This window comes from Gopherus flavomarginatus, chromosome 1 (assembly GCF_025201925.1).
Source record: "Gopherus flavomarginatus isolate rGopFla2 chromosome 1, rGopFla2.mat.asm, whole genome shotgun sequence".
Taxonomy (NCBI): domain Eukaryota; kingdom Metazoa; phylum Chordata; order Testudines; family Testudinidae; genus Gopherus; species Gopherus flavomarginatus.
The window spans coordinates 48,864,954-49,153,311 of NC_066617.1; the positions used below are offsets into that span (position 1 = coordinate 48,864,954).

A 288,358-nucleotide genomic window follows, 5' to 3' on the forward strand; every position below is an offset into this window, starting at 1 on the left:
GGACTGTATGTACCTCCCGGCAGCGTAAATACACCCCATGAGATCATCTGGGCTATTGCCGGAGCGTCCATCATAGTGTGGAACCCACAAACGGTACCGTTAAATTTAGACCAGCAACAGGTTCAGTCAGGTGTCCCCTTTATTTATGTCACAGACCCCACTCAAATTCCGGTCCAACGGGATGCGGTGGACTTGGCCGTAGATGGCGCCCCACCAATTGACACAGGGGGACTCCTGCTGTTGCATGGTTGGGTTGGGCAACCCCTTATTACCTTATATGAGGCCGTGTCCCGGCTCCGAATGCCACCAGCCCCGAAGAACCCCATTTCAGCCCTTCCAGCTGAGAGCCCTGTTAACAAGGGTCAGCCTAAACACCCTGAACGAACCAAGGCTGAAAAAGCACTTTTTGGATTCCTGTTACATAAGGGGATCCCCAAGGAAGCACTGCGGAAGATGTCCACTTCCCAGCAGCAAGATTTGGGGAAACAGTTAGGATGGAAGGACTGGGATGACTATTTGAGGACAAAAAACGAGTAGAGGCCGGGTGCGCCCCGGCCTCCACAGACACTTGGGATGATCGACCATATCACACCCTATTGGTAGCCGGTCCCAAACCCCCTTACACCCCTGTATCTTTTTTGTTGGACACCGGAGCTCAAATCTCTGTTATAAAATCCGATGTGCCTCATGTACCCACAAGTTCTACTATGTTTATTCAGGGTCTTAACAGTATTGAAGAAAAGCCTGTAGTCAGCTTTACTTTGATTCATAAGGGGTATAAGCGAAAAGTTAAGGCTTTGTTGGGAGGAACAAATTTGCTGGGGGTTGGGGATATCAAACGACTGCGATTACAAAAACAAGTCTGTCAGGCTCTGCCTGTCACCCTGTCGCCCGAAGCCCCCCCCCTTATTGCCCCGAGCTTATTAATAACAGTTCATGGAAATTCTCTCCCATTCCCACGAAGCCTGAAGGCATCCCCCTGATTAAGCAACTCCTCGATCAATTATTAAAGGAGGGACGGATAGCACAGGCGACCGCGTCAAATTATCTATCTCCCGGCTGGGGTATCCCCAAGCCCGGCAACCCCTCTGAATTTCGACTGGTCATTGACTATAGGCAGGCAAATAGCCGAGTCCGACACCTCCCATTCGCAGGCCCAGCCACCATTCCAGAAATACGGCAACAGCTAAGCGATGCCAGTGGGAGGTGGGCCTGCACCCTAGATTTAAAGGATATGTTCTATCAAATCCCGTTGGAGGACAAACCCCAAATCCTAAATTTTGCTTTCCAGGGCGCACAGTATCAGTGGAAGGTGTGCCCTCAAGGGTTCTGTAATTCCCCCACCTTGGCCACGTCCGCTCTTGCAAAAACCTTAAAGGGGGTAGAAGCCACTGGGGGCACCACCATTCTAGCCTATGTGGACGATATAATCATAATTGGGCCCAACGAACACATAGTCCAACACGTAACTAACACCGTGGTAGCCGAGCTAAGGGCCAATGGGTGGCGAATTAATGAGAGAAAAAGCCACCTCGTGCCCTCTCAAAGCTTTTCCTTCTTAGGCCAACATTATGACCCCTATAACTGTGGCCAACCCACCTCGGGGATTTTAGACCCTTGGGTTAAAGACCCACCCGAGAATAAAAAGCAACTGCAGAGACTTTTGGGCCTGATTAATTATCACCGACACTTCATTCCAGATAAACACCTTGTAGACCTGGAAACGATCCAGGAACCCCTCTCGTCCAAACGGAAACGGGAAATATGGAGTCCTGAGGCCCAAAAGAGCTTGGAACGAATAGCCACCTGGTTTGCCTCTAACCCACGGCTAGCGCGATATAAAAGGGATTCACCTTTTACCATTACCCTGTTCTTTACACAACATCATTATGGGTACTCGGTATCACAAGACGGGCAACCGGTCTATAACTGGGCCCGACGGCTCAAGGGTCCTCAGTATCGATATGGACCCATAGGACTTATGTTACTAGCCGCAGGCGAGGCACGCATTTGGGCCCCGCTATCTAGTAAAGGGACCCTGATCGGCCCCGAGGTACACCTCATTCCATGGCTCACGCGGTTGCCCCCTCCCAGTTTTCACGGGACCAGCCTAACTTGGCAACAGCTGTGTTATTTGGGGGAAATCACGTGGCGGGAATGGACGCTTAAATCGCTGCCAAACGATGTCCGATTCCCAGGAGTTTCGGAGCCCTTGTGTATAGAAACAAAATATGACCCCTGGATTGTGTCCGACGGGGGCACTTCCCCGACCCCCCGGGCAGGAGTTCTCTGTGCTAAATGTGACCATTTCCAGGTTGATCTCCTTCCCCCGGGTTCATCGGCCCAGCATAGCGAAGTTCATGGGGTCCTTCTCGCTGCCCAGCACGTTACCCAGGCCCATTCTGTTTCTGCTCAGGTCGTATTGGGTATAGACTCACAATTTTGTCTCAGCATCCTCACGGGAGAGGCTAACCCCACAGCGTTCATGCCACTGTGGGAGACTATTTTTGACCTCGTACGTAAGTTCTCCCGGCCCTGGTTTATAACCCATTGCCCGTCACATCGTCCTGACTCTAACCCCCTTCACTCCGAATTGGATCACAGAATAAGGGAAATTCAAGCCCCCCAAGTGTGCCTGGGGCAGCAGCCCCAGCTAAACACCGACCCATTCCTCCAATGGCTTCATGAGGATTGGGGGCATTTGCCTAGCGGCCGCCTATACAATCAGTTAGCCCTAGGTGCTCAGGGAAAACCTGAGGTACGGCGGCAGGACTGTGAAAGAATTGTGCAGTCCTGCCTTAAGTGTGCACAAATCAAGTCCCAAAACCGCCCGCGTTACGAGCGGTGGGCGTACGCTGCGGAGTATTTTCCTCCTGGCGCGGTGTGGCAAATAGATTTAATGGGACCCCTACCTGGAGCCCGTCGCCACCCAAAGGCTCTGGTAGTGGTAGATTTGGGCTCCCGTCAAACTCACTGTATCCCTCTAAATACCACCACGGCTGCGGCTGTGGCTGGGGCACTGCAACAGGTAGCCGCAGCATGGGGTGTGCCCTCCGAAGTTCAAGCAGATGGAGGACCCCCGTTTACCAGCAAACGTTTTGAAGCATTAGTGCTGGGATGGGGGGCTTCCCTCCATATTCACTTGAAGTATCACCCCGAAAGTAATGGTGTTGTAGAGCGGAAAATCGGGGTTCTGAAAACCATGATACGTTCAGTTAATCCCAACGCTGACTATAAGGGTTGGAGTGCACTATTACCGCAGGTTCTAATCTCTCTCAATGCAAACTATTCTCGTTGGCCTGAAATCAGCCCCAGACCTAGAGGCCCCTGGACTCCCGTATATCAGCCTGACCAACTAGTCTGGGTGGCTGAGCCACAGGCCTCGGGTCACCGAGAACCCTACGCTGCCCAAATTGTAAGTGCAGGTAAATATCCTAACACCTACACGATTGTGGATGCCCGGGGCACCCACACCTTGGTCCATCATAACTGGATAAGCAAGCGTTCTGAGTCAGGAACGAACTAACGGGGGCCAATAAGGCCGCCTTCTGTTCTGTCTTACAGTTCGCCATAGCGGCGGGAGGCCAGAACAACGATCAGAGGGACCCACCTCTGCTGAACCCGAGACGGTATCGTGTGGGCGAAAATATCCATCAGCTTCTGTTCGCAGCCTATTGGATCCAGGAAGCCCTGGGAGGAAACATCGACTTATCTTCGCTGACCTCTGATAACTGTCTTGCATGTTCCAACAGGCTGTCTGTAAATAGGCCTTTGTTTGATTTATTGCCGTTAGTGTTTAACTTTAGTAGTATTAATAATCCCCTCAATTGTTCTTCCCCCTTTGCTCAGTGGCTCCCCACCGTACAATGGACAGGTTGCACAAATGATCTTTTTGACCCCATTTCCCCCCTTGTTTTTCCTATTTTTAATGAAATTCGGGTACGTCGTATGGGCCCACTCCCCTTGTCACCTGGGGAAAGGCCCATGGCATCCCACTGTTGGGCCTTTTTGGGACATAATCGAACAGAAACTAGTTGGGTTGGGGCCTACCCCAATTGTTCCCAGTGGCAGCTGGTAGATGGAAATGAGACGGCCAGCAGCCCTATTTTCAATCGTACGTCCCCACCCCCCATTTTATGCAGTAACCGCGGCCGGAAAATTGGGTCCGGCGGCAACACTTATAACGGCAAAAACTTCTATCAGCCCCTTAAGCACACATATCTATCCCACAGCCACATTAAGAAGTTAGTTTTTAAGGGAGGCTCGGCCTGTCAGGACTCGACCTTTTCCCCTTGGTTCCTCAGACCCGGGCACTTTGGCTGTGTGGCAAGGCAGCCTATGCGGTGCTTCCTCCCAATCCTAGAGGTGTATGTACCATTGGTTCCATTTTAATAAAAGGAGGTGGCATTTATGTTAAGACCTGGCAGCCCAGTTCAGCCGGGCGGGTTCGACGTTCTTGGGGATGGTGGGAGAGGGCAAAGGGTGCGTTGTCCTCTGTAGTATCTTCAGTGGTCTCATTTAACCCCGTAGGATATATGTTATTGCGTGAGCAAGTATTATTCCAATCGTTAGCTATAGAAACGTTAGCCAACACCACTGCAAAGGGCTTTAGCTTAGTTAATCAGCGATTAGGTGAATTAGCAGATTATTCTTTTCAGAATCGCTTAATGATACAATTTTTGTTGCAATCACGGGATTTTTGTGAAACCCTCATATCTATGTATCCACAGTTTAAAGATAAGTGCTGTATCTCTCTGTCTTCTATTTCTGGAAACTTAACTGAAGTGATTAATGACCTTCAGGCCTTGGGAACTGCTGTGCGTGAGTCCAGAGAGACCTTCCGCTTCTGGTCATGGCTGGAGTGGCTGGGCCTTGGAGCCTATAAGTCTTATTTTCAGGCCCTTTTTGTGTCGCTTGTGGTGGGCCTCTGCCTCCTCTGCCTCGGGTGTGCTTTTGTTAAGGCCTGTGTTCGGCGGATGGTGGGAAGTGCCCTTATTGCCTCGGCCACTGAGACGCGTCCGCTCGTAGGAGCGGACGCTGACTCGGACACTGAGGTTTAGGTATGTTGGGCGTTGTCGGCCGGAGCATGGGGGCATGTTAGACCCCCAAGTTTGGCCCCAGGGCCATACAAGTGCTTCGGCCTCCACCCCCCAACGGAATTTTCCCCCAGCCCCCAGAACTGCCACTGATCACATAGCTGCTCAAAAAGCAGAACTTGTAACAGGAAACAGCACCTTGCGGTCGGCCGACCTGAGGAGGGGAAGTTTCCCCCAGACGGTTGCTTCCTGAGTAGAGATGCTGGGGGCCGATTGCCTCCCTTGTATGGGCATAAGCCACTCGCGACCCTGCAATTGGCTTATTGTAAATTATGACGAAAAATTCGTTATATATTGTTGGCCCCCCCCCGGGGACGGGCAGAGAGAAATCGAATTCCCGTCGAACCGTATCCAGGATTGATCACCCTGCAGTCTCTCTCTCCTGGCTCACGCGTTCCCCAGAGCCTGACTGCTTGCCGGCCGTAATGAAACTTTTGTGGTTTGTATGTGTAAGTATAATTAGTTGTTAAGGATATCTGTACATCTGTGTTGTTAGATAAGAGGCAGAGACTGGTTCCAGCCGCCCCAAGGCTCCTGCTAGGGGAAACCCGTTGACCAGGAAACCTTGAACGCAAGGGGGACCAGTTGAGCCTAGCAATTTGTGTCTATTAAGATTAGTTGCTGCATTTATGAGTACTAATAGCACCAATATCACTTTTACTAACCCCTGGGACGACCTGAATAATTACTGGGACTTAGAAAATACCAGGGCCAGCTTCTATTTGTAATTGTAGTGTTTGTGTTATTTGTTCTAGTATTATATTGTAAGCCCAAGCTGTAACTAATTGTGTTATCCCTTATCCTTATCTGTGACTCATTTAATAAATCCTTAATCTTTAACACTACGACTGATTGCTTGCGTTATCCCCGTCACTACCCTTGGGCACTTGTCACCCCCCCCCCAGGGCATCCAGTGATCGAACCTCCGCCCTATTCCAACGCTCATTACCCGGTAGATAACGGGCACCTGGTGGCCATATCGGTGGAGCGAGGGGCGAGAGCAATCTGTAATCAACATAAAGTAGCTTAAAATCCAAAGAGCATTAATTAACCAATTCTGACTTTTAAAAAAAATAGCTATTTAAAATTGTATGTTTGCATCAAAAGGAGAAACATTTGCCGGCTGAAGCTTGTGGGGGGGGGGCAGAGCTTCCAGCACGAGCATTTTAAGGCTCTGTCCACATTAATATTTGCAAATCTTGTTTAAAACCTGTTCGAAACACAACTGCAACCAAGTGCTTTTTAGAACAGTTGGCATTCACACTTAGCAAATTACAGACCATGCCAGAACCCTAATACATGTATAATATAGAGTACCACTTTTGCCAACAAAATTGTTTGCAATATTGTTGTGCATTAGTGAATAGGTACTCTGTTCTGTCAACATGGTTTAATGTTTGAGGCCCCACATCTACGAGTTCCTGAACAGATATGACCATAGTTCTGATTGAACACTGCTGAGTAGGGATACCCAATGCCTAACACACATCAACAATGTGGATCCACCAAACCATGTTGAACAGAACTATGCTTCACAACTGTTTTCAGACACAATTGTAGCTATGATGTTGTCGGGTTCACTGGTCTGCACAACGAGGATGATTTATGGCTCAGCTGTGGTATTAAGCCACAGCCCACAATAACAGTAATACTGAGGCACAGCATCCCAGCAGGAGTTGATGGACACATTGTGTCTTCAGCAGATAAAATACCTTCAGAAACTGCACCATGCTTAGAGCTCCCTGACACTCCTGGGGAGGGAATCAGACCATGGCATCACCTTCAAGATAGTCTAGGGCTAAAATAGGTGCTAAACTAGAGAAGCCTTGGATTTAGGGAACATGTGTGCCCAGCTCTTGCAGAAATGCTCCTTGTGTATCCTCCCTCTCCTTACACATCTGCTAAAACTGGGCACAATTAAAAGCTTAGGGCTCAATCCTGCAATGTTCTGATGTATCTAGCTCTGATCCAACACTTAAGAATGTGACTAATCCCATTGACATCAAGAGAATTACTCATGTGCTTAAAGTTATTTAAGGGTTTTGCTGGATTGGATTCAGAGTGCTCAGTACCATGCAGGCTTGAGCCCTTAGTTTGGAAGGACAAATAATTTGGAAGAATATGAGATCTGACAGAGGTACATAAAATAAGGAGGTCATTTTTACCTTGTGTCTTAATACTAGAACAAGAGGGCCCCCAAAGAAAGGAGATATTTGTAATGTGTAATTAACTTTTGGAGCTCACTGCTGCTGGATATAATTGTGACAACTAATTTAGTGAGGAGGGTGTGTGTCGGGGTGCGGGTGTTAAATGACCATGGTTAGAACCAGGGTCCAGACTCCCCAAGGGGAGAATAAAGGGTTTTAACTCCCAAAATAAGAAATTAAACTGATTGCATACTATATTGTACAGTTAAATATATCAAACAAGATCTTTTATGAAAGCTTGTAATGTTCTAAACTTACTAATCATTATGAGATATGAATACAGGCTGTGGTTATGAATTTCTGTATTTGTATATTTAGAAAACTGTGCTCATAACCTGTGGTGCAACTTCAGTTCCACCTCTCAGCAGGGAGGTGTGAGCAGCCAAGGGCATCTCCTAAACCAGTTGTTTACACAAAACTGACTTCAAGTAATTATCCATTGTCCAGCCCAGGACAAGAAGATAGTGGACCATTAGAGTTAGTGGGAAAACCTTGAGAGTATGTTTATGCTTAAACTGCTAGACCAGCAATACTGCAGCACTTGAGTGTAGACACTACCTCTTTATGCAGATGTAAGTTCCCAGTGTAGACCAGCCCTGAGACAACTCGAAATATTGTCAAGGGATGGTCTACACTGAAAAGTTACACTGACATACCTACGAAAAATCCACACTCCTGGGAGATGCAAGTTAAGCTGACCTAACCTCTGGTGTAGACAGCACTAGGTTGAAAGAATAATTATTCTATCAATCTAGCTATCACCTCTTGGGAAAGTGGATTACTTATACCGATGTAAAAACTCTTTCCGTCACTGCAGTGTTTAGCACTGACTTGAGCACCCTAAGGGCATGGCTACACTTGCAAATGTAGAGTGCTTTGAGTTAAACCAGCCTTCACAGAGCACAGTAGGGAAAGCGCTGCAGTCTGTCCACACTGACAGCTGCAAGTACATTGGCGTGGCCACATTTGCAGCACTTGCAATGGCATTGGAAGTGGTGCATTGTGGGCAGCTATCCCATAGAGCACCTCTTCCCATTCTGGTGCTGTGGCTTGTGGGAAGAGTGCAGGGGCACAGGTGCTGTCCCCATGCCCCGTTGCATCGGTTCGCATCCCAGCAATCCCTCTGCTTCCGTCCACAATTGGTGCCATCTTTCAACGTTTTTTGTACTGCGAGCTCTCTGTTCCCTCTCGGTCTGCAGAAATGGAGCCCAAACTGCTGAGGAATATGCTGATGAGTCTCGCCAGCACATCACATTTGGCAGTCAAGTTATTCCTTAAGATCCAAAGTGACGGTGAGGACTCCGATAGCGACTCGAGTAACGCACATGACACGAGATTGCTCGTGGCATTCATGGACATGCTCACCACCATGGAATGGCACTTTTGGGCTTGGGAAATAAGCACTGAGTGGTGGGATCACGTCGTCATGCAAGTCTGGTATGATGAGCAGTGGCTGCAGAACTTTTGGATGAGAAAAGCCACTTTCACGGGACTGTGTGCTGAGCTTGCCCCCACCCTGCGGCACAAGGACACGAGATTGAGAGCTGCCTTGACGGTGGAGAAGCAGGCAGCTATTGCAGTCTGGAAGCTGGCAACTCCAGACAGCTACCGATCAGACGCTAACCAGTTTGGAGTGGAGAAGTCGACCGTTGGAATCATGTTGATGTAAGTTTGCAGGGCCATTAATCGCATCCTGCTCAGAAAACCGTGACTCTGGGTTACGTGCATGATATTGTGGCTGGCTTTGCACAAATGGGTTTCCCTAACTGTGGAGGGGCGATAGATGGGACACATATTCCAATTCTGGCACTAGTCCACCTAGTCTCCGAGTATGATAATCAGAAGGGCTATTTCTCTATGGTTCTCTGGGCGCTTGTGGATCACCGTGGGTGTTTCATTGACATTAAAGCAGGCTGGCCTGGAAAGGTGCATGACGCACGCATCCTTCAGAACACTGGCCTGTTCAGGAAGCTGCAGGCCAGGACTTTTTTCCCAGACCAGAAGATCACCATAGGGGAAGTCGAAATGTCCATTGTGATCTTTGGAGACACCCCTTACCCTTTAATGCTGTGGCTCATGAAACCCTACACAGGGAGCCTTGACAGCAGCAAGGAGCAGTTCAACAATTGGCGGAGTCAGTGCCAAATGACTGTGGAGTGTGCTTTTGGCAGTTTAAAGGGCTGCTGGCGCTCTCTGTATGGGAAGCTGGACCTGGCCAATAACAGCATCCCCACAGTTATATCCCTGTGCTGTACCCTTCATAACATTTGTGAAGGGAAAGGTGAAAGATTCACTCAGGCATGGAACTCAGAGGTTCAACACCTGGAGGCTGAATTTGAACAGCCAGAGAGCAGGGCTATTAGAGGGGCCCAGGGCGGGGCTGCAAGGATTAGGGATGCCTTGAGGGAACAATTTGAGGCTGAAAGTCGCCAGTAATGTTCGGTGCCCTGCACAGGAGTGAAGTGCAGTGGTTCCAATGTTAGTAGGAATCTGTGTTTGCTACGTATGATACACTGACTTGCAGTGACTGTTGCTTTCCTGGGTTAGGATATCTTTTACTTTATGCAATAATAAAGAATGTTTTTAAAGCAAAAAAATGCATTTATTTATTGAAAAGAAATACAACTGCTTGGGAAACAGAAAGGGCAAGAGGGTGCGGTGGGGAACGGTACAATCACAGATTTGTGTATGTCCTGTTATCCTACTCAGCCTTCCAGTTTGGAGTGCTGTACAATAAGTGCTGCACTTCAGAATGGCTATGCTGCATGGTGATGGGGGTTGAGTGATGTGGGTAAGGGTCATAATTTTCAGGGGTTGGTGGTGAAGCTACAGGTGTTGCAGGCAGCTGGTGGCGATAAGTACCCGCATGTTGGGGAAAGTGGGTTGGAGGTGACATGGGGCACCAGGGAAAGAGTTTTGGGACAAGGGCTCTGAAGTGTCCATGGTGGTACTTGGAGTGGAGGTCAGGTCCCCCGCCAAGTACTGCGTCCAGCTCTTTGTAAAAACATCAGGTCGCAAGGGCAGCACCGGAGCTGCTGTTTGCCTCACAGGCTTTGCAGAAGGCATTCCACAGCTCCTTCACTTTAACCCTGCACTGCAGAGTGTCCTGGTCATGGCCTCTTTCCATCATGTCCCTTGATAGCTGCCTGAAGGTATCGTAATTCCTATGGCTGGAGCGCAGCTGGGACTGGACAGCTTCCTCCCCCCAAACACTGATGAGGTCCAGCACCCCATACTGCGATACCTGACAGCACTCCATGCCTGGCTGAGCAAACAGGAAGGGGATTTTTAAAATTTCCAGAGAATTTGACAGTTGGTCACCTGAAGGCAGGGCAGTAGAGTTCAAACTGATGACCAAAGTGACTAGAACAGGCATTGTGGGACACTTCTGAAGGCCGATCAAAGCACATTAACAGACCAGGGCGTTCACACTGGCTCTGAAGCTCTCCAGCAGGGGGTGCAGCAAATGTTATTCCACTCGCCGAGGTGGCGTACCAGTAGCGCTTTAGCCGTGGGGTCAGAGCGCTCTATGTGCCTTGCCAGTGTGGACGGCTCATGAATTAGAGCACACTGGGCTGCTTTAATGCACTCTAACTCACATGCATCATATGACATGCATCCGACGAAGTGGGTATTCACCCACTAAAGCTCATGCTCCAATACGTCTGTTAGTCTATAAGGTGCCACAGGACTCTTTGCTGCTTTTACAGATCCAGACTAACACGGCTACCCCTCTGATACTTAACTCACAAGTGTAGCCATGCCCTAAGTCACTTCTGAAAATGAAACACAGGCTGTTACCTATTGACAAATTTGCTCTGGAAGTCTTAATGTTCTTGTTACAGAATAACGTTCTACCTGTTGGATTTGAGAACCACCAAGGCCCTATTCATTCCCAGAAACCATTCCATATACCTGACTTTTAGCTAGAATGAGATAGTGTACATTGTTTCATATGCAGTTGTCAAATAATTTATACAGGCTGTCCAAGAATGACTTGGAAAACTTTTGGGGCAGTGGGGTGGCTAGATCTGCAGGCTGTCACCCAAATATTTATTTTTAAAACAATAGAAGAGGTAAGTGATTACTATTGATATTACAGTAGCATCTAGAAGGCCAAAGTAAAGTTAGGTTATACTAACTTCTGTACAAATACACAGAGACAATCTTTGCCCCAAAGAGATTATAATATAAATATACAAGAGACAAAAGGTGGGAGGAGGGCCATTACTATCCTCATTTTACAGGTGGAGAATTGTGACACAGAGATTAAGTGACTTGCCCAAGGTCAGAAAAGAAGGCTGTGAGAGGGATGGAAACTGAACTTAAGTCTCTGGCATCCAGGTAGAGTGCTTTAACTAAAAGAACATACTAAGCAAAGTGAGCAAGTAGACAACTAAATGAATGCAAATGAAGTCTTACATGGTTTTAACTGGTAGTGTACGTAGGGAGAACTAATTTGAAATTACAGTAGCTGCAGATAGCCTGTAACAAAGTAACCCCATACAGAAAATGTCTGGGACCACTGTGAATAGGTTGATGTAGCGAGGGCGCCCCACTCCCCCGCCTCCTGAGGAGAATAGGCCAGAAAGGGCGCGGCCATGGTCGAAGCCCCTGCCGCCTGTTCCCGACCCCCAGAAGTCAAGGGGCGGGACAGGAAGTCCAAGGCCACTGCCGCCTGTCCCTGCCCCCCGGAAGTCAAGGGGCGGGACAGGAAGTACAAAAGCCCGGCCCCAGGGCTCAGTTAGAGGGAGGCGGCCAGAGAGAGTAGATGCTAGGGCCCGAGCTCCCGCTGGGCCTGGCCTACCCCGTGCCCGGTACCCGGAGGGGTACTGGCCTGACCTCCCCTGGGGCCAGCACTCAGAGGAGCTGGCTGAGCGGTCCGATGCTTGGCCTGTGGAGGAGCTGCCTGGAAGCTGCCTGGACCTCCCAACGCCCGGTACCCCGAGGAGTGGACTGGACCTCCCGATGGCGGACACCCTGAGGAACCCATGGTCTGGGATGCCCCGGACGACGCTGGCAGGGGGCAGGTACTCAGTGAGGGGGAGGTTGGAAGTGGCCCAGGGGCAGCCAACCCCAGTCAGGCTGCAGGCTCGCCTGAGCCAATGGCAGTGTGTTTTGGTCAGGATTCCCCACTGACCGTCAGCAGCGTTAACCGCTGCTAGGGCCCCGGGCAGTGGAGTGGGAGGGCCTGCGTTCCCCCTGCCACCCCTCCAAGGGTGGCAGACTCCCCTTCCCCTGACCTGAGGAGGCCGTCTCCGCTCTCTTGTTGCTCAGCCCCTGCTGAAAGGCCTGAGCATAGACTGTGTGCTGCCCCGCCCTGCCTAAGGGCCTGGGCTTATATATATACTGTTACCTTGGTGCTCAGCCCCTGCTGAAAGGCCTGAGCATAGACTGTGTGCTGCCCCGCCCTGCCTAAGGGCCTGGGCTTATATATATATACTGTTACCTTGTCGCTCAGCCCCTGCTGAAAGGCCTGAGCCTAGACTGTGTGTGTTGCTCCACCCCGCCCAAGGGCCGGGGCGTACTTATACCCGCAGCAAGGGACGGGCCCGAGGCAGAAGGAGTGAGGCGAGCCGGTGTGGCTCCCCTTCCCCCTCAAGGAGTGTCGAGCCCCGGCACCGCTCTACTGTCGATAATCATGTATGATCAAGTATAGTAGCTGTAGTCAGGGGTGAATGGTAAACTAGGTTGTACAATGGCAAAAAACACTTGAGATAAAAACTAAACAGAAAGCATTAGGACAAGTTCATATAAATCACTGATACAGATACATTATTACATCACAGTTTTGGTTAATTCACCTTGAAAACAATACTGTGTAACATGAAAAGATTCAATTAAGAGCAGCTAGTGCAGGGGTCCTCAACCTCTGGCATGCGGCTCGCCAGGGTAAGCACCCTGGTGGGCCGGGCCAGTTTATTTATCTGCGGTTCACCATCTCAGGCCAATGGGGCGGCAGGAAGTGCCGCGGGCTGAGGGACGTATTGGCCGCAGCTTCCCGCCACCCCCATTGGCCTAGGAAGGCGACCGCGGCCAGTGGGAGCCGTGATTGGCCAAACCTGCTGACACGGCAGAAAACAAACTGGCCCGGCCCGCCAGGGTGCTTACCCTGCTGAGCCGCGTGGCAGAAGTTGCCGACCCCTGAGCTAGTATAAGGAGTGAGGAGCGCATGAGGACAGAAATTTGAACCTAGCAGTGCAAAAGAGGGAGAAATGAGACATATTCAGGATAATTGTATAGTTAAGACAGGTCAACTATGCTTCATTTGAGGCCCAATCCTAATTCTACTGAAGTTTATGGGAATTTTTGCCACTGATTTGGGAATGGCACCTAACTGCTCTGTGCCTTAGTTCTCCCTTCAAAAATGGGAATAAGTAGTTACATACCTAACAAGATTATTGGTTTGATTAATATTTGTCTTTGAGGAAGGGACCATAACCAGTAAAATGGGGCCCTGATTCTGACTGGAGCCTCTGTGCTTATTGTCATTATAAGCGGTAGTGAACGTATGGGTAAGTAAGTATAAGTAGCAAAGACTATATTTGGTTACATTTTCCATTATAAAACCCTGTTTTCAGTTGCTTATAGCTTTACCAAATTTTAACCCTTTGGACTTAAATTTTCCATGTTGGATGTCTGCTTTGAGCTAAATTTATTTTTAAACATTTCACAAAAACAAAACAAAAAAAACCCCAATGAAATAAAAACCACCCAATCAACCAAACAGTTCACGTGCTTCTGAGACAAAGATTAGGGACAAATATGTTATTTTGTCCAGATTAAAAAAAATCCTTACATCCATTTTGTTGGGAAGCTTTAATTCCTTGTGTTTTGGAGCAGGGACTTGAAATTGATATATGTGGGAGCATAGGCGCCAATTCTGTGGGCACTCCGGGGCTGGAGCATCCATGAGGTAAGATTAGTGGGTGCTCTGCATCCACCAGCAGCCAAGCTCCCCGCCCCACCTCACCTCCTTCTCTGAGCATGCCACATCCCCATTCCTCTGCCTACCTCCCAGTGCTTGTCACGGCCAAACTGCTGTAGCAAGCTCCAGGAGTGAGAGGGAGGAGCAGGAATGGAGCACGCTCAGGGGAGAAGGCAGGTGTTGGTGTCACTCTGGCATAACCCTAGGTAACTCGGAAAGGTAATAGACCACAAGTATCAATAAAACCCTCCTGTTGTAGGCCTCAATGAACCAATGTTCCTCCATGTTAAACACTTTGTGTAACCTAGTGTACTAACAGCTGCAAAAATGTAGTGTTAGCAGTTAGTTTTCGGTTGTAACAGCCAGTTCTCTGCTGTAATACATTAAAGCTCGGCTAAAGCCCGCTCAAGGCCGTTTTAAGATACTATATACATGTCTCAGCAGCAAAAAAAAAAAAAAAAAAAAAAGTCAAAAAATTAAATAAAAAAAAATACTGCAGCTGAATGGGAAAGGAGGGGGAAGTAAAAAATCAGCTAGTCAGCAAAAAAGTTTTGTAGTAAACAACTAAAATATAAAAGAAAGAAACTGCTTGTTTTAGGTGTGCAGAATCTGAGATTGTTATTTCTCCCTTGCACCTTATTTGAGCTCAAATAAATTTAGTTGTTTGCTTCTCCACCCTGATGTGTTTATTAGCGCTTAAGCACTCTGGGCAACAAACCACTGTTGCTTGCCTCCGGCACCTTCTGTGCCTGCAACAGTTTTGGCGTCCCTGGGTGGGCGGAGGCAAAAATTAGCCTTGCCTGGATCCCTCCTGGTGGTCAACGGATCGCGGCAATGACCGACGCCCAGTGCACACCAGTGACTTCATCGGGGGCCTTCATTGGCGGAGACGCGGTGTGAGCGACCCCAGAGGGCACAACGGTGCAACGGGCTCAAATAGTGGAGAAGCAGTTGTGGGCGACGGTGCGGAACCGGTCCCGGACGACGGTGAGGAACTGGTCCCTTGAATAAGGTAGGAACAGTCCGGTTGTCTGGACTCTCTCTGCTAGGGCCTGGGGACGCCCAGCGTCTACCTGCGACACGGGGCAGGGGCAGAGCAAGGTGGGGAAGGCAAGGTGCTCCCCCCTAGAATGCATTCTGGAGAATTGGAAGGTGTTTGGATCGGATCCGTTATCCAAAAATAGGTTACAAAGGTTTTGTACAGTGGACTGGCCTCAGTACAAATTAGAGGGTCAGGAAAGGTGGCCACCTGAAGGATCAGTAAATTACAGTACAATTACTCCTGTTTTGTCAGTGAATAGGTAGGTTCTGAAATTGTTTGTATAAAAAGCTCTAGTTAAAAAAAAAGGGGGGGGCAGTATGAGTGACTGTTACCGGAAGATGCCCAGAGTACCCTGTGAAGCAAAAGCTCATGACCAGGACTACTCTAACGCAAGCCCGGTAACTAGTGGATCTCTAGGAGGTCTGACCCATGGTGGGCTGACTCGGCCTGGCATCGTCCGGTGAGGAAGCTACCTGGGTCTAGGAGTGTGTGTACACATCTTCCCTTCCCCTTTCCTTTCCGTGTGGGCTACTGACAGTCTGATCATCTCACTGGATGCAATCAGAGTAAGCGGCGCCGTCTCCCAGAGACTAGCCGACGCTCTTTGCTGAAGGGAGGTGTAGGAGGGTCGTGGCCATCCTCGTTAGCCTCTCCTGTGTGAGTACCCTGTAGGGAAAAATCCTTAAGTTTATGAGCCGCTAGCGCGGACAGGGCACCCTCCCTATGTGTGTAAGTGGAAAATGGGTGGGGGGCAGTCTAAACATTCCATCTTACCCCCTAAGAGTATCCCAGCATATTACATGTACGTACATTATAGTTCATCAACCTGCAGGTATTTAGAGAATTGGAATATTTACACGCGTGAAAATCCATCTAAACAATGCCCACTAGAAGGTACTTCAATCTAGATAAGATCATACATCTAAGAGGAGCGTTTAATCACCAAAAAGCCCTGACACAGCGTGAGCAAATTTGTCTATTAAGGAAAGGAACGGGTTAATTTAAAAATCATCTTGGCCCAGGGATGGAAGAAGGGAGGGGGTTGCTCTGCGTTCAGGGTCAGGAATCGGCGCGGACTGTGCTTGGTGCAGGGAGGGGCTGCTTTCAGCCCCAGCTGGCTGTGAAAAAAAATATAAACAGAGGCGAACCAAAGGCAATACAAGTTACAGAACTGAGATCACATTTGCAAAGCTTAACTGTCCAGTAAGATCCAACAGTGTGCCTTTGTGACCCTGGAGTCGGTGTGGCTTGGTGACACCAAAGAAACCACAGACAGCCGACCTGGACTGTAATCTCTGAAAGAGACACCGCAGAAGATTCCAGGGTGTAAGAGAACAGCCCTCCCAAGAGCAAAACCATGTTGGAAATTCTGGACAAGCTGTATACAGGATAATCTCCTGTCCACCTCTCCCCCTTCTCTGAACATTATACACAGAAGTGGCCAGTCTGGACGTACGTGTGTAAGTATGAAAGGGGCTTGGGGCATTAATGTTTTCCTGAGTAATGAGGGAGCGTTCCCAACACTCTCTATTTTTGTTTTATTATTTTATTAATAAAGCTTTAAAATTCAGTTATATGGTGTGTTTTCTTTATCTTTCCCCAATGATCCTGTAGTGTAAGCCTGATCACCTGACACGAGGGATAGATTGGTAACAAAAATTTGTCACAGTTTGGTGAGCAATTAAGAAGGGGGGAGCCCTGCAGAATTTACACCATCTATTTGTTTTACCCTTGTTATTTTATGTTTGCTTTGCTTGGTACTGTTGGTGTTATATGTTGAGCACTGCATGAGTAAAAGTGAGCCTTAATAGGATAAGGAAACACTATCTGGTTCTGGTTCTGTTCTGTTTAACCAGTTACTGTTGTTTTTCTGCTCTGTTCATTTGAACGTTAGGAGTGTAGGCAGAACTGAACCTCTCGTTCGTAATTCCTCCGAGTGGAAGCCATGTGTGCAAGAAAGCTCTGAGGTTGAATTGAGATCCTTCTGTCCCGTCCCCTGTAGCGGTCAGTGTATAGAAGTGGGAAAGCCCGGCTTAGACTGTAATTCCCTCTGCTCTCTGTGTAATTCTCTTTTCTGTTTAAGTGTCAGCAGACAGATAAATGGGTCTCTAGGTAAAATCCTCTAAAGGAGTTTGAATTGTATGTTAAGTAAATGGGCCACGTGTTTTTGTTCAGGTGACAAGCCTCATGGAGGAGGACTCGGGTAGTCTTGTAAGTAAGAATGTTTAAGGGAAAAGACCAGGATGGGTGGGGGGCTAGTTAAGAAGCCCACCCTCCTAGCTAAACTGGTAGTGGAACAAGTTGGTGCCCATGGAAGGGACGGTTCAGCAAGAAAAGCAGGATCAGGCCCAGGCGGGTAGGCAACAAACAAAAAAATTGGAAAACAAGTTGAAAAACTTTAAGAGTGTAGTGGAAGGAAGAAGTCAGTAGTGTAAGCATGGGAATTTCAAATACCCAGGACTTACTTGAAATGGTAATTTAAGTTAATAAAAGTGGCTGTTGAAAGACAAGCAAGTAATTTTAAAAAAAGTGAGAAGTTAACTCTGTAGTTGCTGGAGAAAACAGAAGTTAAACTTTGTAAAAATGCTAAAAAAAAAGTTTTTGGTGTCTGTGAAATGTTTGTAAATAAATTCAGGCAAAAAAATTATTGGATTGCAATCATTTAATTTGGCTATGAACAATGTAGTTAAATTAGCTAAAAAATGTTTACAGTGTTATGTAATTAAAAACCTGGGCTGCCTATGAAAGAAATACAAGAAAATATGGGGTAATTCCTCTGTTTTGCCTGAAGTCAACAACGGTATTTGTATATTTTAAGCAATAATTGTCTGCCCAGAAAGGGTAGACCTCTTGTTTTTTTGTCTTTCAAATAATCAGAGAAAACTGATGCCAGCTGAACAGCATTCAATGTACCATGCATTTACTGGCACAATAAAAATTATGTTTTGTGTTCTATGTTCTGTCTTGTGGTGTTTGTCTTGTGGCCAGAATTTTTGTGTTTAATATTTTTATAAAATAGTCTAGTTTAAAATTAAACAAAAAGGTTAAATTAAAATGCAAATACTTGTTTTGTTCAACTTGAAATACAAAGTGTTTAAATAAATCAAAAAAATGTAATATACTAAAGTCTAATGCATTTCCTTAAGTAAGGAAAAAAAACTTCATTGGTCAAACTGTTAATTGCAAAAATTGTTGTTAAAAATTGCATACCAACAGTCTTTAAAAGCAAGGACATAAAAAGTTAACCCACTCCCCATATTGTATATGGGATCTTTCTGGCTACCTCAGATTTCTAGCCAGAGGGCTGGGGATGGTAAAAAGCTATTGGACTAAAGGTTAAATTAAATAAACTTCTCAAAGTGGGTGTGCTTGTCCTGGCTTGTTGCTCCAAAGCTCTGTAACAAGGTTATTTTAGTAAAAAGGTGTGTGTAGTATCTATTAAATAATAAAACTAATATATTGTATAATCACAATGTTTATGCCTTCATTGTTAAAAAAAAATGTATAAGTAAAAAGTAAAAGTTTCCTTTGCAAGTTAAAAAAAAAACAAAACAAAAAACAAAATAAGTTAACTAAAAAAAAAAAATTAGCTAGCAAGCTCAGGCTATAAATAAGACACTGACTCCATTCAAGGACACTGCTCACAGTTAAGAACTTGGCTAACAACTAGAAAAAGAAGGGCTTGAATTTGCCCACACAGCTATGAGATCTGAAAAACACTGCCAGGCACTAATAAAATGTGTTAAGTTTCTTTCCTCACAGGTAAAGAAGCGCTACCCAAAGACCCTAGCAGCCCTGCCACTCCTTGAAACCAGGAGACGGGATTGATGTAAAGGTCCACCGACAAAAGACTGCCTTGGCTCCATGCTGGAAAGGCCCTTAAGTCCTGATGACTACCAATACCGCTGTGAAGTGCCAAAGACTGACTGCTTGGACCCAAGATTCTCACTGCAAAAAGACCACTCCACATGGGGAGAATTCTCCTACTGATGATTAGCCTATTTCACCTTCTAGCTCTGCTGTGCCTTCTGGACAGTAGGAAAAAAGTACAAGGTGAAGTGCTAGTAACCTCTCCCTTATCCACTGACAGATCTACTGTGCCTTTTGAATTTTTCTAGAAAAATCAAAACCATTACAGGGTGATGTGCTAGTAACCTCTCCCCTATGGGATGCTGCACCACGACTGTTTTGAAAAAAAAAAAAAAAAGGAACACTCGCTCCACTGAAATTGCCAAAGTCCAGGAATTCCTGACTAGAAAGGACATTAAAAACTGACCCTGGTAAAAAAAACAAAGAATTATACACTGGTGGGAAGACATTTGTGGGACCCATGTTTGAAAATGTGGTATTAAATAAATTTTGGGGTTTATTCTACAGGCTGCGCCCTGTGTTTTAAATAAATCCTTCAGCATATATAGCTCTCTCTAATTAGATTTTAAATAACAAGTACCCAAAAAGTTTGTTCTGCTACTAAAAATTTTACTCGTATTAAAACCATTCCAGTGACTAATAATGTATGCTATTAATGGAAATGCCTTTTAACAGTACCTAAAAATAATTAAATAACAGGTGTATTATAGTATTACACCAAAAAGATGGTATTAAATATAACTGAGGCTAGAAAGGCATTGCAGTGGAATCTAGTATGTTTAGGAATTCAAAATTTCCTGAATGACCAGCTGATGGCCATTCGAAGTGATCTTGAGTACCAGACTTGGCCCACTGCCCTTACAGATGCATCAGGAATACCATCTGATATGTGATCATGGAGACATATGTGGACACTTCCTGGGTGGAAGTGTGGCTTTCCAGGGCAGAGTGTGCGCCCTTATAGGGAATGAATGCTGTACTTATGTCCCAGAAAGTGCACAGGATATTAACAAGCACATCCTGTCAGCCAAACAGGCTTTTGAACAGTGGAAGGCCCAGGAAAGGAAACCTACTATTTCTGATTCCCTCTGGGGCTGGTTACTCAACCTGGGAGAACTAGGGGAAGGTATTGTTCACCTCCTGCTCAATGGTGTGGTGTTGTGTATGGTTACTCTTCTCTTGCTTGCTTGCTGTAAAGCACTCCAGCTCCCTAAAGCTTAATCACATGTTATCCTTTAAATGTGAGAACACTCAGCCAAAAGTTTGTTGAGTATTCTCAAAGGAGGGAGTTGTTGGTGTCACTCTGGCATAACCCTAAGTAACTCGGAAAAGTAATAGACCACAAGTGTCAATAAAACCCTCCTGTTGTAGGCCTCAATAAACCAATGTTCCTCCATATTAAACACTTTGTGTTACCTAGTGTAGCCTAATGTACTAATAGCTGCAAAAATGTAGTGTTAGCAGTTAGTTTTCGGTTGTAACAGCCAGTTCTCTGCTGTAATACATTAAAGCTCAGCTAGAGCCCGCTCAAGGCCGTTTTAAAATACAATATACATGTCTCAGCAGCAAAAAAAAAAACAAAAAAAGTCAAAAAATTAAATAAAAAAAATACTGCAGCTAAATAAAAAGGAAAAAGTAAAAAATCAGCTAGTCAGCAAAAAAGTTTTGTAGTAAACAACTAAAATATGAAAGAAAAAAACTGCTTGTTTTAGGTGTGCAGAATCTGAGATTGTTATTTCTCCCTTGCACCTTATTTGAGCTGAAATAAATTTAGTTGTTTGCTTCTCCACCCTGGTGTGTTTATTAGCGCTTAAGAACTCTGGGGAACAAACCACTGTTGCTTGCCTCCGGCACCTTCTGTGCCTGCAACACAGGGAAGAGGTGGGGGCAGGGATTTGGGGAAGGAGTAGAAATAGGGGCAGGGAGGGGGCAGAGTAGGGGTGGGGACTTTGGGGAAGGGGTTGGAATGGGGCCAGGAGCAGAGGGGGGGGGTCAAGCACCCACCAGTGCGAGTAACAGTTAGCGCCTATGTGTGGGAGTTTCTCCTCTAATGTGAGAGATGTGCACTGAATCAGGCAAGGGTCCTGCGGAACAACAGTATTTGATCATATAGAGACTATATCACAATGCAACCTTAAATGTGGCACTTCCTAACTTCTGAGTGCTTGACTGTGCAATTTTAATAATTTTTAATGTTATTTTTGTATAATTACAAATATGTAATGAACTGTATTTTCAGAGTCTTAGAAGACCCTAAGAGCTAAATGAATTAATGGTTGTCTATAATAAAATCCTTTAAGTGAACACACAAAGAAACAACAAAAACTGGGTAGCTACTAGAGAGGATTTACAGGTGTGGAAAGAAGTGTTCTGCAAACCTTGGGGATACTTAAATGACCCCTTAACACGGGCAATGAAGATGGTCTTTCAGTTTCGGAACTCGCTTTGCAAACGTTGGCTCAGTGGCCTGGCCCAATGCAAGAGTGGTGTCAAGCAGGGTGACCAGCCTTACGCTGTGTCCCAGGGGAGACTTACCAGTATCATGAGTAAGGCCCCGGGAGCCCCTCGGATCAGTGACTAGCATTGCCAAGCAGCCGCCCTGCGAAGGCAAAGAGGCGGCGCGCCCCCGGCCGCGCGCAGGAGAACGGCGGAGGGATACAAGGGCAGGGCGGCACAAGCAGCCGCCGGGAGAAGGAAGAGAGCCAGGGCGCCCCCGGCAGCGGGCAGGAGAACGGCGGAGGGATACAAGGGCAGGGCGGCCCAAGCAGCCGCCGGGAGAAGGAAGAGAGGCAGGGCGCCCCTGGCCGCGTGCAGGAGAACGGCGGAGGGATACAAGGGCAGAGCTGGGCGGGCAGAGGCACAAGAGCACCCAAGGTCTATCGTGGGGAGGGGAAAGGGGTATGAGACGCCGAGTGAGGAGGACGGAGGTAACAGCGACGGGACGTGGCCTTCAGTCTTGGCTCCTCTCGGGAGAACAAGCAACTTTCCTGGGCCGCATCTCAGCCTATTGGGTAGATATCCGACGGACCGCAGTGAGAACAACTAGGCGGGGCCGCAGAGAATTCGCGCTTGCGCGTCGAGCCGCCCTGTGTCTTGCGCATGCGCGACCAGGATTGGGACGCCGTTGCCGTGGCTGCAGAGTGACGGACGGAACCCCAGGCCTTAGGGGGTCCCCCGCCCCACAGCGAGGGGTCGCGGCCCTTCAGCCCCTGGCGTCCTCAGCCAACGCTTCGCGGGAGCCCCGCAGTGAGCGCCCGGCCCGGCGCCGCCTGAGCGCGCGGCTAATCTGGGTTTGGCCGCGGCGGTGGGCGGAAAGTTCCCGACGCTGCGGGCCCGGACGCCCCTGGGGCCGGGGCCTGTGATGGGCGAGGGGACTCCCCGCGGCCCTGCCCCCTTCTGCTGCTGCGCCCGCTGAGCTGGCCGGGCCGGGCCGGGCCGTCCCGCCGGAGGATGAAGAAGATCTTCGGCTTCGGGAAGAAGAAGAAGGGTCAGTCGCCGTCTAGCCGCGCCTCGCTGCCCGGGGTCGGCTACGAGCTGCGGGAGAAGGAGCTGGGCAAGCTGCACCGAGCGGCCGCCGGCGGGGACCTGGGCAGGCTCCAGCAGCTGCTGAAGAAACACGACATCAACCAGCTGGATAAAGAGAACAGGTAACGGGGGCGGGCGGGGCGCAGTGGCTGTGGCCCTCCCCAGCGCAGCCGCGGCCGGGCAGCGCGACTCGGAGCAGCCCCTTCACCTCCCTCTGGCCAGGGCTCGCCAGGTGGGGCCAAAGACCCTCCTTCCGTAGCTCCAGAGAAGCAGCACTTACATAGGCACCAGTGAAGTGGGCTATAGCCCACGAAAGCTTCTGCCCAAATAACTTTGTTAGTCTGGTGCCACAAGGACTCCTCGTTGTTTTTGTTTTATTGTAAACCAAACCATCAGCTACTCCAGACCAGCGGGTGTCCACCCGCGGGCAGTTTGTGGCTTAATCCGCACACAGCGATGGCCCATGTGACAGCCTCGAGGATGCCACAGGTTATGTGGATGTGGCTGTGGCTCACATAACTGATAGCAGAATATGGGGTCCCCAATGGTAAATAGATTGAGAACTGCTGTACCCTAATGATGCTGTAACCTTCCTGTGCAGCATGGGCACGGGTCAGTTGCAATTTAAACTTATGTAAGTGGTGGATTTTCTGTAACTTTTGAAGTCTTTAAACCATGAGTTAAGGACTTCAGTAACTCAGCCAGAGGTGAGGGAGTCTGTTATAGGAGTTGGTGGGTGAGGTGCTGTGGCTGCAAAGGAGATCAGACATTAGATGATCGCAGTAGTCTCTTCTGACCTGAAAGTCTGAGTCTTATGGCTAGAGTGACCAGACATCCCACTTTTAAAGGGACAGTCCCATATTTAAGCCCCCCTGTAAGTGTCCTGACTTTTTCTTAAAAATGGGCAAATTGTCCCGTATTTTCTGTCTCCTCTCGCCCCCCCCCCCACATCAGTACTGGTAGTTTCTGCTGCAGGCTGGATCCCTGTTTGCCAGCCACTCGCCCACCAGTGGTGAGTGTGGGGGTCTGATGGCTGATGATGGGGGTGGATGTGTAAGGCTGGTGGCGAGGCAAAGCTGCAACGCATGGGGCTGGCCATTCCTCTTGCTGGTTCATCAGCACAGCCCCCATTGGGTTATGGCTCTCGGTCAGCAGAGCACCACCCCCAGTCCCATTTTCCAGCTGGCACTAGCTGCGAGCTGCAGTGGATGGGGAGTGCAGGCAGGCGCTAGGCAGCAGCCAGTTGAATGTTGTCCACCCATCTACTCCTTATGTGCTCCCCCTCTTGCTGTCCTCTCCCTCCTTTGCCCCTTACTCCCCCTCATATTCTGCTGCTCCTTCATATGCCCTCACCCCCCAGTCAGAGTGCTTGGTTCACGAACAGCCTGGCCAGCGGGCTTCTTCCTTCCTCCACTGCCTCTGGCTGGTCTGGCACTCCAGGAAAGCCCAAGACCCTCCGGCTTGGGTCGCTGGCCAGGAGGAGCTGAGCCCGGCATGTGCCAAAGCCCTGCACAGCAATGACACAGGGAAGCCGCTCCGCCCCTCAACTAAGCTCTGGAGTGGCGGGGTAGGGGGGAAGGAGTTTCCAGCCTGTCTGTGCCCTGACCGTGCAGGCTCCATAGTGCCCCCCCCCCCCGGTGTATGGGAGTGTGTGTCATCTCTTGCTTTTGTCATAAACAGATAGCTAAGGGTTAATGTTCTTTTACCTGGAAAGGAGTAACCTGAAACACCTGACCAGAGGACCAATCAGGAAACAAGACTTTTTCAAATCTGGGTGGAGGGAAGTTTGTGTGTGAGTCCTTTGTTCTTGGTCTTCTGCCTGTACTCTCTCGGCTATTTCTGCCTCCTGCTTTTCTAATCTTCTGTTTCCCAGTTGTAAATACAAAAGATAAGATAGTGATTTATAGGGTTTTTATTTTGTATTTGCATGTGTGTACTTGCTGGAGTGTTTTGAAGTGTGTTCTTTTTGAATAACGCTGTTTGTTCATATTTCTTTTAAGCAATTGACCCTGTATCTGTCACCTTAATACAGAGAGACCATTTTTATGTATTTTTCTTTCTTTTTACATAAAGCTTTCTTTTTAAGACCTGTTGGAGTTTTTCTTTAGTGGGGAACTCCAGGGAATTGAGTCTGTAGCTCACCAGGGAATTGGTGGGAGGAAGAAGTCAGAGGGAAATCTGTGTGTGTTAGATTTACTAGCCTGACTTTGCATTCCCTCTGAGTGAAGGAAGGGGGTAGGGGGGAGCTTGGCTCTCTCTCTTGCATTTCCAGGACTAGAACTAGGGAGGATGGAATCCCTCTGTTTAGATTCACGGAGCTTGCTTCTGTGTATCTCTCCAGGAACCCAGGGAGGGAACACCTGGAAGGAGGAGGGGGAAGGGAAATGGTTTATTCCTCTTTGTTGTGAGACTCAAGGAATTTGGGTCTTGGGGTCCCCAGGGAAGGTTTTGGGGGGACCAGAGTGCCCCAAAACACTCTAATTTTTTGGGTGGTGGCAGCTTTACCAGGTCCAAGCTGGTAACTAAGCTTGGAGGTTTTCATGCTAACACCCATATTTTGGACGCTAAGGTCCAAATCTGGGAATATGTTATGACAGCTTTGTGAACCTTAAATCCTTAAAAATAAGAAGATAAAAAATAAAAATAATGCAACTGCTCAGTATTTCTTTGTAACAGGGGCTCAATCAACTTGATGCTATTTTGAACATTAGTTCTGATTGATTGCCATTGAACTCGCTTGAATATAAGAAATTTTACCAGGTATTTTGTATTCAGCATAGGGAAATATGGTCACTTCACTTATGGCAAAACTGTTTACCCCCTTGAAACAGAAGTTCAGGAGCCAGAACGACTCTGTAATAGCCTTAAATGTTACCAAATGTATGCACACTTTTTTAGACTGTTTTGTGTTTTTTAAAACTGCCAGTTGCTTGCAGAGCTGTAATGATGCGAGCAAGCATGTTTGCATCCCTAGATGTGACCTGTGATGTCTGCTCAATTTCTGCCTCCCATTTAGCACAGAGGTTTTCAAACTGTTGGGTACACCTTCCTAGAGGGCTGCACCCCATAGTTTGAAAACTGTCACCTCCCATCCAGGAGCCAGGGTGCAATGTCAAAAACCGCTACTGACAGATTTTGCTATCAGCAGCAGTTACTGAAATCTAAGGATGTTCTCTTTACCTGCATTGTCACAATTTGCTACCTCTCTCCTTTGTAATCCTCTGGCCCAGGATTAGCAAATTCTGACAGATAGGAGTCACATGTCACAGTTTGCTACTGCTGAACTTTCCCATCCTCCGTGGTCCAGGAGTAGCAAATTGTGGCAGAACATCACCCATCCATCACAATTTACTGACCTGGGCTCCGGCCAAAGCAGCTGGGCCCAATCTTGCAAGTGGGTGGGGGCTAATGCTACTGGGCCCAATCTTGCACGCCATCCCAATTTTGCACCCCTGCTGGCTCTGCACCATGGGTGGCTGCCCTGCTCACCCCGCCATAATATGGCCATGGTTGCTTGGTACAAATTATTTTAAGACTGTTCTTTGCCTTTTGTATCCATTCAAACTCCTGTCCCAACTTTCCATTGGCTGCTTATTTTTCTCCTCTGTCTTGGAACAAGTTTGAACGGAAGGAAAATTGTAAGGCCACCTGTGGTGCTAACATCTCCAACAATCAGGAAGGTAGCTTTCTTATAGCACCCTGACAACTACAATTGATGGAGCCAAAAGGCACATTTTCTGCCTTTATTTTGTGGAGTAGAAGTACCATTGATGATCCATTGACCTAGGTATATTAATACTTAAAAGATGCAGAAAGTTGAAATGTTTAGTAGCAAAAGAAAAGAATCTACAATATTTCAAATGCAAAAGATTCAAGGAGCATATGCGCAGTGTAGACAATGGGAGAAGTACAGGCTGTAATAAATTAAATATATTTTATTTATTGACACACTGCAAAGTTGACTGGGTTTTCTGTTTGGTGAAATTGTTGTAAGGAAACAAAAATAACTACTCTCTCTAAGGTGGTAATTAGCCAATCATAGTTCATGTTTTGGAACAAGTGATCAGCTGATATTGGAATTTTTGGATTCACACAGCAATTAATATGAGAGGTAATGCTTTTGAATGATATTTCTTGCAGTCAGATACAGAAGAGAAGTATAAATTATGCAGCTATTAATTTTCAAGCAGAAAGTACAAATCCAAAAATGACTCTATTGTTTCATCATGACAAAATCTACGCTGAACCTTTCAGGCTTCGCATGAAGGCTTGTGCCATGCTATTCTCGTTAGAATCAATGAGAGTTGAGGCCGTGGATAAAGTGTTGCACAGTTGAACCTAGGGGGATTTATATAATATTTTGGTAGATTTTTATAAACAAATACATTTAGTTACACATCCTTGAATATTCATACCACATATTTAGTTTTGGCCTTCTTTTCAAGAAAAATGTTTTGTTTTGTTAAAAGGGTCAGCTATTATGAAAATTACTTTTCCAGTTAGGCCCTGATCCTGCAAGGAGCTCTACCTTATAGAGGACTCTTATAGCAGGATTCAGTGTTAGGACTATTAGAGTTGAGATTGGCACAAAGACAGGACACTGCTTGTGTTTTCTGCTTTGTTTTTTAGTGATTAAAGAATTAAAGGTGATAATTTCCTTATTTTACTCTGCCAATCAGAATTTTTATAAACCCACTCCAGTGAGCGTAGGCTTACATTTGCTGCAGTTGCTAAAAAATGTAATAAATATTTTATCTTTACAAAATTCAGAACTGTCTCTTGAAATTTTGTTACAAAAGCCAATATCCTAACACTTTGGACAGTTTTGGCATTTGAATTATAAGGAGAAATTGCAAATTTGGTTGTTATAGTCGTAGGCCTGGTCTACACTGTGCGTTTATACCGATTTTAGCAGTGTTAAACCGATTTATCGCACCCATCCTCACAATGAGGCCCTTTATATCGATATAAAGGGCTCTTAAAACCGGTTTCTGTACTCCTCCTTGACAAGAGGAGTAGCGCTGAAATCGGTATTACCATATCGGATTAGGGTTAGTGTGGCCGCAAATTGACGGTATTGGCCTCCAGTCGGTATCCCACAGTGCACCACTGTGACTGCTCTGGACAGCAATCTCAACTTGGATGCAGTGGCCAGGTAAACAGGAAAAGCCCCTCCAACTTTTGAATTTCATTTCCTGTTTGGCCAGCATGGAGAGTTCACCAGCCCAGGTGACCACGCAGAGCTCATCAGCACAGGTAACAATGCAGTCTCCTGAGAATCGAAAAAGAGCTCCAGCATGGACCGCATGGGAGGTACTGGATCTTATTGCTATATAGGGAGAGGATTCTGTGCGAACAGAACTCCGTTCCAAAAGATGAAATGAAAAAACATTTGAAAAAATTTCCAAGGCCGTGATGGAGACAGGCCACACCAGGGACTCAGTGCAGTGCAGAGTGAAAGTTAAGGAGCTCAGACAAGCCTACCAGAAAACCAAAGAAGCAAATGGAAGGTCCGGGGCAGGGCCGAAAACATGCCGCTTCTACACTGAGCTGCATGCAATTCTAGGGGGTCCGCCACCACTACCCCACCCCTGTCCATGGATTCCGAGGTGGGGGTGGTAATCTCAGCCATGGCTGTGGATTCTGCGGATGGGGAAGATAAGGAGGAGGAAGAGGAGGACGAGCTTGCAGAGAGCACACAGCACTCCGTTCTCCCCAACAGCCAGGAGCTTTTTCTCACCCAGCCCTCCCAAGCCACTAGCCCAGACAATGAAGCCATGGAAGCCACCTCTGGTGAGTGTACCTTTGTAAATATAAAACGTGGTTTAAAAGCAAGCGTTTTTTAATGATTAATTTGCTCTGAGAACTTGGGATGCATTTGCGGCCAGTACAGTTATTGGATAAGTTTAACATGTCTGGGGATGGAGCGGAAATCCTCCAGGGACATCTCCATGAAGCTCTCCTGGAGGTACTCCAAAAGCCTTTGCCGAAGGTTTCTGGGCAAGGCAGCCTTATTCCGTCCACCATGGTAGGACACTTGACCATTCCATGCATGTAGCAAGTAGTCTGGTATCATTGCATGACAAAGCCTAGCTGCGTATGGTCCCGGTGATTGCTGGCATTCAAGCAACATCCATTCTTTATCTCACTGTGTTATCCTCAGGAGTGTGATATCGTTCATGGTAACCTGGTTGAAATTCAGGAATTTAATTAAGGGGACAGAGATGGCCATTCCTACTGGGCTGTTTGCCTTTTGCTTAAAAGAAATCCTTCCTTGCAGGTAACCAAGTGGGGGGAGGGGCGGTAATGGCGCTGAGCTTTTTCATGTTTGGCTAGCAGGGATCTTCCCTGCTACAAGCTACGCGGTGGGGGGGAAGGAGGGTGATTAGCAGTGATCTTCCATGATACCAGCCACATGGTGGGGGGAGGGGTAAAACAGTCATCCCAGAAAATTGGATTGAGGGGGTGGTTTCTGCTGCTGCATGTTAACAGGAAAGAAGCAGCACTGAACGGGCTTTCCTTGGTATTTGGGAAAGGAGGGAACTGTGTATATGAAGGCTGCAGAAGCTGAAAGATAGTGGCTTACCATGGCCGCATGCAAGCTGAATTCTGCTGCCCGGACCTGTGTCTGTGAGATCTCTAACACCAGAGCCGCAGGCACTCAATATTAAGATGCAAAATGCAACCTGGTAGTGAAATCACATGTGCTATGTAAGGTGAATAGTGTTGTTCACCGTGTAAGAGTATAAGCATTGTCCTGTAAAATGTATCTTTTTAAATACTTCTCTCCCTTTTTTCCCTCCCTCATGTAGCTGCAAAGTTTTCAAGCCTCCCTACTCCATCCCGAAGGCTATCTCAGGCAAGGTGGCGGGAAAAAAAAGACGCGAGGCGAAATGTTCTCGGAAATCATGGAAGTGACCAGCAATGAAAGAGCTCATCTGAAGGAGTGGGAGGACGTGGTAACAAATTACAGGAAAGATGCCAGTGAACATGCAGGTAGGAGGGATGAACGTGAGGATAGGAGGGATGCTCGAGATGAGAGATGGCGGCAGGAAGATCAGCAGTGGCGGGATCAAACTGACATCCTCCGACGTCTGGTGGAGCTTCAGGAACAGCAGCAGGGTCACAGAGTGCCGCTGCAGCCCCTGTGTAGCCACCTTCACCCCTCACCATGTTCCATATCTTCCTCACCCAAACGTGTAAGAACGCGCGGGGGAAGGCTTCGTGCACCCGCCCACTCCACCCCTGTGGAAGGCCCAACCAAAAGGCTGTCATTACTTTGAAATTTTTTTAGTGGCCTTTTTCTTCCCTCCTAGCCTCCTCCCAAACCACACCTGGGCTACCTTGTCAGTTCTCTCCCTCTTTTTATAATGACTTTTTAATAAAGAATACATGATTTTTAAACGGTAGTGACTTTATTTCCTTAAGCAAGCTGTAATCGAAGGGGGAGGGTGGGTTGCTTACAGGGAATGAGTCAATCAAGGAGGCGGGGTTCATCAAGGGGAGACAAACACAACAGTCGCACCGTATCCTGATCTGTGATGAAACTCGTTTTCAAAGCTTCTCTGATGCACACGGCTTCGTGGTGTGCTCTTCTAATCACCCTGGTGTCTGGCTGCGCGTAATCAGCGGCCAGCTGATTTGCCTCAGCCTCCTACCCCGCCAAAAAGGTCTCCCCCTTACTCTCACAGAGATTGTGGAGCACACAGCAAGCAGCAATAACAATGGGGACATTGGTTTGGCTGTGGGGTCTGAGCGAGTCAGTAATGTGCGCCTTTAAACGGCCAAATGCACATTCTACCACCATTCTGCACTTGCTCAGCCTGTAGTTGAACAGCTCCTGACTACTGTCCAGGCTGCCTGTGTATGGCTTCATGAGCCATGGCATCAAGGGGTAGGCTGGGTCACCCAGGATAACTACAGGCATTTCAGCATCCCCAACTGTTGTTTTCTGGTCTGGGAAGTAATTCCCTTGCTGGGGCCATTTAAACAGAGTAGTGTTCCTGAAGATGCGAGCATCATGAAACCTTCCTGGCCATCCCACGTGGATGTTGGTGAAACGTCCTTTGTGATCCACCAGTGCTTACAGCACCATTGAAAAGTACCCCTTGCGATTTACGTACTGGGTGCCCTGGTGCTCTGGTGCCAAGATAGGGATATGGGTTCCATCTATCGCCCCCCTACAGTTAGGGAATCCCATTGCAGCAAAGCCATCCACTGTGACCTGCACGTTTCCCAGAGTCGCAACCTTTCGTAGCAGCAGCTTAATGATTGCTTTGGCTGCTTGCATCACAGCAGCCCCCACAGTAGATTTTCCCACTCCAAACTGATTCCCAACTGTCTGGCGTTGCAAGCTTCCACAGGGCTGTTGCCACTCGCTTCTCAACTGTGAGGGCTGCTCTCATCTTGGTATGGCGTTTCAGGGCAGGGGAAAGCAAGTCACAAAGTTCCATGAAAGTGCTCTTACGCATGCAAAAGTTTCGCAGCCACTGCAAATTGTCCCAAACCTGCAAAACTATGCGGTCCCACCAGTCTGTGCTTGTTTCCCGGGCCCAAAATCGCCGTTCAGTAGCTAGATCCTGCCCCATTACCAGCAGGATCTCCAAAGCGCAGGAGCCCGCGGTTTGAGAGAATTCTGTGTCCATGTCCTAATCACTCTCGTTGCTGCTCTGCCATAGCCGCCGCCTCCTCGTCTGGCTTTGCAGGTCCTGGTTCAGCGCAGACTGCACGAGAATGTGCGAGGTGTTTACAACATCCACGATTGCGATCTTGATCTGAGCAGGGTCCATGCTTGCTGTGCTATGGTGTTTGCACAGTTCACCCAGGAAAAAAGGCGCGAAACGGTTGTCTGCTGCTTTCACGGAGGGAGGGGTGAGGCTGTACCCAGAACCACCCGCGACAATGTTTTTTGCCCCATCAGGCATTGGGATCTCAACCCAGAATTCCAAGGGGCGAGGGAGACTGCAGGAACTATGGGATAGCTACCCACAGTGCAACGCTCCGGAAATCGACGCTAGCCTCGGTACATGGATGCACACCGCCGAATTATTGTGCTTAGTGTGGCCACATGCGCTCGACTTTATACAATCTGTTTTACAAAACCGATTTATGTAAAATCGGAATAATCCCGTAGTGTAGACATACCCTAAGATTCCAATCCTGCAATCTGTTCTGCATTGCACTGGGGTCCCATTAAAGCACCTTATTTGGGCACAGGAGTTCACCTGTACAGGTCCAATTGTGGGATCAGCATCTAATAAGTGTATTATTTCAAGGTTATTGTGTTTGTTTTTTTTAAAATAGCTATTATCATTTTCAGATTCTTAGTTTTTTAATGTTTTAAAGTACACAAATGTTTTCCATTGGTAATATGGTTTCTTTTTAATCTTATTTTTACAAAATGTAAAATTTGGACCAAATTTAAATTGATATTATTCTTGTAACATAAACATCAAACTTTTATTTGGTTGTCTGTTAATTTGATGTATCAACTTATTTTTAGGACACCTTTGCATCTTGCCTGTGCTAATGGACATTCAGATATTGTTAACTACTTAGTGGACAACAAGTGCAAACTAAATCTGTGTGACAATGATAACAGATCTCCATTGATGAAGGTATGCACATTATTTAATGCAGTTATGTAAGATGTACTGATATTACTTTTCCACTTAACTATAAACTCTGTATTATGGAATGTATAAAGTTACATTACTGTCAGTGGGTATGTAATATAGTATATAAACAGAATGTTAATGCTGTTTTTTATTTATTAATTTCATTAAGTTGTGGCAATTCTAATAAGATGGAATTTAACTTGCAGAATTTCTTCTCTCTTTTTCTGTTATGTTCACAGGCAGTACAATGCCAACAGGAAAAATGTGCAACTATGCTGCTAGAACATGGTGCAGACCCTAACCTTGTGGATGTTAACAGCAACACTGCCCTTCACCTGGCTGCCCAGACTGCTAATATATCTCTAGTAGTACAATTGCTTGAGTACAATGCCCATATTGATTCACAGAATAAGGTAACTCCTTATTTTTAGAAAAAGAGAACAAGAAAAATTGTAGATTTCAACTTCTAGTTTGGTGTATGTTTTTAAAGAAAGAATAACCCTCATTTTTGTCTTAAAATGGTATTTTAAAATTTCTTTTAAAATCTGTTTTAATCAGAATCTTGGTATATAAATTATAGGTAAAGTAGCACCTCTGGGTGGGGGTGACTAGCCAAATGTTCCCCCCTAGGCCCCCTGCAGAGCCAGGACTTTCGGGGACATGGCCTCAGCGGTCTCTGTGATCCCTCTAAGGAGTACTGTGTGGCCTGGAGCCATACTCATAATTTTCCTGAGGCCAGTGAAGAGGCTGAAGTTGGTTCCTTATTCCTGGTTACATTTTCCAAGTTTCTTATTTGTGCTACCAGCTCCTTATGTGATTCCCAGTTCCTTATTCTAAGGCCAAAAAATTACTGAGAAATTTATTAAAGTTTTAGAAATGTCATCAAATTAATGTGATTGTGATAAATTTAAATTCCTATTTACTTAATTGTTTATTAATTAATCAAGGAGCTAGGAAATAAGTCTTTTAGTTTGTAAGGTGACACTGGACTCCTCGTTTTTTTGTGATGAAATAAGTTTCAGGTCACCCTAAGTGACGCATCCCTCTGACAGTCAGACAGTTCTGAAGGACTTGAGACATGCCACTCACTGACCCAAAACTTTGTTCCTGAGCAATTTGCTGCTAAATTCATGCTCCCACCCCACTTCCATATTGTACATAGGGCTTGAATAAAGAACTGGATTTTGACACAGTATCTGACAAAATTCGTTTTGGTCGCCCCAAGTGAACCATTCCTGTGATTGTCAGACTGTTTTTGAGGGATCTGTGACATGCCACTCCCAGGTCTGAAGTTTTTATTCTTTTGCAATATGCAATATCCCACCCCATCCCATTCCATATTATAAAAAAAGTGCTTGAATAAGGAGCTGGATTTTAACTGGCTGTATGAGATAAAATGAGTCTCAGGTCATCCCAAATGACATGTTTCTATAAGTGTTATACACTTCTGAAGTAACAGGGACATGCCATTTGCTGACACGAAGTTCATTAGAAGTATGCTCCTGCATGTTGCATTCCCACCCTGCTTCCAGATTGTAAATAGATTTTGAATAAGGAGCTGGGTTTTGACTGGCTGTCTGTGGCAAAATATGTATTGAGTCATCAAAATGACAGTTCCTGAGACTGCTACTTTGTTAGGAAGAGATAAAGATATGTCACTTTTAGATGTAATCCTTTATTTCTGGTCTGACATATAGTAACAAAGAGTCCTGTGACCCCTTATAGACTAACAGACATTTTGGAGTATTCACCCACGAAAGCTCATGCTCCAAAACATCTTAGTCTATAAGGTGCCACAGGACTCTTTGTTGCTTTTACAGATCCAGACTAACATGGCTACCCCTCTGATATCTGACAAATAGATTATCCCAATTTTTATTTTGTATTTTCTTTCTTAGTTAACATAACATATGCATGTGAAAAACAACAAAAAGCTATATTTAATCAATTTGTTGCAAATCCAGCTGTAATGTTTTCACAGAAATTACATGATAGTTGCAAGTGAAAGTGCCAGTAGGAACTTTGGTTTATTGTTAGACAAATTTAAGAATAGGAAAAATGGCTAAATTTTATTGAAATTTGTTTAATAAATGTTTTTATATCTTTAACAAAATTAGAGTTGTTTTGATCTTTACTAACAAAAATAACATGAAGACCCTACATGGGCACAGTTGGCTCCCAAGTAATCTTGTTTATTAACTATATGCAAACATACCATGCCTAGATTAATGCATACTGCTGTCCTGAATGGTGTCTAAAATATAGAAAACAGTGAACACCACTAGACTGCTCACAAACTATTTCAAGGAATACTACTTTATTCCTGAATACTACAATTAATTGAACCAGCTAGTGTCTTTAGTGTTGCTATAAGACTCTTACAACTGCCACGTGATTTGGTACACTTCACTGGAATTTGGAGAACTTTACCTGTGGCTCGAATATCTCCACCCCCTTTCCTTTCTAATTCTAAAATTCTGTCATAGAAATGCCAGCCCTGAGGTTGAGCAAGTTTGTGGGAACATACAAAATGTTTCTCAGCGCTGTATGTTATCCCAACAACCTGTGATAACACCTTTGTTTAATGAACTTTACTGTTTACACAAATAATGTTGATGACTTCTGTTGAATTAATATTTGAAACATTATTTTAAATATTAATGCTATATGCAAGCTACCTTGTATAGTTCTGCAGCGAGGGCAGATGAGGGTATTTTTCTGGACTAGGGACGTTTTGTTTTTGTCTAAATAATCAGCGATTGGTATTTGAAAACGTGTAGGTCACTACTTTGAGAGAGATCCTCCAAAATGCATCGTGTTTTCTTTCAGCTTACTTGCTGTCATACACAGAAATCTTTGAAGGGAGTAGGCAAGGGTTAAATTTTTAAATCTTTCTTGTGATCAGACTTATCTGCAAGTGTAATGAGTAAGATGCATGTTTCACTATTAATGAAATGATGTACTCAACATAATCCATTGCACTTGTTCACATTAATTCTGAAATTGTGAAATAAGTAAATAATTTGCTATTTATTTTATTGTAATACAGTATTTTAAGTGAGCAGTTGTTGCTGTTGTTGTTAGTGCTGATCAGTGGCGACGCCTATATTTAAGCATTCCCAAGGATTTGTGTGATAAGACACTGATTACCCAGAAGGGAAGTTTCTGCATGAATTTCTGCATAATTTGGTGCTGTCTGCCCTCCATAGGGAAGTTCTTATGGTCTTTAATCCTGACACAGCCAACTACTGCACCAAACATCCAAATGGAGTGAGAAGCTCTGATAAAGATATGTGTGTAGAAGGTTTAGTAACAGAGTTTGATAGATTGAAAAATGTTTAAATAGGAGGGGGGACCACTAGCTCATCGGATCTGACTTCTTGTATATCACCATAAAATTTTATCCAGTTGCCTTTGTATTCAGCCCTGTACCAATTTTGTGTTTGACTAAAATATATTGTCTAGAATGACATCCACTCTTGATTTACAGATATCAAGAGACGGAGAATTCATTACTTCTGATGATAGTTTGTTCTAATGATTCATCATCCTCTCTATTAAAAATTTGTGCCTAATTTCTCATTTGAATTTGTCTAGCTTCAGCTTCCAGCCATTATTTCTTATTCTGCCTTTGTCTTTAGTACTGTTTTTTGTACACATGAAGGTACTTACATTTCATAATCAATTCATGTCTGTCTTGTTTTTGATAAGCTAAACAGATGGAGCTCTTTGACTCTCATCCCAAGGCATTTTCTCCAGCCCTCGAATCGTTTTTGTGGCTTTCTTCTGTGCCCTCTCCACTAATTCAACATTTGTTTTAAAATGTGGACAGCAGAACTGTATGCAGTATTCTAGTATCAATCTCACCAATGCCATAAACAGCGATAAAAATCACCTCCATGCTCCTATTCAGTACTTCCATTTGTACGTACAAGGATGACATTGGCCATTTTCCCCACAGGATCACACTAGGAGCTCATGTTCGGTTGCTTGTCTACATCATTAATGATTTGGATAATGAAATATAGAATATATTTGTAACATTTTTGGATGACACCACCCTGGGAAGGATTGCAAGCTTTTGGTGGCAGAGTTAGAATTCAAGATGACCTTGACAATCTGGAGAATCGGTCTGAAATCAGCAAGATGAAATTCAGTAACGTCAAAAGTAATACATTTAGGAAGAAAAGATCAAATGCACAAATACAAAATGGGGAATAACTGGGTAAGTGATAGTACTACAGAAAAGGATGTGCAGGTTACAGCAGATCACAAATTGAATGTGATCCAGTAGTGTCATTCAGTGGTGAAAAAAGCAAACGTAATTTTGGGGTTTATTCACAAGAGTGTTGTATGCAAGATATGGGAGGTAATTATTCAGGTCTACTCGGCGTTGGTGAGGCCTCAGCTGGTGTGATGTGGCCAGTTTGAGGCACCACACTTTTAAAAAGATGTGTAGAAATTGGAGAGAGTCCAGAGGAGAGGAACAAAAATGATAAAATTTTAAGAAACCTAATCTCTGAGGAAAGGTTTAAAAACACTGGGTATGTTTAGTTTTTGAGAAAAGAAGAGTGGAGAGGGACCTGAAAAGTCTTCAGATATGTTAAGGAAGGTAATAAAGAGGATGGTGATCAATTGTTCTCCACATCCACTTATTGTAGGACAAGATATAATGGGCTTAATCTATGGCAGAGGAGATTCAGGTAAGATTAAGAAAAACTTTCTAAATATAAGGATAGCTAAGCACTAGAATATGTTATCAAGGGAGATTATGGAATCTCTGTCGTTGGAGGTTTGTAAGAGTGAGTTAGAAAAGCACGTCAGGGATGGTTTAGATCAGTGGTTCTCAAACTTTTGTACTGGTGACTCCTTTCACATAGCAAGCCTTTGAGTCCGACCCCTCTTATAAATTACAAATTTTGTATATTTAACACCATTATAAATGTTGGAGGAAAAGCAGGGTTTGGGGTGGAGGCTGACAGCTTGTGAGCCGCTGAGGGGTCCTGATCCCCAGTTTGAGAATCTCTGGTTTAGATATACTTGGTCCTGCACTGGGGATTGGACTAGATGACCTCTTAAGATCCCTTCAGACTGTACATTTCTCTGATTGTGTGACCACTAAATCCTTTTCAGAATCATTGCTTTCCAGGATCCAGTCCCCCATTCAGTAGGTTATCTTCATTCTTAGGTTTTAATGCATCTAAAAATAATTTTGTTTGAATCCAGATTGCTTTGTAGGATTGCTCTCTTCTCATCACTATTTACCTCTCTGCCAATCTTTGTCATCCACAAATTTTATCTGCAGTGTCTTGATGTTTACTTATTGTTGGTGAAAATGTTGAGTAGCATTGGGCATAGTCTGCATCCTTGCAGAACCTCACTAAAAACACTCATATTCATTGATGACTCTCCACTGACAACTACAATTTGAGACCTGTCAATTAACCATTTCTTAATCCATTTAATGAATGCTTCATTGATATGTTATAGTTCTAACTCTTTAATCAGAATGTTGTGTGGAAATAAGTCAAAATGTATTACATACTCTTCCACTGAGGTTCTTATACCGCACTCATCACCAGCATCTTCTATTAGTGCATTAAGCAATGCGATTACACGTCTGTCATATGGTGTTTGGTCTCTCATCCTCCCCAGGCATAGCAGCTTGTGTAGCACAGTGTCTTTTGTTTTGGCAGTGTTTTAAGTTTTTTTTGTTTTTGTTTTTTTATTAAACACATATCAGCAGGTATGTTTATGTTAGAGAAGGCAAGGTCAAAGAAATGAGCCTTGCAATTTGAGCAGAAAGTGGTGAGGCTTGTGATGGTGGTTAGTTCCTAGGGGAATTCATTCCACAGTGTGGGACCAGCCCCAGAGAGAGTTCTGTCTACTACACAGACAAGCTCTACCCTTATTGTAGAGAGTTTCATTGTGCCTGAGGAGCAGAGTTGTTGACCAATGTCTTTGTTTTGGAGTGTAGGAAATGATTTAGAAATCCTGAGTCTAGGCCACTGAGCTCCTTGAAAATAAGGACTGAGACCTTAAATTTGATTTGAAATTCTATGGGAAGCCAGCATCAAGAGTGGAGAACAGCTGTGATGTCTTCATGATAGCCTTTGTTGCTGAGGAGATGTACTTCAGCATTCTGTACTAGATGGATTTTTCAAAATGCTGAAGTCTTCGTGCCTCGGTATATCACATTGCTATAGTCTAGCTGAGTGGTGACAAAGGTATGAATAATTGAGGCCAAGTCATAGTCCTCTAGGGTGGGATGGAGTCTCCTAGTCTTGTGGAGAGGGTAGAAAGCATTACTCAAAGTTGCTGCTATGTGAGAACTTAGCACCAGTGAGGAATCCAGGAGTATTCCTAAACTATGGATCTAATAGACTTAACTGTGGGTGGGCAGCTTCAACCGAAGGAGACTGCACTGTGGCTGCAAACCCTTTGTCTTAATCAATCACACTTATAATGTCATCAAAGAATGAAATCGGATTTGTTTGACAAGACTTATTTTCCATAAAACATATTGATTGGAATTAATTATATTCCTGTTCTTTAATTCCTTAGCAACTGAATCCCATATAAGCATTTCCATTTTTATTTTTATTTTTTTTTTGGTCTGGGATTGATGTCAGGCTTACTGGCTTATAGTTACCCAGGTCATACTGCCTGCAGTATGTGAATATTGGCACAGGATTAGTACTCAGGAATTTCCTTAAGATATAGATTTCCTGAGTCAACTCTTCTAGGATTCTTGGGTGCGAGTTATTAGGGCCTGCTGATGGACTGGAAAGTAGTTCATCAGCCTCGTGATACAAATATATCATCCTGCTTCTTTTCAAACATGGAACAGAAATATGTACAGTACTGAATACTTTCTGCCTCATTAACAATTTTACTATCTCCATCTAATAATATGCCTTTTAGTCCTTGGGAATTCTGCACCAAAAAATTAAAAAATCCATGCACAATATTTTAAAATTCTGCATATTTTTATCAATATAATGCAATATAATCAAGCTGGTTTCAATTATTTTGGGAATTTATTTAAACTACAATACAATGGATGGAGAATGGGAGTGGGGAGCATTTGAGGAAATCACCAAGCCCCCTCTGTCTATTAGAAATGTAGCTGGTATTGACCCTTTACTTCTAGTTATTAATCAACAAATATATGCAGCCATATGCTCAGTGTTAAATCATAGGCAACTGAAGAGCAAATGAGGGCTGGGGACTCAAACTCACAATTTATATTGGCTATTGACTATCTCCAAAAAGGAGCACATTTTGATAGGAAATTTTTTCACTCCAAAAATTTAGACCAGTTCTAATCACTAAAGCACCATGAGCATTTATAAGGCCATATTGTCCTTTACAATAAGGCTCCTTTATACTACTCTGGCAATGTAAAGGAGCCTTAAAATTTTTACACGTTTTATACTTCTGGGGGAATTCACTAAGAACAATGGGAACAATTCACTAAGCAGGCAGGCTGCTACATTCTGCTCCACCTGAGGGAACAGAGCCTGCCCCATGCCTACCTCTTCAGAAATACCCCAAAGCCCTGCCCTTCCACGCCAAGTGTGCCGCAATAGCGAACAAGAGGGATAGAGTGTCTCTCTCTCTCTCTCTCTCTCTCCTACATGCATGACTGCCCAGCTCTCCCGCTCGCCTGCAGTGATTTATGTCTCTATTGGCTGCTCTGGGTGCACAAACCAACCTGCCTGTGCTGCTGGGGAGGGAGCACATGATGGCTCTTGCAGCTTCCCTTTGCTTCCCTGTCAGATGTCATTTTTCTGCTGGGAAGCATAGACATCTGTGGGGGCCATGAATTCGGCGCATGCTCGGTGACACAATTTCCCCAGGAGTAGCCTTTACCCCAATACCATTGCTAGATTTTTTTTTAAGTTCTTAATATTCTTTTATAAACTCCTTATTGTCCTTAGCCCTGCCAGCCATAGATTTTTCCCTGTTGTCTCAAGCTTCCCTTCTCAATTTTCTACACTTCATAACTTCTAATTTCCCCTATTTTCTAAGTCATGTGCTGGCTTTTATTTCTAATTGCTGCCTCCACTTCGACAGTGAACCAGGATGGACTTTTCCAAAGTTGTCCTCCTTCTTAAGCATGACATTTTGTCCATCTAATAAACTCTTCTTAAAGATCTCCCAATTTTCATGAACAATTTTTTTTCTCCCAATCAGTTTCATTCATAATTTTCCTCAGCTTTGAGAGATTAGCCCTCTTGAAACGTCAGGTGTGTGTGTGTGTGTGTGTGTGTGTGTGTGTATATAGAGAGAGAGAGAGAGAGAGAGAGAGAGATTGAAACAATCCTCTGTTTATCCATATTGAATGTAATCAGGTCATGATCACTGGTCTCTAAGCAACCACTAACGTCCAGCCCAGTGACTAATTCATCTTTATCTGTTGTAATGAGGACCTAAATAGTTACTTCATGTTGGGTGCAATACCTTCTGTGTTAATTATAGATGATAATTTCCTAAACTTTGAATAGCTGGAATGATGTTTTATTACTAGCTGCATGAAACCTCCAGCATATGTCTCCCAAATTGAACTCCCCTATAACCACACCATTTATGTCAATGCATTAAGCACCTGTAAGGAGTAACTCATCCTGTTCTGGGATTTCATTCAGTGCCATGTAACCGACTCTCATCAGACTCCATCACGGACTTTATTAGTTAGCACATTGATCCATATGGATTCAAGATCTGGTGGTTTGGAGTTATCAGTAACTCTAAAACACAGGTAACGGTGTCTTTAATATAGAGTGCCTGCTCTCCCCCTCTTTTACCCATTCTAGTCTTCCTAAATAGATTATAGCCAATCCCACCATTGCCTCCAAGTTTCAGTAATGCCAATTATATAATTTTTTTCTCATCAATGAGAGTTTCTGATTCCTGTTGGCAGCATTGTTATAGAAACAATTAAAAATATCATCTTGTTGTGTTGCCACATCAATTTAGTCTGTTTGTGCCATCTTGAGTTTAACTTTTGTACCATGTTTTCCTTCTTAGCACCTTCCACTTGTGTTAGTTGTTTAGTGCTCTTGCAGCTGCTCCAGCTAGTTTCCAACCAAGACTAGCACCCTACTTGTGAGATGCAGGCCATCCTATATGTAAAGCCCCTCTCCATTGGAGTGTGGCCTAGTGTTTCACAAAACGAAAACCTTCAGCCTCACACCAATTGTGTAGCCAATAGTTCTCTTCCAGTATTTTCCCCCTTCTCTCACTTATTGGATTGGTAGAGCTCCACAAAAATTGCTTTCTTTTTCTTCTACTCCCTTCCAAGATGCTTGAGGTCTTCTATATCTCAGTAATTCCATGTGACGCTGAGTTTATTGGTTCCAGTATGTATCATCATCAGTGGAGACTTGGCAGACAACCTCATAATCCCGTCTAATCTTGCTGTTACATCTCATATCATCACTCCATGGAGATAGCACGCTGTCCTGTTGTCCTTGTATCCCTTGCTGAATTTTCTGTCCATTCTTCTTAATGTGGAATAATCAGTTATGATTGTTTGAATTCTTAGAATGGTTGAAGACACTCTCTTGGTTACTGTTTATTTTATACTGCAAGGATACCACCCATCAAGTGTGATCCCTGTAGCTTTCTGTTCCATTCCTCCAAAGAAGTTCTTTTATGGTTGACTGGCCAAGTATCTGAAAATGTTTTGATATTTCTAGACACAAGGTGAGTAAGGTAATATCTTTTATTGGATGAGCTTCTGTTGATGAGAGAGACAGACTTTCGAGTTACAGAGAGCTCTTTATCAGGTCATCTTCTAGTCGAACTGAATGCCTCCTGGCTCTTTTCCTTTCTAGGTCACCGATTGCCTGTTTGCCCCGCTGGTTTCTACTCTCTCCAGTTCCCTTCCACACGTGACAATGATTTCCAAATCTGGTTGTCTCAGAAGCCTTTGTTTTCTTGGATGCTGCACAATGTTTCAATTTACGCTTCCAGAACATGTATTTTCCCCTCCAGTGTGGGCACCAGCTTGCATTGCATGCATCAGAAATCTGTTCTGTCTTCCAGCAGAAAGGAAATATAGCACATCCAAGGCAGGTCACAGCAGTTCTCTCATAATCCATATCTGCTAACTGGTGTAGCCATCCCTAAAACAGCAATCATACTCCTTCTCCAAACTCCCACCAAAACTCATCTGGTTTTCCACTCCAGTTCACCTGGTAACTGACTTACATACTAAGATACAATGCTGAGCTTCCTCCCTCACAAACAAGGATGGAATAACCACTCAGACTGCAAACACTTGTTCTGTTCAAAGCCCCAACAGTCGTAGTGACAAGGCCCTCCTTGATACATAGACTTGTCTCACTTGGCCAGTTCAGGAGCATATAGCCCAGCCACAGAACCCTCATGAAGAACAAACAGATGGAACAAATACAGCACTTAGCACGTCCTTCTGCCAACAAGCCTAGGATCTACAACTTCTCCCTCTGAAACAGCCCTGTTTGCCCTTCCTGTTACCCTGCTAAAGAGTGTGTATGCTTTGGGGTCAGTGGAGGAGGCTGGTGATATGGGCCACAATTTTTCACAAAGAAAAGTTTCAAGTAAGGGAGTTCCGTGTCTCAGCTACACAGAACAGTTTAATGTTTGTGGCGACATATCACTTGGGGTAACCCAAGAGTTAGTTGGTCATGTACAGTCAGTCAAAATCCAGCTCCTTGTTCAAACTCCATATGCAAAATGCAAGTGGAGTAGGGTTGTGAGATGTGGCAGCAGGCTGTTCAAGAATGAAGCTTCAGGTCAACAAGAAGCCTGTCCTATCTCCTTCAGAATAGTCTGACAGTAATAGGGATGTATCATTTGATGTGACATAGAATTTATTTTATCATGTACAGCCACTTAAATCCCAGTTTGTGATTACTTAATTAATACAAAATTAAGTAATTAGTAATTTAAATTTTTATCACATTGATGCAGATTAATCTGATGAACTTTTTAAAAATTTAAACTTAATGGATATATTTTTAAACAATTTTGGACTTCAAATAAGGAACCATAAATAATCTGCTGGTATCACAAAAAAAAAAAATCTTCAGCCTCTTTTGGAGGGTGGCCCTTCTAAGAAGTTGCCAGAATCCCACAGAAAAGGGAAATTCAGCAACAGAGCTGCCAGCAGCACCAGGGAACAGGGTAAAGAATTAACACCAGGTCTATGCTAGGAAAGCTTTGCTGGTACATTATACTGGCAAAGGGCTGCTAGTGTGGACACAGATTATACCAGCAAAGTTGTGCGTCCTTTCTGTCCTCGAGCAAAATAAGCTGTACTGGCAAAAGCACAGTTCTGTTGGTATAATTGTATCTACGCTTGAAGCTTTTGCCTGCAAAGCTACCTCAGTCTGGGATCACACGCTAACTGATATAAATATGCAGGTGAAAGTTTGCAGTATACACCTGGCCTAATAACCGAGCCCTCTGCTTTTATGGTCCTTCCACAGAACCATATCCTTGGGGGCACATGGCCCCAGCAGCCTCCTTCCCCTTCTAGCAGCTAAAACGTGGTGTCTTTACAACCTCAGGAACTTTGATGATATCAGCAGTTCCAGACCGTAATCTGCTTTATGAGGTTGGAAGATTGCCTGGCTCCTGAGGGTGATGTTACAGTTGGAGAGGGTGTAATTTATGGACTGTCGTCAGTAGCACTTTTGCCATTCTGAATTGCAGAGTTATCAAAGTATATGCTCCATATTAATATAATAACCTTTTCCTCCACTGGTATGTGATAGCTGCAAGGACCCATTCCTAGTCCTGAACTGTTGTAGAGGGAATGGGAGAACTCTCAAGTCTCAGTGTACAAAGCATCCCAGAGGAAATAGGGCTTTATGTACATTGTCTAAAAGAGTTGTGGGGATGATTTGTTAGTTCCTTTTCATGAAAGGAAACAAGTATGTTTGGTAGAGAGGCAGTTGCAGATCATTTTTCCACGTTCTAGCTAAACCAACAAATAGTATTAACATAATAAGCAAGTCTGGGTCACGTTTATGGGAATAGAAGTGAGAAATGTTAAGTGAGCGCCAGGTGTTATAATTTGGTAGAATATTTTAAATGATTATTTTAAATAAAATCAAAAACAAAAAAAAGTTAAATTATATGGAACTATCAAGCTGGGGCCTTGTTAATTTTCATACTGCTATACAGTAATAGTTACTTTTTTTCCCTCCTGTTGTTCATTTCTGGCTGTGTCTTGTTTTATCCTAGGTTGTAATTTTTAGAAGCATAGACTATGTCTACTATTATATTTGTAAATCATCCAGTGTTGGGGCATTTGGGTACTATTGGTGTTTTTAATATTTTAATATTTAATATTTTAATATTTTTATAGTTTTTATTAATATCCAATGAAAAGGAACAAAATGAATATATACATCTTTCAAATAGACCGATGGATTCTAAACATGAATGATCTGTCTGCTCTAATTTAAACTGTTGTAAATATGGAGTAACTCCATTGAAACTGATGAAGTTATACTGTAATAGCAGTGTAAGTAAGGAAGCAAGCTGACTACTCTTCTGAATAAAAGAGGGCATCTATAAAATCTTGAAATTGAAAGATTGAAAAATAAGAACTGAATCTCTCCTCAGTTTCTATGTCTGCAGTGTCATCAAGGAACATACAAGCTTCAACAAGATACCGTAAACTGAATTTGGGACTAAAAAAATAACCTCATGCTCAGACATTTTATATGCAGCAATTTGCAAACTAATTATTCTATCATATAGTACTTGGTCAAAGTTAGTGATAGGTGATTGGAGCTGGGACAGAGATGCTTGTCTGAAGAATCAAATTATGTAAATATTAGTGTCTTGATCGTCTGATCTCAGTACATTCCAAAGTACTACAGAAATTTAGGATTTGCAGCTTCTGTGTTGTCTAAAGTTCCTCAGAATTAAAAATTTTTAAATTATGAAGTTTTTTCACGAGTGTGAATGAGATTTTAATGATCAAATGTGTTATGTTAATACTGTACAATGGCATATGTGAATTTTAATTTTTGGTCTCTGTCAAGCTTTAAGTAGAAAGTATACACATCACAAAACCTACTGTTTATTATTTTGTTGGCAGTCTCATTACAGATTATATGAATTAGATGAGCTTGGAAACCTGCCTACCACCTTTACCCTACTATCAAGGATGAGGAACTTTAATGTTGGTCCCAGGATATTAGAGACAAGATGGGTGAGATAATATCTTTTATTGGATCAACTTCTGTTGGTGAAAGAGACAGGCTTTTGAGCTACACCGATCTCTTCTGAAGGTTGTCTCTTTCACCAACTGAAGAACTCTTTTGTACTCAAAAGCTTGTTTCTTTCACCAAGAAAAGATATTACTTTACCCACATTGTCTCTCTTTAGTTATTAATCATATTAAATCTAACTTTTATTTTAAATAGAAAGTAGGAGTGTGTGCATATGCACAATACATCGATGGAAAAAAAATGTATCTTTATTCCATAGGAGGGGTATACACCGCTAACTATTGCTATAACTGAAAATCACCAAGAGATGGTAGAGTTTCTTCTTAGAAAAGGAGCTGATGTACATGCTAGAGACAAGTCTAAAAGGTAAAGTATAGGTCAAACTATTATTGACTAATCTACAGAATAAGCAGTAGCCCGAAATTATGGATGTTACAAAAGTAATACGGAGGCAGGTCCTCTGGTGTAGCTGATCTTCACAAAGCACAGATCAAAGATGTGTGTAAAAAGATATGTTAAAGCCTGCAGACAGCCCAATGATCAGTGTGATGTGGAGTGATCTGAATCCACCCACTTTCCTCAGGTCTTGACTATCTTCCTTGCTAGATCTGCATGAGGGAAGTGCTATCTTGTAAGAAAACCTATTCCATCTGAGCAAAATCTGGACTACTCTGGCTATACTAGATTCCACTGGTGGTGTGGCACAAAGCGGAAAAGAATCTGTCCCTTAGCTTCTTTCTTGCTAGATGTCTGCTTTTAAGAATAACCATGGTCATGAATAACCATTACAAATACATTTTAAAATATATAATCCTCCAATTTTGTATTAATTAGCCCAACAAGGTTTATTTTTAGCAGAAGAGGATTGCATGAATAAGAAATTCAGATTGTATCAAATTCTGATCAGAAGATTAATTGACACTTATCTTAGATGCGTCCCTTTTCCAGCAAGTGGAAGAAACCCCAATTCTGGATGGTTAGGAGTTATTTTACTGCATAGTAAAGCCTAGGAGAGGCAGACTTCATTCTTGCAGCATCTTCAGTTCTTTAACAGCTTGCTGTATGTGCCCTTGATACACATTGTAGTATCCTAGTGAAGACTTAGTAGAAGGAAAGATCCTAGCACATGCAGCTCACAAGTGATCATCTTCCCAATGTGGATTTAGTCTGCTAGTGCAAAATCATGTATATTTTGCTGCTTGCAGGTCTCCCTAAATCAGACTTGTGATTGACTATATCTCACTTCAAGTGCAAAATAAAATAAAATCTTCTCTGTGAAAATATATTTCTGTGGGTTGGCTGCCATATTATTTGTGTCTGCCAAGTAATAAGTGCAGAAGGAGTCTGCAGTTTGCAGAATACATGCCATGTAAGAAGGGTATTGTCTATGTGATGAAAAGAAGAGCTTCTTGGTTCCTTGTCAGAAAGTAGTCTACTTGGAAGCCATATTCAGTATGAGTGAAGAAAGATTTTTCCTTGGTGAAATTTCAGTTCCTATATCTGTTTCATTGCACATTCAAAAATGGTTTGGCTATAACATGTCCCCTTAATATTCTTACAATCTCTTTGATTATGGGTATGGGAGAGCGCTATAAATGTTAAGTAAACAGCTAAGTATGCAAACTCCTCTCATATTGAGTTCTGGAAACTGAACTACCCTTTTTATCTTGGGCTCATAATCTAATAAGTCCTCTTCCACTGACTTCTGCAGCCATTCTTTTTCTATAAAGAGACTTTTTTAGGAAAGAATTCACACTGGTTGTACCAGAGTGGTGGGAGACTTAGTGATGAGTTGAATTAGTGTTAGTAGAGGTAAGAATTTTTTGAAATATTCCTAATTCAAACATATCTTCTATATTGTTAGTGTTACAGTAACTTGTAAGACAACTGAGTGCAGTAGTTTATTTTCTCTTCTGTTTACGCTTGAGTCTGAATTTTTTGGGTGTCTTGTTTTGATTTTGTTTAACTTGCACTAGGAAGAAAGAGATTAATTATTTTTGAGAACAAATAGGGATTAAAAAAATGAAGATGAAAGATCATATAAATTGATGTTAAATGTCGTCTTGTGGTTGTTTTAGAACACCCCTCATGATTGCTGCCTCTGGAGGAGAGCTTAGTTTAATAAAAGTTCTCCTTCAGTACGGTGCTGACGTTTCCCATAAAGATATAAATGGATGGACATCTGAGGACTATGCTCTTATTGGTGGATACTCTGGGTAAGTTTTTACACCTCTTTCAAAACTGTAAAGTCAGAGCTGCAGATTTGATAATGGAGTCATTTGGTAGCAATTCTATAGTTCTAATACTGTATTGAAATTTTAATTTCAAGTTTGAAAAATAATTCCTCTGTTTCACACCTCAGTGATTGAATTTAGTCTTCAAATTTGGCATGATAACTTGTCAAAAGACAGTTGAAAGTTTCATGTTGATAAACCGTACAATATTTATATGTATCTACTTAAAATCTTGAGATATTCCTCCACAAGAAAATCTTTGTTAAATTGGAATTTAAGTTGCTAGACTGCATATTGTGCAATGCAAAACCTAAAAAGCAAGGAAATAAGCAGTTAAATCATTCAGCATTGCATCTGGATTTCATCTGTCAGTTTTCTATCTCAACCTCAACAACTAATATAATTAACCCGTAGAACTCATTGCTACAATAGATCATTGAGGCCACTAGCTTAGTAAGGTTAAAAAAGATTAGATGTGAATGAGACCATGCACAGACTAGATAATATAAATTTTTGAAAATTGTTGTATTGTCATATTTCAGGACATAAGCCAACTAGTAGCTGATGGGTATTAGAAATAAAATTCCCTTAAGGGTGGCAATTCCATTATTGTCTGCAAGAACTGGTTACTGTCAGAGACAGGACACTGAAACACTGGTCTGATCTACTATGGCAATTCCTATTTTTCTAGAAAAGAATAAATATATCCATAAAGTTTTAACCATCTACCCCTATCAGAGACTCTTGCAGGCTTCCTAAGGTTCCTGGGGTATCTGGCTGCTCCAAGTAGCATTTACTACCCTTACTGATCCCCTCAGTTCCCAGTGTCTCATAGGGTTTCTTGCCATTTCAGAATTAGGAATTCCTCATAGCATTGAGACAATAATACTTAGGTTTTTTTTTTTAATGAAGTAAAAAAAAATTGTTGAAGTTTTAACAGGTTTAGAAAGCCTTGCTGGGTAAATATCAGAGACTAAATTATTACTAAATTTTAAGCCTCCTGATCGTACATTTGTTACAAAATGTCAACAGAATAGGGTTAAATCTCGTTTCAGTTGCACAGAGGGACTAGGCAGGGATGTCTGTTTTCTCCTTTACTTTTGCACTAGCTATAAATCCTTTTGCACAGAGAATAAGGACAAATAAATCTATCGTAAGAATTAAACTTGCAGTAACACATCAGAAAATACCTTCATATGCAGTTGATGTAATATTATTTTTTTATCTAAACTAAACATTTCCCTAAAATTAGTTTTTAAAGAAATCTATGAGTTTGAGAAAGCATCTGGATTTAAAGTAAATTATGCTAAATCTGAAATGCTAGCTAAAAATTTGCCAGATTCTGAAAAGTAATTCCTTTAGAAAACATTTTTGGTACACATGAGCAACAACTCATATAAGATACCTGGAAATTTAGATCTCAAATAGCCTAGAGGAACTCCAAGATTTAAATGTCAAACCACTACTTCAGCAAATGAAAAAAGATCTGGAGTGCTAGTGAAAGCATGCAATTTCTTTTTTTGGAAGAACAACCCAGTCAAAATGAACATTTTTGCCAAGGATAACTTGTTTCCAAATCTTTCTGTGATCATCCCAGATTAGACCCCAGCCGGATTTTCATAGAATATTAGGGTTGGAAGAGACCTCGGAAGGTCATATAGTCCAATCCCCTGCTCAAATCAGGACCAACACCAACTAAATCATCCCAGCCAGGGCTTTGTCATGGGGTTGTTAGAATTTATGTGGAATAAGAAAAGACCAAGAGTGAATGCAGATACAACTCTACCCCAATATAATGCGACTCGATATAACATGAATTTGGAGATAACACAGTAAAGCAGCGCTCTGGAGGTGGGAGGGGGAAGGGGGGCAGGGCGCACGGATGCACACTCTGGTGGATCAAAGCAATTTCGATATAACGCTGTTTCACCTATAATGCAGTATGATTTTTTTTTGACTCCCGAGGACAGCGTTATATCGGAGTAGAGGTGTACTTTGTACAGACCCATTAAAAAGGCTGTGCTATTGTGACAGACTTTTGTTACCAATCTGTCTGAAGGCATTAGTTGATCAGGCTGATGCCTCAGGATCTTTTCAGGGAGGAGATGACGAAGCACACCAAGGGTCTAAGTTTTTAAAGCTTTATTGATAAAATAATAAAATAACAGCAGAGTGTGCTGGGAACGCTCTCACATCACTCAGGGGAAGAAAGAAAGCGTTAATGCCTTAAGCCGTAACCCACTTTCATACTCACACACGCACGACCCAGGTTGTCCAAGAATCTGCTGTGCTCTCCGAGTTGCTTCATCTCTCAGGAGGAATTTTAAGTCCTGGGCTCATTCACTCTCACTGTTCTCGCTGTTATCTCTCCAGCTCTGCTTAACTTAGTTCTTCTCTTTTCACGGCTGGGCAGTTGCTGATTTATTTGAGCCCATAACCTTGGGCTGGGGCCAGCGTCTTATCTTCAGACTGAGCTTGCTAGCTGCAGTGTTGAGTTAATTCGTTCTCTGCTCTTTTCTTCTGCTTTCCCCTTTTTCGGCCTCCTGTAACCTACAAAGGAAACTTCCATTCCCCACTCGCACACCTTTGACCCTCCCCAAAATGCTTTGCGATGTTAGCAACAGCGTTAGCAATATACAGTGCTGATCTGCCTTCCCAGGGGACTCCTTGGGGTGTGACATTACCCTTTCCAAATATTCTGTGGTAATGTCAAGCCAACTAGCTCAAAGAAATAGTGTATTGAGGGCTCTCTAACTCAGCCAAACACTGGATCTTTATTGAATAAGAAAATTTTGGCCATGTAAACATTATTTAGGCTACCATTGATTGATAAATAAAAAATTATGCCTTCCAGAAATTTATACACATCCTTTAGCAAAGGCTACTCTATGGATTTATGATAGAAGTAGATAAATTATTTTCCTTCACTGATGACACCCATTGCAAATAGTCCAGATCTTAACCAAAATCATGAATGAGAGAGCTTGAAAGATTGGGAGAGCCATGAAATATATAAGGTTGGCCTGCTATTCAATGAAGAAACTTTTGTAACTTATTTAGAGATCAAAACTAACTTTAACTGGCCTGCTCTCCTATGGTACCAATACTTTCAAATTAGGCATTATGTTTCTCAACATTTAGAAGAGCTATTTTGTATACAAAGCTAAATTTAATAGACGGAGTGGCATCTGGTCAATTAAAAACAAAATTATAGCTAATTTATATTAGGGCTGTATGTGCTTCCAAAAATTAATTGTGATTAATCACACGATTAAAAAGATTAATTGCACGATGAAACAATAATGGAATACCATTGAAATATTTTTGGATGTTTTCTACATTTTCAAATATATTGATTTCAATTATAACACAGAATACAAAGTGTACAGTGCTCAGTTTATATTTTTATTACAAATATTTGCACTGTAAAAAAACAAGAGATATATTGTTCAAATCACCTAATATAAGTACTGTAGTGCAATCTCTTTATAATGTATTTTGAACTTAGAAATGTAGAATTCTGTACCAAAACAACTGCATTCAAAAGTAAAACAATGTAAAACTTTAGAGCCTACAAGTCTATGACATTGCATTCCATATTCTTTATGAAAATATGCTTATGCTATGAATATGATATAACTGAGATGTACTTTATGCTAGATGGGTCTTGTAAGGTATCACTGGAAAGATTATAATTTACTGAATGTAATTATCCAATTTTATGCCTGTGTCATTTCTGTATCTGAAGTTAGGAATTTTGACTATGTATCTCTATATCAACTATGCTACTTTGGGTGACGTGACGCCCACTGCTAACACTTCAGATACACCAATGGAAAAGCCCAGATGGGGCTGATGGCCCATCAGTGAGGACAATGGACTGTGAAAAGGATTGACCTTCCTGTGGATGCTCCATACTGCCACTGACTCATGGATTCTGTGATACAACATATCAGGTGATCAGGTCACCTAACTACTAAACTCCATCTTGGACTGCTGAACTCTTCCACTGGGAGGTGGAGGAATCAAACAAAGGATTATGGAACGCCTGTATAAAGTGGGGGAGGAAAACAATCAAGGTCTTCAGTTCATTTCTCCTCCTGCTCCCGACCCAAAGAAATACTTGAAAATACCTGGAAACAAAAGGACTGGAAGGAGGAGAGGTAGGTGGAGAACTGCTTGTCCCAGGCTGGAAAGAGAGCTGGCCTGTGAAGAAATCTACCTAAGACAATATCCAGGATGAGGAATTACTCTTTATAACCAATTTCTTTAGTGAATCAAGCTTAGTGTTGTGCTTTGTTTTGTTTGCTTGGTAATCTGCTTTGTTCTGTTCGCTACCTCTGTACCACTTAAAATTCACCTTTTGTAGTTAATAAACTCATTTCTTGTTTATAATATAACCCAGTTTATGTAATTTCTAACGGGGGGGGGGGAGGAGGTTGTGTATATCTCCCTCCACATTGAGGGTAGGGGTGAATTTCATAAAACCTTTGGGTTTGTACCCTGTTAAGGGAGTGGGCACCAGAGTGCTGGGGCAAGCCCCTAAGCCTGAGTCTTTCCAGAGCAGATCTCTATCTCTCTGTGCAGCTGGGCATGGCTCTGCCTATGTGATTGGCTGGAAGAGGCTTGTGAGCCTAGTCCAGCAAGACCAGGTAAAGGGGACCCAGGCTGGCAGAACAGATCGACTCAGTGGCATCCTAACACATCTGGTGGCATTCGGGGGGGGTCAAACTGTAACAAACTCCACTCAGTCCTATTTCTTGTTCAGCCAATCGCTCAGACAAACAAATTTGTTTACATTTTCAGGAGATAATGCTGCCTGCTTCTTGTTCACAATGTCACCTGAAAGTGAGAACAGGTGTTCTCGTGACCCTGTTGTAGCTGGCGTCACAAGATATTTACATGCCAGATGTGCTAAAGATTCATATGTCCCTTCATGCTTCAATCACAATTCCAGAGGACATGCGTCCATGCTGATGATGGGTTCTGCTTGATAACAATCAAAAGCAGTGCGGACCAATGCATGTTCATTTTCATCATCTGAGTCAGATGCCACCAGCAGCAGGTTGATTTTCTTTTTTATTTGTTTGGTTCTGTAGTTTCCGCATCGGAGTGTTGCTCTTTTAAGACTTCTGAAAGCATGCTCCACACCTCCTCCCTCTCAGATATCGAAAGGCTCTTCAGATTCTTAAACCTTGGGTCAAGTGCTGTAGCTATCTTTAGAAATCTCTCATACCTTCTTTGCGTTTTGTCAAATCTGCAGTGAAAGTGTTCTTAAAATGAACAACATGTGCTGAGTCATCATCTGAAACTACTGTAACATGAAATATATGGCAGAATTAGGGTAAAATAGAGCCGGAGATCTGCAATTCTTCCACGAAGAGTTCAGTCACAAATTTAATTAGCGCATTATTTTTTTAATGAGTGTCAGCCACATGTCCTCTGGAATGGTGGCCGAAGCATGGAGGGGCCTACGAATGTTTAGCATATCTGGCACGTAATTGCCTTGCGATGCCTGCTACAAAAGTCCCGTGTGAACACCTGTTCTCACTTTCTGGTGACAATATAAATAAAAAGTGGGCAGCATTATCTCCTGTAAATGTAATTAAATTTGTTTGTCTTAGCGATTGGCTGAATCGCTAAGTAGGACTGAGTGGATTTGTAGGCTCTAAAGTTTTACATTGTTTTGTTTTTGAGTGCAGTTATGTAACAAAAAATAATTCTACATTTGTACGTTGCACTTTCATGATAGAGATTGGACTACGGTACTCGTGTGAGGTGAATTGAAAAATACTGTTTCTTTATCACTTTTACAGTGCAAATATTTGTAATAAAAATAATATAAAGTAAGCAGTGTACACTTTGTGTTGTAATTTAAAGGAATATATTTGAAAATGTAGAAAAACATCCAAAAAAAAATTTCAATTGTTACTGTATTGTTTAACAATGCAATTAAGTGTGATTAATCGCAATTAATTTTTTAAATCGTGATTAATTTTTTCAGTTAATCGCATGAGTTAACTGCAATTAATTAACAGCCCTAATTTATATCTTTGCAGAGAGCTTTCCTTTATTTAAAAAAAAAAAAAAAAAAAAAAGAGAGAGGAAAAAGTCTATATATAACACCTTCGAAAAAGGACCTGGGTAGGCAAATTATCCCAGGAATGGGGTTTGATCTGCAAAAGAGGACCAGAAACCTCAGTCTGAAGCACAATAAAAGAAATTTCCTTTGAATTACTGTTTCAGTGGTACCTCACACCAGTTAGGTAAAAAATGTAGAGAGATGGAATTGGGATAATGTTGGAAAAATTGTGGTGAAAGAGGAGATTTTATGTATATATTGTGGACATGTCCAGTCATTAGAGTATTGGAATGCAAATGTAAGTAAATATCACATATTGTTGGATATTTATTACAAAATGATACTTTGGTAGTCCTCCTGGAGATTCTTGAAGAAATGATCACACTGGAGGAAATGAAGAATTAATCTCTCATCTGCTAGTAGCTGCTTGGCTACTGATAGCCATTCCTTGGAAAAACAAAAATAGTCCAACCATAGAGGAATGGTTTAAAAAATGAGAGGTGTTTGTTATGAAAAATTAACACCAATTATGTAGCCAGCAAAATTGAGAACAAATAGATACTTAGATATTTGTATACCTTTTTATTCAATACTCAAAGTACATTCAGCTGCATAACACCCCGGCACACCTGTAATTTTTTTCAAATATTAAGATTTGATAGACATGCCTGGCCTGTTTAAATATGTGTCATCAGAGATTTCACTCAATTTAATAGTCACCAGGAACAGCATGTCATAGGTGTTGTAATGATACTCTATAAATATGGTAACATCCTGTTAAATAGAGACATCCGATAACTATATTCCTGTATAATGTCTCTTTAAACAAAAGCTCATTATTATTTTGTTTGATATTTACATGGAAAAGACTTGCAAACCTGTTAATACTTCCTAAATAAATAGTTTAGGTTTGTTTAACCTTTTTTTTTTTTTTTAAAACATTAGAAAGTCTGTGTTTTAATTGTCTAAAGGTTTCAAAAGTGCCTAAATCCCAATAAAAGTCAGTTACATGCTCTTGAAAATTTTATCCACATTCTGCATTAACTCACACCAAGAAAATCCCATCATACCAAGATTATGATTCTGCAATTTGATCTGTATTTGAGGAGCTGCATGGACATCAGTGGAACTCCATGCATGTTTAAGGGTCTGCTGATGCAGATCAGATTTCAGGTTAGGTATCTAAATTATTAAAATATATATTTAAAATGTTACAATTTACAGTTAAAATTTTAACAAATAGCCTCTAATACAGTGAAATATTGTACATAATCCTTTTAGACTCCACCATGAATAATGAATGTTATTGTTCTAGTAAATATTATATATTTAAATGTCATATTACTGTTTCCATAATGTGTTTTGTTTTCTGTCTATGTGTAGTCTTAGTAAACAACTTTCTGAGTATGCCAACTGGAATAATGTAGAAAAACCTTCTCCAAACAATACAAAAGGCATGTCGGTGTTTAGCAGTCCAGACAGGGTTGGAGACGTTGGTTTTGCTTTGGGAGCACCTGCTACAGATAAAGAAGGTAGGATTGTTCAAAAAAATTCAATTAAATGAAGAGTCAGTAGCTACTTTATTCACATCTTGTTAAAACTGTTTTTAGTCATCTAGCAAAGGAAAGAGAGTGACCAACCTAGGAAGTTTTGTACATGCTCCCATCTCTCATTAGTTGGCTATGGATCTGAGCAGATTCTTGTTGCACCGCCTGTGGCTGGTTGTGACCTAACTTTCCAAAGGATTGCAGCCTCCTCCCCACTAGCTCTCACTAAGATATATACAAAAAAATTCTGCTGTTTAAACGTATGGGAACAGAAATATTATATTTGTTCAGGCAAGCAATTTTTCCTGCTGCCTATTGACTTCTGATATAGTGAATCTGCTTACAGAAAACTGCAGATTAATCCATACATTAAGTCAGGAGATTTCTTCGTTCTGCAGTAAGGATGTGGTAGAGAAATTCAGTATAAGAACACATGGCTCTATATTTGGGTTCCACTAAATTTTCCTGGGTATATAATACATGTGCAACCTTAATTAGGCTGCTTAAAATAGAAGGAGTGGGTTAACTTTTATTTGTCACCTTCAGTCACAGTTTTGTTTGTCATAACTAAGCTGTTGTGAATCTTTTTATGATATTACAAAGTATTATGGCTTTGTGTAAACAAACTCATAAACAGGTTTTGTGTATACATTATGTCCTTTAAAATAATTAGGTGCATTGTTGGACAAAGCTTTGCTTTGTTTTTGGTTCTTACATAATATCATTTTGTAAACGAATGTTTAATTTAGTTAAGTAATGCACTGAGTAGAAACACAAATTATGAATAGTGACATGATTAGGAAATTATATTTAATATCTTCATATGGCAAAAGAAGCCATTAAGGAACTTACAATATCTAATCTACAACTACAAGCCTCTGAAGCACTAAAAATAGATTCCATAAACAAAACGTATTTTCCCACCTTGAAATCCCCCTTTACCATGTAAAGTACAAGCAATATAAATCACTCAGGTTTATTATTTTAAATTAAGATTTCATATTGTTTATGATACTAATACATAATCATTAAATGTAACAGTGTGGTGAGTGGACACAGCTGCTCATTCAAATGCAGCAAATCACACAATTTTTGAAAAATTTGAGGAAGTATGTGAGCAAAGCAAAACACAGCAAGCTCACCCTTACTCTCCTTTTTCCTTCCCCAAAAGACTAAACCAAATTTAGGGCCAAATCCTGTTCCAGCCCTGCTTAATGGCATGGAGCTGTACTCCTTGGTCCTGCCTGATTCTGTATGTGGAGTGCTATATGTGCTGGTAACTTGAAGAATTAAATCTTGTGTTTGGGACTGCACACACCACCCACACACACATCAAATTGTAGTTCCCTTCCAGAAGACTATGGTGCGGCTCCTGGCCTTGAGGGTTTGATGGCTGAAAGCAGTGCACATGCCTACTGATCCTGTAGTGAGAGGTTTCATGACTTACAGTCACACATGGCGTTTGTTTGGCTCAAAGAACAATGCTATCTTATAGTTCCAAAATGGAGCTACTGACAGGGAGGGAAGGATGAACCTTTGGGCCAAATAACACCTCTATCTCCTGGATAATTACTGTTGTCTGTGGAATCACCTCGTATTGCTATTACAGATAAACAGAACATGAATGAAGACTTATCTTAGTACCCACGTACTGTACATAGCTGAATAAGCAGGAAAGAATCCTGTGGCACCTTATAGAGTAACAGATGTTTTGGAGCATGAGCTTTCGTGGGTGAATACCCACTTTGTCAGATGCTTGTAGTGGAAATTTCCAGGGTCAGGTATATATATGCAAGCAAGCTAGAGATAATGAGGTTAGTTCAATCAGGGAGGACGTGCCAGACATGTACCCAGAAGCCTCCTACTGCAAGACAAAACCAAGAAAGAAACCAACAGGACTCCACTGGCCATCACATACAGTCCCCAGCTAAAACCCCTCCAACGCATCATCAGGGATCTACAACCCATCCTGGACAATGACCCCACACTTTCACAGGCCTTGGGTGGCAGGCCAGTCCTCGCCCACAGACAACCTGCCAACCTGAAACATATTCTCACCAGTAACTGCACACCACACCATAGTAACTCTAGCTCAGGAACCAATCCATGCAACAAACCTCGACACCAACTCTGCCCACATATCTACACCAGCGACACCATCACAGGACCTAACCAGATCAGCCACACCATCACTGGTTCATTCACCTGCACGTCCACCAATGTAATATACACCATCATATGCCAGCAATGCCCCTCTGTTATGTACATCGGCCAAACTGGACAGTCTCTACGGAAAAGGACAAATGGACACAAATCAGATATTAGGAATGGCAATATATAAAAACCTGTAGGAGAACACTTCAACCTCCCTGGCCATACTATAGCAGACCTTAAGGTGGCCATCCTGCAGCAAAAAAACTTCAGGACCAGACTTCAAAGAGAAACTGCTGAGCTTCAGTTCATCTGCAAATTTGACACCATCAGCTCAGGATTAAACAAAGACTGTGAATGGCTTGCCAACTACAGAACCAGTTTCTCCTCCCTTGGTTTTCACACCTCAACTGCTAGAACAGGGCCTTATCCTCCCTGATTGAACTAACCTCATTATCTCTAGCTTGCTTGCATATATATACCTGCCCCTGGAAATTTCCACTACATGCATCTGACGAAGTGGATATTCACCCACGAAAGCTCATGCTCCAAAACGTCTTTTAGTCTATAAGGTGCCACAGGATTCTTTTATGTTTTTACAGATCCAGCCTAACACGGCTACCCCTCTGATACTTGATACCTGAATAAAAACTTTACAACAGAGAAAAAGGCTCAGGGAAGAGTATACCATCCCCCTCGTTTACTGAGCCCAGGTTTCAAGGTTCATTTTTCTTCTTTGGCTGTGTTGGCACTTAAATGATCTCTCCGGACCACTTCTCTCCTAATGTTGCATTTCTGAAGCAGTTAGTACAGGTGTGTGATGGCACTGACTTGTGGAGATGCAGAATGACTCTCTGGAGATATGACGTTTATTTGAGTTCTTGGTCTCCTGAGCAGCTCTGGCAGTTGACTGGAAAGCAGGCATGGACCCTGTCTGCATCTTGTTCTGCATACTCAGAATCATTCACACTGTTGCAAAGCCAGAATAATCAGGAATTGGGATCTAACATGCTTTCTACAAGAGATTAGAATTTGGCTTTTGAAGTCTTTGCAATAAAAATAAAAGGAGGTAATTTCACAATTTGTCCTTTCGTTGAGAATATGCTATTAGATCAGCAGTTTGTCATATTCTTGTATATGCGGGAAATCTCATGACCCATTTTGGTCAATTTCACATTCACAGAATTTAAAAAATCATAAATTTCATAATTTCAGATATTTCAATCTGAAATTTCAAGGTATTGTAAGTGTAGGGCTCCTGACCAAAAAAAGAAGGTTTTTTCCTTTTTTTTTTTTTTTTTTTTTTTTTTTTTGGGGGGGGGCGCGGGCGGGGTGGTTATTAAAGTGATATCCTTATTTCTGCACTGGCGGTGGTGCTACCTTCAGAGCTGGGGAGCTGGAGAATGGTGGCTGCTGGCCGGGATCCCAGCTATGAAGGTAGAGTTGCTGCCAGCAGCAGCAGTGCAGAAGTAAGGATGGCATGGCATGGTATTGCCACCCTTAGTTCTGCGCTGCTGCCTGCAGAGCTGGTGCCTCAGTCAGTGGTGGAGCCAGGTTCTAACATCAGGGGGAGCGAACACACAAAAAAGGTGCCACCCAACATATCAAATTACTAATTACATGCTTTTAAATTCATTATACATATTTATTTTCTACTTAAAATAAAAACAGAAGAATGATACTGTTTTACAAGTACGTGAGCCCACTTGACAAATTTTATTGTCCTTTGGTCTGGCTTCCATCCCCTCTCCAACTGTTGCAGCTGTCCAGAGGTGCTTGCCCTCCACGCCTTCCTCATTTACACCTCATTCATTCAACAGTGCAATTGATTAAGAGTTAGGGGAAGTTCTTGTTCTACTGCTAGCAAAAATACATTTTTCTTTTCTTTTATTCAATCCTTAGGGGCTATAACATTTATACTGAGATTCAATGCAAAGTTTCTACGTGAGGCTTTGATACAGAGTTTCATGAAAACAGAGGTCCCACATGGGTAAACCCACTAAAGGTTTTATGAAGAGGCACAATGTAAAGTCATATGAAAATTATCAGAGATTTATCTACCGAAGCACATCATTGGGGAATCATGGGGGGGAGAGGCAGGGCTAGCGGGCCCTGCTGCTCTCCTATTCTGCAGGAACAGAGGTGACTCTAGGTACCAGAGCCATCAATCCATCACCTCTCTCCAAGTGTACCATTCAGTCCAAAAAAAAAAACAAAAACAAAAAAACCTCCCAAGTTCCATTTACTGCAGCAAAATGTCTTCAAAAGATCAGACAAAGGTATTACCAGTGACATGCACAGAATATCAACTACTAACCCATTTGGGAAGGCAATGAGCAATTCCAAGTGGCTGAAGGCTTAGTGCAGAGAGGCAAGAGAGATGCCTGAGAGCTCAGATTAGGTCTCTGGGTTTTATTGCTGGAGCCTACATTGTGCATAAAAGAACCTGTGGTAAGGGGTGCTGGGGAGCACCCTACCAACCCAGATATGCAGGAAGACTGCATGATATGTGAGAGGGATTCACTGGGGACCAGGCCCTCTTCTGTGCCGGTGTGGGAGAGGGGGCTGATCCTGGATGTATTTTTAATGAAGGGGGGGTGGAATCAGATTCACTCATCTATGGGTGTAACTATTGGGTAGGCTGTGGGAGTGCAGTGCCCCCTAATGGCTGGTTTCACTTACTCACAGCCAATGAGGTAGTTCCTTTGGCTCCAGAGGCTACAGGTCCAGGGTACAATCTCTGGGACAGGGGTATTGTAAATCTAGCATTTAAAGCAGCCAGTCTTGCTGCTGCTAGAGAAAATTCAGCTGCTATCTTGGAAAGCATGGGGTGCAGACATGATCTCTGGAGCATTTGCCATTAGGGGGCATCTGCAGCTTAGGGGATGGGCTTCTAGATAAGGGAACAGACTGGGTCTTGGGAGATGTAGGTTCAGTTCCTGCCTCTGCCACAGACTCTCTGGGGGACCTTGGATGAGTCACTTAATCTCCCTGGGCCTCAGTTCCCTGTCTGTAAAATGAGGATAATACTCCATCCTCTGTCTGTTTGGAGTGAGGGAACTGTCTCTTACTAGCACAATGGGCCCTCATCTAGCTGGAGCCTCCAGGAGCTACCTTCCTAATACCAGAAGGGTTTTTTCAGACCATATAGGCACCCTTCCATAAAGGGTGAATATGTGGAACAAGAAGGGGTCAGATGGGGTATAATCCAGAATTCATTTGCCACTTGTGGTTGTTTTGCATGTCAAGTCATATTTCTGCATTTCAGTGTCCAGACTATACAGAGTCTCAGGATATTTTTGTTGTTGCATTTTTTAGCTGTCTCTGCTAGTTTAAAGAGACTTTCTCAGCTTGTAATAATACGAGAAAATCAAATTCTCTTGGTTTCCATCTCGAGAAGAAAATCAGAGGCCTGATCCTGTATTTTTTTGTGGAACCAAGACTCCTGTTGAAACGTTGGGGAGTTCTGAGTGCATGGAAAATGTTGGACAGTGATCCACCACACAACTAAAATTTTGACCCATGATTAGATTTGTAAAAACAAGGCCAGCAGAGAGATTTGGAATGAATTTTTCTGAGCATTCTAATTGAAACAGTTTGGGTTTTAAAACAAATAAAGGTTCCCCTGCAGTGTTTGCAACTCAAACTTCACAGCCCTGTGAACTCGACTGTAAACAAAGGTGGAACTGACTGACTTTATTGATTTTTTCCCTTGTCGGCATCGAGAGAAATGCAACAATCAAACAACATAAATAGTGACAGATGAAATGGATTTTTAAAAGGCTTTATGTTTCTAATATTAAGTGTTCTTTCCTACCAGATTGCTGTTTTGTTTCCACCTGGCCCGGCCCCCCCCCCCCGACTCTGCCCCCTCGCCGCCCCATCGAACCCCTTCCCAAATCCCCGTCCCAGCTCCGCCCCCTTCCTCATTAGCCAGTCTGATGCTGCTGCGTTTCAAGCACCAAGTCGTTATTGTAGTGAAGGGGTGTGATTATCTATTCCTTGTTTCGTCTTTCTTTGCCTTTCTCTGTTTGCAAACTGTTAGTAGTGAATAAAGTAAGTTTCTTTAAAGGAACACTTTGCAGGATTCCTTATCCCAAGGCTGATAGACCTCCCCTTTCTCTTAAGGTTTTTTTGGCCTTTGTAAGGTGGATCAGGAGCTAGGTCCTTACTAGCTGTTGAGCGCCATCCTCTACCTACTTTAAATACTGTTATAAAAACAGCCATGTAGGTCTTTTTTGACCAAGATTGTCAGAGGAGCTCCCCATAGGAGTTTGCTTCATCAGCAGTTGTTCTGTCTCCTCTCTGGATCCCAATGATGCCTCATTGATGTATCCTTTCTTATTCACACCCTGCCTTCCAGTTGCGTCTGGTCAGATGTCCAGGTGGTGTTTCAACAACTACTTTTTTTAGTGCCTGCTTTGTTGCATTGACATCATTAGTCTTAAGTCAATGAGAGCTGTGGGGCTACAATCTACCTGAAAATCAACTATGTGTATCTCAGGTTGGGCATTTAAGAACTGAAGTACCTCAAATTAGAGGACACTTAAAACAGCTTGGGCCTTTGTATATCATGATCATTCTCATTTGTAAGGTAGGGGAAATGATCATCAAAAAACAAATAGGACAAAATGATTAAAAAAGATTACATTTTCCCCCAACCAGCTCACATATTTTTAAGCTGCTTTAAGGTCCATAAACTGCACTGGACTGGCAAACTGGTACAAATAGTTGTAGGATCAGAAAACTTTCTTTTAATTTTCCTGGACAGATAACCTGAATTAAAATAAATAAAATGGAATGAGATTTTAATATTTCTCTTTAAGAGCTATACTCTGTAAAATATGTGGAAAGTAGAGTCGCTGTAGTTTAATAAAAGATTTGGGGGGGGCGTGGAAGAAAGCGCATAAGGAATTAGAGAACAATTTGATGAGGTTCAAAGACCAAAAAATGCCCCCCCTTGCCACTTTGTCACTATTTTCTTACATTCTTCTAGCCTTGTGCCCTTACTACTTGTTGGAAAAAATGTTCAGAAAACTTGAAATTCTTTTTGCATTTTACCATGTCTGTTTTAATATTTTAAGTTTTTATCAAAACGATTCTTAAATGTACTGTTTTGATTGATCATTGCCAGATTCATTAAAAACTCCATTTGGGCAGAAAAACATTTGATTAGAATACAAACCGTGTACAGGTCATGACAAATTCTGCTAATTTTTAGTATCACTTTGTAATGTAAATTAAGCTAATGTTTTACAAATTGTGATTGATTACTACTTTATCTCAGAACCTGTAAACATCGTTTATTTTGTTTATTTTGGGGATCCTTAATGTATACCAAATTCACGGCTGTGAAAAATGCGTCACAACCGTGAAATCTGGTCTCCCCTGTGAAATCTGGTCTTTATTCTACAGATTTCATGGGGAAGACCAGTGTTTCTCAAATTGGGGTTCCCAACTCAAAAGAAGGTCATGGGGGGGGAGGGTTGCAGTGTTATTATAGTGGGAATGCAGTATTGCCACTCTTCCTCCTGCGCTGCCTTCAGAGCTGGGAGGCCGGAGAGCAGTGGCTGCTGGCCAGGCACCCAGCTCTGAAGGCAGCACGCTGCCAGCAGCAGCGCAGAAGTAAAGGGTGGCAGTGCCATACCATGCTACCCTTTACTTCTGTGCTGCTGCCTTCAGAGTTGGGTCAGGATCTCTACAGTTATAACACTGTGAAATTTCAGATTCAAATATCAGAAAACATGAAATTTAAGATTTTTAAAATCCTATGACTGAAATTGACCAAATGAGTTGTGTATTTGGTAGGGCCCTATTAATGTGCCTTAATTTTTCCTTATTTAACTGTTTAGTCTCTTTAAAAAAGTCTTTAAAAGACTGTCAAATAGATTAGTCAAAGATAATTACCAAATTCTAAGTTCACTTCTCTGTCAAAGAAAAAATATAACTTTGAAAGGCCATCATATTTATAGTGCTTGCCAAATAGCATGTCCATGTTCCCCTGCTATAATCTGGGGATGTAGCAGAGTCATAGGGTCTTTTGTGTGGAAGTGCAGAGCCCCTGCATTGGCTCTGGGATAGCTGCTTCATTCTGATTTCTGCTTATGGCTACCTGTAGAGTTCTTTCTACAGCATGGAGCACTCTTAGAAAACTAATATAGCTTCAGTATGAATTACTTTTTTCAGAGTATTTCCTGTGGAGTTAGAGGTAAATGTGTGTCCTGCCCCTGTTCCCACTACACTCTCCGCACACTGTACACTCTTCTGACTTGTGGGTCTTGGGTAAGAGGAATTCTCTCACCACTTTCATAAGGTTATGGACCGATATATGTAAAGAGGATCCCCTCCAGGCCGAGATTTGGGACAATAGGTAGGTCTTTTTATTATTTCAGGTGTGCACAAATAAGAGACACTATTTTAAGGTGAGCTGCCTTAAACCTACAACTTTATTAGCAAGTATTAGAAACATACTTAACCATGCCTATGGGGAAATGGTCTCAAACCACGTCACAACCGGAGAATGTGTCCTGACCTGAAGTGTGATTTCATGGCATCCCCAGTGCAAAAATCTTTTTCATTAACTCTGGACAATGGAGCTCAGAGATTTGGCTTGCTGGCACAAACAAAACATCAGCTTTGGAGCACAGTATTTGCAAAGAGAATTTAGGCCCTCCAGCAGGCAAACTTTATTGTACTGCACTGATGCTTTCCCTGCATTCCATGTATATGGTGAAAATAAACATACCTGCAATACATGGAATGGGTGCTTGTACAAATACCTGCAATACATCGAATGGATGCAATGCATGGAATGGGTGCTTATACAAACATTATATAATATGGAATGAGTGCTTATACAACATTTATATCATGTTTGTATAAGTACCCATTCCATGTATTGCAGGTATGTTTATTTTATAAAATATTTCTCGATCAGATTTGTACTTTACTACTGGCAATCTCAAATTCCTGCCTCCCTGAACTCATGTGGTTCTAGTCTGTCACATTTCTTCATATGTGTGGGTGTGTGGTTCTAGTCCGTCACATTTCTTCATATATGTGGGTGTATACCCACACATGAGGAAATGTAACAGACTAGAGCCGCATGAGTTCACGAAGGCAGGAATTAGAGATTGCCGGTAGTAAAGTACAAATCTGATAGAGAAATGTTTTCATTTTAATATTGAATTGATGGTATTTCAAATAATAGAGAATAAGATGAAAATTAAACTTATTAGCAGGGTCTTAAAAGAGTCTATACAGATAGCATTTCTTGTTTGCTTTCAGCACTATCATAACTGCTTATTAGATTAATAACAGTCAGTAGTTATGTATTTCTTTGTTTCATCTTCATATATGCATGTTTCTGCTTTACAACTTTATTTTCTGATTTCATTGTTTCATCTGTCCTTTCCATGCCTTTCCCTAAATGGAAATAGAAATGCAACAGTCTCCCAACCAGACATCAAGAACAAGAGATTCAGGGAAAGGTATTCCATATGATAAGACTTCCAATGAATACGAAATTCAAATGTTTATACATATTTGATGGTTTTTATTTTAGTGTGAATTCAAAAGTCCTTTAATAGCTTGATTTTACTTTTTAAATTGTTTTTTGTGGTGGTGATGTTATAGCTTTTGTTGTTTTGCAAATCTTTTAGAACTAATTAGTCAGTCCTGGCATTTGTCATGTAAGACTGCAGAATGTAATGTGTTAATGTGTGTTGTAGTGTGTCATTAAGTAATAGGGTGTTCTTATTTAAATCTATTAATTTGATATTGCTCCAAACTTGAGATGGGCCTGAGCCAAAACTGTTGATATGAGCAACCCCCAAATACAGTTTGAATTTAGATCAAACATTTTATGGCTGGTCTGAACCAAACCCAAAGGTGTCTGAAACACCCAAAACCTGCAGCATGAATTTGTCTCTTGTCTTCTAAAGGAAAATCGTAATTCATTATTGCTGTAAAATGTGTAACAATTATAGGTAACCATCAAGAACTGAGAACATTTTCAATTTAAAATAAATGGATTGCAACAATAATAACAATAATCAAGACTCTCTCTTCTTCATAGCTTCCCCATCTCCTTCAGAAAAGAGACAAATTGGTCAAAAATATATAATTTATCGGAATTCCTGCAAAATTGGGGTGGGGTGTGGGGTTGTGTGTGTAGTGTAATCTTTTGGGAAAAACAAAATCAAAAATTAAATTTTCTATGTCATTTCAAAAAAAAAAAATTTGTCAACTTTTGTAATAAAACTTCAGATTTTTTTTAAAAGGCATAATGTGACTAAAAGACTGATCAAAATTGCGGTGCAAAAAAGAGAAATGTTTTGAAGAACAAACAACAAACTGAATTATCAAATTTATAATAAAAATATTTTAAAAATGGAAAAAAATGTTGGGGGAAAGGATGGTTTTTAAGAGAGTTACTCTTTTTGAGAAAAGGACAAAATTCATTAAAAATATTTGCACTTACCTCCATTCTTGCTCATCAGAATTTTTTAATCAGTGTTTCACCTATGCCCAGAGTTGAAGTTGCAACCATTTAGGCATGTCTAGCAAAAACGACACAGTAGCTGTAAACAGTAAGGCAAAATATGAAAATTCTGCTGAGATTATGAAAAAATAGTCATCAGTGTACCAACTTTAATTCTGGAGTTATGAAGAATATAATTACTGTCATTAAAACAAGCAAAGAGTCCTGTGGCACCTTATAGACTAACAGACGTTTTGGAGCATGAGCTTTCGTGGGTGAATACCTACTTCATCAGATGCATGTAGTGGAAATTTCCAGGGGCAGGTATATATATGCAGGCAAGCTAGAGATAATGAGGTAGTTCAATCAGGGAGGATGAGGCCCTGTTCTAGCAGCTGAGGTGTGAAAACCAAGGGAGGAGAAACTGGTTCTGTAATTGGCAAGCCATTCACAGTCTTTGTTTGACACCATCAGCTCAGGATTAAACAAAGACTGTGAATGACTTGCCAATTACAGAACCAGTTTCTCCTCCCTTGGTTTTCACACCTCAACTGCTAGAACAGGGCCTCATCCTCCCTGATTGAACTACCTCATTATCTCTAGCTTGCCTGCATATATATACCTGCCCCTGGAAATTTCCACTACATGCATCTGATGAAGTGAGTATTCACCCACGAAAGCTCATGCTCCAAAACGTCTGTTAGTCTATAAGATGCCACAGGACTCTTTGCTGCTTTTACAGATCCAGACTAACACGACTACCCCTCTGATATTAAAATAAGTTTATTTGTATTTTGTTTGGTTCTTTGTAGAACAGAGGACATGTGTGCCTTGAGATTAACTTGGCCTATGCTTAAGTAACTAACATGTTGCTGTTAATTTTCCATTTCCTGACTTTATTATGTTTATTTCAGTCTTTTATTTAAGACAGCTCTTTGCTATTTGATTTCCATGTTAAGGAGTTTAAAAAAAAATTCTTCATGGAAAGTCACAAAATGCATATTCATCACGTCTTTTAAAATAAGAATTACAAGAGTTAATGCACAATGATATCTCAAATATTAATTCTTCTGAACATAGAACAGTATTAATTTTCTGATCCTGGAAATTCTAGAGCTCCCTCAAATCTCATTAAAGTCAATGGAAGTTGGGGAATCTCAACTATTTGCATTCTAATTACAATGTCTTGGATATCCCTGTGGTAAAGGCCCAAATCCTGCACACATGTAACTGTGTTCTTAACTTTATGAACAGTGCGTAGTTCCATTTATTTCTATTCGACTGCTTGCAATCTGTGAAGTTAAGCATGTCTTAATCTTCTGAGAGTCATGACTTAGGTTTTTATTGCTGACTAATTTATGGGTCCAGTCTTTGAGTGTGCTAGAGCTGCACTCTGAATAGCTGGGATTGAGGATGCATAAGTGGTTTTCCACCATCTTTTGGCCTCCCCAGTCCTGGGGGAAACAAGGATCTAGTTTGGCCACTGATATATGTTACTGCCATTCCACTAGCGAAGGGTGGTTCAGAGCAACCGGCTCTACTCACATCCCTTCTGTCCCTGTAATGCTCCTTACTCGAAGTCAAGAGTGGGTGATGTAGAGTAGACCTAATCAGCTTTACAACACCTGGCAATTTCTCTGTGCAAGGGTACCACTTTCCATTCCCTGTGCATTACCAGAGTATGCAGAGAAGACACAGTGGTGCTGCGGACATAGTCCAACATATGTCAATTTATAGCCCAGACTGTAAATACAAAAGACAAAAAAGTTTATATGCATATGAATTGCCCACAATTTCTAATGTTATAATCTTAGCAGTTTTACTTCCCTTTCACCACATCATGGCCACCAAAAATGATTAACTATGTTCCAATTGTTTACTAACTTCCTTAACTTAGTTTCATTTTTAAATTGTATGTGATATTTTGAACATAAGTACAACAGAGCTCACTAAACTGAAGACCTTATTTGTTTCATCCCTTGAACATACAGATTTTTTCAACTGATAATAGAAAATATATTTACATTCATGCTACCCTTGATTAAGATGTCTGTACTGAGTTTCAGCCTTGAATTACTTGTAGATTTGCTCATGCTAAATATTTTTACTTATCTTTGGCGGTTTCTAAGGCTTTTGATGCTAAAATTATTCATTTCTTTTTTTATTTTAATATTTGAACAGTTATAGATGACCTGTCCCAAGGAGATTCACTAAGGTAAGATTTAAAAAAACAACAACATATTTTAGCAAATCAGAGAGAGAGAGAGAGCATGACTTATTATTGTCTTATGTTTTTGTTATTTAAGAAGTTCTGAAAAAGATGAAGGGGATGACAGCTGGCTTACATCAGAGGAGGAAGAACTAGATTTTAACCCCAAGGTAAAGTGCTCTTATGGAAAAATATTTCATAGCTAGCTATAAGATGAAGCATATATACTTTATTTTTTAACATTTGGGAGATTTTAGCAAAGATTTTTTTTTGCTATGATTGAGAGACTTCACTTCTAGTCAGCTATAGTGCAAGTTTTCCCAAAATACAATTGCAGCTGACCTGATCGTCACCCTTTCTGTTCCCACCTTGAGCCCCTTCTAAAAAGACTTAGTTTTGGCGAAGTGTATGAAGGTTTTATGATTTGGATAAATATTCAGTAGATGATGAGATAAAGACCACCTCATATATTGTACTTATTTCTGCTCATTGGAACCATGGTTTCAAGAGAATAAAGGTAGTTCTTTAAACCATACAATTACTTCTACTCCATTCCAGAATTAAGAATTTGATCTTGAACCGTAGTACTTTTATGACAAGGTAACGGTGCATTAAAATGAAATTATTTGTTTGCCTGTTCTTTCCATCAGATATTTCTTGTAACACTGAAATGCTTCACCATTTCCTCAGCAACAAATTGGGCTCAAGTGGGCTCGGTGGATTAGTCACTGAAGTTATTCTACCTTCTACTTTGTTATTATATTGCTCATGATAACCTCGGAACACTTAAATGCCCTCTTTCCTGGTTCTCCGATCATGTTCTTCCACCCCACTCCTAAAATACTTTTACTGGCTTTCTGGTGATTTATCAGCTTCAAACTCCATTCTTCAACTTCAAGCATTTTCACAGCTCGCCTTGCTTGCTTCTCAGCTCTCATTTCCTCTATAATCCCACTTGTCACCCTACTCTCTGCACACTCCTGCTGCTTCCATATTGTCTTTGTTTCTTCCTGTGTGACTCCCACTATTTTTCTTTATGTCCCCCAACTTGGAGTAGCTTCTTTTCTACGTAGCTAGCTATTTTCAAATCCGATTCAAACTTACAATCCCTTCTTGAATCTAATTTCTTCTGGTTAGCCTGTAATTTATAATCTTCAGATTGGTTTTGTCTATTACAGGGATGGGAAAACTGCGGCCCGGGGGCCGAGATGTTTTAATCCAAACCTCGAGGTCCCGCCAGGGAGCAGAGTCTTGGGCTTGCCCTGCTCTGGCGCTCCAGCCAGAGAGCGGGGTCAGGGGCTGGCTCTGCGCGGCTCCTGGAAGCAGCGACAATGCAACATGTCCCCCCTCTGGCTCCTACACGTAGAGGCAGCCAGGGGACTCAGCACAGTGCCACTGCCCCAAGTGCCACTCCCACAGCCAATGGAAGCTGCAGGGGAAGCGCTTGCAGACGGGGCAGCGCACAGACCCACTTGGCCATGCCTCCACTTAGGAGCCGGAGGAGGGACATGCCACTGCTTCCGGGAGCTGCTTGAGGTGAGTGCTGTCCGGAGCTTGCACCCCTGACCTCCTCCCCCTGCCGCAGCCCTGGTCTGCCTTCCAAACCCCTCAGTCCCAGCCCAGAGCACCCTCCTTCACCCCAAACCCTTTATCCCCAGCCCCACCCCAGAGCCCTTAGCGCCCCCCCCCCCCCCATACCCCAGCCCAAATCCCCCTCCTACACCCTGAACTCTTCATTTCTGGCCCCATCCCAGAACCCTCACCCCCTCCTGCACCCTAACCCCAATTTTGTGAGCATTCATGGCCCGCCATACAATTTCCATACCCAGATGTGGCCCTCGGGCCAGAAAGTTTGCCCACCCCGGTCTATTACCACATTCATACTTGGTGATTTTGTTTTTAAAAGGGAGAAAATATGAAACTGAAAGAACTAGTCAGTTGTCTTTGAAGAATGTTACTCATTCATAAGCAGTATTCTTTTCCCTCTTGTTTCCTACCTCTCTTCTTTTTCCTCATCTCAGTGGTCTGCTGTCACTTTTCCATGTGGTATCTGTCCACTTTAGCTCTTCAAAGCAGAAACTTTGTCTTATGTCTGTAAAATATTATACATATATAATTTTTCCTTATGACATCTCAAGCTTCAGAAAATAGTAGGCAACTTTGTTAGTGTGTTTTTGTTATATGGAATTCAAATAGAAGCATTGACAGAAGACATAGAATCATGATGCTGTGACGTCAAGATGAAAACATATAGCTTTCACTAGGAAGTTTCCATGACAGGTGACGTTGTCCTTAACCTTAGTCTCATCTACTTTCCCCTATATTTTCTTTTCCCACCTCTGTAAATCTGCCCATTGCCTTCCCTGCAATATTCTCCATGTGTGCTACTGCCTCAGTTTAAACCCTCTGGAATGCTTATCTCTGTTTTCACCTTGATTTTTGTAACTCTCATATCTCTGATTTCTCAGCTCTTCAGACTATAACATGTTTATAATACTGCTCCACACTATTTAGATGTGTAAAAAACAATTCAGTCACCTAATTTTATCCTCACATAACTCCATTGACTCCCCTTCAATTTCACGCTAGTTCACATTTACTCTTTTAAGTTTTTAAAACACTCTATGAACACAATCTTAACCTCATCTCCCTCCCCATTCCTTCCAGACTGGTACTGAACTCCTTTTTCTGTTTCTTCCTACATCCTCCTTACTGTTGATACAAGAGTCTTTTTCTCTGCAGTTCTCACTAAATGGAACAAGTTTCCCATATCCTGCAGCCTCATTCACGATCCCTTTCATTTCATACCCCTGTATGCTATAAAAAAGAAATTATAAAAGCAGAAAAACTTTACTTAGTTTTAACTGAAAATATACTCTTCTGTCTTTTTGATGAGCACTGGGATATTTGCCGAGGCTGAAATCATTCAGTCTAGGCAAAAATTCTGATTATAGCAGTCCAGAAATCTTTATTAATCTTATATGGATTGTATAATCAGTTTTCATGAGGCAAGAAAGCACTTCCAGAAATATCCAAACTTAGCAAAAATTGTGATCTCAGAGAATTTAATTTTACAGTACATGTTAAACAAAAAGGAAATACGTTATAAAAGGAAATAGTTCTTCCGTTGACCAAGTCACATGTACGCTGAGGTTTGGGTTGACTTACCAGTGGTGTTCAGGAGTGTGAATGTTACAAAGTAGCTAGGTCAATCTACGCTTTAAGTGAAGACCAGGCCTCATATTCCACTAAAGGAGGACTGGGAAAAACTACACCAGAGATTTTGAAATATATTTAATATTCATTTTTATAACTCTTCGATGTTATAGAAAATAGTTTATATTTGAACAAAATCTATTCTCTCTCTCTTCCAATCTGGGATCCTTTTGTGAAGTCAACATGCTGAATTTTTTGAGTCATGCTCTTTTTTTCTGTCCAGTGTCTAAAAGGTCATGAAGTTTGACTTATGTATTCATTTATAGACTTAGGCCGGGGAGAGATGGACTATTTTTAAAACACAGAGTCTTCAGAAAGAGCAAAGGCGATATAGGGAATGACTAACCAGTTTAAATCCATGAGATTTAAATGTTCTCCCCTTCTATGTACGCTGCAGTATGAAAGGCCCAGATTTTTAAAGATATTCAGGGGTTGCGGCACTCAGTGTTGCATCATCTGAGTCTCATTTTCAAAAGTGATATGGACACTTAAAAGCCTAAATCCTGTTGACTGTAAATTGGGTGTTGGCATCTAAGTGCCTGAGTTTCTTCTGAAAATGAAACAGTGATGGGCATGCACCCCACACTAGCGTATAAAGGGATTAATTGAACCCTATGGAGGCTGCGCAGGAAGGCAGCCAATTTGAGAGGGGCTGCAAGGAGCAGCGATCAGGGCCAGGCAGATCCATATAAAAAGGACTGCAGGGGAGAGCCGTTTCAGTTGCTCCCTGGATCTGGAGGAGGGGAGAACTGGCTGCCTTGCAGGCTGAAGACAGCTAGCACCCTGGACAGAGCAGTGCTTTAGGCAGGAACCGGGAAAGCTTAAGATAGCTCCTGGTAGGCTGCAGGGATCTGCAGGCTGAAGCCCTGAGGCAAGGGCCAAGAGCGTGCTGAGGCTGCAGGGAAGTTGCCCAGGAAAAGGAACTGAAGAGTTGGAGGGGACACAGCAAGTGGTGTCTATTTACAGGGTTCCTGTGCTGGGACAAGGAATAGTGGGTGGGACCAGGTTCCCCCACACACACCACCACCACCGAGGAATTGGCCAGACAATGGGCTGCAGTTGCCACTGAGGGAAATGGCTGGACAGTGGACTGCAGTTCCCCTGGAAGGGGGGAGAACAGACCATGATGCAGCCAGAGGGCTGTGCCATGAAGATGACAACATAGTTTTGGGAGTGACATGGGTCCTGGAGGAGAAGTGACGGCGGCAAGATGCTGTCAGAAAAGGGCACACTGGCTAGCAGAGCTAATCTCCAGGACAGCCAGCCAGAGGCACCACAACGGTGAGTCGCACCCCATGAAAGAGACTTAGGTTCCTAACTTAGCTATTACAATGTCGAGTGCAGTAGTGCCTAAATACCTTTAAAAATCTGGGACAAGGTGCTTTGAAATTGAAAATAAAACAAAAGAAAAAATGGTATACGTGCAGCAACATTCTACCAAGTCGTCCTCTCCCTTAAAGTTATCACAGAATTTGCCTCTTAAATTGCTTGTTTACAGACTAGTTCAAAAAAATCTTCATGAGTTTATACACCATATGAAACAAATCAGCTACTTATGAAGAAGCCACATACATTTTCCTTTTCCTCAGATCATATGCCTACTAGCAGTTTCCTGAAACAATAAGTTGTTCTTTGAGTATTTTTCTACATGGATCCTGCTCTAGGTGGGCATGCGCTGTGTGTGTGACGATCAGGTTTTTTTGGCCAGCAGCGTTTAGTGGGGCTGTTCCTTCATCCTGCATATGCTCGCACCAATCCACGTGAAGACATAGTGGGTAAAGCAGGCCCAACCATCTCCCAGCTTCTCTTATCACCCATGGCAGCAAGACTGAATTCAGCAGTGTTGGTCTGCCAAACCGTAACTCCCTCAATTAATATTAGGATTAGTTTAGTGCTTATCATTTTATTTTCCCATTGGGCTAAAAAATAAGTTAGAAAATATGAAGATCCTTGGTACCAAGGCATTAATGCCATGGCCAAGGCAAAGTCTCTAGACTTTAAGTCCTGCCCTCCTGCCCTTCTTGTTGACCCTGCCAGCAGGTAGGGGATCTTGGGGGACAACTACTGCACTGGTGGGGTGCAAAATAAACTTTATTAAGAAAATGCAAAAACAGGGAAAATTCAATAGTGAGGGGTTTCTTTTAGTAAATAGTATAGGGGGTTTCAATAGTGGGGTACAATACAGTGGGGTACAATACAATTGGTAACACATTTATACTTCAGTGCTAACTGAACAGGTAGCTAACAATTTCTGTGTAAAAGGTGTGTCACAGCAGCATATAACCAACTAACAGTTATGGGTTAAATGTGTTAAATAACCAACAACTCTAAAAATGTGTCACAGTGGTGTAAATGTAAAATATGAGGTGTCAGAGAGAAAAAGGGTAACCAGTGGGGTTTTATGCTAGACTTCAGTAATACAATTGTGGTTTGGCAGCAGTAGGAGCGAGGTGAACACGTGGGGGAAGGGATTAAAAGAGAGAGGGAGAGAGAGAGAGAGAGGCAGTGGTAGAGGAATGAGGTTGGGGGATGGGGGAAGAGGAGCATGTGATGGAGCAGAGACCAAAGGCAGAGGCGCTGCAGAGGGGGATTTAAACTCAGGGAGACACAGAGAGCAGACAGACTGCAATTTTAAACAGCAGAGAGACTGCAACGAGTGACTGGGGAGCTTGGGGGGAGACACGGGCAAGCTTGGGGCGCGGGGTTAGAGCAGCGGGAAGACAAACTTAACCACAATTATACAGAACACAGCACAATCTTATTTATGATCTAACTTAACCAAGACTACACAAATTAGCAAGTAACAGAACACAATGCAACAATTTTTTTTAAACCTAACTTACAGAGCACAATACAAACAATTCTTTAAACCTAACTTAACCACCGCTATGCAAAATGAAATTACAACTTATCTAGACTAAGAACCTGATTCTAATAGGTGCACCTTACACTATGCCGATTCTTTGATGGGGAGGGGGAGCAGTTCCAGAGGGCAGAGTGGTATGTGCATAGGGTACAGCCGCCGGGGTGATGGTGGTGATGGCGGTGGCTGCAGCAGTGGGGCGGCTGCAAGCCGGCGGCCCAGGATACAGTCCAGGAAGGCACAGCTTAGCAGCGGCATAGGCTTATTTTTAGCAGCAAAGGCGCTGCGGAGCAAGAAACAGATTACAGATACAGACCAAGGAGTTAGCTTGGGTCTGTCTGCTGGAGAAACAAGGCCAGCAGCTAGGACAAGAGAGTCTGCAAGAGGGAGTTCTTACCAATCCCTAGGACAGCAGCAAGCACAGAGGCAGGAACAGCAGTAGCATCAGAGGATGGAGAGAGGACTCGATTCGCTTACAATAATCAGGAGATCTCCAGGCACAAATTCTTTGTTCTTGGGAGGGGAGTTTAAAAAAGGGGGAACGCTCAAAAACAAACGAGAGCGGGGAGAGGATCCCCCAAAGACCCCTAGCTGATCAAACGAGGTGGCAAAGCAAGGATCTTCTCCGAGGTCTGATCAGAAAATGTCCAGCTTTAAAGGCAAACTCAGGCAGTTTCCCACCAGTACTTTTGATTGGCTCCTCTTGATACAGGGGAAGAGAGAAGGCAGAGAAAGGCTGCAGGTAAGCATAGGCATGCCTGGGCATGTTCTGAGCCACAGGTATGACTCATATGCTTAATTAGTTGGCCACTTCAGGTCTTGCATTTCTGGGCAGTGCCCCCCACACCGAGCCCGGGTCTGAACAAAGGAGCCCAACAAAGAAGCAAGAAGCCCCCTCCCTAGGCAGAGCAATGGCTCCAGTTAGTCTGTACAAGCCATTCCTATGAATAGGGCTGTGACTTTAGTTAGCACAATGGCCGGGAGGGGCGGCCACACAGGACAAACAGAAAGGAGAGGGGAAAAAGGAATACAGCTGTCCCCCTGCTGCAACAGACACTTGTTAGGTGGCGGATCCCAAAATAATGGCCATTCTAAATGACTTTTTTGGCTTGGAGAAGGACACATACTTCACAAGTGCTCCATCTGCACATCTTTCTCTGAGTGCATACAGAGAGACTGAGATGCTGCCTGAAATTGATTGTTCCAATAGAAATAATGAAGAGCATCTCTGACCCAGAGAATTGAGAGTTGAAAGGTGGTTCAACTGCTCATAAACCACATTCAGCTAGTTCTCTGGTAAACTCAGGCAATATCCCTAGCACCCAGGGCACGACAGCTACCAAAGACCTCAGACCTCATCTAGAGTTCATGATTGATCGATATAGGTTTCCACAAGTGAGTCAGTTGCTCCTGCTGACCATAGCCAAAAGCAAAAACTGCACCAATCACCTTCCCTGGTACAATTAAAGAGTAGGCGGAGGAGTCATTCTGTTTCTGATTTGGCCACAGTTCCTCCTTCAAAGCCTGACTCCCACTGCTGAGCAAATCTACTGTCTGATGCATGCTCCCTGGCACTGGCCCCATGCCAACTGTGTTCCATAATCAGCCCATCTAATCTGTACAGATTATGTTGGTTTCATCTACGCTGATAAGGTCAGCTCACAATTAAGGACCTTTCATGTGAAAGTCATGACCTTTTTAAGTCCTAGATAAAGAGTTCCTCTCTTTTTGAAAGACTATAGAAAGACACTTTGGTCCCTAGATCTCTACAGTGTAGTCCAGAGGAGGAAGCATGTTACACCTCAGATTTTTTCCAGGCTAAGGTCAGCTTCTCATACTGTTATCAACAGGAGTCCTCAGAGCTTCCCAAGAAAAGACCTCACTACCAGTGAAGGAGAAGCTCAACCTTATCTTCTGTTAGAATCCACACATCACCATCTCTGAGACAAGAAATAGATTCCACAGTCAAGAGTCCTGGACTGATCTATACAGATCTGTTCACCTGTTTCTCTCTCTCACACACACCCCGCCCCTGCACACCACTTCCTTATCAACCTCCTTTGTTTCTTTTTGTAGGCTGGTACTAGAATTAAGGACCGCAAGGTCCTGGAAGTTCTCAAAAAGGGTTATATGGACTAGTTTCAGGCCTTGCCCACCCATCCCCATTCATTCTCAGAGATTCCTCCTACGAGAGAGTCATCCTCCTACTGCTCGGTACAGAAGTTTATATTGCCATTCTGAAAAAGAAAGAAGATAACATTTCCAACTCAACAAATTCATCCATCACTTTGGGCTCAGGATGGTCACTCTGGCTTCTATAATTCCCTCCCTGAAACCTCAAGATTGGTTTGTGACTTTTGACCAGCAAACTGCATATTTTTTATGTATGCGTTCCCCTCTATTGCAGAATTCTTTAGCTTGGGGTTCTGTATTGGTGGAAGGAATGAGAAGTGATTGAGTTTACTCTGCCCTTTATGCTCTTGGGTGGGGGACATGAGGATGTGAAGGGTGCAGCCACAGACACAGTGGAGATTGCTGGTCAAAAGAATCTGATCTTGCATGCTCCTGTGGGATCCATGTGGACAAAACATCTTGAAGCAACAGGCATTGAAATGTAAGTAAATGTTCTGTATCTTGATTTCTCTTTTTAAATGCAAATCACAGAACGTCAGGATTGGAAGGGACCTCAGGAGGTCATCTAGTCCAACCCCCTGCTCAACGCAGGACCAATCCCCAGACAGATTTTTGCCCCAGCTCCCTAAATGGCCCCCCCCAAGGATTGAGCTCACAACCCTGGCTTTAGCAAGCCAATGCTCAAACCACTGAGCTATCCCTCTCCACCTGCTTATAGTATTAACATACCATTGCCAAAATACACAATAGGCTGTTAAGGAGCAGTAAGTCTTTTTTTTTTTTTTTTTTTTTTTTTTTTAAGCACTACCACCTGCTGAATAATTTGATTGAACATGGTAGACACTAGAATTATTTATTAGGCCTTTTCCACTCTCATTAAGCATGGAACATGAATAATGGAAGCACTACCTACTGAAGGTCCAATCTTTCATCTGTGGTTTTCCTTAGATCTTCTGAAACCTCTTTAGAAGTTGTACATGAAAATTTAGGAGTATGTTTTAAAAGCATTGCATAGGGAATTCCCTATGTTACACCAGTGAGGAGACACATGGTTAAATCTTCATGAACTTCTTTGAAAACTTACCCTAAAATACAGTCGTTAAATTATATCTGTCTGGATCACTAATCTCTTCTTAACCAAATTGCTGCAAACTTCTGTGTACATATTTTTTTGTATCAAATTAATGACTGTTTCCTCTTCCACTCAGAGGATGAATTGCTGAATTTCTACTTTATTTCACGTGCATTGTGTGTTAAAATAGAAGCAGTAACATCTTCCCATCATGATGCAGGAATTTTGGTGTCCTCAGACTGTGGACTGGGCCATTTTAAGTGACTAATCTGTTGACTAATCATAGAGAATCTATCAAGTATTTAAGACTCTTAGACATAAAATTGAAACAAAACAGCCTAAATGCCAGTATTGCTGATGCCGACTGGATTAAAGAAAAGATTTTGTAGAATATAATACACTTCGAAATATATTATTTGATGATGTATGGGCTAAATCTTTTGGGCAAAACTCTCATTGACTGACTTCAATAAGAGTGCTGGCTGAGTCAGGACTGCAGGATGGAAGCCTCAACTGGCATTGTCAGTAAGAAAATGTTATTGAATTTAGTCTTCAGTATTTGATAAAGCAGAGGGGTGTTACTGATTATTCATGTAAAAACTCAATGTTCTTAAAGTTAACTTTATTTACAGAAACCACAGAAGCCAAGTTTGACTCTGCTAATGAACTCTTCCCATCAATTCAAGAAAAACAGTAAGCAATGGGGGGGAGGCGGGGAAATCTCCTTTACTACATTATATGTTGATTTGAAATTGTAGATTTATTATGTATTTTACTTCCTCTTTTAAGTATATTTGATCTTTGTGTTTTTACTATAGTAGGTGAGAAAAGTAGCATTATGAGAACAGAACATATAGCCATTTCACAGCAAAATAAATCAAATTGTGAAGCTGAAGATGTCATTGAATCCCCTCCTAAGCCTTTTTCCCAAGTCAAGTCCTACCCTCGACCTCTCCATCCCTCACCTGGCTCCTGTTCAAAACCTTCCCAGATGACTCCTCCTCTCCTGGGGTTTAAACAGGTAAATTTTTGTTTGTGCAATTAATTTGTTGGTTCCTATGTTGTGTTTTTTCTTTTTCGAATTCATCTATGATTTTATGAAGCTGGTGAGGATATTAGAATTGGAAATCTTCAGTCATCAAGGCAAAACCTCAAACAAGTAACCAGAAATCACACAAATTTGGATAAAAAAGAATGTGAAGACCTAACAAATGAAGATATTTCAGAATCAAGCAAACAGGAGAAAGAAGAATTAGAGGAAGAAGAAGAGGAGGAAAATGATGAAGAAGAATTTAGTCAGGAAGAAAAGGAAGATGAAGATACAGAAGATGAAGAAGGAAGTCAAGATGATTACACAGAGGATGAAGAAGAAGAATATGTTGGAAAATTGGAGCATGAGCATGATAAAAAGTTAGAAATCTTCAACGGTGCTGTTAAATCTGAAAGGGAAGTTAAATGTGGAAGCAAAAATATACACGATGCTGGTAGTCACGAAACATGTGAAGAGAAAGATCAGGAAATGCAAGAATCTGTTGATATTCCTGTGTCTTTTATAACTGGACATTATGAAGGTTTAAAGGAAAATATAACTGCCATATCATATAAGATGGTAAATAAGGAAGTACTTTATGATTCATCAAAAAAAGATGGTAGCGAACATGAAGAAATTCATGAATTTCAGAATACAAATGAATTGTTACATACAGATGGAAATGAGAAAATCAGATGTAAGACTCGCTGTTCTTTTGAAGACTCTGAAATGACAGCCTGGAAAAAAGATGCATCTCCATCTGTCTTAAATAATTGTTATACTAAGGAGGAAAACTCAAATCTAGTAAATGATATCTTTGAAAGTGATGATGATCCTTGGTCAGAGGCAGAAAATCCAAGACATGAGAACAGAAGACAGGACTCAGAGAATCTTAGATTTCTAGGTGATCAAAATGCTGGAAAGGAGCACAGCAAGAATTCCAAGGGATTGGGTAATACAGTCTGTAAAACACTGGAACCAGAAAGTGAGAATTTGCCTGTAAATAGCGGTGAAGAAAATCTAAAAGAATCGTTTCAACCAAGCATCAAAGTAAGTAAAAAGAGACAAACCCAATAACAAGGATTTTTACAAAGGTAAAGCAGAAGATAAGACACAAAGTACTTGTGTTGTAGCTGAATGGTTTGAATATAGTTAAATGAAAGCCTTAATAGATGATTGCTAACAAGAATCATGTAACTCAAATTTAATCTGATCTTCAGCATTGAATAAAGAAATGACTGACTATAAATTTTGTTTCTAATAAAGCAGAGTTTTCATGCATTAGATAGGATAGTAGTGAGCAGCATTTTTTTTATTCTAAATGTGGTTATGATGCTATAGAAGGATGAATTTTAGACTCATTATTCTGAAGTCAGTATAATTTGTGGCTTAAAGGATGATGCATAAAAGGAATTAGGTATTGTTTGCAAGAGTAACTGGGCTCTGACAAAATCCAAATGTGTTACGAAAAATGAATTGAACTGCAACAGCATAAACTGATTTGTATTTATTTATTTATTTTTACAAAAAATGAGTAAAAAAAGGTGGTTGGAATATAAAATTGCTTTTAGAATCAGATGATCAGTTGAGCTCCTCTGGGACAATACAGATAAAGCCCATGATTAAGGGTACATCTTCACTACCCGCCGTATCGGCGGGTAGCAATTGATTGCTCGGGGATCGATATATCGCATCTCATCTAGACGCGATGTATCGATCCCCGAACGCGCTTATATCGATTCCGTAACTCCACTAACCCGAACGGAGTTGCAGAATCGACAGGGGGAGCCGCGGACATCGATCCCGCGCCGTGAGGACGGTGAGTAATTCGATCTTAGATACTTCGACTTCAGCTACGTTATTCACATAGCTGAAGTTGCGTATCTAAGATCGATTTTCCCTCGTAGTGTAGACCAGCCCTAAGTGTGTGAGATCTGGGAATAAAAGCAGTCTTGGTTGAGGTGATCAACTAAGGAATGAAATTCCAAAGGAGATTAGGTGAATCTGATCATCTTTAGAAAATGCTGCAAGAACTTTTCACCATAGCAAAAATGATATTCACAACATTGATACCTTCATCCAAACAAATGTGCCCCCATTCAAAAAACCAAACAAAACCCACCTAAAACGAATCATCCACCCAACTAAACAAACCCCATTCCCAAGCAGAGTTGTTTGCCTCAAAAAGTGATTTTGCTATTACTGTTGATTTGATGTATGCACTCAGACACTACAAGGATGAGTGGGAGTATAACATCTTAAAATAGATAGAAAGTAATTTGTTTTTGTTTAGTATTTTTAGTTGGGAAGATATTTTTCATTCAATCTCTTTCTACTAGGAAGAATCATCAGAGGAGGAAGATGACATAAAGCAACCACAAATTTCAAATGTTATAGATAAAAGTTTGATTTGTAATGGAAACCATGAAGCACAGAATCCCTCAGAAGATACTGCTGTTAGAAAAGGTAAATTAGTAAATAGAAATCCAAATGTTTTTCCTAGATTAGTTTACTGTGCGAGAGTACTAAGAAAAGATCATAATCTGCTGCCTCTGGTATTGTGAACCATGAGATGTTTTTCACTTGCCCTGGTACACTCTCAGGGAATGTCTCAGCTGATAAATCACTTGGTTCCTTTGTTTCTGAGGGACTCCAAAGAGTACAAGACACACATTACAGACAGTCCCTGTCTTGAAGCACTTACAATCTAAAAAAGGCATAAAGTAGATTGGACATATTGTAAAGCACAGAAATAGGAATAGTTTGGATTTTTTATAGCCTATATTTTTAAATTAAGTCACCTCACAGATATGTCTAAAATGATGTTGGTGAGTTGAGGACAACAATCAGAAGAGTGGGTGAATGTTATATCCAACCCTTTAGCTGAGGTTGTATTTCCACAAATTATCTAATTTCACAACCTTCAGTTGCTTTTAGATGATCAGATAGCAGCAGTGGCTAGTACTGATGATGTTTTTCTTCTGTGTCTGGCAGGTTGGGTTCAAATCTATTTTTTGATGGGATATAGCTTCCATGGCCGTGGCTTTGTAACTTTTGAGTACTACAACACACTCCAAATCGGACTGCACCTTAAAACCATTTGGAAACTGTGGCTAGTACAGAATGCATTTAAGTGGAGCTCCTCGGTGGCAGCATGGAACACCAGTGCTCTATAAAAAACCTTATTCTATTGAATCTTCTATACCAGTCCAGATATTTGTTAAAGTTCCTCCCAACCAGCAGATGCAGCCAGAACACTGAATTCTGAGAATGTCATCATGCCTTCACATACACCTCTACCCCAATATAACGCTGTCCTCGGGAGCCAAAAAATCTTACTGCGTTATATTGAACTTGCTTTGATCCACCAGGGTGCACAGTCCCAAACCTCTGGAGCACTGCTTTGCTGCATTATATCTGAATTCATGTTATATCAGGGTAGAGGTGTTAAGGATTTAGGTATTTCTACACTACAGCGGCTCAGCTACAGCTCTGCATGGCATAGAATACCAGGGTTGGAAGGGACCTCAGCTAGTCCAACCCTCTGCTCAAAGCAGGACTAAGCCCCAGACAGATTTTTGCCCTAGATCTCTAAATGGGCCCCTCAAGGATTGAACTGTCAACCCTGGGTTTAGTAGGCTAATGTTCAAACCACTGAGCTATCCCTCTGTATCCACTGCAGCACTGTAGTATATTTGCTTCCTATATCAGTATAGGAGTTGTTCCGTCAGTGTAGGTGACCAACTTCCATGAGAGGCAGTAGTGAAATTGATGGAAGAATTCTTCTATTGATCTAGCTGTATTTGCACCTGGAGTTAGGTCAATTTAAATGTTGCACTTAAGTTGCAAAATACTTCACAGCCCTGAAGGACATAGTTTAAGTCAATGTAATTTTTAAGTGTATACCAGGATTTAGCCTTCAGTTTCTTTCTTCAGCGGGTATAGCAGGAGAGAAGAAAGATGAGGGCCTGAAGAAAACAGTGTGACACACTGTGGTGTTGCAGCTACCTTAGCAGCACATGTGAATTATTTGTATACAGATTGAGATAAATTATGTATGCCTATTGGCGATCTTATGAGTACAGGGCTTATCTGATAGAGTACAACTAATGTGAAATGTTTATAAGAGAAAAGTAAAATTTCATATTTATTTTATTCTGTAGATACAATGTCAGTATTAGAATTGGACGAGGAGGAGGATACAGAATCACCCTGGGATTCAGAGGTACTTTCCATTAATATGGCTATTATGATCCCACCAATTTTATTCAATTCACTACCACTCAAGAGTTTACTTTTATTGCATTTCTGACTTCTTCGTTGGTGAATGGATCATAGGGCTTGATGCTGTGGTTTTAAAGTACTACTTAGGGGCTGACTAGTTAAGACTGCTAATCACCTAGGTCTCCTGGCAGTGGACCCCCGCAGATTCAATTAGTATTTCTAGCATCATATTGAATTATTAAATAATTTAGTTGTTTTAAATGTTTATGAAAGGTAAAAATATTAGGTTTTTAAATCTGTGTTGTTTTTTTTTAATTTAAAAAAGACAATGAAATCTTGTCCCCATTTAAGTCAACATTAAAACTCTCACTAAATGGATTTGGGGCCAGGTTTTTACCTTTTATCTCTGCCTGCAAGCATTGCCTCTGTAGCTGGTGCACATTATGAAAAAGCTGTAACCATTGGAGCTGCACATACACCCTAGCTATGGTCTCTTGCCTCTCCCATATCCAGAGAATAACCCCAGTTGCTACTCAGTTCTTGCGGACTGCTTTAGGCAGCAAGGAGAATGTAGTGTTGTTTTTCCACATTAGTTTCCTTTTGAGAGTGTTTAACTTTTATCCTTTTAAAATTTTAATCTTAAAGTTTTAGGACAGTTAGTATTAGTCTTTGTCAACTTTTTGGCCTTGTTGAACTTTGTTTCTTCAGTTCTCCTTATAGCATTCCCTGTGCAGCTGTTGATTATCGTAGGGTGCATGCACAACTCCCATAGACTTGTGTGCTGAGGACATGAACATCACCTGCACTTACAGTACAGAGATACAAACAATCGTTGTAAAGAACTGCAGTTATTATTGAAGCAGGTTTTTTTTAAAAAAAATTTTTAATTCTTCCCCACACACACACCTCCCCCCACTTCTTCTGTGTTTATCAAGGCTAGTTCAGACATCTTAATTGACAGAAATTTTAACTAGCATTTTATTAACACTTTAATGAAAAATATTCATAAGTATTATGATTTTTAAAATAGTCTATATTATGATATTCCTTTTCTAAAGCTTTTTCAGAGATACATGAGTACTATGTATACTGGATAGCGCACAAAAATGTTTGGTTGTAAATCATTGCTGATACCCAGCAACTAAAAATATCTATACTTTTTCTGTGGAAAGCAATTAAAAATTAATTCTATCCAGGTTATCATGCATGTTTTTAATTAACCAGTGTGCTTCTGAAAGTCCAAGAAAACTACCAGTCAACCTATTAATTTCATCTGCTGTCAGAACTGACACACACATGCAGAGTATTTTTGAGGAACCAAATGAAGGTAATTTTATCATTGTATTATTATCCATACTTCATGAGCTTTTATAAAATAAGCTTAATTTTATATGTACGCCTTAGGAATTCTTCAAAAAAAAGGAGTGGGTGGTTCTCTCAGTGGCAATAGAAAACTGCTGGTTAATTGTCATTATTGATAGATTTCGTTTTTTTATTCTTGAAAAGAGTAGAAAATACTTTGACTTTAATTCAAGAGATGATCCATTTCAGAGGAACTGTGGTAGTTTGCATGTCCTTGGCCATTGACTAGCAGCTAAAATGGGTAGTACACCTCTACCCCGATAGAACACAACCCGATATAAAACAAATTTGGATATAATGTGGTAAAGCAGTGGGGAGCCTCGGGCCCTTTAAAGCACCACCCAAGCCTCGCTCCTTTACCATTATATCCGAATTCATGTGAAGCCCTGGACCCTTTAAATCACCGCCCGAGCCCCGCTGCCAGAGCTCCAGCGGTGATTTAAAGGGCCAGAGGCTCCAGCCACTGCAGAGATCTGGTGGTAATTTAAAGGGCCTGAGGCTCCCTGCAATGGCTGGAGCACTGGGCCCTTTAAATCACCACCGGGGAAGCCGGTCCAGGCCAGCACAGTGCATCAGCTCTTGCCGTAGCAGACCAAACCCAATATAACGCAGTCTCACCTATAAGGCGGTGAGATTTTTTGGCACCCAAGGACCACGTTATATCGGGATAGAGGTGTAAAAGGAATTATACTCTCCTTAGGAGTTCAAACTGTATTTTCACTAAATTCTTGTAAATGTTCTTCAAAACCTTGACATGGTTCAGGGTATTTATTTTTATAGAAAGTTTTTTTCTGACAGAAAAGATGGTATGAGATTTTTTTTATGGTCAAAAAGTGTTATGATTTGCTGCTGTTATATTTCTTTTCTCTCTGTAGTTTTATTAGCCCAGGAGGTTTAGCCTATGAAAGTTATAGAGAGATGGGGAGTTTTTGGCTTGATAAAATGTCTGACTCTAAATGACCTGAGATCATCCATTGTCTATTACTTGAGGACCTCATAATCTCCATCTTGAGAGTGAGAACCTAAGGGGGAAGGAAGATTTGTGTGAATTCCAGAGGCAAAGACAGATGTTAATTATTTTATTTGCTTAGCAACTGTGCATCTCATAAATGGTACTCTGTGCCCAGCTACTTTGGATCCGTTGCATTTATATTTTCAAATATTCCACTTTCCAGAGCTTAACAGATGGTTCTAGATAGAAAGGAGTGAATGAAATAGATAATTTTCTTGGAAATAAGATTTTTTTCATTTTCGGAATTCACATTTTATCTATGAATACTAACTTATTTATGAGTCCGGAAAGGGTAGTACTTGGCATCTGAGAAATCTAGTTTTCTTAACAGTTCGAATGGCAAACGAAAAGGCCATAGTTGTATCCCATTTGTGTGCCAAATAATCTTTCTGTAAAGCAGTGTAAAAGATTATTGCTCTATTCAATATGAAAAAAGAATAACAGTAATGGTTACAGATGCCTTTTGATTGTTCAAGACATTTGACACCTCATATCTTGATTAGTATAATTGTGCAATCCTTAGAGCTATCTTAGTGGCCACTCTGTTTCAGTTTGTGTGGAATTTGCTGGTCTGCCTGGTTAGTGGAGCAGGTCCAGCTGGACTCATCATCCTTATTCTTCATTCATTCCAGTGGTTTTGGCTACAATTAATATTATTTGTCTGTCTGTAAAGCCCTGCATGGCTTAGGGCTGGACAATTTTGGACATATCAGACCAGATTTTCTGGAGTGCTATGGCTCTTTGGCACTGCTCACATAAAGGTACTGTAATCTGGCCACAAATTCTCAACAGAGAGACCATAGGAGAAAGTCTTTGTTGGGTGTAACTTTGCCAGATCTGGGTCTGTGCCTTTTCTCCCTGCCCCATCTGATGTACGGTTCTAATCTGCTGTGCCAAGGGTTCTCAAACTTTTGTACTGGTGACACCTTTTACACAGCCTCTGAGACCCCCCTTATAAATTAAAAACATGTTTTTATATATTTAACACCATTATAAATGCTGGAGGCAAAGCGGGGTTTGGGGTGGAGGCTGACAGCTCGTGACCCCCCATTTAATTACCTCGTGACCCCCTGAGGGGTCATGAACCCCAGTTTGAGAACCCCTGTGCTATGCCAATCCACTATTAAGAATCAAACCTCTTCTCGTTCTCTTTGCACCAGCAAAATGTCTGAGATACCTGATGTACTTTTGTTTACTGTCCCCAGAAGTGCTCTTTTGAGGACTGGACGAAACTGTTCTCATTTGAAAGTTCTTGGCTATGGAACTTGCTACCTCCGCTGGTTAACCAGAGTTCAAATCTGTTAGCCTGTAGAGCAAAGACTGACTGTTTTGAACCCAGCATCTGCCTGATATTCTAAACTTTGTTGATAATATCTGTCCTCTTCTGAATTTCTTGACTTTTCCTGGTGTGTGAAACTTGAGCACAAAAAGGGTAATACTTCCTCCTTTGGTAGCTACTTTTATATTGATCTCTCTCTTTGTTTTGCTTGGAAGCTAAAGTAATGGATAAAATGTTATTTGATAAAATAATTCATAAACCTTAATACTTAAAATAATAAACTTTCTGCATGGTGCTCTGTGACTATTTGCTTATGAGGAGGGCAAGAATGTTCTACTGCTAAGACAGCATGTTTCTTCTTATTTTTGTCTTTAAAGAATTATGATTTTGTCACTCTCATTGGAACATGATGAACATATTGATACAATTAAATGAACATTTCATATCATATGTCACTAGGTTGTAGCCAAAACTTTTCCATCTTTTTGAAGGCTTGAAATCCTGTACTGCAGGGTTGCTTTGGGAAGTCTGTTGCTTTGCATTCCCTTTACTTTAGTATGATTCTGCTAAAATAAATAAAATATTTTAAAAAAAGATCAAAAGACAATTGTGAAAATACATTAGAAAGATTCCCATATCACTGGACAGCAATTTTGTTGAGATGAAGTAATAGTTGCTTATAAGAACACTTGAATTTTGATAGTATTAAAATTATGGTATACTTCCATTCTAACACATTTTATAGTCCTCCTTGCAAAAGAGGGTCAAGAAACTACAGTATATGATGACTAAGGTAGAGGCTACAAAAAGCGTAGAGAGGCCAGTAGATCAGATGGGTATAGAAATGATATTACACTAGACAAAAGTTGAAACTCTTATTGAGAATTGTATTAAAAGTGGACAATACAGCCAAACAGAAGAGTTGTTTCCAGTAATTCCTGGTAAGCTAAGCACACTGATCTGTGGATCACTGAACTGAGATGACATCATTTAGTGGTCTCTATGTTGAGAATTTGTTGCCAGATAACTGAATTGAGATGACATAGAATCATAGAAGATTAGGGTTGGAAGAGACCTCAGGAGGTCATCTAGTCCAAACTCTACTCAAAGGAGGACCAATACCAACTAAATCATCCCAGCCAGGGCTTTGTCAAGCCAGTACTTGCATATAACTCTTCTCCGACTCATCCTATCTACAGAAAATAGAGATTCTTCAACACACAAACACTTGTGGGGTAATCATAATAATAGTACTGTTGTACTGCTTTATGACACATTAAACTACTCCACTCCATTTTGGCTTTTGTAACTTTCCACTCAGGGAATGAATTATTGTCTTCTAAGAAAGAATAAAGATTTTATTTTTGTACTAAGAACAGCAGTACAAAGTGAAGAAACTCACTGAAGAAGTGAGCTGTAGGCCATGAAAGCTTATGTTGAAATAAATTTTAGTCTCTACAGTGCCACAAGTACTCTTGTTCTTTTTGCAGATACAGACTAACACAGCTGCTACTCTGAAACCTATTTTTGTACTGTTAATCAGCATGGCCTTACTCTTGCTTCACATGAATTACTCTAGCTTGTTCTCTTGAAATCTGAGGTGCATGTTTGAACAATCGTATGTTTCTATAATACTAACGTGCTGGTTGCTATGATATATTTAGCCTAACTAAAAATAAGTTTTGTGGAATTAAAACAATGGTTGCAAATAGGCAATACATAGTTGTCACACAAGATAGTAATTTTGCGTGAAGTTGATACCTAGTGTCTTTGAAAATCCTGAAGTGTAATAGTTAATACTTTTGACCCCTCTTTTTAGGTTTTTGTGAAAAAACTCTTGATTCACAGGTAAGTGTCATTCATGCTAAGAATTTATCTTACTAACTAAAGAATATATCATTATTTTGAATTTTATTTAATTTTTGTATGTTGGATTGTCTATAATAGCCAAAGACCACTCAAGCAATTTTAGAAACAAATGACACCTCTTCTTGTCCTGCAAAGGGAATCGAGACTGGCAAAAGGCAAAAATCAGGTAATATTCACTACATCAAATTTTGGTGAGGGACTGGGCATCTTCATTAACAAATATTTATCTTAAACATTGCTTATTTTTTTCTTTTGAAGATTTAATGGAAGAACTTGGTTTAGATGATGCAGATGATATTGAAGGTATTTATATGGTTTTTGTCCTTTTTCTGACTTACATGTTTTAATTGCAGTTTATACAAAAATGATTTATAGTCAATGTAAAAAACTTCCATATTTAATTTGTTAGTATTCTGTACTTTTAACAACGTATGTTATGACATTTGCTAATTCTTTCTTGAAGAACACGCAATAACTGATCCAAAAATATAGCCATCGTTTGAGATTCTAAATCTTGTATAGAGAAAATGTGGACTTAAAGGATTTTTAATTTTGTTTAATTTACATTGATTTGTAATGTGTTTTTTCTTTTATTAATCAGCCAAGAGCTGAATTCACGGTTCTGTGTTCTTGCTGCAAAAATTAGGTGTTTAGCGTATTAACTGAAATGGGGGGAATATAAAACCTTGGACTCAGTTCTAGGCAGGTAAGTAAAAGAGAGAACTTTCATGTATTTTGAAATGCATTGTAAATAAAATATATAGCATACATCTAGTCTGTTTATGATTTAGGATCTCAAATTTTTTGTTTTTAAAAAGGAAAGGTACTTCAGTTCTCCCCACTTCGAATTCAATGGAGGCTAAGCGTCTTTTTAGAGAAATTTGTAAATGTAGGCTTGTAGTTTGAGAGCAGAAAATGTGTTAAAAGCATGAGCTTCCATTTTTCTCTTCTTTTTGAAGTATGTGCTCTTTTGGAAGAAGCTGAAAGAGTTGGATACTTTATTATTTGTATTACAGTAGTACTACAGAGCCCTAGTAATAGACCAGGATCCCATTGTGTTACAAATGCAGAACAGACAGACAGGCAGTTAGTGGCATGTTTTGTTGGCTCTTACTGTTCATCTGCTCAGTGTATTCCAGTAAGTTCCATGACACCTTATTCTCTCCAGTTTCACATTATCTCAAGAGTCAGCCTTGAGAGAAATATTCACAAATATTTCTTTTTTCAAAGTGGCTTTAAGCAGAGTTCATGTGCATAGAGATGGTCTCATGTCACTAATGGCTAGATCGGGGTGGGCAAACTATGGCCCACAGACTGGATACAGCACCTCAGGGTTTTGGATACGGCCCACGGGCTGGTTGTGGCCCCTCAGGGCTTTGGGTATGGCCCACAGCTCCGCCGGCACCTCGTCCCTGCAGACCCTGGGTGGGGGGGCAGAGGGCTCCATGCATTGCCTCCAGGCACTACTCCCCACAGCTCCCGTTGACTGGGAACAGGGAACTGCAGCCAATGGGAACTTTAGGGGAGGTACCTGGAGGTGCGGCATGGGCAGCACACACGGAGCCCTCCACCTGCCCCCCAGTGTTGCTTGAAGTGTAATTTTCAAATAGTAAGCTGTATGTGAATCCTGCTACCTATGCCAGTGTGACACTTAGGGGTTCACCCAGGCCAGTTATGGTGTTCAGTCAAGATCTGCCTTGGAACTCTGGGTGCCTTAAATGCTATGCCGTTGTGGCTCACAACTCTGACACCAACAGCTAGCATACAAGTTGTACCCTGGCTTCCACCACCCGGTTTCCCTTTGCAGGGGGAACTCCACAACCCTTCCAGCCCTGATTTCTGCCCCAAAATCACCTTTCTCTGCCGTGCACAGCCCCTCTGATTGTAGCATCCACAAAACCATATTAAGTTCGCTGCTCCTTTAAAGTGACAGTACATAGCAGCTTATTAACTTTACAGCAGTTGACAGTCGTTCCATTTCCAGCAAAGCACTGAGCTGGCTTATGGTAAAAGAAGCACAAGTGTATTAACAAAAAGACATAGGTTTAAGTTTTACCAAGTATAAAGAATAAGGTAGAAATGGTTACAAACAAAAGTAAAAATATGTTTTTAAGACTAAAAATCAATTTCAGAAACTAGAGTAGTTTGTCTCATCACTGGCATTCTTCCAACATGGCTGGCCCATTCTTTAACCAGGACCCACCACACAGAGCTCAAAATGTTTGTTTTCTTTGACTATTTGAGTGAAGGATAACTGTGGGGTTCTCTTCCTTTCTTTTCATGGTCCAGTAAACTTTTGAAATGTGTTCTTTGAAACATGAGCCCAGATAAAGTTTTTCTCCTTCAGGGGTATAAATTCTATGCTATCTTCTCCCCTACTTTTTAGCTTAATAGCTTTATTTACTTTATATGTATTGGGACCTTCATTGTGTCTTCCTGACGACCAGGCTGGTCAGACAAACAAATACATATTCTTTTGTCCTAGACATGCTGGGCTTATGCATTGTTTGTCAAACACATTTTAAGAACATAATTCTAACATGTATTTTTAACTCTTTGTACACACTATACATATACTACACAATGATTTTGGGGGCCAGGTGTTACTAGTTATATATGATTCCTTACATGTGATCCCTTTTAGAGACAAATTATGACAACAGCGTGTGAGGTGTAGTGAGTATGTCAGGCCTGACAAAAGTTGCTGACACAGAGTTGTGAAACACCAATGGGCGTTTTTGTCACACCTCCCCCTGACATCGACGCAGTACAATTAGCTATTGTTTAGGCGTTGGTCCTAAATCCCCCTTAGCCCATAGGTTAAGGGTCACCTTGTCCCCTCCTTACCATCTCTATTTCCCCAGCAGTTGCTGCACACCCATCTGAGTCACTCAGGCCAGAGGATTCCAACGGCATGAAACCAGATCTCTTACCACCCTGACTCTGCCCTGCTCCCAGAGGAGTCTTGGCAGACAGCTATTTACATAGCCGTACTAGTGACTCACCACGCCTAGCAGTTTTTGGGCCACAACATCTTCCAGCTGTGCATCAGTTCCGCTGCTCTCAGTGGATTGCTGGCTCATAGCTATTTACCTATCTATGCTGGAGTCCTCCTAATTCTAGCAGATCGTGGGCCACAGCATCTTTTAGCTGTGCCACAAACACACATAACACTGACTTGGTTTCCCCAGTGAATGATTACACCTTTAACCACTGAGTGTGGTCGTGGCAGGCTTGTACCTTGGCTCGTGGGTTCAGCCTTGTTATATCATTACAGAAAATAGCACATCAAGGAAAAAAAAAAAACTTCCAACATTCCCACAGTCAGAATTACAGAATAACCTTTAGTGTCCATAGTGACTCAGGCTATAGGCAGAGTAACGGGGTCCACAATACTCCTGTCTGTGTGCTAGCACCTGGTCAGGCACATCATGATGTCCTCCCTCCAGCTCTCGTGTTTGTGTGATTTACGCCCCTCTTCTGTTCAAACTACCTGTGCTTGTCCTGGTCAGCAAGTTTCTGTTGCTCCAACTCTTTGTCCTCACTCTGACACATTGAGGTCCGTGTGTTGTGTCCTGGCTAAAGGACAGGCCAACTATGCTGGAAGAATGACTGGTGAGAAACTTCTTTGAAGAAAAGACTAGTTTAAGTTGAAATTCAGTTGTAGATGCATATTTTTACTTTTGATTTTTTGTAAACATTTCTAACCTTTTTCCCTATACTTGGTATCACTTAAACCTGTCGCTTTGTTAATAAACTTGTTTTACTTTAGCCATAAAGCAACTCAGTGCTTTGCTTGAAGTGGAAGGTTTGTCAACGCCAGTTAAGTTAATAAGTAGGGCTGTTGATTAATCACAGTTAACTCACGTGATTAACTCAAAAACATTAATTGTGATCAAAAAAATTAATAGCAATTAATCACAGTTTTAATCACACTGTTAAACAATAAAATACCAATTGAAATTTATTAAATTTTTTGCATGTTTTTCTACCTCTTCAAATATATTGATTTCACTTACAACACAGAATATAAAGTGTACTCTGCTCACTTTATATTATTATTTTTAGTACAAATATTTGTACTGTAAACATGATAAACAAAAGGGAATAGTGTTTTTCAGTTCACCTCATGCACCTCATACATGTAGTGCAGGGGTCAGCAGCCTTTCAGAAGTGGTGTGCCAAATCTTCATTTATTCACTCTAATTTAAGATTTTGCATGCCAGTAATACATCTTAACGTTTTTAGAAGGTCTCTCTCTATAAGACTACATACAACAACAGTTTAGTTATATATTATAAAGTAAAAAAGGCTTTTAAAATGTTTAAGAAGCTTCATTTAAAATTAAATTAAAATGCAGAGCCCTCCAGACTGGTGGCCAGGACCCGGGCAGTATGAGTGTCACTGAAAGTCAGCTTGTGCCATAGGTTGCCTACCCCTGATGTAATGCGATGTCTTTATCGTGAAAGTACAACTTAGAAATGTAGTGGTTTTTTGTTACATAACTGCACTCAAAAACAAAACAATGTAAAACTTTAGAGCCTACAAGTCCACTCAGTCCTACTTCTTGTTCAGCTAAGACAGACAAGTTTGTTTACATTTACAGGAGATAATGCTGCCCACTTCTAATTTACAGTGTCACCTGAAAGCAAGAACAGATGTTCACATGGCACTTTTGTAGCCAGCATTGTAAGTTATTTACATGCCAGATACGGTAAACATTTGGATGCTCCTTCATGCCTTGGGCACCATGCCAGAGGACGTGCTTCCGTGCTGATGGCGCTCATTACAAAAATGTTAGTGCGCTAAATTTGTGACTGAACTCGTTGGGAGAGAATTGTATGTCTTCTGCTCTATTTTACTCACATTCTGCCATATATTTCATGTTATAGCAGTCTTGGATGATGACCCAGCATGTTGTTCTTTTTAAGAACACTTTCACTGCAGATTTCACAAAACGCAAAGGGGATACCAATGTGAGATTTCTAAAGATAGCTACAGCACTCAACCCAAGGTTTAAGAATCTGAAGTGCCTTCCGATATCTGAGACGGAGGAGGTGTGAAGCATGCTTTCAGAAGTCTTAAAAGAGCAATGCTTCCAATATAGAAACTACCGAACTGGAACCACCAAAAAAGAAAATCAACCTTCTGCTGGTGGCATCTGAGTCAGATAATGAAAATGAACATGTGTTGGTCCGCACTGCTTTGGATCATTATTGAGCAGAAACCATCTTCAGCATGGATGCATGTCTTCTGGAATGGTGTTTGAAGCATGAAGGGACATATGAATCTTTAGCGCACCTGACACATAAATATCTTGCGACGCCGGCTATCATAGTGCCATGTGAACGCCTGTTCTCACTTTCAGGTGACATTTCTGAAAAGAAGAAACGAGCATTTTTATCTCCTGCAAATGTAAACACACTTGTTTGTCTGAACCATTGGCTGAATAAGAAGTAGGACTGAGTGGACATGTGTGCTCTAAAGTTTTACATTGTTTTATTTTTGAATGCCATTTTTTCCCCCCACATAATGCTACATTTATAAGCTCAACTTTCATGATAAAAAGATTGCACTACAGTACTTATATTAGGTAAATTGAAAAATACTATTTGTTTTTTACAGTGCAAGTATTTATAATAAAAATAAATACTAACTGAGCACTGTATACTTTGTATTGTATGCTGTAATTGAAATCAATATATTTGAAAATGTAGAAAACAGCCAAAAATATTTAAATAAATGGTATTCTATTATTGTTTAACAGTGTGATTAATTATTTTAATCTCATGATTAATCACGATTAATCTTTTTTATCACTTGACTGCCCTGTTAATAAGCTACTGTGTGCTGTCTCTTTAAAGGAGCAGCAAACTTGATAAGGTTTGTGGATGCCATAGTAAGAGGGACTGAGCACTGTAGAGAAAGATGTTTTGGGGGCAGAACTCAGGGCTGAAAGGATTGTCGATGTCCCCCTGTAAAGAGTAATTTGGCAGTAGAATCCAGGGTGTGACCTGCCTGCTTGTATGCTAGCTGGTGTCAGAGCTGCAAGCCACAATAGCATAGCATTTAAGATACCCAAAGTTCCAAGGCAAGTGTTGCCTGGTTTACTGGTTTGGATGAACCCCAAAGCATCACAAATACTACTTTTCCATATTGCTTTCCTAGATACTGATTCTCAAATCATATCAGTTTTTAGAATATGGGTTTTCAGAGCATAGATAAATATCCGTTTCCCATAATGTTTTTATGCAAATGAAATAATCAGTTCCTTCTTCACTCTGTGGTCACTGCAAGAATCCCTCTATAAAGTACCCTTATTTCTTATGAAGGAAATCTCAAGACAGAAAGGAAAAAATAAAGATCTCTCCCCTTAATCATAAGATAGCATCAAACATGTTTTGTGGCTTGCTAAGGTACATGCAACCTATGTTCTGTTAGAGTAATAGTCTCCGGATGTGCACAGATTGCCTTAGGATGTGTCTAAGTGGCCTTGGGATATGTGTAACTCTGACTACTACATGTGCATCTGAGGGTAGAAAGATGCAGTCTACTATATGGTGGTCATGGATGACTGAGTATGCTACTAGAATTTAGCATTACTGTGTGCATTTTAATTTTTTTAAATCTGATATTCTTTTCAGATGTATCAGACTGGGATTCTACTAGCATTTCACTTAAAAATTTACCGGGTACTAAAAACCCTAAAGTTTTGACATTTGGGAATCCTTCATCTTTGCTACCAGCGTTAACAGCAAAGGATGATGCAGCAGCCACGGCTTCTGGAGTTATTCCTCCAAGATTAGAAGAAATGTCAAAAGCTCAAACTGTGACTGCACCAGAAAATACCCATTTATATTCTCTCCAAAAACAACTCCTGCCAGTAACACTGAAAAGCAAAGGTATTTATTTGTTTGTTGATATAATTTGTTATAATTTTTTTCCCGATTTTTCATAGTTACAATTACTATGGAAGAACTTATTTGAAAACTGGAATTTGAGGAGTGGAAGACCTTTGTGATCCTTGTATCTTATCCTTCTCCACTCTGTCTATACCTTAATTTGGCACAAGGTGTGCCTGCATCCAATTTTCAGACATCACAAAGTCCCATTTCAAGTCAATGGAACTTAGGGCTTGTCTTCACTACAGCTGCTGGTCGATCTAAGCTTTGCAATTTGAGTTACATTAATAGCATAACTCAAGTTGACCTAACTCAAGTCTACTTACCGCGGTGTCCACAATACGCTGTGTTGATGGGAGCTGTTTTCCCACCAACATTGCTTCTGCCTCTCGTTGAGGTCGAGTACAGAAATCAATGGGAGAGCGCTCTCCCATTGATTTAATGCAGTGGTGGGCAACCTCAAGCCTATCAGGGTAATCTGATTGCAGACTGCGAGACGTTTTGCTGACATTGACTGTCCGCAGCCACAGCCCCCCCACAGCTTCCAGTGGTACGGTTCACCGTTCCTAGCCAATGGGAGCTGCAGAAAGTGGAGGCAAGTACATCTCTGTGGCCCGCCGCTTCCCACAGCTCCCATTGGCCAGGAACGGCGAACTGTGGCCACTGTAAGCTGTGGGGGGTGGGGTGGGCCTGTGGATGGTCAATGTCACCAAAATGTCTTGTAGCGTGCAATCAGATTATCCTGATGGGCCACTTGTGGCCCATGGGCTGCAGGTTGACCACCACTGATTTAGCATGTCTTCACTAGACCCACTAAATCAATGCCGCTGCACTGATTGCAGCAGTGCTGATTTAGCTGCGTAGTGAAGACAAGCTCTAAAACTCCTAACTCTTATAAGTTCTTTTGAAAATGTTTCTCTTAATCACTATACCCTTTTTATATTGTTTTTCCCATATATATGTCTTATTTTTGCAGTTATTCTTGCAATTGCTTTGGTAACCTGTTGCACACACTGATTGCCTTTGCATTGTTGATATGTTTTAAAAATTGTCTTTTGACTCTGAGTCTCTCAGTTTATATTTGAGTCACATTATTCTAAAATTTGACACCAGCTCAAAAATATAGCTGAAGAAAAGGTGAACCATGGTGCTAGTCATTCATAAATGAGAGGCTTTGGACATGAACCTTTCTTCTAGGATGGTGATGATGAGGATAACATTCTGGGTTGGGAGTGGCGAGGGAGTAAACTCTGACACAGAGATGCATCAGCACCTGATTCAGCTCAGGAAAGAAGCCCAGCTGCTTCAAGCAGTGCCCAGGAGATGAGCATGGTATAGTTGCATATTAGGTCTACTTGGCGATGTTGTACAAATTGTGAAGCTTCATGGAAAGCACATAATGACCCTTGCTTTGAAATTGCTGTTATTAAGCTGTAAATGATTAATGCTTCAAAGAGCATGGAAAAAACTGAGACTATCAAAATCAGAATACTGCAATAAAAATAACTTTACTGTTCCAACAACAGGATCTGATTTCTCACTGGTAAGCAGTTGGTTTTCCAGTAACTTCATTATGCAAACTGTAGAAATACAGAAAAATGTTGAAAAGAAACATGCAAGACAATGAACATCAAAAGATAGTAATAGTATTCCTAGTTATCCTCTAACTGAAGATACACAGCATTTAACTTGTTTTTTTCTATTTTAGGACTATACACTGTCATATTTCCACTTAAAAATGAAGATAATAGCGAAGTCTTTGCAATATGTCTGGTACATCACCCTTTTCAGGATAAAACCTCTGCCTGGGGTAGAGTTCTTTTAAAAAAAAAAATGGTTGATCTGTTTTTGTTGGGTTCTTTTCACATAGAAGGAGGATTCATAGTTGTGGGTGCCATTATGATGGAAAAGTCTTTTTGAGGAGGAGGGTTTGCAGTGTTTCCTAAAAACAGTAAGGCATTGGATTTACCTGGTGCTTGTTCATATGGGAAGTTAGGAAACAGCAAGGTAAGGTTGTGGATTTACATCACACTAGCTACTCTATATTAATTCTCCATGTGGCCTCTTATTGTGTACTGAAAAAACCTTTGTGCACTTGAGCTTAGTCCACTTTAAAGTGTTCTAAGCTAAACCGCCTGAGGGCACTCTTAGACCTCATCTGCATTATGAGGTAGGGCTGTGATTCCCAGCAAGCGTACACATACTTGCGCTAGCACATCGAGCTACCACTAGTATAAATAGTAGTGTAGTTGTGGTAGCATAGGCAGTGGCAGCACAGCTTAGCCATGCTGACCATATCCCCACTGGCTTCAGATGAAGGATTGCTCTGTAGCTGGATTCCCTGAACTGAGAATGTTCTGTCCCCAATACTTGCATGCTTAGTCCTGGGTTTTGTGATCTGCAGTGTCCCACAGGAGTATAGCCGTCTCAGCAGTTGATTGAAATTTGGTCTTTAACATAACTGGGGTTTTGATCCATTAATCACTATGAGAATTGAGACAAAAGCCATAAACTGTCATTAGAGGCTGACTGAGAGGACTTGGACATGGGCCTAATGTATTTACAGCAACCTAATAGAGAACATGCTTTATTTCCTGATGTGGAATAAATGGGGTTATTCTTTGAGGCACTTGAGAGAATCCTGTAAGGTTGATAAGATACCAGCCCAGAATCTTTCTAAAGGATTTCTCCCTCAAGCAATTTCCTTACTAGTATCTCTCCAGTGGATGCTGAGATTTTGTATTGTTTCAGTCCTAACAGCCTTTCAGGCTCAGCAAATGTGCTTCACCATTTGTCTTGGAAAGATTTATACCATTCACAAAGCAAGGCTTCAGCCTGTTGTTGCACCAGATTGGTTATTCTGCACCAAAAAATTAAAAGTTCTGAACACAGTATTTGAAAATTCTGCATATTTTATTTGTTAGAATAAATCATGACAGTTTGAATTATTTGGTACTTTATTTCAAAATATCTGTCAGCAAATAGGTCTGTAACAAAACAGACAAAAAGATTCTGGTTATTTTATTTTTTTTGACAAATAGATTCCTTATTAGGCATATTAATACAGAACTTTGTGTAATTCATTTAAATTACAATACAGAACTGTATTTCTTTCAGAGAGTGCAAAGACTTGGGGGAGTCAGGGGTAACGGAGGAGCTGAGGGAGAGGGAAAGAGCCTAGGAGTAAACCTGGAGGATGTTGGGTGTAGGTGTGGTTTTTAACACCATCTCTGTAGGTACAGTCATTACTAAAACAATCATGTCTCCATACCTGTCTAATATTGTATTGTATTACTGCTGTGACTGAGCAGGCCTGCAGTCACATCATGAACGTGGCCCTCATTAATGCAGAATAGTTCTGATTGCCAATCTAAGATGTGTTGTAATAGCAGATATGTTCAAAGCAGTCTCATGTTCATCTGCAAAGCACAGTTGATTAGATCACTGGTTCTCAACCAGGGGTATATGTACTCCTGGGGGTACTTAGAGTTCTTTCAGGAGGGACATCAACTCATCTAGATAATTGTCTAGTTTTACAACAGGCTACATCAAAAGCACTAGCGAAGCCCATACAAACTAACATTTCATACAGACAACAATGACTTGTTTATACTGTTCTATATACGATATACTGAAATGTACGTACAATAGTTATATTCCAATTTGTTTATTTTATGTCTGTAGGGTAAAAATGAGAACATAAGCAATTTTTCAGTAAGTGTGCTGTGACACTTTTATGTCTGATTTTGTAAGTAAGTAGTTTTGTTAAGTGAGGTGTAACTTGGGGATATGCAAGGCAAATTAGACTCCTACAAGGGATACAGTAGTCTGGAATGGTTGAGGACAACTGGTTTAGATTCTGTTTAAGGGGAGGAATCAGAGTACATCTTTCAGCCTTCAGAACCTGTTTTTGAAAAGGGTTCCAAAGCATTCCTATAGAGATCTTTTCTTTTCAGCTGTCTCTTATTTGAATTGGCCAATTTTTTGAAGTTCTTAGGAACATTGGAATTGCCATATGAGATGTGGCCAGTACCATATGCTTGGGAGACTCCCAAAATGTATAATTATTCTGTAAACAGAGTGGATTAATTTTAATCAAAGTAATTTAAATATTTGATTTTAATCTTGTTTTGCATTTTTACTTTTTAGTTCTTTTTCTAAAGAGCAATTGATTCTCATTAGTTGGTAAGCATTAAAACATGTTGATTTGCAACTAAATTAGAGTCTTTTAGTTAAATTTGGTACCTCTTTTTGCTTACCACACAGATGCACTGTGTCTATACACATTTAAGCAATTACGTTGCTTAACATTTATTAGATGCTTAATTTTTCCTTTTTTTATTATGGTAGGAAATGATGATTGTGTTTCTTATTTACTAGATTAATATTTTTACTCACAATTTGTTTCAGTCTCTATTAGGATGGGAATTAGAATTCAATTAAAAATGCACAAACAATATTTAAATAATTACCTTCAGTATGCTGGATACATTTAAAAAAAAAAATCAAAACATTTTGCATTTAAAACATCAAACCAACTATTATTGTCTGTACTTTGTGAATTGAACTGATTGTTTCTGGTCACCATATTCTTCAAGATTTTAGTATTAGTAGAGCTCATCCTCTCTCACCTAATTTTTATTCGTACCATTGGAAGAAAACGAGCTTTCCTGGTATTTCAACTCCCAATGGTTTCTTAACTTTAAATGACCTAGTCATTGAAGTGAACTATTTGAATAATCTAAAATGAAGAAAATATTCTCTTTGCCCCTGCTGTCAGACACCAGTTTAGCTCTTCAGCAAACTCTTGTTCCATGCGTTTGACCAGTTTCATAGTTTAGCTTTCTTAAAAACTTCAGAGCAAAAATGTACTGTTTAATATTTTTTAATTGAATTATTTAAATAGATTATAGTAAATGTAGGCCTTGACGTAGGTTGTCATGATTTCAAATTTATTTTTAAATAAGTTTATTTTTAAAAAGAAGAATGTATTTAACTTAAACCATTGTATTTAAATAACTATTTTTTAAATTTAAAAACTAATTTTTTAATTTAAAATATTTTTTTAAAATCCACTTTGTCTATAACATGTCTACAGGGGCAACTTCTTATTTATTCCAGACATCTTAGTTGTGGTGAACATTTGTGAGAGTGAAATTTTTAAAATTGGTATGGTAAATTTCTCTCCACTGCTCTCCCTCTACTCCCATATTTTCATATGAATTTTTATTTTAAATAGCTTTCATTTTATTAATACAGTTGTTCTCACACACACACACACACATGTATGCACCGTTAAAGGATAATAAAAGTTGCAAAATTAGATAATGCCAGAACTAAGGTTGTCCTAGTAACACTAATTCGGACTCCTTGGACATATGCACTATGATACATTCTGGAATTATGTGATGACATCCTATTTTTTTCCACAGGACACCAGTCTCATTTAGTGCACACAGTGGTCAGTGTTCACTTAATGAGCAGCTATTCAATATTTTGTTTTCTCTTCACTGTTCATTGTGTGGCCCCAGGCATTATTTATTGTGCACTATTCAAATCCTGCTTTGAAGACAAAATTATTAATTGCCTCATAGGCTTTTCAATGGCTCTCATCACTATAATTATTTGTAAAGCACTCATACTAATTGATCTTCATGATACTCCTGTGAGGTGAGAAAAGTGGTAGTAGTGTCCGTATTTTACAGACAGGGAACTGAGACACAGAGAAATTAAGGTCAGAAGTATGCACTAACTTTTGGATGCACGATTTGAAATTCCTGGGACCTGATTTTTCAGATTCTTTCAGTTGCAGCTGTGAGGGCACAGCACTTCTGCAAATCAGGCTACAAGGTCTCAAGTTGAGGATCCAGAAAATGAGGAACACACAATTAATGGCCACCTGTGAAAAGTTTGATTTAAGTGACTTGACTAGCATCACAGAGGAAGTCTATAGCAGAGGCATGGAGAGAATTCAATTCTTCAGGGCAGCCCTTAGGTATTTTAGCCCTGAAATTATTCTCTTTCTGCAATCCTTTGCCTCATTCATAGGTTTTGAAGGATTAGATTTTTGTCAATAAATTTCAATTTCACCATGCATACGCAAACCAATGAAAATATTTTCATCGATGATAATCAAATTGTACAGAGAGGCAAACTAAGAAAAATGCCGTTTAAATCAAACTCTAAGAAGTTTTCAAAGATATTTGCTTTGTATATTTTGACATATGATGTTGACAGTTTTTTAATCATTATAAAGCTTTAACTTTTTGAATCTCAATGTCTGTCATTAAATAAGTGTTTGTTTGACTCTCTCCCACCCACCATAATCTCACCCAACTCTGGGAAATTTAAATTGATAAAAATTGGAAAAGATGCTTAAAATCCATATTTTTTTTTTTGCAGCTGTGAAAATTTAAATCAATAATTGAAAAAAAATGCTTATAAATAAATGTAGATGGTATCCACTGAAATTATAAAAATTAATTGAATTCTGGTAAGCCTACACCCAATTTCTGCAACAAATGAGGTAGGAGTCCTGTAAACAGCCTCCTTTACTACACAGCCTTGATTGATCCCCAAAGCAGGTCCATCCTGTGCACTGAATGAGGCAGGCATCCTGTGGAAAAATGTGATCATGTAATTAGACTGTGTCATAATACAGATACGCAGCAAGGTGGAAGCAAGGTGGCATGAGCAATATGACTGAGAAATTATCTGTCTAATCATCTATTTCCAAGAGAGATAGGAGTGATATGTGTTTGGCATCTATTATTATAATGAACAATAATAGATTTCTTTCATATATATAAAAAGGAAATTAATTAGAAGAAAAGATTCAAAACTAAACCAGCTCTATCTTAAATCTGTACTTTTGTGTCAGTTTCTGCTTCAAAATTGCATAAGTTTATGAGAAACTTGAATTTTCCATTGATGTTTTAAAAATTCCTTGTTGTTTAATGTATATATATTAGCTGTAAGAATTGACCTTTTGCAAAGTAATATAGGCAGAAGTAAATGCTACAGGCTAATGCCTTTAAGTTACAATTACAAGCATTTTTATTCCATATTAATTTAGATGAACTATCCGAGCCTTCCTTTAATATGCCATCACCAGATGAAGAACGAGAAGATGCAGGTGAAAACTGCAAGAAGCAGGTATGTAAAGCAGATTTGTTTTAATTTAGATAAGGCTGTCTTGAAAATTGTTTCATGCTAATGTTATGCCAAATAAAATTGACATTAGCCAGTTCACATGCTGAATTGCTGGATGATAAATGTCACAAAGCCCTTGCTAAGTACTTTTTAAAAACTGTAAATAAGCTTTAGAGATCATGAATCAAATCTGCCCTGTAAATTAAAATCATTTCATAGGTGGGGCTGGTAGTGCTACGTTTTATTAAGGGTGCCCAGCACTTCCCAATAAAAGAACCTGTTCTCAATTGCTTATAACTTTGCCATACTTTAACCATTGGGGCTGAGATTTTCTTTGCTAGTTATCTACTTCAGGCTGATTTTTTTTGTTTGTTTGGAAAATTTCAGCCAAATAGGTTCTGCCATTTTTCAGAGTGAAGCTAGGGAGAAAAACCTTGATTGGCCCATGTTAAAAAAGTCTGGCAATGTTTTCTTTGAAAAGCTCTGTGCTTTGGAGAAAGAACATAAATTTGCATGAAAAGTGAGGGGAAGAGGAGGTGTAAAGGAGATTGTTTTTGCTGTCCCCATAAAAATCTTTACAAATTTGACCAAGTTACAGGCTTTTGAAAACTAGCAGTTCACACATTCACACTAGAAAATTTAGATTTTTGTATGAATTCCCCAAATATTATGTCTGTACTGAGCATGTTCTAGCTTGGGACTGAGCAGAACTTATTCTACAAATGCAGTGCTGGACAACGGCAGTCTGTTCTGGGACTAGGCACCTGAACTGAGCACAGGGAGACTGTGTCTTCTGTGCTTTCAATCACCCATCCACCGCTGCCCCCATTTCTCCCTCCACCGTGGGCCCAGGCAGTGTGGAGGAGGAACCTGCCTGATTTGAATACAGAGGTGACAAGAACTGAGCCTGAGGATAATGGGGTAGTAGATTGGGACAAGAAGCCTTGACAGATGGGAGACTGAGGCTTGGGGCTGGGAGGGTTGAAAACTGTGAATGGGAGAGAGGGACTGGGAGCTAGTAGGTGGCAGGGAAAATGAGATAAGATGAGGAGCCAAGGGGAAACTGGGACTGAGAGCCTATGGGTTGGGAGGAATGACATGATGAGGGAGAGGAGACAGATCTAACAAGGAGTCAGATTGTGGGGAGAGAACTGGGACTGGCTGGTCAAAGAGACTGTTGCAAGGACCTGCTATGTGTCTGTCAGATTGAACTAGGAGTCTTGGATGGAAAATTGGGCTTTAGAGCCAGAGAGGATGGGAGAGGATAGAGGTGACTGGAGGCCAGGTTGCAGGAGATAGATTGGATGAGGAGCCGAGAGAGGAATTGGGATCAGTGGGGAAGGAGACTGGGGAAAAGGAGCTGGGGACTTGGGGAGTGAGACTAGAACTGGCTGGGCAAGAAGACTGGGATAAGAAGCCTGAGGAGTAGGGACTGGAACTGGAACAAGATGCAGGGAAAAGATGGACTAAGACAGACCATTTGAAGAAAATGTGGCAGAAAAGGCCTCTCTTGGAGAAGTGAATTGTGTGCACACTCCCCATGGAGGCTGGAATGGAACTCAAGATTCCTGAGTGACACCGTTTCTCAGCTGTCAGCATATATTTATGAAACCTGATGGCAAAGTGTCTTATCCCCTTTTTGTATTTCTCCTCATAGAAGCTGACAAGCTACAACTGCTATCAATTACTCCATTAGCTCAAGTGGCAGAGGTCTATAGATCTAAAGGTTTCAACCCTACTTATGATCCATGGCCTAATATGATGCCACATGGGAGGGTTTTTTTAGTTTGCTTATTTAAAAACCAAGGAAATGATACACACAAAATGAGATTAAAAGAAAATTGTTACAGTTGCAAAGTCAAGCACTCAGAATTTCGGAAATGCAAGAATTAAGGGTGCGTATGTAGCCTAGTCTGACTCCCATGTGTGTATGCATTATGACACAGCCTTTAAATGTTGTTTCTTTCTCCTTTGCATATTTAGATTTGTTTTCCAAGGCTGTTTTTTGATTGGCTGAAGCAAAGATTCATTAAACAAAGCATAATACAAACCTGTAAATTTGTTATTTGTTACAGCAATAACCTTATTAAAATGTAAATTACAAAATTGTAATTTTGGGACAAACCAATGACAATTCATGCAAAACATATATGGTGAATGGAAGAAGAAAAATAAAGAATCATACAAATTAAGGGCCAAGTTCTGTCTGCTTTACTATGTGTATAACCCAATTGGCTTCAGTAGGAGAGCTCTCTTCTTTAGCCTGCCTGTTTAAATTGCACAAGATTTTACTTAGGAGAAAAGATCTTACTTTCCTTTTCAACAACTTTTTGTTGAAGGGACATGGGTATTCAATATAAACTATTTTTAAAAACCTGGAAGAAAACACCTTTTCAATAATGGTGCAGTAATAATTACTGTATTCATTAAACTAGGTGATGATAGCCAAAACATTAATTATTGGTATAGCAGAAATGAAGCCAATGAAACAGAATATTGCACAAAAGTTAATACCCCCTTCATTTTGCATGGGATGGAAATCTTGTGTCAATGTTTAAACCCATTGGGCGTATTGTCATTAATTTGAATAATTTTGTAGTTTTTAAAACTTGAATATCAAAGGTATAGTGAATTACAAATGCGGAGGATACATGCATATTATTGGAGCAGAATCAACCTCCACCCCATGTGGTGTCTTCAGCAAATAACTAGAAATAGATCTGAGTCTCTTCTTTGTTAGAATCTGTGGGAGGGCACTTCTTGTGAAGAAATCTCCACAAGGATTCCCTCACAGAGATTATCCCAATCATCCCAGTGGGAGTTGGAGTTTGCCTCATCACCACAGAAAATTTGACCCCCCCCCCCACTCTTGGAGGATTTCAGGGGATCTGTGAGAGACCAGGCCATCCATGGAGCTGCATGGCCCCTGTGAGAGTTGCCACATCTTTGTATCTGTGTTACTATGACCTCCTCTTGGGTAGGGCAAATCCTGGAATTTAGGGTGAGGGGAGATAGTTAGCACAATCTGTGTACAAACTTTTCCAGGTGACTTCTGTGTTGAAATTTTCTCTAATTTCAAATATTTGAAAGGAGACATTGGGCCAGGATGGCTCCCCCAAGGGAATAACATGAGCTCTAGTCTGTCTCTTCTTCCCCTGATTTGTTTTCTTCCATCTCCCATAGTACAGTCTCTGGACCATTGAGAGAGGGGTCTAGGTAGAAAGCCCTTCTTCACAGTGAGATGGTGATCTGTATATGGGTGAACTCTTTTCTCCATATGAATTTGAGAGGCACAATCCATTCCAGTGTCCTTCTTTAATTTATATATTAGAAATTACAAAAAGTAGATGGGTTGAAAATTTAAAATGAGTTAAGAAACCGCATTGCTCAGATAAATTCAATCCAGCCAAAATAAAAGCCTCCTTTTCTATAAACAACACTCAATAAACCTTTTGAAAGTTTAGGGATTTTTTACAAGATTTAGTTACAGACCAGTTATTTTCAAGACTTCTTTGGCTCAAATTTGTGCTATTTTATAGATTCTAGGGTCAGAAGGGACCAATGTGATCATCTAGTCCGACCCCCTGCACAAAGCAGGCCACAGAACCCTACCCATCCAGTTCTATAACAAACCCCTAACCTATGCCTGAGATATTGAAGTCTTCAAATTGTGGTTTGAAGACCTCAAGCTGCAGAGAATCCACCAGCAAGTGACCCATGCCCCACGCTGCAGGGGAAGGCGAAAAACCTCCAGGGCCTCTGCCAGTCTGCCCTGGAGGAAAATTCCTTCTTCTTCGAGTGATTGCTCATATCCATTCCAGTTAGGTGTACGCGCCGCGCGTGCACATTCGTCGGAAAACTTTTACCCTAGCAACTCAGTGGGCCGGCAGGTCGCCCCCTAGAGTGGCGCCACCATGGCGCTCGATATATACCTCTGCCGGCCCACCCGCTCCTCAGTTCCTTCTTACCGCCCGTGTCGGTCGTTGGAACAGTGGAGCGCGGCTTAGCTGACCTCCACTTCCCTAGCTACTCGTATTTCTCGTATATAGTTACGCAGTTATAACCCTTTTCTTTATATATTTGTATAGTTATACGTTTTCTTTGCTAACATGGTTAGTTTAGTTAGCGGGGTTCGGGAAGTAGCCCCTTCCATGAACCCGGTCCCGGAGCCCATGCGGGGCTCACCGGTTTTTCGAATGGGCCGGCGTGCCAGAAGCCGCGGCCGAAGGGAGATCCACACGACTCCTGTTTCCAGTGCCTCAGGGAATCACACTTGACAGCTAAGTGCCCCATTTGCAAGGCTTTTAAGCCGAGAACAAAACGGTGTGGGATTTTCACTTACCCCTCCACCTGGGGCGCCGAGCGATGATCAAGCGGCGGGCAGTAGCGCCTCCTTGGCACCGGACCCCGCCGATACTACCAGGGCCTTTCGGCACCGGCCGTCGCCGGCACCGATATCGGCTCGGCACCGCTCCCTTCTTCCGAGGTCGAGAGAGCCTACGATTCCTGCTGGTGCCTGATGGCTCCCCGGCACACGCCGTGGTTGAGACCCCCTGCTCCTGCTGCTTCCGTGCCATCTGCATCGCAGCCAGGGAGCTCGTCTAAGTTGGATTACCTGGCACCGACACCTGCAGAGGCACCGATGACGTCGACACCGTCGTTTCCAGTCCCCCAGGGCCACGGAATCCGGTGCCTGGCAGCTCCCCGGCACGCGCCGTGGTAGAGCTTACTGCTCCTGCTGCTTCCGTGCCAACGGCACCGCAGCCAGAGAGCTCATCTAAGACGGATCACCCGGCACCGATGACGTCGGCACCGTCGATCCCGGTTCCACGAGGGCCGTGGAATCCGGTGCCTGACGGCTCCCCGGCACGCGCCGTGGTTGAGCTCCTGCTCCTGCTGCTTCCGTGCCAGCGGCACTGCAGCCAGTGAGCCCGTCTAGGTCGGATTGCCCGGCACCAACACCTGCTGAGGCATCGACGACGTCGGCACCGTCGATCCCGGTCCCGTAAGGGCCGTAGAATCCGGTGCCTGACGGCTCCCCGGCACGCGCCGTGGTTGAGCTACTGCTCCTGCTGCTTCCGTGCCAGCGGCACTGCAGCCAGTGAGCCCGTCTAGGTCGGATCGCCCGGCACCGACACCTGCTGAGGCATCGACGACGTCGGCACCGTCAATCCCGGTCCCGTAAGGGCCGTAGAATCCGGTGCCTGACGGCTCCCCGGCACGCGCCGTGGTTGAGCTACTGCTCCTGCTGCTTCCGTGCCAGCGGCACCGCAGCCAGAGAGCTCGTCTGAGTCAGATCGCCCGGCGCCGACGCCTGCTGCGGCACCGATGACGTCGGCACCGCCGATCCCGGTCCTACGAGGGCCGTTAGGATCCGGTGCCTGACGGCTCCCCGGCACGCGCCGTGGTTGAGTTACTGCTCATGCTGCTTCCGTGCCAACGGCACCGCAGCCAGAGGGCTCCTCTGAGTTGGATCGCCCGGCACCGACGTCTGCTGCGGCACCGATGACGTCGGCACCGTCGGTCCCGGTCCCACGAGGGCCGTTAGGATCCAGGGCCTGAGGGCTCCCCTGCACGCGCCGTGGTTGAGAGCCCTGCTCCTGCTTCCGTGCAACCTGCATCGCAGCCAGAGGGCTAGTCTCGGTCGGATTGCCCAGCACCGACGCCTCTGAGGCACCGACAATGTCGGCACCGTCGATTCCGGTCCCGCAAGGGCTATCGAATCCGGTGCCTGACGGCTCCCCGGCACGCGCCGTGGTTGAGCTTATTGCTCCTGCTGCTTCCGTGCCGACGGCACCGCAGCCAGCCAGCTTATCTAACTCGGATCGCCCGGCACCGAACCTCGGTACCGTCAACCCCGGTCCCACAAGGGCCGTCGAATCCGATGCCTGACAGCTCCCCACTATGCGCTATGGTTGAGCCTGCTGTTCCCTCCACGCCGGAGACGTTACCGACGGCGAGGAATTTCATTGCCATGACAGAGTCGATGCTGCCTGATACAGTCTCTTCAGGTGACCGTCCTCTGTCAGCACAGCAGAGCGGCACCGTTCATGATTACGGTCCCGCAGGCACTCCAGGTTCTGTCGACACGCCCGGCACCATCGGCAGTCCCGATGCTGTTTCCTCATCGGTACTGGTCACACTCGCTGCACCGCCCGGTATTCCGTTCGCCGACCCGCTGTCGGCACCGTTCCGACTCCCGGCGCCGCGGCGGATACCTTGACTCCTGTAGTCTCTCCCCGAGCCTCGAGATCTCGGTTGACCTCCCGGCACCGTTCTGGTTGCGGGTCTGGATCTCGTTCCAGGTACCGGTACGCCTCCCGGTGCCGGTCCCCGGTGCCGAGTTGGGCAAGGTCCGAGTGAGTCAGAGACTCTGCCTGTGCCTTCTTTAGTACCTCCGTGGCAGCCCGCACATGCATCTGTGTCATTCCATATGCGCAGATTCTATGCTCAGGACCATGATCCTGACATGATGGCCAGCGGGCGCCCGCCCCAATGCCGAAAGAGGCTTGGCGCATGGGCTTGCTTGGCCGCCAGGGTACTCTGCAGAGGCCCTACAGTTCTAGGTAGCAAAGCAACAAGCCTTGCTTAGCTGCAATACTTATAGCACCGGGGTGAAGGAGTTTTCCTTCAGACCTCCCGCCAGGAGTCCGCTGCCGTCTCGGAGGACAGAGGAAAGGAGGTTCCCGGAGCGTCCCTCCAGGCCTCGTTGGACGCAGCAGACACTGCGGCCAGGACTCTGGCCTTGGGCGTCGCCATGAGGTGCATGGCTTCAGGTTTCAAACCTCCGACGGGAGCTGCAGTTTGCCATTCAGGATTTACCCTTTGTTGGTAAAGGCCTCGTCGTGGCAGGGACAGCCCCAGGCTGCGAAGCCTGGTGGTCAATGGGCTCCTAATGCGCTCTCTAAGCATGCATACGCCGGCGATTAAACGCAGGCCTTTCTGGCCCCAGCCGCCATACTCTGTGCCTAGCCAGAGGCAGAACTTTGGCTAACGGCAAGGCCAAGGTGGTCGCGGACGAACGTCAGGCCCCCTAAAGAGCCAAGGTCAAGGTCCCTCGTAATTACCACTGGGACCGGAGACGAACCTTCCAAGGTGTACCTGGGGACAGTGTATCACCTTTAATTTGCTCCAGCCCTGTCCCCCTTCGGCGGGCGAAAGGGGCGAGGGGTTTTACTCCCGTTATGCCCTAGTCCCCCACGCGGGCACAGGTCAGACCTTCCTGGTCCTGCACGGACTCAACCGGTTTAGAATGAGGTTGAAGTTCTGCATGGTATCCCTGGGAACCATTATTCCATCCTTACCTCCTGGGGGCTACTATGCCGCCCTGGATATGAGGGACGCGTACTTTCGTGACGCCATCTTCCCTCCGCACAGGAGGTACCTCCGCTTTATAGCCAACGGTCACTCTCCTGGCTTACGGCCATAGTCGCCGCCTACCATCGATTCGCTTATCCGCGGAGACTCTGAGACACAAACCGCTCAGTGCGTGGACATCGTCACGGTCTTATTCACAGGCCAAGGCCTGATGGTTCCTATAGAGCAATCCACTCTGGTTCCCACGCAGAGGTTGGGCTTCCAAGGGGCTATCCTGGTCTCCTACCCAGCTGGAGCCTGCTTATCACACCTGCGGTTTTAGGCGATGGCAACAATCATAGGAGGTCGCAGGGCTTTCCCAACGACCTCGACTTGTTCTTGTCTCAGTCTCCTGGGTCCATGGTTGCCCGCAAGTTTGTATCCAAACACGCCACGTTCCGCCTCCGTCCTCGCCAAGTCCGGCCCACCTCGGCGTACCGCCCGGACAGGGAGCCAATGGTCATGGTGGTCACCGTTCCCTCGAACACCATAGACTCCCTAGAGTGGTGGCTACCTCCCTCCCTGATGTGGGCAGGGATGCGGTTTCATCCGCCCCAGCCCTCACTGCCCGGACGACGGACGCGTCATCTCTCTGCTCGAGTGCTCATGGTCACCCCCGGGCTTAAGGCCTTTGGTCTTCTTGGGAGCTGGCATTCCACATCAATGCCCCAAAAATGAGAGTAGTCCGCCTGGCGTGCCAGGGGTTCCGGCGGCAGCTGCGAGGCCGTTGTATCTCGGTGTTTACGGCCAACACAACGGCCATGTGCTTCATGAGTATCCGGGGAGGGACATTGCCCCCCCCCCCTTTTTTGTCAGGAGGCCATCCATTTCCGGGTCTTTTGCATGGCCCATTCGATGGAGATGGCGACGTCCTTTCTCCCAAGCGTTCGGAACGTCTTAACGCTTTGCCTCAGCAAGTCTTTCTGGTCTTACGAGCGATCACTCTGCCCCATGTGAGGCGTTCGGCTTTCCAGAAGTTGAGATGTTTCCTCACACAGACCTCTTCGCTCACTGCGAGAGCAGGAAATGTCAGATGTTCTGCTCCTTCCGAGGTCTCTCCGCAGGATCGATCTTGGACGCATTCCTGATGCCGTGGAGAGGCCAATTGCATTATGCCTTCCCACTGTTCCCTCTGGTCCGCTAGGTCCTGCTCAAACTCCGCAGGGGCAGAGCGTGCATCGTCATGATCACTCCAGAGTGGTCCAGGCAGCACTGATTTACCATGTTGCTCGGCCTGTCAGTAACAGACCTAATTACCCTTCCACCCCACCCAGACCTCATCACTCAGGGCGACAACGGGCTTTGTCGCTCGGTCCTGCAGCTGGTTTACCTCACGGTGTGGCTGCTGCGTACCTGAGTCGGGGTGACGGGCAGCCTTCCACCTGGTCAACGGTCAGGGCCAGGTGGAAGTGTTTCTTCTACGGCTGCAATACGCTCGATCTTGCTCCTCTTGAGGTCTCGATCCCCTCTATTTGGCCTGCCTCTGGCCTTCAGCGGCAGGGCCTGACAGTATCATTGCTGAGGATACACTTAGCAGCCTCTCTACCTCCCAGCAGGCTAAGGTGGCCGTTCCCTGTTCTCACGATCTATGGGTTCGAGGTCCCTCAAGGGCTTGGAGCGCTCGCACCCTCGGGTGCACCGCCCAGCCCCGACCTGGGAGCTCAGCCTCGTTTTAACCAGACTTATGTCTCCCTCAGTCGAGCCTTTCACGACTGGCCCTCTGCTATGCCTGTCCTGCACGACAGCTTTCCTCGTAGCTGTTACGTCTCCTCCCTAAGGGGTTTCGGCCTTTCATGTTACCCACAGCTCAACGCAATGGGCATAACCATTGCACTCCTTGGGCATCTGTGGAGGGCTCGCATTTATATTGTGCTGACAGACCCATCTCCTAAGGTGCCCCGGCTCTGTCGCGGTAGCGGGCCAAAGGAAGGGCTTGCTTGTTTTCCTCTCAGAGGATCTCATCTTGGGTGATGGCGGACATCCCCACTTGTTATGATTTGGCTCATATTTCACCAAGCCACATCACCATGCAGTCTACCAGGGCTCAGGCTTCGTCTGCCGCCTTGCTGGCTCGTGTACCTACCCACGAGATCTGTCGCGAAGCTCCATTGGTCCTCGGTCCATACCTTTGCTTCGCAGTATGCCCTGGTTCAACAGTCAAGAGAGGCTGTGGCCTCTGACTCGGCAGTTTTCATTCTGCCGCATTTCACTCCGACCCCACCGCCTACGTAAGGCTTGGGATTCACCTAACTGGAATGGATATGAGCAATCACTCGAAGAAGAAAAGACGGTTACTCACCTTTGTAACTGTTGTTCTTCGAGATGTGTTGCTCATATCCATTCCACACCCGCCCTCCTTCCCCACTGTCGGAGTAGCCGGCAAGAAGGAACTGAGGAGCGGGTGGGCCGGCAGAGGTATATATCGAGCGCCATGGTGGCGCCACTCTAGGGGGCGACCTGCCGGCCCACTGAGTTGCTAGGGTAAAAGTTTTCCGACGAATGTGCACGCGCGGCGCGTACACCTAACTGGAATGGATATGAGCAACACATCTCGAAGAACAACAGTTACAAAGGTGAGTAACCGTCTTTTCCCGACCCCAAATATGGCGATCAGCTAAACCCTGAGCATGTGGGCAAGACTCACCAGCCAGCACTCAGAAAAGAATTCTCTGCAGTAACTCAGATCCCATCCCATCCAACATCCCATCACCAACCACTGGGCATACTTATCTGGCGATAATTAAAAATCAATTGCCAAAATTAGGCTCTCCCATCATACCATCCCTTCCATAAACTTATCAAGCTTAATCTTAAAGCCAGATATGTCTTTTGCCCCCACTACTCCCCTTGGAATTTGGACAAGTTGGCAACATAAGCTTACTAGACTAATTGTAACTGCTATTCTTTTACTAATTTTTCTTCTCCATACCTGCCTTCTTAAGGATAAACACGTATTAGACACAACCAACTTGACAGAAAAAACAGCATCTGATAATCAGACTGACAAAACAGAAATTTCATTTCCACGTCCAGAAATGAAAACTGAGCCACTAAAACAAAATGAGGACTCACATGATGATATTGTGCAATTAAATCCAAAACTTTGGGAAGAAAGATATGAGAGAATGTGGGTTGAAAATGAGAAAAGGGAAGTGAAAACAAATTTTAAAAGCATTACAGCAGAGCTGAAGCAAATGTTTGGTGAAATTACTGGTAATGAATTTCAAAAAACTATGCTCATGGAAGAGACATTACAAGATGGCTTCAGTGAAGAATTGGAGAGCATTCACGAAGCACCACATAATTTGACAAAACCCACCAGTAGAATAGAAGGAAGAAGTGAATTTATGGACCTGTGCTCTGTGCCTGAACAGAAGGAATCCAGCAATGAAAACGTAATTTCCTATGCTTTAAATTCCAGTTCTCATGAGCATCCCAATCAGTATAGTGTCAGGCTATGTGAAAATAACAAACCGTGTATTGAACATATATGGAATGTAAATGAAGAGGGTTTTACTAACAATGCAGAAAGCAAAAAAGAAGCTGTAAACAAAGGGAGGGAAGACCAAATAGCTGCTATGGAAATAGAAGAAAATGTGAATGGAAATATTTCAAATTTAGAGAATAGTCCTGGCTATTCACTAAAACATAGTTTGAAAGAAAGCATTTTGGAGAAAAGAGCTAATATTCCAGATGTTGTGAGACCTGTTTCTACAGATGATAAAAACACACTTCTTGCTATAGCAAAAACCGAACGTGGAAAAGATTCACGCTATTTTAATGATAATATTCCCAAAGACTGCTTTGTTGGCAATCCTAAAACTAGTAATACTGAAATTGAAAGTAATTTGGGAAACTCTCGACAATCTTATGATGAAACTTTGAAAAGACCGTTGGATGAAGAACTGGAACAAGATATGGAAAGATTTAAGAATGAGGTAGGAATGCTGCAGATAGTATTCCTGGCTTTGGAGAAAGAGAAAGTACAACTACAAAAAGAGGTAGAGGTTCACCTGCTGCTGCTTCATTTTCATTGATCTTTGCTCCACATCAACCATCCTGTTCACTTCAGCTATTCATCATTTCAGAAAGGTTTCTTGTGCAAATTGGCTTTTTGTGCAATGCAAATATATTTCATATCTCTAGAGAGAGGCAGGTGGAGAGAATCTTCGTTTCTTCCATTATGTGGTTTAGAAGATTTAAAAAATCTAAAATTTGGTTGTTCTTAATAGTAGTCTACAATTCAAACATAAAGGACTACATTCAGTTCTAGTGTAAGTAGTGGCCATTGACTTCAAAGGAAATGCACACATTTACATCAGTTCTCACTTTGAACCAAAGAATGAAAATAGCTTCTGAACAGGGTATTGACTAATCTTTGCATCTGCTCTATTCTGTGCATGTGTATCTTTCATTGCCCTTTGCTGAAACTCTTCAGTTTGCAGTGAAACCATTCTTTGATTAGGTGTTTTTCATTCAAAAAGAATTGTCTACACATTTCTGTTAATCATATCTATTATGTCTACATAACAAACACTATTCGTTCCTTCTAACTTCCTGTCATTAATACAGTTACACTCTTCATTACTTCATGTTTTGAGATGTAAATTGTATTTCAGTTTTAAAGTGTATGTTTGTATTAAACTTCTTAGTAGTGAGTGAATTCATTTTTTCCCTCCAAGAGTGAAAGGTATTCCCACTCAATTGCTACCCTGTGTAGTGGAATATTATGCAAGTGTAGTTCTTTAAAATTAAAAACACTTTTTAGTTCCTTTATGTGAATCATAGGAATACAATTTAGTGTACCTTCTGGGGGAGAGAACCTCTTTATTAATTCAAGAAAACGATGACAAAAATGTTGAGTGTCAAACTTTCTTATCCTAGGTAGAAGAGGAAAAGAGAAAGCAAAAATGTGGGGAAATGTTGGCAATGGAGAAAAGAGAAGATGCTTATAAGTCACATATGCAAATATTGGCTGGAAATGGTATTAATCAGCAAATGAAACAGAAACTTACTATAAAAGGGAACCAATATTCAACAGTAGAAAGTGGAGAAACCACAGAAGAAGAAAAACACATGAAGAACAGTATTTCTTCTAAGGAAAGAGCAAAGTTCATTCAAATACCTTTGAAGGGGTAAGATAGTAAAAATAAATAATAAACTTCATTTATTTGCATGTAAACCTAATTGTCTTAAGTATTTTTAATTCTGTAGCTTAATGAAATAGTCTTCCACTTGTGAAAACTTGGGGTACACATTGTGCTTGCTTACAAGTGACACTAAATTTACCTTCCTTCCTAAAAATAGTTAAGGACATAATTTGTGCACAGCCCATTGACCAAATGAACACATTGACCAAGATTTAAAAAAAAAGGTTGCCAAAAGTTAGGTGCCTAAAATAGATTTAAGACCCTAAATTATCTGGTTTTTAAAAAATGTTGAACCATCTAAAAGTTCTCATTGACTTCAGTATCAATATTCAGGCCAAATACATTTTCAAAACCAAAATTAGATGGGCAAAAATATGATGGGATTGTGGAAACTGGTTGCAGATTTAGCTATAGAGAGACAGTGGCTCACAGTTTAATTTTTTCCTTTTCTGGTTGGGTGGAAGTTGTCTCTTTTATGATCAGTAAATTTATCGATTTCATTGTCATTCTATTCATGTGTGTTTCGCAGAAATAAGGGGAAAGATGATACTTTTAACGAGTTACCCAGAGTTGGAATAGTGTGCAGATGGACAAAGCTTGGCTTGCCATCACGCATGACCAGTTCCTTTTAATTTTGCTGCTTAGTGGCAGCAAGGTTTTCTTAACTGCAACCTAACCTTTTAGTCACTTTTTTCGTTTACTGCTGAACTCAGTTGAGAGTGTAGGCAAACACTGGTCCTCATCACCTTTCTTCTTTTCTCCCCATTTAAGGCACAGTGATTCTTTTGCCCTGAGCAAGAAGTAGCAAGTTGTTGGTTTCCCTCTAGAGCAGACCAGAACGAACACTGTAACTCAGTTGTTGCACAGTCCCTGGAGCAGACAGGGAGGCACAGTGAGACACAGTCTGCTTTTTGGGTTCCCCCTTGCTTTAATAAGTACCCTGTACCAAGTTTGTGCTAGCACAGTGTATTTCCACCGGTTGCACCAGGATAGCTATGTTAGCTGGTTTGTTGTGGGTGAAGCCAGTGCTCTGCCTGCTCTCTGTTCTGTATCTCCTACTGTCTTTCATTTATGTTGGGATGCAAAGGATGAGCACTGTGGAGGCTGTGTTGTCTTCTCTCTACTGCTACCTATGATCCTGGTAGGTGGTGCAAGGGAATAAGGGGGCTTTTATGCTTCTCTGTGCACTTGTGCATCCATGAAAGTCAGGCCACAGTGACAACTAACAAGGATCAGAGGCTATCCACCTTATATCCCATCTATCAAAACATTTGTCCATCTCTGGAGTAAGGGTTTAGACAAGGCAGGATGTAGAGTGAAAATATAAAGTATTTTTGTTACATTACATATAATTAATAAGAGAATTAAAAATAACCACAGTAGATTGATTGATTAAAAGAGTAATTTGTAGAAACTAAACACTGCTTATATTTGAAGACAAAGGTGTATTTTAGTGATCTAAAAAATATTTATGACATGAATTTATTTTCTATAAATAGATGGAAATTTACAGTTTTCCATTCTATTTCAACTTAACTTTAGTTAAAGAAATGGATTAGTAAGAGTCACATTTATGTCTGTATAAAGAATTCCATCACTATTCCTTGCCTGTACAGATATCTCAGAAAATTGTTACCAAGTTGATCAAATTGCAGATAAGTAGTTCTTGGAATTGCCCAAACGGTAAATAAGAGCACTTTGTGGGTTTGAGCCTGCAAGTTGCTGAGTCTTTTCCAGCAAACTATGCTTAAATTAAAGCATGTGAGTAGTCCCATTGGGACTACTCAAGCACTGCTTAAAGCACTTAACTTAAAGCAGTCAGGGCCAGAGTGCTCAGCACCTGGCAATATTAAACCCCTTAGGTCTAGAAGAGAGTTCAAGGGTGTTATAAACACACTATAAAACATTGAAACACAGGAAAATGTATGAAATTTGAAAATTCATTTTTGTCAAGAGAAGTATTTTAACCATTCCCTTCAGACACTGTTATAATAGAGTGGTTCTCTCTGTTTCACTTTGACTAGAAAGGACTAGATTTACTTATTGGTGGAACATGAGCTGCTTGTCAGCAGTAGAAAGTTCACCAGTGGAGTAGGTGGACATAATGGTGCAAAACACCTACAATCTCTGTTCTGGAGGAGAACTAGAGCCATCAAGAACAGTCATCATAGTAGATTTGGCTGGTCAAGGAAAGGTGGAGGTAAATCAGCTGGGAGATGTACTGATTCAGTGAATCTTTCAGGTTTTTAAAGCAGCTTTTTTCATGATGAAGAGCTGCAATAATGCCACCTGCCCGTCAAGGTGAATCCCCATTCCAGAGCATCTGCTTCCATGGGCACAGAAGAGTGACATTTACTCCTGCTGGGCTGAATCTGACCCAGGAATTCTAATGCATATGGCAACATGTTATGTGTGGAGGAAAATTTGTGCTTAGACTGTTGGTGTGTCCTTCACTATTTGGTGGAATCAGTTTCAGGACTTTTATCGTAGAAGACTGTCATAACATTTTTTCCCAGATCTGGACCTTAGCGTCCAAAATACGGGTGTTAGCATGAAAACCTCCAAGCTTAGTTACCAGCTTGGACCTGATAACGCTGCCACCAGCCAGGGATTTATACAGTGCCTAGCTCACTGTGGTCTCCCCAAAACCTTCCCTGGGGGACCCCTAGACTCTGATGCCTTGAGTCTCACAACAAAGGGAAATAACCGCCTCCCCTTGTTTCCTTGTTACTTCCTCCCAGGCTCCCCTTCCTGGACGACCCTAGGAGATTCCCTGCTTCCAGTCCTGGAAACACAAGTACCGAGAGGACTAATCTCTCCCTTTACCCAGAGGGTATGCAAAGTCAGGCTAGTAAATCTAACACAAAGAGATTTCCCTCTCCCTTCGTCCCTTAGCTTTAACCAGTGGAAAAAACTCAAACAGGTCTTAAAAAGAAAGCTTTATATAAAAAGAAAGAAAAGGACATAAAAATGGTCTCTCTGTGTTAAGGTGACAAATACCTCATTTGCTTAAAAGAAAAAAATGAATAAACAGCCTTATCCAAAAAGAATACAATTTAACACATTGCAGCAACTACACACATGTACATACAAAAGAAAACAATATAAACCTATTGTCTTACTATTATTGTACTTACAACTTGGAAACAGAAGATTAGAAAGCTGGAGATAGAAAAAATCACTGTCAGAGCCGAGAGGGTCAGACCCAAGACAAAGACAAAGAACTCGCACCCAAAACTTCCCTCCACCCAGATTTGAAAAATCCTGTTTTCTGATTGGTCCTCTGGTCAGGTGTTTTAGGTCACTGTTTGTTAACCCTTTTATAGGTGAAAGAGACATTAACCCTTAGCTATCTGTTTATGACAAAGACATTTTTCTTTTAAGTGCTTCAATGTTCCTGGGTATTGTCTTCTATGTTATTTTTTAATTTGTCTCTGTTACAAAGTATTTTATTTAAAGATACTTAAGTACTGGATTTTTTTTCTTTGTTCCTGATGAAAGTAGTAATTCTGCCTTGAATGTGAAGGATGTAAAGAAAAATGAAAACAAAAAGCGGATTTCAAAACAGAGAGGTAATCAGCAGATGAATTCTACCAATGGAAATCAATTCCAAGTACTGGATGATAGCACTTTGAGTGAAACATCTCAGGATGAAGAAAGGTACAGATATAACAATACTATATTTCTCATTTAAGACTTTTAGAAATATAACTTATTTAAGGCAGAAATTAGCTTGAGAACTGACACTAAAAATAAGTACTACAGTAGAACTTCGGCATTACGAACACCTTGGGAATGGAGGTGTTTCATAACTCTGAAATGTTCATAACTCAACAAAATGTTATGGTTGTTCTTCCAAAGGTTTATAACTGAACATTGACTGAATACAGCTTTGAAACTTTACTATGCAGTAGAAAAATGCTGTTTTTAACCATCTTAATTGAAATGAAACAAGCATAGAAACAGTTTCCTTACTTTGTCACATCTTTTTCTAAACTTCTCCCTTTTTTTGTAGTTTACATTTAACACAGTACTGTACAATATTTGATTTTTTTTCCCTTTGATACTTGATTGCGTACTTCCATTTCCAAAAGAGGTGTCAATTCATAACTCTGATGTGCCTAACTCTGAGGTTCTATTTTAGAGAAACAAGTTGGATGAGGTAATATCTTTTATTGGACCAACTTCTGTTGGTGAGAGAGAGGTTTTTTTTCCCTTAGGTTTTGGAAAGATACTCACTGTCACAGCTAAGTACAAGGACAGATAGTTCAGCATAAGTCGTTAGCACATACTATAAGGCAGTGTTTCTTGAAGTCAATACAAACTAAAATTTCATACAGGCAATGACTTGTTTATTCAGCTCTATATACTATACACTGAAATTTAAGTACAATACTTATATTTCAGTCTATTTATTTTATAATTATATAGTAAAAATGAGAAAGTAAACAATTTTTCAGTAATAATGTGCTTGGTGTGCCTCATCCAGTGCACTAAATGCCCCAATAACTATGTGGGTGAAGCCATACAATCACTATGCTCTCAAATAAACTCTCACAGGGAAATGATAAATGACAAAAACATTATATCACCTGTGGGTGAACGCTTTTAACAAAGAGGTTAGCTAGAGAGTGACTGATCAGTCGTCATCCTCAAAGGAAACCTGCACAACATTTTTGACAGATGAGCCTGGCAGCTTAAATTCATAACTTTGCTAGACACTAAAAATTAATAAAGACACTGGACTCATGACTTACTACAACAATCTGTAACCCACTATCCCTGCTTTTTGTCTTACGATTATAGGGGTGTTAATAGGCCACTTCATCTTGAATGGTCCCTTAGCACATATTCTAATTCCTTATGCCAAATTATCTATTCATCCTTGTATTTAGCTGTGACACTCTGAGTATCTTTCCCAGACGTGAGGAAGAGCTCTGTAACTCAAAAGCTTCTCTCTCACCAACAGAAGTTGGTCCAATAAAAGATATTACTTCACTCACCTTGTTTCTCTAATATCCTGGGACTGACACGGCTACAACACTGCATACTACTGTTTGTTCAAGTTTGTTGTTCAAGTATACAGACATTCAGAATAATTTAGTATTAGTGAGCTATCTAAAAAGTAAAGTAAATCTATTTATTCATGTCTGACTATCAGTGACATCATAGCAGAATTTTTGGTAGCCTTCATGATCTGTTGCTAACTTGAGCACTTAGCAGCTGACCTTCCAGTAGTCTGACATGCCCCATCCATCCATCTTGCTGGTTGTCCACTAGTACCATGAGCATACACCATTCCTTCCATAATAATTTTCTCAAAAAGTGTGCAGTATGCCAGGAAATAAAGAGACAAATGAATTGAGAGCTCTCTCTCTCTCTTACCTCTAAAAACTTTCCTCCCCTCCAGGTTCTTTTTCTTCCTTTTATTCAGAAATGTATAGCCCTCATTTTAGTACTGTTCTGTTTCCCTTTTCCTCTTCTTTTAATGCTTAGGGCTTGTCTTCACTACAGGGTAAGTCGACCTAAGTTAAGTTACTCCAGCTACACGAATAACGTAGCTGGAGTCAACGTAGCTTAGGTCGACTTACCGCAGTGACTTCACTGTACTGCATCGATGGGAGATGCTCTCCCGTCAACTTACCTTAATTTTCTTGGGGAACTGGAGTACCGGGGTGGACCAGAGAGCTCTCTGCCGTCAATTTAGCGGGTCTTCACCTGCTAAATTGATCCCCACTGCAAGGATGGGTGGTACACCCCAGAGTATGGTGAGTAGACCGGGTATACTCCAACTGCAGCACATACATAGAAGGGTTGATGCAACAATTTAATTGGTGAGTGAGGGGTTACACATGGAATTGTTGCTGCAGAAGGAATCTATGGGCAGTAAGATCGATCTCCCACGGTGAAGCTCAGCCCTTAGTATTTTTCTTTTAGGGAAAAAAGATAGGAGTATAGGAGGAAAAGCAAAATAAAAAAGGAAAGAAGACTTTGCTTCTGAACCCACCTAGCCTTCATTTTTGACACCTTCATGGAGGATTGGAGCGTGGTTAGGGTACTACTTTTCCCCATTTAAAGAACTCCACATGGTGTTTGTGGATGTGGACATTAGCCTTTTTTGATAGCTGCAATAGAGATGAATTGATAATAAAGACTACCATTGTTAGAAAGGTATGCACTTGTATCTTCTAGCTCAGATATTTCTCATCCTTTTAGAGAGCAGGGATCAGCTTGCTACCTTCCTAAACTGTGTCAGGGAGATCTCAGGGACCAGCGCTGGTTCATGGACCAGTCATTGAGAAATACTGTCTAGCTTACAAGAAGGCTGGCTATTACTCACCATCAGGAGGTTCAGTGCCATTCTGATATTGGGATTGTCACTTTATCTGACTGCCATATAACAACCTTGTTGTCTCCTCATTCCTTCATATAACAATATGAGTTGAGCTTCTCTGCATCCCAGTGCTCTCCCGTTGGGCCTGGGTCCTTCAAGTGTCACTGTTAAGTAAACTTTGGGTTCTGTCTCAACATTCAATACATATCCTGAATGCATATTAGAAGAGGACAGAAGAAGGACTTAGAAGAAAAGAAAGGTTACTCACTGGCATTTGTTTGTGATAGTTGTTTGTTCTTTCTTATATCTTACCCATTTCCCTCCTGGGTTAGGGTGGTGCTGCTCTCCTGTTCTTCCTTTGCTCTCAACTTTGCTGTCTAACTGGTGAAAAGGGGAGACAGATTGGTACTTCCATAGATAAGTGACAGTATCTCACAAATATTTTTGCCTCGTTGCAGAGCGCCACATCAGAAGATCACTGATTTCCATTGTTTCATTGTGATATTACCCATTGCAATACAAGTATAAGAGGGTAGCTGTGGCAGTCTGTATCTACAAAAACAACAAGGAGTCCGGTGGCACCTTAAAGACTAACAGATTTATTTGGGCATAAGCTTTTATGGGTAAAATTAACAGGGTGTCAAAGTCATTCTTTGCCTTTTTTTTTTTTTTTTTTTTGGTTGCCCTGTAATTCTCTTCAGTGACAAAGTTATTCTTTAGCTATGAGTAATACAATAGACACTTGTTTGCAGCAACACCTTGTAAGAGCAACTGCCTCTTATGAGCAACGTTTCCCCTGGGATCACTTTCCCAACTGTGTCCATTTGATAACAGGAACGTAACCGTCGCATAAAGCAACACATGTACCATGATATCACATCCAGTGGCGGAGTTTGGGGGGCCATGTACGGACATTGCCTCCCCAAACTGCATCTTTGCACTCCCCTTGCGATCCTGCTCCTTCAATGAAGCTCCAGAGCACACATCCCTGTCCACTTGCCCTGCCTGACAGAGCCTGCGTGGAGAGCATGTGTGGGGGAGAGTTTGGGGAGAAGATCTGGAAGAGCGGGATTTTGAGGTGCAGGGAGCTGGGATTGACGGAGCATCCGATGCACATCTGGAATGTTTTCTCCCTTCCTCAGCATCTGGCTTGGTGGGGTTGGGGGTCTGCTAGTTTGCCATGGAGACCCATGCACCCCCTCTTCCTCAGGCACTGAGCTGTCCCCTCCATCTCGGTTGCTGACAGTAGGGTGTGGGTATGCTGTTTTGCAGTGAGGGGTCAGGGCACTGACTTGTCTCCTTCTCTGCTGTCTCTGCTGTCCATGCTAGGAGTCAGCTCCTCCTCCCCTCCCTCATTGGAGGCTGTACACGGTGCCCTCCCCAGCCATCCATCTCTTGCCAGGGTGGAGCACGAACCTCCCAATGGGAGCATCCTCAGCCTGGCCCTGGCAGCCAGGCTTGCTCAGCCATTTTGCCAGCTGGGGGCAGCCCCTGCCAAACACAGTGTTCCCTTGCCCAATTCCCCCCAAACTTGGGGTCCCCCCCACACATACACACACCCCAACTCCCACACACACAATGTGGCTGCCACATCTCTTCCAAAACCCTCTTAACTCTTCATATGCCTTTGGTCAAACACTCCCCATAACAGCAACCACCACTTAGGAGCAGCATAGGGAAAGGGAAATAAGGACAATCCAGGGAATTACAGACAAATCAGCTTAACTTCAGTACCCAGAAAGATAATGGAACAAATAATTAACCAATCAATTTGCAAACATCTAGAAGATAATAAGGTGATAAGTAACAGTTCGCATGTCAGACCAACCTAAGAGCTTTGACAGGGTTACAAGTGTTGTGGCTTGGGCAAAGCAGTAGATGTGGTATATCTTGACTTTAGTAAGGCTTTTGATACTGTCTTACATGACCTTCTCATAAACAAACTAGGGGACTACAACCTAAATGGAGCTACTGTAAGGCGGGTGCATAACTGGTTGGAAAATCATTCCCAGAGAGTAGTTATCAGTGATTTACAGTCCACCTGGAAAGGCATATCAAATGGAGTACTGCAGGGAGCAGTTCTGGGTCTGGTTCTCTTCAATATATTCATCAATAATTTAGATAATGGCATAGAGAGTACACTTATAAAGTTTTCGGATGATACCAAGCTAGGAGGAGTTGCAAGTGCTTTGGAGGATAGGATTAAAATTCAAAAGGATCTGGACACACTAGAGAAATGGCCTGAAGTAAATAGGGAAGGAACAATCTGTCACACACAAATAAAATGGGAAAGCATACTGCAGAAAGGGATCTGGGGATCAGAGTTGATCACAAGCTAAATATGAATCCACAGTGTAACACTGCTGCAAAAAAAAGCAGTTATCATTCTGGGATTTATTAGCAGGAATGTTGTAAGCAAGACACAAGAAGTAATTCTTCCACTCTACTGTGCACTGATTGGGAGTATTGTGTCTAGTCTGGGTGCCACATTTCAGGAAAGATATGGACAAATTGGAGAAAGTCCAGAGAACAGCAACAAAAATGATTAAAGGTCTAGAAAACATGACCTAGGAGGGAAGGTTGAAAAAATTGGGTTTATGTCATCTGGAGAAGAGAAGACTGAGAGGAGATATAACAGTTTTGAAGTACATAAAAGGTTATTACAAGCAGGAGGGAGAAAAAACTGTTGTCCTTAACCTCTTAGGGTAGGATAAGAAGCAATGGGCTTACATTGCAGCAAGGGAGGTTTAGGTTGGACATTAGGAAAAAATTCCTAACTGTCAGGGTAGTTAATCACTGGATTAAATTGCCCAGGGACGTTGTAGAATCTCCATTGTTAGAGTTTTTTAAGAGCAGGTTAGACCAGCACCTGTCAGAGTTGCTCTAGATAATACTCAGCCCTGCCATGGGTTCAGAGGACTGGACTAGATGACCTCTCAAGGTACCTTCCAGTCCTATGATTCTATGATAGCAAAAGGGCATTGATATGTTGCTACTAATGAGTGTCTACTGTAGTACCAACAGAGCTTAGAATTTGTTTTGCGAGGGACTTCGCAAAACAAATACTCATCTCTCTACCCAAAGAATTTGTAATCTAAAATTACAGTTCTCAGTGTTTTTCATAGTGTGGAATACATTTTAATACAGAAACTTCTCAGGATCTGTCTGCTGTTCTACTTACAAATGTTTAGAGCATCTCTTTCTTTGTACAGATGCCTAACACACTGTGGTAATTGCAACAAATAAATGGCCATACTGCGTGAGACCAATGATCCATCTTAGCCCAGTATCCTGTCTTCCGACAGTGGCCATTGCCAGATGTTTCGGGGGAATGAGCAGAACAAAGCAATTATTGAGTGATCCCTCCCCTGTCATAAAGTCCCAGCTTCTGACAATCAAAAGTATAGAGACTCTCAGAGCATGGGGTTGCGTCCCTGACCATCTTGGCTAATAGTCATTAATAGATATATCTTCCATGAATTTATCAAATTCTTTTTTGAACCTATTTATACTTTTGGCCTTCACAGCATCCCCTGTCAATGAGTACCACAGTTTGACTGTGTTGTGTGGAGAAATACTTCCTTTTGTTTGTTTTAAACTTGCTTTCCGTTAATTCATTGGGTGACTCCTGGTTTGTGTGTTATGTGAAGGGGTAAATACACTTTCACTTTCTCCACACCATTCATGATTTTATATACCTCTATAATATCCCCCCTTAGTCATCTTTTTTCCAAGCTGAACAGTCCCAGTCTTCTTAATCTCTCCTCATATGGAAGCTGTTCAATCTCCCTAATCATTTTTGTTGCCCATTTCTCTACTTTTCGCATTTCTAATATATCTCTTTTGAGATGGGGCCACCAGAATCACATGCAGTGTTCAAGGTGTGGGTGTGGCATGGATTTATATAGTGGCTTTATGATATTTTCTGTCTTATGTATCCCTTTCCTAATGATTCCTAACATCATTAGCTTTTTTTAACTGCTGCTGCACTTTGAGCAGTTGTTTTCAGAGAACTATCCAATATGACTTCAAGATCTCGTTCTTGAGTGGTAGCAACTAATTTAGACCCCATCATTTTGTATGCATTCTTGGGATTAGGTTTCCCATGTGCATTATTTTGCATTTATCAACACTGAATTTCATCTGTCATTTCTTGCCCAGTCACCCAATTTTGTGAGATCCCTTTGTAACTCTTCACAATCAGCTTTGGACTTAACTATCTTGAGTAAGTTAGTATCGTCTGCAAACTTTGCTACCTCACTGTTTACCTTTTTTCCATATCATTTATGAATGTGTTGAACAGAACAGGTCCAAGTACAGATCCTTGGGGGACCCTGCTATTCACCTCTCTCCATTGTGAAAACTGGCCATTTATTCCTACCCTTTGTTTCCTATCTTACTGATCTATGAGAGGACCATCCCTCTTACCTCATGACTGCTCACTTTGCTTAACTGCTTATGAAAAAAAATATATTTAGGGAATTAGAATCTATTTTTGGCTGTCTGTATATTTTTAGAAATAAGGAAGAGCTAGCAGCATGTAACAGACCACTAGCACATACTTCAGACTAGCAGTCACCCATGGACCACAGTTAGAGAACCTCTAATCTAAAATATAGAAATAACAAAATCATTGAGGGAAAGAACAGGATGAGGAGGGGAAGAACAGTTATATCAATAAGATCACATGGTGACTCAGTTCAGGTACATTTCTGAGTAATTAAAAATTAAGTTTATCACTGCTTAAAAAAAAGTCATGTCAGAAACTTTAATTTTTAGTCTTTTAAGAAAATTAAACATTTTTTATGTATGTAATAGTCTGCAACATCCAAAGTTCATTGAAAAAATGTTCCTGTAGTTTCTTATTGAGACCATATTTACATTTTATGGCACACTATAAAGATTATGTTTCTGCATTTATGAAATATATTTGCAAGACTCGTTTAGATTGCTTTTCTAGGTTGTCAACAGCTATAACTAAAATTAAACTTTGTTAGTGGAGAATGGGGAATCCAAAATAAGTGGTTTAAAATTATCTTGGACCATAAAAGGCTTTTTCCTTAATGCCAAAAGAAGTGAAAGAACCAAAACCCCAAGTGTTACGAATGCAATGTGTGTTCAGCATCTATACAGAGAGCCATCCACTGCAGAGTGTAGTGAAGTGTACATAGTTCTGAGCAATGTGAGCAAGTGTCAGTGTCCAGGCCTAGATGTAAGAAAATAGTATTACTTTCTCAGCCAGCTGCTTAGTACCTCATGACTTAACATATTCTGGGCAATGTTCTTGCCAGTCCACCCACTGCTCTCAGTTTATTCATCTTGTTGGACTGTGAGTAACAAAGCACTGTGTTAAGCAGCTCTAATGGTAACTCATCTGTGTACTCTGAGTCCTTGTCCACATCTCATGCAGGATTGACCGTAAAAGAATTCACATTTACTAAATAAATAAATCAATATTTTCAGAACAAACATACGATTTTACTTCTATCTTAACATCAGTTTTCCAATATCAAAATTTATTTTTATTTTCTAGACCTGGAGCCAAAACAGTAGATGAAAGGAACAAGGTACTGTAAAATAGCTTACTACACAAAAATATTGCTTTAAATGTTAAGCATTTATATAGCACTTTTTAAGCACTCATAAATGGGCATGGTGTTTCACCAGATATGTAAATCACTATCCCTTCTCTGACGAGTTTACAGTCTATCATGTTTGAGACCACAATGTGTGGGAAATAGTTGAATAAATGAGTATTGTTTTTGTTATAATGTATGGTAATTTACAATATTTCTTACTAATGAAATTATGTCTTGTATGTAGATTGGCAAACAGATGGATGTTGCAGATGATTTTGATGAATTAACACAGTCTTCTGATACAGCTACAGAGGACTTAGAGTTGCCTGCTTCAGCCTACAGAGATGCTATGTTGCTGATAGAACAGCTTAGTATGGATGGCAAAGGTAGAAGAGTTATGTTTCAATAGCAACTGAAGACAAGTGATTACAATTCATTACTGCTTTTCACCTGTGTGTCTTTGAATTCTTATTGTAAATTCAAGCACAAATTTTTAAATCCTAGGTATTTCTAGCTATCTGTTCCCAAACTTATTGTCTCCTTTGATCATAAAGAAGGATACATTCCCTGAGAGCCCTGGCTGTCTGAAGCACTGATTCAGTCAGGGTAGTAAGTCAGGATAACCCTCATAGACTGGCTAAAAGAACCTATTCCACCTCTAAAGAGTCTCTAAAAGCCCCAGAGCCAGAAACACAACAGGGGAAGGGAAAATTCCCAGCACAGGTATTAAGGGAGATAGCCTCTTAGAGTACGTCTACACGCAATTAAAAACCTGCAACTGGCCCATGCCAGCTAACTCAGGCTCAGGGGACTCAAGCTAAGGGGATTCTTAATTGCAGTTTAAACATTCGGGCTCAGGCTGCAACCTGAGCTCTGGGAGCCTCCTACCTTGTCCCTAGAGTCTGGGCTCCAGCCCAAGCCTGAATGTCTACACCGCAGTTAAACTGCCTGTTATCGCACGCTCTGCAAGCCTGAATCAGCTGCCATGGGCGAGCTACAGAGTTTTAATTGCAGTAGAGACATATCTACAAAGACGCCACAGAATCTCCTCCCCATTCTCTATATATTTGCTGAGCTTTAGCTAGATATTTTCCTTTTCTCCCCATTATTTGTCTAGCTTCCACAAGCAGCAGACACTACAGAAGGGTCACCTATTAGTGTTGACACTTTAAAGAGACAATGGTATCCAGTATTGCAGCAGCAGAGGGCTCCTTTATCTCATCCCCACAGCTGGGTATGTGGCCTCTGTAATACCTTTGTCAGAGGAAGTAGAGATCAAACTTAATATCTGTCTCCAGTTTGCACAGAAGTCATATAGCTTTACTGTATAGTTTTTATAGCAGTGGTTCTCAAACTTTTTTTCTGCGGACCGCTTGAAAATTGCTGAGGGTCTCGGCGGACCACTTAATGATCTTTCCAAATGTTGTTTATACCATTAGCTAACTATTGTAAAGCACTTTGGATAAAAGCGCTATATATAAAAAAGTAATAATATTTAACTTTTTTTGTTCTACAAATAAAAGCACACAACTCATATTTTAATATTAGTAGTCTTACCTTTCTAATGCGATGGATGTGCCCTCTCTCCCCTGCCATGGCAGCCCCTGAGCTGAGGCTGGGAAGGAGGGGAGGGCTCTCCCCTGCCACAGCAGCCACAGAGCTGAGGCTGGGAAGGAGGGCCATCTCTCCCCAGGAGCCACAGCCATGGAGCTGGGGAAAGTCACCTCTTTCTTGGCCGCCTCAGCTCTGCACGTCCCAAATTCCCCTCTTCTCACCCCACTGTCCCCTCCCACCTATCCCCTATTCCCCCCATGGCCACCACTTCATCTTACATGTGCATCTTCTCAGGGTCCAGGCGCCTAATTAGTGGAGCCACGCCTGTGCAGCTCCACTAATCAGGTGGGTGGCCCTTCATTCTCTTGTGTGTGGCCACCAAGGCATGCACCTCAGAGGGAACTATCTGCGGACCACAGTTTAAGGACCTCTGCTCTACAGTATCTTTACTTAAAACAAGCAATGACCACTTAACATGCCACAAAATTTCCCTATCGAGTAATAGAGTATTACAAGGAGAGATTCACCCAGGCATAAAAGACAGTTAGGTGCCCTTTATGCCTTTGAAAATCTCCTTCTCACTGTAAAAGCATGCATTTTGTCGTATATAAAAGTTATTGAACTGGACTTAAATCATGCATTCACAGTCACTGGAGGTGTAAAATGTTTTATGTACACACATGCACACCGAGTATGTATGTGTATAATCTGGTTCGTACTTCGCATAATGAAATAAAAATGAAAATAAAATTTTAACTTTGCACTTTTAATGTAAATGATCGTTTATATATTTTATATAAGTTATACAGTGAACAGAAGTATTTTTAGAAAGTATTTCTTCTTCGTCAGGGATGTAAATGAAATCTAAAAGCAAGTATTATGTAAGCATTTGTTATGTTTGTTATATTGAATAATACTGAAAGAGATATTTACATTTGTTTCCAGATACAGTATAGAAAATGAAAGCAATCAGAAGTGCTTTTGATTTTTTGCAAATTGAAATGGGCACATATCTTTACATTATTGATTTTCTTCACAAAGCAGATTCTATTAGTCTCTTGAAAATTCAGAACTTACTTCATGGATATGAACGATTAATAGACCGTGAAAAGGGCCGCTATACACAGCTCTTGGGAAAAGTAAGAAAGCTGGAGAATGAAAAGAAAGAGCTACAAACAGTATTGGACGAGACCAGAGAATTGAAATCCATGCTGGATCACCACAAAATGGAATGGGAAAGCGATGTCAGCAGTCTCAAGTATGGAATCTTAAATTCTAATAAGCATTTTACCAGGTTACTTTGTCCAAATGCAAATAACAAAAGGGATGCTGGAATTAAAGTCAATGAGACGATCAACATGCATTTCAGTGTTGTGCACATTCTTAAATACTTTGCTAGATTGGACTAGTTCTCAGCATTTTACAGCCTCAAGCTCAAAATTGTTTGGTCAAAAACTTACTGTTTGATAGTAGTTCTGTCTGGAAAGTCTACCAGATATTCTCCATGCAATATTTTGTTCAGCTAATTGTTGTAATGTGGAAAGGGAGGGATTGATTTCCTTGGGGCTGAAGCTGCCCTTTTGCCTCCCTCTGCTATCTCTTGCTCAGCTAAATCTCGCACCATACAGTTTCCCCCTTCTTGGCTGCCATGGTGAGACCTACCCCTGTAACCTCTGTCACACTAACCATAAACAATCCAGTGTACACCTTATATTAAAGAGACTGTGTGGTGATATGCTTCTGGTAGAGTTTCCCAGTAAGGTCTGTTCCAGGCTGTTGTTTTTCCAATCTTCAGAAACAAGTTGCTTATTTACAAAATTAGGACTTCCTAGACATTTTCTATATAGGACTATGAGTACACATAGTGCTTTACAGACAAATGTGACCAATCCCTGCCCCAAAGAATGACAGCAAACAAAAAGGAGATGGAGAGAGTATGGAAAAATGAGGGTTCTTTGAGTGGCTATGCTATTCCCACTTATGAGTATTGCACTGCCTAGTGGAGCCTAATAGTAGAACTTTCTCAAAGCAGTGTCTGTTAGTCCTCACACACCGTCTCCTAGCCTTCCCCTCAGTGTTTCCAAACATTCTGAGGGTAAGCCTTTCTAAGGGGGCACAGGTGCCCCCTACCACCTCAGTTCCTTCCAGCCGCTGTGCCAGACAAAAATGAACTACTCCAGTCTGTTCAGGTCTGGGTTTTCTCCAGTTCTTACTGGAGCATTGCCCCCCCTCCCCCCAAACTGAATATGTCACAGAGGCGATGTATGAGGCAAGCATCCAGATTTCTCCCTTAGCCCTGCTTCCTCTCTGCGAAGAAACTTTGGGGGGCAGGAGGTGGGCAGCGACACAAGGCACTCTGTGCCTGCCAGTCAGTTTGCTCATGTAGGTTGTATACGGGGAGGACAGAGATCAGCTTCTGTTGATTCACTGCACAGTCCACGTGGGGAAACTGACCAGCAGGCACAGAGCGCCTGGCATTGCTGCTTGTCCCCTCTCCCTCATCCCCCTAAGGGGGCACAGAGGAATGTTGAGGGGTTTCAGCCAGGTGTTCTCTGCTAGCAGGTAAGTTTCACCTTCATGATCTTTGTAAGGGGAGGGCAGGAAAGCAGCGACCCAGGAGAACCAGGCAGCACAGCTGCTTCCACAGAGTGCAGCCCAGGTGACTGACAGAGTGGATTACTCTTGGGAGAATTGGAATTCTGCACCTAGCTCAGTTGCTGGGGGAGACGGGGGAGACTGGGGCTTCCTCTTCCCCTTGAGCAGCTGGGGCAGGTCAGACCCACCCCAGGAAGCGCTGTATCCCTCCCCCACTTCCTGCCCACATCACTCCTCAGTCACAGGGAGAAAGGGTCACTGTATGGGAAGCTGCCCCCCATGTCCACATAACCCCCTTGCATTCGGACCCCCCCTCCCTCCACACACACACACACACACACACACACACACACACACACACACACACAGAACCTCTCCCACTGAGCCCCCTGCCTCATTGAGCCACCTTCCTTGCACTTGAATCCCTATCCCACCCAGCCTTGTCCAGAACTAAAGACCCCCACCAAGCCCCAGCCCTCCCACCAAGCCTCACTCCACCAGTCTTTGTCCCCTCTCCAATTATATAGAAGTCAAATTATGCCTATGGTGATAAGTATAAGTTAGTTATTAGTTCAGTTCTGGGTTATGGTAGAACCGAAGAAAAAGAAGCTGAGTTTTAAGCCCAGCTGTCTTCCTGGCTTCAGATGACCACATTCAGTGTCTGAAATGCTTGGGAGACAACCTCTTTCCATGTGGGTGTTCCATCTGCTGGACTTTCACACCCAGAGCTCTTGATAAGAGGCACAACAGATTACAGCTGCTGCTCCCTAAGGAGCCCCTTGAGGCCAAACCATCCAGTTGCAGAAACATGTTGGATCCAAGGTCTAAGAGGCCAGTCTTGGCTCCCGTGACTTTCTCCAGCAAACTGAAGAACCTTAAGGGTGCCAGGAAGTCTGTTCTGGCTATGTCAGTTCTAAGGAAGAAAGCAAGGGTGAAGACAAGCACAATTAGCAGTGACAGATCAGTCAAGGAAGATCAAACTTTGGGCTCCCACCTGCGCAGTATCTGAGTAGTACGTATTGGGGGTGGGTGTAATTTTGTTTTTGTTACTGTTCACATAAATAGCCTGTTTTTAGAAGTTGATTTTTGTGTAACAGATAAGTATTAGTATTTAAAAGGACACTTTAGGTTGATCCATAATTTGGCATACTTTTGTTTTTCTTTTCTATTTACCAAATCCTTATACACGCTTTATTTTCGTAACAAATATTTTAATGTTGTTTTTTTAAATAAAATGACAAGTAAATGAATACCAGCTCTACACTCATGAGCAGCTGTAGTCTAGCACAGTTACAGTAAGTATGGCATTGAACCCTTTATCTCTGAAGTTCAGACTCAGATGTTGCATGTCAATGTTTTTTATCACAGGACACTTTGTCTTCCTTACTATTTGTAAAGTTTGGAATTCACACTCTGAAATATGAATCACTTATGTATTAGTATCAGAGGGGTAGCCGTGTTAGTCTGGATCTGTAAAAGGAGCAAAGAATCCTGTGGCACCTTATAGACTAAAAGACGTTTTGGAGCATGAGCTTTCGTGGGTGAATACCCACTTTGTCAGATGCATGTAGTGGACATTTCCAGGGGAGGTATATATATGCAAGCAAGCTAGAGATAACAAGGTTAGTTCAATCAGGGAGGATGAGGACCTGTTCTAGCAGTTAAGGTGTGAAAACCAAGGGAGGAGAAACTGGTTTTGTAGTTGGCCAGCCATTCACAGTCTTTGTTTAATCCTGAGCTGATGTTGTCAAATTTGCAGATGAACTGAAGCTTAGCAGTTTCTCTTTGAAGTCTAGTTCTGAAGTTTTTTTGCTGCAGGATGGCCACCTTAAGGTCTGCGATACAGTGGCCAGGGAGGTTGAAGTATTCCCAGACACCACGGTGCAAATATGTGATGGTCACATTAACACCACCCTATACCGAAAACCTACGGACTGCTATGCCTACCTTCATGCCTCCAGCTTCCAGCCCAGGCACATCACACAATCCATTGTCTACAGCCAAGCACTGAGGTACAACCGCATCTGCTCTAACCCCTCAGACAGAGACCACCACCTACAAAATCTCCACCAAGCATTCTCAAAACTACAATACCCTCATGAGGAAACAAGGAAACAGATCAACAGAGCCAGACGTGTACCCAGAAGCCTCCTACTGCAAGACAAACCCAAGAAAGAAACCAACAGGACTCCACTGGCCATCACATACAGTCCCCAGCTAAAACCCCTCTAACGCATCATCAGGGATCTACAACCCATCCTGGACAATGATCCCACACTTTCACAGGCCTTGGGTGGCAGGCCAGTCCTCGCCCACAGATAACCTGCCAACCTGAAACATATTCTCACCAGTAACTGCACACCACACCATAGGAACTCTAGCTCAGGAACCAATCCATGCAACAAACCTCGATGCCAACTCCGCCCACATATCTACACCAGCGACACCATCACAGGACCTAACCAGATCAGCCACACCATCACCGGTTCATTCACCTGCACGTCCACCAATGTAATATACGCCATCATATGCCAGCAATGCCCCTCTGCTATGTACATCGGCCAAACTGAACAGTCTCTACGGAAAAGGATAAATGGACCAAATCAGATATTAGGAATGGCAATATACAAAAACCTGTAGGAGAACACTTCAACCTCCCTGGCCATGCTATAGCAGACCTTAAGGTGGCCATCCTGCAGCAAAAAAACTTCAGGACTAGACTTCAAAGAGAAACTGCTGAGCTTCAGTTCATCTGCAAATTTGACAACATCAGCTCAGGATTAAACAAAGACTGTGAATGGCTTGCCAACTACAAAACCAGTTTCTCCTCCCTTGGTTTTCACACCTCAACTGCTAGAAGAGGGCCTCATCCTCCCTGATTGAACTAACCTCGTTATCTCTAGCTTGCTTGCATATATATACCTGCCCCTGGAAATTTCCACTACATGCATCTGACGAAGTGGGTATTCACCCACGAAAGCTCATGCTCCAAAACGTCTGTTAGTCTATAAAGTGCCACAGGATTCTTTGCTGCTTTTATGTATTAGTAGTTACAAATACTTGGAAAATCTTCAGCACGATCTTAAAGCAACCATTTCCTCATATACAATAAGATTTCTCCTGTTGTCTAATGATTTGTGATATTGGTTAAAATATCTAAAAAGTCACCCAATATTCAAATGCTTTATTATTCACGTCATGGAACAAGGAAACATACCATGCATTGTTTTTGTCATTGTTCACTGTCTCTATACTTATAGATAACTGGATTCAGTTATCAGAAAAGAATAAAAATAAAATTGCTAAACTCTCCTCAAGGCCTTCATTCTCTGTTAACCTACAAATTAAATCAGGGGTAGGCAACCTATTGCATGTGTGCCAAAGGCGGCACGTGAGCTAATTTTCAGTGGCACTCATACTGCCCGAGTCCTGGCCACCGATCCTCGATACATTGAACACTATCCGCTGATGTGACGGGCAGTATAGACGTATCCTTAGTTTACTGGTAGTATTAGTATACTTACTATTTGGAACTCCTCGTGAATATTACAGGTTCAGAGTAAAGATATTTCAGGCAGCTGCTAAGTTTTACCTTAGTTAGATTGTGGGCCATATCTTCAACTATAGTAAAGTGTCATAGCTCCACTGATTCACACTAGCTTGAGAATCTGGCCATATGTTTTATTTCTAAGTTAATTGCTCTGTTTTAATATGCTTTGTTCCATATTATTAGTAGAATGACTCAACATTTTGGATAGTACCTTTTTGGAAGGGGCCAGGGAGAATCTCTTCCTTTCTCATCTCCGTGGTTTGGGATAAGATATAGGATTAGTTTGTTATAAAGCTTACATACTGGTGAATTTCTGTGTTATGTGTCTTCATCAAAACTTTTGTATAGCTGGCACCTCTGAATGAGGTTACAATTTACTTTAAAAGTCAGTTTAAGAGTCACAAGATAAGAATTGAAGGTGGTTGGGATTTTAAAAATGTGCTGCTTCTGTTTGTTTGTTCTTCAAGCTACATACTGTGCAATATTTCTCTTTACCAAATTTTTAAGTGGGCTGAAATATCAACAGTTGAAATTCATGATGGGTGCAAGCATGTTCCAGGGTTTTGCTTTTAAAATAATGTTGTGTTAAATACCAGATTTACTTTGAAACAAGAAGAAGAAAGGAGAATGAGTACAGAAATGCTGTATGAAAAAAACAGAGAACTGCTTAGAAAGAAAGAAGATCAGTACTGTAAAGAGATGGAGGAGAAACAACAGCTTGAGCTAACCCAAAGGAGTCTAGAAATGGAGTTGAGAACATTGAGAAATCACTTGAAACAGGTTATTATTTATCAAATCTTAAGATATGTAGTTCAACACAATTTTCTTATATATGTTACTTCCCATTTGTTTTAATTCAGATGTGCTCTTCTAATATGTTTTAAGAAATGAGTTTTAAAATATAAAGTCAAACGTTTACAATGGCGGTATATAATTCATGCTCATGAAACTATGATTCTCTTTCAAGGGCTGGCTGTGCAGATTCCAGCACTTGTTCTGAGAATGCATATGCTACTATGCTGCTTCTACAGATCTACTCCATGTTATTTTTTTAATTTTTCTCAGACCGATCATATTGTTAATTGAATATAGGCATAAAAGGGACTGTAGTCCCAGCAGCCCTCAGTTTCTATTATCTGACAACAATCCTGATCTGTGGGGAGGCTTATTCAGACCCCTAATGGTCACTGCTTTCCAGATGCTATTAAGCTTGTGGTACTAAGGCATGTTCAAAAATGTGGATATGCCAGGGTGGTATACTCGAAGAACTTCTTAATCTTCTTATTGACTCTCTAAAGTGAAGAAGATAAATATCTGATAATTGTTCTGTTTTGGTTCTTGACAACAATATTTCTCATTTCACCCTGCTTCATTGAATTTAGAGGAATGACAAATGTGTATCTTGTTTCTTTGTAACCTTATGATTGAGAACAAACAAGAAATTGAGTTATAAAGATAGGCAGGTGTGGAGAAATTTTTAGTGACATCATAATTAGCCATGAAAGTAAAGCTCTAGTGTTTTGTGATGTCAGATGAACACAGCAAGAGAGACAGATGCAGATATGGATCTATTGTTATTTATAGTATTTCCATTTTTTTATTTTTCCATAATAAATTGATTACAAATTTGTAAAATTAAGTAGAACAACATGTTAGCTTACTGATTTTATTTTAAATTTGCCATATTTGCTGTTTGAGTTCAATTTTAAGAATAGTTAAAATACGTGCCTATTTTTAGAGCTTATGAGATAGACATAGAGCTTATGAACAAACATCAAGAAATTAAGGAAGGTTTTTGTCTCACTTCAGGACACTCTGTTAAGTTCCCCGGGTCTTATATTTCTTTTATAATTTTTTCCTGGGATCCCATTATCTCCAGCATAATATTTTGTTTCAGAATTTGGAAGAGAAGATCTTTAACAAACTGAAAAAAATGTGGATTTAAGAAATATTTGTGAAGACTGCAGTTGTGTTGCTCGAAAGTGGATATTCTCAGAGGTTAGAGTACTAGGAAATTTCCTTTTGACTTCTGTCTGTGTGGATTATAGCAAGTGATCTGGCAGATCTAGAATTAATAGAATGAAGAAAGTTATTCAGCCTCATCAGGAGCCCATTTCTTCTTTCTCTAGTCCTCCTCTTAGAGGCTCTGTTGCCTCTACTCCTTTGTGTAGAGCACATGTTCCCAGCAGATTTGAAAGCAGATTTCCTTCCCCTCTTCTATCATTTTCTATTCCTCCTGTGAGAGAGAACTCTCGTAAAGGGATTAGTTTTCCTTCAACTACATTAGACCTGGGGTTCAAGAGGAAAACACCTCAGGAAATACAAGGCCTTGTGAATACTGTTCGAAAAATGGTAAGAATTTTGTGTCCTTTGGTGACGTTCTAGCTGTGAGAACTGTATGTGTCATTTATAGAGCCCTGCAAATCTGCAGATATCCACTTTATATCCGCAGACCATGTTTGCAGATCATGGGTGGATGCAGACTCAAATTTTGTATCTCGGCAGGGCTCTAGTTATTTAGACTTTTAAAATGGAAGTAGGGTGTCCATTCTTGCAAAATAATTCTTTATTCAATACCAAACACTAGAAAATTCATTTACCCTTATTTGATATTACCCTTATTTGGATATTCACCCACGAAAGCTCATGCTCCAATACGTCTGTTAGTCTATAAGGTGCCACAGGACTCTTTGCTGCTTTTGCAGATCCAGGCTAACACGGCTACCCCTCTGATAGGTGATACTAGGTGATCAAATTGTTTAATTGTAGATTCATTATTACATTTAGCGTACCAAATTAGTTTTCCATGAAAAGTAACCTGCTCATCCAAGATGACTGGAGGTTTTTTGTTACAGCTTTAGAAATAATCTAAAATTGTCCAATTAGTTCAGCTTAAGAAGTAAGTGACAAAGAATATTGAGAATATCACTTTAAATTGAAAAGATCATTTGATTTATTTTTTCTCTTATTTTCAGAAAACACGCACAGAATTTTTGTGCATTTCTGACTTGCATTTCAGTGTCAGTCTTCACCTAATGTTGACAGATTTTTTTTTTAAAAAAGCAAAACGTCAAAGCTATGAATTCGTGGTCTCTATTTCTGAGAAATAGTTTTTATTGGGCTTGTATAGTTAGTTGATACTCAATGAGGCACTGACTTTATAAAATAAGAATAATGATTTCTATAGTAAAGGATTGGGTATTTCAGATATGATTATTAAGCTATTGAAACACTCATACTGTATTTATGAGGTGTGTACCATTCAACTGTCTGCACACGATCTCATGGATCTTTTCACTAGGCTTGACCTACTTATAACCTTCAGCGTTGAAAAGTATTTAACATTAAGGCTTCTTTACCATTGAACATTCTTAAAATCAGCCTGCATACCAACTTATCCTCAAAACATAATAGCAATTTCCCATTGTGACTTTTAGGCCTTGTCTTCTCTGGAGAAACTTACTATGGTAAGAATAGCATGGTCCTCCTACTACACTTGTAGATCACATCCTATTCTTACACCTGCGAGATCCAAATTGTTTTCATTGGTGCCAACTACCATTTAGATTAGACTTGTTTTCAGTAGGAATAAATACTAGATTAGTCTGAACAATTTCAGTTTCTACAGGTTTAGTGCAAATGTGGATGGAACTAGTATGGTTCAGAATAAAATGGTTCAGGTGGTCTTTTTGTTACTGTCCCACATTGCATCATCAATATTTTGAAATCTCCCAGAATCAATTGCTTCTGGAAGCTGTGCCGGGAACTGTATGATCAGTACACAAAAGGCATCTGAAATGGTTTAGAATAGACTTTGTGGATGTTGCGAAAACTGCAACATTTCAGGACACCAGTAAGCATGGCTAGTATGGACACACTGAACTGTTTGTACAACAATTTGACAAAGTCTTGGATTGAGCACAAGTATATAAATCCCATTTTGGCGAAGCACTGAAGTCCTGTTCTGCACAGCATTTAAGCATGTGCTTAACTTTAAGCACATACCTAAGTTCTATTAAAGTCAAGATGCTATACATTTCTGAGGTTTAATGTCTTAACTAAATTTTGCTGTACATTACTGTGCAATGATATTAAGAACTTGACTTTTAGCTAGGTCTCAGTTAAGGCTTTGAGATTGCAAATGCAATTACTTGTGTATTTTGTGTGGCAATCAGGAGTTTAATCAGCAATTGCAGTAATTACTGCAGGTGCAGTAATTGTATTTGCAACTTTAAGCCCATAATTTGGGGACATATTTTGAAAGTTCAGAGCTATGTTTACTTGTGACTACTTTCATCTTTGAAAGAAAAATTTATTACAAAAATGTTTTTTTTTTAATGTTTGGGCTGATCTAAATATTGGACATTTTTTTCAGTTGACTGTTAAAAGTAGATCAGGTAGAGAATATTAAATGCTGTCTTTTCAAGATAGACTTCCATCCTATATGCATCCTAAGGAAGCAGACATAGCTGAAAGAAGTGTTCTTTAGGCAAATGTACAGAACCTCTTCATGTATAGGTGAGGAAGCCATGATGAAAAGAATAATTATTACTATATCTAGTATATTCTTCCAATATTAAAATGTTTAAAATATGTTTTTTTTGTGTTAGGTTGAAGAAGAACGTAATGAAACCCAGAGACAGCTCTCTCAAGAACAGAGTGCCAGAGCTCTACAAGAGGGTATTTTGAACAATCATCTTTGGAAACAGAAAGAAATAGAAGAAGAGACTAAAATAACAGTAGCTAAAAGTTCAGAAGTAAGCAGTGTTCTGTCCAGTTCAAGTAAACTTACACACAGGGGTGGCCCCAGGCCCCAGCACACTAAGCGCATGCTTGGGGCGGCAAGCCGCATGGGGTGCTCTGCCGGTCGGCATGAGGGCGGCAGGCAGGCTGCCTTTGACGGCCTGCCTGCGGAGGGTCTGCTGATCCCGCGGCTTCAGCGGACCTCCTGAAGGCAGCCTGCCTGCCATGCTTGGGGCGGCAAAATGCCTAGAGCCGCCCCTGCTTACATAGTGTTCATTATTAAGTGTAAACAAAGGATATTTTGCTAATTGTGTTGACTTAAAATGCCATCCTTTGCCAGAATATTTACAATATATAAAAGTAATATAGTTTTGTAAACATTGCTATCTTTGTTTCACTTTCAGATTTAAAATTGGTATGCTGTGGATGGCAGTATCCACCAAATACTCTTAGAAAATTTGTAAAGTAAAAAGGACTTTTCTCAACTTCAGTCATCTGCTTATTTTTCTGACATTATTCTGAAATGTTTTCTGTTGTTTATTTGTAAACTGAGCAAATTTGGTAAATAAGCCACTGAGAGACAAACGTGGAATCCAGGAACACCATTTTTACAGTCACTTTTGAGAGTGTAACTTCATCTTCAAAGTAATGTGATTACATTTAACATGCCTGAGCTTGACACAGTGAGAAGCTGTTTGTCAGGAGCACTCCAACTTTTGGTCATAATTCTTCCTCACCACACTACCCAAAATTCTCGGTACAGTGGATGAATTATCCCTTTCCAGAGCAAAAGAGATTACATATACATCTCCTATTTGATTATTATCTGAGTACATTATGCTGTTTGAATGATTGGAAGACTACGTACCTAAGCTTCACTAATATGGGAAAGAAGAGAGAGGGAAGGAAAACTAAGTATACATGGAAAAACCACACTTTAATGCCAAGATAATACATAAAGTTTAAAGATATAGTATATATATTCAAACAGAAGTCAGAGAAGGAGATAATAAATTGGAAAGTAATAACACAATGAATCAGGAGAGCTTGGTTCTGTTGCTGATTCTGCAAATGGGATAACAAGCCTAAACCACAATTTTAAAGGAATATAAAGACACACCCATATACACTAAAGCGTACATGTACTCAGTAACACTGTAATGTATTTTAAAGGCTTTAGATTTAAAATATTTAAAGAGTTTGTTTATATTATTGTTGATATAAAAAGACACTTGAATGTGGCTTACTGATTTGGTTGCTGAATAGTATCTTACAGTTCCAGTGAGTTCATCCACTAAAAGATAATGTGGGTTCAGAGCCTTTTCAGCCAATTAGATTGTAGTTTATAAAGCTATTTTAAGTAAGTTAAGGTTGATTATTAGAAAACATCAAAATGCATGTTTGTTCTCAGTTTTTTGAAATTTAACTCCTCTCCTTTCCTTCCCCCCCTCACCTCTGTTTATATGTTCTCAATTACTCAGGTACCTGATAATCAGAGAGAAAAGGATCTGTTACACAAAAATCAGATACTGCAAGATGAAATTGCTATACTAAGACTAGAGCTTGATCAAATAAGAATTCGGCACCAGGAGGAAGAAACCAAATATTTAGAAGAAAATGAGGTCTTGAAAGAAAAAAATGAAGATCTTAGGAAGGAGCTAAAACTCAATGAGGAGGCTTTGACACAAACAGTTTTTCAGTACAATGGACAGCTGAATGTATTAAAGACAGAATCTGCAATGTTAACTTCCAAAATAGAGCATGCAAAAGAAAATAAAGATAGACTGGAGACAGAGATGGAATCATTCCGTTCCCGTTTGAACTCTGCTGTTCAAGAAGTTGAATGCTGTCGGAAATCAAAAAGTGATGTTGAGCGAACACTACAAAGAGAGCGTGATGAATGGCTTCGTTTGCAAGACAAGCTCAATCATGACCTGTCCAATCTGCGAGACACGAATAATATCTTGTCTCAACAGCTTAGTAAAGTCGAAACTAAAGCTAACAGTCTAGAAAATGAACTTCACCATGTAACACACACACTTAGAGAAAAAACTTTGCTTTTAGAAAGTACTCAAAGAGATCTAAGTCATGCACAATGTCAGGCAAAAGAACTTGATCATGCCCGACAAATTGAGAAGGATCAAATGAACAAATGTATTGTAAAACAGGAATCTATGCAAGAACGATTGGCACAGCTCCAAAGTGAAAACGTCTTACTCCGGCAGCAATTGGAAGATATGCAAAACAAGGGGATCATCAAAGAAAAAGTTGTGAGTGATGTCCAAGACAGATTTAGTGATATATTCAGTAAACTTAGAGCTGATACTGAAAAGCAAGTTCATATGATGGAAGAGAGAAATAAGGAATTAATCACAAAATGTAATAATTTAAGGGAGCAAGTCTTTAAATACGAAACAGAGAAAGTAGAAAGAGAGGTAAGTGTATAAATTTCAAACAGTGATTTGAGTTTTACCATTTATTCACTGAAGGTCCCATAACAATGTTTAACATTTTCCCTTGTAAAATTTTGAAATACACCAGCTGGAAAAAATAATTGTGTAATTTACTTACAGGGGAATGCGCTTATCTGTTTCGTACTTGGAAGAGTAATAGCTTGTGGCAAATAAATCCCATCTCTGCTTTCCCTCACCTATGTATTCTGCTCAGAAGATTTGAGCAATGACGTCCAAATTCAGACTGTTCAAGGATAAACCACTTTGTCTACAAGTGTGATCTCCTTTCAGTTTCTACCTAGTGGTATTTGTGCATCATGGAATGGAAATTAAAACTTTACAAACAGTGCAAGAAGTTCCAGATAGCATTAGACTGGAGTGGCTTGGAACAAAGGAAAGCCACAAAGGCAAAAGATTAGAAGAGGGGAAGTGGGAAATAAGTGAGACAATAGGACTGTGATAAATGAAGGGGGCGGGGTGGGAGATAGTTCCATTTTACGGACACCCAGCCAGCCAGTAGCTATAAAATCACTCTTAGTAGCTGTTCTCTAAGTGCTCTACCTATAAAGGGTTAAAAAGTCTCTCTGCTATGCACAGGTAAAAGGAAGCGAGTGGGCACCTGGCCAAAAGAGCCAATGTGGGAAAGCTAGAACTTTTGTAAAATTGAAACAAGACTTCCTTTTTGTCTGTCTGTTGTTGTTCTTGAGGAGAGGCAGTTATGCTGTGAGAAGCTTGGGCCAGGTATAAAAATCATCAGTATCATACCTAGAAACTACTCATTTAAAACCCCAGATATGTAAGCAGATCAGGAAATGTCTAGGAAGACACGATTAAGTTTATCCCTTTTATTTCTTTATGGCTTGTGGACTTCACTGTGCTAACCCCAGATGCTTTTGTTTTGCTTGTAACCTTTAAGCTGGACTTCAGGAAACCTATTCTTGATGCTTAATCCTTGTAGTTGTTTTTTTTTAATCTAGCAAAAGCCTAAATTCCCAGATGTATTTTCTTTTCTTTTTTTATTAATAAAATGTATCTTTTTCAAGGACAGAATTGGATTTTTGTGTCCTAAGAGGTTTGTGCACGTGTTGTTTAATTAGCTGCTGGCAACAGCTAAAGGTGAAAGGGCTTGAGGGTACCCCACAGTAGGGAGTTCCCAAGTGTGCTTTCCTGGGCTCTCAAAGGGGTTCTGCACTTGGGTGGTGGCAGCATCTATCCATCCAAGATCAGAGAAAAGCTGTAACCTTGGGAGTTTAATAGAAACCTGGAGTGGCAAATATTAATTTTTAGAGTCTTTCGGGCCCCACCTTCTGCACTCAAAGTGCCAGAGTGGGGAATCAGCCTTGGCAAGGACAAAGAAGAATATTGGAGAAAACTAAGAAAAGCAACAGATTAAGAAAGGGACGCTGAACACAAGGGAAAGTAAACTAGATTTGGGCATGGGTAGAAATCAATTGAAGAATCCTTGCGAAGAGTGGACAATTGGTAGGAGACAGCTAAATGGAGAAGAGCTGGCCATTTGAAATCTAGTCACCACCTTCAAGAGTGAGCTAGTTTTAGGTACTACAATTGCTCCAAGCTTCCCCTGCTGGGTTTTATGCTTTTCAGTGAGATTTAAGCATGTTTTTGCTCCTTTGTTGCTGTATGAAAGACTGCACACAAAAATGGAAAATGAGTGAGTGATTTGAAAAGGAAAACAGCTAGAACCGAACTATAGATAAAGTGCTTGCAACTACACAAGAGTGAAAATCACCTCTTTGCGCAGAGGCCAGCACAAGTCTATATATCTCTGAGATCCCATTTAAGCCCTTCGAACTGAAGTTTACATGATGCGTAGGCCATGTGCTAGCCATCTGCAGTGGGGTGAACTACACCCAAAGTAAACAAACAAGCCTGGAGGGAACTATTTTTTCCTTGTAATCTCTTTCTGTTGTAGTATTTTTATGTGCTACTTGTAAGAAGATTAGATACAAAATTTTCAGACAGAGTTATGATTTTTAAGTTGGAAATGTTATTTCAGACATTTTCTGCTGTCCCCTGTCTTTTTGAAAATAAACCCTGAATGTCAGCAATTCTTAGGTAGATCTCTGCCTTAAGTTTAGTGTTGCTGGGAAATTATTGATACTCTGAAATTGCATTTACCTTTTATGTATTATGATTCCAGAAACTCTGAGGTCAGATATGTTAAGGTGTTGAAGGCCTACCTAATGACTAATTTATCAAGGTTACTTTAAAGAAGAAAAAAAGAATTTGTAGCAGGGCTGTCAGCCACTTTTTCCTGGAGTCTTTTTTGTAGGCCTTAAATGCTAATAAGTTAAAATAATAGATTCCGTCAGGAGATGCTAAAAATAACCAAAGCTACCCAAATTTTAAGTACAATATGTCAGCTGAGAGAGGGCGGTGTTCTAAAATAAGATGGTGGAAAATCAGAGAGGATTTTGATATGCCACATACTTTTTTATGGGAACCTCAAGAGGATTTGAAAATTTGGGGCTTTCTTCTTTAGTGGAATGGGAAACCTAGAAAAAAGGATAGTAGAGGGGTTGTGAATATGAAGCAGTGACTTATTTTTTTGATAACCAGAGTGGTCGCTGATTGCTCTGAACACTTTTGAACAATCTCAGTGTCCTGGTACGGAAGATAATAAAGATTGGCATCTGGTTTAAAAAAATAAATAAAATCCCAAATGTCCAAACTATACACTCAATCAGACTGTGGCTTTTATGCCTAAATGGAAAAATCTGTATTCTGGTATATCTTAAAAAAATAAAACAAAACCAGACTTAAAAATGAAAACTCTCTGTAAAAGTCCTTTCCTACATCACTGGAATGACCAAGACCCTTTCTTTTTAAATGACCATGAGGAGAAGATAGCACACATCCTAAACAGGCTAAAACATTTAACTTCTCTAGAAATGGCAATCCGAATTCATTGGCACCTGCTGTCCAACTGGCTTTGATTGACAGTGGTCAGGTGGGAGGGAGACTGCAGCTATTTAGGCACATCACTGGGAGACATGATTGTTTACAATTTAGTGCTCTCCTGAATGGATTCGTTGAGATATATAACCTGACAAAACAAAAAATATATTTTAAGTCCTGCTCTGGACTCCTCATACTAATTTTTGTAGTCTTTATTAATACAAACTTGAAAATATTTCATTAGGGTACAGTAAGACAACTGCAGCAAGAACTTGCTGATGCTCTTAAAAAGCAATCAATGTCAGAAGCTTCACTTGAAGTTACAACACGTTATCGCAACGACCTGGAAGACGACAAACTACATTTGCAAAAGGAAATAGACAAAATTAAAACCAAGGTATACAAAGTCTATTAACTTCATATAGTAGTAAATCTGTAGTTGGTTCACTGATTTTACAAATAGTGAAAAACACGAAATGTTCTGCTTATTTTGAGAATCATATCAAATACAGTTGTATTCATGAATTAATTTAATTTACTTTGTTATAAATGGCAAGATATTACGAAATGTCACAATTCATGAAACTAAATGGAATCTTTCTACATAGTCTATTTTAAAGATTTTGATAGCATGGCATTTCAAATACAAGTATATCTAGTGTCTTACTTTGTCACATAAAAGTAGAAGCTGATTTCTGTTACTATTGTTTTACTGATGGTTTGTCACAACAGTTACCTTGTGGTTAAACTTCTACACTTACCTTTGACTTTAAAGTTATGAAGGGAGGGAGTCCCTTTTCTTCCAATAGTAGCTTTACTTTAAATATTATGGTCATGCTAAGGTCTTGAAGCAGGGTGAGGGAATGCAAAATTGGCCTTTTAAAATGTTTGTTTTTCACTTTATATTTAAAGAAAAAAACAAATTGATTAGTTTAATTGGGTTCTAGTTTATAACATGAGTTTTGCTTCTCTAAGCATTCAAGAAAAATGTTCTGCATGATGTCAGCCCTCATTAGCTATAGGTAAAAATAATTGTTTCTCATTACTACATTTTTCTTCTAAACATTGCAGAAAGTCTAATCTCCTATTTTAGGCAGAACTGAGACAACATATTTTATTGGCAGTAGCAGGAAGATCTGTGCACGTGCACTGGAAAGACTAAGGCATTTAATGTGAAACTATTAGGACAGATACCGTGCAAAACACAAGTTAAATAATTTTAACTAATCAATTAAACATACATTAATTTCTCATTAATTCATTGAATTTTGGAGCAGCAGCTGTTCTCCAACTAATCAGTTTTGAATACCTGCAAATAACTGATTCTGTCCTCCCTGCCCCTACAATGTATCAGGGCTTGGCTACACTGGAGAGTTGCAGCACTGGTGATGGGTTTACAGCGCTGCAACTTAGTAACTGTCCACACCTGCAAGGCACATCCAGTGCTGCAACTCTCTGGCTGCAGCGCTGGCTGTACACCTGGTCTGCTTGGGGTATAACGATTGCAGCGCTTGTGACGCAGCGCTGCTCATCAAGTGTGGCCACCAAAAGCACTGTAATTGGCCTCCAGGGTTTTAGGAGGTATCCCAGAATGCCTGTTCACAACAAACCAGAAGAGTGGCTGAACTCCGGGCTTCCCAGAGCTGCTTATCTAAAAAACAAACACAGCTCCTGTTTGCTGGAGAAGAGGCAGGCAGAGAATTGCTTTGGAATGTTCACAGCTGTTTGCTTGAGTAGAGAAGCCACACGGCCGGGGGGGAGTCCGTGTTGGAGCAGCTGCTTATGTGGTCTGAAGGCTATTTAGGAGTGCATAATTTGCATTTAGTGAATAAGAGAGGGGTGGGGGAAGGGGTCGAAACTTTTAAAATGATTGAAGGTAGGTGCTGTGTATCTTCCAGTCCTTAGAACTTGCAAGGCAGGGAGCTGACATAGTGTCAACTCCAAAAATCCACTCTCTCTGTCTCCCCCACTCTCCCTGTCACACTCCACTCCCCCCCCTTTTGAAAAGCACATTGCAGCCACTTGAACGCTGGGATAGCTGCCCACAATGCACCACTCCCAACAGCGCTGCAAATGTGGCCACACTGCAGCACAGGTAGCTGTCAGTGTGGCCACACTGCAGCGCTTTCCCTATACAGCTGTACAAAGACAGCTGTAACTCCCAGCGCTGTACAGCTGTAAGTGTAGCCATGGCCTATCAGTCCTCTCTTCTTGTTCCATTTCTCCTCTAACAATTAAATTTTCAGCCCCCTCCTACAAAGCATTTCATCCTCTCTGCTATTTCAAGCATTTTATTCTCTCTCCACCCTCTTTATTTTTAGGAAAACACGTAGCTCTTCACCCCTCCACTGAGGACTGAGGCAGGGAGCAGGAGCAGAAGTTCTCCTACTTTGTGCTTCCACCTCAGGCTGTGGTGGTGTGGAATGGGGCAGGAGTGGAAGCTTGTCTCACATGTAGTTTCAATCCTTTTTGTCACCCTTCTGATCTTGGAAATGTAGGTAGAGCTGGAAGCCAGAAAGAGTTGCATATTGGTATGAAAATCTAGCTTCTCTCCAGCCAGTTCCAAAGACCTCTTTGCAGGCGAGGAGGGACAAGTCAAGTGGTGGTTGGCGTTTTTTGAGATAGTAGGCTATTCCTTAGGCACATGTTGTAACGCTGATTAGCAGCCTTCCCCCAGGAGACAGGGAGAGGTGTTTAACTATTCAAATGAGGGGTTTTGCCATAGAGCCTGAAAACTTTATTGTCTGCATTTGACATATCTGAAGACTTTGTGTTATCAGAATAGAATTTAAAAAGAAAATAAGTTTACAGAAAGCAAACTAAACATATTTATAGGATAGTGTTTACAAGGTTGAAGTGAATTGCCTTGACACGGGATGCTACACTTGTTGAAGTAATGCATCAAATCACAGTAACTGAAAGGTACAAAATCTTATCAGTGATAAAACTTCTTGTGTATTATTTTGTGGAAATAATTTTGGTACCACTATGGAAACTTAATACAAGTCTTTTGCCAAATTGCCAGTCAAGCTTTATACAAATGAAATACTATATAATTATCAAAACAGTTCAATCAAAAAAATTCTAAAGTTAGAAATTTAAATTGCTTTAACTACTGAAATGGCAGTTCAATTTAAAATCATCTTCCCACATAATTCTAAGCTAAACGTATTCTTGAATGCTTAGAGAAGCAAAACTCATGTTATAAACTAGAACCCAATTAAACCTATTCCTCTTCCACACACACAACACCTACTAACATCAAGTATGCACTTGATGATTCAAAACCACTTCTCATTTTTCTTATTATTCACCAGTACATATAACTACAGGTAACTTGTAACTTTAATAATGGTTTACCTCTTACATTAGAAACAATAAACTCTTCAATTCACACTTTTCTCTATTATCTAAGGAGTTGCCCGTTTTGTGACATCGCAAACCATGTGTTCTGAAAAATGTATAAGCTCCAGTTGCTGTATTCATTATTTCTTTTTCAGCTATCATTTCACAGCACCTACATACAGTTTATATTTAGAGTAGCGCAATGAGTAGTTTTCATCGTCTCAGCACTTTAAACACTTATTGACTTAAAATTATTTCTAGGCATCTAAGATGCAACTTGTTATTGAGACACAATGACATTTAAGTAATTTACATTCTTTCACAACTGTAGTACATACCTGATAACAATTTGTCTTAGAGTAACTAAATCCTCACTTGGACAAAGAAGATGCATGTATATGTCTTTTACTTAACATATTATCTAGTTCAGCGGTTCTCAAACTGTGGTTTGGTACCCCAAAGTGGGTTGGGACCCCATTTTAATGGGGTCGCTGGGGCCGACTTGTACTTGCTGGGGCCCAGGGCAGGACTCGGGTTACAGGGCCCCTGTCTGGGGCTGAAGCACTTGGGCTTCAGCTTTGGCCCCTGGCCTGGGGAGGGTGGGGTTGGCTCCCCCTCCTGGGGAGGTGGGACTTGGGTAGGCTCAGGCTTCTTGGAGTACTGTAGTACCTTCTTGGGGTACCATAGTAATTTTTGTTGTCAGAAGGGCGTCAAGGTGAAATGAAGTTTGAGAACCCCTGATCTAGTTTGTAGACAAATTCTTTAGCTCAGTTCAGTCTCTGACTTCTCCAGAAAAGTAGAAATATTGGATTATTACATCTATTTGTGCAACTGTTATTTTTGTAGTATTTTCTGCAACTGAGATTTTAGCTATCAATCTGTATACTTCATTTTTTTTAAAGTTAATTCATGTAACTCCTATTTTCTCTGTCATTGCTGCCATCCTCTCTTCTTCATACCCTCAGTTTGTTTGTTACACCAACATGCTCCATCTTGTTTCAACTAAAATCTTGTAAGCTCTTTGGGACAGGGGCCATCTCTTTCTGTGGTTGTATAGTAATTAGCACAGTGAGCCCCGATCCCCTCTGGGAAGTACTGGAATACAAATAATAAAATATCAGATCAGTTATAAAGTTGTGCAGCAACTTTAAGTTAAGGATGAAAATTTTAAATGAGATACAGTGGGCAAGGAGGAACAAATGAAGACATTCAAAGAGTGATGTGGTGTTATAAGATGAGGAGAAATCATTTTTGCAGCTGTGTTTTGACAAATTAGAGAGGAGCAGTATGGGACTGTTGAGGCCAGTATGGAGGATGTTGCAGTAATAATTGAGGAAAAAGATAAGGCATGGACAAGGCTTTCAGACTCCTGGACAGAAAAGAAAGGAAATGGACCAGGGATTTATTTAAAACAAATGTTTATGGACAGGAACCTGAATTTTCATCTGAAATTCAATAATGGTTTAAATACTTGCACTTCAAACGTCAGTTACCTTAAATTTGATTTGTTTACAGCTGCAAGAATCAGAAGATCAATATATTCAGTCTGAACGACGTATTCATGATTTGAAGAATGCACTGGATAGTAAAGAACGAGAAGTGAATGCTTCTTCCCAGAAATTGCAAGACCTTCTAATAGCATCATCTGGAACAAATAATGCTATAAAACAACTGGAAGAACATATACAAAGGTAAGAAAATTACAACATGTTGAAATATGTCCAGAAAAAAAAGGTCTTTTGCTAATACACACTTACAAATTACAGAATTAAATACTAAATACAATTTTAAAATGAGTTTTAGATTATGAAATTCATATGTAAATTATTATTTCAAAACTATTTCAAGTTTTGTGCTATTGTGGATTTATAGACTTGTCCAGAAAAATCATATTGTTACATATTAAAAAGTTTATTTGCTTTTAAGACTTGAAATTGAAAATGCCAGATTGGAAGCTACAACCAAACAGCAAACAAGCAGAATTGAGGTACTTCAGAAAGACCTGCAGGATTCTGCTTCTGTAAGTCAGCCACAGGCTTAGCTTTCTTGTGAGTTTATTGCATCTATGCATTAAAGCGAGGATTTTCAAAGCAGCCTAAGGGAAGTAGATTCTCAGATCTGATGGAGTTACGCTCTTGTGAAAATGCCAGTCTAATATAGCCAAATACTTGGTTTCTGAGAATTTTGAGATGGCATTATATGTATTGTTATTCATTTGACATATTTTAAATTAGTTTCAGTATGATATATTTTATTATTAATACTAATGTGAATGTTTAAGACTTTAAATCAGACAAATTTTCAAACATTCATTAGACATGTATATTGTTAAAAACATATATGTAACAAGCTAATCAATAGAAATTCCCTTGGGATTCGGATGATAAAATACTTCTGCACTAATCTGCTGATGCTAAATGACATCATCTGAATAGAATTATATCCCTTGTATTATATGTTGGCTTCTCAGTTTTTACAACTGATTTCATGGCTAGAATTTTTTTAACATAATATAAATGAAAGAACTGTAAAGGTTTAAATATGCAATGAGTAGGGGAAGAACACGTATATAAGGAAAAAATCATTTTTAGGTTGTCAACTGATAAGATTTTTCAATAAGCAGAGGTTGGTTTTGCTATGTATAGTTGATTTTTCCCTTTGCTTCCTAATATTGTGTTTAGTGATGTGCAATAAACAACAAAGTTGGATCCCTGTGGTACCTTCTGAGAGATTTTGACTTTTTGTTTAAGATCCGTTTTTCTTCTGTGATGACTAGCTTTTTATTTAAATAAAGTCCATATCAGAGAAATCACCATGACAGTTGTCACTAATTGACACCTTTGTAGGCAGTGTCATAGAGAAGTCAAATATGAATGAGCATAGAGATTGAACTGTCCACTCCACCCAAACTGGCAAAGCAATATGGGGGAGCACCTTTAGTTTTCATCTTTCCCAATTAGCCATGAAGGCCATTGTTTTCAGGTCTAATATAGACGCATCTTACCATACACCTCTTCCTCAAAGATAGGCCTTTTGTCACATGCTCCTGTAGCTCCCTGAGTTTGACTGTGTGGAAATTGAAGAGAAATGCTAGCAGAAGCAAGCTGTTCCAAGAGGAATTATTCTCGGTATCCACAGTCTATTTCAATCACTGGAGTAAGTGGGAAGTACTTTGGGGGTGGGGAGAGAGAGAAACTATTAGGCTTTTTCTAGGCATGCTGTGGAAGAGATTTTATACATAATGAAGTACCACCATATATCCTCAGGTACTGAGACACCTGCAGTGTAATAACAGGCCTGGATTTAGAGATTAATTGAATGACTCTGAACAGAGGCCCCTCTGTGTGTCTCTCTATATATGGCAAATAACATAGGAGAGAGACTTGTATGTTGACTCTGCAGATCCACACTTCTTCTGAGTTCTCTTCTAGATGAAGAGCCACAATAAAAAGCTGAGGTTATATTGGCTGTGAACTTTATATAATTTTTGCCTAGAATATTTGGTTCTGAGAACAGGGTATGCATGCTTTCACAACAGTTACTGCATTTTACATAGTTCATAGACTTGTGATAAGTAGAATTGTTGAGTCAAAATACTCTATGAATGCAAATGATTGGTACCGTATATACTCTATCAGAAGCTGGTTAGTTTATAAGCCGACCCTCTCCCCCCTCCCCCACCCCCAAGATGGATAAGTAAAAATGGAAAAAAATTATGACCCATTCATAAACCGACCCTATAATTCAGAGGTCAATAAACTTTGGCTCCTGGGCCATCAAGAGGAGCCACTGGTGGGCCGAGATGGTTTGTTTACCTCAAACATCCGCAGGCACGGAGGTAAACTAAGTAAACAAAGTGTCCTGGCGCAGCAAATGCTTAGCCTGACGGGCCAGGACAACAAGTGGTGGGGAAATGCTTTTTGGGGGGAAAAGCTGGGAGTAACCCCTGTGACCATCCCCCACATGACTCCACCCCTAGCCCGGGACTCCCACACTCTCCACATCCCATCCTCTCCCACCTTATCTGGGGAGGATGTTTCTGGCCTCGCTGGAGCTGCTCCGGCAAGCTGGGCAGTGTGGCCACAGCCTGCTCCGGTGGGCCAGACCGGGCAGTGTGGCCACAGCATGTTCCAGTGGGCTGGGCCGGGCGGCATGGCCGCAGTGTGCTCCGGCGAGCTGGGCAGCGCAGCCACAGCCTGCTCTGGGGGGCGGGGCTGAGCGGCACGGCTGCAGCCTGCCAGCCTCGGAACTGCAGGTGCTTTGGAGGCTGGGGGGAGAGCAGCGAGTCTCTCCCCTTACGTCTCTGCTGGCTGTGCTGCCTCTCCTTGCACCCTCTGTTGTGGGGAGGGGCTGCGTCCCACCTCTTCCTCTCTATACCCATTCATAAGCAGACCACTTCTCTGGTGCTTCCCTTTTTTACTAAAAAATAAATTCTGCTTATGAACGAGTATATATGGTAATTTGTCATCCTCTCTGGATTGACAGTCCTTTTTTAATCTTGTGGGGCCATCACATAAGATATCCTTTCTATAAAACACAGTTTTTCTACCTTCTTTTGACTGATTTCAAGCACACACTCATTGCTCTGAGCACCTTACAAAAAGTAGAAAATAAAATATAAACATTGAAACTATCATACATACAAAGCTATTTTTACATTTTCTTCTATATTCCTTTTATTTACCATAATAGCTTAAAACCCTAACTGCCCACAACGTATAACTCTCCCCTTTCAGTCCATCCTCTCCCCAAGCATCTGAGAAAAATCTAAACCATTTCTTTATAAAGATGAGAGCCATAATGCTTCTGATGTTTCCAAATTCCACTAGTCTATTGTAATTGGAATCTCTCAGTGGTTCCTGAACTTGCACTTCTTGCTTTGCAACACGTTGCACGTGGCTTCCAAAATCAAATAGGATCTCAAATACAGATAATATTTGTGGTTTTTTAATTTAGAAAAGAATGTGGATTTTCATTTAGCAAATGAACAACTTCTCAATTTTATTAGCACATTTTCAGAAGCCCTTTGAAAATCTGTCCCATAATGTCTGGAATTTTAGGGGAAATAATCAGTTGACATAGACATCAAAACAGATATGGCAGGTATGTAATAATACAAAAAGGAAAATATTCTTTGAATGTATCTGACTGTCCTTAGAAATTTTCACAATACTTTTTTGTTTCTTTGCATCACTTTTGTTCTGTAATTATATATGGACTTGACTGTGGAAAGTAACAAATGTAATATCTTTTTTTAATGCTTGTACAGGTTCATAATCGCCTTGAAGACTTGATAACAGGCTTACAGACAGCAAAAATCAATTTAGAAGAACAGCTAAATCAGCAGGTAAATTAAAAGACATAATTCACATGGCCATTACTTTTTATCTCCTCTGCAAACTGTTATAGATGATCATGGTTGTGGGGCAGGAATGAAATAACTGTTTTTGGTTTCAAGTATCAGAGGGGTAGCCGTGTTAGTCTGGATCTGTAAAAGCAGCAGGGAATCCTGTGACACCTTATAGACTAACAGATGTTTTGGAGCATGAGCTTTCATGGGTGAATACCCACTTCATCGGATGCATGTAGTGGAAATTTCCAGGGGCAGGTTTATATATGCAAGCAAGCTAGAGATAACTAGGTTAGTTCAATCAGGGAGGATGAGGCCCTGTTCTAGCAGTTGAGGTGTGAAAACCAAGGGAGGAGAAACTGATTTTGTAGTTGGCAAGCCATTCAGTTTTTGTTTAATCCTGAGCTGATGGTGTCAAATTTGCAGATGAACTGAAGCTCAGCAGTTTCTCTTTGAAGTCCAGTCCTGAAGTTTTTTGCTGCAGTATGGCCACCATGTTTTTTGTTTGGGAGCTTTGTATGAAGGGGGAGATTACACAATACCCAGAGGAGCTGCATTCAAGACCCTATTATAGAGCAAGGTGTCCTAGTAAGGACTTGTTTATATGTTTCCTAAGAGCCATATTGTGGGCTTAACAATTCCTTTTTCTGAGGTGGGTGGGTGAGGTTATGTGAGGGTGGTCAGACTGGATGATCATAATGGTCCCTTCTCACCTTAAAGTCTATGAGGCCCCTGTAAACATGTAATGTTTTTATCAACATGAACAGTTTCATGCATAATGTGTTTTGTGGCCTATAGGGAAGAAATGCTTATGTAGTTAAGGTACAGGAGTGGAATGTGGGAAACTTTCTGTTCTTGTCTCAGCTGTGGGTTGCCATGTCATCTTGAACATGTTAGAACAGAGGTGGACAAACTACAGCCCGCAGGCCACATCTGGCCCATGGGCTCCTCCTGTCTGACCCCTGAGCTCCTGGCCTGGCAGACTAGCCCCCTCCCTTGCAACCTCAGCTCACTGTGCCACCGGTGCAATGCTATGAGTGGCGGGGCTGCGAGCTCTTGTCGGCAGTGCAGCTGCAGAGCCACAGCCTGACCAAGTGCTCTGTGCTACGCGGTGGCGTGGCTGGCTCCAGCTGGGTGGTGCGTCTGCCTGTTCTGGTGCTCTGGGCAGCGCGGCTGTAGCACTGCTAGCCACTAGTGCTCCAGACAGCATGTCAGGGGGCGGGGAATGGGGGGGGGGGGTTGGGTTGGATAGAAGGCAGGGGAGTTTGGGGTGGTAGTCAGGGGAGGGGGGTGTGGATGGGGGTCGGGGCAGTCAGAGGGCATGGAAAAGGGGGCTTGAATGGGGGCAGGAGTCCCGGGGGGGGTACTCAGGAAGGAGAGGGGGGTTGGATAGGGTGGCGGGGGGCAATCAGGGGAAGGGGTTCTGGGGGCGGGCAGGGGACAGGGAGGGGGCAATGGGGCAAGAGTTCCAGGGGAGGGGGGAGCCTCAGGAGAGAGGGAACGGGGGGGGATTAGATGTGGCAGGAGTCCTCGGGGGGCTGTTGGGGGTGAGAAGCGGGGAGGGTCGAATAGGGGGCAGGGGCCAGGCCATGCCTGGCTGTTTGGGGAGGCACAGCCTCCCCTAACCAGCCCTCCATACAATTTTGGAAACCTGATGTGCCTCTCTGGCCAAAAAGTTTGCCTACCCTTGTGTTAGAATGTGCTTCATTTTCTCCATATGTTAAATGGGGATAGATAGTACAATCCTGCTCATCATTAGAGTCTTGTCAAAGGTCAAGAGAGACAAGGCTCAAGTCATCATGGTTGCCCCAAGTGTGGCCGCACCAACATTGATTCGGCATGCTGATGGACCTGGCAGTGGCCGCTCCCTGGCCCTGTCCCAATGGACAGGATCTGCTCTCACAGGATCATAGGTGTCTCCTACACCCCAGCCTTGCCCCCCTTCACTTCACGGTGTGGATGCTGTGTGGTTGAACTTGGAAGAGCAGGCCTGCTCTAATGAGGTCCAGCAAATCCTTTTGGAAAGCAGGAAGCCTTCCACTAGAGCAACCTGCCTGGCTAAATGGACAAGGTTCTCCCACTGGGCATACCATCTCTCCAATGCACTCCTCTTTAAGTCTATCTTAGATTATCTGCTCCATCTTATATATGGAGATATACCTATCTCATAGAACTGGAAGGGACCTGAATCATAGAATATCAGGATTGGAAGGGACCTCAGGAGGTCATCTAGTCCAACCTCCTGCTCAAAGCAGGACCAATCCCCAGATCCCTAAGTGGCCCCCTCAAGGATTGAACTCACAACCATGGGTTTAGCAGGCCAATGCTCAAACCACTGAGCTATCCCTCTCCCCATCAGAGTACACCTTGCAGCTATCTCCACTTTTCACCCGCCAATCCAAGATCAGACAGTGTTTTCACACAACATGTCGGTCTGATTCCTGAGAGGCCTTGAGAGACTCTTCCCACTGGCCCAGGCACCTGTCCCATAATGGGACCTTAACTTGGTTCCTTCTAGGCTCGCGGGCCAGTCCTTGGAGCTTATGGGCTCCTACTCCATCTCCCACCTGTCATTGAAGGTCGCATTCCTTGTGGTGATAACATCCATGAGATGAATGTCGGAGCTTAAAGCCCTGACATCGGAGCTGCCATATACGGTGTTCTACAGGGACAAAGTTGAACTGTGACCCCATCCAACCTTTCTCTCGAAGGTGGTGTCTTCTTTCCATGTTAACCAGGACTTCTTCCTCCTGGTGTTTTGTCCGAAGCCGCACGCCGCTGGGGAGCAAAGGAGGCTGCATGCCCTGGACGTCAGATGTGCCTTGGCGTTTTACCTGTAGCGTACCAAGCCCTTCCGCAGGTTGACCCAGCTCTTCATCATGACAGCAGACAACATGAAGGGCCTTCTGGTGTCATCACAGAGGATTTCTAACTGGATCACCTCCTGCTTCCAGACCGGTTATGAGCTGGCACAGGTCCCTCCACTGCCAATTGTGAGGGCCCACTCGACCAGAATTCAGGCATCCTCGGCAGCCTTCCTGGCGCATGTTCCCATTCACGACATTTGCAGAGCTGCGATGTGGTCTTCAGTGCACTCATTCATGGCACACTATGCCATCACTCAGCAAGCCACAGACAACGCTGGGTTCGGCAGAGCTGTGTTGCAATCTACACAGCTGTGAACTCCTACCTGCCTCCATTGACACCGCTTAAGTCATTTAATATGGAATGGACATGAGCAAGCACTCGAAGAAGAAAAGACAGTTACCTTTTCCGTAACTGGTATTCTTCGAGGTGTGTTGCATATGTCCATTCCATAATCCACCCTCCTTCCCCACTGTTGGAGTTTCTGGCAAGGAGAAACTGAGGGTGCAGGGTGTGGGAGCTGCTCCAGGGGGCACCAGAGCCGGTCCCCTATGGATACCACTGAGAGAAAAACTTCCAGCACCAGTGCATGTGGCAAGCACACATACCTAATATGGAATGGACATGAGCAACACATCTCAAAGAACACCAGTTACGGAAAAGGTAACTGTCTTTGTTCTATCTCTAAGTGGATCGGGAATTGTTGGGGAAGCCTACACTATAAGGAGTTTCTGCTTGCCAAAAAGCAGAGGCATTATTACCATTCAGTCAGTCTACAGCAACTTCGTAAGTGTAAGGGACCCAAGCAAAAAATTTGCTAGTTTACATCATGATCAAGCATCCACAGTTTTACCAAGCTGTATAAGTTTGACTTCTTTTGATGCAGCCTTTAGCAGAAGTCTTGTAGGTTGATGTAGGGCTGACAGGAAATCTGTGCATAATATTAAAATTTGTGTGAGTGGTTGGAGTGAGTGTTTATATATTTTTGCTTCTAATCATTAATGTCTGCCTTCTATTAGACATAGAGAAATTTCACATGCTGATTTTTCTCTAGGTACATAATACGGCATGCCATTTCTATCCATCAGTTCTCCCAGTGTTGCTCTTAGTTTTCTTTCTTGAATTAACTTTATACTTCATACGATCTTCAGCTATGGAATACCTCATTCTGGAGAGTTGAGTTGGAGTCGGCCCCTATGGATTTGTTCCTCTAATTTCTTTATTGCTGCCTCCTGGTCATAAGTAACAAGACAGCCCTCTTGTTAAAGATTATTGAGTGGGCTTCTTAAGAGAGAAATTAGCAGATAAAAAGACAGGTACAGTAACTCACTTAATGATGTGCATCCGACGAAGTGGGTATTCACCCACGAAAGCTCATGCTCCAAAATGTCTGTTAGTCTACAAGGTGCCACAGGACTCTTTGCTGCTCCTCACTTAATGTCGTCCTGGTTAACGTTGTTTCATTGTTATGTTGCTGATCAATTAGGGAACATGCTTGTTTAAAGTTGCGCAGTGCTCCCTTATAACGTTATTGACAGATGCTTGCTTTGTCCACTGCTTGCAGGAAGAGAACCTGTTGGAGCTAGCTGGTGGGGGCTTGGAACCAGGGTGGAGCAGCAGACCCCCTGTCAGCTCCCCTAAGTTCCCTGTGCGACAGCTGCCCAGCAGGCTATCAATTGCCGGGCAGTTCAAGTGTCCCTCAGCACTGCTGTGTGCTGCTCCTGCCCTCTGCCTTGGAGCTGCTCTGCAGTGCCTTAGAGTGGGGTCAGTGTACTTAAAGGGGCAATGCGCATCTCTCTCTCTCTCTCTCTCTCACACACACACACAGACACACACACTGTCTGTCTGCTCCCTCTCTCACACACACACTTACTCACAGTGTGTGTGTCTGTCTCTCTCTGCCATGCTGTGTCTCCTCCCTCCATTCCTCCTGCCTTGTAGAGTGTGAAGCTACATTAACAACTATGTGTTAACACTTGAAGGCTCAGCCAAGTGCTAGTTCATCATTTAGCAGTAAGGTATTCCCTGGGAAATATCCCACGCTCTTCCACCCTCTGACTCCACTACCTCAACGAAGCTTCACAATCATCATTGTTGTGTACAGTATTAAAATGTTTGTTTAAAACTTATACTCTGTGTGTGTGTGTGTGTGTGTGTGTGTATGTATATGTGTGTGTGTATAGATATAGATAGATATATACACACACATACACTTTTGTCTGGCAAAAAACGTTTTCCTGGAACCTAACCCCCCCATTTACATTCATTCTTATGGGGAAATTGGATTTGCTTAACATTGTTTCACTTAAAGCATAATTTTTCAGGGACATAACTACAACGTTAAGTGAGGAGTTAGTGTACTGATAATTAGGGCCTTCATATGTGACTACAATTTTTATAACTTCCAGCCTGACAATAATTTTGACATTTGTTTGTTACATTTTTGTTCTGTGCAAATGCTTACTCTGTAGGTCCAAAAACAAACCATGCTGTCAATCACTGCAAAAGATACACATAATCTGTGGGAGGAGGAGTTGAAGTCCAGATCCAAACTTGGAGTTCGTCTATCTCAACTGGACAGGGAAAAGGCTGAGATGTTGGAACAAGTAAGTCAAAAAAATACCCAAATAATTTGTCAGTTTTAAGCTGTATCTGTATTTTAAATAGTTACATTTTCATTTTATGTCACCCTTCTTAGTATCCTGTGAAGTTCATTTTTACAGTGGCATATACATTCTGGGAAGTCAACTGACAGGTTTATAACAGAAGGTGGAGAGCCTCTTAAAAATCTGGAACATTTTGTCTCTCTTGAGGGGTGATATGGCATATTATAAGATATGATGATATGATAGTCAGTAACTGTCAGATTCTCTAAAGCTACAACATATAATAGAGCCACGTTCTTGGGTGTATGCTCTTTGTGCTAGATTGCCAAGACAGTCATATATATAGTCTGTAGTTCTACAACCATTGACTTCACTAGTGTGTTTTGTGCACCACTTCTGGAGAGGAACCACAGCAGTCCCTTATATATCATCAGCTTTCAGTTTGACTGTATGCTGTAAGACTGGAGGAGCTCTCAGGAAATCTTGATGGTTGTCTCAGCTATACTTCTTAATTTAAAATAAATAAAAACAAATTTTCCCTTATTAGTACTTTCTGTGCAGGTAAATTTATTAAAAATTAGCATAAAAATTTTTCATTTTCCAAAAGTCACTAAACCTTGGAACAACATCAACCTTTATCCTGGCCACAACTCAGAAGGTACCTTTATCAACTGGGTTTCTGTATTTTCTGACATATCCTGTTCCAGACTCCTTTGTCTTGCCAGTTTCCTGTGAAACAATAAAAATTGTTAGAGGTTTTATTGTTCTCAATAAGCATTAAAACATTTCTTCAACATGACACGCACACTGTTCCAATCCTTAGCTGTCCATCTAAATTGGGACAATTCCATTTTTGTTCCTACCTAAGATTATCCTTCACAGAGTCATCCTGGACTTGGCTCTGGCCAAAATCTTTCTTTCAGGAAAGAGATTCAAGGACATTCACCAGTCTGTTTTACTGATCTTAGAACAGCCTCTGCCTCAGTGGGATTCTTCTTGAGACTTATGAGACTTATGTCCTCTTCCACATATTTAGTACCTATAGCACATCTGTAAATGAGACCACTGAAATATTGGTTGATAGCCAAATTCCCTCCAAATGTGTTTTATATGGAAACACTGTGTATTTTTATGGAAGCCCTCAGGAGTCTCTTTGCAGAGTTGACAGGCAATGTGCTGCAGTAGCCAGGTATTAGGATTAGCTTCTGCCTGGGTGGAGGCTTCCACGGTCCCTCCTGCTCCTGCCATGGGGCTTTGGGTGCCCAGGCTCAAGGCTTAAGCCCTCTGTGGCTTCAGCTGGGGTGCCCAGGCTCAGGGCTTCAGCCCTCCATGACTCCAGCCAGAGTGCCCAGGCTCAGGGCTTCCGCCCAGTTGCTGCAACTGTGGCTCAAGGCTTCAGTCCCCATGGCTGCAGCCGGGACTTACGGCACCCAGGCTTGAGGCTTCTGCTTCCCCTCAATCCTGCCAGAGCTCTGAGCACCCAGATTTAGAGCTTCCACCTCCCACCCCATTCCTGCCTGGGCTTGGGGCACCAGGCTCAGGGCTTCCACCCAGCAGTCCATCTAAGGCTTGGGCGCCCATTTTTATGTAGGCCCTCAAATTGACCAGGACCCCTACACGTAGGTCCGCTGTAAGTAGGAGGCACTGAAAATGCTGTGCCTAGGGGCACCTAAGGTGTAAATCCAGTCCTCTGTGTGTGCGCGCACCTGGTGCACAGGAGCCAGACTGTTTTCTGCAGCAGTACCTGTTGAGGGGGTGCATGTGCCCTACACCTCCTCTTAGCCCCTCCTGAGGCTATGTTGGAAGAGCAGGTATGCCACCACACCCGTAATCAGTTCCTTCTCACTGCTCATGGCCCGAGTCAGAGTGCCCTTTGTAGTTTACCTCATGTTTTTTTCTCTGCATAGTCAGTGAGCAGATCTCTGCCTTTTTTGTAAATAGTTACTTAGCAGTTAGTACCCAGTAGTTAGGCTTCTCTTATGATTTTATTTTTGTTTTTAAAGTATTTAGGACTTGGCTTTCAGTGCTAGGCATCGATGGCATGCAGCACTCACTGAGCTTTAAGCACTTCCTGTCGTGGGGTGTGTGTCTCAAGTAGTGCCCTCTACATGTGCTATCTTTTGTGTTTTTGTGAGGGATACGTTAAAGAAAGGTGCAGTATCAGCCATTCTTTCAAAAGAAGAACACAGTTTTCCAGAGATCTGTGCCTCAAGCAACACTTCATGGAACGGGCAATGAGACTCTTCTCTGCCCCAGGGCCCTCATTTCACTATCCTGCCACTTGTACACAATTCACTACCAAGGCTATAGTAGTTTTTGACAGACCCCTGGACTTAGACTCTTCTCCTGGGAGAAAGTGGGGTTGGTCTTCCTCTCTAGGTCTTCCCCAAATAAGGACTCATAAGACAGACTGGAACCATTCAAAGAAGGACATGGCTGTAATCACCGTTACCTTGCAGGAGTCCATAGTGAGTCCTGCCAGGGATATGACGTAACCCAGAAACTCCACCGTGTTCTTGTCACATTCATATTTTTCTGACTTGGCATAGAGTTGGTTCTGACTAAGCCAGTCTAGAATGATACAGATACAGAGCTCTTGATTTTCAGAGAAAATGAGAATGTCAGCTAAATAGGTGACCATGAACTGATCTGGAATAACCCTAAAGACTTCATTCATAAAATGCTGGAAGGTAGCAGGAGCATTACAGAGACCAAACAGCATAGCCAAATATTCAAAATGGCTGTCTTTCTCTCACCCTCTTACCATATTCTGAGCAAGTTATATGCTTCATGAAGGTCTAATTTCGTAAGGATCCGAGTTAAGTAGAATCTCTCAGAAGCTCATTAATAAAGGGAAGAGGATATCAATTGTGCACTATGATTTGATTTAGTGCCCAGTAATCAACGCAGAGTTGGAGAGAGCCATCCTTCTTGGCTATCAAGAATATAGAGGTGCCAGCTGGAGAGGTGGAGGGATGAATAAAATCTCATCTATTCCTGGAGGGCTTATAGCTGTTGGGATTGTCTGGATTCCAGCAGTGCAGTGGCAGAGCAGCTCACAGGCTGATAGAGTGAAGTACTGACCCAGATGTGGCCCTGCTACTAGGGCTGGGTTCTGGGATTTCCTGACTCAGAGGAATGGTGGTTCTCGGTCAGCAGCCCACCACAAAATGCGAACATTCCGCGCAGTACAGGCACAGTCTTAGAGCCAAGGATCAGTTATTTTCATTGATGGAGAGGCAGGGTTGAACTTGGTCAATCTACATAGGCTTGGGGTATGATAGACTACCTGGAGTTGCATAGGACAGACAGGTCTGGTTCAATAAGTCTCAGGGGATGTGCTGCTTTTCCTGGCATCATTCTGTTAGTCGGCCATCAATATTGATGCACAGATCAGTCAGAGCCACTCAGTGGCCCTGATTCATCTTTAATAGAATCACTGAGTTCTTTCCAGAAGTGGTGTCATTATGCAGCCTGGTTCCAGCAGGTATTGGCTGCCAGGTATCAAAACTCAGCAGTGTATCTGGCAATGGGCCAGGATCCCTGCTAGAGGGCATGGAGCACAGACTCTTCAGTGTGCTCCCTGTTAAAGTTGTCTGGAATATCTTCCATTGTCTCAAAATGTTTGAAAAGAGGGCCAAACATCTCCCATAGTGGGTAAGCCTACCCCAGAGCCTCTCCAGTAAGCCAACTAATCATGATTCCTACTCAGGGAGTAATCCATGGGGTATTATTGTGGTTGCAGCACAAACAAGGTGACACTGATTCAAGAATCCCTGGAATTTGGTCCAGGCCCCATTGAACTTGTCCAGTAGGGTAACGTTGGACTCACAGATAATAGGTGTGAGAGTCAAAGGGACTTTAGCCACTGCCTGGGTTTGCATCTGGGTCTGGAGGCTGGCATTCCAGTTCTGTAGTGCAGTCACCTGGGCCTCGATTTCATGAGCCTGCACTTGGGCCTACAGGATTGCATTCTGTTCTCGAAGTGCAGCAAACTGGGCTTGTTTTTCCTTTAAGGCCCATACTATGTCCATGAGGTTGAGTGGGGCTCCCGCTGTGATTGTTTCAGAAGCGACCTCTATGTCATTAAGCCTAGGCCCTCCCTACATCTGGTCTTTTGTGGGCTGCTCAAACTGTAAGCTTTCAGGGCGTGTGCGGCCAACCTAGTGAGTGGAACAGGACTTTGCCTGGTGGTTGTGGTGACAGTTTGGGTAATGGGAAGTGAAGATCCAGGGATCAGTCACTAGTCCAAAGGTGAAGCTGGCATCAGGGTCAAGGGGACACGCCAAAGGTTAGAACCGGTGTCAGAAGTCAAAGCCTAAGCTGAAGAGTAAGCCAGAGTCGTCATCAGGAACATAACCAAGAGTCGGAGCAAGGAGTCAGAAACCAGAATGGATCGGGAGACTGAGGCTAGAGTGGGAGCAGGGCTTGAAGCAGAAAGTGAAAGTCATAGTAGGGCAAGTGCAACTGTGAGCATAGTATGCATTGAGTAACTGCTGTGTTGCAGCTGCCGCAAGGCTCAAGTAGCAGACCAGTGACTCCAGTAAGTGCAACCGTTTTGAGGGGGCTCACTGGGCCAGACTGAGAGTCGGCCAGATTGAGAGTCAGCCAGCCTGGGAGCCAGCTGTACCTCCTCTATCTGAGAAAGATTCTGGACATTAGTTAGAAAGACTTCATCAGCAGCAGAGATCTGAGAAATCACCAACAAGCAACTTGTTTCCATCAGTATCAGAAGGAAGTGCTAGACAGATCTGGGGCATGTACTCCAGATGCCAACACAGACATCCACATGAAGCTGTCAAATAGAAACCATCTGGTGTGAGAAAACAAAGGCATCCAAGAGAAACCTTAAGAAGAACTCTTTGCAGAGAGGGTAAAATAGTTGATCTCTATTCACAGAGCAAATGGAACCAGCAGCAAATAACAGAGAGGAATGGAAAAGACTTGTTTCCACCCTATGTGCTAACATTGGTGTGCGAAGGATGTAAAGATTGCTAGATTTTTAAAAGGGATAGTTTAGTTTTTTTCATCCTAGTAAAGAAAACATACCACTTTGTGAATGCCAGTGAAAATGAGGTAGGATCAGAAGAGGCTAAAATAGAGAAAGAACAAGTTAAAAATTACTTGGACAAATAGATGTCTTCAAGTCACCAGGGCCTGATTAAATGCATCCTAGAATACTCAAGGAGCTGACTGAGAAGAGATCTGAGCCATTAGTAATTATCTTTGAAAAGTCATGGAAGATGGGAGACTGGAAAAGGACAAATATAGCGCTCATCTATAAAAAGGGAAATGAGGACAATCCAGGAAGTTACAGACCAATCATCTTAACTTCTGTACCCAGAAAGCAAATAATTAAGCAGTTTGCAAACATCTAGAAGATAAGGTGATAAGTAACAGTCAACATGGATTTGTCAAAAACAAATTATGACAAACCAACCTGATACCTTTCTTTGACACAGTAACAACCCTTATAGATGGGGGGAAGCAGTAGACATGGTATAGCTTGACTTTAGTAAAGCTTTTGATACTGTCTCACATGACCTTCTCATAAACTAGGGAAATGCAACCTAGGTGGAGCTACTATAAGATGGGTGCAAAACTGGTTGGAAAACCATTCCCTGAAAGTAGTTATCAGTGGTTCACAGTTAGGCTGGAAGTGCATAACGAGGGATCAATTTTGGATCCAGTTCTGTTCAATATCGTCATCAACGATTTAGATAATGGCATACAGAGTACACTTAGAAAGTTTGCGGACAATACCAAGCTGGGAGGGGTTGCAAGTGCTTTGCAGGATAGGATTAAAATTCAAAATGATCTGGACAAATGGAGAAATAGTCTGAAGTAAATCGGATGAAATTCAATAAGGACAAATGCAAAGTACTCCATTTTGGAAGGAACAATCAGTTGCACACATACGAAAAGGGAAATGACTGTCTAGGAAGGAGTACTGCGGAAAGGGATCTGGTAGTCATAGCTGACCACAAGCAAAATATGAGTTAACAGTGTAATGATGTTGCAAAAAAAGCAAACATCCTTTTGGGATGTATCAGCAGGAGTGTTTTAAGCAAAACACAAGAAGTAATTCTTCTGCTGTACTCCACTCTGATTAGACCTCAGCTGGAGTATTGTGTCCAGTTCTGGGCACCACATTTCAGGAAGGATGTGGACAAAATGGAGAGAGTCCAGAGAAGAGCAACAAAAATGATTAAAGGTCTAGAAAACATGACCTGTGAGGGAAGATTGAAAAAAAATTGGTTTGTTTAATTTGGAAAAGAGAAGACTGAGGGGACATGATACGTTTTCAAGTATGTAAAAGGTTGTTATAAGAGGGAGGAAGAAAAATTGTTTTTCTTAACCTCTGAGGATAGGACAAGAAGAAATGGTCTTAAATTGCAGCAAGGGAGGGTTAGATTGGACATTAGGAAAATCTTCCTAACTGTCATGGTGGTTAAGCGCTGGAATAAATTGCTTAGGGAGGTTGTGGAATCTCCATCATTAGAGATTTTTAAGAGCAGGCTAGATAAAGACCTGTCAGGAGTGGTCTAGATAATTAGTCCTACCACGAGTGCAGGGGACTGGACTAGATGATCTCTTGAGGTCTCTTCCAGTTCTATGATTTTATGTTTAATGGCTCTGATGTGTCAGGTTGTCCCCTTGGCTTGGCTCTTTGTTTTGTATTCTGACAGTGAGAGGCCAAGCTGTTTCAGCATGGACACTTTCTAGAAGGGTTACTTCCTGTATCATAATGACGTACAGGATAGCAAATACACCTCCTCCACAGAGACTATTGGCCCATTCAGCAAGAGCTCAAGCTTCCTCGGTAGCTTTTCTGAGAAACACTTCTATACTGGATATCTGTAGGGCTGCTACTTGGTCCTCTGTGGAAGCGTACCTTCACTCATAATTATGCTATCACAACTGCTTCAAGATCTGCTGCAACTTTAGGAAAGCAATATTGCAATCACTATTTAAGTAGACTCCACCTCCTAACAGAACTGCTTGTGAGTCATCTAAGTGAAATATGTATGCGCAAGCACTCCAAAAAGAAAAAACAGTTACATATCTGTATTGTAACAGTCATCCTTTAGAAATATAGTTGCACACATGTATGCCAGCGCCTGCCTTCTGTCCCATCTGCATTGGAGTCCTGAGCCACCATATTCCACTGTAAAGGAACTGAGGAGGTATTGAGGTGGCACTGCACTTAAGTAGCTTCAGGAAGGGTTATGGGGAGGTTCAGGGCACATGCACTGTCCTGATGGGTACTGCTTCAGAAAACTCTGGTTCCAGCTTGTTGGGCAAGCGCACACGTCAGTGGAATACATGTGTGCAACCACATCTGGAAGAACAACAGTTACAACACAGGTAACCATTCTTTCTGTTGCCTTGCCATAATTCCAGATGCTGGCTTCCTTCAGAAACATAGTTTTCTACTTGCATAGGAAACTACCAGTCTCATGTGAGCTACTATGAGTACAAAATGTGGAGCAAGTCTTGCCACATCATATATTCTTTTCTTGAAAGAGACCAGAAAGAATTCAGAAATGTTATCAAGGTAGTTGGAAGATTGCTCGATATTGCAGATACCACAGTAAGAGCAACTGCCTCTGGAACCAGATGCCTAGAAGCTTAAGGGCCTGTTGCCTCATGATGGAAACCATATTAGGGAGACAATTAAGGCTAACCACATTAATGCCAAGAAAACAAAAGTGATCTATAGTTCCCTCAGGTCAAGCTTTCCCTTCCTCCATCCATCAGGAAAGTCACAAGTACCACATCAGATTCAAGCAGTACAGTTTTCCAGCTCTGGGATGGATGGATGGATGAAGAGTAGCAGCTGACTGAAACTGAATCCAGGACAGAGATGAAGCTGATATCAGAGAGGGACACAAACTTTCAAGAACTTGCCATCTCCATAACATCACACTTCTTTGAGGGTGTCTCCCCTCAGATCATGGAAATGGTGTACATATTCACCTGGTCTCTTCATTGCACTGGGTACCTCGTTAGCCACAACAATTTTTATTTTATTTTTTTTTACAAAGAAAAATCCTTTTCCCACCTACTGCTGGCCAAAACCCGTTACATTCAGACTAAGCATTGATGCTCTCGAGGCTTGATTACTGGAATATACTTAACTAGGAATGAAATTATTTTAAAAAAAATTTGATTAGTTCAGAACATAGCAGCCTGCTTACAGAGCCACAGGCCTCCAAGAGTACATCACCATAATGCTCCCCTCTCACTAACTCATTGTTAAATACTGAGGACAAATTTAAAATTTCATCCCTCTTCTTGAAAAGCCTCCATGGGATTGACCCATGTTACCTAAGCACCATCTACATGATCATGACCTCCTCCAATAGATGTCTCCTACCAGGACCCTGAAAATGTCAGCCATGAGTGAGATTAATGTAACAAATGCTAAACTGAGTCCACAAGTATGGGTAAATTTTTGGAGAGGGCAGCCAATTTCTTGTTCCATTCCAGCTAAGTGACTATGAACTTATATTGCTTAAGTCTTTTGCAGGGTCAAAGGATGTTTAGTGAGAGTCATAGTAGCTTCTTGATCCAAACAGGAGTCTGCTGTGGTGCTAGAGATCTTCCAGAAAGAAACATAGTGCTCAGTCCACACTCGCCCACTAGGCATCACCATTTTGATGGAAAGGACTCCTTTTGCTACATTTTCAAGATTTTAGTGCGGTAATCCCAAAAAACATGTGTTTCTGTCACATGATAGAGCCTTCTCTGAGTCTACTGGGTTACTATTAGATGAAACCCATTAGTCTCTGACATGGCAAAGTTAAACATAAAATGGCAACTTTTCCTCATGTATTTTCTGAAATACAGATTTCTGTGAAGATCTTCCCTACTCTGGAAAGTCCACTCTTTAATCAAGTTTTGGGGCTGATAGTCTTTATCTCTTGCTACTGCAGGAGGTGCCAAAATTCCATTGCGGCAATTTGATCCCATTTCCTAAGTGAGAACAGAGAAGAAAGTATCCTATTCATTTCAGTCCATACTGGAGGGATGCAAGACAAAATCTAATTTTTAGATAAAGAGATGAAATATAGTTTCTACATCTGGAAGAACAGCAGCTAATGAAAATTGTAGAGTTTCAATATGAGATAATTGGTGATGCGAAGAGTGTCTTTATATTTACATGGACAGCACCTATCACAATGTGAGCAACACTGAAATAAATAATATTTAATAATAATGAACAGTGAATTAATAAGGTTAACAAGACTTAACATCAGTTATATCTGCTTCCTAATTGGCCATGAATGTATGTTTAATAGAATTTTTTATTAAAACATCAAAATTTTAAAACAAAGATGTATTCCAGCTTCTCTGTAAGGAATGTGAAGGTCTGCTTCCGGTATGTATCATATATAGCAAATGAAAACTTCCATTAATGCTATATGTAGTAACGTGTATATGTATTTTTTTTTTCATTTTGAAAGTTCGAGAGTGAAAGGAAAAAAGTGAAGAAGCTAGTAGAGTTAAAACGATCAGTGGACGTCCGACTGGATCAAGAAATGAAGAGAAACAGTGAATTGCAAAAAGAATGTAATGGGTACAGTTTTTTCAGCACTTCCAAGAAAATATCAAGTAAACTAAAACGTGCCTTTGTTCAGTTTACAAAATTAAACTTTAACTGAAAAATGATTGTACAACTGACCTCACAAATTGCTTGTATAATGCCAAACTTTTAATGTTGTTTGCTTTTGTAATTGAGCACCTGTTGCAAAGTGCAGTGAGCAGGTATGGTAAGCCAGGCTTCCCTGCAACTCTTCAGGCAGGGAAGGAGAAAAAGGGTCCTTGTTCAGGCAGGTAAGGAGAGAAAAGGACTTACACCTACAGACATCCTGATAGGGGCAGCTAGAAGTTTGCCCTAAAAATGATTTCTGAGACTGAGAGGATGATTCATCAGATTTGTCTATCAAATATATTAAAAATGGGTTTGAGGAGCTTGGCTATGGTTTCTAAAAATATATAAACAAGTCTGTTTGTCTTTCTACTGTACTTACTATGCAGAATGAAGAAACTTCTAAAAACAGTTAAGAAGAAACTAAAGGAATATGAGAATGGAGAGGGTGTGTCCCAGTTTAGTTTCCAGGGAGAACTGAAGAACAGATATTCTGAAATGGACAATGAAGTTAGTAGATTAAGGACACAGGTAGGTTCTAATATTTGAAACTCACATCATTCATTCTTCATATATTCCTCTCAGAATTGCTATAATTGTGGTGGCTACATTTTGAGTGGGATTTTTGTTGTTTTGATTCTCATTAAAGATTGTAAAGAAATAACCGTTCTCCACTCCTCACCCGAAGAGCCTCATGAGATCCTCATGCATCTCACGGGCTCTAAAAAGCGCTCAGGAGGGGGATGGGAACACCCACTGAGATAAATGGACTAGTTCACACATCTGTGAGTTATTGTTTCAGGTTGTATTCATCTCAATAGGATGTTCTTATTCTGCTCATAAGAACACATTGAGATGAATGGCATGCCTCAGACGTTTTAAAGACTCCCATGCTGAAGGAGGATGTGTAGAGAAGCCCTTTCCCTCCATCATCCCTCTGTCCTTCCTGCTTAAAGGATTACGTTCCATGGTGCTCTAAAATCTGCATGTTTGCACAGATTTTCTTGAAATTTGCATTGTTTTGTGGGAATACATTGTAGGGTTACTGACCACATTTGGGATCATTTGAGACCGTAGTTCCAGAGATACATGTTCTGAAAAAGATGGCAGTTTTTCAGAAAGTTACTAGGTAGCATTTTTTGCACAGAGCCAGAGATAAAACTACTGCTGTGATGCAGCTCAAAATGTTCTCAATTGATTAGTTATTATCTACGATAGTGGACGGCATCCACTAGGTCTTTAGGGAATTTAAGAAAGTGTTCATTTCTTCAATTGCATAGTTGTGCAGTCTGGAAGGATTACAGGGTACATGTCCCAGTAAAGAAGAAACCGTGAGAGGGTTTCTATGCAACCATTTTATGCTTGTCTGGGTAGTTTGAGGAAATGTGCCGACGCCACTGCACCAGTGAACAGCCCTCCACTGTTGCTTCTAGTCCTAATCTTTGTACACCAGTGCAATAAAGATCTAATAATTCACACTGCTTGCTGCACGTTGTCTGTTATAATATCATGTGTTTGTATTTTATGGGGAGGTTTACTGTGAACACAGCTGAATAGTCAGTAGCTGATTTAAGCAAAATGTTTGTTATTTTGCGTGAGGAGGAGTCGACAACAGAGGACTTGTGGATTGGCAAGAAGGACAGGGACAAGAAGAGGGGTTGCAGTTACAGGAGGGGTGAGCAGTGAGGATGCATGATAGGCAAGCCTTGCATTCATTGATAACAGATTTTTCATTTTACTAGCCTCTGGGGAGGTGAGGGCAAAGGACTACTTCCAGATCTTCAAGTAGATTAATGTGGTGTTTCCTAAAACACATAGTGCAGAAGTACAGAACTGACAGCGCAGGTGACTTGACCTCTAAGGGAAGAGAAATATGTGTTCTGCCAGGGTGCCAACATGTGGATTCTGGGTGATTCCTCATCCATAAGGATGTGGCAAAGTATAGAGTACACCACAGTATAGGGATTCCTGACACATGCTGATTTGACTCCATATGCAAACTGCAGAAAGGGATATGAACAACTGTTTACATGACTACTAACTCCTATCAACAATGTATCTTTTCCTGGTGGTATGTTGTCCCCTCTCAGAATGTTGAGTTGAGCAAAACTCAAACTTCTGAAAACCAGGAAATGCACAGTTAAGCCCATGCAACATTTCTCTGGTCTCATTCAGCAATGCCCAATATGTCCCATAAACACACCACTACAGCTGTAAGGTCCATAGTGTAGACATAGCCTATTTCACAGCCTTTTACAACTCCCTTGTGCTTACTCACACGATATCATCTCAACCATCACTTTCACTTAAACATAATTAAAGCATTAGAATCCTCTCATTACTGCCCCTCACTGCTGACAATATCCTTTGTAATAAATGCCCTGTGCCTTCCACCATTTAGTATAGGTATGCCTAACACTGTCTGCATGCAAATAGTTCCCATAGGTTGCTGCCATCTCCAGGGGAACAGAGCAAAGGTGATGTAGGCAACCTTCCCCCTCCCCACCCTCCACCTATAGTGTTGCATGGAATTCTGTGGGTGAGAGTTGTAAAAGGCGGTAAAGAGCTTGTACATTTCAGCAACTGGGGAGTGGCAGGGTAAAGGTATGTGTGTTAACAGGGCATATTGGGGCATTTCTGAAAGAGAGCAGAGTTAAGGTTGCATGGACAACCTTAACTGCATTTCCTGTTTTTCAGAGGTTTTGAGTTTTGCTCAACTCAGTGTTGTGCATGGGGATGACATGCCCCAAGCAACCTTCATTAATGTAGTTTTTTGCCATTGAATATACTTGGCTTTGTTCCAGACCATCTTCTTGAATTTTATCACATGTTAAGGCTCTGATGTCACCTGCCTTTTAGGGGTTCCACCATCATATTTTAGGTCAACAGGCAATGAGGTAGGCCTGTAGGGAGTGGAGCTTATTTCCCCTTAATAGCTGTCTCAGCCCATCCTGCCCTATTGTTAAACACCTGAAAGTGTGTCCTAGAAGTAGCTTTTATTATCCCTATCTGGCTTATATTTAGAAACATTTCCACCCTTCCTACGTAGGGCCAAACTTATTACAGTCTGTTCCCCTTATTTTATGAGTGTAGCTTTGTTGCTAGTGCACTATATTTTAGAAATTAAGTAACTTTTTAAATTAAGTATGTAGTGCTTTGAGTGCCTTCACATCAGGGCATTTTTATAAATAAAATTAGTAATATTTGTATGACTTTGTTGCAGTTAAAATGTAAAAATTATATTTGGACATCAGGGAAGGGGATTTTTGTATATTCCCTTCCATGCAGTTATGTTTATACATATCAGTACAGTTGTTATAAGAAGGTCTGTTTGATACTGTCTGCATATTTTTACACAGTATTTATTTTCCTTTTTCATATTAAAAAGGACAAGGAAACCATAAAATATGCAGTAATGACAGAAAAGATTAAGTTTTTTTCCAATGAGTTTTATTCAGGTTTCAGATCCTACTGAAAGATCTCACATTGTCTTTTAAATTCCTATACTCAAACTACCTTTTGATTTACCATAAGTATATTATTTCTCTGCTAGCATAAAAAGCTTCCTACAATCCAATTTTACAAGTTTTAAATGGTTGCATAGCATTTTTGATACATAACAAGGCCCTATCTCTTATGCTCCTGTTTACTTTAGAGCATTTGAATAGTCCCATATATGGGTAAAATGCTTGTAGGTTTGGGGCCTAAATGATTTTATTTTTTAAAGTATTTCTGCAAACTATTGTATATAGGTTGAGAAAGAAGAGGACTTAAGCTGTTCTATGAAAAATAATTTAAAAGATCTGCTTTTACTAAGTTTAGAATGATTTTTTTTCACTGACTTCCATTGAATTTAGAGAAATTTTGAACTCCCTGTTTGATAACTGAGTTTAAACTTTTTCAATGTGTACAGACAGATGACCTTTCCAAAAAGCTGGATATAGAGTCAAAAAAAAATATGCAGTTAGAGTCTACAAATCGTGATCTGCGAGAACAGTTGTCTTCTATGAAGATACTGCATAAGAATCATGAAAAGCTGGAGAAGAGCAAATGGCAGCTGGAAGGAGAAGTAGCTCATCTCAAACATCAAGTAGAGACTAATATGATGGACCACAGTCAAATAGAACAGTATAAAAGAGAGATTGAAGAACGAGCTAGACAAGAAATAAGACAAAAACTAGAAGAAGTCAATCTATTTTTGCAGGTTAATTTATTTGCTACTTACTATATGCTGTGTATTTGGTACTTTAAATTTTATATTCCATATTCATTTCCAAGTTGAACTTTATATTTTAGGTGCTTTGTTTTCATCATAAAAGCTAAATATATGATATTTCCATATGTTTCCAGTTTGGTAGTTAGGGAACTAGAGATACAATAGAAGGAAGAAAAAAATATAAAGAAAAGTAAAATTGAGTACAATCCCTTACAGTAGCACCTGTGGGTCATTCTATCCCAAAGCCTACCCCAGACTTATTTTCCCTCATGACTCATTTTTTACCCTGGAGGGGATGCTAAGCTTGCCTTACTCTTAGAGGGATAGTATTCTATCACACTGACCAAGGTAGCTTTTGTTCTTTGTATTTATTTTGCAGAGCTACACTGATTTTCTCTCCTCCCCTCTTCTTTGGAGTTCAGTTTGTAGATAGAGAAGAACTGAGGGAAGACGAAGGGAATGAATTATTTATATCCTCGGCCAGTAGATTGTTGGGCTCAAAAGATACATGTCTACCACCTCACCTATGCCACCCTTTCCCTTCCCTCCACCCCTCCGGGCTATTATTACTGATGGTTCCATGGTCAGTGACCAGGCATGTTAACCGCTACAGTGTGGTTCTGAACACAATATTTTGAGAGAACAAAAGTTACAAAGTAACCTCCTCTTTTTTGACTCCACATTTATTATTTCAATGCTGGAAGTATTATCTACCTATGTATAGATCACATGGGATTCTGGCTCCAGCAGGGGGATCAGTTTCAATTAGACTGTTGTCCTATAAGACTGAAAGTTGTGCGTGCTAACTTTAATGTAATAGGTCCTTAATAAGGGACAGTTTCTTTCTAAGCCCGAAATCTTTCTGTTGCATAGTGACTTCAAATGTCTCCCTGTATGGTTGATGGCACTAAGGAAGAGTAGTTCCCTATCTGAATAAGATAGTGTATTTATACTGAATATGATTAACTGTTGGAAAAAAATTCTTCTTTCTTCCAATTTATTAAAGTTGTATTATTTACCTTAGACGCAGGCAGCCTCCCAAGAGACATTAGAACAAATAAGAATTACTAATAATGCTTCACTGAGAAACCAACTGGAGCACAGAATTAGAGATCTAGAATCTGAACTGGCTAGAATAAAAAACACACAAGAAGACAGTATCTTTCAAAAACAGTCTACGCAGACAGAACTGGAAAGATACAAAGATCTTTATTTGGAAGAATTAAAAATTAGAAAATCACTAGCAAGTAAACTGGATAGGTAAGTCAAAACCTTTATTTTAAAACAAATGGTAAAATATTATTTTTCCCTTCATTAACTTTCCTCCTAAAATGCCTCACTCCTGGACCTGCTCACCATAATGTGCATCAATCCAAGAGCAGGTATCTGTAGATGCAGTAGACTTTCACAACTAACTGGAAGACTGAGTAACATGTATTATTTTCAATATTTTATAAGTAGCAGAAATAGCATTCATTTTTATAGAGTATATTATAAAATTCTTTTGATTTTTAACAGGCATATCTTCTAGCTGGTCTGTAATAATCTCTTGTACTTACGGTAAGCAAGAGAAATTGCAGTTCATTGAGTAGTGTTCCTATGGGTGCTTCATTTCAGGTTTGCATCTCACATGTCTTTGATCAAAGATTTTCATCAGCAATGTCCATTTAGCCAGCACATGCGCTGCTGCTATCCTCACGCTCCACACTGAGGCTATATGAGGCTGCGCAGGCAAACTGCCCTCAGTTCTTTCTCAATTGCCTCAGCCTGAGATGGAGCTTACCATGTCTACATTGTGCCTGCCTTGGGTTCTTGCTGAGTTCATTCTACTGAGTTTATTTAGTTGAGTTTATTTGTTAGTAGTACTACAGTAGTTGGTTACTGGTTATTGAAAGATTGTTTTATTTCCTTTGGGAAAATCCTGTCTGTGAGGGGCCTGCCTGGTTCTCCAGGGTTTAAATGTTGCCTCACGTGGACAGAAACTATCCTGATCAGCGATGGACACTCTAAGTGGGTTCACTGCCTAGGAGAGTTGCATGGTCCACAGAAGTGTAACTTCCAGTTAGCCCTCAAATCCAGTGCACAGAAGAACCATGACTGTTAATGAAGGAGTGCTCCCTTCTCCCCACTTCAGAGCCAAGTTAGGAGAACTCCCGCACCCCGTCCATCAGTCCCTCTAGTGCCCCTTTGACTTTGGTGCAACACTCTGCTGAAAAGGGGAAAGCTTCAGAGACCTCCTCGAAAGATCCTAAAAAGAGAAAAGACGGTTACTCACCTTTGTAACTGTTGTTCTTCGAGATGTGTTGCTCATATCCATTCCAGTTAGGTGTGTGCGCGCCGCGTGCACGTTCGTCGGAGAAACTTTTATCCTAGCAACACTCGGCGGGTCGGCTAGGCGCCCCCTGGAGTGGCGCCGCTATGGCGCCGGATATATACCCCAGCCGACCCGGCCACCCTTCAGTTCCTTCTTGCCGGCTACTCCGACAGTGGGGAAGGAGGGTGGGTTTGGAATGGATATGAACAACACATCTCGAAGAACAACAGTTACAAAGGTGAGTAACCATCTTTTCTTCTTCGAGTGATTGCTCATATGCATTCCAGTTAGGTGATTCCCAAACCTTACCTAGGCGGAGCGGTCGGAGTGAGATGTGGCAGTATGCAGAACCGCTGCGCCAAAGGCTGCATCATCTCTAGATTGCTGGACCAGCGCGTAGTGCGAGGTGAAGGTGTGGACTGATGACCAGGTCGCTGCACGGCATATCTCCTGGATAGGCACGTGCGCCAGGAAGGCGGCTGATGACGCTTGAGCTCTGGTAGAGTTCGCTGTGAGGTGGCCCGAAGGGACATGAGCTAGGTCATAGCATGTGCAGATGCATGCAGTCACCCAGGAGGAGATTCTCTGGGAGGAGACTGGCAGACCTTTCATCCGTTCCGCGACCGCCACGAACAGTTGGGGAGACTTCCAGAACGGCTTCGTCCGCTCAACATAGAAAGCGAGTGCCCTGCATACATCTAAGGAGTGTAGCTGCTGCTCCCGCCGAGAAGAGTGGGGCTTCGGAAAGAAGACCGGGAAGAAGATGTCCTGGTTGGTATGGAAGGCAGACACAACCTTAGGGAGGAACGCCAGATGAGGTCGCAGTTGTACCTTGTCTTTATGAAAAACAGTGTAGGGCGGGTCCACCGTGAGTGCTCTCAGCTTGGAGACCCGCCTGGCCGATGTAATGGCCACCAGGAAGACTGTTTTCCACGATAGGTACAGGGGCAAGCAAGTTGCCAGTGGCTCAAAGGGTGGGTGCATTAGTCTGTTTAGGACCAAATTGAGATCCCAGGATGGGGCGGGGCGACGTACAGGGGGTTAGAGGCGCTCTAGGCCCTTAATGAACCGAGAGACCAAGGGGTGGGAGAACACGGAGTGACCACCCTCGCCTGGCCGGAAAGTGGATATAGCCACTAAGTGCACTTTCAGAGAGGATGTCACCAGGCCCTGTTGCTTACAGTACCAGAGGTAGTCTAGGACCATGGGAATCGAGGCCTCCGAAGGAGTAACGCCCTGAGTTGCACACCAGCAAGAGAAGCGTTTCCACTTCGCCAAATACATAGAGTGGGTGGAAGGCTTCCTGCTGCTGAGGAGAATATGCTGAACTGGAGCGGAACAGCGCAACTCCGCTGTATTTAGCCATGCAGGAGCCACGCCGTGAGGTGGAGGGCTCGCAGGTCTGGGTGACGAAGCCTGCCGTGGTCTTGCGTGATCAGGTCTGGGAGGAGAGGGAGAGGAACTGAGGTGTCCATGGACTGATCTAGCAGGGTGGTGTACCAGTGCTGTCTGGGCCAAGCAGGCGCGATCAGGATCAGATGCGCTTTGTCTCTGCGGAGCTTTAACAGGACCTTGTGCACCAGAGGAAACAGAGGGAAGGCATACAGCAGGTGGTGCCTCCACGGTAGGAGGAATGCGTCTGTAATCGACCCCGGAGAGAGACCCTGAAAGGAGCAGAACTCCTGGCACTTCCTGTTCGAGCGGGAGGCGAACAGGTCTATGAGGGGAAATCCCCACCTCCGGAAGATCGAATGGATGACATCTGGTCTTATTGACCATTCGTGACATAGGAAGGACCAGCTGAGCCGATCTGCCAGAGCGTTCCGGACCCCCGGAAGAAAGGACGCCGCCAGGTCTATCGAATGGGCTATACAGAAGTCCCAGAGTCGAATGGCCTCTTGACACAGGGGAGATGAGCAGGTCCCCCCCGTTTGTTGATGTAGTACATGGCCGTTGTGTTGTCCGTGAATACCGAAACACAATGGCCGTGAAGATGTTGCTGGAACACCTGGCACGCAAGGCGGACTGCTCTCAACTCCCGGATGTTTATGTGGAGTGTCAGCTCCTGGGATGACCAAAGGCCCTGGGTACGCAGGTGACCTAGATGGGCCCCCCAACTGAGGGATGACGCATCCATCGTTAAGGTCATCGACGGCGGCTGTGGATGAAACGGCATCCCTGCACATACCAGGGATGGAGTTAGCCACCAATCGAGGGAGCGGAGGGGGCTGGGGGGAACTGTCACCAGAACATCTATAGGGTCCCTGCCCGGGCGGAAGACCAAATGGAGCCACGTTTGAAAGGGTCGCATGCGGAGTCTGGCATACTTGATCACATAAGTACATGCGGCCATATGCCCCAGGAGGCTGAGGCAAGTGCGAGCTGAGGTGATTGAGGAGGCCTGTAAACCTCGTATGATCGATACAATCGCTTGGAAGCGGGGCTGAGGCAAGTAGGCCCTGGCTTGAGTGGAGTCCAGCATTGCCCCTATGAAGTCCAGCCTTTGTGTGGGGACCAGGGTGGATTTCTCGGTGTTGAGGAGTAGGCCCAACCGGGAGAATAGGTCCGTGATTATGCCGACATACTGCCGGACCTGAGTTTGAGAGGTCCCCTTGATGAGCCAGTCGTCCAGATACGGGAACACATGTATCTGTTGCCGGCGGAGGTGGGCTGCGACGACAGCCATGCACTTGATGAACACCCTCGGGGCCGTGGAGAGGCCGAAGGGGAAGACTGTGAATTGGAAGTGCTGGTGGTTGGCCATAAAGCGAAGGTACTTCCTGTGTGGTGGAAAGATGGCAATGTGGAAGTACGCATCCTTCATGTCGAGGGCGGCATACCAGTCACCAGGATCCAGGGACAGGATAATCGTTCCCAGGGAGACCATGCGGAACTTTAACTTGAGCATCCATTTGTTGAGTCCGCACAGGTCTAGGATAGGTATGAGGCCTCCCTTGGACTTGGAAATCAGAAAAGAGCGGGAGTAAAACCCCTTCCCCCTCTCGTCTAAAGGTACCTCCTCTATAGCTCCCGCAGCGAGGAGAGACTGGATCTCTTGTAGGAGGACTTGCTCGTGAGAGGGGTCCCTGAAGAGGGACCAGGATGGGGGGATGGGAGGGCGGGGACGAAGCAAATTGGAGGTGGTATCCTTGCTTCACCGTGCGTAGAACCCAAAGATCCGAAGTCAATTGGGACCACGCCGGGAGGAAGTAGGAGGGACGGTTGGAGAAGGGAGGGAAAGGATCCTGTCTTGAGACTGGTACGCCGTCCCCGGGCGCACCTTCAAAAGTTGGACTTAGGGCCTGGTGGTGCCTTAGAGGGCCCGTGGTTTTGGCCCCCCTGGGGACCGGACTGGCGTCTGCAGCCACCCCACCCACGCCTTCTGCTGAGGTCCTGCCTCTGCCGAGGCATAAAGTACGGGTGGTGTGTTTGGGGTCTGAAGGGTCTACGCTGGGTTACGGGGGTATGCATTCCCAGCGAGCGCATGATGACCCTATTATCCTTCAGGCTCTGCAGCCTGGGATCAGTCTTCTCCGAGAACAAACCCTTGCCATCAAAGGGTAGGTCCTGGATGGTGTACTGCAGCTCAGGAGGCAGGTTAGAGACCTGGAGCCAGGAGATACACCTCATGGTGATGCCCGAGGCCAAAGTTCTGGCCACTGAGTCGGCCGTGTCTAGGGGGGCCTGGAGAGAGGTCCTGGCCACTTTCTTTCCTTCATCCAGGAATGCATTAAATTCCTGGCATGAGTCCGGGGGTAGCAGCTCGGTGAACCTACCCACTTCTGTCCATGTGTTATAATTGTAACGGCTCAGTAGATCCTATTGGTTGGCCACTCGGAGCTGTAGGGCCCCCGCTGAGTACACCTTACGACCCAGGAGATCCATCCGCCTGGCCTCTTCGGACTTTGGGGCAGGCGCCTGCTAGCCATGTCATTCCCTTTCGTTGACTGACTGGACAACTAAGGAGGAGGGAGGAGGATGAACGTACAAGTACTCATACCCCGGAGAGGGTACCATGTACTTTCTGTCAACTCCCTCCGGTGTCGGCAGTGGCCTGGATAGTTTTAATGAATGGCAGTGTGACCCAGGTGGAAGCATCAGCGGTGAGGATGCTCACTACGGGGTCTTCGACTTCCGGGACAACCTTCACTGGGAGGTTGATATTGAGGGCCACCCTGCGAAGGAGGTCCTGATGGGCCCTGAGGTCTATCGGCGGGGGACCTGATGATGAGGTCCCTGCCACAGCCTCATCCGGTGAGAAGGAGAAGGATACCCTGGGAATGAGAGGGTCCTGGACGGCCTCCTGCTCCTGGGATGGTTCCTGCTCCAGCTGCCCCGGGGAGTCCGGAGGATGTGTCGCGTGCTCCTCCGACTCAGCCACGGGGGGGCGGGAAATGGTGGCCTCTGGTGCCCGATGTTCTGAGGCAGCAGAGCGGGTCTGGACTAGGGGAGCACCCTGGGCTTGGTGGTATGCCCAGGATGTCCAGAAGGACCACTGCTGAGGTCCTATGTCCTGCGGCCGAGAGTCCTGGAAAACTCTCGTAGGTACCTCCGTATCCCGGTCCCGGTCATAATAACTGTCCACCTGGGAGGATACGGACATGTGTCTGGACGGCCATGGTGGAGCAGAAAAGCTTGGAGCCGAAGTCCCGACGGATTTCGCACCCCTCGATCGTGGGGACCGGTGCCGGTACACAGGGCAGTACCGAGAGCGAGACCGGGACCTGCAACCGGACCGGTGCTGGGAGGTCGACCGGGATCTCGAGTCTCTACGCCTTGACCTGCTCCGGGAGATACGGTGCCTGGGGCGGTGCCGGGAACTGGAGCGGTACCACGAGTAGCGGGTTGGGGAGCGAGAGTCCGACCGGTGCCGAGAGTCCGACCGGTGCCATGGCGAGGGACGGTGCCGGGACTGAGAGTGACGTCGAGAGTGGGAGCGACGTCTCAACCCAGAGCGCCTGTGGCATCGTGATTTTGAGCAGTGCCGGTCCGCTATGTTGACAGACGGCTGTCTGGTCAGGGTCGGCTTGCCCATGGACTGTAATACCCGCACCAGCGGTGCCGGGGGTAGGGGCGGTGCCGCCTCGGTGATGGCGATCAAGTCTCTCGCCACGGAGAAAGTCTCCAGGGTAGACAGCAAAGTGAGCTCTACCACAGCAGATGCCGGGGAGCTGTCAGGTGCCGGACTCAACGGCCCTCGTGTGGCTGGAGTCGACGGTACCGGTTTTGGCCGCGCCGCGGCAGGTATTGGTGCCGGGCGGTCAGACCTCGGCGCAGTCTCTGGCTGCAACGCAGGTGTTGCCGTCTGACCTTTCGCCGTCTTCGACCTCGAGGAGAGGGAGCAGCGCGGAGTCGATTTCGGTGCTGGTGGTGGCCGGTGCTGGGAGTCCTTAGGTGTACCGGCAACGCCCGGTGCCGTAGGGGTGCCTCTGCTTACCGACTGGCTCGTGCTCGGTGCCGAGGGCGACGGTGTCAGGGCCACTTCCATGAGGAACTGCTTTAACCTGATGTTCCACTCCTTTTTAGTTCTCGGCTTAAAAGCCTTGCAAATTGGGCACTTAGCCGATAAGTGCGATTCCCCTAGGCACTTCAAACAGGAGTCGTGAGGATCTCCTGTTGGCATCGGCCTATGACAGGCCGAGCACTGCTTGAAACCCAGTGAGCCAGGCATGAGCTCCGGCACTGGGTGTGGGGAAGGGGCTACCCCCTGAACCCTGCAACACTTACTAACTAACAACTATACTATGAACTATAACTAAATCTAACGAACTGTATATATACAATAACAGTTAACTACACTATGGATATAACAACTAGAAGAGACTACGAGTAGCTAGGGAAGGTGGAGGTCAGCTAAGCCGCACTCCACTGTTCCAACGACCGACACGGGCGGTAAGAAGGAACTGAAGGTTGGCCGGGTCGGCTGGGGGATATATCCGGCGCCATAGCGGCGCCACTCCAGGGGGCGCCCAGCTGACCCGCCGAGTGTTGCTAGGGTAAAAGTTTCTCCAACGAACGTGCACGCGGCGCGCACACACCTAACTGGAATGCATATGAGCAATCACTCGAAGAAGAAGCTCTAATTCCCCTCTGAAGAGATCCATCTCAAAAAGCCTTGCTCTTCAACCAGGTCAGCAGCCTCAGAGACTTCATCCTCAAGGTTTGATACCATAAAGGTGAAGGGCTCCTCCAGTACGAGTCAGGAAAATCCAGCAGCTTGAAGAGTAGACCTGGCTCTGAGAAGGCTCCAGTACCATCTAGTGGAGATGATCAGAGAAAACAGAAGACTATAGGTACCATCAGACTTAATTCCTTTCCTGGTACCTATGTCAAGCTTTTCAATATCATGTAATACTAAGTCTCCGCCTGCATCAGCACTGCCTGTGAATCACTCAAAACCATCATCACCATTCTGCAGGGACAAGCTTTCCAGTCTGCTGGCGCTGCAACAACATTCAGTGACGCAGCTCCACTCAGTGCTGCAAGACATTAGGTATCCAAAGAACTTATCAGTGACTGCTGAACCAAAGTCCCTATTGCTGGCAAGTACCGAGCATCTTTAGGTACCAAGAACCTCCCAATCTCTGAACCTTTATATATCCCCAGTACAGTCACTTCCCATTTTGGTCTGAGCTCCCTCATTAGAGGAGGAAGAGAATGATGATGGAGACTTCTCTTCAGTATCCTCAATCTCTGTTTAGGGTTCTCCTACATACCCATATATAAACCTCCTTTCTCAAAGAGACAAGATGTCCTGGGACCTCATAACTCCTGATGGGGGCAACCCTGGATACCACTCACCTTCCCCTTATGGTCCTCAATGACTATATTGGGATTCCTGGGCAGCTTATTGGCATCAGTTCTCAAGAGCGCTGATCGGTTCCAAGAGTGTTGTCAAAGGTTCTGTCAGTGGTGGCTGCCTACCTATGTCGTCAGGTGATCACAGTATTCCCATGCCTTGACGATTGGTTTCTCAAGGTTTGGTCATACCAAGAAATGTTGTCTGCCAAACAGAACACTTTTTGTTCTTGGACTTGGGTCTTCAATTGAAAGTGGGACAATCCACACTGACTCCTGTTCAGAACATACAATTTATAGGTGTATCCCTATATTCCTTGGTATCCAGAGCCTTCCTTCAATTGGAGAGATTCACAACACTATCAAACCTTGTCAGAAATATTCAAAGGAAACCCTAGACTTCTGTCAGAAACCGTCTTCAACTTCTAGGTCACATGCACTTTTGTGACAGAACATGCAAGACTGTGCTTTGCTGTTTCCAGTGGTGGCTCACACCAGTTTACTTACCAGACACAGCCTAGACAAACAGGTGTCAGTTCCTCAACAGGTCAGATGCTCCCTAGACTGGTGGAATGTTCATCACAATGTAGGGATACAGATCCCCTTCCTCCAACTGACACCAGTGGTAACCATAACCCCAGATGCATCTCTGTTAGGATGGAGAAGGGCGCACCTCAGTGCACTAATGTTACAGTGCAGATGGTCACCCTAAGAATCTACCCCCCATCAACCTGTTGGAGCTCAGAGTGGTCAGAAATGCCTCCCTTCATTTTCTGCCTCTCATCAGACCCAGGTCTGTCAAAGTTATGATAGGCAATGTGGCCTGTATGTTATATATCAATCGTCAAGAAGGAGCGAGATCCCCTTCCCTCTGCGCTGAAGCAATAAGGTTATGGAACTGCTGTATAAAACATTGCATAGAATTTCAGTAATGAATGTCACAGCTGACACTCTCAGCAAGTGTTTTGCCCAAGACTACAAATGGGGGTTGGATTCCCAGGTTTTTGTTAGCATATTTCAGACTCCAGGATTTCCAGAAGTGGATCTCTTTGCCACAACTATGAACAAAAAATGCTATATATTCTATTCAAGGAGGGGCTTAGTTCACAGTTTATTGGGGGACACCTTTCTCCTCACTTGGACAAAGAAACTGTTTTATGTGTTTCCCCAACGCGCCTCATTCTCAAAGTGGTGAACAAAATCAGACAGGATAAGAGCAGAGTTATCCTAATAGCCCCAACACGATCAAGCCAGGCCTGATTTCCAACCTGTTTTGCCAAGCCCTTTGTTCAGTGATAAATTTTCTAATCACTCCTCTCCCAGGGTGCCAGTCAACTGCTGCATTGTAATCTGAGCATTCTCCACCTGAAGGTATGGCTCCTTGATGGTTTGTGGGATTAGAGTTGGTCTGCGTTGCAGAAGTACGATAGATAAAATAGGAAAGATTCTACCAGAAATACCTTCAAAAAGTGGAGAAGATTTAGTCACTGGTGTGAATTCCAGAATCCTGTCCGCAAATCTGCCTTGTTTCCTCTTGTTCTGATATACCTGCTACAACTAAAGCAAATGGGACTACCATTTAGTTCTCTCAAGCTTCAGTTGGCTGCCTTAACAGCTTTCCATACCATTACTGGGGGGTTCTCACTGTTTGTTCGCCCTACAGCCATAAAGTTCATGAAAAGTCTGGGTAATCCCTTTCCATCGGTGAAAATCCCCACCCCAGTTTGGGACCTTAATTTGTCTCTTAAAAGTCTCATGAAATCTCCTTTTGAACCGAGGGTGACATGCTTCTTACTGAATTTGTCCATGAAAACAGCCTTCTTAGTGGCTATTACCTCAGCCCGCAGAGTCAGAGAGATGGGGCCTTCATGGTAGACCCTCCTTTCACAGTATTCTGCAAGGACAAAGTTACCTTATGACCACACACCAGGTGTGACTTCCTAAACTATCTTCTGAGTTTCATGTGAGTCAGGTCATTTACCTGCCAGTGTTCTTTCCCAAACCACATAATTCCAATCTAGAGACTGCCTTCCATACTGAAGATGTCAAGAGGGTGTTATCCCTCTACCTAGACAGGATTAAATCGTTTTATAAATCTCCTAGATTGCACATTTTGCTTGTAGACAGATCTAAAGGTTCTCAACAGAGTCACAATCTATATCTATAGCTTTACCTAAAAATTTCCCAGTATCTGAGATCTGCAGAGCTGCTGCATGGTCTTTGGTACATACCTTCTCCCAGCACTATGCCTTAGTCAGTGCCTCTAGAGCTGATGTAGCAATTGGCAATGCAGTTCTTTCCTCTGTGCTTGACTCAATTCTGAAGCTTCCTTCTCCTTATGGGGATACTGCTTGGGATTTACCTGAAGTGGAGCACCCACAGGGACATTACTTGAAGAAGAAAGAGAAGTTACTCACCCTGTGCATTAGCTGTAGTTCTTCCAAGTGTGTCCCTCTTTGAGTGCTCCACTACCCGTCCTCCTTCCCCTTTGCTTCAGTTTCCTTCTGAGATGGAGCAGTGAAGAAGGAACTGAGGGAAGTTTGCCCATGCAGCCTAATATAGCCTCGCTGCAAGGCATGAGGATATCAGCAGCGAACGCATGGGCCAAATGCACAGTGCTCATGAAAATCTCAGATTAAAGATGCGTGGGGTGTAAGCACATCTGAACTGGAGCACCCACAGGAGAACACATCTCAAAGAACTGCAGTTACTGCCCAGGATGAGTAATCTCTTTTTTTCTTACCGTATCAGCCTCAATCCATAGAAGAAAGGCCTAATCTGGTGGTGCGTTTAGGATCAGTTCAGCTCCCATTATAACAGTACTTCTCAGGATTGGAACTACACTGAGAGGAAGGACAGTCCAATTATTAGGGTACTAGCCTAGGATTTGGGAGACCTGGGTTCCCAGCTCTGCCAAAGATTTCCTCTGTAATCTTGATCAAGTTGCTTACTCTCTCTGGGCCTCAGTTCCCCCTTATGTAATATGGAGATAATATTACTTTCCTTTCTCACAGGGTGTTGTGAGATAATATAAATACATTAAAGATTATGGTAATTGGGACTTATAACTATCTAAGATAAATTATTTTAGATAAATTGTCTTGAGGTCAAATTTTGAGAAGTGCTGAGCATCTCTAACTCCCCTTCATTCCCAAGAGGCATTCAGAATCTTTCAGGATTTGTTTCTTAGAAAATTCCAGAGGGAATTGACAAAAACAGCAAGGATCTAGTGCCACGTTAAAGACTAACATTGATTTGGGCATAAACTTTCGTGGGACTCCATGCATCTGAAGAAGTGGTTTTTTACCCACTAAATCTTATGCCCAAATAAATGTTAGTCTTTAAGGTGCCACCAGACTCCTCATTGTTTTTGTGGATACAGACTAACATGGCTACCCTTCTGATAGAGGGAATTGAGCAGTTCTTCATTTCTAATATTCTTAATCATTTACAGTTATAGAAATAATAAAAATAGCTTGAAATTTGGATAACGTTTAGTTGTAAAAGTGTGAGTAAAAAACTATATCTATATTTTTCACAGAGCTAATGAAAAGATAGCAGAGGCCAATGCTAAACTCCTTCAGGAGCGCCACAGGAGCAAATCTTTAATTGCTAACAGCATTGTAAATGGAAGTCTTTCTGCAAGTCCAGTCCTGGATACAACTCAGCTTGGCAATCTTGGCAATAATTTAACACTACATAGAAGTCTTGGTCTTGGAGGAAGTTTCATAAACCCAACTGGAAATGCATTATCTTCAAAAAACAGAGTGGAAGCTTATCTGGCTAAGGTGAGCAATTATAGATATCATTCTAAATTATTTTATATAATTTAGGTTAAAACCATAATCTGACTTAGTTTTATTAATGAGCATTTATTTTAAATGCAAAATATATATCCCAATGCTTGTAACCTAATAGTGTAAAAACCACAATCATTTATCATGAAAATAAATAAATATATAATTTTAGAGGGAAAAGAGAGACTATAGTACTTGCATACAGTGGGCCATATGGGCCTGTTTGCAAATAAGCATGCACACAAGATAGAGTATCTGGCAATTAACATCTAACAAGAAGAAGAAAATAATCTTAAGAATATTTGTCCTAGGTTGCAGGAAACTCCTAACACAGGTACATATTATGTATTTACATAGAAAGATCATTTGTATTATGAAAAGGTGCAGATAAAAAGCTCATGATGTTGTCAGACTTGCTAGCTTTAATTAAAAAGAGATGTACAAAAATTTTGAAGAACAAGTATTAGTTAACGGTATTTTTGCTTTCCTCTGTTACCTTCCTAATGTTTATGCCATATACATGCTTCATAGGAATCCACTCTTTGGAAACTGACTTGGCACATGTATATTGGGACTCGTTAAAAAAGAATGCTGTACAATGGGGTTGTCTGTATTTAGTATACATCCCATGGTGAGGAATTTATGCTATGCACAGTAAATATTTACTTTTTAATAACTCCTTATCTTAGTCTCTTTGGGCTGTCTCAGGTTGAAGAGTAGTATAATATGGCAAGATAAATGATACCATATATGTACTGTATTATTGCCTGATTTCCTCTTCCACTGGAATATGAATAGTAAATAATAATTAAAAGGTAAACGCAAATTCTACTTTGAGTGTGTATGCATTCCATACATGCAAGATTGGATTGTTTTTCAATAGTAGTGTCTATTGGGGCCGTGCCTGCAGCCTGGGAGCCCTTGCAACCACCATAGCTGAGGATAAAAGTGGCAGGGCAGCCTCAACCACCTCTCAATTCCTTCTTACTGCTTGTGGCTACAAAATTGAACCCCATGGTGTCCACTTCTCTTCATCTACAGAGAGTATTTGGAGCTATTGTTGTCTTGATATTTAGTTGGTAGCTTACATAAGCTTAGTTAATGCTATTGGGGAAAAAAACATATTTACCTAATATCAGATTTCTTGCAAACACCCCCACCTCCCCAGCCTCTCTGTGTAAGAGCTAGACACTTCTCCCCTCACCCCACATACACAGGCTCAGAATGGCTGAAGACAAGTCTCCAGGATTCAAGATTTGCTCGTCCTGTGAGACAGCAGTGTCCATCAGTGATGGACATTCAGGATGCCTCTTAGGTGTAAGAGAAGGAGACGTAGCTGAGGGATACTTGGTACACAAATATCTCTGAGTACCCTGAAGCTGCATCACCTGGAGACGTCTAGGCATGCATCTTCAGATCCTAGCAAGTGACCTGAGAGACCTACTTCATCCAGTCAGTCACACACACTCCAGCAAGTATTGATGTCATCCAAAGCTCACAGAACACTCAGAATACCCATTCCTCTGGCATTGACCTAGGAGAGTGACCATAAGGAGCTCTGCTCCTTGCACCAAGGAACGTACAAATCTTCCTACTCAGTCAGAAGACTCAAGTCCTCATCTGAGGCTCTGACACTCTATTCCCTTCAGGCAGAGCCTCACCCAAGTACATCAAAGCCAGTCACTTCACACAGTAAGCACTTTGTCGCTTCTGATACCACTCAGGCTGCAGATACCTCTCTGGCACCGGATAGGTCCATACCAATGGCAGCAGCACCAAGAAAACTGGTGATGCATACATCCGTACCATAACGATGGCGCCAGCAGCTTCTACGGCATTGACAAATGCATTGGTACCAACACAGGCCTCTTTTTGAAATTGATGCATTTCTCAGAGCTGGCTGAGTTAGCTGTGGGACCAGTTTTGGAATCTCTGATATTGGACAGGCCAAGAGAGGTGATAAACCAAACAGGGTCCTCTGGTGATCTCTCAGTACCATCCACATATCAGGCCAGTGTGCTCCATGGATGGAAGAGGCTGAAAAGTTGAGTTCCTCTAAGGAATACAGCAGACCTTCCTCATCTGAATGTGACCCATACCTCCTTTAGATAACCCAGTGGAACACAGACATACAATCGAGGAAGAAACCCCCTGAGAGGCCCCCACAAGTATTCTGAATTGATAAGGGAACTTCTAAGTTGGTACTCTCCCATCCCATGTGTCATCCTCCCTCTCAACACTCCTACCAACACTGGCTTTATTGGTCTCCATGTAGTATCAACCCTTATGTCAGGAAACCAGCTTCCTCAGTGGTCCTCAGACCAAGACCACCCTTGCCTGCACAGCAGATTGAGCCAGTCCTAGTACCCACTCTCAGACATCATCAGTTGTTGAAAGGAGAGCAAGACCTCAGTGGACATGGTCTCTCCTCTGACCACTCACAACCTCTAGCTATGTGCTCCTCACCAGCTGATGAAATGACCAACCCTCCTCCTACATCCTCTTCAGTGTGGTTAAAAGATTTTCAGGAACTGTTGAGACTAGCAGAAACATTAGATATCCTATTAGAGATAATCCAAGAAAAGCAACATAAGCTATTACCCCTTTTCCACCCATCATCTTTAGGCCAAATGACTTTACCTATTAATTTAGGGCTTTTGGAACTAACACAGGTCATCTGGGACACTCCTGCATCCATTCCCCCCACAACTTCCAAGTGCATAAACTGGAGATACCAGGTGCCAGCTAATGGGCACAAATACTTTTTAGAATCCCACCCTCAGTACCGTGATTGTCCAGGCTGTTCATGAGAAATCTAAACAGTCCAAATCCATTCCAGAAAGAGACCAGGAAATTAGATCTTTTCAGGCAAAAAAATATACTTCTCAGCAAATCATCAACTAGGAGTTGCCAGTTATCAAGCACTTCTTTCTAAGTATGATGCCCTGTTACAGGATAGGCTCTCCACCTTAACATAGAAGCTCCCCCGTGAATACCAGGAAGGTTAAGGTCAACCATGACAGATGGACAGCTCACTGCTAGAACATTGCTGTAAGCAGTGCTTGATGCATCAGATATGGCAGCTAGAACCACAGCTATGGCTGTGTCAATGAGAAGGTCATCCTGGCTATAGACAGCTGGTATCCCTCATGAAGTCTAAGTGACCATACAGGATCTACCCTTCCCAGGTAATTAACTGTTGAACAGTTACACTGATGGGGCATTGCACTTTCTTAAAGATACAGAGGACAACCCTCCAGTCACTGGGGCTTATGTGTTCCAGCTCCCAGAGGTAAACAACAGTGTTGTCAGTGATCCTTGTATAAATACAGCAGCAATGCTAGTCTCAACAGCGCACTTCATAGCCATCAAGGAAGAGGCAATGTTTTCACCAATGACATTCCTTGTGCTCTTCTTTGGCATCCTGCAACAGGGACAGTTGGTCACAAAACATCTCTGAAAGCAATGTCAAGAGCCCAGCTGGACCACCTGTGTATCAACTCCCTTCTATTCATGTTGGCAACCACCTGTTTTATTTCAGAGAAGGTTGATCTGGGATTACTTCAAACCAGTCGGTCCTCAAGATGGTGAACAAGGTGTATCCCATCCAGTTTCAAGCTGTTACAATCTCCTCCCCACCCTTCCCATCCCTCCTCAGAGATCTCTATCACAAGACACTTCTAAGACAAGAAATTTAACCCTGGGAATAGTGGAGGAAGTTCCTTAAGGATTCAGAGGACAAGGGCTCTACTCCCACTACTTCTTGATCCCAAAGAAGAAGGGGGCATGGAGACCACACTTGGATCTTCAACATCTCAGTCCTTTTGTTCAATGTTTCAAATTCAGGATGGTCACCGTAGCCTGTGTTATCCCCTCTTTGGATCCCATGGACTGGTTCTCAGCTCCTTTCATATTGTGCTGGGAGTATCACAAAAAATACCTTAATCACCCTTCAGCTTCATCTGACTTCCACATTAATCAGTCCTCTCAACAAGTCACCTACACCATTTAAAAAACTCTAGCTCCCTTCAGCCCTCTGGTACTCAATGGTGAACAAAAACAAATCCACACTAACTCCAGTACAATGCATTGAATTCATGGGGGCAATGTTTAGATTCCAGGTTAGCAGAGACATGCCAACCTCAACAGAGATCAGACATAATATGGCAGTTCCAGGTGCAGTTCATAACACAAGTGAGAATTTGTCTAAAGATTTTGCCACGCTTCACTTTTGTCCACTTGAAGTGTGGTTGAAATCAATGTATCTGCTCAATGCAGCATGGACAAGAAGGGGGGCCTCACAGAAGTCCTGTGATCATTCGATTGGTGGGCACAACCAAAATAAGTATGTTGGAAAGTTCCATTTTCCACATCCCTTCCATCAAAGATTAGTCATGGACACCTCCACATAAGGGTGGGGAGCACACCTAAACCAACTGCAGATTCAACAGAAATGGTCAACTCCTGAATCCTCCCTCCACGTTGCTATGCTAGAACTCAGAGCAAGTTGTTTGGCATGCAAGGCCCTTTCTGCCTCTCTTTCAGGGCCTTTCAAGTGCTTACCAACAACACCTTTGCAAAGTGTTACATCAACAGGCAAGGAGAAGCCAGGTCATCCCCTCTGTGCCAGGAATTCATACTTATATGGATTTGGAGCATTCAGCATCATGTCATCCAACTAACTGTTCATCTTCTGGGGCATCAGAACATGCTGGTAGTCTGCCTCAGCAGAGAACTCTTGGAGATTTGTGAGTGGTCCCTCAAGTGTTGACTCCCTAGGCTATCTTGCACAGATGAGGGTCTCTGACAGTAGACCTATTTGCTATATGCCACAACAACAAATGCCCAAGATTTTGCTCCAGAGAAGGCAGGAGTCTGGGATCCTCACAGATACCTTCCTCATTCTTTGGACACCAGAGGTGATGTATGCTTTTCCACCGACACACATGATCCCCAGCATGCTAAGAAGCTGAGATAAAACTATTACTATGATAACCCAACTTAATCCAGGCAGTAGTTTTATTTGGACCTGATTGAACTGTCTGTTCAGAAGCCAATCACCTAACTGGTTTTACCCAACCTATTGTCTCAGAACAATACCCAGGTCCTCCATCCAGACCCATAGTCCGTTCACCTGGCAGTTTGGAGTCTGGTTGACTAACACCTACAAAGAGGAGCTGTTTTTGCAGAAATCCTACTCATCTTGCATCAGAAACATAAAGCCTTCAGCAAGGAAAATTTACTAGTCTAAATGAAAACAATTGTTTGTTTGGGCTGAACAAAATCACTGCTCACCTCTATAGACAACAGTTCCAATAATAGATTATTTGGTCTTGTTAAAGCAGTCAGGACTATCCCTGCGCTTAATTGGAGTCCAGTTGGCTGCAATCTCAGCAAATTGTCCCCCAATATATGATACATGATATTTTGTCACTCCACTGTGGAAAAATTTCTGAAAGGACTGATCCAAGCTTTTCCACCAGTCCCTGTCCCTTGTGATCTGATTGCAGTGTCTGGTTTTAATGGATTTCTCTTTCAAGCCCATGATTACTTGCTCCTTCCATCACATCTCAGTGAAGATGTGGTCTTCCCGGTGCCCATGCCCCTTCCAGAAGGATATGGGTGCCATGGAGTCCCCGGGCGATGCTCTGGAACTGCTCCCCACAAAGCTGGTCAGGACTTTGGGGAGCCTCCTTTCCCTTGGAGCAGACAGTTTTCAGGGCAAGAAGCTCACATGGCTTCACCTTCCTGGGTCTGACCTTGGAGCATTCAGCATATGCCCCTCCGTGCACTTCCCACAGCAAGTCCGCCCAGGCGGGGTCCTGGGGGAAGCCAAAGCGTCCTGCATGCACCCCCACTTCGCAGTCAGACATGACTCTTAGCCAGCCAGTAAAACTGAAGTTTATTAGATTACAGGAACACGGTCTAAAACAGAGCTTGTAGGTACAGAGAACAGGACCCCTTTGCCAGGTCCATTCTGGAGCAGACAACTCTGTCTGCCCTCACTTCCCGTCCCCAGCCAGCTCCAAACTGAAACCCCCTCCAGCCCCTCCTTTCTGGCCTTTGTCTCTTTCCCAGGCCAGGAGGTCACCTGATCTTTGTTCACCTTTAGTGATCCCCTTGCAGGGCGGAAGGGCCCTGGCCATTTGTTGCCAGGAGACAGAGTGTCAGCCATTTATGCACTCTGGAGACTTAAGAAATGCATAGGGGAAACTGAGGCACCCACCCAGTATTCAGAGGAAACATTAAGAACAGTCCCACTTCGTCACAATGGGTGATTCAGGCCTTTATAGCAGACCCTCTTTATACCATCATTCACATGGACAAAGTCACTCTTAGGCCTCATCTCAAGTTCCTGCCTAAGGTAGTCTTAGACTTCCACATTAATGAGTCTCTTTATCTGCCAGTCTTTTTCCCCAAACCTCATTCTTCACCTGCTGAAGCAAACTTTTACACACTGGATGTAGTTAGAGCAGTCTTTTTTATCTGGACAGGACTAGATTGATTGATTGATTAAAGCTTCACTGAGACTGTTTGGTGCTTTTGTAGAACAGATGAGGGGACAACAAATATCCTTGCAGAGATTGTCTAAATGGATTTTGAACAATATATATACTTGGTGTGTATTATTAAAGAATGCGATTACCCCAGCCACATCTGGTCTCATGTGATTTGAGTCCACTGGGCCTACACTGCCTCTTTTAACTGTCTTATTGACTGAGATATGTAGTGGAGCTATATGGAGTTCAGTCCATGCTTTTACCACTCAGGCCTCTAGATCAGATGCAAGCTTTGGTCAGATGATTCTTCAATCAGTACTTAAATAGGATTCCTTTACATACATCTAGGCACAGGATACTGCTTGCTTATCACTAGGACTGTCAAGCGATTAAAAAAACTAATCACGATTAATCGTGTGATTAATTGCACTGTTAATAATAGAATACCATTTATTTAAATATTTTGGATGCTTTCTACATTTTCAAATATATTGATTTCAGTTACAACACAGAGTACAAAGTGTACAGCGCTCACTTTATATTTATTTTTTATTATAAATATTTGCCCTGTAAAAATCAAAAGTAGTATTTTTCAATCACCTAATACAAGTCTGTAGTGTAATCTCTTTATCATGAAAGTTGAACTTACATATACAGAATTATGTACCAAAAAAAACCTGCATTCAAAAATAAAACAATATAAAACTTCAGAGGCTACAAGTCAACTCAAGCTCTAAAGTTTTACATTGTTTTGTTTTTGAGTGCAGTTATGAAGCAAAAAAATCTGCATTTTTAAGTTGTCCTGACGATAGAGATTGCACTACAGTACTGGTATGAGCTGAACTGAAAAATACTATTTTTTTTATATATCATTTTTACAGTGCAAATATTTGTCCTCAAAAATAATATAAAATGAGCACTGTACAGTTTGTATTCTGTGTTAGTAATTGAAAACAATATATTTGAAAATGTAGAAAAACATCCACAAATATTTAATAAATTTCAATTGACATTCTATAGTGTAACACTGTGATAAAAACTCTGATTAATCGCGATTAATTTTTTTGAGTTAATCGCATGAGTTAACTGCAATTAATCAACAACCCTACTTAGCACCAACAGTGAAATCTTTGTGGACAGTCACTCAAAAAAGAGAGGTTATTTAACTTTACAGTCAATAAGTGAGATTCTTCAAGATGTATTGTCCACACAGATTCCAGAACCTGCCCTCTGTCCTTGCTCATTCAAAGTCCTGTCACATGGGATTCTTTATCAGGGACGAAACTGAGGCCGTCCCATCCCTTATATCCTTGGCTACAGTCGTTTTGAGAGCTCCCAGGACTCAGGCACAGCCCCAATGGATATTGATATTTAAATATCATCTGATATTGTGCACATGGGGCACATGCATGTTCAAGGTGGAATTTGTGCAAACAACACATCACAAAAAAACACAGTTACAGTAAGGAAAGTAACTACTCTTTCTTCGTTAAGTGCTTGCTCATGACCATTCCTTATTAGGTGTGTGCGCTCGCCACATGCAGCAGTGCCAGAAGTTTTTCCCTCAGTGGTATCCGTAAGGGACTGGCTCTGGCGCCCCATGTGGCACGGTATAAGGGGCACTGCCAGCTGCCCCCACCCTCAGTTCCTTCTTGACGCCAGTGACGGTGCTGGAATATCTGCTGCTTCAGCTAGCGTTGTTTCATGAGAACTTCTTGCAAACTTTGAAAAACTGTAATATAGTTGTATATAGTTAGTAGTTTCTTAGTTACCCTTAGTAGTACTCAAACTCTTCGTTAGTCCCAAACAGGAGACAGCTGGGGGATAGGGCATACCCCTGTTCCCAGGCTTTAAGCCCTGTGATTGCTGCAAAGGATCTATGCCCACCAGCAATCCACATACCAGCTGCCTAAGGTGCTTAGGCGAGGAGCACATAAGTGACAAGTGCCGTATCTGCAAGTCCTTTAAACCTAGGATGAAGAAGGAGCGCAATATCTGTCTGAAAACACTCCTAATGGAGTCGGCACTTACTCTGACACTGGAGCAGCAGTCTGACTCTGCACCAAGCACTGCGGACTCTGTGCACAGTGCTCCACTGGCACCGTCTACGAGCCGGCACCGATCCCGGTCCATGGCTCCAGTCAAGAAGCCGAAAAAGACTGGAAGGGGAATTGTTACGGATTGGTCCTGCTTTGAGCAGGGGGTGGACTAGATGACCTCATGAGGTCCTTTCCAACCCTGCTATTCTATGATCTCCTACCTCCCGTAAGGGAAAGGAGAGAGCTGAGGGTGAGCCATGACCCTTGCTGGGCAGCTCAGTCGGGGCCCAGCTCAAGTCAAGCAATGCAGCCCATCCCATACTTCGCCTGCAACTCCAGATAGCGGTGCAGGCCAGTCAAGGTTCCTTCCCCACTCTGGACTTTAGAGTACAGATATGAGGACCTGCATGTGAACTCCTAAACTGAATTACCAGCTTAGATCTGGTTTTGCTGCCACCACTCCCAAATACTAGCTCCCTTCCCTGGGTAGTCTTCAGAGACTTCTTCACCAAGTTCCTGGTGAACACCAATCCAACCCTTGGATCTTAACACAAGGAGAATTTAACCATCCTCCCTCCTTTCCCCCACCAATTCCTGGTGAGTCCAGATCCAATGCCCTTGGATCTTAAAACAGGGAAAAATCAATCAGGTACTTAAAAAGAAGGCTTTTAATTAAAGAAAGAAAGGTAAAAATCATCTCTGTAAAATTAAGATGCAAAATAACTTTAGAGGGTAATCAGATTCATAGAGCCCAGAGGAACCCCCTCCAGCCTTAGGTTCAAAGTTACAGCAAACAGACGTAAATCCTCTTAGCAAAAAGGAACATTTACAAGTTGAGAAAACAAAGATAAAACTAACACGCCTTGCGTGGCTGTTACTTACAAGTTTGAAATATGAGAGACTTGTTCAGAAAGATTTGGAGAGCAAGGATTGATGTCCTGTCCCTCTTAGTCCCAAGAGCGAACAAACCCAAAACAAAGAGCACACAAACAAAAGCCTTCCCTCCACCAAGATTTGAAATATCTTGTCCCCTTATTGGTCCTTTTGGGTCAGGTGTCAGCCAAGTTACCTGAGCTTCTTAACCTTTTACAGATAAAAGGATTTTGGTGTCTCTCTGGCCAGGAGGGATTTTGTAGCATTGTACACAGGAGGGCTGTTCCCTTCCCTTCAACGCCTGACGTCCTTCAAGCAGCTCAGGAGATCCTGATGCTCTCGGTGCTGCCCACACCAGCTCCAGAGGTACCCCAGTCTCAGGGAAAACCCGTGCTGGGACCTATGCAGGTGTCCCCACCTCAGCGGCACATCCTGCCATCGCTTGCCCACCAGAAGCCATCACACCTCAAGACTAGAGAGGCAGGCTCAGCAGGGCCCTCTTTGGTCTTCACACAGGGGGCACCAATCAAGGGACTCAAGGCATATCTTGCCGGTAGATTGACGCAGGCCCTCTGAGGCACGCGCCACCCAGCAAGAACTCCCAGACCGGCCCCGACTGTCTCCAAGGGCCCGGTACCAATCACGGGACTGACCGGCGATCAGAGATTGCCATTCACTGGGCCATCATTGCCCATCTCCTAGCAGTAGGTCGTCCTACTCAGGAAGAGCCTCCCAGCAACCGGCTTGTATTAGCTCCCGGTCCTGTTCGACATCCCAGTACAGGTCAAGTAGCGTGAGGTGTGGGTCGCTGGGTCTCCGATGCAGATCCACCGAACACCATCAGTCCCCGAGATCCCGACCAAGACACCCGTCTCGTTCGGACAGGTTGCCTTCGGGATACAGTGACCGGCACCAGTCAGACAACAGCCACTGCTCCACCCAATCCTGGTCGCCTGGTACTGACCGCTCTCTTTAAACCTCCGGCATGAAGCGAGGTTCCCTGACCACGGGTCAAGCCCCGGTACCTGCAGTGCTGCCTACATCATCAGCACCGAAACCTGTACCATGGCCCCAGATGCAGTGGCCAGTGCCATTGTACCTGTGTAACCCTAGGGGGTTCACCCAACCCTCCCTGGTGTTGGGAGCCTCGGAGAGGCCAGCGGCCTCATTATACCATCCCCCTCCAGTGTTTGAAACTTTGGGGGGTAAGACCCCACAGATCCAGGAGGACCCAGGGGAGCAAGCTACTGGACCACCAGTGGAAGTAGAGGTCCCTGCAGCACTGGTGTTAGCCTCATCTGGTGACAACGAGGACATCACAGGGCCCCCTCATCCAGTTCCTCAAGATGACACCAAAGTGCACCACAAACTTTTGAAAATGGTCACATCCATCCTGGGGCTTCAGGCAGAGGAACTGGAAGAACCCTCGGACTTCCTGTTTGATGTCCTCAGCTCCTCATTTCCTGCCAGGGTGGCCCTACCCTTTCATGAAGGGGTTTCCAAAATCACTAGTTCCCTGTGGTAAACCCGCTCTTCCCTGGCCCCTATCTCTAAGAAGACTGAACGCAAGTACTTTGTGCCAACCAAGGGGCATGAGTACTTATACTCCTACTCAGTCCCCAGTTCCCTTGTGGTAGAGGCAATTAACCACAAAGAGAGGCAAAGAGAAGCAAAGATAGCCCAGGGCCACCCCCAGAAATAAAGACCTAGAGAAATAGATCTCTTTTGGCTTAAGATTTATTCATCTTCCAGCCTTCAGCTGAGAGTGGCCAACTACCAAGCCCTCCTGGGATAATATGACTTTAATATGTGGCAAGCCATGGCCAAGTTCGAAGGGTCGCTTCCCGAGCCTTCCAAGAAGGAGTTCCAAGCAATCCTCAGTAACGTCGGATACTGCTGATGCCTGCACCATGGCTTCCACTATCTCAATGCAGCAAGCCTCCTTGCTGCTCCTCTCTAGGTTGCCCTCTGAGTCTCAGCAGTCAACGAAGGACTTGCCCAAGGACTCCCACACCACCCTGAAAACCCTGGGTCTTTACTCCCAACCCTGGCGCGTAAGTCGTTCAAACCACAGCAGCCTCTGGGCCAGGGAAACCAACCTCGGCAGGACCAGCCCCATCTGAGCCACCCATCTTCACTCTCTGCCCAGTCGGGCTCGGAGTGCGCACCTCGCCTACCTCCAGACACAGGGGATGTAGTCCTGAAGGAGGCAAGGTTGCATGTCAAAGAGCTCCAAGCAGTCCGGCTGGCAGTTTTCCTGCCCCACCTGTCGGGCAAGGTGGTACAAGTCCTGACGGACAACACGGCCTCAATGTTCTACATCAACAGGCAAGGGGGAGCATGCTCATCGGCTCTCTGTTAAAAGGAACCCCATCTATGGGACTTCTACATCAGCCACGAAATCCACCTAGAAGCTTGTCACGTTCACAGTGTCAAGAATATGCTGGTGGACCCGCTCAGCAGGGACTTCTCTCACCACGAGGGGTCGCTCCATCCAGAGATAGCCTGCATGATCTTCCAAAGGTGAGGAATTCCCCAAGTGGACCTGTTCAGTACCAGACAGAACAGAAAATGCCCCCGGTTTTGTTCTCGGCAAGGTCTGAGCAAGAGCTCCCTCTCCAATGCCTTCCTCCCGTTGTGATCAGGGAGCCTGCTGTATGCCTTCCCTCCGATTCCACTCATCAGCAGGATCCTGGCAAAGATCAAGAGAGACAAAGTGCAGGTTGTCATGATCATCCTAGCGTGGCCTCACGAGCATTGGTTCAGCATGCTCATGAACTTGTCACAGCGCCACCCTGGCCCCTGCCCAACTGCCTGGACCTGCTGTCACAGGACCATGGTTGGCTCCTATACCCCAACCTCAAGTCCCTCCACTTCTTGGCATGGATACTGTGGCAGAACCCAGAGGAACGGACCTGTTCGGAAATTGTCCAACAGGTCCTTCTGGGGAGTAGGAAGCCCTCAACCAGACTGACTTACCTGGCCAAGTGGAGGAAGTTTTCCCACTGGGCATCCAAATGTAGCATCTCTCCCTCGTATTCTTTCATACAGACTGTCGTGGACTACCTGCTCCGTTTGAGGAACCAGGGCCTGGCACACTCTTCCATTACAGTTCTCAGGGCCTCTTTGCTTTTCACCCACTGATCCAAAGACAGACAGTTTTCTCATGTCATGATGGTCTGATTTTTGAGAGGGTTCGAGAGGCTCTTCCCACAGATGTGGGCTCCTGTCCCGCAGTGGGATCTTAACTTGGTCCTCTCTAGGCTCACTAGCATGCCCTTTGAGCCACTGGGCTCTTGCTCCTTTTTCAACCTGTCGTGGATGGTCGCATTCCTAGTGATGTCGGTGAGATGGGTCTCTGAAATTAAAGCCTTGACTTCAGAAGACAAGGCTCAGCTGCAGCCCCACCAGGCCTTCCTGACGCAGGTGGTATCCATATGAACCAGGACATCTTCCCTCTGGTGTTCTGTCCCAAACTACACAAGACCAGTGAAGAGAGGTGTCTTCACATGCTGGACGTCTGAAGGGCGTTGGCTTTTTATTTAGAATGTACCAAGCCTTTCCGTAAATCAGCTCTGCTCTTCATCACTACAGTGGATAGAATGAAAGGCCTTCCCATGTCCTCCCACAGGATTTCCAGTTGGATTACCTCGTCCATAAGGACCTGTTATGACCTGGTGGAGGTTCCGCCGCTGCCGATTGTCAGAGCCCACTTGACGAGAGCACAGGCATCTTCGATGGCCTTCCTATCCAGGGCATCTGTAGAGCTGCAACATGGTCCTCTGTCCACATGTTCACAGCTTCTTATGCCATCACTTAGCAGGCCAGATATGATGCTGGATTTGGCAGAGCTATGCTGCAATCGACATGTCCATGAACTCTTACCCACCTCCAGGGGTACTGCTTTAGAGTCACCTAATATGGAATGGACATGAGCAAGCACTTAAGGAAGAAAAGACAATTACCTTTTCTCTAACTGGTGTTCTTCAAGATGTTCCTCGTGTCCATTCCACATCTCGCCATCTTTCCCCACTGTCAGCTTTCCAGCAAGAAAGAACTGAGTGTGCAGGGAGCCGGCGGTGCTCCTTATACCGTGCCATGCGGGTGCCACTCCAGAGGCCACTAGAGCCAGTCCCCTATGGATACTGCTGAGGGAAAAACTTCTGGCACTAGTGGTAAGCATGTGGTAAGCACACACACCTAATATGGAATGGACATGAGCAACACATCTTGAAGAACACCAGTTATGGAAAAGTTAACTCTCTTTTCTTCATTAAATGGGTTCACAAATTTCTTGAACTGCTCAGCATTTACCCTAACAGGAATCACATCTTCAATGCATGATCTTCACTCTTTTATGAAGAATGCATTGGCCTCCTACTATGAGGCTCAGGAACCACCAAACTATATTTAGATCACTTGAGTACGTGATTCTTCACAAATACCTCTCAGTTCCCTTCTGTGAAGAAGACTTTTCTTTCAGCTCAGTCTTACTTTCTTCGCCCCCCCTGCCCCATTCACTCCACCATTGGTAGGAGCTGAGAAATATTTTTTTTCACTTCAGTGACAAGTTTTTCATTTTAGTTCTACAGCAGAATCCATTTAATCAACATCCTGTTAAAAATGTGTCTGCTTAGTTGAACCTGAGAAAATGGCTTCAGGACAAACCAATATGAATTAATGAATAGCAGTGGCAAATCTAAAGAAGACAATGTTCTCTTGATAATTACCAGCATATATTTAGGGCAGAATAGGGGACATGTTAACTATTGAAGAACTAACCCACAGCAAAAAAGGCAAGCAGCAGGGGATAGGCAAGATCCAGAAAGAAGGAAGTAAGAAACGGGATGTAAACAGGATTTAGGAAGGCAAAGATTAGAAGTAGGAGACACAAAAGTTGAAGGGCAAAGGGGAGGAAGCAGCTGTACAAGGAAGAATAGGAGTTGGGATAGGAATAGTGGAGGGACTGAAGAGCAGCGGGGAGAAAATGGAACAGAGAAAATAACAGGAAGAACAAAGGGAAGGGAGGAATCAGTTCTATCGAGATAAAAGAGAGAATGCTGTTGCAGTTTAAACAAAAAGGGATAAGAGTTGTGTTTTTTTAAAGAAGCAGAAAAAGAGAGACAGAGAAGGGAAAGAAAGTGGAAATGGAAGTAGAGAAAATCAGAATAAAGAAATGTAAGCAGGAAAAGAAGACACAGGCAACTTTTAGGTTAGTGATTTTTTTATGTCTTACTACATTTTGTAGTGTGTGTATATATAAGTTACAGAAAAGGGGAGCACCAGGGATATACCTCTACACTGCTCTGGACAGTGCATACATGTGAATGTGTGCTCAGAATATACCTACTTTCTTTCTTGCTTTGACTCGCATGAGGACATTAATTCCTTGTCCTACCTTCTGGTGCATCACATCACCACCAGATAATACAGTCTCAAAGCAGCAGATGAGGAGATCTTTGACAACAGCCAACAGAATTGGTGAGCTTCTCACTGCTGGTATACTTTAATCTCTCCGTACCTTAAGGGTTTTTATAATAGTGTATTTAAATGCTTTGGTCATAACTTATTTTAAAAGAATTGAATGAAATGAATTATAAAAATTAACTAACTCATTACTGCCTGAAATGAGGCCATGTGACAAATCAATAATAAGTTTCTATTATTTTCCCTTTTAGTGGGTACTGAGATCTGAGAATACTGTTAACAGTAGGAAGTTAATAAGCTCAACAGACATAATAATTTCTCTGCCAAGAATTGTCTTGACAGATCTCCATTCTTGGGCTACAAGCCCCAAAATCATCAAGAATACAAGAAGAGCAATTCACTGATCTGTTTCTTACTATATACTCGGGACCCAGGGCTGCTTCCACTATAGTCAGTAGTTTTCAAAATGATTCCTTGCTTCAGTTGTACTGCAGTATGGTTAATTATATCAGGTCAGTTTGTAGATTAGCTGTAGTTTCAAAACCTTAGTTTTTAAAACCTTAAGTAGTGTTAATACTGTTTTAAATTGGTTAGTTCCAATCAGTTTCCTGATTTAAAGTTGACTAATCTCATATCAGATCCAGATAAAATATCTACTATTAAACAGTATGTGCATGTGGTAATAAAGTTTCTGTAAAGGACCAGCACACCAGTTTTCTTGAGTTTCTGGGAGAAGACCACTTCTTGAGGGGGTACTCAGTTTGCGCTGGGTGTTGTTACCAAAAGAATGCTGTCTATATGGCTGTCAGATTATATTCCTCGTTTCTGTGATCCTGCGGGCCCAAAGGCTTTGTCAAAGCTTACTTGATCCAAGCTGAGACTGCTACCACAAGTTTTAGAGTGGTAGCAGTTTTTTTCTCCTGCTAATAGCCCACCTTAATTGATTAGTCTCGTTAGGGTTGGTATGGCACCACCTATGTTTTCATGTTCTCTGTGTATATATGTATCTTCCTACTGTATTTTCCACTGCATGCATCCGATGAAGTGGGTTTTAGCCCACAAAAGCTTATGCCCAAATAAATTTGTTAGTCTTTAAGGTACCACAAGTACTCCTCGTCTTTTTATTGCTACCACAGTTTACCTCACAGACATCTCCATGTGTCCAGACAAATGCCGCTACTTGGCACACTCACCACATTATTGCTTGGATTTGGCCTCTAAGAAAACATCCTGTTTCAGATTCTCCATCTTCAAGAACTTGTTTTCAAAAAAGGGAGGGCAAACTCTGTCTTAAATAAACTCCCTCTTCTCACATTGATCTTGTTGCTGGGAATAAAACTGTTGAAACAGACACCGGTGACAATGATGCCGATTGCCCAGTACATTTTGGCACCACTGCCAATTCTGTATCATCATCAATAGACTTGGCACTGGCCTTAGCACAAGCTCCTCCAGCACCAACAATGACTTCATCAGAGCCAGCACCAGTGTCCCAACTCCAGGATGACACTGAAAGGAAGGGCCAAGGAGAGATTAGACATGGCTGCAAGCATAGAGGCACTGCCTCACAGAAAACACAAATTATTCCGTCAAGGGCAGGGCACTTCCGTTCTTTTCCAAGGGAATGGCACTAAGTAAGCCAGATGGGCACAGAAAAAGGTGCTAGCACTAGCCATGATGCCAATTACAGCACTGAGGTATGCCCTCATGGAACCCTGTTGATCCCTTCAGGGACCTCATTGGTACCAATGTAATTAAGCCTCCTTTATTTCACAGAAAGCTGTCCAACCCTCAGAGATTAAATACAAACCAATCTGAGCCTCTGCACTGGACTTAAATTTATTCCTTTCAAGCTCCAATTTTGACTCTGGCAGATGATCACTTCTGGCAGATTCATCGACTTAACCTATATTTTGGAGTATTTTTGTTCATGCATTCTGAAATATAAAATATTGACTAGAAACATATCAGTCATTGGCTTTCTTTGTACCATTAATTTTATCTATTAAGAATGATGTTCCAGACCTATCTGAACAAATGATAATACAGTACTAACGCTTTTGTCATCGCATGCGCTCTGATTTTAGGTGGAAAGTTTTTGGCAAGAAGGAACATGTTTTGAAGATCCCTTATACAAACTTCTTTGAGGATTAACGTCCTTTCAGTATGTGTTTCACAAAATGGCAAAGGTCTTGAAGATTCACAGCATTTTAACTGTTCATGAGATTTCTTCCCAAAGCATTTTCTAATGGGTAATCCTTTTCAATAAGATTCATCGATTGCCAGCCTTCCTAAAAATGTCAGATTGTAGCCTTTTCTGAGCATTCTCAGTGCTGCTTAATTATTGCATGGCACTTGGGCCTGGTTTACACTACGCGTTTAAACCGATTTTAGCAGCATTAAACTGATTTAACGCTGCACCCGTCCACACAACAAGGCCCTTTATATCAATATAAAGGGCTCTTTAAACCGGCTTCTGTACTCCTCCCCGACGAGAGGAGTAGTGCTGAAATCGGTATTACCATATCGGATTAGGGTTAGTGTGGCTGCAAATCGATGGTATTGGCCTCCAAGCGGTATCCCACAGTGCACCATTGTGACTGCTCTGGACAGCAATCTGAACTCGGATGCACTGGCCAGGTAGACAGGAAAAGCCCCGCAAACTTTTGAATTTCATTTCCTGTTTGCCCAGCGTGGAGCTCTGATCAGCACGGGTGGCAATGCAGTCCCAAATCCAAAAAGAGCTCCAGCATGGAGATACTGGATCTGATCACTGTATGGGGAGGCAAATCTGTTCTATCAGAGCTCTGTTCCAGAAGACGAAATGCCAAAGCATTTGAAAAAATCTCCAGACAGAGGCCACAGCAGGGACTCAGCATAGTGCTGCGTGACAAGCGTAACGGAAAGCCAAAGAATCAAACGGATGCTCATGGAGGGAGGGAGGGGGTACTGAGGACTCCAGCTATCCCACAGTCCCCGCAGTCTCCGAAAAGCATTTGCATTATTGGCTGAGCTCCAAATGCCTGTAGGGTCAAACACATTGTCCGAGGTGGTTCAGGGCATAGCTCGTCAATTTACGACCCCCCCCCTACCCCCCCGTGAAAGAAAAGGGGAAAAAATCGTTTCTTGACTTTTTTATATGTCACCCTATGTCTACTGCATGCTGCTGGTAGACGCGATGCTGCGGCACTGAACAGCAGCACCCTCTCCCCTCCCCGGTGGCAAACGGTACAATATGACTGCTATCCATTGTCATAATCAGCCCGTGAGGCTCCTGGCTGGCCTCACGTGAGGTTGGCCAGGGGCACCTGGGTAAAAATAGGAATCACTCCCGGTCATTCCCAGTAGATGATACAGAACGGCTGGTAACCGTCTTCATCATAGCGACTGGGGGCTGAGCTCCATCAGCCCCCCCCTTTCATGTCTAAAGAAAAGATTCTATACTGCCTGGACTATCATAGCAGCGGGATGCTGGGCTCCTCTCCCTAGCACCGTTTAATGTCCTGCCTGGACTATCATAGCAGCTGGAGGCTGCCTCCCCCTCATTTTATCTCATTAACAAGTCAGTGTTTCTTATTCTTGCATTCTTTATTACTTCATCAGACAAATGGGGGGGACACTGCAACGGTAGCCCAGGAGGGTTGGGGGAGCAGGGAAGCAACAGATGGGATTGTTGCAGGGGCACCCCCTAGAATGGCTTGCAGCTCATCATTTCTGCGGGATCTGACACGGAGCAGCTGTGCTCTTCGGTACACTGGTTCTCTAGCACACTTGCCCCATGTTCTAGGCATGACTGACTCTATTTTTAGATACAACATAAAGGAGGAAATGACCCAGGGAGTCATTCCCATTTTTGTCTTTGCGCCCCCGGCCGACCCCAGCCAGGATCTCCCATGACAGCAGCAGACAGTACAGAACGACTGATAACCGTCATCTCATCGCCAAATTACAGTGGCATGGCAGACGGTACAGAACAACTGATAACCGTCTCTGTTATCTTGCAAAGGCAAATGAATGCTGCTGTGTAGCACTGCAGTACCGCCTCTGTCAGCGGCATCCAGTATACATACGGTGACAGTGACAAAAGGCAAAACGGGCTCCATGGTTGCCATGCTATGGCGTCTGCCAGGGCAATCCAGCAAAAAAGGGCGTGAAATGATTGTCTGCCGTTGCTTTCACGGAGGAAGGAATGAGTGACGACATTTACCCAGAATCACCTGCGACACTATTTTTGCACCATCATGCATTGGGATCTCAACCCAGAATTCCAACGGGCAGGGGAGACTGTGGGAACTATGGGATAGCTACCCACAGTGCAACGCTCCAGAAATCGACACTAGCCTCTGTACATGGACGCACACAACCGAATTAATGTGCTTAGTGTGGCCGCGTGCACTCGACTTTATTCAGTCTGTTTTACAAAACCGGTTTATGTAAAATCGGAATAATCCCGTAGTGTAGACATACCCTTGGTTACTTTTGTGATAGGCACTTTACATACCTGAATATCTCTCTTCATTCTACTTCAGCCACACCATCTATTTGTTTAAAGAACCAAAGAATCTGTCACATTCAGTCCCTTTCATTTTCAGGTGCTAAATCCAGGTCTAACGTTTAATTAGTAGTACAGTAGACCAGTTCTAGAACTGTGTGGCAATCATGTTTCAGCATCTTTGATTGGAGCCCTTACACCACATTAATTACAGGAAAATTATCTAAACAATTCTTTCCTTTAAGTTTTAAAAAGAGTTTGGTATTTTCCAGGCATCTCTTAGAGTTGCATGAATGTAACTAATTCCTCTGTTGGGTTAATAATTTCAAACGTTTTCTAAATGTTCTCATTCTTAATTTTGGATTTTTTCTTTAAAATAAAAGATAAATGCCTACTTCTTAGGTCACTTTTTGTATCTAGCTGGCAATGCAGGATTGTTCTTCACTATATATTTGCAAGTGCTTTTATGTGGTTTACTTTTGAAATATCTCAAATGTTTTTGAAAAAAAAAATTCAATAATCATATAAGGAAAAAGCTTTGAGGTGAGTATCAGAAAGAGTCTTACTGTCAGGAAAGTCTTCCAGTTATTCAGCCTAAATTTCCCTCTCCTAATTTCATCCTATAACTCCAAATTAAATTCCCTTTTACCATCCTAAAGAGTTGCTCTCTAGCCTTGTTTATTGATTACATCCTACAAATATTTGTAGATAGTTCACACACACTTTTATATACTACATATCCATAGTAAAATCTTAAATTTACCTTTTAGGGCAGGATTATCTTTTTATTCTAATAGAGATGATTTCCTTTCCTAGATGAAGTAAGTAGAACTACTATTAGATTCATGCGTAATTTACCATTCCCCTCTTCCCATAAGAACACATAAGAAGGCTGTTCTAGAACCTCACTCCTCTTCTGACTGTTAGAAACCTTCCTCTAATTTCTAGCCCAGATTTATTCATTGCCAGTTATACCCATTTGTTCTTTTGCCAACATGGTCCTTTAGCTTATATAGCTCTTCTGTCTCCCTGGTGTTTGCTCCTCTGATATACTTATAGAGAGCAGTTAGATTCCCTCTCAGCCTTTTTTTTTTTGTTAGGCTAAACAAGCCATGCTTTTTTACTCTCTTCTTATAAAATAGGCTGTCCATTCCCTGATCATCTCAGTAGCCCTTCTCTGCACCTATTCCAATTTAAATTAATCTTTCTTGAACATAGGCGACCAGAATTGTACACATTATTCTAGATGAGGTCTTACCAGTGCCTTGTACAATGATATTAATACATCCCTGTCTCTATTGGAAATATTTTCCCCAATATATCCTAGAATCACATTTGCCTTTTTTATAGCACATTACATTGGTGGGTCACAGGCATCCAGTGATTCACTAATAGACCCTAGTCTTTCTCCTCCTTTGTCACTTCCAGCTAATGAGTCCCTAGTTTATAGGATAAGTTCTTGTTATTTGTCCCTAAGTGCACGACCATGCAGTTTTGTACTACTAAATCTCATCCCATTTCTATTATTCTAGTCCTCCAGGTCATCCAGTTCTTCCATTTTGATACGCTGATCCTCCTCTGTAGTGATGCTGCCTCCCAGCTTTTCCCATTTTACTCAGCTCCTTTAAGGTAGATCCTCTTCGTTGGATTTCCAGCTGCCATGTATTCTAACAAAACAGGAGTTTGATCTCAGGAGCTTATACTTTCAATGTCTGTCAGTCTTTTTTTACATTAGTGTTTTCATTAAGCTGCAGAACTTTTAACCATATTCTTTTCATCTGTTCACTGGTTAGGGAACAACTCTGACCCACTTTAATGTCAACAATAATCATCCCAGATCACTGAATAGTTGATTTGTTTCCAAAGGGTTATACCTCTTAGTTTCTTCTTTCAAACATGCTTCAGAAAAATAAACAGAACTCTCAGCAATAAGTTCAGTCATTACTGGAGAATAGTTGAATAAAATATGTATTTCACATAGCTGTGCAGACTGAGGGTATCTATTCATAGCACAGTATTTCATCATCATATTGGAAGACAGCTTCTTCTGCACCCATTTCTGAAGAAGTATAAGTACAAGAGATCTATTCCATATAAAAAATGATAAGAGATTAAAGTTTCAGAGTAAAGGATTCAAGTCAGAAATACCAAAGAAAAGGCTGCATATGTTTGTTACTGTGTATATAATACTACAGAACTTGATCTTGCTTCCATTGAAGTCTGTGGCAAAACTAGGCTGGAATTAGGCCCCCATACTATTAGGTTTTCTTCGAGTGCTGTTTCTGTGGGTGCTCCACTGCAGGTGTTTGGTATGTCCCGGCGCCACTGATCGGAGATCTTCGGTAGCAGTGTCTGGTCGGGGTGTGCGTGTGCCATAAAAGTCTCGTGGCACCGCTGGTGCCTCATCTAGCATGCGCACACCCTGACCCCTTCAGTTCCTTCTCAGCCCCCATCCTCGGCTTGAGACAGAGCCCGTTAGTGGTGTCACTAAAAACCTTCAGTAAAATTAGATAGCCTAGTTATTACCTTTGTTACTTTAATTAGTATAGTTATAGTTAGCATTAGCTAACCTTAGTTAGATAGCCATTTTTAAAAAAAGTTTGTTTTCTCATCCTCCTTTTTTTTTTCCACAAAAAATGGATGCCATAAATATGCCTGGCTCCCCAGGCTTTTAAAGATGTACTTCATGTAAGGACACAACACCAGTTTCTCATGGCCACTCATTATGTGTCTGATGTTTAGGTGAGCTTGCTACAAGCTCGCTTAGAGTTCATCTCGCTGCCATCATAGCCTTCCATCAACAGGTAAATGGGACTTTGATATTCGCTCACCTGATTACAAAGCAATTTTTAATGGGCATACAGAACATGTACCCGAACATCCTAGCACCCACACCAGCCTGAGACTTAAATCTGGTGCTCAGAAGTCTAACCAGACCCCATTCAGACCTTTAGCCATATGCTCATTACTATCTATGAAAGTGGCATTTCAGTTGCCATTACATCAGTGCGAAGAGTCAGCGAGATAGGGGCTCTCGTGGCTCACCCCCATACACAATATTCTTCAGGGATAAAGAACACATCCTAAGTTTATGCCCAAAATGTCTTCCTTGTTCCACCTCCGTCAACCAATTCACTTACTTACATTTCATCCAAATCCACACATTAACACTCAAGAAGTGGTCCTGCACACACTGGATGTGCACCATGCCTTAGCATTTTATCTGGACAGAATGAAGCCCTTCCGAAAATCACCTTGACTTTTTATGTCAATAGGAGAACGATTGAAGGGCTCTGCCATATCTATGCAAAGAATATCTAAATGGATATCCAGCTGTATCCATATGTGCTATTCACTACACAACACTCAAGCCCCACCAGGCATCAGAACCCACTCAACAAGAGCTTTATCTACCTCCATAGCATTCCTACACAATGTGCCCATTCTAGACATCTGCAGGGCAGCCACCTGGGCCTCTGAAGGCACATTCATGAACCACTACACAGTTACTCTCAGTTCAAGTTCAGACACAAGACTAGGTCTCACAGTACTAGCTTCAGCAACGAATTCAACTCCAAAGCCCTTTCCATCCTCATTAGGGCACTGTTCTACATTTACCTGAAGTGGAGCACCCACAGGGACAGCACTCGAAGAGAAGTTTACTCACCTTGTATAGTAACTGAAGTTCTTCGATATGTGTGTCTCTGTGGGTGTTCCACTAGCCATCCTCCCCGCTCTATTTTGGAGTACAAGGTAAACACTCCACAGTAGAGAAGGAACTGAAGGGGTCAGGCACCAGCAGCACCGTGAGACTGCTACTGTGTATGCGGACCCCGCCCAGACACTGCTACCAAAAATCTCCAATCAACAGCTGTGATGCACTGACACCTGAAGTGGAGCACCCACAGGGACATAGATCTCAAATAACTTCAGTTACTGCACAAGGTGAGTAACCTTCTCTTCTGCCTGACTCCTGCCTTATTCACTACAAAGAATGGTTGGTGTACAATAAACGAGACACAAGTTCTCAGATTCTCTGCCTTATTTGAAGCCGTTTTGTTTTGCATTTTCAACAGTCAGTCTGAAGTAATTCAGAAATCTTGATTTACAGATTAACAGAGAACAAAAACATTTTTCTCCCTCTACATCAAAAACCACTTATTATCTCTTCAAACTTTCCCAGTGGATAAATCTCTGTGAAAAGTCATATACTACCTATGTTTGGAGATAAGGCAAAGTTCTTAACAATTTTTATTGTGGAGCATCATGGGGAGCAGGTATAATAGACCAGGGAATTCTAAGCCTTCCTTGGCGTAGCTGCCACCAACCTGCTGCTGGACACCTGGGCTACGGTGGCCCCCACCTTCTGCCACTGCCTGCATGCTGCTACTTACCATGTCCCTTCTCCTCAGGGGTGGGAGAGTGAGGAGGGAACAGGGTGAGCCAGCGGGGGGGAGGGTCTGGTGGAGGAGTGAGGCAGCTCACTTGGTTGGGCATGGTGGGCAGGGAGAGCAGCTCGGCCCGGCTGGTGTGGCTGGGGCCAGCCCAGCGCTCAGTGGGGTCGTAGCTGGCCTCTTGGCCTGGCATCCCGACTTGGGCCCATCCCATCCGGGGGGTGGCTCAGCCCAGTGTTCGGCCTGTCCAGGAGGGTGGGGGCTTGGTCCAGCATGGCGGGGGCTTGACTGGCACTCAGGGGGGTGGGTGGCCTGGCATGGCTGGGGTGGACAGGCCACAGGACTCCTCCAGTCGCGGGGGGAGGTTGGAGCTACAGCATGCAGAGGGGATGGGGCCTCAGGTGGAAGGGGGCGCCACCAGCAGACTAGCCTCTCCAAAGCAGAGGTTCACCTGCCCGCCCATGTGAAGCATTATGGGCCCAATCATCCTTTTACTACTATCAGTATGAGTTCTTTCATGTAGACTAAAGAGGGAACAGACCTGGGCACTGTCCCATGGAGTAAAGCATGTTGCATTTTTTTTCTGATTGCAGCTTAAAACATAATGATATTTCTCTAAATGGCAGTAAACTGATATTTTCCTTAGCTCAAGTGGTAGAGATCCTGTGTTTCTGTAGCCAAGCAGAATTCCAGTCTAAGCTCCACAAGTGTTCATTATTATTTTGAAGTGATAGCCTCTTAATAGTTTAGAGATTACAACCACAGTCCCATTCTAATTGATTTTTATCCCTTTTCTAATGCAAAGAAGAGAATTTTCCATGCTTAGAGATTTTTAAGATTAAGTTCCATTTTCAGCTAGAACATTTTCTGACTGTTTTAATTGTTTTAATCTCGAGATCTTTAAAATGTCTTAACAATACCTTTCTGAAACTTTCGAAAAGTGTTTTTCTTTGTATTTTTCTACATTACCTCACAAAAATTGAAACTTAAGTAGATTTTGACATTGGTTTATGCAAGAAATAGCATTCAACAACAAGAATGATAAAATGTTTTAAAAATTGGTGCTATTTGAAAATCAGATACGAATTCTCTATCAGCGGAGCTGATTTGAGGCAGCAGTGAGTGGCAATAGAAAATATTTTTTGTCAACATCCTTGGGTGATTTTTCAAAAGTGGAAAGAGACTTTGGGATGTGGTAAAATAGTTGGTTTCTTCTTACACTAAATAAGGAAAATTGGACTAATTGTCCAGCGACCCTGTGTTTGTCTTCTTTGCTATTGAGCTTCTTCCTACAATCCCCCCCAAATTCTGACTTTCCAAGGTTCCTTCACAGATTTAAAGAAACAGTACACATTGTTGCATGCCTCTCATACACATTGTTTCAACAGTGCTTGCTTAGGTCACCTGTAAATTGGAGATGATGATTAAGGCTCCATGTTTGTCATGGAGGTCACGGAAAGTCACAGGCTCTGTGACTTTCCGTGACATCCGTGACTTCTGCAGCAGCCCATGTGGCTGGACCGAGAGCTGCTTGAGCAGCTTGGGCAGCCCCGGGGCCAGTTGCACTGGCTGCTGCTGGGGCAGTCTCGCCCCCAGCAGAAGCAGGAGTTTGGGTGTAGGGAGGCTCAGGGCTAGAGGTTGGGGTGCAGGGCGGTGCTTACCTGGTGGAGGCTCCCCAGAAGGGTGACAGGAACTCCCCTCCCTCAGCTCCTAATTTCACGTACTGCCTCCGCCCACGGTTCCCAGCCAATGGGAGCTGCATAACCAGGGCTTGGGGCGGAGTGGAGGCAGCATGTGGAGCTGGAGGTTGCCGCTTCCCAGGAGCCAGGTAAGGAACCTGCCCCAGCCCTGCCAACCCCTGCCCCCCAGACTGTGCCCCCCTGCATACCTGCAGCGTGCACCTGCGTCACCCCCAGGGTCACCTGCCCCCCCAGGTTTTAGTCAGGGGTATATAGTAAAAGTCATGGACAAGTCACGGGCCATGAATTTTTGTTTACTGCCCATGACCTGTCCATGACTTTACTAAAAATACCCATGACTAAAACATAGCCTTAATGATAATGTTCACTCAGCTATGTGTAAAAGGCTTTGAGATGTATGGATGAACAAGTGTTTTATGTACATGCATAGTATTATTAAACACATTTTTAAGATGGAGCAACTAACGCATAACAGACATTCAGTGACTTGGCAGGGAAGAAGAGTCTCCTAATGTGTTAGGCATTGATTCTTTAATGAAGATACCTAGGTTTCAGCCTTGAAATTGACACTTAGTGTGTCAACTTTTTGCCACCTTTTACCAACTTTCAGTAAAGGTAGGCTATGCTGTGCATGCATCCGTGACTATCTTAACAACATACAGAATGGAAATACACTGCCAGATGCAATTGAATGAGACATTATTCTGCAGAAGCTATTATTAGTTTGTTCAGTGCTAGCCACTCCTTTGATTTAATAATTTGGTGATCTTGTCCATCCTACTAAATAAAAAAAATGTAAATGGTCTTTTCATTTACCTACACAAAAGAAAAGATAACAAGGCAGTTACCTGGCAAATCATCTAAAAACCAAAGCACTTAAAACCAAAGAAATTATTAGTTAAGAACCTCATAAATCTGATGCTGGGCATATAAAAAACATAAACTCATTATTCATATCAAATATTTTTAAAAGCATATTTAATCACATCACAACCACCTTAACTCTGACCCAGAATAAATACTATATTCATCAGTAACCTCAAAATGTAAATGCTGCATATAAACCCCTTTTGAAAAGGAAACAAAAAAAATATGTACACGTTAACGACCCACATTGGTCGGCCTTAAATACTAAACTACAGATAAATAACACAGTTTTCATATTAAAAATACAACATTATTCTTAAGAAACACCAACTATAAGTATTTGGGAAATCCACTGCAAACTGCATCTGTAGTAACTTAGATAACCTACAGTTTTAGAGGGGGAGGTAGGTTTAAACTTGCTAGCCCATCTCAACTCCTCCTAACTCTCTGGATCCCCAACAGCAGAGCTTCTCTGTAGCCAGGAGGAAGTGAGGAGTATGCACTGTGCAGGAGCAGAGGGAGATCTGTGTATGGTGTGCTATACCTGCACACTGTTCACTAGGATAGGTTCTAGCCAATAGGCCCCAATCTTTCGGGGAGCTCTGATTACTTTATGGGAGATCTGCCCATGTGGAGTTCCTTGCAGGACTGAGGCCTTAGTAAACATTAAACAAAGGGCTATGCATAAAACTAATAGATTAATATTTTAAAACATAGTTAATAAAAATAAACTTTAACAGTTTACCCTGGAAAACAGTAGTGGTCTCTATTGCCAACCACACTAAGCATGAGTCAATATAGTTATAAAGCACATCTTTTTATCTGTGAAAATAGGGGGAATCTCCTTATTTTATCTCTAAATTTCAATTCTGTTTCCAGTCTTTTTCCATCTGCACTCTCCTGTAGTATAGTATTCAAAAATTCTAAGTAATTTTATTTTCTTCATGTATTTACGGGTCATTTTTCATTTCTGACTTCCAAGACCTATAAACTTATTGGCTTTTGTTCTTACTTCTTCAGCTCCTTGATCAAAAGTCTGTTTCTTCCTTCTCTTCTCTGCAACCAGATACATGGCAAGGTGTGTAGTCAGTATTGCTTAATATTATGTAGTTCTTTGTACTGGGCACGTTTTTCTGTTTGTATTATTGAAATTTTAATTTCAATTAAGAACAAATTTTGTCTAGATTGTCATAATACTGCGAATTTAAAAACTCAGTTTATACTTTTGCTACACTTTACAAAAGCGAATAGCATAATTATTTAAATTAGCAAGACAGTACTGCTGTGTTTTATATATTTGTATGTAACACTGACAACATCTAATATGATACCATTGATCAGTACTGAAGAATGGAATGTACAGAATCATATTTATTATGTTTGAGTCATGGCTGTCTTTAAACAGCAGGGCTTGGTGGATATCATTTTTTATCTTTTAAGTAAAAAATTGTTTTCCAACTTAGTCTTTCTTTTGTAAAATCCACTCTTGGAGTTTCTCACGAGGACTGCGTTATAGTTATCTAATCCACTGAATCCTGGAAAATTCCTTCAGTCATGCATTTACTGTGTATGGACTAGTGTCATGCTACGGTACTGTATATATTGTATATGATGACCCTTTCATTTTCTTTTTGCCTGTCAGTCTAGAGTTCAGTACTTAATCATTTAAGTTTGTATTTTTTATAGTTTAGTTTTTCATTTTTCTTGGTGTTAATAGTTTTCTGACTCCTTTTTCGTCCTCCACTCCTCTTTCCTGGGAAAGGATAAGAACTCCCAACCAAAGACAGAAAAAAAGCTGTCAACAAGCCCTGGAGTTTCATAGGATCTTAAAAGCCAAAGATCTTTATTCTCCCTAAAGCTGATTAATAGAAATTCCCCATGTAAAAATTTGTGCTAATCTTACCAACAATTATTTCTTCCCAAAAGACATTGCAGATAAGAAGGAAGCTACCCTTAGATAGAACTTTGAAACTTCTTCAGTGATCCATAGAGTTTGTCTATACTGCAGTTAGACACCCAAGGCTGGCCTGTGCCAGTTGACTCAGGCTCACAAGGCTTAGCTCAGGCTGCAGTCCAAGCTCTGAGACCCTCCCACCTGGCAGGTTTTTAATTGCTGTGTAGATAAACCCATAGACACTCATTGACAAGCATATTCTTCACTAGAGCCATGATGTCCTGGTGCAGTGAGTTGAAAAGCCTTGACCACCAGAAGCCCATGACAAGTTCAAGTCAACACTGAGGAAACTATCGGTAGCAACTACATTTGTAGCAGATGGATCCATGGACTCCAGGAAGCTGGCAGCAAAAGGCTGTGCAAAACTATTCAAAGCAAATCCCCCTGTGCCTCAACTTCTTAGTTGGGAATCCTGTTTAGTTAGACACTGGGATAAGGTGGAAGTGGAAGTATTTATTCTCTACACCAGAAAAGATAAAAGGACTACAGTCCTTGTACAAAAGCTCCTTTCATTGCTACCCACAACACAGGCAACCAGATAAGGGACTTTTCTTATTCCAGGGTAAACACTAAACCAGTAACTCACAGGCAAGTCCTGACCAGGGAACATGTTCAGTCCTTGTTTCCGATCCAAACAGTCGGTATGGCTGCAACTATACCTGATTCCACCCAGAAATACTCCTGGAAGGCACTTAGGCACATGATTCCAGTCAACATTAGAATACAACACTGATAATCTCTGGTGCTCCAGGCTCTTCTACATCTTTATCTGTTCTCCAGCCTTAAGACACAGCAAACCATCCTGAAGTAGATCTCTCATCTCTCAGAGCTATGGGTAGTAGAGCCTCTCTCTCAAGACCAAATGGTTTCAGGGTTCTATTCCATACTCTTCATAGTAAGGGAAAGACCAGGAAGAGTCCAAGCCATCTTAGACCTCAAGAGGCTGAACAGGTCAACAGAGAAGAATTAAATTCAGGATGGGTTTCTAGCTTCCATTATTTTTTACAATCCCTCCAGCAGACCTGACCAAAGCTTATCTGCATATTCCACTCTTTAGAGTGCCTTACCACTCAGTACCAGTCAAACTCTGTGCTCTCTGGAGGGTTCTTTCTCTTCTTACTCTTTCCCCAATTGTGTCTGTCTTACTCCTTTACTGAAGGAGTTTCTTCTTCCCAAAATGCTGAACTGGTGAGTAAATTAACCTTGTAAAGGGGAAAAAAAGGATATTAACCGGTATTTACATTCTTCCATTTGTTTCTCAGAATATTGAATGGGTAAATCTCATCATTTGTAAAATTACTGTTCATGAGGTACTCATCACTGTTATATCTGCATACTAGCTCCTTAGATTTCAAAATTATGCCGCCTTATATGCTGGCTGTTGTTGTGTCTTGTCTTTTTAGATTTTAAATTCTTCTGGTCATTGACTATCTTAATGGAAAGTCTATTGTGGACACTACTGAAATACAAGTTATAAATAGCAATGCACAGTACCATGGGTATGAATAAACAAAATGCTTAGGAAGAGCTTGCAATCAAAACTGTAAAAGTGACAGTAACTAATTCTCTTGAGAGAGGAACACACTTTTTCATTCCCCTTAGTCAATTTAAGCCACTTTATACAAAGGTGCAGAGCTTGTTCTCCAATCCCATAACCATCGTTCACCATCCTTAGGAGAAGGATGACAAAAAGAGTTGAGCGTTGCATCTTTCCACAAAGATAGCGAGGAGGTTCTCAGTGTGATCTGAGGGCCTTGCAGTAAACTAATATTGTACATTTTTATAGCAGCTAAATTAAATACTGATTTTATTTTTATATACAATTTAAGGACTCAGTCTTGCAAAACTTATTCTTGCAACAGTAGCTTCATTGGGTTGCGGACTGGGCCTTATATTTTTAACAGGCCAAACTTAGAATTAGTTCGGAGTGGGCAAACTTTTTGGCCTGAGGGCCACATCAGGGTTGCGCAACTGTATGGAGGGCCGTGTAGGGAAGGCTGTGCCTCCCCAAACAGCATGGCCCCCGCACCCTATCTGACCCCTCCCACTTCCCGCCCGCTGACTGCCCCCCTCAGAACCTCCAACCCATCCAACCCCCCTGCTCTTTGTCCCCTGACCACCCCAACCCCTATCCACACCCCCCGCCCCTGACAGCCCCCCCGGGACTCCCACACCTAGCCAACCACCCTCTGCTCCTCCTCACCTGACCACCCTCTCCCAGGACCCCCCCTTCCTCAAACTGCCCCCCCGGGATCCTACCCCCTTATCCAGCCCCCTGCTCCCTGTCCTGATTGCCCTCCCAACCTCTGTCCACATCCCCGCCCCGACAGGCTCCCCCGGACTCCCACTCCCAATCCTCCCTGTTCCCTATCCCCTGACCACCTCCTGAACCTCCGCCCCATCCAACAGACCCCTCCTCCCTGATTGCCCCCCAGGACCCTTCGCTCCCTTACCCAATCCCCCCGCTCCCTTACCAGCAGCAGGAGCTCACAGCCGCAATACCCAGCCAGAGCCAGCTGCGCTCCCCAAGCTGCCCAGTGGGAGCAGCAGGCCAGAGTGCGGCCCACGTAGCGAGATGAGGCTGCGGGGGGGGGAGGTGTAGCAGGGGAGGGGCTGGGGACTAGGCTCCCCAGCCAGACGTTTGCCCACGTCGGAATTAGATGCATATATCCACCCTTAAATTTAATTTTGATTTTATTCACATATCTGAAGATAGAATTTAGCCCTCCATTACTAATTGATTGTGTTTGTATGTTTTTAACTACTAAATTATGAATCATTTATCGTTAGTTAAATACATTAATAAGCCAACAACTAATAAGGATGGTTTATTAAGCAGCTTGTGCATGAAGGAGAGTAAAAGCCACAAGTCCTACACTCCTCTGAGCTATAGAGTAGTTAATTATAGTTTGTAAAAATACTTCATAGGAACAGAAGAGGTTAATTAGCAACCGTCTAGTCAGTTGGGATGGTCTGGCTTATTTGGTCCTGCCTCAGTGCAGGAGCCTGGACCTGATGACCTCTTGAGGTCCCTTCCAGCCCTACATTTCTATGATGTCTATGAAGGTATAGACTGTTTTACGATGCTGCTGCTATTACTCAACCATCAGAATACGAAGACTCAGCTAATCAAGATTTTCTCCAAAACAAAAGTAAATCTCTGTTCAGGATTTTTGTTTCTCTTTTAGTTACACTCTGTAGTTGTTTTTAAATATATAGCAATATTTTGTGACAGTAACTACCCTAAACTGCTTATATGTAAAATATTGTTAATATTTAATTTCAGATGCAGGCGGAACTAGAAAAAAGTATCACTAAAGAACTTGACCAAGGTAATTTGTCAGAGTATGTTAACATTTTTTCTCAAAAACTGAATGTTACTCAGTATTTATGGTTTTGTTATAATTCAAAAATAGTATTAAGCTGTTATGTTATACACCATTGCTGTTTCTACTAATTTTCAAATTTAGTAAAGTTCTTTTTGCAAGCACTGCCCACTTACCAAAGTGCTGTACAGATTATGTAATTTCCCCCAGCAAAAAAGTCTTAATCTGAAGTCAATTTTGCAGAAATTCCCAAATAACACACACATAGGATTAACACAAATACAATAAATCCTCTTTTAAGATTTTTCACAAACTTTAAAAAACACTTCTCCTCTCACACTTATTTTAATCAGTATTATTGTATATAATTGATATTCATTCAAATTTATCACTAGAATAAACAAATGTCATGCCGTTGTCTTCACTGGAATTTAGTGTGCTTACATCATCTGTGGATTTGACCTATTATTTTCAATAGCCCTTGAAATACCAATGGTTATTTACTGATTAGCAAAAAGGCTAATGTATTGCTTATATAATTAAAAAATATGGTTTCTTCCTTTGTGAATGTCCCTTTTATGTCATTTTCATAATGTTTTCTTTGTATTAATTTAAAAATGTGTATCTGCTGTCTCTGGACCTGATACAATGCCCACTGCTGTCAATGGAAAAAATTCAGTGGGTTTACGACAAAGCCTATTGTAAAACTATCACACAACAGAACACAGAACATATATGGTCATTTGTTTTTCTTGTTCTTTCTAGCCACAGCTGAACTTGAAACTGGATCTGTAAGAGTCTCTCCTGTAGGATCTACTGATGGATCTTCAAAAAATCTAAATGTGGATCAGGATCCGGTTTCCAGGGCAACACAGCAGTATCAAGATATTTTAAAGAAAAATTATATGATTTGAACAAAACATTAAAGCAAGTTTGTGGAAATGATTTTGTTTACATAACATTTTAATGGTTTCCCATTAAATGGGTTCAGATGTGAAAAATCTTAATTACAATTTATATATGAAATATAAAGGTATTTTATAAATATCAGGCACATTGCACTTGTCTCTGGAGAAACACCACATAGTTATATAGTCTCCTTTTAAATTAAATATATAAGCCATACATTGTTTTCATTTGTAACTAGCAAAGGAAATACAGAGCAATGTTCTTGAGTTTGACAGAACTGCCTGAATGTTAATTGTTAACAGCAGCTCTTCTGAGTCTCGTCCCATTCATTTTCTCTGATGTATTTTAACCAAAGCATTTCCTGAATTCTGTTTTGTGTGTTTTCTCTTTTACATGTATTTTATGTTTTTAAATGTTGTTTTAAGTAGCCATTAGCATGTTCAGATCTCATGCATCTGTTTTGTGTCCAGTTCTGTAGTCCTGACACAGGGAAAACTCCTGTTGATTCACTGTAAGATTTACCTATATTAGGTTTGCAGAATTAGGCACTTGCCTGATTTGTTTTTGCTTTTATTCCATTGTGTTTGAGTTTAAAAAATACTACATATCTGTAATAGTGCCAAGAGATTTGTAGTGTGTGTTTTATATGGTAGGGGAACTTACCAATACAATGCACTGAATTTTTAATTAAATAATACAGCAACTTGGGCCATTCTGAGTTGTTAGTAGATCACTGCTATGTTGTAAGTACAACTCTTCTGTAGATGAAATAGAGTAAAACATATATATATAGTGTGCGCCTACCTCCAATTTTCTTGATATTTTCCAAAGTTGGTGCATGGAAAAGCTAAGTTTTGCATTATTACTAAAAGCAGAAGACCCCTTGATCATAAATCTAGTAAACTGGATTTAAAGCGAGTCTGTTTCAACAATCAAGACAGTTTTACTTATTCCAGTGATTCATCTGTTGTTACTGAAGACTCATATTTCTGCCATTAAATATCTTTAAAAGTCACTAATGTTGTGGTTCAAGATGGTGAAACAGAGGAAGAAATCCCCACTGGAGAAAACATGAACAGTGATTATATTGAGATGAGCAGGACATGAAAAATATATCCTATACCTACTACTCCAAGAGCTAAGCTAACTAGCCAGGGTGGAAAAGACCTGTGCCACCATGTCTCTTAGTTTTAAAGGAATAAAACAGTTTTGTACAGTTGGTGTATTGTCTTTACTTGTAAAATACTAGATTTCAGCTGTTCAATAAATTTTTTAATATAACGTGTCTCACTTCTGTTTTACATTGCTTCTCTTCCGGACTATATTTGTGTATCATTTTCTGTGTTGTTTCTAGTGTTTCTCCTTTCTTTCCTGTCTTCTGCTCCACCCTCACAACTGATCTCATCTCTAATACTTTTGTTTCTCCTTTCTCCCCACAAAATGTCAGTCCCCTCTCTTTTTCCTACACACCCATGTACATGCTTATCCACATACTCCTTTCTCTCTGGTCTTCTCCTTCCTTCTGATTGAAAGAACAGCAGCTCAGTGGGCCAGGGAGGATGACCCCTATTGAGTTCAATATCCCATACAAAACTTCCACTCACCTGAGCACATTGCTTTTTAAAACCTCATACATATACAGTTTAGGGGAGGTGTTGCAGCAGATCCTTTGCTGGTTTCGTTCAGGATAGTCCTATTGGCTTTAATGGAACTATGCTGATTTACAGCAGCTGAGGATCCAGCTCATTATCTGTCACCTCTAGATACCCCAGCCAAGACTCAAGAATGGGTGCCCCTAAAGTTAGACTCCTAAATAGTGACCTAATTTTTTCCAAAGTATTCAGCACTCCCAGCAGCTCTCATTGAAATTACATTCTCTCCCCCCCCCCCACACACACACCACCACCACATCTTTAGGGGAAAGCACTAGGAACTCATTCTACAACTCAAAAATCAAAATCATTTTTGGCTGTGGGGTCTTCCCTAAATGCCCCTAATATGAAATTGAGTATCCTAAATTGGTAATCTGTTAGCAATCAGTCAGCAAACCCTTCAGCTAATCAGAGCCGTTTGTATTCCAGGACACAATGGGACAAAATTCCACAGCAGCAACTCCTAAATTCCACTATAATGTTAATTTATTATGTATCAAAATCAATTGTTATGATCTCCACCATCATGAAAACATACACCACTGTGGCTTCTAGTAGAAAATAATCATTGGCATAAAACTTCATTATACTTTTCAACCATGATTAGTTTAGACTAGAGCATTTGTTCTGGTATGCTCTTTTGGTGGTTGGGCTTCAGCTCCCTTGGCACCACAGCTCACAACCTTCTTCTCCCAATATGTGCTACCAAAGAGAGACGCTTGTACTGTAGTCTCCTTAAGCATTTATCTCACCAGAACCTCAGACCTCAGCTGCTGCGCTAGCTAGTCTCTGCTTCTGTCCCTCCCTCTCTCTGGCTATACTCCAGTTCTCACTCCCCAACCTCCTGCTGCCGAGGTCCACAGAATATTGCAAAGAGCATGCACTGTAATCCAATTAATTCCCTGTGATATGGAAAGGGGCAGAGCAAGAGGTAGGTACAGACAAGGTACCGGGTAACAAAACAAAATGTCAGGTGTCTGCACCGGTGGCTCCAGGCACTAGTGCTCCAAGCGTGTGACTGGGGTGGCAAGCCACGGGGGGGCGGTCCCTGCGAGGGCGGCAGTCAGGCTGCCTTCGGCAGCTTACCTGTGGGAGGTCCGCCAGTCCCGCGGATTCAGCGACGGGTACATGGAAGCCACAGGACTGGCGGACCTCCCACAGGCAAGCTGCCGAATCCGCGGGACCAGGGACCTCTCGCAGACAAGCCACTGAAGGCAGCCTGCCTGCCGTGCTTGAGGCAGCAAAAAAGCTAGAGCTGCCCCAGGGTATCTGACTGCAGCAGCAGGTGATGCTAAAACAGAAATAGTTAACTTTGTGACATCTTGAGGAAACTGCCAAATTACCAGTTACAGAATTGCAGTCCATGTGGCTCTGATTCAGATGAATGAGGGAAGTGACCCTTCTCCAAGCTATTAATCAGCCTCTCTTCAGACACCGGCAGATGACACTGCATCCATTTACACCTGATTAAGGGTTCTGAGGTTTTCTTTGCAACCACAAGGGCTACAAGGTGTTTTGCTTTTTAAATGAAAGCTAAGATTCTAAAGTCCAATTCTGTGGCAAGGGGCTGAATAGCACAATACACAGGATCCTTTAATATCTACTGTGACCCAAAACTCTTCCTGTTCCACACTGACCATCATTCTTCAAACAGAATTAAATGCAAATGGAAATCCATTCATATTTTGCTCTTGTGTAAAGAGAAAACATCATAGTATGGAAACCAACCTACTCCTATCTGTGTCAGGCTGCAGCGTAATGGAAATTGTGCCTATCAGGCTCTCAGCCCACAAAACCATGCCCTACCAGAAAACAGGGTCCAGGCTTAAGGATGGAGAAGGGGCCTCTCTTTACAGGTAGGCCCCACACTAAAACGAAAGTAGCACTTCAGGCGGACTATGACCAGATCAAGGGCCACATGAGGACTCGATTCCCCATACGGCTGCTCCACCATGGGATTATAGAGAGATAAGTGAGATATCTCTTCCCATGTTCAGAATTACTCTTGATTTATTGAATAAAGCCTGGAGTGGTACTAAATGACTCCTGCAGTACATCCATGGTGCTACATAAACTGGGGAGAAGACAGGCATCCTTCCAGGCTCCTGAAGCCATCTAGCAAGCTAGTCCCATACACAAGGTATTTGTACCAGCACCTCACCTCAGTTGAGTGGTGGCCAGGCCTGGATCAACAGTGTCTATTAATGTTAATAAAATATTCCCCTTCAAGCATTATAGTGGTGCAACAGCACCACTACAGTAAAGTTGCATTACAGCTTATGTTTAAAGCTTGACCTTCCTAGATGCTCTAAAATCAACATTCTTAGTCACTGTGTCCTTTTGAAATTTCGTGTGCTTCAGGAAGGTGACAGGTAGGGTTAGTTACCCAAAGTTGGGGTGATTTCAACTAAGGTGGTGGAGGTATAAGCCCTGAAAAAGAAGTCCTTTTTTAAAGTTTCCAGGTGTTTGGTTTTTGTTTTTTTGTCCAGATTTAGAGATTAAATCATTGCTGTGATCCATTGGTCTCAATCTGTCGAGTTTCACCAAAGGTCATGCATGGCTCCCACTAAATCTGAATGGTGACTCCTGACTGCTTTGAAATTTGGCGTGCCTCATGGAGGTGTCCAGGTAAAAATGAACTGATCACAGAACTAAAAGATAATGATAGCTTAAATGAAACTTGATCACATTTATAATGTACAAGCAGAATAAAATCCATACCAGTATACATATACTTGGTGCTTTAATAGGGCCCACTTCATAAAGCTGAAAACAGTTCTGAACTAAATCAGATGTAAGGAAGAATTTAATCAGATAAAATATGAACGATAATTAAGAATGATTTAAGAACATCTTAAATCTTTGTGGCCCCAAAAGCCACAATCAAAGAAGAAGGCCACACTGGTTAAAAAACTGACTTTGCTGAGGGGAAATGAAGGCAGCTATAAAAAGTAAAAAAAAAATAATAATAAATGGAAGAAAGGGGAAGTTGATCGTAATTACTATAAAGCAAAAGTGAGGAATAGTAGTAGGGAAGCCAAGGGATATAAGGAGAAATCTATGGCCAGCAGAATTAAGGAAACTAAGGAGATTTTTAAAATATATTATGAAGAAAAGGAATCCTAAAAATGGTATTGTCCATTACTAGATGGAAATAGGAGAATTATCAGTAATAATGCAGAAAAGACAGAAGTGTTCAATAAATATTTCTGTTCTATATTTGGGGAAAGAACAGATGATATCTCATCAGCTGGTGTGAACACTCTTTCTATTTCATTTTGAAATCAGCAGGTCCACATAACTTACATCCAAGAGTTTTAAAAGAGCTGTCTGAGGAGCCCTCTGGACTGTTACAGTTGATTTTCAATAAGTTGTGGAGCACTGAGAAAGTTCCAGAAGACTGGAGAAAGCTAACGTTGTACCAATTTTTTAAAAAGGTAAATGGCCCGTATCAGCCTGACATCAACCCCAGCCAAGATAATGGAGCAGCTGATAAGGGATTCGATTAATAAAGAATTAAAGGAGGGGGCTCACTCTCTCCCACCCTCACTCACTTTGAGGGACTTGGGGGGGTTAGGGCTCAGGGCTGGGGCAGCAGGTTGGGGCTTGGGGTTGGGGCATGGGCTTACTTTGGGCAGCTCCCAGTCAAGTAGTGCAGCAGGGAGGTTAAGGCAGGCTGCCTGCCTGTCCTGGCACTGTGCTGCGCATGCCTTGGAAGCAGCCAGCAGGTCTGGGTCCTAGGCAGGGTGGGGGTGGGGGGCACAAGGCTCCTGTCATAAACAGATAAGTAAGAGTTAATAGAAGTACTTCATATCTCTTTTGCCTGTAAAGGGTTAACAAGATCAGTGAGCCTCGCTGTCACCTGACCAGAGGACCAATCAGGGGACAGGATACTTTCAAATCTTGAGGGAGGGAAGTTTTGGTATGTGCTGTTAGATTTTGGTGGTTGTTCTCTCTAGGTTCTCAGAGTGACTAGACATGCAACCAGGTTTCTCTCCAATCTCCCTGATACAGGTTCTTATAGATTCAAAATAGTAAGTACTAGGTGATAAGGCGAGTTAGGCTTATGTTTGTTTTCTTTATTTGCAAATGTGTATTTGGCTGGGAGGAGTTCAAATGTGTATTTGGCTGGAAGGAGTTCAAATTTGTATTTTGCTGAAAGGATTTTACTTTGTACTTGTATGCTTAGGCTGGGAGGGTATTCCCAGTGTCTATAGCTGAAAGACCCTGTAATATATTCCATCTTAAATTTACAAAGATAATTTTTACTGTTTTTTCTTTCTTTAATTAAAAGCTTTTCTTGTTTAAGAACCTGATTGTTTTTTTATTCTGGTAAGACCCCAGGGGACTGGGTCTGGATTCACCAGGGAATTGGTGGGGAGAAAGGAGGGAAGGGGGAGAGAAAGGTTAATTTTCTCTCTGTGTTAGGATCACTTTCTCTCTCAGGGAGAGTCTGGGAGGGGGAGAGAGAAGGAGGGGGGAAGGTGGATTTTTCTCTCTGTTTTAAGATTCAAGGAGTTTGAATCACAGTGATCTTCCAGGGTAACCCAGGGAGGGGAAGTCTGGGAGAGGCAACAGTGAGGGAAAGGGTTTACTTTCCTTGTGTTAAAATCCAGAGGGACTGGGTCTTGGGGGTTCCTGGGCAAGGTTTTGGGGGGACCAGAGTGTACCAGGCACTGGAATTCCTGGTTGGTGGCAGCGCTACAAGTACTAAGCTGGTAATTGAGCTTAGAGGAATTCATGCTGGTACCCCATCTTTTGGACGCTAAGGTTCAAAGTGGGGAATTATACCATGACAGCTCCACACACCGCTTTTGCCCCCAGGCACTGCCTCCTCCCCAGCTCTCATTGGCCAGGAGTGTGAAACTGGTGCTTGGGGTGGGGAGAGTGCATGGAGTCCATGCCCCCCTCCTCCTCCCAGGAGCCAGATCTGCTGGCTGCCTCTGGGGTGTAGTGCGGTGCCTGCAAAGACAGGTAGGGACTAGCCTGCCTTAGTGCTGCAGCACCGCCAACCGGCCTTTTAACAATCCAGTCAGAGGTGCTGACCAGTCGCCAGGGTCCCTTTTCAACCAGGTGTTCCGGACAAAAACCAGACACCTGGTCACCCTATTTGTGGGTCACGGGTGGCAATTTTATTTAGGGGGATGTAATCCAAGTCTTTGGGGGGAAAATTAGATATGACTGCTTCCTGGGGAGAGGGGTATTATGGGTAGAGGACTGGGGGAATAGGGGCTCAGGGTGTAGCAACAGGCAGGGAGTTACAGGGAGAGGGCTAAATGGGGATGGGTGATAGAGCTGACAGGAGTTTCAAGTGAGGGACGCTTGGCACATGCCAGCTTTGCCAGTGCACCCCAACATACTCCGCATCCTCTAGCTCTGCTGGTGCACACACACCCGGCTCCACCAGCGCATTGCCCAATCCAAATGCACCCTCGGCTCGCCCACTCCACCCACCCTCATGCTGTGAGCTCTCTGCGGCTTGGTGGGACTCGACTGACACCACTGCCCAAGGTTGCCTCACACCTTCTGTTTAAAGCTCGACCCTCTAAGTCCCCTGAAAGCCACACACAGGGCGACCAGATGTCCCGATTTTATAGGGACAGTCCCCATATTTGGGGCTTTTTCTTACATAGGCGCCTATAACCCCCCACCCCCGTCCTCATTTTTCACACTTGCTGTCTGGGCACCCTCCACACGCTCAGTCTGGGGCCTCAGAGGACGCAGGGCCCGGGGTCAGTGGTGGCTGACCGGGGCCCATGGGTGTAGCTGCACCCACCGCCATCACGGGGGAAGACATAAACGTACCTCACCCCGATTCTCTTGCGCTCCCGCCTTAGCTGTGCAAAGTCCCGGCACTGGTTACTCTGCCTAGCAACAGCTCTCTCCGGCCAATCAAAAATCAAGGCTGGCAGCACGGCACCCAATCGAAAAAAAAATCACATTTCTCTAGCCAATCATAAAGCTCCAAGCTCAACCTCCGCAGCCAAACCCAGCACCATAGAAAAAGTGACAGGTTGCCCGGCAACATGGAGTAACGCACGGCCAATGGGAGGCAGAGCCCGCCCTCATACTATCCTGCCCAGCAACGTGTCACTCAGCGGCTAAAGCCCAGCAAAATTGGAACAGACTTAACCAATCAGGAAGGAAAATAGGGTGATTGACAGTTCAAACTGAGCCCTTTGAAGCGATCGGGCTGCTGCGGGTTTGAGGCCTTTTCCCTGGCTCTTGGAACTAAGCTAGCCCCACAGAGAGCTGCAGTGAACGCGAGGGCCCCGACCCTGTGACCGAGGTGGTCACGTTCAAATATGCAAGTCCCTTCAGCCATTGCTGCAGTATTTTCTGGAAGTAATGCTGTGTGTTCTGCCCTTAATAAACGTTTTCTTTTGTTATACACAGGCCGTGCGCATGGTGACCTATTGCCTCTTAGCGGCGGCCTGGGGCAGTGTCCAGCTTTCCCAGGTTACCAGGCTCAAGCCAGTTCTAGTTTGTATTGTTAAGAGGAACCCTTAGATATTGAACCCAGCCCTTGCTGCTGCCTACATCGCATGGCAGAAGGGTTACATAGCTAACTTCTCCTCCTTGTTTCCCAGTATAGCTTAGATCCATGCAATCAGGGCCGCTCCAGCATTTTTGCCACCCCAAGTGGCAAAAAAAAAAAAAAAAATCCGCCATCAGTACTTAGGCGGCAGCTCTACTGCCGCTGCTTCATTATTCGGCAGCAATTCGGCGGCTGGTCCTTCCCTCCGAGAGGGACCGAGGTACCTGCCACGGCCCCACCAAACTGCCCCCAAAGAGCAGGACGTGCTGCCCCTTCCCATTGGCCACCCCAAGGACCTACTTGGTGCGCTGGTGCCTGGAGCCGGCCCTGCATGCAACTCAGGTAGAGAAATGGGGGAGAAGATTGTCCAAATTATTTCTGGCATAATAAAGTTCTCTGCCATTTCAAAAGCTCCACAAGCTTCCAGTGGCCATGTGCCCTCCCTGGGCCCCTGCTGGGCACCCCGCATCAAAATCTGAAATGGCGCTCCTGTGGCATTTTGGTGGGTGGGTTGGGACAGTGCACCATTGAATTGAGAGGCTACATCAACCTATGGTAGAGACCAAAATTGGGGTTATTTGTACAAGGGGGTGCAAAAATAGCCCCCAAAATAGCCACTTTTTCAAAGTTTTTGGTGTTTTGTTTTATTTTTGCACAGCTCTAGAGATCAAACTATTGCTGTGATGGGGGTCAAAATGGTCTCACTCAGACAAGTTTTAGCCCAGGTAGGGCATGATACCCATTAAATCTTTGGGGGACCCAAATTGAGAATGATATTTAAGAATGTGTGTTCGTTTCTTTGCATGTGTAGTCCAGAAGGATTACTGTGCACATGCCCCAATAAAGAAAAAAATATGAGCAGGTGTCTATGCAGCCAAATAATGCTTGCCTGGGTAGTTTGAGGAAATAAGCCAACAACATTGCCCCAGTGAACACCACACCACTGAAGTTTTTAGTTTCAATCTTTGTATATCACTTGTCCCAGTACAGATTCTTGAGGGACCCTGCTAGCTACCTCTCTCAAGTGTGAAAAACTGACTGGCTATTCCTACACTTTATTTCTTATCTTTTAACCAGTTACTGATCCATGAGTGGACCTGAAAGTCCAAGCACACTATATCCACGTGTTTGTTGATCCCTTCAAAGAATTCTAACAGACTGATGAAACATGATTTCCCTGTACAAAAACCATGTTGAGTCTTCCCTAATAAATTGTCTTTAGCTCTGTATTCTGATAATTCAATCAACTTGCCTGGCACTAAAATTAGGCTTATTGGGCTGTAATTGCCAGGTTCCCCTTTGGAATCTTTTTTTTTTAACTCAGCATCACATTAGCTATCCTCCAGTCATCTGGTACCGAGGTTGATTTCAGCAATACGTTACATACCTCAGATAGTAGTTCTGCACTTTCTTATCTGAGTTCCTTACAAACTCTTGGGTGAATACTATCTGGTCCTGGTGATTTATTAATGTTTAGGTTATCAATTTTTTCCAAAACCTCCTCTAATGACACCTCAATCTGGGACAGTTCCTCAAATTTGTCACCTAAAAGGATTGGCACAGGTATGGGAAGCTCTCGCTCTGCAGAGGATGTGAAGATGGATGCAAAGAACTCATTTAGCTTCTCTGCAATAGCCTTGTCTTCTGTGAGTGCTTCTTTAGCACTTTGCTCATCCAGTGGCCCTACTGATAAAAAATCAGGCTTCCTGCGTCTGATGTACTTAAAAGTTTTTTGGTTGGTTGCGGGTTTTGCTGGGTTTTTTGCTGTTAGTTTTTGCATCTTTTGCTTGTTGCTGTTCAATTTCTCTTTTTGGCCTGCCTAATTATACTCTTACCTTGACCTGCCAGAGTTTATGCACTTTTCTATTTTCTTCAGTAGGATTTGACTTCCAATTTTTAAAGGATGCCTTTTTGCCTCTAACTACCTCTTTTACACTGTTAAGCCATGGTGGCATTGTTTGGTCCTCTTACAATGCTTTTAATTTGGGATATACATTTAATTTGAGCTTTTATTATGGTGTTTTTTAAAAGTTTCCATGCAACCTGCAGTCATTTCACTTTTGTGACTGTTCCTTTTAACTTTTTGTGCAGTTCCTCTTTTTGAAGGTAAATGCTACTGTGGTGGGTTTCTTTGGAATCAAAACCCTGACCCACCACAAGGATGTTAAATTTAATTACATTATGATCATTATTACTAAGTGGTTCATCTACATTTGCTTCTCGGACCAAATCCTGAGTCAATCAAGAATTGTCTCTCCCCTGGTGTGCGCCAGGACTAGCTGTTTCAAGCAGTCATTAAAGGTGTCTCAAACTTTTATCTCTGCATTCTGTCCTGAGGGAGAGAATTGAAATGCATCAAGTGAGACCCCCTATGGTGCCTTGAGCTGGACCTTCTGCTCCTGCTATAGTCAGAGCGGTACAAGTCTGACTTTGACTCTGATGTTTCAGAACAGGAGGACCAGGGTGGCGCTGCACCTCTTGACGTAGAGCATTGGGAGCCTGGGGACCGACTGCGCTCCGTGGATGGAGGTGCTAGCAGTGGGGGGTGCCGAGGTGACAGAGATCAGCATGATATCATCACCGGCTTTCCCTTTGATTGAGCGGGGTGCCAGGATGGAGCCTGCAGTTCTGGCACATCCTCCTGCCTTGCGGGCGAGAACGGCACATGAGTCTCAGCAGGCCCTGCACCACTTCAAAAGCCTCCGAGGGGTTTGGCAAGCATGATGGCCCCAGACTCGACTGCCTCACTTTGGCAGGAGTTGACATAGCCCCACTCTGAGCCTCAGAGCCATGACTTGACTGAGTTGCCACAGATGGCTGGTCCCTTAATCTTGCTAAGGGGGATCGGCCTCTTTCCATCCTTTTCTTCTTCTGCGCTGGTGATTGGGACCAGTGCCGAAGGCTGAAGTGCCCCCAAGAGGCTCCATGATGGTACCGAGTCTCCTTGGCAGTGTCTTTCTTTGGAGTCAGTCTCTTTCACTGGAGTGCGCCACGCCAAAGAAGATGTACTGGGTGTGGGATCCCCGGCAGCTGGGTCCGACTGAGGTTAGAGAGATGCCTCCATGAGGAGTATTTTAAGCTGCTGCTCCCTCTCTTTAAGAGTTCTCAGTTGGAATTCCCGACAGATCTTGCAGCAGTCTTTTTCCCTCCCCCTGACACTATAAACAGGAGGTCGGGGGGGTCACTTTTAGGCATGTGCTTCGCACAGTCCTGGCAAGTCTTGAAGCCCAGGAATTGCAGCATGCTCCAATGACAAATAATGGGGGGCATAAAAATAGGGGGAGGGAACCCCCCCCATAACTGAAACTTATACATGAACTAACTGCGCTATCCTAACCAACTAGAACTATCTGCAGCAAAAAGTGAAAGTACTGCTAAGCCACTTGCCGAAGCAAGAGCAAGGGGAAGTTCCAGCTACTGTCACTGGCAGTAAGAAGGAACTGAGGGAGTGGCAGGTCGGCAGGGCCCTTCATTGGGCATCATGAAGGCATGACTCCAGGGGGTGCGCAGGTTGACCTCATGGATGCTGCTAGTGGGAAAATCTTCCAGCTACTGTGCACATGCGTGCACACACATCTGATTGGAATTAACATGAACAAGCACTTGAAGAACTGGCCATAGCGATGTTCCACAGGCAGGCACATTCGATTCTCCATCTGAGTATCAGGTGCCAAGATTATTCAGAATAACAAGATAACACAAGCTTGTATCTGGTCTTTCTAGTTGCCCTTACCTCTGAAATGCAACTTTTGAAATTAGTTCTCCTATCTGTACAAGAGCCACACTGCTGTTGTCATGAGGAAAAGGTTACTCTTATAGCTCCAGAAACCTTTCTGATCAAGATAAGTTTCTCTTTCCACAATTCCTGGGAAACATTTCTCCTGTTGTTTTGTTCTAAACCTGGGAAGGTTATGGCATAAATGGAGTACGTGCACCAGTTGTGTCCTGTTCATCTCATGCTATCCAAAATGTCAAGGTCATATAAGGCATCAAAGTTGCTCCAGGCAAAACACAAAAATCCTGCACAGCTGGCATGCTAGGCATCACTGAAGTCTTTAGAGGCACTGGAGGGAAAGTGTATGAGCCTCATCTGAGGAAGATTTTCAAAGTCAGTTTCTAATCCTCCACAGGAAACTGCTACTGGGTTGGTTCTCACATAATTCCTTAGATTACAGAGCTTTGGCTCTTTATGGAGGGAAACTTCCATTCTTGCCTATTATTCAACTATAATAATAATTAATTAAAACATTCTCTCCTCCCCCCCCCACACACACACATTTCTTGGATTCATTGCTTGCTGCTTCCCACTAATGATGAATGAGGAGAGATGCTGTGCAAGAGAATGCCAAATTTCTTACCTGATAATTTTCTTTCCATTAGCAGCTTCTCTCCTCATTCAGCCCACCCTGGTATTCTGGTAAATGACTAGAGGGAAAATTCGGTATTTATAATTGTCTTAAGGTTAATTTAACACATTGTATCACATTGTAACTCATTGCCTGTTGGGTTCACTCCCTCTGGGGCACCTGGCATTGGCCACTGTCGGTAGACAGGATACTGGGCTAGTCGGACCTTTGGTCTGACCCAGTATGGCCATTCTTATGTTGGCTTAATGCTAATAATCAGTTGCTGAAGTATTTCTACAGTTGTTGAAGAACTCCTCCAGTGGCCTGTATGGAAGGGTGGGGCTTAGTCCTGGAGCCTCCAGAAACAACACTGGACTGCCTCAGAATTCTGGAGGGGTAAGGGCGGGGATTTAACCTATTAGAGATGAACAAGAAGAGAAACTGCTAAAAGAAAGTTATCAAGTAAGAAATTTCTCATTCTTTGCCTAGCCTGCCCTTTTGAAATCCATGCACAGAGGAGACCATCCATGTATGAATTTACCCCATACCACATTGTTCCACCCTCCCTCAGGGAGGCCTTTCCTGGGGCCTAGCATCAGCCCTCAGGAAGACTTGGAGAGTGAATGTGCAGGGGAGAGGTGTGGTAAGGGGCATGTACCTTATGCCTCCTTTGGCTCTGCAGAGATTTCCCCAGAGAAAATAATTCAGGTTATGGAACCTCCCACTCAGCGATCCAGGGACAACCTCAGGCAGCAGCCATCCCTGGTAATGTAACTAACAGCAGGTGTTGTATCAGCTGGCGGGGGCCAGAGCTGTTGTGGAAGCACTGAGCTTCTCCACAGATGGCCTCCAATAGAACTTTGAGTACTCTCAGTTTTGGGCCAGGTCCCATGGCCTATTCTGGTAGGGGAGCAACCCCACCTCCCTCATGGGATCTCTGTAAATGGCTGCTCACAGAGATTTCATCCCAATAAGCCATCTCCTTCTGGTTTTACCAGAGGAGAGGATGGTGTGGGCTCATACACTTATCTTCCACTTTGTAACCTTTGTTCTGATGTTAGGTAACTGTTCATGGTATTGTGAAAGTCCCTTGTGTGACTTGGCATAGAAGCTGTTAGGATTTTGTGCTAATGAGTTGTATAATTTTTTACTGATTTATCTATACACTGGCTGTTATATAGTTAGTGTCAGAAACACCTCTTAATTTCTTTGCTAAGATGCGTCACAAAGGCAGCTTGCTAAGAATTCTTTTAGGATGAACTTCTAGATTTTTAAACTGCATCATGGCAAATTCCTTTTTCAAAAATAAGTTGCACTTTCATGGGCATAGCTATACAAATAACATACCAGGAAAATTTCTTTTCACAAACTGTATCTGATCATGTCCATTAGTTTTTAACCAGGGGCAAACATTTTAAAAAAGCCCATCCAGCTTTTTGCCTTATTCAAGATGTACTGAATTTTGTCCAAAGAACGAGCATGCTGTTTCATTGTTATTCATTGGCAGAACTGTTGCTTGAGGGACAGTTAAAGCTCATTCAGGTAGGGCTGCTGTAGAGATAGTAGTCAGATAACTCAATCCTGACTCTTGAGATTTGCAGGCAGCCACTTGTAATTCATTACAGGGCTTTACAACTATGACTGCTTCTACACTGCTTTGCACAAAGAATATATATCTGGCCTATACTTACACCTAGGACCAATTCCCAGCTGACCATCCCCTTCTTCTCTTTAGCCTCTCTATTTGTCACACTACATACATATATATATTGTATATATATTGCCTGTTGTAAAAAGTTATATTTGCTTAAAAACACAATGCCATTGCTTTTTTATTACCTGTTGGCAGAGGGAGCTGAAGTTTCCAGACACTGGCTGCTGGAACAGAGATATTGAGAGTCAGCATTAGCACCAGCCATAGCATTAGGGACTGCTGTTTACTGTTGCCATAGGGATAACAAAACTATTCAATCCATTGCCTCCAAAAGTTCATCTTGTTTTTGTGCACAAGTGAAAAATCAAGGGTGGATGCTTTGGGATCACTCCCTTTAAGAAGTAGCATTCTATAGCTCCAGAGGAACTAAAAAAATTGTTCCACTCAAGGTTAAGCAGCATAACAAAAGTGTGTCTATTACTGCTGAAGCAGTTCAGTGAGTCCACTTTGCTGGTGTGCTCTGCACGCTCTCCAGCCATCACTGTGAGCAAAGAGGCACCTATTCTGTAATTCTAGACACAGCTCTCTGGAACAGGCACAGAGCACCAGAGTAGGTTCTTGTCAATATGTTATCTAGGCAGATATATCATCAATGAATGTGGGTACATTAACTGCCTTTTCCAGATGTATATATTTTGTCCATAATTATGTATTCATTTACAAGGAACAGTGTAAAGGTTGCTGCTGCACAATATTGTATTCTGCTCCTCTGACCTTTCTGGAACAAGAGATTTTGAAATGCATAAGGCAAAATCCAACCTGTGGAAGCTCAGTTACAGTCTCAGCATCACTCTCTTAAAAGAGCATTAGACACTATGAAAACAAAGGTTAGAGCATGAGGAAATGCAGAGTTAAGGGAATACTTCTCACACAAAACAACCACACAACCGTAACCCTGCCCTTGTAAGGATGCCAGGATGACCTTATTACATCAAGTCCTTTACCTGTCCCTAACATAGGTCAACATTTCCCCTACGCCCACCACAACTCCAAACACAGAGAAGGGAACACAGACATTCCTAAACTTTAGGTCTGATGGAGAACCAAGATCTGAGGAAAGCTTAGCACTGACACAAAGGCACTTAACTGGAAACTTCCAGAGCAATGAAACAGACTCTGCACTGATAGCACCAGCCAGTTTTTGGCTAGAAAAGGCACTGAATTCCCGAGTACCACACATGCCCTGAGATAAAGGTTCAGATGACAGAACCAGCCTCTTTTGCACTGGAGAAAATCTGGAAGTGAAACTAGACTTAGTGTTCTAACTCAAAACCCAATAATGGTGATGGGCACGTTAGGGACTTCTAAAGTTTCTTTTGCTTGGGGCCTGACCAGTGGATGGATTTGAAGAGCTGGCTTGTACGGCTTGTCATGAGGAAGGCCAGGAGCTAAATGTGTCTATCCTTTCAAGTCCAAGGCATGAAGACACAACATGTCTGTAGCAAAGTCGAGATTCACCGGCGCGGCGCTTCCTGCTGGTCATCTTGGGAATTAGCTCTTTTCCAGCTTCAGCACACCCTCTGCTGGGGCTGGTGGCTCAGCTGCCTCATGTCCCATGACCCTCCTGGACCCCAGTTCCACCGCAGTACCCCAACACTCTGTGTCTCCCCTCCCTGGGCAACCCCCCAACCCTCTAAACCCACCTTGCCTCAGTGGCTACTACCAGTCATCATCTAGCCCCCACTCACTGGGGCAGACTGCAGTCCATAATGGCCACTCATCATTGGCAAGGAGTTAGGACCTGCTGCCTTTGCCTATTCACAGGCTGTATCTCTGCAGCCTCAGTACCTCTGTAGGCCTTCAACAAGGTCTGCAGCCTGGGGTTTTACCAAGCTGGAGCTCCCCAGCTCCCTTGCCCTATTCCCCAGCACTGCTCCAGTTCAGGTACCTTCCTGTCAGGCAGCTAGCCCTTCCCACTCCAGGGCTAGAGGGAGACTCCTCCCAGCTCCTAACCCCCAGCCCTCTTATCAGTCTAGCTTGGCTGCTTTTAACCTCTATCAGAGTAGGGCAGCTGTCCCGCTACAATGCCAAACAACAATCTGGGGAATGGCCTTCCCCAGTGCACAGGGTAACTTCAGATTGCCCCATTTACCAACACTTAAAAGGACAAAACAGGTGTCATCCCCCTTGAAATATCTTTCCGACCATGCTGAGATCAATTGCATGGCTGGGGAGCTGGAAGTGGAAGGGTCTCAGCTTGTACCCAAGAAAGGTGATGCTTTCAGGCAGGAAACTGGAACGAAGAACTTTGGGATTGAGAAACAGAGAGCGCTTGAAGCACAGAGGAGAGAGAGGGTCTGTGGGGAAGCAAACTAAACCCCAGTCCCTAGAGGTGGGGGTGCTCAAGTGAAGATAGATGTTGTATCAACTAGGCAAGGTACTAACAAACTTCAACAGGACTTTATTTTTAAAGTGGAAACCTCTTTACCGAGCTGCTGCTGCACCCTCTGTAACTCTCACTCTGCCTCAACTCCTCCCCGCTCCATCCTGTTTCCTGTCCTTTCAGACTCCCAACAGCCAGTGCTCCCAGGTCATAATAATCACAAGCAACATCTAAACACCACAGTAGACCAACCAAAGCTTTGGATAAGACCGATATACACTTAGATAGTGTTACATTTTTCTCTTGCTATGCTCTGGTCCTACTATTATGATTAAATAATACTTTGCAGAAAAGGAAGATGTGTTCAATAAACATTTCTGTTCTATATTTGGGGCAAAAACAGATGATGCTGTCTCACCATATGGTGGTAACACTCTTGCCATTCCACTATATCTGGAGAATGTTAAACAGAAGCTTCTAAAGTCAGACATTTTAAAATCAGCAGGTCCAGAAACTTGCATCCCAGTTTTAAAGGAGCTGGCTGAGGAGCTCTCTGGACTGTTACTGTTGATTTTCAATAAGTCTTGGAGCACTGGGGAAGTTCCAGAAGACTGGAAGAAAGCTAATGTTGTGCCAGTTTTTAAAAAGGGTTAACAGGATGAGTAGGGTAATTATAGTCCTGTCAGCCTGACTTTGATCCCAGGAAGGATAATAGAGTTGCTGATATGAGACTAAATTAATAATGAATTAAAGGAGGGTAATGTAACTACTGCAAATCAACATAGGTTTATGGAAAATGGACGCTGGCAGAGTAACTTGATATCTTTTTTTGATGAGATTACAAGTTTGGTTGCTAAGCGTAATACTGTTGATGTACTATACTTAGACTGGTAAGGTGTTTGATTTGGTGCCCTATGACATTTTTATTACAAAACTAGAACATCATAACATTAACATGGCACACATTACATGGATTAAAAACTAGCTAAATGAAAGGTCTCAAAATGTAACTGTAAACAGGGAATCATCATCATCATGAGGGTCTGTTTCCAGTAGGGTCCTGCAGTGATTGGGTCTTGACCTCCATACTATTTAACATCTTTATCAGTGACCTGGATGAAAAAAATCAAATCATTGATCAAGTTTGCAGACGACAACAACAATTGAGTGGTAAATAATGAAGAGGACAGGCTCCTGCTTCAGAGCAATCTGGATCACTTGAAAAACTAGGTACAAGCAAACAATATGTGTTTTAATATGGCTAGACATAAATGTGTGCATCTAGGAACAAAGAATGTAGGACACAGTTGAAGGGTGGGAGACTCTATACTGGGAAGTAGTGCTTCTGAAAAAAATTGGGAGTTGCAGTGGATAATCAGCTGAACATTTGCTTCCAGTGTGATGCTGTGGCCAAAAGAGTGAATATGATCCTGGGATGCATAAATCTAGTTGAGACCTAACTGGATGCAGCTCAACCAAATGCAGTGGTGCATTTAAAATCTCCCTCCCTTGTCCTAACCATCAATACCACATTAAGTAATTGAGACCACCCACCAGGGAAATAACCTACTTCCTTCCCTGATGAACCAAGGGACACACCCCACCCACGTACTTATTCACTACCCCGATACTGACTTGGACTCCTTATAGTCTAGGGGTGGTGTACCCGAGCCCACTTATCCACTGACACTTTAAAAACTCTTGCACCCCAATCTGGGTCCATGCTGGTTATGTGATATGTATCTCTTCATCCTTGGAACCGATACCTGTAATCCCTCATGTACAATGCCTTCCCTCTTGTGTATATTTAATTTTAAACATTAACTTTAATAAAATTTTTAAACCTGTTATCAGTTTCCCTCGGTGCAGATCAACCTAGTCCAGATCTGATCATTTTTTTCAGGTAAGTAGATGGATAACTCTTCAGACTGAGAAAATAATTTTAATACAGCTCTGGCGAGTCAGTTTTACCTGACTGACGTACGTAGCTATGATGTCTTTCTGTGTATTGCACATTTAAAAGTGTAAGGACTCTGTGCAGTAATTACTGCTACTGCAGCCTTTTCCAGCACAGGCAGCCTAGCCTCCCTTGGTTTAGTGCATAGTTGCATCTACCTAATTTACAATATTTAGCTCCTATTTAGTGCTTTTGATCCATAATCTTAAAGCATTTTACAAAGGTAATTACATACATTTAGTAATTGTACATGCAAATACACATGAAAAACAAACAATTAGTTCTACTCTGACATTAACCTGCGCCAACAATATGTAAAGAACTAATGCTTAACAAAAATAAGTTACACATTAGCAAATAAACAATTCATTCTCTTTATTCAGCTCTTCCCTAAAGTTTAAGATGCAAGAGGGACTGTTTAGAGTACTGGACAAGAAGCATTTTTGTTCTAGACCTTAACAGTCTTCCTTCCATCTGACTACTCTGTTTAAGTCCCCTGTTCACAATGAATAGATCTCACTATTATAGTAGCCTAAGGTGTGTTAAGGCAAGTGACAACAAATTATGTTTATTCTGATATTCACAAACACCACAGGGGTGCACCGAAATTATGAATGTTATGACATTCGTGAATTGGTGTGATTGCTGGAATGGTTTAATAAACAAAATGCATTCAGATGGTTTGTGATTACCAGAACAGTGTAACAGTCCTATTAACTTGATAAAGGCAAGTTTGCAATACTTTGGAAACATGCATCATGAAACTTCCACATACAGGTTAGTAAACAAGGATCCTAGTATTAGACTTTCATTCCTGCACTCAAACCAGAACTATGTGTCCAACACGTCACCATTTGTAATACTGAAATATCACACATTAAAAAAAGCTACTTGTTGGCAGAAGTTAAATTGACTTGTGTTTATGAAGTATAATTTACAGATCAACACAGTAAAGCACACTTCACCTTTAAGAGTAGTGATTTATGTTTCTACTTCACAAGTGGCATTCACAAGTCGTTTATGTATAAAGTGTCAAGCCTGCCACTGAAATTATATCCTAATGTTAGATGTATGTTTACTTTGCAGTGAAATTATACGAGAGACTTCATTAAAATGTAGCTATTTTAATTTACATATCAAACTACAACACATTCACAAAATAAAGTGTGGCCCAACCAAGTTACAACAATTTGTAAAAATTCTTCATGCTGTTTTTTTAAATAGTTCTATACAGCCAAAGTTTACAAAGTCCTTGTGCATCCTTGTGTTTCTCCTGTTCAGTGTGCTACTGAGTTCAAAGGTTCTGCTCGAATATTCCCCAAGTCAAGTGCTGAATCTGTCTCTTCATCAATTTCACCAATGACAGCACTAAAGGACAAAACAGATTAAGTACCACTAGTAGAAACTGTCCCATTTTGAAACAAGATGGAAACCACAAATATAGTGACTTGCTATTCCAAAATGAGATTTGTGATTACAGAACTGCAAAACTTCGGTAATTTTTCCCCATAGATTTTGTTTGGAGCAAAAAAATAGAATAAAATTGAACAATAAGTATATTCTGCAAACATCTGGCAATCTAGAAGCCTGAAAAGATATTGTACGTTTTGATGCGTCAACAACTTTGGATGAAATCTGTCTACTCCTAGTCACTGGAACAGGGATTTGAATTTGGGTGTCTCACATTCTAGGCAAGTGTCCTAACTGCAAGGCTGTAGAGTTATTCTCATTTGCTTTCCCTGGGGCAATGACTTCATTATCACCATGACTGTCTATGACTAACAATGTATAGTCATTGGGCCCAGGAAAGAGTGAGAATGATTCTACAGCCTGGTAGCTGGGGCACTCACCTGGGATATGACTCTACAGCCTGGTGGCTGAGGCACTCACCTGGCATGTGGGAGACCTAATTTCAAATTCCTGCTTCAATGACTAATTATTTACAAAAAGTGGAACAGCTTCAAGAGAGATTATGAAAGCTCTATACCAGAATACTCCATAGCCCAGTGGCTAGGGCACTCTCCCGCAATGGGAGCGGTGATTTGAACCTGGGTCTGACACATCCTAGGTGAGTAGCCTAACGGTTGTCAGGAAGGCATCACCACCTTCAGCCATTTTGTGAATTCTTTTCTTTGGTAAAAAGGCCAGAAAAATAAAAATAATTTGTTTTTAATGGAAATCAAACATTTTGTTTGACATTACCAAAAGTGTTTCAAATTTTTCAGTTTGGTTAAACTATTTGGCAAACTCAACACAAAATAGTTTTGGTAGACTGAAGACTGCATTTTTTGGCAAATAAACTATTCATCTGAAAATCTTCATCCAGTTCATTCTTTACCATGATATTTACAGAACATTAAACAATGCTCAGCCTGCTCCTATCATGTTGACCAGTTTTTTTTCGTTTTACCCCAGGATCTGTTGTTTCATCTTATACTTAGATTGGAAGCTCTTTGGGGCAGGTATGGCCTTTTTGGTGTGTGCGGGTAGAGTACCTAGCACAATGGGGTCCTGGGCACTATGGTAATACAAATAAATAATAAGTCCTAAATCCACAAGTGAGAACTCATGTTACAATTTTTATTACAGGTCACCAGGTCTGAAGTATACAATTCCCTCTCATCTCTAGGTCAGCGGTTCTCACAACAAATTTTTTGGTGGTCTCAGAGTGTGGCCAGCAACTCTTGCTGGTGGCTGCTCATACAAAGTTTCCTAAAATACTTAATTAACTTTAAGAAAAACAAATAAATATGCACTATACATGTCCAAATCAATGCAATTCATTTCTGTAGGGTTTTTTTTTTTTTGCAGACTCAATAATAAAAATATATAGCTGTATTTTGGTGTCCCTGGCCTCCGCTGCATCTCACAGCCTCCCCTCCAGATCCCCTCTGGCGTCTGCTGCCCTCCCAGGACTCCCTAGCACCCTTCTGGACACCACTGCTTCCCCCCCATTGCCCCAAGCTCCCTTCCAGGGCTCACCCTGCTCCTTGCTTCTTGACCATGGTGTGAAGCCCAGAGCCCCACATTTGCACCTGGGAAAAAGGGGGGGTGAAGCATAGAACACCACCACCCTGGGGGGTTGAAGCCCAGAGCCCACCACCAGAGGCCCACAGCTGAAGGGGCGGGTGTGGGGGTGTGAAGCCTGCCCCCTCCCCCCCCAGTCCCACAATTGAAGATAAGGGGAGAGGGCTGAAGCCTACCCCTAGGCCCTGCAGGGAGGGGCAGGGAGGGGCCGCTGCTTTGCCCCCTCCCCATCTCTGCCCAGGAGGCTGTCGTGGTTGCATTTGAGAAACAATGCTCTAGGTTACCAGTTTGAATATGACTAAAGTTGTTACTGACCAAAAACTGAACCCTCTGAAGGCTCTATTCAGGGCCTTTGTAAAATGTCTTCCTCACTTTCTAGTGACAAGTGTGCACATCTTCATCTGAGCTAGTACTAACTGGGACGCTTCTTGGCTATTTCAGTAAGGGGTTCCAAAACTGAAGACTGAACTATTTCAGCCATTCTACAGATGTTTGCACACTATGTCAAGGTTGAGGGAGGTTTACTGTTACTGTCTGTTCTGAACAGTGGATAAAGAGAACTTAAGGTTTCTAGGTTTATCAATCTGACATCTTGCATCATTACAGCTTTAACATTTTTAACTAATTCTGATTTGATTGGATTAGAAAAGAATAAGCTATACTTACACATTATCTCCTCTAACAATGTACAATCCCAATACTACTTGTTCAACTCCTTGTGAAGAACTGAACACTCGTTCATGGCTTTCATCCAAAATCAAGTTGATGGTCTGATCAAAACCTTTGAGGGTTCCCTGAAAAGCGCACAAAAAATTTAAGTATTCCAATTTGCTTTAAGTTTTTCATTTTAATTCACAAGAAAAACTCAGGCAGCAATATACTGTAGAAGAGATGATCATTCTAGATTTTACTGTGAGCTTTAAAGCTGAATAAACATGTGCTGTTAGAGACTGGAACTTGAATGCAGAGAGTCAGTTTAAGATTATCATCATTTACTATCACGTTACAAGTAACAGTTAAGATTACTGTAACTTTAATATTAGAGAAGTGGTTTTCAAACTTTTTTTCTGGCAACCCAGTTGAAAAAAAATTGTTGATGCCTGCGACCCAATGGAGCTGAGGATGAGTGGTTTGGGGTGCAGGAGGGGCTCAAGGCTAGGGCAGAGGGTTGGGATGCAGGGGTGAGGGCTGCGGGGTGGGGCCGAGGATGAGGGGTTGGGGTGCAAGAGAGGGCTCTCAGTTGGGGGGGCTCAGGGCTGAGGCAAGGGGCTGGGGTATGGGAGGGGGTCAGGGTTCTGGGCTGGGGGTGCAGGCTCTGGGGATGAGGGTTTGGGGTGCAAGAAAGGGCTCCAGGTTTTGGGGGGGCTCAGGGCTGGGGCAGGGTATTGGGGGGTGAGGCTGGGGCATGAGCTTACCTTGGGCGGCTACCAGTCAGCGGCGCAGCAGGGGTGCTAAGGCAGGCTTCCTGTCTCTCCTGGCACCACGGATCACGCTGCGCCCCAGAAGCAGCCAGCAGCAGGTCTGGCTCCTAGGAGAAGGCACACAAGCGGCTCTCGCCCACAGGCACCCCCCGAACTCCTACTGGCTGGGAACCAGACAATGGGAGTGCGGATCCGTTGCTTAGAGCAGGGACAGCGTGTGGAGTCCCCCGGCTAGGAGCTGGACCTGCTGCTGGCTGCTTTTGGGCGCAGCACAGCGTCAGGACAGGCAGGGAGTAGCCTGCCTTAGCCAGGCAGCACCGCTGACAGGACTTTTAATGGCCCGGTCGATGGTGCTGATCAGAGCCGCTGCAACCCAGTGCCTTACATTCCATGACCCAGTACTGGGTCGTGACCCGTCATTTCAAAATCACTGTATTAGAGGGAGTTACTTTTTTCAAGTGTACTTTGTACAGTTGACAGCCAATTACAGATAGCCAATTTCCCTGTTTGTGTGGATCTTTCATACCCCAACAGTATCTGTAACTTGTTTTTAAACTGACAGGACTTTAAAAGTGATGTCTCTTTAAAAAAGGTTATTTAGGCTCTGTAGGGAAGATGAACAATGTTCAAGATGAGCATTTCCATGCTTGATATTTGTGTGTAGCATCTACCATTAGAAGTTGAATGATCTAGTTATTTTTAAAAACCCCACATAATTCAAATACTATTTACATAGCACTAATTTTATATTCACCACAATCATTCTTCCATCAGAAGTAATTACTGCAACAGTACCTAACAGTACAGTCAAGGAAATGTTTAAAGAAAACATATTCACAGTTTGAAACAAGATGAAGGTGTTATGTTCAATACAAATCTGTAATATAAATTATGATTCAAGAAATTAACTTTGTGCCTTAAGAATTTCTTACTGAAAAAATTGTTAAAGAAACGTGTTAACCAACTGATTAAATCAACCTCTGAAATTAGCAGTGGTCTGGGATAATTATTTTGTTCTGTCAAACCAACATCATTGTGCTTTCATTTGCAGGAGAGCCATAAATCAAAGCAGCAGATCCCCAAATACATAGAGTGAAGTATTTTGCTTTATCATCAGGACTGGCTTAGACAGCCTGTGCTGGCTGCCTAAAGCATTTGAGGTATGACATCCCATTAGAGTTTCTGACTCTGGGCTATTTATTTTGTTCATAGAGTCACTGAATTTAAGGCCAGAATTCGATCATTAGATCATCTAGTCTGACCTGTATATCACATTTTACCCATCTACCCCCATATTGTGCACCATAACTTGTGCTGGGCTAGAACATATTACCCCAAAAACCAACCCGTGTTGCACTGCAGACACAAAGAGATGCAGAACCAACCACATCCCTGGCGGGTTTGTTCCAATGGTAAATCACCCTCACTACTGATGCCTTATTTTCAGTTTGAACGTGCCTTGGTTCAGAGTAGTGCCCTGATCTGTTCAGACCTGGAGTTTTCATCCACAGAGCTCAGAGCAGGTCACTGTCATTAGCCCCACTTTCCAGATGGGGAAACGGAGGCACGAACACTGACAGGACCTGCCCGAAGTCAACCAGCAGAGCAGTGGAGGAGCCCAGGACCAAACCAGGTCTCCTGAGCCCCAGCTCAGTGCTCTGCCCCTCGGCCGCGCTGCCCCACGCCAGGCGACACCGGGAGGTCTCGCTCCCTTTAGGGCACCGTAGACAGCACAGGCCCAGCCCCCTTCCCGCAGAGCCCCACGGCCCGGGAAGTCCGCGGCCTCCATCCCCACCCGGGCCGGGCCGATGTGTGTGGTGGGGGAGGGGCCCCACAAAGGTCTCGGAGCAGCAGCCACCACTGACCGCTGAGGCGGGAAGAGAGGGCGCTGCAGACCCCCCGCCCCGCGCAGCACACAAGCCCTTTCCGGCGGAAGGATACGGTTGATGTAGTTCTCCAGCGCGGAGGTCATGGCGGCACCGGTTCCGTTCCGCGCGCTGCTTGCGAGCACCACCGGGGCCGGCAACCGGATCCCGCGAGACTTCCCGCGCCAAACGTTCAGAGACGCAGCTGGCCTGTCTCAGTGCGCACGCGCAGGATTCGGAGGGGCGGGGAGGGGAGATGTGCGTGGGGCAGCGTTTCACAACTGCGGCCGCCAGGGCTTTCCCGCGGCTACGACAGCCTCCTGGGCGGGGCCAGGTATGGCCCCTCCCCCAGCTGGGACACGAGGCGGAAGAAGGCGCAAGGTGGGGTGTCTGGGGGGATAACGGGGCTCTGGCTTCAGGTCTGCGCTGGCTGGCGGCGGAACCAGGGCCCCGGTCACGGGCTTCAGTCGCCAGCTCCCAGCTCCAGCCGCGGGGTTTCGGTGCTGACCGCCAGCCATGGGGCTGTAGGCGACGACCCCTGGCTGTGCCGCAGCGGGCTCCTCGCGGCTCCGGCCCCCAACTCCAGGCTCTGGCTGTGCCACTCCCGCCTCGGCTCTGGGCTCTCGCCGCGGGCACTGACTCACGGCAGCGGGTGCCAACCCACAGCTCCAGCTGAGCAGTGTCGGGGCCCATCCCCACCTCCACTGGGCTCCTGCCCCTGCATCCATTGTCCCGGGCTCCCGCTGCGACCCCAGCCCCGCATCCATTCCACCATGGATCCCCGGCCCCCCCCCCCCCCCCCGCCAGCCGGCCAACCTCCTATCCAGGGCTTAATTTGTCCTGGGACTCGCTGAGAAAAGTGATGTTAACAAACATGTAAATATCTCTTCACAGCAGACATGCTAGCTGGGAGGCTGTGAAAAGTGATACTTGTGAAAAGTGATACTTGTATGTATGTTAAAATCACTTTTCACAGCCTCCCAGCTAGCTATTAAGTGTCCTGTGAAAAGTGTTTGATATTTAATAAACATAAATATCACTGTTTGCAGTATTATTTTTATTGAGTCTGCAAAAAAACTGTACACAAATAAATTACAATGATCTGGATATTTATATGTCCATACTCATTTGTTTTTCCTAAAGTTAATTAAGTATTTTAGGGGAAAAAATGTGAGTGTGGCCACCAGCAGGAGTTGGTCACCACATTCTGAGGCCACCAACAATTTTGTTGTGAGAATCTCTGGGCTAAAGTATCTTTTAGAAAGACATCTTGCTATGATGGAATTGTTGCCGGCAGATAACTGCCTGAGGCCAAGCAACAGCGGGGGGGCCCGTCGCCTGGTGTGCCGCACCAATAAACACACCAGGGTGGAGAAGCAAACCAAGTTTATTTGAGATCTCAGAGTGGTGCAGGGAGATTGACTCAGATCAAGCACACCTAAAACAAGCAGTCTGTTCCTTTATATCCATGAGAGCTTTTCTCACTGACTAGCAATCCCTCGTTTCCCCTCCCTCTTCTGTCCGGCTGCAGCATTCTTTTCTCACACACACTTCTTTGTCTTCCCCCTCCCTCCTTCTCCTTCCTCCCCCTGTAGCAATTACGTAAGCGCAGGTGCATTAAGTAATCTTGTCCCTGGCAACTCGTTAGTAAGTTTTCCTTCTGCAAGTTATCTTGTCCTTCTGCTAAAGGTGCACAGGCCTCATTATTTCTGCTTTAGACCAGTTAGAACTGTTGCAACTGATAACGGCTGTTACACCTAGCCTTTTAGGTCGATTAAAGTTCAAACATGGAGGGACTCTTGTCTGCTGAGGCCTAAAACCAGGAAGGCTCCATACTCTTGTGGCCTTCCACCCTCCCGAGTTACGTAGGGTTACGCTTAGTGACACCAACAGAATTATTATGGAGACAATTGAATGTTACGTTTCTCATTGGAGGCAGAATATAATTCTCCTCTTTGATACCAGGTTGTCAAGGTTTTTTCCCCCACTTTGAACTTTAGTGTCCAAAAAGTGGGGACCTGCATGATCACTTTTAAGCTTAATTAGCAGCTTAAATTTGGTACGCTGCCACCAGCCAGAAGTCTGTGTCTGGCACACTTCTGTTCCCCCAAAACCTTCCCTGGAGAACCCAAGACCCAAACCCCTTGGGTCTTAAAATAAGGAGAAATTAACCATCCCCCTCTTTTCCCCCCCCCAGACTCTCCCCTCCCTGGGTTGCCCTGAGAGGCTACACAGATCCAAACTCCTTGGATCTTAAAACAAAGAGGAATTAACCCTCCCCCTTCCTTTTCCCCCACCAATCCCTGGTGAGTTTAGACTCAAGCCCTTGGATTCTAAAACAAGGAAAAAATCAATCAGGTTCTTAAAAAGGAAGCTTTTAATTAAAGAAAGAAAAGGTAAAAATTATCTCTGTAAAATCAGGATGGAAAATGCTTTACAGGGTACTCAGATTCATATAGACTAGAGGGACTCCCCCCTCCACCCCAGCCTGAGATTCAAAGTTACAGCAAACAGAGGTAAAAATCCTTCCAGCAAAAGAAGCATTTACAAGTTGAGGAAACAAAAATACGACTAATCCGCCTTGGCTGGCTACTTACAAGTTTGAAACATGGAAGACTGATTCAGAAAGATTTGAAGAACCTGGAATGATGTCCCGTTCCTCTCAGTCCCGAGAGCGAACAATGAACAAAACAAAAAGCCCAAACAAAGACTTCCCTCCACCAAGATTTGAAAGTATCTTGTCCCCCCCTTGGTCCTCTGGTCAGGTGTCAGCCAGGTTCACTGAGCTTCTTAACCCTTTACAGGTAAAAGAGACATTAACCCTTAACCATCTGTTTAAGACACAGGTTGTCAAAGTTTAGACAAGTGCCAAATGCAGGCCTTGGAGCACCATGTCATGGCCTTGCTCATTTCAGTATCAGTGTAGCACAGGCAGATAGCAGCTTCTGTCAGGCTTCCTGCTATCTTGATCTCAGTAGCCTAATCATGCCACCTTCGGGGATCAGTCATCTCTGCAGACAGCTGCATTTTAAACACACTATCTGCAGGTTCTTAGCAAACAGCCACCGTTCCTGTGGCTCACTTGGCATGACACAGTCACAGTCTGTATCCAGAGCTGGGCAGAGGGGCCGTTACTGGGGCCCTGCCCTTTGCCCCCCGCCATCACACCCTGACTTGGAAGCTTTAAAACTCAGCCACTTTTCTCCTCCGCCAACGACAGCTCAGGGCAGGCTGCAGGCACGCTCCTCCCATCTGCCACCCAGCAGGGGTAGGACTGCAGGGGCACGGAGCTGGCCTGGGGAGACCACAAGCTGTGGGCTGCAGTTGCAGGCCAGTCACACTAGCCACTGTGCAACCCTGGCAGCTCCTTACCTGGGAGGAACCCGCAGCTGCTGCCGAACACCTATTGCCTCAATCCTCTCTGCACCACTCCACCACAGCTACTCTGGCTCGCACATGCACACTGAGCATAACCACAAGCATGCCTACCCCTATCCATCCTCAAAGCTTTTAAGTGCATGCGCACGGAGGTTTTCTGGCTCCGACCAGCCGCTGCAAATTCCTGCCCTAAACCAGCGCGTGATAGGTGTCGGCCATGCCTGAGATTTACACAGTTTAATCAGCGCAGGTGCGACAGGTTCAACCCCCTAATCCTGTCAAAAGTTATGCAGGAGTTAGTGGGTGAAATTCTAAAGCCTGTGTTATGCAGGAGGTCAGACAAGGTGATCATAATGCTTCCTTTTAGCTTTAAAAATCTATGAACGACAGTGTGTTTCATCTCCGAGGCAGTCATCACTTGGTTGCCATATAAGCCTGTGATCTTATCTCCTGCTCAGCCCTTGTTCTGCCTATGTGTCACTTCTATGCATCCATTTATCTCCACAGCTGGCTCCCTACTTGCTCCTATCTTCCTCACATCCTGGTTAATCATAATTAACATAGACAATGTTTTCTCAACTTCTTAAAAAAAAATCTGTAAAACTCACTCTGTGATAAATTCTGAATAAAATGATCTTCTGTGACTTTGTTTCTGTACTGCATTGAACCAGCCTTAGAATATAATCCCTTCAGGGCAGGATCTATTAATCATTTGGCACACCTTACCTATTGTACAGCACTGTGTATATGTACTTATGGTTCTATACACAGTAAATAAAAATAATACTTGTACTTCTGCTAAGTACATATACACTATTCTGTTTCGGTTCTCATACCTCACTCTTCACCTTAGTATCTGAGTGCTTCAAATTATGAATGATTATTTATTATTTAGTATATATTGTTGAGAACATGCTAGGTGCTTTACATACATGTAAATTACACTGCCATTGTAGAAAAAGTGCTTGTGAGTTTCATATGCTTAGGGCCAACCCCCATAATCCATATGTCATTAAAAATACCACTGCCAAAAAAGGGAGCAAGAAGTGAACAAAGTAAAGCGTCCAAAGGCAGCATTTTAAATTGCATCTTTTCTTCTCAGCTCTGTGAGAAAGTAGTTGTTATTGATGTCAATGTGGGGGTTATTGCCCCTTGAGGGGGAATAAGGTATACTTACAGGATGGATCATTAACAAATTGAATATATGGCATATTGGTGAAACATGGGTTTTAGCCCACAAAAGCTTATGCCCAAATCAATTTGTTAGTCTCTAAGGTGCCACAAGTACTCCTGTTCTTTTTGTTGATACAGACTAACACGGCTATGTCATAAACAGATAGCTAAGGGTTAATGTTCTTTTACCTGTAAAGGGTTAACAAAGGGAACCAAACACCTGACCAGAGGACCAGTCAGGAAACAAGACTTTTCAAATCTGGGTGGAGGGAAGTTTTGGGTGTGAGTTCTTTGTTCTTTGTCTTGGTTCGGTGACCCTCTCGGCTCTGAGAGTGATCTTTCTATCTCCAGGCTTTCTAATCTTCTGTTTCCAAGTTGTAAGTACAAGGATAGTAAGACAATAGGTTTATATTGTTTTTTTGTATTTACATGTGTGTAGTTGCTGGAATGTGTTAAATTGTATTCTTTTTGGATAAAGCTGTTTATTCATTTTTTCTTTTAAGCAATTGACCCTGTATATTGTCACCTTGATACAGAGACCATTTTGTGTCTTTTTCTTTCTTTTTATATAAAGCTTTCTTTTTAAGACCTGTTGGATTTTTTTTTTAGTGGGGGCTCAAGGGGATTGAGTCTGCAGCTCACCAGGGAATTGGTGGGAGGAAGAAGACAGGGGGGAAGAGAAAATCTCTTTGTGTTAGATTTACTAAACCTGAATTTGCATAACTTCTGGGTGAGGGGAGAGAGAGATTTGATCTCTCGGTACTTGTGTTTCAAGGACTGGAAGCAGGGAAGCTCCTAGAGTACCCAGGGCGGGGAAATCTGGGAGGAGGTAAAGAGGGGGAAGGGAAGTGGGTTATTTCCCTTTGTGGTGAGACTCAGGGCATCTGAGTCTTGGGGTTCCCCAGGGAAGGTTTTGGGGAGACCAGAGTGAGCCAGACACCGGAATTTTTCTGGTTGGTGGCAGCGATATCAGATCCAAGCTGGTATTAAGTTTGGAGGTTTCATGCTAGCTTCTCATATTCTGAACTCTAAGGTTCAGATCTGAGTAGGAAAGATATGACATGAGTGACAGCGGTGTGGAAAGACAAGAAGCCAGAAGCCAGTAGGAATATTATTTTCTTTTTCTCTGCTAGGGCTTTTAAGCAGAGAGAGAAAGAGTTTGGTTTTAAAAAGGAACCAGAGAGAATTTTTTTTTCTGTTCTCTCAGTTGCAGTTTGGCTTGCATATTAAGCAAGGAACTATTAAGGAGGACAAAGGGTCTTTTGTTAAACTATAGCACTCCGATTGAGAGTTAAGTACCCAGCACAACACACATGCAAATAAAGTGGTTTTTCTGGTTTACTTTACATTTAAAAGATTAGCTATAGAAAAAAAAAAGGCTCTGTTGCTAGGCAAACCCCAGGACACAACAGAGAGCCAGCAGTTCAGACAATAAACACCTGAGGGCACCCCAACACAAGAAAACAGGAACCATGACTTCCAAGGCAAAAATGGAGGCAGAGGGACAAATCAAAGAAGCAGACCACAGGCGACAAATGGAAAAAAGAGAAAAAGAGGTGGAGCTGAAAGAAAGGGAAGAAAACATCAAACTGGCAGCCTACAAAAGAGAACAAGCAGCCAAAGAGGCAGCCCACAAAAGAAAACAAGAAGAAGAAGATGCAGCCTACAGAAAACAGATAGAACTCCAGAGGGAGACCCACCGACAGGCCATGGAATTAGAAAAGGCTAAGCAACAGAACACAGCCAGTCCTAACAACCCTGCGCCAATGATTGTTCCAAATCACAGGAAATTTCCCACCTACAAGGCAGGTGATGACACTGAGGCCTTCTTAGAAAATTTTGAAAGGGCCTGTCTTGGATACAGCATCCCTGAAGACCAGTACTGGTAGAGCTGAGGTCACAGCTCAGTGGACCCTTAGCAGAGGTGGCGGCTGAAATGCCAAAGGACAGAACGAACGATTATAAACTGTTTCAAACCAAGGCCAGATTCAGAATGGGGAAAACCCCGGATCATGCCCGTCGGCGTTTCAGAACCCAAAAGTGGAAACCAGATGTGTCATTTCCCAGACATGCCTACTACGTTGGGAAAAATTATGAGGCCTGGATATCAGGAAACAATATTAAATCCTTGGACGAACTGCACCTCCTCATACAAATGGAGCAGTTCTTGGATGGTGTTCCTGAGGACATAACACGGTACATACAAGATGGAAAACCCAAAAATCTCACCGAGGCGGGGGAGATTGGAGCCAAATGGATGGAAGTGGCAGAAAGCAAGAAAGCTACTGTCAAGGGGAATGAATACCCCAGGGGGCACACCGACAATAAACCCTACAACCGAGGGCAACCCAAGACCCCTCCTACAACCCAAGGAAAGCCACAGACACCCTATTCTTCCACCTCACCAGTCTCCAGTAACTCACCTCAACCCAGTGACCAGTCAGCTGGAAGATGCTTTAAGTGTAATGAACTGGGACATATCAAGGCCAACTGCCCAAAGAACCCCAACCGGGTGCAAGTCATTACACCACCATCACCCAAAAGATGCCCAGGCCCAGATGCCTCTCAAATACCCTTGGAGCGAAGGGAAAATTTGAGAGTGGGCGGAAAGAAGATTACTGCGTGGAGAGACACGGGGGCACAAGTGTCAGCTATCCACCAATCCTTCGTGGACCCCAAATTCATCAACCCAGAGGCCCAAGTGACAATTTACCCCTTCATGTCACAAGCTGTAGACTTGCCTACAGCTAAACTGCCTGTCCAGTACAAAGGCTGGTCAGGAATGTGGACTTTTGCAGTCTATGACAATTATTCCATCCCCATGCTACTGGGGGAAGATTTGGCCAACCAGGTGAAGCGGGCCAAGAGAGTGGGAATGGTTACACGTAGCCAAACCAGGCAAGCTTCCAGACCCATTCCTGTTACTGAGCCCTCCACAGGGGCCCCGTCTGTGTTACCAGAGACCCAGACAGAGGTAGTGGACCCAGATCCCATGCCAACAACGGAAACAGCCACAGTGCTTCCAGTCCCAGACCAGGAACTGGAAAAACAGCCAGCACCAGAACCGGTGCCAGCACTGACGCCAGCCCTTGCAAATCCATCTTCAACCTCAACACCAGAGGGTGCCAGCGAGCCTGAACTGGCAGAAGCAGCAGACAACCACACCCAAGAGGCTCAGCCAGAGCCTGAAATACCCCCTGGTGCACCAGCGGAGAGCGGTTCACCAGCAACGGAAACAACCCCCTCACCTACATCGCTTCCAGAGGGACCAAGCCCAAGTCCACAGTCTAAGGGAGAACTGGTGTCTCCAGCTTCAAGGGACCAGTTCCAGACGGAGCAGGAAGCAGATGACAGCCTTCAGAAAGCTTGGGCGGCGGCACAGAGCACCCCACCGGCTCTCAGCTCTTCTAATCGATCCCGGTTTGTTTTAGAACAAGGACTTTTATGCAAGGAGACTCTTTCTGGTGGACACCAGGAAGACTGGCATCCACAAAAACAGTTGGTGGTTCCAACTAAGTACAGGGAAAAGCTCTTAAGCTTAGCCCATGATCATCCTAGTGGCCATGCTGGGGTGAACAGAACCAAGGACCAGTTGGGGAAGTCCTTCCACTGGGAAGGGATGGGCAAGGACATTGCCAAGTATGTCCGGTCTTGTGAGGTATGCCAAAGGGTGGGAAAGCCCCAAGACCAGGTCAAGGCCCCTCTCCAGCCACTCCCCATAACTGAGGTCCCATTTCAGCGAGTAGCTGAGGATATTCTGGGTCCTTTCCCAAAAAAGACACCCAGAGGAAAGCAGTACGTACTGACTTTCGTGGACTTTGCTACCCGATGGCCGGAAGCAGTAGCTCTAGGCAACACCAGGGCTAAAGCTGTGTGCCAGGCCCTAACTGACATTTTTGCCAAGGTAGGTTGGCCCTCCGACATCCTTACAGATTCAGGATCTTAATTTCCTGGCAGGGACCATGAAAGAACTGTGGGAAACTCATGGGGTGAATCACTTGGTTGCCACCCCGTACCACCATGAAACCAATGGCCTCGTCAAAAGGTTTAATGGAACTTTGGGGGCCATGATACGTAAATTCGTCCACAAACACTCCAATAATTGGGACCTAGTGTTGCAGCAGTTGCTTTTTGCCTATAGGGCTGTACCACATCCCAGTTTAGGGTTTCCACCGTTTGAACTTGTGTATGGTCACGAGGTTAAGGGGCCATTACAGTTGGTGAAGCAGCAATGGGAGGGGTTTACACCTTCTCCAAGGACTAATATTCTGGACTTTTAAGCAACCTACAAAACACCCTCCGACACTCTTTAGCCCTTGCTAAAGAAAACCGAAAAAATGCTCAGGAAGAGCAAAAGGCCTGGTATGACAAACATACCAGAGAACGTTCCTTCAAGGTAGGAGACCAGGTTATGGTCTTGAAGGCGCAACAGGCACATAAGATGGAAGCATCATGGGAAGGGCCATTCACAGTCCAAGAGCGCCTGGGAGCTGTTAACTACCTCATAGCATTTCCCAATTCCTCTCTAAAACCCAGAGTATACCATGTTAATTCTCTCAAGCCTTTCTATTCCAGAGACTTACAGGTTTGTCAGTTTACAGTCCAGGGAGATGATGCTGAGTGGCCTGACGGTGTCTACTACGACGGAAAAAAGATGGTGGCGTGGAAAAGGTGAACCTCTCCACAACCTTGGACCGTCTGCAGCGGCAACAAATCAAGGAGCTGTGCACTAGCTTCACCCCATTGTTCTCAGCCACCCCAGGACAGACTGAACGGGCATACCACTCCATTGACACAGGTAATGCTCACCCAATTAGAACCCCACCCTACTGGGTGTCTCCTCAAGCCCAAACTGCTATAGAACGGGAGATCCACAACATGCTACAGATGGGTATAATATGCTCATCTACCAGTGCATGGGCATCTCCAGTGGTTCTGGTACCCAAACCAGATGGGGAAATAGGCTTTTGCATGGACTACCGTAAGCTAAATGCGGTAACTCGTCCGGACAACTATCCAATGCCACGCACCGATGAGCTATTGGAGAAGTTGGGACGTGCCCAGTTCATCTCTACAATAGACTTAACCAAGGGCTACTGGCAAGTACCGCTAGATGAACCTGCCAAAGAGAGGTCAGCATTCATCACCCATGCAGGGGTGTATGAATTTAATGTCCTTCCTTTTGGGCTGTGAAATGCACCGCCACCTTCCAGAGGCTGGTAGATGGTCTACTAGCAGGACTGGGCGAATATGCAGTTGCCTACCTCGATGATGTGGCCATTTTTTCTGACTCCTGGTCCGAACACCTAGAACACCTGGAAAATGTCTTTGAGCGCATCAGGCAGGCTGGACTAACTGTTAAGGCCAAAAAGTGTCAAATAGGCCAAAACAGAGTAACTTACCTGGGACACCAGGTGGGTCGAGGAACCATAAACTCCCTACAGGCCAATATGACAGGCTACCACTCTGAAATATGTATTCATGTTATACTGGTAAGATGCATTTATCAGAATCTATATGCATTGCAGCTTTTCACCTTCGGAAGATCAGCTTTCCATTACTGAATGAGGGGACATTATGTCCATTACAGATTTGTCTCTGAATGCCTCAGATGTCTGTTGTGGATATAATTTCTGTTCTGATTGCCGTGTTGTTGAAATTCTTTATTGCATATAATTATAAACAGCAATTCCAACAACATAAATATCAAGGAGAACCTCATTCTAGGTTTGACAGGCATGACTATTGCTCAAGTGACATGTAAATACTGTTAGACCTGATACACTGATATAAATGTATACATAGAAAATTGTGCAGTCAGATGCCTGCTTCTTATACCTTACTGAATGGACTCTCATATGATATTCTCACTACAGGAATTCAGGACCGAAAACCTATTACACACTCACTCTGTCTATTTTTCGGCTGACGTTAGTGACTCTCATGCTACCACTTGGCATTCCATGAAAAGGATCTTTTACGTCTGAGCTGAATGCTGTAACTATATGCAATCCGCTGTGTGTTGGGTCATCAGGAATTATAAACAAGAGAGCTTTTGTAACATTTGGGCAAAATTTGCTTTTTCCACATATTCAACATCCCCATTCATTGCACATATACTCGCAGGGTGCTGATCACCCTGAAAATTCATGCTGGGATGTTAAGTTGCTATTTACACATCCCTATTTTGAGGTATCCTTTTCACCTGTTATTTTTTAATTCAGAAGGGATGTTCTGGCCCTTCCCATTAGTTTCTATTGTGAACTGGATTGATACATCCAATAGCGGATCATATTTATCGAAATGAGTTAGTCATTCTCCTTCTCTCTTTTTTGAATGAGAGATAATGGAATGTCTCTTTTAATACTTCATTATCATGTCAAGCAGTGAAGAAAGGGATATTTTTATTTGTACAAGACATAGTAAACCAGTTTTGTTTTTATATAGTGCCTTTCATGCTGAAGGTATCTCAAACACTTAACAGAGATCAGTCTAAATACATGGAGACAAATTTTGTGGCTCACTCCACTCCCTTTGTACTGCTCCAGCAGTGCAAAATGAGCAGAAACCAGTTGGGTCTCACTTGCTGGGAATTCTCTCATCTTGGTGAAATCCTCAGTGTGTGCAAAGCTGACATCCCTTGCCACCCACCCACTGACCTTGGGGGAGGGATATAGCTGATCAGCAGCACTCTGCTTCTCTCTGGATGACAGATGGTCCTGGGAGGGAGCCACAGTCAGCCAGCCTAGCACTGGCCTCAGGAACACAGAGCTTCAAGTATCTCTCTTTTGCCCCAGCTGAGAATCTGTCCCTGATAGTACAATGAATTACTATATATGGACAAGTATCAGAGGGGTAGCCGTGTTAGTCTGGATCTGTAAAAGCAGCAAAGAGTCCTGTGGCACCAGATGTCTGTTAGTCTATAAGGTGCCACAGGATTCTTTGCAGCTATATATGGACAGAGAGACAAAGAGGTGACATAATATCTCAGGGGTTGGCAAACTTTTTGGCCCGAGGGCCACATCAGGGTTGCAAAATTCTATGGAGGGTCAGATAGGGAAGGCTGTGCCTCCCCAAAAAGCCTGGCCCCTGCCCCCTATCTAACCCCTCCCACTTCCCGCCCCTGATTACCTCCCTCACAACCCCTGACCCATTCAACCCCCCCTACTCCTTGTCCCCTGACCACTGCCCCCTCCCAGCACCCCCCGCCCCAACCCCCCTTGGGGCCCCACCCCTATCCAATCTCCCCACTTCCTGTCCCTGGACTGCCCAAACCCCTATCCACACTCCCACCCCTGACAGGCCCCCCAGGACTCCCACACTTATCCAACTCCACCCAGAACCTCTGCCCCATCCAATCCCCCTGCTCCCTGTCCCTTGACTGCCCCCCGGGATCCTCCACCCTTATCCAACCCCCAAGTCCCCTTACCATGCCACTCAGAGCAGCATGTCTGGCAGCTGCGCCGCCCGGCTGGAGCCAGACACACTGCCTTGCTGCCCAGAGCGCTCCCCGCATGGCTTGGGGGAGAGGGGGCAGCAGGGGAGGGGCCAGGGTCTAGCCTCCCCAGTCAGGAGATCAAGGGCCGGACAGGACGGTCCCACAGGCCATAGTTTGCCCACCTCTGTAATATCTTTTATTGCACTAATTTCTGTTGGTGAGAGAGACAAGCTTTTGAGCTTATCCAGAGCTCACAGAGAACTATTTAAGCTTGAAAGTTTCTCTTTCACCAACAGAAGTTGGTCCAATAAAAGATATTACCTCACCCATTTTGTCCTAAGATATTAGAGAGAGAAACATGGCTACAACAACACTGCATATGTACAGACATAACAGCCATCAAGCCCTCAGAGTTATTGAGCAAGTTAAATCTCTTAATGAGAAACCTTTCCTTTTGTCTTGTGATCTGCACGTCTCATGATTATACTTACTATCTCACTTTGAATGTTATATTTCTGTAATATGTATTTTGATTATTATTAAATAACATGTATTAAAAAGAACATTTGTTGTTTCCCTCTAGATTAAAACAAGGTCACTTTCCAGAACATTCACCTGCCTCCTATTTGATTATCAGTAATCTGCCACCAGGTAGCTGCTGTGACTGATAGTCTTCAGTGGGTTATACAACCACGGTGGCAGTTGAATGTGCTCCTGTGGCCGTATCTGCACACGATCCTGGCTCCTCAGGAGCTGCCTAGCCAGGATGAGAGCACTTTCAGAACTGCAAGAGGGAGCTGCGCTGCTCATCTGCAAGCAGATACCTTCCTATATGTGAGCCTTGTGGCTGGAGGGATGGGTGATTGATGACCTTGTTACTGTGTCTGTGTATAGTTAATTTTACAGCTTTCAAAGTGTGCTGGCCTCTGCTTCAGAGGCAGCAGGGGTCAATGCCTTATTAGGCTGCAGCTAGAGGCAAATGACATCCACTTCTAGTATGCTGGTAGGAGTCATCTCATTTGATATGACCTGTAGAAATCCTTAGTTAAGGAGAGGTGAAGTCCCCTAGAAATAATCCCATTGACAGGGGTATAACATCAGTCCCCTATGGTGTTGTCAGAGTCTAATGATTCCCATGTCAGCCTCAGAGGGAGCCTAGTGCCAATCCTGTTCCTTTTTCAACAGTCACTCTTTTGCCATACAGTTGCTGAGAAGTCTTGAAGAAACTACCAAAGACTTGAGCCTTGCTCCTTGTGCTTCAGTAACTTCTTCTCTATAGGCCAGATCCCCAGCTGGTGTAAGTCAGTATAATTCCACTATGTCAATTCCTCCAAAGAGATCAAAGCGTACCAGACATGATCTGTTTTGCCATTTCTTGCCTCTTTGTCAGATTCAACTCAATCCATCTTGCAGTGAAGGAAAGAATGGACTGCTGTTTGCGTCAGCCTCAAGGCTGAGGCTGGTGATAGAAGAGAACACTTTTCCTACATCACTTTTCATTCACTGGAATCACACTGGCTTAGTCAGCATTGTATCTGCACTGCCTCCACAAAAGGAAAACAAACTATGAAAACATCACTGGTTTAAGAGCAGAGTGCACACAGCAAAAACCACTGCTTCACCTTTTAACTTTACCCTTTACATACTTTTACTGACTCAACTCCATCGGCTGGTGTGTGCGTACTTGAGAAAAAGCAGGTACATTGCCCACCTCTGCCTTGCCCTTCCTTGCCTTCTTATGGGTTTCTAGTTCTACTGGTGGCAGTGGAATGTCAGCAGCAGCAGGACATAGGTTATGGTTGACACTTGCACAGGTACACAAGTGTGTGAGGGTGGGAGGCGAAGGTCCTTGTGCACCTCCGCAGTGCTGGCCACAGTTGAGCCTGAAATTTTTTTAAAACAGTATATTTCAATACCCTTAGATGGGCATTTGGCATAAAGCAGTTGAAGTGTTTGAAAAGGTTAACAATCTAAAAGTTCTAGCAGGCTTTGAATAGGAGTTACAGCCCTTTAGAAACAAGCCTGCTTGGCAAGTGGTCCCACAGCACATTCTATTTGTCCTTAGGATGTCTCAGTTACCAAACACCTGACCTGAATTGGTTTCCTACAGTCGTAATCCTAGATATCAGAAAAGCTCTGAAAAAGCTTGATTTTCGCTAAAGAGCTCTTTTGATGAGAAAAACATATTTCCCCAATATTTTTGGCTAACATATGCACAGCATATTTCCATTCTCATTATGCTGCATCCTAACAATGTGTCAGTTTAAAAAAAATAAGATTACATATTTCTGCTCTCAGAAAAGCTAAGACATCAACACTTTAAAAAAATTAAAGGAACAAACTGAACATTATCCTTTCAAAGTATATTTTTAGGGGGCTTTACGAAATAATGGCTGGAAAATGCTATTTGTTATATGCCCATGTATCTAGAGTTACAGAGCAAATAGATGCTCATGTTCATTTGCTCTAAACAGAAATAAATGTCTAAATTAATGCTAAAAGGACAGTTAAGGAACTGACTTTTAACATGCAATCTTCATTAGTTGCAGCTATAGACAAATTCTCACTTCTTAAATTACTTACAGGTAGTAGATATTTCTGTACTGGTAGATTTTCTACTTATCAAGGCACAGTTCATCATATCATACATTCCTAATATGTAGCTTCTGTTATAATGACTAGATCTCACAGTTTTAAATATAATGCTCTTTATCTTAATGCTTTGTATAGCAATGCCTATTTGACCTCTTCCATTTTCGTTTCATTTGCTGCATTCTACAAGAACACAACATAAAAGGAATAGCATATGGACAAAGAGCACTGTCTGGAGATGACTTACACATGGCCTACTGCCACTTTTAATATAAATTGCACTGAAAAAAATTAATGTTTCTCCTGTATAATTTACATTGAATGATTATTTATGAAAATGGGTTTTCATTGTGCCCTAGGTCTTTCATTTGGCACAAGTAGCATTGTTGTAGCACTTGTATAAGTGGATGTAGTATACATAATGGGCTTGATCCTGCATGGAGCAGGTGCTGAGTGATTCATGCATAACCACATGGTAAAAAAAATGATAAGCAATAGAGGGAACACAAGGAAACCTGATCCAACATTACTGATACGCTGAAGTGGGCTTGTCTTGCCTGGTAGCAGCAGCAGTGCCGAAGAGTAGAGTGCATAGTTCAGTGCTTCATTAGAATGAAGTGAAACCCATGTCTTCTCAAGCACAGCCCTTCTTTGTCCAGATCCTGACCCTTTTTTACCTTCTTCTTTTTTGGGGAAGTGTATGGGTGCCTATGGCATTTGAGACTTACTTTGCAGGTAAGCATGGCAACTCTAAGATGATCAGATGCAGTGTTTGAAATTCAGGAAATCAGTTGGGGGGGTTGTTGTGGGAGGTGTTGAAAATGGGGCTTATAATAAACTTCCCATTATGCTAACTTCAATTATGGAGTGGCTACCATCACTGCATAGTATCTAGAAATAACTAGAGTAGTTCAGACATCCCTGTGGTAACTGCCTTTTCATTATCAACCACTTTGCTATAGCGCTATTGATTACTGCTCCAGATGCATGTCCCTGAAGTTCTTGTTCAGAAACACTTAACATATTAGCCCTATCTAATTGAATAGTCATAGAAATGAGTGAAATGTCACTCAAATTCACTTCCTTTCTCTACAATCCACAGGAGATGTACACATGGAGCTGAACACAGACTGTCTTAGTGTTTCAGAGCATCTTCTCCACATATAATTCTCCTTTTTGGTTGTATTCAGCTTGTGCTGGACAGGCTACTAATACAGCTCTGGATTTTAATAGCTCCTTTCGCTGTAGGACCTCAAAGTACTTTGCACACTCAGAGGATTACAATATTTTGTAACAAAAGTATTAATTTACATAGTATGTAAACTGACTTATCCAGGATCCCACACTGAAGTCAGTAGTAGAAACAGAAAGAACCCAGGAGTCCTGAATCCCAAACTCAATTACAGTTGATTATTATTTGTATTACAACAGCACCAAGAGGCCCCAGTCAATCAGTGCCCTATTGTGTTAGGCACTGTACATACACATAATAAGGGACAGTTCCTGCCCCAAAGACAAGAAAGAATTGTTAGCTTTTGTCATAAACAGATAAGTAGGAGTTAATAGAACAGAAGTACTTCATATCTCTTTTGCCTGTAAAGGGTTAACAAGATCAGTGAGCCTGGCTGTCACCTGACCAGAGGACCAGTCAGGGGACAGGATACTTTCAAATCTTGAGGGAGGGAAGTTTGTGTGTGTGCTGTTAGTGTTTGGTTGTTGTTCTCTCTGGGTTCTGAGAGTGACCAGATTTGCAACCAGGTTTCTCTCCAATCTCTTTGATACAGTCTCTTATATGTCCAGAAGAGTGAGTACTAGGTAGATAAGGTGAGTTAGGCTTATATTTGTTTTCTTTATTTGCAAATGTGTATTTGGCTGGAAGGAGTTCAAATTTGTATTTTGCTGAAAGGATTTTAGTTTGTATTTGTATACTTAGGCTGGGAGGGTATTCCCAGTGTCTATAGCTGAAAGACCCTGTAACATATTCCATCTTAAATTTACAAAGATAATTTTGACTGTTTTTTCTTTCTTTAATTAAAAGCTTTTCTTGTATAAGAACCTGATTTTTTTTTTATTCTGGTGAGACCCCAGGGGACTGGGTCTGGATTCACCAGGGAATTGGTGGGGAGAAAGGAGGGAAGGGGAAGAGAAAGGTTAATTTATCTCTGTGTTAGGATCACTTTCTCTCTCAGGGAGAGTCTGGGAGGTGGAGAGAGAAGGAGGGGGGAAGGTGGATTTTCCTCTCTGTTTTAAGATTCAAGGAGTTTGAATCACAGTGATCTTCCAGGGTAACCCAGGGAGGGGAAGTCTGGGAGAGGCAACGGTGAGGGAAAGGGTTTACTTTCCTTGTGTTAAGATCCAGAGGGTCTGGGTCTTGGGGGTCCCTGGGCAAGGTTTTGGGGGGACCAGAGTGTACCAGGCACTGGAATTCCTGGTTGGTGGCAGCGCTACAAGTACTGAGCTGATAATTGAGCTTAGAGGAATTCATGGTAGTACCCCATCTTTTGGACACTAAGGTTCAGAGTGGGGGATTATACCATGACAGCTTTATTTTACAGATGGGAAGTTCAAGCACAGAAACTTGTCCAAGGTCACACAGGAAGTCTGTGGCAGAGCCAGAAATTTAACCCAGATCTCTTGACTCTCAGTCTAATGCCTTAATAATCCTTCTTAGGCAATTATTCACTTGTTTGTTATGAAAAAACTGTTGGAACTCATTCTGCCTCCTCCCCCCCCCCTCAGTACTGCACTGGTGCATAACTAGATGAGTTTGCAAGGGACTGTAAGAGCAATACAGTCAGTTCTCTCCTTTTTCCTATTCAGCAGACACCGAGTATTACCTTGGTGACATATTTATTTTGTTAACCTGCAAATAAAAGTTCCAGGGTAGTGTGTCAAGCCAAATGTTCCACATGTCAAGGTAAAGCATTGTTGTGATTTTTCCCACCTGGTTCCAATTTCCTTCAATAACAAAATTTTTAAAGTGATAAAAGGAGAATAAATTAATATGCAGGAAAAAAAACTCATATGCAAATATACTCATTTCCATTAGTTATTCTTGCCAAAAATTGGCTAAAATCATCACATGACATACTGGGGTAGGTTGTGTCTTAAAAAGGTGCTCTATTTTCTCAGACACTGCATAAGTGATGAGCCAGATGCTGAAATTAGCTCTGTTTTTTATGAATAAAGTCTACTGTAAATGGGAGCATAATATCCAAATTGATTGTCAATGTGCAGGTCTCTGCTGCCATGAAGCTAACATATGCAATGTGTTCTTCCCAAGGGCTCTCAACATTATCTTCTATTATTCTGAATGTGTACAGTGTATACACAACTGACTGGTATTTTGTAATCACTCCTGGGGTGTATAAACAGGTGATGGTCTTTTATGCACATGGGGAAAAGATGACTGAAGAATCATGGATGTAAGCATGTAGGCATGCATAGCCATCCCTCACTTTCCATCTCCGAGGACAGCCACACCTCTTTGCTGTCAGGCACCTGGAATGGCAGTCTGTACAAGGAGGAAATTAGCAGTCTCTAGGTCACAAACCCTCAGGCAGGGTAGAGCAGTGAAGAGTTCAGGGCCCCAAGCAGTCTAGAGCTTCAGCCCTCAAGCAGGATAGAGCAGGTAAGAATTTAGGGCTCAGGCTAGGGTGAGCACCAAACACAGTCTAGTGTCCTAGCTCAGTAGACTGACAAGCCTCCTGGCCTATGATGGGGAGGCTGACACCCCATGGGGTGGCAGAGAGTAGAGGGACACAAGCCCACCCAACTCCACTTATCCCAGCCCAAGGCCCTAACAGTGGCAGAGTGGTCCACCACGGGGTCCACAGGGATCCACCCACAACACGCTGACCTTGTATCAGGCCAGCACTCAACCAGACTGTTGTCTAGTTTCCTTGGGCTACTTCCTACATCCCCAAGGTTTGGTACCTTTACACTGTAGTTGTCCTCAGTCTCCCCCAGGTAGGTGGCAAGCAGCAACCTCAGTAGTTCTTCAGTGTCAGTCAGCCAGCACCTCTGATCAGTCCTCAAGAGGCAGCCATGGCAGCTCCTCAGTCGGCCAACAGCACGGGGAGCTGTGGCCCGTCCTCAGCAGGCAGTTCCTCAGCATCTCCATCAGCCAGCAGGTCTGGGAGCACTCACCAGTCGTTGGTGCAGCTAGATGCATCTGTCTTCCCTGGCAGCTCCAGCTCAAGTGAGCTATAAGTCCCACCTTTTATAGATCCTGTTCCTGTCCTGCTCCTCTGCTTCTGGCATGGTGAGCATGGCCTCTCTGGTTCCACCCACCAGAGGGCCTCTGGCTGTCCCTCGCTGTCAATCTCTGAGGGCGACCATGCCTCTTTGCTACAATGGGAAATGAGAAATAGTAAAAAATTTAATTTTTTACGAAGCTATTTTTTTGGCAGGAGGCTATAACTTTCCTAAACTGTTATGACTATTTTCCACTGAATATGCACCGTGTCCATTATATCCATGATCAAATTCATGGTGATTTTGGACCCTATCTCAATTTTTTACTCAGGCAACACTACCATTGGACTAGGAATGAAGGCACAGTACTGAAATTAAAGTGGAAAGCCTTTATGTAGGAGGTCTCTCTTTCCTTCATAACTGCTATGTAATATTGTTTCCCACGTTCAGTCTAAGAACGCTGATTATTTAGACGAACAGAGCAACATCATTTGAGTAGCAGATACTGTAAATAATGGAAGAGATTTTTTTAATAAAACTTATTGTATTGTTAATACTGAAAATGCATTTGGCTTAATAAAAGCAGACATAGCTTTGAAATGGGTTTTTTTTTAAAACCGAAGGCAATCACCTTAAGTGATTTTTGAAATATGCTTCCAGTTTCTTTGAAAACCTAGACATAAAATCTAAGCCATGACATGACTGGATTATTAAAATGTGTTTGGTGGGGAGGCATATAATTATCTTCAGTTTCCAGCTAAAGCAGAGCTGGTAACTGATATCTAGTCTCTGCAATACATCTCATTTGTACATTCACTGTAACAAATTTTTGTTCTGTTTGAGCTACTCCATTACAGAAAGAAATTAATAGTTTTTAAAGAGGCTTATTTATCCAACTGAAAGATGCTCTGAGGCAAGCAGAAGCCCTGAGCACAAAACAGGCATCAGTACCACTTTTGCAGGGCAAGTACACCTTGAGCCACTTTGGGATGGGGAAGAGGGTGTTATAGCCCAGAGGCTACATCCACCTAACTATCCTTAGTCTCAGGGCGGTATGGCCTAGTGGCTAGAGTCAATATGACTGCCCTCCTTAGCAGGGCTACGCAGCTTAGTCGCTAGAGTCAATATGGCTGCCCTTTCTCGCAGGGCTGATGGCTAGAGGGGGACAGGCTAGGTGGTTGGGGCAGGGGGACCCAGGTCCTCCCTCTCCACCATGTCCCAGCCTAGGGCCCTGCCAGCAGCAAGTGTACTTGCCACTGGGTCAGTGGGGATCCGACCAAAACATGCTTAGTTCCTGGTCCTATAACTGGATCAATGTCTAGTTCCCCATGACTACTTCCTATCATGTCTTCCAGTGGCATGGTCTCAGTCTCTCCTGGGTCTCCAGCCTGTGAAGCTCCCGACAGTTCTGATGCTTCCTGGGTGTCTGCAGGTAGCAGAGTGTCTGTCTAGATCTTGGCAGGTTTGGCCTCTGTGGTCTTGGGCTCCAGCAGCTCTCAAGCAGGAGCCTGCAGCATACCTCCTCTCTCTTGGACAGTCAGCCCTGACTGAGCTGGGCTGTTCCCCTTTATAGTGATGCTGCAGTTGGAATCATGCCCCAGGGTCAAGGGGGCATGGCTTCCTCTACCCAAAGTATGGGGTTAACCTCTTCTTGTCCAGTGCAGGGCAAGTATACCCCATCACACACACCTAAAGGATATAGACTTTCCAGAAACATTCTCAGCTCAATAAATGGCACATCCTGAGTACTTTGCATGAATTTATAAAAATACATGATGCAATGTCATAATGTCAGCTTTTCTGAAGTAGTTCCATTTTTTAGCTAAAACTGTGATTGGCAGTTCAGCCTGATATATCAATAAAGTTTCAGCCAAACAAAGCCTTAATTGCAAAAGATACAATTAGAAATTCAAGTTAGACACTGGTTAGGCATTGTCCAGTAAGGGGCCTGTAGACAATTATTTGATTGGAAAGGCAAGTGTTTTCATTAGGAAAAAACAAACACCCCCTAACCCCACCCCAGAGTACTAACATCATGAGAGACTTGAAGGAAATTGGCAGTCAAATAATGTACATCTGGTAACGCCTTTATAAACAGATTTTGAACAATGCAAGTGCATTTTAATTTTTGTTGGTTAAAAACCCAATATCTTTTTCAAATGTCATGTAGGTTTTTTTTCATATACTGGAGCTTTTTTCTTACTTCCTGTCATAAACAGAGAGTTAAGGGTTAATAGAACAGGAGTACTTCATGTCTCTTTTGCCTGGAAAGGGTTAACAAGTTCAGTGAGCCTGGCTGTCACCTGACCAGAGGACCAATCAGGGAACAGGATACTTTCAAATCTTGAGGGAGGGAAGTTTTTGTGTGTGCTGTTAGTTTTTGGTTGTTGTTCTCTCTGGGTTCTGAGAGTGACCAGATGTGCAACCAGGTTCTCTCCAATCTCTCTGATACAGTCTCTTATATGTCCAGAATAGTAAGTACTAGGTAGATAAGGCGAGTTAGGCTTATGTTTGTTTTCTTTATTTGCAAATGTGTATTTGGCTGGAAGGAGTTCAAATTTGTATTTTGCTGAAAGGATTTTAATTTGTACTTGTATACTTAGGCTGGGAGGGTATTCCCAGTGTCTATAGCTGAAAGACCTTGTAACATAGTCCATCTTAAATTTACAAAGATAATTTTTACTGTTTTTTCTTTCTTTAATCAAAAGCTTTTCTTGTTTAAGAACCTGATTGTTTTTTTTTATTCTGGTGTGAGATCTCAGGGGACAGGGTCTGGATTCACCAGGGAATTGGTGGGGAGAAAGGAGGGAAGGGGGAGAGAAAGGTTAATTTCTCTCTGTTCTAGGATTACTTTCTCTCTCAGGGAGAGTCTGGGAAGGGGAGAGAGAAGGAGGGGAGTAGGTGAATTTTCCTCTCTGTTTTAAGATTCAAGGAGTTTGAATTACAGTGATCTTCCAGGGTAACCCAGGGAGGGGAAGTCTGGGAGAGGCAACAGTGAGGGAAAGGGTTTACTTTCCTTGTGTTAAGATCCAGAGGGACTGGGTCTTGGGGGTCCCCGGGCAAGGGGACCCCCAAGGGGACCAGAGTGTACCAGGCACTGGAATTCCTGGTTGGTGGCAGCGCTACAAGTACTGAGCTGGTAATTGAGCTTAGAGGAATTCATGCTGGGACCCCATCTTTTGGACGCTAAGGCTCAGAGTGGGGATTATACCATGACACCTCCATTGGTGACACTAGTTACTGTTTGAATTAGCAGTGAGTACAACAAAGTGACATATCACAATATGTCATATAATGTGGATGATAAATGCCTGTACTGTACTGTATAGTGGATGCTACTTCTGTATTTATTTATAATTAAACTGCAAGAGGGTGTTGTTAACTAGAGTTAAGTTTTTACCTTGAAAAACAGATTTTGGGGTGCTGCTATAATAACCCACCTATTGCCTCTTTAGTCTGTTCTTCCCGAGGTAAAAGTTCCAGGGATTGCTAAGGAATCACCAAAGGACACAGCTATAATCTTTTGATAAAGTAATTGACACAGGCAGTATTCTTTCCAAAACAAAGTATCTTTTATTAAAGTAACTAATAATCCCTACTATAATATGATCTAAAAATCTTAAATGAGACACAAAATCCCTCAGACACAAATCCCTTACTGCAAGTTAAGGAGCACTTAAACTACAATAGCATATAGTTTATTCATAGATTCTAGGGCTGGAAGGGACCTCGAGAGGTCATCGAGTCCAGTCCCCTGCCTTCATGGCAGGACCAAATACTGTCTAGACCATCCCTGATAGACATTTACCTAACCTTCTGTTAAATATCTCTGGAGATGGAGATTCCACAACCTCCATAGGCAGTTTATTCTAGTGTTTAGGAAAAAGTTCCTAACTGTCAGGGTGATTAATGTCCAACCTAAACCTCCCTTACTGCTGTTTAATCTCATTGCTTCTTGTTCTATCCTTAGAGGCTAAGATGAACAAGTTTTCTCCTTCCTCCTTATGACACCCTTTTAGATACCTGAAAACTGCTGTCATGTCCCCTCTCAGTCTTCTCTTTTCCAAACTAAACAAACCCAATTCTTTCAGCCTTCCTTCATAGGTCATGTTTTCTAGACCTTTAATCATTCTTGTTGCTCTTCACTGGACCCTCTCCAATTTCTCCACATCTTTCTTGAAATTCGGTGCCCAGAACCGGACACAATATTCAAGTTGAGGCCTAACCAGTGCAGAGTAGAGCAGAAGAATGACTTCTCGTGTCTTGCTCACAATACACGTGTTAATCCATCCTAGAATCACGTTTGCTTTTTTTGCAACAGCATCACATTGTTAACTCATATTTAGCTTGTGGTCCACTATAACCCCTAGATCCCTTTCTGCTGTACTCTTTCCTAGACAGTCTCTTACCATTCTGTATAGGAAGGAACAATCAGTTTTACATAAGTGGAGCACTTTGCATTTGTCTTTGTTAAACTTCATCCTGTTTACCTCAGACCATTTCTCCAATTTGTCCAGATTATTTTGAATTATGACCCTATCCTCCAAAGCAGTTTCAATCCCTCCCAGTTTGAAATCTGCAAACTTAAGCATACTTTCTATGCCAATATCTAAGTCATTGATGAAGATATTGAACAGAGCTGGTCCCAAAACAGACCCATGCAGAACCCCATTTGTTATACTTTTCCAGCAGGATTGGGAACTATTAATAACTACTCTCCGAGTATGGTTATCCAGCCAGTTATGCACCCACCTTATAGTAGCCCCATCTAAATTGTATTTGCCTAGTTTATCAATAAGAATATCATGCAAGACCGTATCAAATGCCTTACTAAAGTCTAGGTATACCACATCCACTGCTTCTCTCTTATCCACAAGACTCGTTATCTTATCAAAGAAAGCTATCAGATTGGTTTGACATGATTTGTTCTTTACAAATTCATGCTGGCTATTCCCTATCACCTTACCATCTTCCAAGTGTTTGCAGATTATTTCCTTAATTACTGCCCCATTATCTTCCCTGGCACAGAAATTAAACTAACTGGTCTGTAGTTTCCTGGGTTGTTTTTATTTCCCTTTTTATAGATTGGCACTATATTTGCCCTTTTCCAGTCTCCTGGAATCTCTCATCTCCCATGATTTTCCAAAGATAATAGCTAGTGGCTCAGATACCTCCTCTATTAGCTCCTTGAGTATTCTAGGATGTATTTCATCAGGCCCTGGTGACTTGCAGGCATCTAACTTTTCTGAGTGATTTTTAACTTGTTTTTTAATTTTATCTTCCAAACCTACCCCCTTCCCATTAGCATTCACTATGTTAGGCATTCCTTCAGACTTCTCGGTGAAGACTGAAACAAAGAAGTCATTGAGCATCTCTGCCATTTCCAATTTTCCTGTTACTGTTTCTCCCTCCTCACTGAGCAGTGGGCTTCCCTGTCCTTGGTCTTCCTCTTGCTTCTAATGTATTGATAAAAAGTCTTCTTGTTGCCCTTTGTTCCACTTTCACATTCTCAACAAGTTCCTCCCTATTTGTTAAAATCAAATCTAGAACAGCTTCCCCCTCAGTAGCTTTTTCAACCTTCTGAAACAAAAAGTTGTCTGCAATGCAGTCTAAGAACTTATTGAATAATCTGTGCCCCACTATGTTATTTTCCCCAACATATATCTGGGTAGTTGAAGTCCCCCATCACCACCAAATCTTGAGCTTTGGATGATTTTGTTAGTTGTTTAAAAAAAGCCTCATCCACCTGGTTAGGTGGCCTGTAGTAGACTCCTAGCATGACATCACCCTTGTTTTTTCTCTCTTTTAGCCTAACCCAGAGACTCTCAACACTTCCATCTCCTATGTCCATCTCCACCTCAGTCCAAGTGTGTACATTATTAATATATAAAGCAAAACCTCCTCCCTTTCCCCACTGTCTATCCTTCCTGAGCAAGCTGTACCCATCCACACCAACATTCTAATCATGTGTATTTTCCCACCAAGTTTCAGTGATGCCAACAATGTCATAGTTGTATTTATTTATTAGCACTTCCAGTTCTTCCTGCTTATTACCCATAGTTCTCGCATTTGTATATACGCATCTAAGATGCTGATTTGATCTTGCCTCCCAGTTTTGCCCTGACCCTTCTTTCTCTCTGTCTTTATAGCCCACGCTCCCTCCTATTTCCAACCCACCTCCTAGGTCTCCATGTTCTCCACTTACCTGTGGGCTTTGCTCACCTGTCTCCGTCAAATCTAGTTTAAAGCCCTCCTCACTACGTTAGCCAGTCTGTGTCCAGATAGGGTCTTTCCCCTCCTCGAAAGGTAAATGTCATCTCTGCCTAGCAGCCCTTCCTGGAATACTATTCTGTGGTCGAGAAAGCCAAAGCCCCTCCTGAGGGCTAAGATTCTAAGCAAAGCAATTTGTTGCAAGTGACCAATTTGCAGCAAATTGCTGATAGCATGTCTTATATTGTTTTAAAGTTTACATAAGCAAAATATAATTAAAACACACACATTTCAAGCACATGCATGTTAAATACTATATATTATTCTAAACTGTACTTCTACTAAACTATAAATTAAAAGAATATTAAGCTTACTCTATAAATCCATTGCTGCTTTCTTTAAAAAAATGAAGTCACTGCTGCTACTTTTCAGCTCCTAGTCAGTCAGCTCTGTTCCAGCTTTCTTTTCTCTCTCTGCAGCAGTTCTTCCTTGGCTTCTCTTTCTGGCTCTTCCTGCTCACCTTTCTCCTGCTCAGAGGCAGCCTCTGGACTCTGAAACTGTTGCTGGCAGCTGTCCTTTTATGTTACATTGTAGCTCTTTCCTTATATACCTTCCTAATCTTAGCAACAGTTACCTGACTCGCACATCCCAGTCTTGACCATTACCTCAGAATTCTGATTGACAGCTCTGACTTTTAAAACAAGTTGTGACCAGTATGGGTGGGTTCTGACCAACCAGCTGCTTAACTGACTGACCACTCTGTCACCCTTTACTGCACATGCTCAGTCCTTGCCAATCTTGCACATGCTCACTGTTGTCCTCCATCTCAGAGCTATGATTCTGCCAAGCCACATCCTCATGGCTCTTTGTCAGGGTACTTTTTTTTTTTTTAAGAGATCCTAAATTCTCACTGAGCATGCTCATGGTCTGCAGCATCCATCTCAGAATGGAGTGATTTTTGCTTATTCAGAATACAGGTCAGAAATGCAAAAGAGACTGGAGAATTTTTTCCAGCAATAGGATGAGAAGCAGTTTTTCTGTCCGATGAGAATTTTCTAACTTTTGAACATTTTTTCCATTCTGAATCTGGACAAAAAGTCAACATCTCAAAATCTTTTCTATAACTGATGAACCAAAAAAAAAAAATTGGATCAGTTCAACTGAAACATTTTATTTGAGTTATTTCAAAAAGTTTTGTTTCAATATCAACCTGTAACAGGGTCGGCACCCACCTCTCATGAGTACCCTCATTCTGGTTGGGTGTGTTTGCATACTTTCAGTACTAGTGACCCCTTTTGGTGGTTCTCTGGTGTTTTTTTCAGCAACTCAGCTGAGTCACACACTGTCTGCATGTTAACCATAACAGACCCCTTCCAGGGTACACAGTCCACCAGGGCCTATCTCAGGACCCCTCTGGTGGTGTCTCTCTAGTCCTCCCTAGGCCTTGGTCTTTAAGTAGTCCAGCCCTGATATGGAGCTATATCCCTAGGGCTTCCTCCCTGGAGACACTGTCTTCCCTGCCCAGGCTCAGTCCCTACTCAGTCCCTGCAGCCAGCCAGGAGCTCCCTCAATGCTCCCCCAGTCCCTGCTAGCAAACTGTCTTTGACTCAGTCCTAGCAGCCAGCCAGGAGCATCTTGGTCCTACAGTCCCTACCTGCAGACTGAGCTGTCCATGGCCCTGCTGCTCTTCCAGGCACCCAGGCCTGCAGTCCTTTCTTCTCCAGCTCCAAGCAGCAACTAACTGCTTCTCTGTTCTGCAGCTCCTTTTTATAGGGCCCTCTTGGACCTTGACTTGCCTTTCCAGCAGCCCCTCTGATTGGTTGCTTCCTTGCAACCACTCTAGGCCACTTAGAGACTTGTCCACTGCTCCTTTCCTGGAATGGGTGTGGCAGAATCTTGAGGCCTCCAACAGGGATCCTTTGGGCACAGTCTACCCCATCACACCACCTTTTAAATTTTTTTGGGCCTTTTTTTAGTATAAATTAACTAACATTTCAAAACAAGAGAGTCATTTCAAACAGAAAAATGAACATTTTGTTTAGAAAATATCAAAACAGGACATTTTGACAATTTCAAAGCTTTTCCCATATTTTTAAATTGGGAGATTCATTAAAACTGATCCTTTCTCTGTTTAAGTTTCAACCAATAGGCATTTTTCAGCACAAAAAGTTTAATCAGAAAATTCCCAACCAGCTTTGTGGTTAAGTAATGCATGCCATCCTGTGACTAGCAATTTTATAGCTATCCGGGGGCACAAACCTGTAATGAAATGCTTCCAATCTGCATGGAATGCAAGCACCTGTCAGTACAGTCATACAGAAGTTGGTATGTTGGTCACATCAGGGGCCAAATCATTCTCACTGTACTCTCTTGAGTAGTCCCACTGTCTGCAATGGGACTGTTATCATTAATGATTATTTATCTAGTGCCAATACTTTACTAGCCTCCTAGTATATGAAGATAAAGTATCTGCCCTAGTGAGTTAATTACTTGTATGAATAAGGTGATCTGGACGTGGCCCCATGCACCTGATTCTCTACAGCTGTGCACATTGCATGGGCATTTACATTCAGGCTAAGCCTCCCCTGGCGCAACCACCGCCGACCCGCCACTGGACGCCTGGGCTGTGGTGGCCCTACCTATTCCCCTCCCTACTGGGAGTGGGCTTCCATCAGAAGTTTTTGCTTATTTATTATGTGCCATGCAAGTTCCTGGGAGGTTGAACTACTCAGCTTCTGAGGCCCTTGGACTCCCCAGGTTGATTATTGATGGACCCTGTAAACTGAGTAGCAGATACTGTGTCCTCAGCTGTCTGGGAACCTGCCTGGCACATATAAAAGTTCAACATTCTCCATCCATCGCTGCCTGGCTACTCCTCTCAAGCACTCCACCCAGGTAAGCAGCAGGCTGGTGGCAATTAGAGGTATGCAGGGGCAGTGAATATACCCCCCAGTTTTTTTTACTTGTTCAAGTTCTGTGATGGGTGGGGCAAGTGCTCAGCTCAGGGGAGGGGCAGAGAGCACAAGCGGCAGGGACTTTGGAGGAGGGGACTGTGCAGGAGAGGGGGAGTGGAGCAGGGAGGGGGAAGGAGGGACACGGCGAGCGGTGGTGGGGAGGCCAAGTGGGAGATGGAGGGGAAGGAAAGTAAAGACACATGACAGTGGGAGGGGGTCAGCGGGGGGGGAGAGGAGGGACGCATGCAGTGAGCGGTGCGGGGTGGCCAAGCAGGGAGAGGGGGGAAGGAGAGGAAGGATGCATGTAGGTGGGGAGGGGAGAGGTCTGAGGCAGAGTGTGGGTGGAAGAAGTGGGACTGGGAGCTAGCATCCCTGAAGGGAAGCTTCACATGCCGCTCATGCCCAGGATTGCAAGGTGAGTGCAAATGAATGGAGAATTCTGATTTGGTAGCCGTTTTCACTTGCTTGTGTTCACTTTGTGAAGGAGCAAGGCAGTGGAGAACTGGGCCCTGACCTCTGGCCCAGAAAGCTGTGGGTTCAAACATTGTGCTCATACCTAATGTGGTGCAGTAATGTGTTTTATTGTGAAAGCTATTGTCCTGTGTATGTGATGTACAAATGGAGAGAAGAAAATTGGATTTTTAATGATTCAGATGGCAGTTAAAGATTCCACAGCACCCTGGGAAAGAGCAGACAATACATTACTGAAGTGTTCTGGCCAACATTTCCTATCTCAGTGAACATTTCCTTTCTCCAGAACTTTTGTCTGAGTTGCTATATTGCAAAACACATAATCACACTACAGTACTAGCATTGCTCCAGTACTCTAAACCATTGTATGTTGCGCTTCGGGATTAGTGTATGAAAGAATAAACTTTCTTCCTATAACTATTTACATACCATGACTAAGAATGTCTTTAATCTGCTAGGTTTGGAAAACAGGTGTGTAATTTATAATGGAGAACTCTGTTTCGGCAGATATAGGGCAGACTGATTTCCTCTTTGTGCCTCTCCATGCTAATGGAGAAAATCCCTAAAATAAGAGAGAATATGAAATATCTGCTAATTGTCAATAAAGCTATATTACAAATAGGGCCCTACCAAATTCACAGCCATGAAAAACACGTCATGGTCCATGAAATCTGGTCTCCCCCACATGAAATCTGGTCTTTTATGTGCTTTTACCCTATACTATACAGATTTCACAGGGGAGACCAGTGTTTCTGAAATTGGGGGTCCTGAACCAAAAGGGAGTTGCAGGGGGTTCACAAAGTTATTCTAGGAGTGTCGTAATATTGCCACCCTTACTTCTGTGCTGCCTTCAGGTCTGTTCAGCCAGAGAGCAGTGGCTGTTGCCCAGGCGCCCAGCTCTGAAGTCAGCACCCCACCAACAGCAGCACAGAATTAAAGGTGGCAGTACCATATCATGCCACCCTTACTTCTGTGCTGCTGCCTTCAGAACTGGGCAGCCAGAGAGTGGCGGCTTCTGACTGAGGGCACGGCTCTGCAAGCAGCAGCACAGAAGTAAGGGTGGCAATTCCATATCAAGCCATCCTTACTTCTGCACTGCTGGCAGCGGCTTTGCCTTCAGGGCTGGGATCCCAGCCAACAGCCACCACCTTCCAGCTGCCCAGCTCTGAAGGCAGCAGCGCTGTCAGCAGCAGCGCAGAAGTAAGGGTAGCAGTACTGCAACCTCCCCGCGTCCTTTTTGGGTCAGGATCCCTATAATTATAACCATGAAATTTCAGATTAAAATAGCTGAAATCAAGAAATTTATGGACCATGAAATTCACTGAAATGGACCGTGAATTTGGTAGGGCCCTAATTATAAAATGAATCACACATATTTTAAATTAATGCAGTTACTATCCGAGGAAGCTCCCCTACATGTTCCTGACTAGCTCTTTGGATGAACCAAAGCAGAGGCAGCCTCCAAAGTCTTCATTTTAAATTTTGCAACCAACACTTCCTGGAACAAAAACTTTGGGAACTTGGGTTAGTTCCAAGTAGACTTACAGCAAGCTAGAAGTGCAGAAGAACCTCATTAATTCTCTTTAATGATTGAGACATTTACCAGTTTTTGAAATTCTGAAATTAGCAGTGAACAAAGAATTGAAAAACCAACGAGAACGCTTTGCAACATGTAATTTGTTTCTTTATTCTGACAGTTGTCAGGTAGATTTAGTTACTGAAAATACTTCTTCATGTACTATGATGTCTTCTGTAAAAAAATAATGAAGTCTTAGTAATATGAGACTTCTCTGCAGCACTCTGCTGAAAAGAAAATGCCACTTTTTCATGCAAATTACATGATATATATGTAACCCTTCTGCCAGGTAGAGTTGGCTTCAACAAGGGCTGGGTTCAATATCTAGAGGTTCCTTTTCAAAAATACAACTCAGAACTGGCTCAAGCCTCTACTCAGTAACCTGGTAAAATTACACACAACCCCATGGCACCGTTAGGAGGCAATATTTCCCCTCTCATAATCACAGAGTCTGAATGTAGAAAAGAAACTTTTAATGAAAGGAGGGAAGTCACCTAACATTAATTAGGGGAAATACCACAAGTAGGATACATAAACATAAATCCGTGAGCAAAATACTGACCCCAGAGTGCATTGGGCAGTGTCTTCTGCATCAGATTCTTGAGTTCTACAACCAAAAAATCCTCTACCATGGCTCTCTCTGCTCCCTCACCCCACCCCACTCACAGTGGTGGTCCTTGGTCAGTGAGGACCCAGAGGGAGCTCTATCCCAACCTACCCTGGGCCGGCTTTAGGCCGATTTGCCCGATTCCCTGGAATCGAGCCCCGCACCTAAGAGGGCCCTGCGCCGTCGACGTTTTAATTTTACTCACCCAGCAGCATTTCGGCGGCAGGTCCTTGAGTGCCACCAAAGACCCAGAGCAAGTGAAGGATCCACTGCCAAAATGCTGCCGAAGACCCGGACCTCTGCTGGGTGAGTACGAATCGGGCCCCGCACTTGCTAAAGCCGGCCCTGAACCTACCCATATAAATGCCTGTCACAATCTGGCCTTTTAACTTTAAGATTAGGCCTTTAGTATTTCATATTTCTATTTAATTTTTTATTTAAAAGCAAAGGTGCTGGAAAGCTGGTGGAGCTCTCCAGCTGGAAATTCCCCTCTTATGACACCCTTCCCCTGGCACCTGGCCTGGGGGCAGATGGAGGGAGGGATCTGTGGCCAGAGCTGAATGCACTCCAGCAATCTCCAGTTGGCTGTCTGGCTTTTTGGAGCCATAATCAGCAAGATCTAATGCAGAACAACCTTAAGCCTGCTATGCACTGGTCAGAAATGGTTGCTGACCAGCCCCAGGATCAGGGAGACACTAACAGCTCCTTTGTGGCTTTCCCCCATCAGCTGTGCCCACTGCTTTCTCTGCATAGCGAACTCTATGTCTTTAGAATCCAGAGGTGTCTAAATCACTTGCAGTGGACTGCAGTAACTTTCAGAGAACCAGCATCACTCACAAGCTGCAATAACCCAATGCACAGAAGCCTGCTGTTTCAAACAGAATTTCAATTTCTTTTGCTGAGTAATTGTTTTAATATTCAGCAACACCCACATAACAGCAAACTGTTTAATGATGGGGCTGTTGTACCCATACTGAAATATTCAGTAGAGCTCTCGCTCAAAAAAATATAACATTTCTGTGGAAAATTGGTCCAGTTCTGGAGAAATTTTCCATGGAAATGCTCCACAGCAACTTTTCCATGAAGGCATTCAGAGGCAACCATATGGTGGTAACACCCATTAGTTTCTTTATTATCACAAGAAACTGCTGCAGCATTCTCATGGTAACATACTATAGGATGTAATGCTTTAGGATATCAGAATTAGTGTAATAATTATGCAGAATTATTCCATATTGTGCTGCTAGAGTAAATCCATAGCAGCATACATAAACACCTCCTAGAAGTCAGGTATACTACATATTTGCAGCCATGGGGATAGAACCAAGGAACTTTAGCTCCAAATGCATGGGCTTCTAATATTGATATTAAAGGAGAATTGCCATTCTTGTCAGTATGATTTACATGTTCTTCTTCTTCATATTGATTCCAATTAGGTGTGCGTGTGCCGCATGCACGATTATCAGAAGATTTTTACCCTAGCAACACTTAGTGGGTCAGCTGAGGCGTCCCCTGGAGTGGCGCCCTTATGGTGCTGGATATATGCCCCGGCTGACCCAGCACCACCTCAGTTCCGTCTTACCGCCTGTGACGGTCGTTGGAACTGTGGAGCTGATCTCCACTTCCCTAGCTCTTTGCTCATTTATACCTGTAGCTAGTTGCCATAGTGTAGTTGTTAGTAGTTTCTAACTGTAGTTAATAGTAGTTTTTGTAGTTAGTATATACAGTAATTGGAGGTAAGTGGCATCTCCCCTTCCCTCCTTCCCAATACCAGGCCCATGCCTTGGTCTCCAGGTTTCAAACCCTGCTAAACCTGCCTCAAGCCGATGCCTACGGGAGACCCCCATGACTCCTGTCTGAAGTGCCTGGGGGAATCCCATCAAACAGATAAGTGCCACATTTGTAAGGCATTCAAGCCTTGGACAAAAAAGGAGTGGGACTTTCGTTTGAAGCAGCTCCTCATAGAAGCAGCACTAAGCCCAATGCCCTCAGCCCCACGCCAAGACCCAATGCCATCGGTCCGAAGCACGCCTCCAGCACTGGATTGACCCAGCAACGGCAAAGACTCCTGGCACTGGACGTCTCCGGCACCATTACCAACGTGTCACTGCTCGCTGTCTCCGGGAGCCAAGAAGCAGCACAAGCAACCTGTTGCTCCTGTACAGTTGCCGGCACCGCTTGTGCCCCCCTTGGAGCAGCATCCCATGCCGGACCTCCCCGCGAAGGCTACAAATCCGGCACCGTCGATTCCGGTGCCACAAGCGCCATTGAGTCCAGTGCACATAAGCTGCGCGGTGCGCACCGTGGTTGAGCTCGGCCTGCCTTCCACCCCGGACACCTTCTCCACTGCTCGCGACCTGATTGCGCTCACTGAGCCAGGACTGTCACAAACTTTGGTACTGCCAATGCAGGCTGTTCCATCAATAGGGAAGCCCTCCATGATGCACTCTCCATCGCAGAGCGAGAAGGGTTGGCACTGATCTCGATCCCAGTCCAGGTCATGGTCCCGATCTAGGCGCTGATCTCCTCGGAGTCGTTCCCAGCGCCGCTCTGCCCGTAGATCTTCCTCGAGGTCCAGATCTACCTCCCGGCACCGATACGACTGTCGATCCCAGTCCAGGTCGTGGTACCGCTCGAGACTGCAGCGCCGATCTCCATCTCTGTGGTGCGGGCCAACAACGCATGACAGTGCAACCCAGCATGAGCGATAGGCTCCATCTTGGCCTTCCCAACCCAATTCGAGGTCGTCCCAAGCGGAGAGTGGCTACCACATCCATGACCAAGATGTGGAGAGAGCTAGTCAATGGCACAATGAGGGGCAGGATCCTGCTCAGGGATCCCCACAATGGTCCTTTTGGACCCCTTGGGCATATCATCAGGCCCAAGGTGTCCCATCGGCAGTTTCGCTTTCTGCCCACTCGGAACCTTGGGTCCTGGAGGCCACTGTCAGTCACCCCCCCGCCTCAGGGGGCTCAGAGATGACAGCCCTACTCTCAGCTCAGGCCCGTGCCCCTAGCGTAGAGGACCTAGGCCAGCCGGACCCTCACCCAGCAAGACTTGCCCCAGGACCCATTAGTCCCGGGGGTATCCTCCTCGTCCTCCTCTGACGAGTTGGTGGCGGGCACATCTTCCTCTGGCCCACCACCTATAGACCTTCATACACACCAAGACTTGCTTTGTAGAGTGGCACAAAACATGAACCTCCAGGTGGAGGAGGTGGTGGAGGTCGAGGATCTGGTGGTGGACATTTTATCTACCGATGCCCCCACATGCATAGCCTTGTTGTTTATTCGGACCATCCAGGCTAATACCAATACAATCTGGCAGTCTCCGGCGTCTATTCCTCCCACTGCCAAGGGGGTGAAGAGGAAGTACTTGGTCCCCTCCAAGGACTGTGAGTACTTGTACATTCACTCCCAACCATGCTCCCTCATTGTACAGTCCATTAATGAGAGGGAAAGACACGGTCAACAGGCTCCTGCTCCTAAATCCAAGGATGCTAGATGCCTGGATTTATTCGAGTGCAAGATCTATTCTACTGGTGCCCTTCAACTCAGGGTGGCTAACCAGCAGGCCCTCCTGAGCCATTATAATTATAATACATGGAACTCAATGGGGAAGTTCAAAAAGTTGGTTCCTGAGGAGTCCAGGGAGGAGTTCTGGGCCTTGCTAGAGGAGGGCAAGAAAGTAGCCAGGACATCCTTGCAGGCTTCGATAGATGCGGCAGACTCAACGGCTAGGACTCTACCCTCGGGCGTACCTCCACCAGAGCTGCAGCAAACAGTTCAAAACCTGCCCTTTGATGGCCAGGGGCTATTTTCAGATTAAACTGACTCCAGACTCCAGAGTCTGAAGGATAACCGGGCCATCATGCGCTCATTGGGCATGCATACCCTGGTGACACAATGTAGGCCCTTCCGACCCCAACCGCGCGCACCTACTCTAACCCCCGGCTGAGACAGGACTTCTCTAGAAGACGCGGCCAGGGTGGTAGGAGAAGACAGTCTGGTCCTCGGACGGGCCACAACCAGGGCCCCCACAAACCATCGGCAGGGCTCAAACAAAACTTTTGAAGGTGTGCCAGAGGGCGGAGCACCACTCTCCTTACAGAATCCTTCCCCAGCTTTTACCAATCGTCTCTCCTATTTCCTCCCTGCGTGGTCCCGCATAATGTCAGACAGCTGGGTCCTATGCACGATGGAAAGTGGACACCGCCTTCAATTTGTTTTGTCCCCTGCTTCTCACCCTCCCTCCCCGTCCCTCTTCAGGGACCCCTCTCACAAGCAACTCCTCCTACAGGAGGTGCAAACGCTCCTAACTATCAGGGCTATAGAGGAAGTTCCAAAGAAACTGAGGGGCAGGGGGTTTTACTCTAGTTACTTCCTAATCCCCAAAGTAAAGGGGGGGCTACAACCCATTCTGGACCGGCGCGGACTCAACAAATTCATGGTAAAGTTGAAGTTCCGCATGATTTCGCTGGAGATCATTACCCCTTCCCTGGATCCTGGAGACTGGTACGCTGCCCTCGACATGAAGGACGCTTACTTCCACATAGCAATTTACCCGCCGCATAGGCACTTGCTTCGCTTTGTGGTCAACCAATGACACTTCCAATTTACCATCCTCCCCTTCGGCCTATCCACGGCACCAAGGGTCTTTACAAAGTGTATGGCTGTCGTTGCTGCCTTGCTCTGTCGATATTGGATCCAAGTGTTTCCGTACCTTGACGACTGGCTCATTCGAGGTCACTCCGAGCTCCAGGTACAATCTCATGTTCAGTTCACCATGAGCTTCTTCAGACAGCAGGGCCTGCTGTTCAATGTCGAAAAATCCACTTTGCAGCTGACCCAGAGAATAGACTTCATCGGAGCAGTCCTGGATTCAAATATCGCCCGTGTGTGCCTACCGCATGCCCGCTTCCAGTCCATGGCAAGCATTATCCACGGCCTCCAAAGCTTCCCAACCTAGACAGCACGGATGTGCCTCGGTCTACTGGGACACATGGCATCTTGCACTTTTGTGACCAGACATGCCAGACTGCGCCTCCGTCTACTTCAGGCCTGGCTCTCATCAGTGTACCGTCCAGGCCGGGACAATTTAGACACAGTGCTCATGGTACCGATAGAAGTCTTAACCTCCCTGGTTTGATGGCTGAACCCCAACTCAGTATGCAGGAGGATGCCATTCCATGCCCCACAGCCCTCCATAGTCCTAACCACGGACACATCATCTCTGGCCTGGGGCACTCACCTAGCAGACCTTCACACACAGGGCCTTTGGTCCACGCAAGAGATAACCCTGCACATCAACGTACGGGAACTGAACGCAGTACGCCTGGCGTGTCAGGTATTCCACGAACACCTTCAGGACTGTTGTGTCGCAGTTTTCATGCATAACACAATGGCCATGTTTTACATCAACAAGCAAGGGGGAGCGTGATTGCCCCCCCCCGTCAGGAAGCCATTTGCCTGTGGGAATTCTGCATAGCCCACTCGATTGACCTGGTGGCGTCATTTCTCCCTGGAGTCCAAAACACCTTGGCATATCGCCTCAGCAGGTCTTTTCTGGCTCACGAGTGGTCAATTTGCCCGGATGTCATCCATTCAGTTTTCTGGAAGTGAGGGTTTCCTCACATAGACCTTTTCGCCTGTCAGGAGAATCAGAAGTGCCAAGTGTTCTGCTCTCTCCAGGGGCACTCCCCAGACTCCCTATTGGACGCCTTCCTGATGCCGTGGAAAAACCACTTGTTCTACGCCTTTCCTCCATTTCCATTAGTCCACAAGGTCCTTCTCAAGTTACGTAGAGACAAGATTGCCCCAACGTGGCCCAGAGAACATTGGTACACCACTCTCCTCAATCTGTCGGAGACCACACCAATTCCGCTCCCATTGTGGCCGGACCTGATCACTCAGGAGCATGGTTGACTGTGTCATCTGGACCTGCAATCCCTCCATCTCACAGCATGGATGTTGCATGGCTAACTCAATCTGAGTTACTTTGCTCCTGCTCAATGCAGCACATACTCTTGGGTAGCAGAAAGCCCTTTACTAGGTCCACGTATCTAACCAAGTGGAAGCATTTCTCCTGCTGGTGTGCCCTGAGCAATACTGCCCCTCTGGAGGTGCTAGTAACTACCATCCTAGATTATCTCTTGTCCTTGAAACAGCAAGGCCTAGCAGTTTCATCAATCAGCATCCATCAGTATCACCTAGCAGCAATTTTGGCCTTCCACCCGGGTGAAAACAGGCGCTTGGTTTTCTCCAATCCCATGGTCAGCAGCTTTCTCAAGGGATTGGAACGTGTGTACCCGCAAATTCGGCATCCGACCCCCATGTGGGACCTCAGCTTGGTCCTATCCAGACTCATGGGTGCCCCGTTCAAGCCAATGAACACTTGTTCCTGTACCTTTCCTGGAAAACAGCTTTCCTCGTCACCATCACTTTGGCAAGATGTGTGTCGGAGCTTCAAGCCCTCATGTCAGACCCACCATAAGTGTTTCATAAGGACAAGATACAGCTGTAACAACACCGCTCCTTCCTTCCTAAGGTGGTGTCTGCCTTCCATGTCAACCAAGACATCTTCCTTCCGGTCTTCTACCCAAAGCCGCATGCTTCTTGACGAGAACAACAGCTGCATTCCCTAGATGTTCGCAAGACCCTCGCCTTTTACATTGAATGAACGAAACTTTTTAGGAGGACGACCCAGCTGTTCGTAGCTGTGACAGACCGGATGAAGGGCCCACCAGTCTCAACACAGCGCATCTCATCCTGGATTACATCATGCATCCATGAGTGCTATGACTTGCCTGGGGTCCTAACTATGCATCTTACTGCTCACTCTACTAGGGCTCAAGCTTTGTCCTCCACCTTCCTGTCTCATTTGCCCATACAGGAGATCTGTAGGTCAGCAACTTGGTCATCTGTACATACCTTCGCTTCCCACTATGCAATAGTGCAGCAGTCCAGGGGTGATGCTGCATTTGGTTCAGTGGTCCTTCACTCCGCGACATCTCACTCCGACCCCACTGCCTAGGTAAGGCTTGGGAGTCACCCAATTGGAATCGATATGAGCAAGCACTCGAAGAAGAAAAGATGGTTACTCACCTTTGTAACTGTTGTTCTTTGAGATGTGTTGCTCATATCCATTCCAAACTCGCCCTCCCTCCCCTCTGTTGGAGTAGCTGGCATCTCAAAGAACAAGTTACAAAGGTGAGTAATCGTCTTTTCTTTTTGTCACTGGAGGAATGACATAGGGCTCAATCTAATCCTATTAAAATCAATGGTTACCTGGTGTAAATGTGTAGCTCCATTAGCTTTAATGGAACACTGATCATTTATAGCAACAAAGGATGTGGCCTACTGAGAAGGCACCCCATAAACTAAAATGGGAGCTCGGCGAGGCCCATAAGCATGAGCACTTATTCTGGTCTGATTCTGCCCAGCTGAGGACAGGGTACACATATGTACTAACTAGTATGCTTCACCAACTGGCACAATACAGATTTTAGATTCTAATCTCCACTTCATCAGTGTCAATCAGAGTAGCTCCTTTCACCCCAAAGGAGTTACACTGATATATGTTGGTGTAATAGAGTTCAGAATCTGGTCCAGAATTCCTAGGTGTTGAAGGGTGTTGAAGGCTGGAATTTCAAGCTTACTTCTGATGTTCAAGGATTTGGAGAGTTTGATAGACCCTTATTGCTGTTTTAATATCATTTTCTTTGTGTGACATTTTTCATCCATGCCTCCAAAATGAAAGGATATATATTTTGCAAACACCTTAGCAGCTCACACAGCATTATATGCATGCATGCATGAGAATAAAATGAAATGGGACTTTTCAATATTCATTTATTCATTTTTAGTGAAACATCAAAGTTACATAACCTTACATCTAATAATAACAATTATACAGCACTGCTGTATCTTCAAAGCACTTGACAAACAATAAGTAATCAATCCTCAGGGCCTCCCTTTGAAATAGATGAGTAAGCATTATTAACGCATGGGGAAAATGAGACATGAAGAGGTGAAGTTTCTTGTCCAAAGCCATAGAGTGAAACAGTAACAGAGCCAGTATTAGAACTCAAGTATTCCAGGCTCCCAGTTCTGTGGTCAGTCTACTAAACAACACTGATATATAAAGCACAGAGCTTGACATCCATTCCTAATAAACAATCACAATCATCGTGCAGCAGCTAAGGATAAAAAAAATAAGCTTAAAATTGGAAAGAGATTGATTGATTTATTTTTGCATCATTCAAAAATACTGTTTTATTTTCTATTATCCACACATTTATAAATCTTCAAAGAGGAGCAGAAGCTGTATCTATTTCCCTCTTTTCTGAGTCATCTATAGATGGTCTCAATTACCTTGAGAGACCGCCCTAACCCCAGAATTGGTGTATTGGATAAGAAATATGAATATTTTTATAATACATATAGCTAACCACATGGTGTTGGGCTTGATTCAGGTTTGACTAAATGGAATTATGTAGGAGGTCAGATTAGATAATCATAATGGTCTCTTCTCTTAAATCTATGACTTTACTTGAGAGGCAAGATACCACTCAACAAAAGTTAGGATGGCAGAATCTAGTGCTCTATTAATTAGGAGCTGTGTATTAGGCAGAATAAAAATGACTGAGTCTAGGCATATGGTAGATTCATTTTTCAGTATGTTGATGATTTCAAAGAACATGTAGTAACAGAACAAATCAACATGTGTTGGAGATATTCAGGTGCCCACGCCACCTACACAAAATGATATTTTGGGGCCATATAAATGAGTCAATGATAATGACAAATCTCTTTCACTGAGTAATTTCTATTGCAACTGAAGATGCATACTGTAAAAGAGGGCTTGCAAATGTACTAATACATTTTTTTCTGCTTCAGAATAATTATGTATTGTAAATAGCTTTCACAGAAAACAAAACTCTTCAGGGCTCTTGTGGAATTAGATTTTTAAAATGAAATAAATAATTTTTAGTGAGAATATAAATATCTTCCAGTTTCCTTACATTCCTTAAATACTACAGTGATAGGCACCCCAGAAACACCTCAGCTAGATGACAAAGCTCTCTGCTGTGTACTGCTTTCTGCCTTTGATATGAAATGTTGCATCTTGATTCACAAATGCATTAAAACCTGAAGGCAAAATGCTGCTTTCAGATCCACATGGCAGATCTCTGCTCTGATATTCTCTTATGTATGCAACTCCTACAAATGTTTTGCATAGTTAGAGAGAATATTGGAAAGAAAATCTGCTGTGTGGATCCAAGGGGGGAAATTTTGCTTTGTGTGTGGAACACATATTCTTCTTTTGTCAGAGTGGGGTCCGCATTTTGATCTTCAATAGTAAGAGCTCCATATCAGCCAAGAAACTTAGGGTGATCTCTTGGCCCAACAGAAATCAATGGGAGTTTTACCATTGACTTCAGTGGGACCAGGATTTCACTCCCAGTGTCTGGAACTTGGTTAGGATGATTACAACTAGATTTAATTAATAAACTTCTGTATCTCTCTCAGAGAAAGAAAGGAGAAGATTAAATATACTCCTCCCACTATGCATGTTTTGCAAAGTCAGTTTATTGCATTTAATGGAATGTTATGTGCACCTTGGGCAGGACAGATGTACTTCCCAGCTGCACTCCACAGTTACAGCACAGTGAAGTCACTTATTTCATATGCTTCTGTGATACACATGATTTTCCTCTGCTCATGACAAGCATGTTACAATTTCCACAGTCCAGTGACAGAAATACAGTGGGGCAATTTTGCACTCACTAAATCGTTTATCAATTTAGTAGGTTGGATGACTCTCTGATCAGGTCTGAATCCTTTCCCACCCTCTGAAGTGAATTGCTTTTATTAAGCTTTAAACAGTTGTACTAACCAAATGATTATTACCAGTTACTCAACGTTCTTCTCTTCAATCCACATTGTGGATTTCATACAGTGCAGATCTCTGTTTCCAGTGAGAATTCCATGAGTAGCATCAGAGCAGAATAGGTGCCTAGATACCACAGGGATGATCATAGCATAGGGGCTTAGATAAATACATCAGTGAGATTAGTTAAGATAGAAAATAGAGTTGAGAGTCATGCTGTATACCTAATGACTGCAGGACCTACTTGTTTTACCTGGCATTTGAAAAGCGTTATGGGAGACTGAAGTACTGGCCAGTGCATTGGGGAGGTGTTATTTGTATTTAGGGCTGCTGATTGGTAGGAAGGTTCTATAACTATACTTGGTTCTATAACTATAACCCAGGACACTGGGGGTCTGGGTAATTTTTATTGTCTAAATTTTTATTGTCTAAATGGAAAGAAAATAAATAGATATAAGAATTTTGCTTTGTGGACTAGAGAGAAGAATATTGCCTTTTGTTTACAACTCTGTACTGTTGTCCATGATGTTTATATAGTCAACTAAGTTAAATTTCAGCCTTTACAATGAAAGCAGACAGTAAAGAACTGAAAATGAGCCTGAACCAAAAGCTTGGATCCAGACATCCACAACACTTTGGGGAAGTTTTGCTCTGGTTCAGGCTCTGGATTAATGACCAGCACACCTCTCTAAGCCCACGTCCAGACTAACCCACTGCATCGGCGGGTTAAAATCGATTGCTCGGGGATCGATATATCGCGTCTAGTCTGGACGCGATGTATCGATCCCCGAGCGCGCTTACATCGATTCCGGAACTCTGGAGTTCCGGAATCGACACGGAGAACCGCGGACATCGATGCTGCGCCGTCTGGACGGGTGAGTACCTCGATTTTAGAAATTCGACTTCAGCTACATTATTCACGTAGCTGAAGTTGCATATCTAAAATCGATTTTAATACCCTAGTCTGGACTTGGCCTAATAGGCAGAACCAATGTCTGCATTGAGAGACCCTTCAGCATCCAACCATCTGGATCAGAACTTTGTGGCTTAGGCTCATCTTCAGAAAAAGAAATCTTGCTTCCAACCACAGATGAGGGTATTACAAACTCTGGTAACAGCTCTAAGATCATTACTCAGTTCCTAACTCAGGGAAACAATCTCCCACTGAAGTGATTAATGACCTAGTTGATACACAAACACTCCACTGTACGCCTGAAGTTAGTGAAAGTTTGCCTGAGTAACTTGTGGCTAAAATCTAAGCAAGGGCTTAAGAATTTGGTCCAATGGGGGAAAAGAAAGAAAGAAGTAGTAGAAAGAATTAGTAATAGTATTCATTGCTTTGCTTTATCCCTTAGAGTGAAATACAAACATTCTTCCACTGCAAAGGAAATCAGTTACTAAAATAAAATAAAAATAAGTTACTGCTCCCTTTGTTACTCTCAAAATGTTCATTAACAGGCTTTGACAGGGAGAGAGATTGCTAAGATGTCATGAGAGTTAAAGTCAGTTGCTCACAGAGCACAACAATAATAAAACAAGTTGCCTTTATTTTAACTTCCTTTGGCCTTTGAGCTAACCGTTCAGATTCTTGGTTTAGTTTATTGCAGGCTGACAAAGCCATTCAGAACTGAAAATCTTTGGCATAGCCCCAAAATGTGATCCCCCTTTCAACCTGGCTGCCAATACATCTCCGGCAATCTCTGCCCTGCCATCTGTTTAAGTTTTATGCCCCACAAATCCTGTTTATCCATTTATTCATGGACTCCTTAGGAATTCAGGAATACAGGAGACTAAAGCCTGGGATGATCCATCTACTGCAAATTTCTGTGGGTGGTGGCCTGCGGAGAGGCAGACTCGGGATTGCCTCATGGAGTTTTCTCCAAACCATTCCAACCTTGAGCAACGTAACTTCACAGTGCCCCTGTGGCATGAGGCCCTGGGTAACTGCCCAGCTTGCTACCCCTTAAGGCCAGCCCTGGCTTTTATATGTAGAAAACCAGTTATTGTGGCACAGGTGGGCTGTAGAGTTTTTATAGAATGTTTTGGGAGGAGGAGGGCTCAGAAAGAAAAAGGTTGAGAACCCCTAATCTATACAAGGGTAGGGCCATCCAGAAAAGATTCCTCCATCAAGTCAACCTGCCAGACCTTCCCTTAGCTGCTGCTGCCTCTGGAATTCTTCTCTTCAAAGGGGTTTCCCAAATGTGGAGGGGAGTCATGGAACAATTAGTGAACTATCAGGCTGCATGCATTAACCTTCCACTGTCTTTTCTGATGGTGTCCAGGAAAAACAATGTGACTTCCCTTCCACCCTCTCCCAGCCAGCATCTTCTTGTTGTTGGCCCATTTCCTCCCAGCATTAGACATCAAAACCCTCTGCAGGGTCTGAGGTTGGAGTGATGTGCTGTGGAAGCTCCAGTGTTCACACAGAACAGAGAAGATCAGCGTGGAGGGTTCTCTCCACTTTGTGATAACTGGGAGAATGATCTGGTCAACAAGTGTTAGGCAGTTAACCAGGCTACTACAGGCTTTATTCTGAAAAACCCATGGCACAACACACACCTCACCTTGACTTCAGTGGGAGCTGTGGGTCCTCTGTATCTCTCCACATAAGACCAAGAGTTTTCAGGCTATGAACAAGCAAAATTGTGTTCTGGAGAATATCACAACTAGAAGGCATTTCTGCAGGAGGTCTGGCATAAAGGCTGTTACTTTGCTCCCAGCCTCTTCTAACTTGGATGATAGGAAAAGAGCAGTTAGATTTTTTTCTCCTTCATGAGCAAGCAAACCTAATAGCTAATAGCTCCTTTATAGAAAGTAAAAACTCCACTCCATTTTAGAAAAAGGTGATTCCAGTAATTACTAAAGCTTGAGACCCTGGAGAACAAGAAAAAGAAATTTGGGGTGTTAGTCATTAAAGAAATAAAGAATGGGCCTCTTCAATTGCAGTTCTTCTGTGGAGTTTTCAAAACTTTTGATACTGCAATATTTTACCTGTTCTGCTAGGGGGAAAAAATGTCAGAATGGCCTGACATTCAAGAGATACATTTGTATCTCCAAATACAAGAAGGCACACTTTCAGTAGACTTTTGTTATGAATTTTAGAGAATTCTGCGTCCTTGCCAGTTTCTTTCAACAGTAGCTCTAAGTATCACTAGAGGGCACTAAGACAGCTGTGAGACATTTAAACTTTAAAGCTTCAATCCTGTTCCTGTTGAAGTCAACGAGAAAACTCACATTGACTTTAGTTGTTTTGACTCAGACCATAAAAGCCTGTTTTCTCCCACTATCAATGAAAAAATAATTAAAAAGAAAATAAAAAGAAGCTACTTGTGTCCAACAAACCCACTGTGAATCATTGTTATGCTCTAAAATAAATGTAATAAATAGACCAAATTAATTTATAAGAAAAATATACATCTCAACATAAAAGTAAGATGATATAAATATTGTACACAGTGCCTCTTGAGACTACCTGAGCATGTACACTTGATGCTTCTCTTTGACAGAAACAGCTGGTCTTAACAATGTAGTGATTGTTGAATAAAATGAAAGTAAAATATGTGTATTATTGACATCTTACCTGGTGGCCTAGATGCAGTGCTCTGCAATACATTGGAGACCTCTGTTTGATGCCAGATCTTGTTATTTTGTTCCCTAGAGCTTCAATGAATACAGCAACAAAAAAATCACTATCTTACAGCCATGGGCTGTGAGCTTGTCAGATTTCATAAACTATGCTAAACTGGTCCTGGTCAGTACTTGATTGAAAGACCTCAAAGAAAGAAAGAGTTGTTTTTTAACAGAATCCAGCTGCTATTTTAATCTCCTACAGAAGCTTTGCCTGCTGTTCAGGTTGTACTTCTCTCCAAACTTTTATTGGGTTTTTGTTTGGTTGGTTGGATTTTTTTTTAAAGAAAATTATATATATAGTATATAAAATTATGAGCAAAATCCAAAGGCACTTTTTCAGATTTTACTCTGCAAATTATTCAGGCAAAACTTTAAACAGAGTGATGGATAATGCTGAAATAAGGAGTTCAGGATTTGACCCATTATTAGTAAAATGGCAAGGTCGAAATATTAGTCACAAGGTGGCTGTGGCCTCAACTCTGAGTGTCTTGTCTTTAACTCTGTGTCCACTCTTCACATCTAAACAATAAAGCCTAGACTTTGCTGGTAGTGAGCAAGGCTTGGGGAAAAATGAAGGCAGACTAATTAACTGTTTGAGGTGAAAAAACAGAGTCCCTTTTTGATAAGAATTCAGGATGTGGGCATATTATCCACACCCAGCTTAGCTTTATGGAACATTGACTATTTGAACTGGTCATTTGTATCTGGATTTCAGACACTTTGAGATGATGCAATTACCACTAGAAATGGGGTCTTTAGATGTGGCACAGAGAACATTCTGACAGTGGCTTAGAAGATAGTCCCATCAATTTGATGAGCACCACATTTAAGTCACAGGACAGGGGAGGATCCCAAAGAAGAAGAAAGACATATAGTGAGCCTTTCAAGAAACTCATCGCTATAGGTGCACAGATAGGGTGAGAGAACACAGACTCCTGTACTGGTGGGTGAACAGCTGAAATTGCTAATGAGAGGTTAGAATGCCGAATACCTCTTAGTGTAGTGGTTAGGGGGAGCCAACAGAACCAGTCCAGTATTTGAGAGAAGGTTGTTCTTATAAAAATGATGCAAAACATGGATGACCCCATTGGTCTGGGGAGCCTGTGTGTGACATATGTATTTGTTGGACACTGGCAAATTTCCATGCTCTCTGGCTGTTGGAACATTCCTAATGTTTTGTATATCTCTGTAACTTCTCAGACTAGTACGTATTCTGCATTACATTGTCGTATCTAACATTCTGCATTTCTTTTCTCTTTATTTATTTTAGTGCAGTCACTGATATTTTAAAGTAATATCTTGTTATGAATATATTTTAATGTGTTATTAAGTGAGCTTCAATGGTAAGGCTACCAGCTCTGAACTAATGATGTATAGTGTTAAAAATGGTAGGAAA

At 43.1% G+C, this 288,358-nt stretch overlaps 2 protein-coding genes across 13 annotated transcripts; one reads left to right on the forward strand and one right to left on the reverse strand.

Moving 5' to 3' along the window:
• Positions 1-22,228: 22,228 nt before the first annotated feature.
• Positions 22,229-218,114, forward strand: ANKRD7 (ankyrin repeat domain 7). 11 transcript variants are annotated; one of them, XM_050935983.1, is made up of 40 exons: positions 22,229-22,790; positions 32,171-32,285; positions 32,525-32,698; positions 45,783-45,889; positions 47,602-47,739; positions 55,223-55,371; positions 68,201-68,234; positions 68,326-68,398; positions 78,145-78,205; positions 78,331-78,533; positions 80,882-81,008; positions 82,706-82,767; positions 83,991-84,093; positions 88,239-88,267; positions 88,367-88,454; positions 88,547-88,591; positions 94,933-95,190; positions 102,266-102,345; positions 112,641-113,699; positions 114,583-114,833; positions 118,350-118,508; positions 126,716-126,749; positions 127,006-127,147; positions 129,357-129,573; positions 135,057-135,240; positions 139,071-139,217; positions 140,685-141,638; positions 144,820-144,972; positions 149,436-149,611; positions 149,847-149,940; positions 153,190-153,267; positions 158,607-158,741; positions 168,212-168,324; positions 168,786-168,927; positions 172,310-172,600; positions 173,637-173,872; positions 185,266-185,512; positions 212,834-212,891; positions 217,054-217,099; positions 217,859-217,957. In XM_050935983.1, the coding sequence occupies exons 1-39, from the start codon at positions 22,594-22,596 to the stop codon at positions 217,083-217,085; spliced, it is 6,945 nt and encodes a 2,314-aa protein (XP_050791940.1). In that variant the 5' UTR covers positions 22,229-22,593; the 3' UTR covers positions 217,086-217,099; positions 217,859-217,957. The 11 variants fall into 11 exon arrangements, with proteins under 11 accessions (XP_050791940.1, XP_050791934.1, XP_050791935.1 ...); XM_050935977.1 differs by lacking the exon at positions 212,834-212,891 and having other exon boundaries at positions 217,859-218,114; XM_050935978.1 differs by lacking the exon at positions 212,834-212,891 and having other exon boundaries at positions 129,360-129,573; positions 217,859-218,114.
• A 19,526-nt stretch (positions 218,115-237,640) lies between these two features.
• On the reverse strand, positions 237,641-243,060 carry LSM8 (LSM8 homolog, U6 small nuclear RNA associated). Of its 2 annotated transcripts, XM_050936408.1 has the most exons (4): positions 242,922-243,060; positions 241,735-241,775; positions 240,226-240,353; positions 237,641-237,900 (listed from the first exon to the last, which is right to left on the reverse strand). In XM_050936408.1, the coding sequence occupies exons 1-4, from the start codon at positions 242,950-242,952 to the stop codon at positions 237,810-237,812; spliced, it is 291 nt and encodes a 96-aa protein (XP_050792365.1). In that variant the 5' UTR covers positions 242,953-243,060; the 3' UTR covers positions 237,641-237,809. The 2 variants fall into 2 exon arrangements, with proteins under 2 accessions (XP_050792365.1, XP_050792364.1); XM_050936407.1 differs by lacking the exons at positions 241,735-241,775; positions 242,922-243,060 and adding an exon at positions 242,327-242,777.
• Between the last annotated feature and the right edge of the window lie 45,298 nt (positions 243,061-288,358).

Coding starts and splice junctions, on each gene's coding strand:
- ANKRD7 (XM_050935977.1), top strand. CDS start 22,594: ATGAAGAAGATCTTCGGCTTCGGGAAGAAGAAGAAGGGTCAGTCGCCG. Junction 32,699..45,782: donor ATATTGATTCACAGAATAAG/GTAACTCCTTAT, acceptor TTTATTCCATAG/GAGGGGTATACACCGCTAAC. Junction 172,601..173,636: donor AAGTCAATCTATTTTTGCAG/GTTAATTTATTT, acceptor TATTTACCTTAG/ACGCAGGCAGCCTCCCAAGA.
- LSM8 (XM_050936407.1), bottom strand. CDS start 242,485: ATGAAAACTCCAGGTCTGAACAGATCAGGGCACTACTCTGAACCAAGG. Junction 240,354..242,326: donor GTGTCTGCAGTGCAACACGG/GTTGGTTTTTGG, acceptor TGCGCTTTTCAG/GGAACCCTCAAAGGTTTTGA. Junction 237,901..240,225: donor ATTGTTAGAGGAGATAATGT/GTAAGTATAGCT, acceptor TTTGTCCTTTAG/TGCTGTCATTGGTGAAATTG.